We start from the raw sequence: 243,793 nt of genomic DNA, 5'->3' as shown, positions 1-243,793 counted from the left end.
GTATGGCTATATAGCAGCCCAGAAGTTTTCTGGTGATCTTTGTGAGAGAAGAGATTACAGCACTAAAAAATTACCTTAGATTGTGTGGTGGCATGCCTGATAATTTGTCATGGACCCTAAAGCTGGTGTTTCAAGAATCTGAGTTCCCCTGTTGCTTGCCACTAACCTGTCAGGTTTCTACTCAGTTTCATATTGCGTCAAAAGCTCTTCAGCTTAACAGGCTGGCATTTTCTGATTTTTAAGAACGCTTTGTCAGAACATCTCTGAGCAACTCCTCAGCAATATTCATAACAGCAACATGTCAAAGGGCTTGCAGTGAGAGTTAACTAAGGTTTTCAAAGCTGAAAAGACACATAGATAATTAAATGAATCTGCAGTTGTTTTTCATCAAGTATTTATTTCTTCTGTGTATAATCAACTTGTATGCTATGGAGCCTTTAAACAATAACAGCTCTTCCCCTTTGTTCTCTACACTGCATCAGGAAAAGCAGGCTCCATCTGTGGTATGTTGGAGACCTACAATGTAATTATTCTACTGAAGTAGAAAAAAACTTGATACATCTAGAAGCCCACTCTAGAGGGACTGCAATAGACCCTATGGAAATAGCCTTAATTCCTCAGGAAATGGGTTTGTAGCAGCAACTTCATCATCCTAGACGAGCATGCAGTATTGATTTCCTGCAGAGATCCACAACGTAGGTAGTGGTGTTAGTTGCCATAGATCACTTTGCACTGACCTACGATTGTAACTGCTTGCAGTACTATCCTGTGAAGACGTAAAGGAAAAGCGCTTGGAATTCTGCTCCTCTCACATACCTAGGTAAAACTGTCTAATACAGTTCTCAGCAAAGCTGTCTCAGTGACAGTACCTTGAATTCAATAAACCCTGGACCAAGTTCTATTTGTCCAAGTCACTCATTTTTCTAATAACTCTAAAGGAGATCGTTTCCCCTAAAGGCAGAGACAAATGGTGAATAATCTGAGAGGTAGAGGGTAGGGAGGAATGACATTGTTCAAAGAGTTTGTGAAAGAGAGGAATTGTGATGTAAAGATTTTTCACCTTTATAAAGCCAAAGGAAAATAACAAATTCAGTGCCCTTGTCACCTTGTTTGCATAGCTTACAGAAGGGCAATGACTTTTGAATTTTCTGTGCCCAGGAAGGCTTTTTTATTTTGACTGTGTGTCATAGTTTGAGTAACTGGAATATAGGAGACGTATGCAATGGAATTTTTTGGTCACTAGAAAGCCTTGAAAGAGTACTAATATGAGATTCTTCTGATAATGGAGGAAATAGCATTGCTGTTACATTCCTGCAAAATATGTAAGTTAGGATGAAATTTCTGTTAAGAAAAGCATACTCAGAGTGTTGAATCAGAATTGATCTATGTAGATCTGTAGGTAGAAGCATGCAATGCCATCTGCTTTGAAAGGATTTTGAATGTTTAATTTAGATGATAAAAGGGATAAATATCACTGTCTAATTTTGGGGCTGTGCTGCTTAACTATCATTGGGTTTGATCTCTTAGTGGTCCAAAATGGTTAATGGCACCTGTGAGAATAAAAAGCTCAGAAATGTCTGTAATTTCTGCCCACTGCTCCATGGTCACCATCTTTATTTTAAGTGAAAGATGTCCCTCAGATGTGGTTTCATCCTGCTCAAGAGATTTTCCTGGCTTCCTGTGCCTCACTTAAGCTGGATCTGATTGCATTTTTAATTAAATGCTGCTTCAGTTAGAAAATGTTGATTCACAGAAGTCAAAACATTTTGGGGAAATGTGCTGATTTTTAATTTCTTTCATCAGGGTGACTGTCTGGCTTCCAAAAAAGATTCTATTTTGGATCTTGGAAACCAGAAATAAGTTCAGGCAAACGCCAAGTCTACTTCACATGCTTCCTTTTGGTCCTCTTTCCCAAGGGTTATAGAAAGGATTAATTATTTAAGGTTAACATTTAGTCTTTGAAATGTCTTGTTGCTGTCTTTAGGTGTCAGGATCTGTTTTGCTATGGGGTCATGTGTTCTGTCTCAAGTCAACAAAAACTCCAAATTGTGCTTTCCCAGCCCTCTCCCCTCCCCTTCCAGGGCAGATGCTTCATCTCTTCTTCCCTTTAGCAAGTTGCATATCAAGAAAGGTGGGAAAACTGAGTCACGCGTGCAATAATATAAACTCTGCATTTCACCTCTTGCCTGTTAGCACACTCCTCCTGAAAATGTTGGTGTCCCCTCTCCTACACCTTTTTCCTTTTACTTTTTTTTTTTTTTTAGCTAAAAAAGAAAGAGTGAGGCAGGGCTATTTCCCACTTAACAACTTTCTTATATGGAATCTCTCATTGATTTGATTCTGTTTGGTGCCCCCTTAAGGTTCATTTGTCCTTTGACCTGTTCTTGAAAATATGGTCATGTTGCAGTTTCTTCATACCTGGGTAGGTAACAGCAGTTGCATCAAATTTTTATTCTTTATGCCACATGTGGTTTATTCATCCCTCACAACAAATTAAAATGCCACTGATAGTTTGGTCAGGCGGGAAGTCTGAATCTCATTCAGAGTTCAATGTTGGATCTATGCATCATGGATACAATATAAACACCTTCCCCCCCCCCCCCCTCCCCTTCACCCCCTCCTCCTTCCCTAGCCTGTCTTAGTTGTTTGGTGGGTTTTTGCTTCGAAACATTTCCAGAAAATGAGAGTAACTGGCCTTTAATGTATAAACTCAAGGTATACAAGGTTGTTCCCATTTATTTCTCACATTTACCCTGAAACAATGCTAGATACACCACTATCGATACTATGTGTAATCTGAGTATTTATGAAAAAAAATAAATTATTTTTCCTATTGGTATGGCTGGGCAAAAAACTAGTTGGTGTTGCAGGGCTGTTCTACAGACAGGTGATTGTTCTACAGAAAGATGTAATTCTCTGGCCTTTAGTGGTGCCAGGTCCTTTTCCAGGAAATTGAGGACGTTCAGTTTTACAGGTGTTTAACATTGGAAGATGTGAACTGGTACCTTCCATTGCACTGTTGCTTATTATTTTCTGGATGGGATTAGTTTAGCAAGTACTTGGTGTAGATTAGATGATAAAGAAAAACACTTTAATGTTGAAAATACTTCACAAATAATGGAATTCTTAAATATAGGTTGAGCAAATTTGGTATCACAAACGTACAAAAGGCCTGATCTTACAAGCAGTTCTGTCTGTTTCTGACTTCATGAACTAGAGTAGCATCACGAATTGAAGGAACTGTAAAATCAACCAGTCTCTAAACTAAGGACATCTTTGCAGGGCTGCCAGAAAGCAGTATTTCTAGCACTTATGTATGTGGTAGCATTGGTTTGTACGCCCATAGACTGAGTTTTTCCAACCGTAATTTTATCAACTGTCATATATATAATTTTCAGTTGATCTGTTTGCAAACAGTAATTCCAAACAAAAACCAGTCACACTGTATTAAACAATTCTAGTGAGCAGAGTGCAGTTTTTGTTTCTGAAGGGCAGTCTGTGTACAAGATGTTTTTAATTAGTTTTTATCAGTGCTATGGATCCTCTATCTGAGGATTATAAACATGCCAGGAAAATCTGGCATAGCTGAGCTGCAGTGTGCAAGCTCAGTGCTCAAAATGGTGCCAAGGTGCATACAGATACCAAACAATACCATCATAAATTTACTGAGAAATCTTGTGGTGAAAGTAAGGGTTAAACTATAGCTTAGGCTTCATGCTGTATATCTCTCCCTTTCCATCTAGGTATCAGTTACGGAGTTCTTATTCTCCCTATTATGCTAGCATTTATAACTGAGGGTGGTTGATGATGAGCGTACTATAAAATGCTTAAGTGTATTTTGAGAGTTGAAAGGACTAACAAATGCAATATATATGAATGTGATACATTTGTAATGAATTTGACACACGGACACACAAAAAATACATCACAGTAGTGTGGAGAATGTGGTTTGACCATAAGGATGCTAGGGGATCTTAAGTTATTAAGGCTGAAGCTTTGTCCTTAATTCACCCTGTTATTTCTAGGTATTACAGTAAATGGCACCAAATGTAACCCACTGTCTCACATCTAGTGTTTAAAAAAAAAAAAAAGGTATAATGTGAAGTATATTGGGCAAAAGGAATCTGCTGTGAACTAAGCTTCACGCTACAATTTTCACAGTGTATATTTAGGACAGGTTTTTTGCAATTACTTGGTGGTTTTTGTACATGAAGTATTTGTAATACTGAAAAAAAATCATCCTGCCAAATTATTCAGTGTATTTGGAGTACAGAGTATTTAAAATGATACATTAGAAAACAGGTACTTAGGAGAATGTAATGGCTCAAGATAACAGAGAAATCTGTATTTTGCCTCATTTGAGCTGTGTACACGTATTGTATAAATCCGTAGAGGTATATTCAAGGTGATTAGCTAGGATTTAGTTCTGTGTGGGAGCTGGGGGGGGAAAGGTCTAATGGAAATGTTGACAGACCATTAACTAGAGTATCACTAATGGGTGCTATAATAGATAGAGATATTTTTAATTGTAAAGGGGTTAATTGGTATTCCTCATTTGCATTCCTTTCTTCCTGAGTGGTGGCAATTTGAGCTCATCCATTGATAGGAATAGCTATTATACTGAGAGAATATAAAGGATCACAATATTTTCTCCAAGAAAATAAGCAGGAGGGGAAAACCACAAATACGTTAACTGATGTATGATGATTAGCCAGCTGTAGCTGTGGAGAAAACTGATTTTTTTTTTTCTTAGAGTTTATTTTGGGAGTGCCTGCAGGAAGTTATTGTTTCCATAGTAATTAGAAGAATTTGATATATTTTTAATTGCTTTATATCCAAGCATGGGAAAAATAATTTACATTGGTCAAAGTGTTTACCATAACTTATATGTCGTTGCAAACTTCAACCCTTTTCTCTCGGAGATGAGAATTTTCTGACTGTAAGAGAGAAGCTACTGCTCTTTCTTTTTACTCAATCTGAGTGGTAAGGGAAGTGCTTACACAGCCTGTATATAGACACCCAAACACATAAAATGAGGCTTATCTCCCTAAATTGATAAGAACAAAACGGACTTCTGCTCCCTGTTGCCCTTAAAGGAGTTTAGTTGGTCCATGACCAGAGGAACTGGTCATTTGATGCCAACCGAGGTTAGCTATGAGGTCAACTCTCACCTTGTCACTGGCCTGTTCTGTGAATGAGGTCTTCCCCTCGTGCTTTTTAACCTTGGATCACTGTGCAGGATTTAAGTCAAGAGCAGCTAATGAGGGCTGGGGGAGCTTGGCCGCATACTGCCAGGGCAGGCTGCTGGCAGTGACTTCTGGCTGAGTGATGGCCAGTCTCCATCATCTGCCTGCAGTTCTCCATGCTTGGATTGAGCTCCAGGGGCTGATGATCTCCTAATGCTGGCTTCCTACAGACTGGACTGTAAGGAAGCTTAGATCCTACCCAGAATCTTACATAGCTACTGCATCTCTGAGTGTGACTTGCTGATTTGGATGATGTGAACAGCATGAGGTAGCTAGCTTCCCTCTCACTGAAAATCCCCTGTACAAAGCCTTCCTCTTCTACCGAAGCCCACTGTTCCTTCAACTCTAGAGTTAATGAGACAATCTTTGTGTCATCAAGAAAAGCAAAGAAACAAACACTCATCCATGCCCTCAGTTTTTTCTTTCATCCCTGGAGACGCTGAAGGCCAGGCTTGACCAGGCTCTGAGCAACCTGATCTAGTTAAAGATGTCCCTGCTGACTGCAGGGTGGTTAGACTAGATGGTCTTTAAAGGTCCCTTCCAACCCAACACATTCTATGATTATTCTCTGCTGTGGACATCTCTTCTTTGGCTTGAAGTCGCTTTCCCCACATTCTTGTATTTCATTCCTCTTTTTTTTTCTTCCCTGTTGCTCCTCCACTTTTCCCCCTAGCATTCACTGAGCTGTGTGTGCTCTCTCTAGGAATCTAACAGCTTTTTTGTCCAAATTTCACTTTCCTTCCTGGCCCATCCTGAAGTGTGTAGCAACAAACATTTCATGTGGATTTTTATTAAGTACTGAAAACAACACATTTGAAAAATACATTATACAGTGGTGGTATTCATAAAGCTTAAGTATATTTTACTGAATAAATAGCATCTTTTTGTTTCTATATAGAGTTAATGCCTTAGAATTTAGCCAACAGCAACAATTTACTCTTAAATACTATCTTAATGTACATAACACAACTACATTATTTAATAGAGGAATTTATCAATTTGTTAGTCCTAAATTACAAACTGTACTTCTCTGAGTCTTTCCAGTCTGTCAGTATTTACCATACCTTTATTTAGTGGCCTAGATGCTTTTTTGGTGAAAGTGAGCAACTTTGACTTTGCCCTGTCTTTGCCCATTTCCTAACCAGAGGGGACTGACTTACCTGTAGTGCTGGAAAAAAAATTGCAGATTATATTAATGAGTGCAGATAGGAGACTTCAAGTTTCTGGAAAGTTTCTCAACTCCTATTCCCAGACCTCTTGCTCTAGACTTCATCGCGGGTTGCTTTTACAGATCTTGTGGTCTGTGGGCTTCCAGGCACTTTTTTTCTTTCCGGAGTTTGGAAATGATGTGGGGCTCACTGGAGCTCCTTGTTCACAGCTGAGTCTCAGGTCTGAGGAGCTCAGATGAAAGCAAGAAGCTGGCTGCTCCTGAATGAGACCCAACTGGCCTGCCTTCCATCTGCTGGGCCGCGCTGGCGCTCTGCTGCCCGCTGATTGCATAGGCAGGGTGGTCCTCTCACAAGTAATAACATCCATGTGGTGCCAAAATCCCAGGCTAGTTCTCAGCTTGATCAGTTTCCCAATCTGCTTCGCCACACGGCCAAGCGGCATTTGTGCCAGCAGAAGGCCAGAGGAATAGCTGGGGGTGGGAGGAAAGCAGAGCCGCATTCTTGATTCTGTTTTTTTTAGCTGCAGTCCTGGCTTACGCAAATTTGAAATGCCTGGAGATTGTCAAGTGCTCTCCTAAAGCACTTTTGCAACTTACATGCATGGTCACATTTGTATACTGTGTACATACCCTTCTCTGCCTGCCTTAAAGTAGTCGAGTGGTTGCATGTGCTTGTCATTTGTTGTTGTGGAGTTTCTAGGGCAGGAAGGACTGCCTGTCAGCTCCCTGACCGCCTGCAGGATTTTCTTTGCTTCTGTAGGCTTCAGCAGGCCAGGTCTCAGTGCAACAGCTTTGGCATGTGTGCTGCTTGGGCGCTGGCGTCATTTTCAGATAGAAGCTAAGCACACTAGTAGTGTCTGTAGCATAAGGACTTTTCACTTTAAAAGTCACCGGCCACTTTGGCAGGGATACCATTCTCACGCTGTGAAGTGCCCTCTGCATTGTGTATTGCAAGGAAGTGATTTGGTTGAAAAGAACACCCTCCTCTTTGTTTTTCTTTTTGGATTCTCCCTCATTCCCACCCAAAATTATTTCTGTTCTGGATCATTTCCATGACCCAGTTCCCTGCAAGGCCACACATCACGTAATGGGAACGAGCAGCAGTGTGGGGGGTGACAAGCAAGCTTAAACTGCCTTGCCTTTATACTTCATAGGATAAAGATTGCTTCTTTAGGGCTAGAAAATCGAGGCCATTATAGGAGAAATAGAGCATAGTGTGAGTGCAACCATACTGACATACCGGGGTTTATCCTGGAATAATAAACCCACCTACTACCCCAGTATGAGCTAAACACTAAAAGCACAGTTTTGCTGGTACAACTGCATCTATGTTGGAGGATTTTGCCAGCATCCACTGTGGTATAAATACAGATGTCTGTATTTGGGACCTGACCATAGAAACGTATCTTTACCAGCTTTAATTGGTTTTAGCTAGGAGCTAACTGGCTCCAGAAGAACTACTTATAGCTTAACATTTCTGTTGAAAATGTACCATTTAGTAATTAATGGGTTTGGAAAGCAGCCAGAATCTTTCAATCTAATCCAGTTTAGGAAAAAAGAACCAATTGACTCTTTTTTTTGAATGGTAAATATAATGAAATATTTTACAACAAATCATACTTAAAAATAGCCCAGTTGCACCAGCTGTCATGTAGGATAAATCACTTGCATCAGGACATGATCTTTGTGATTTGTGGTTCATGCAAATAAGAGCAGGGTTTTGCTCCACATTTTGTATTCAGGCAAAGTTCCCCGTGGACTTCAATGGGAATTTTGCCTAAGCAATAACAGCAAAATTGGTCCCACGTGAAAAAAATTGATCACTGGGGAAAATTAAGAGATTTTTCTTAAAGGCACAGATGGCAGTTAAGCATTTAACTTTAATTGGCTTTTTACATGAGTGGGGACCCCTCTACTGTTGTACCTTTAGAAGAAACCTCCTTAGTACTCTGAAAAGAAATTTGTGTGACAGTTGTGGATAGTCATTTGCTGGGAGGGATAGAGCCAGTGTGCTCTAGGGAAGTGAAAGGGTGCTACAGAGGGATGTGAAATATCTGAAATAAATGCCAAGGTGGAGATAGAACAGTAAGAGCTTCCTTTACTCTTACTGTGTGAGTAGTTTTACTTGTTGTGACAGCACTGTTATGTGTGAGGAGGGAGAGAGGGGCAAAAGGAGCCACATGTGGCTGGGAGAGGGAGCAACTGGGAGAAGAACTTCCAGGGTTTTAAGAATGCTTGAGGGGCAAAGACATGAACGTTAAAGCTTATCTGGGGCATAGAATGAAACAACTTGGGAAAAGTGGCCTTAAAGGCTCAATTTAGTATTTCAGCATATCATGTTGAAAATTAATTGCAAATAGATCCTGGGGTTTTCATGTTGCTTAGCATGATCACAAGTGGATACTAAGAGCATGAACAAACCAAATCTGAGAAAGTTGCTTAAGATCAAGGTTATGGTGAGCACTGTGCTTGGGTTTGGATATAGTTTGTTTTTCTATTCATTTTCCTTGAATTAACCCACTGCCATTTAAAAGTTTTTATTAACAGGTTGAAATCAGAATAAAAATCTAGGCATCTTTTTTCACACACACACAATTCAGTGCTAAGGGCGTATGACAGTGATTGCTAAAACAAGACTTAGGATGCAGCATAGGTAAGGTTGTCACTGAAAATTTCACTTGCCTCACTCGTGAGAAGATTTTATCATGAAATTAAGATACTTAGCTTGGTCCTAACAGTTACAACTTATTAGAATTAGATACCAGGTGCTGGAGTCAAGAAAAGCCAAATAGAACTGCTGGAAAGGTCAGGGATAGTAGCAAGACCTATCATAAGAGATATGGCCAGGGATCAGGCAAGGAATCAATACTGCAAGGGGCATGAAGTAGCTAGAGCAATTGCAGACTGGCAGCAATAGAAACTAAGAATCAGGACTAAGCACACAAGAGGAAAAAGTATTGAAGCTAAGGAGCTGGGGTAAAGAAGAAATAAGAAAACCAAGTTGAGCTTAGCTTAGCCAAGGGACATGGTAATCACCACACGTCAGTGTCTTAGTGGTCTCATATTTTTAAGTGTGGGTAAACAGCCAACCATTAGCTTCCTCTGTGATGAGTCTGCCAAGCCTTTGGTCTTTGCAAAATCTGCCTGATAGGAACCTTGTCTTATTTGGTTGCTGCATGGACAGGTTTTGTTCAGTAGCCTCTCTCTTCTCATTCACTGGGATGCAGAGTTTGGATATGGGAGTGTAGGTTCATACCACACTCCCCTTGGTTAGGTGTCAGGAATCTCCATGTTTAAATCTTCAATTTCTGGTTTTAATTGTTTTTGTTTGGGTTTTGTTTGGTGTTTTTTTTTTTTTTTTTTTAGTTCTTATGGAGACTCCATTCATGGAACTCTTAATTTGTGGCCTGGAGTTCAGACATAAAAATCTGTCGTGGGACTGCCTTCTGAGGAGAAGCTTCAAATGATCTGGGGTTGTGGTGCATTCAAAGTGAAGAAACCTGTCCTTTTTGACTCTCGTAAATGTAAATAATTACATAACCGTCCCTGCATCAAGTCATGTGTTATCAGGTTTAGACCTGGAAACAATGGGGTTTCCTTTTCTTGAGGAGTATTCCTCCTCTGTTCACCAACCAAGCAAAGACTGAGTCAATAGCACTGAACTCTAATACATTTGTCCTCAAGCTTCCCTTACTTCAGAGACAGGCAGACGGTCTTTCTCAGCCACTAAGTAGCCAGTTAGCATCTTAAATGAATATTCTCTTCTTCTTGAAAGCCCTTTGTCTCTCTGGTGCCTGCAGTCTTCAGGCTTGCAAATCCACTTGTCTCTGAGCCTGAAAGGGCTTGTCATCTCCTTGCAAAGGAGCCTCCTGCAGAGGTCTGCCTTCTCCCTATTTATATAGTGTGTGCTTCCAGCCTTTCAGCATGGTCGGGCAGAGGTTGTGGTAGCCCGCAACTATTGTAAGACTAAGTAGTTGCCAGTGTGCATTTTCACAGCAGATTGTTCATCTTCTCTTTTCCCACTGCAAATGCCAACCACAGGTCAAGTGACATCTCTCCTCATGTTCATGTATATTTATATATTACATATGTGTGTGAGCATGTACATACACATAAATAAACAAATAAAATGGGTTTATCTACATGCTATGTAATGAAGCCTTGCACAAGTTTTTAAGAAATTCAAAGCAAATGCAAATAATCTACATCTGTTAGAATTCTGTGTGGTTGTAACCTCCAAGAAAGATGGGGAGAGGGGATTGGCGGCTACTAAGAGGAATGAATAGTTCTCCACTGCTAGCTGTCTGGAGACCAGGAAGCCTGGTGTAGACCTCTGCATGAGAACACCGGTAGTAATTTGTGGAGGTGCATATATTTGTACTGATTAGGCCTCTTTTATAATGAAGGAGTGAAAGCCAGTCCCACCTTCATTAAGGTTGTCATTAAACATGTTTGAAGATGATTATAGGACTGTTCTGTAAAAAACTTGGGGAGGGAAAAACCGCAAAACATGTTACCTGGGTTTTGATCCAGCTCTTTTGCCATCCACACAGAAAGTGCAATGACTGATCCTGTAGGTGTTTTTTCGTCGGTTGATGCTATCTGGCTGTGGAGGCAGATGAGAGACTTTTCTGTGCTTTAACCAGGAGTGGAACTGCCAGCCTTGCAGAGCTCATGATATTCCCCCAGTGCCCTTTCCACAGTGCTACTGGAAGGAAAAAAAGGACATTTCCTTCCAGAGCCGATGGAGATATGGTCCCCAGGAGCCTTGGTTCAAGAATGATAAGATGTGGAAACTGCCAAAAGGTGCAATAACAAATGTAGTCCGGAAGATAATTGTATTTGAGTGAGTTCAGTTACTGGCATGAACCATGTGGTGAAGACAGCCAAGTGTTTCACACTTGTGGATTAAAATTTGTAGTTCTTCAAATTGCTTATGAACCTGTAATGACTTTACAGTGATATCTTTGTTAAAGTAACATGGATGGAAGTATGACTGGACAAATTCTCTGTTTTGGTGCGTGACTTGGGGCAGACAGAAACAGGGAAGGTCTGAAATTCTGGGAGTATTGGAAATAAAGGGGCTATTATGTGACAGAAATCTCCATTTGATTAAAATAAAATAATTCCCCAATTACTGCACAGCCACACCTCTTCTTAAGATATACTTCAAGGAAGAAAAAATCAGAAGCAGAGCTGTGGGCAAGCCTCTGGGCTAGGGAAAGAACTCTCCTTCCAGGACTGCCTCCAGTTCTTCTACACCATAGTTACTTCCTTTCCAGATCTCTTTCCCTGACAAAAAGAAAAACCCTCCATATCTTCAGACCCCATTCTTCTGTCTTTGTAACCCTTGTCAAACCATCCTTTTGACATGGTCTCTTGGAGATGTTATGTGTAAGCTTCACTGCCCTGTTTCGCAGGTTGCAAGGGGTGTGCTGGGCACACACTGTTACAGTGAGCAGTGAGTGAGTGACTAATGAATATGAGAGGGAGCTTTAGGAGCAGGCTTTTTTCAGGCTACGGTTCCACAGGGCATCACTATGTTTTGCAGTGTGTCTAGGTAGCTATCTTGAGTGGTCTTGAATGTTGGGTAAACTTGATATTGTGAGTAATAAATATGCAGGAAGTTCTCCTGTGCTCTGTGGGTGAGATCTAATTTATGTACTAGCACTGCTTTTCATGTGAACATACGTTTCTTTGAAAGGACTTTATTCCATGGCTATAACTTCTGTTATTAGTTTCAGAAATAAATTCAACTGTTATTGTAACATCAGAATCAAGATTTATGTAAGAGAAAAATGTGCCTGTAACTTAAGAAAAGAGGAAGAATGAAATGGCATTTAACAATGGGGTAACACATTCTGTGCGCATTCAGACATCTCCCTTTTAACAGGCTTTTACGCAGGGAGTGAATGCTTTTGCTTTGTGTCCAGGCTGCAGGTTTGGGGGAGAGAAAGCAAAACTGCACATATTCTGCAAGGAGGAGCTATAACACAGACAGATCCAGTTCAGGAAAAAGGAAGTGATTTCTTCCAAGCCATTACACTCACGAATTCTGGATGAGCATAAAACTGTGTGGTTTCACTCTGAATGCTTCTCAAACAGAATGCTTCTTTCCAGAGTGTGCATCTCGTATCAATACAAGTAAAACAGCGCAAATGTCACATGCATTCTGTCCGAGTAGCATAGTTTTGTTCTCGTGCAATGGGAGCAGGTGGTGGGAGGTTGTTTTGATGAGGTTAAGAAGCTCCTCCCCTCCCTCCCCAAGCAGCAGTCTAATCTGCGTCAGCAGTAATTGTGTGCCTTGCACTGCTTTCAGTGAGGGTGAGTGCAAAAGATACATCAATATGAGGTATCAAACTGAGGCTTAGATGTTCCTTTTAAGTGGCTGCTCATTTCCTTGAGCCATAACATGGGCTAAAGGTTAACTTACACATTCTCCGTGGAAGAACAATTTCTTTTTTTTGGGGAAGGGAGAAGGAGGGGGGAAGGGCGTTGTTTCATATTCTTTCCTACCTATAGACTAAATGTGATGTACAGTGCTGTTCATGCAGATTTTTTTTTTCACTGGATGACTTGCTAATCAGACCTGAGTGCAGTGGAGATAAGAGAGAGCCAGTTGCCTAGCTAAGAGGCTCTGCCGAGCGCCCCAGCCGCCGGAGCCGAGGACAGAAGCAGCCGCCGCGCTCCCGCTCCCGGCGCGTCCCCGCTCCCGCCGCCCGCCCCCGCCAATGGGCCTAGCGCGGGGGAGCTGTCCGAGGTGCTAGGATGCTGGCTGCGCGGGGGGTCAGGGCAGCCGGATTGCAGCAGGAGAGGAGCCCCACAGTCCTGCTGGCACCCGAAGGTAGGCTTGCTCTTTGTTTGAGAATCCCTGATTAATCAACAGCAGCATCAACAGACTAAGGCAGCTGGGAAGAGCAAGCCTGCCTGTAGTCACGGGGGAGAGAGAGACAGACGATGCCACAAGCTAGACTGCCTCAGACCTTCTCTAAGTGGCAATGAGAGAGCGAGCATCTTTCCTGCTGCAAGAAGCCATTTGGATAGGATGTTTTCTATTCCTTATATTCTGTTCTTTTTGTCTCCACGGAACATATTCAAATGAGGCACCTTAGAAATCTCTGTGTTAGTGCATATGATGGTGCTGTAATCTTCTATGTTGTAAAGTGGGTAAAAATCATCCAGTTTCTTCTCTGCTGGACCTCAAAGCAGGGTGTTGTTTATACCCTCCCATTATCTGTACCCTCTCTTCTCTGAATGTGGATTTAAAGAAGCAAGCACCTGTCTTCTCTTGCCACTGCATTTTTTAAAAGCCAAACTTTCCATGCCATTTTAATCGTATGTTAAGAAGATCTGTAACGTAACACACTGACTTATAGTGATGTCGAATTCTACAATCTGGGCAATTTTGCCAACAAGATTTAATGCACTTTAACTGAAGAAAAAACTGAGCCTAACTGCAAATCTGTTTCTTATGGTGCTGAAATATCCCTTCCGACTGCACTGAGATAACCACAGGAAAGGGCTTTTACAGGCAAAAGTCACCTTTGATTATTGCACTTAGCAGTCCCCGTGGACTTAAATTTTGGTACGTACATATTTTAATACATTATATGAGCATGCTAACAAAATATGGTGCTAATTAGAATGAAAAAATAGTATTATCAAATGAAATAATGAGTAGTCAGAATGCGTAATGGTGAAGTTGCATGTATTTTTAGGAGGTATTAATCAAGCCATTGCTAAACTAAAAGCTGAAGTCTATTTGGTTATTTTTTTGTACTTCACATGTTGATTGTGCTTGTAATAGAGACATTTTGTAGCTGGATTTTTTTGTTCATAAAAAGCACTGTTAAATAATTAAAAACATTCTTTGCTATTTTCTGATGAATTAATTGAAATAAGTAACTAATATAGATGTTTGAAATTATCAGACCCACTGCACCATTAATATTTTACAGCATCTTAACATGATGCACATGATGCTGGTGGTAGTGAAATCTCCATTTCATTTTCTTGAGGAGGAAAAAAAATTACATCCATCAGTGAGACGCTGATTCTTTCTTCTGAGTTCAAATACACTCTTGTTTGCATACAGAATGTGTGTGTATATGCCTATGTGCATTGTGTGGTTTTATTTCTTGTTATTCATAAGTCTTCCACATAATATTGGGATGATAAAATATCATAATTGCATTTAACTGCTTGCCATTCTGAATCTAGATTTGTAATTGTCTGACATCGGTGTGGTTAGAAGGAAGCAGGGGATAAAAGTGATCCCCTCAGGGGATAAAAGTGATAAAAGTGTTGCTGTATTGCAAAGTAAACAACAGTTCTTTACGTTCTGGAGTCATAGAGGAGTCATTGTTAGCAAAAATCTTTTTCCTTTTCAGAAGGCACTAGCAAGGGAGCCAAAATTCAAGGCTTAGGGTATTTTTTTTCAGTTCTTAAAATTACAGGGAGCATAACTTTCACCTATGAAGGGTGGGACTTCTATAGAAATGGACTATTTCTTTAAACCCATGCAGTAGCATTCTTATTCTACTGAAGGAGCCACTTTTAACCTCTTTAAGTGAAGGGCTTAGTACTACTTAGCTTCAGTGATTTCACCTAGGTGCTAGAGCTCATGCTGTGCTGTATAATGAGGACAAGGTATATAATCTGTAACCCCAGTCAAAATACAAAGTATTGTTTTGTACTTCCGAATGAGTGCAGTGGTTCTTCTTTAAATATCTGCATAAAGCGTTGTCAAATGTTATATAGTAGGAAACTTGCAACCTGTTTCAGAAGGTCTTTCCTCTTTGACATTAGAATTTAATACATCACTGTGTGAAAACAGCAATGCCAGCTCATTGTTAAGAATGAGCAGGGAATGCAACTCTAAGAATTTCTTAGTAATTTGTCTCATCACATTCGACTGTTTGGGTATTTCGAAGCTCGCTTGGTATAAGGCTCAGTTATGATAAGAGACTGAGTTCTGCAAAGTAGTCTCTAGTATATTTTTCCGTGACTGAATTTTTCTTGGTTGCAGTGAAAGTATTCTTTGTACACCCAATACCATTAGGTCCTTATTAGTGCTGCTGTGGTCAGCAGTTTGTGAAAATCGGATATGGCTGGTCTGTCTACTTTGCTCTTACTGCCTCGCAAGAAACTAGAATGCAACAGCTCAAACTCGAGGGTTGAATGGCTGGTTAGCATCCTTGATTTGTGCAGAATCTTTCTGTTATACCAAATTCAGTGGAGGGAATTGACAAGTAATGTGAAAGCAGATGTGTTATCAAAGAGAGGAGGTAGTATTTGGAAGGGAGACAGGCAGGATGGGAGAGGTGTGTAGACCTTTATAAATTAGGGGTTGGACTCAGGACTTTGGGTAACCCCACTCTCGTATTTACAAGCTCTGTTTTCTTATGTTAAAATTAAAAAAAAAAAAAATCCCTCTGGTTTGCAAGAAGGCAATCAGTGCCTTTGTCATTACTTCAAAAAGCTCCTTCAGTTTAATGTCAGGACTGCCAATTTTCAATGCAGCACAGCTGCAGCTTATGGCTGTCAAGCATGCTGAAAAGCAACTGGTATTTTGGGGATCCTCATGAATAACAGGGAGAACTGCATGTCTGAATACTAACATATAGGGCTGCTTTGATACTGTGATATTGAGTTGATTACTCCTCATATTCTGAATTCAATATTTTTGCACACTGATCATATGAAAAGGAGGTGGGTTTGAGCAAGAATGCTGTACACTGGCAGCAGAGCAAACAGTTAAATTAGAAGTAAGGTATGCAACAGTCTTCTGAAGCACAATGCATTATTCTCACATAGAAATTGTGTCTGAATCAATACAAAGATCTTGAATTTAGTTACGTAAATATTTCTAGGCAAACTAGTAAGGGGACTGCTTGCCCTTGCCAGTAAACCAGATGCACTGGCAGGGAAGGGGAAAAAAAATGAAAAAAACCCAATCCTGCGAGCTGCTCTCTGCTTCTTTGCCAATGTCCCTCTGATGTGGGGATACCTGAAGAGACAGGTGCCAGCAAGCATGATTGCGCGTTCATTTTTTTTCTCAGTAAGGTTTCACACTGTGTTAGTTTGACCTTTAAGAGGCAAAGTGAACATGTTGGAGAACTCCTTCTTTGTGTCCTTGCACACAGGTGAATTTCCAAAACTGCTCATATTCAGTGAACACTACAACAAAGTTCCTCCAATCAGTTTCTGTTGACTTCTCAGTACGTTGACTTCAATAGCTAAAATCCAGGGGTCTTTCTGTTCCTTCACAATGAGGAGGGGAAGAGAAAGGAGTGTCAAAAGAATTTCACAAATGGAGCAACTTCCTGTTACAATTTTCTAGGGCTGCTTGGTTTCAGAAAACAAATGCTTTGAAAACAATTTGACTGCAAATATACAGGTGACCCTGTATGGTCCTTGTTACCAGATAACAAAATCCCTGACCACAGTGTGCATGTTAAGTGTACCAAAATGGTGGTGCCTCACCTACAGCTTATATCACTTATTTAACAACTTGCATTTGCATATTTTTAATCAATTATAAATGTACTCAAACAGAACACTTGCTTGTACTTGTATCTGCTCTGGCAGATGGCTAGGAATTGCTCACTACCTGAGTTTACCAGTCAGCAGAACCTTTGATCAAAAGTTGATTAATGCTGTCCACACATTTTCCAAGGAAGTTGACAAGCAGGCAGTGCATGGGACTTGATGGGCAATTACAAAGCATACTTATTAAGGTAACATGGTATCTCCGAAGTGGCATTAATACCTGTAAATAAAATCGGTCCTAGTGTGCCGTACGAGGAATACTAATACTGTAAAAATGTTTATAGTGATTAGTTAAGCTTTTTGCCCTAGCTGTTTGCATTTTTCTTCCCTGCTTAAGTGTGGCCCGTACAACTGTCCAATATTAGTAAATGCAACGAGTCTGTAAAATACCATGCATGCAGGAGATACGCAGGTTTTGATCCAGAAAATGCTTGCTACTGGTATAGATGCTTTTCAGAGTTAATGCCATAAGAGCTGATTCAAAATTTTGAAATATCTGGGAGTCTTCCAGCTCTACGTCCAGGAGTATCCCAAACTGAATTTGGTGTCGCAAGCATGCAAGCATCAACAGTCACAGGAGGAGGTCAGTAGCTACAGTTGTTCTGTACTGTTGCAGGATTGGACTCCTGTTAGGACAAAGAATATGTCTTCATCAGTTTATTAAATAGTGTGTAAATCTTTGTCATTCTACATGAATTCAATAATAGACAACATCAGTGATAAATCAGTGTATAAAGTATCTGGTCAGTGCGTGCAGCAGAATAAAGGCTTTTTTATTTCAGTCTTTGTCCAATTGGAATGACTTTATCCTCTCGTATGAAAAATAAATTTCATAATAAAAGGAGACTCAGCATATCCTTAAGTATCAGCTCATTTTTGACCTCAAAAAGGAAAGGGAAACAATGAGGAAACAAATGCAGTATTGTTATCATAAAAAAGGGTGTTAAGCAGATCAAGTTCTTTATGTCTCTGTGAAAAATGGATCAGAACCCCATTTATTGAAAGCCTGCTGAAGTTATCTTCAGTATAAAATTCCATTTTATACTTCAGGAGTAAAATCTGATCCCTGGAGAAATCAATGGCAAAACTGCCATTAAGGTCGCTAGGGTGGGGTTTCTCTGTTGTACAGGTTTATCTGAATTTAATTCAATATATGCAGAAACTAGGCTTTACTAGAAGTCCCAACTTGGGGGGGGGCGGGGGGGCGACCAAAAAAAACCCCAAAGAGTGAAATAAAAATCTACTGGGGAAATGGCCCAGATTTGAAGCATCAAAAAGCGGATACCATTTGAGAAATTTAGAGACAGTGGAGTTAGAGCCAACTATGCTGTTTGTTAGCATTGGTTTTAATCAGGTAGTCTTCATGCTGTATACAGAGACCCCCAGGAAGGGGCTATGGTATCTAGATTTACTTTTCTTAATCAGAAAGGTTAGGAATTGGTCTAAAATTACGTCTACTGGAGCATCAGTAGCATTGACAGAATCTGTTTAGCTCTTTGCCAGCTTCCCAATTCACTCCTTTGCAGATACTGTGATGCTTGTGATGACTATATAGGATAGCTCAATGTATATGGCAACCCAGTGGACTTCTAACCACTTCCAGCATGAAAGCTGTGTGAACTTGCATGTTGGGCTACACTAAGACCTCCCTCACTGGTTTTACCCTGCAGGGATTGGTAGGAGATACCTAAACCCATGCCTGAAAATCCTTTAAGATAATTTAGTGACCCTGAGCATCAGCCTTGTGCTTATGTTCAGTCTTAGTTGATAGAAAAAGTTGTCTTGGGAGGCTGAAGAGGTGATAGGAGCAGACCCTTTGCATCTTTTGAATCTTCATGACTTTAACAGTCAGGTTACAATTGTACAGAAATAATTTTGATACAGAGACACAGAACAAAGGGGAAAAAAAAAACCTGGTGTCCTTTTAAAATATTAACTGCCTGAAACCAGCTGCATCTTGCCATTGCCACTTCAAGTGATGAAAAACAGGGAAAAAATTTAAAGAAGGGAAAAAATATTTCTCTTTTCTTTTCATGTCTTGCAGATTGCTTACTCCGTGGATGTAAAAGCATTCTGTTCTCATGTTTAGGGCTGTGCCTGAAGGCCCAGGGTGGATTGATAGATTCAATAAGAGCTTTTAATTGTTGTTATTTTTTTTTTTTTTAGAGCCAGTGTCTACCCTGATCAGAATTTTGCTTGTCCAACAGTGTAATAAAGATTAGAAATATGGCAGTATATTAGGAAATGGAGGAAACACTTTTGTTCCTGGTTTCACAGGACTCTACCCCTAAAATCTGTGTGCAGACAGGATACTCGTTGCCTATTCAATAAGATCACTTCTAGTTGCAGGGCTGGCATCCGTTCTCAGGCTGATTCCGAGAAGTCACACCACCCTTCTTCGGGGAAGGGAGGAATGCTCTAGTAGTGAAGAAGCAAATGTGCCTTAGAGAGCTGAGTTCGTTTGCCAGTGCGTCAGTCACCCTCTGCCTCGTCTGTAAGATGAGGACCCCCCTCACAGGGCTGTGTGAGGATAATGCCACTCAAGATCATAATTCTCAGGACCTTACAGTAATCAGTATTTAAAATAAGAGGATGGCATTATTCTGTCTTATTGAAGTTCTATTTTACTTATTAAACCAGTAGTTAATTTGGTTGTATAGAATTTAGCCAGTGTGTTTCTTGAAATTATACCTTGCCTTTAGTCACCTGTAGTATTTACTGATGTGTCTATACACTAGAGTTCTCGTGACTCTCAGGGTGTCTGCTGCTGAGTGGAAAACATTTAGGGCCTTTCTGAGAGCTTCTGGGGTGTCTACCATGGAGCCAGGAGTGACCTAGGGATTTAAGTGTGTCTGTGCTCCATGCTGCTTAGCTGGAGGTAAATCCAAGTGTCTGCCATACCTGTGGAAGAAATACAGAAGCTTGGAGAATTCAAGGACTTTAGAGTTCTGAAGGTCCCAGCTTCAAGCTAACAAGCTGTTGGGCAACAGATGACCTTATGGGCTCAAATCTATGTTACTAAGAAGTATAGGAAACTATTTCACAATGTTTCTTTCCAGACTTTGAAACTAAAGAAAATTTTTAACGTTTTTGTTCAAGAAAATAGAACAGTATTTTTCACCTGAACTTTGGAATATCCTGCAGAATAGGAGTTTTATCTAATGATGTGCTCTGGTGCAGCTTTATCTAAATTGCAAAAAGAACCTGTTGTCCTGGGATGGAAGCCTTTTCAGTCCAATTCAAACTGCTGTTCAGGGAGGTCAGTGTTGCTGCAACTGAAGGGCATTAGGAGAAGGGAAGGGGTGGGAGAAAATGTTTTTGGGATTTGAACAATGTATAACTGGACGGATCTGCATCACTTGGAAGAGGAGACACCTGGTTTTTATCTCCTCTTGTCTCAAGTAATGCTGTTCTGTGTTCTCAATTGCTTTGTTTATTATCCTTTAGACAGGAGAAAGTCTAAAAAATTGTCTCTTACAGAGATGTTAATTACAATTGACACAATCTTGCTGTCGTAAACCATAAGCTATTTTCCTACTGATTAAGGTATTATGTGTTTTTCAACCTGCAGGAAACGTTGCTTTCCTTTGTTCATTATCTCCTGCAAGATGATGAGTTCTAATCAGGAGGAGGTCACTTTGGGCGCTTTTCTCCAGTATATTGAAGATATGGGGATGAAGGCCTATGATGGCTTGGTTATACAGAATGCATCAGACATTGCTCGAGAGAATGATCGCATGAGGAATGAAACAAACCTGGCTTACTTGAAAGAAAAGAGTGAAAAACGCCGAAAACAAGAAGAAGCAATAAAACGGTAAATATTTTGATAAAAAGATGAGTGGTCTGGCAGAATGAATGAACAGTGAGGGGCTTGTTCTCAGATATGGTAAATATGTGTAGACTGATTGATTTCTAAGTAGTTTGCTGGTAAAAGCAATACAAACCATCGGCCTATGTCAGGCTCCTAACTGCATGTGTTTTACATTGTGTAGGCATGATGCTGAATGGTTCTACCTCCCTCAGTGGAAGAGAGTATTCCCACCCAAACGTATTCAGTTTGAGCACGTGTGGCATCTTCAGCATGTCTGAGTCGCAACAAAAAGTTTAGGTGTTAGGAACAGGAGATGTAGCTCTAATGGTCCTTACCCACTCAGTGCTTTTAGATGCAGTGTGTCCTTTGTGCAAAGATGCATTGGTCTGAGCTCTTGCAAGACAGGGACAGCCTCACAGATCAAAATAGACTGTCCTCGAGTTGATGTTTTAAATCTGGTAAATTTTCAAAGATCTTTAATTGCTTCAGAGGTTTTACAAAAATCATGTCTGTTATTTGTCATTTCCTCACCATTCTCACGCTCTGAAGTCAGTAAAAATATTGCAATCATTTAAAGGAAAATGGATCAAGCCCCTGATGGGTAGAACCCTGTAATGGCTCTTCTTGAACAATTCCAACAATTTTAATTGACAGTTAATGAGAGGAGCACTTGGATGACCTGGCCTCTTGTGCCAATGGATAGCAATGAAATCTCTGCAGCCTCATAGAGAGGAAAAGAAGGTTGAATGGCATAGATATAAATATTTATTATATACGCATTTGCACATTAAAAAAAATTGCATTTTCTTGAGAAGAGGGACAAATTGTGTAATACAGATAAATCATCCAAATGCTAAACTTTCATATGCAAATGGATAGCTTGAGCACAAACTGTTAGGAGGTCCTTTGAATTTTTTCCCCTGGCGTGAATATCCTGTATTTCAGTTTAAGTGATTAAATTTTATGCTACGTCTTGGGTACTGTACATCCAGGTATAACAGACATGCTGTGCTGGGAATGTTCCAGCAACGCCTCGGTAGTCTGGTAATTTTGATGGAACGTTTAAAGCAAAAGAGCAGCACATACGGTTTGACAGAGGAGGAAGACGCAGCAATGTAAAGCAAAATTATGGCTGCTTTTACGTTCCAGGAAGTAAAATTTTTTGGATTGTCACTAATTTTGTTGGGAGGATAAGACTAATGTGAAACTAAGGTGAATAATGACAGCCATCTGATGGCTTCCAAGCAATGTGTGTTTTGGAACCTTCTGGACTATTATCTTGTCAGCTCAGCTTTTGGGTGATGTTTAGGGGGATTCAAACTATTGAGGAGTCAAAGGCATAGGCTGCTTGTAGCAGGAGCTATACTACACACAATTTCATGAGAGAAAATGTTTTTCCTTGCAGCAGATTAATGTAGGAGGGGTTTTTTTTTTGTTTGTTTTGATTTATGCTGGATATGCCTTTTGTTTCATTCTTGCCATCTTTGTTTAGTGTTCATCTCTCTCTTTAGATTACTGAACAGCTACATAAACTGCAAACCATCCAAGAGGAAACAGTAGTGAGACCCACCTCAAAATGTTTCTTAATATGATGGAGAGGGAAGTTAAGTTCTCTTACATGAAGCAGAGGAAGAATTTGAATCTGTCTCATCTGCTAAGTAAGCACATATAAAAGTGCTAGTCAATAAACTGCTGTTTTAAAGTAGTGAGATGAAGAGTACTTTGTCATCTTACATGGCTGGCTCTTCCCCAGTAAGGAAAATAATTAAAAAAACAAAACAAAACACCAAATTTGTAAATATTTTGAATTTATTGAAACTTCACTATTTGATTAATTTAGGATTAGCTGGAAAAATAAATTCCCCAGTCCTTGTTGCAACTTCTTCATTTGGTGATAAGCTATGTTAAACTGTCAACGTATACAGATGTATTCAGAATATAGTCTTCAGAGCTGACAGCTAATTAGGCTGTGCTTTGGCTAACCTGTTTACATGCACTTTAGTATGTGTGACCGTAAAGGTCACTAAGTGCCAGAACAGGTTTTGTTATGAATAAGTTTCTTGGGGCATGAGAGAGTAAGTTGTGGACCTACCTGGTTCTTTATAGTCGTCTAGCCAAGTTTCTCTACTGAATCTGAATGGCGGTAACAGTATTTCCTACCTTGTGGTTGGTTTGTGTGGTTTTATTTATTGATCTTGGCACAGTGATTTGATGAAGAGCTCTGGATAGTGCAGATGATTTAGGGCTTAGCCAAACCACGAAATTCTTGTTCATGCTAAGCTGAAATCACTGAGAACAGTGCTGTGCTCCCCAGATACAGAGTCAGAAGACATAAGGAAGATTACCAGCAATATAATGGGTTTATCAGAGGAATAGCATGTATATGTACACGAATCGGAGGCATCAAGATTTCTGGATATAGCGTTCTTCTGTGGCAGGCCATGCGTGATGGTGGTCCCTTCTAAAAGGTGCTAAAGGTGGTCCCTTCTACCCCCTCCCCACTTGGGTTGTCTCAGTAATATTGAGGGGGTAAACAATATACATCTGAAAAAAGAAAGTAGGAAAAACACCTTACGAAATCTTGGAAAACGCTGTATTCGTGTCTTTTTTTCTTGTGTAAACTTGGAGAGGTAAAATGAGATATTTATGATCAGCCCTCAATTAGGAAAACTAAAAGCAATAGCAGACTAAGGGAGAACATCTGATTTGACTAAAGGAACCATGATGTCTGAAGTCACTTAGGCTGATTGCAATTGAGTCTGCTCCCTGTAGTAACCTCCAGAGATTCATCCAAGACCATTGTTGTCTATTGCAACACAGCGGACAGGGTTATTGATTTCTTCTTTGTTCTGTACTATTTTCCTTATATCTTTACTTTATCTTGGCAGGTATTTATACTATCTGTAATTCCTGATAGCGTGGCCTAGATAGCAAGTGGTGCGCATGTGCACTGATAACAGTGCTACCAGTCTGGAGACTCCCAAGAGCTGAAAACAATCTCCTTAGCAACAAGGGAGTCATCCCCTGTGATTAATCGCAGGTAGATTTTGAGTAGGAGAGGGGGTTCCAGCAAACACTTTTCTTTTGCTTGTAGGAATCAAAGTAAAGCAGCTAAAAGTCTTTGGCACCTACTGAAAATTACCTAATAGTCCAATTATTGAATTTTTGGAGAAGCTATTCGATTTTAGTGTTCAGATGGTCTCTTTTAGAAGAAGGCTGATCGTGTATATTAACAACATAATAATGAGTAATTTATTCTCTAATAAAGTGGTGGTATTCACACACAACACTACTTGGAAGCAGCTGTTATTTACCTAAATCATCTCATAACCATGCTGAATGACTTAAAAGTTTATTGAAATTCATTAGTCTGAGCAGTTTGGAAACAAGATCTGAAAAATGACCTTAAAAAAAAAAAAGGCATTTGATTGTATGTTTTGCCTTCCTAAGGATGCATAATGTTGTGTTTCTTCAGTAGCACTGCTGTACATTCAGTGCGATTGCTATCTCATCGTGTGTCATTCTGATAGGTTAATTGTGGGGAAAAATGTATGGATCTATCACACATTGCAGGGGATAAAACACATCGTGTTGGATTGGGGAAAAAACAGCAACTAGTCTTTGTCTGATCTTGCGGGCTGAGTCAGCTGATCTGATCTGAATTTCTGACCTAATTTTAGTATGGTATTTAGCGATCATGCAGAGAAAATAAGGTTAATGTGCTGATTAGTAGCTGAGAGTAAGCCACAATAAATACGTTAGTATATATATTTTGGGCCTAATTTTTAGACCTTTTTTCTTCCATCTTTTATTTGTCTGGTCTCACTACTTGATCATCGTCTGTTCAGGCGGCTGTGTCCAGACCAAGAGAACATGCTGGCACATTGCCCACAGAGCTTATAAATTGCAAATAAAGTTATGAAGCAGTATCATTTTCACTGGCAATAAAGTTGCAGTACTGTGAGATGTACGTTTGCCGTGATACAATATCTGCCGTAGGCAGCATTTCTGGGAACAGAAGGTAGGTTTGCCTCAGCTGTTATGGGTGCCAGGGAAAAGGTGAGTATTTTGAGTCTACGTAGGGCATCTGTTAGAATGAGCAGTTGCTTTCTGACTCATCCATAATTGAAATACATATATTTAGATACTTTATATCTATTATACGTAGTCCTGCGTGGATACTTCAGCAGCGCTTTTTTTAATTGTATAAATGTTAAATCTTGGTAAGAAAAAAAAAAAAAAAGAACCCTCCCCCTCCTCTGAAGGCCAAGGCATGTTGCATTAATCATAGGGAGTGGCTGGGGTTGTACACTTTCATAGGAGATGTATGCTTTCAAAGTCCTGGCTGCTTGGTTTTCGGTGTCATTCAAACTACTGTTTCTGCTGGGGAAGTTGTCATTTGGATTTGTTACACCGCTCTGGTGTAAAGCTGAGGGTGTTAGTGGGCATGAATTTCTACCTGCCAAATCCTGGACTTAGCCATCAAAATATTAATTTCTACTTCTAGTGGTTTCCCTTACACGTAGCTCGTTCCCAGCACCTAAATGGCTCTGTGGAAAGCCTTGTTTCTGCTTGTTGAGGGAAGTATCCAGACAGATGCTGTCAAGAGGAGGAGCTTTTAGGAGCACTGTTCTCTGCTAAAGCTAGCAGAAATGGGCCAGCCAGCCAGTGGCAGAGTTAAGCTCTTGTAATAAAGAAGGAATTGTAATGACCAGCTGTCATCCTAACCTCTCCTTCCTTTGGCAAATGAAATATTGAAGACTAACCCATCGGCAAAAGTAAGATCATATTTTTCTCTTGCTCTATTTTTATTTTTAAGGTTGTGGAAGGAATTGAATTTGGGTATTATGTGTCTGTAGTTTTCTGTAGTTTCTGTCCTTAGGTTCCTTTGTAAACAGGACATGAGTTATGTGTCCTTCAGCTAAAAGTTAAGTGTTATCAAGCGTGGGCAACAGCAAGCAAATATAAAAATATTTCTATACATGGGATTATGCCAAAAGCTCCGTTCAGCTGAGAAAACGTGTAATCTTAGAGTGTATGGACATGCTGAGGTGTTTCTACCAAAAGATTTCTACCAAACTAAAAAATAACCTAAATAAAATAATTTCATTATGAACATTATTAACATTATAAACATTATAACATTATAAACGTTATGAATATTATTTCATTATAACAATGTCTTGAAATCAGAAAAATACTTTAGGTAAAAAAAAATGCTTGAAGTACTGTTTCTTCTTTTTCTGAACATTTCTCTGTAGTTGAAATTTTCCATAGTGAACTACACATTTCATTATTTGCAGGAATACTTATGCCTACTAGATTACAATATGCTTACAGCCAGAACTCATGAAAAATGTGAAGGAAGTGCAATAAATGTTTCAGATCATGGTGAGGCGCTCACTTGAAATACCTGCAAGCACATTATTGAAATGTTATAAATTACAAATTTGTGAACCTGTTGTTACTGGTTTGGTGTTTCAGTGCTGGGTTTTTTTGTGGTTTTGTGTTGTGCTGTTTTTTGTGGTTTGTTGTTTTTTTTGTTTTTGTTTTTTTTTTAATTCAAATCTGAGTTCTCTCAGTGAATGTGATTTTTTTGGATATGAGGTCAGTCATATATGCCCCTTTAATCAAAGGGTATGTGTTATAAGGAAGCTTAACTGTGGCAGTGGTTGTTTTTATCATCTTCCTCCCAGACATGTTGCATACCCATTTCATCCTAGATTAAATTATTGCTGTGATAAATAACCTTTATGGTGGAAGTGGCTGATGAGGTGTGATAGAGACTAATTTTAGTATGATTTCAAAACCTTTTTCTCATGAAACTATCATAAGATCTCTTTTGAAGTTGGATTGATGTAGAAAGAGTAGCATTGATAGTTGGGTTTTTTTGTTTTCCTCAAGAGTAAGTAAAATGGTTGTGCAGTCAGTGACCTCCAAATGTATTTTTGTTGCATTTATAAGTAAACAGATGTGATGCTCTAGCCAACAAATCCTCCCTTCCAAATGCTCATATCCATATGGCCGCCTGTATTATTGCCACACAAAATAAACAACAGACACAATGCAAACTATATTATAATACTGTTGCTGTTATTCTGAGAAGTTTTATTTTAGGACAGTCATGCCACAAATGTCATTTAAAATTTATTGTAGAGACTGATAGCCTGCTTGGGAATTCCAAGTACCAAGGAAATTAAATCACAAATCATTTTCAGTTTGGTATTTAAATCTTGATGTTATTTTCAATAAATCTTCCATGATTTTAGGGCTCCTGCCTACAACTTTTACTCTTCTTTGGGGAAGTTACATGATCTCTTCCCCTTCCTCATTCCGCAAATTGCTCAGACATATATTGGCCACTATGGAAGTGGATGCATTTTTGCTCAGGATACATTTGCTATATTTAAAAGCGTAATTAGAAGTGTGGGGTCATAGACAGCGCAGAGAACATCTTAATGGGTTACAGATCCCTTTTCTTGTTAAAATCCAGTCTAAGTGGATCCATGTTATTGGTTATTGGAGACAGGAGGCTGTCTCACCACCTGTGTAAATGAGTGAACTGGCCTTGTTCCATTTCCATTTGGGCACGTGTACATACAACCTACGGGCTGGGCCTCCTCGGCAGACTGAGTCATTCTGGAGGAGGTCTGTTGTGCCACTGTGAGACAGTCCTTGACATACCATTGCTGAAAGATGCTGGGGGGCATATGGATCTGAATGTCCAGTTTTTAATTATTCATTCCCGTTCCATTTTTATTTCCATGGGTTTTTTCCTCACTATCTCTTTATTACTCTTTAACTATAGGATGTGGGATTGCAATTTTAACCTGATAGTTAATATTATCCAATACTGTCTCTAACCAAAAAGCCTGCATTAGCAAGACAGAGATGCATGTAGAGCTGTGGGGAAGTGGATATTTTGCACAACACACTAGGGATCTGGTGGTGCTGCTCTTTCTCGTCAAAGATTTCCGTTTGTTTGGAAAATGTCTTCAAGTATATTATGAAATTGATAGAGTAAAGCAGAAATAAATCAAAACTGTTATTGTGAAGACTGGATTAAAAAAAATAAGAATGTTTTGAAGCATGCCCAGATGGAGTCTTTATCAATAATCTAGGATGGACTTCATTAATGGAAAAATACATTGAGTAAAACAGCACAATTAGTATGCCCTGTAACATTAATAAAATCTAGCCTAGGACTACTGGCAAAATTGAAGCATAGATCTGTTCTGGTTCAAGGCTTCCAGTAACCAAAAAGTACTCCATGCTGAAGTTCACTGACACCTGACAAATGTTGTAATTGCCTGTGACATGAATTGAGAACTCATGTTACAACCTGAAGGACAAACGCTAGTACAGAAGACGTGGAGAAAGTAATCTCATGACCCATAAGTAGCAAAATTGCAGCAAGCCACACTCCTACATGTTCATGCAGGTTCAGCCACATGCACTTTGCAAATTCTGCCAAAACTGTCTGTAATACGCACTGGGAACATGCAGCACTGGTCTGAGAACCCCGCGGAACTGAAGGTCTCTGCTAGCATTAGAATAGTATGAGTGACTCTGTGCCTTCAGGAATATCCATTGTTTAACAATACCTGTTCATACAGTCAAAGGAAAACAAACATGTTCTTTGAGTGGAACAGCTCGGTGCATTGCTCTTTCCAGGGCCATAAATCACAGCTGGATTTTGCTGTTGTTAATAATAATAAAGATTACTTCATGCCCCACCCAGCTGGCAGGCGTTTGTTCCCTTTGCATATTCTTCTTCTCAGCACCCTTCTGACAGGTTACACGTGCTTTTTTTATTTATTTATTTCGCTCCACAGCAAAGCACAAACATAGTATGGTGCTTAGAAATTTAATTGGGATGTTTACTTCTCAGCCTGAAGAAGAGAAGTCTGCTCTTGGGTATACCCCTGAAAGCAGAGAATGTCAGCACAGGCCACCTCTGCAACAGAAACGTCTGGTGATGGGCATCTTGTTGCCGAGTTATGCTAGATCAGTGGCTAACACTTGTACGGAAACAGGAATGTGCACACGCCCTGATGAGGTTTTCATGTGATTGGATTAAAATGGGAGTAAGGAGAAATTGGAGAAGAAATGGATTGCAGAGACATTACTAGCTGTAGGTTTTATGATTAATTTGAGACTCTCTATTTTTCCTTCTGGCTTTCCACTCTAGTTTGACTTGTAATCCTAAATCTGCTTCAAAATATTTTTAAAAACCCCAGAAAAACAAAACACTACCACAAAACCAACCAACTGAAAGAAAAAAACCAAACCACCATTTCAAGTGTGTCCTTAGCACAGGGCCTTCCTTCAAGAACGCAGAGCCAGCAGGCATCCCCTGTGCCGAGGGGCAGCGGGGGGGCTGGCAGGGAGTGGGCACCACTCAGCGCTGGCGACAGCCCCGCTCGGCTGGGGGCTGCCTGTGCTGGGTGCTGCTGGTGTAGGACACTGCAGCTCCCCGTGCCAGCTGCCGGCAGCCTGCGAAAGTGAGCTGCTTTAGTCCCGCAGAAGGCAATCATAAGTGGAACTGCTTTTTATTTTATTTTTTTATTGCACAGAACCCGAGGACCCCAAATGGAAAATAGATTCCTCTGAAACACTAACCCGGTGCGCACATGCAGCACAAAGCGGCTCACAGCATGAGCTGAAATTGTACCCAACAGGTGACTAAAGGGACAGCTGAAGAGTTAGGGGACTGCTCATTTCCTTCCCTATATTAGTACAGCAAAGAATAAACTGAAGTGTATCCCCAGTGGTTGTGATGAATTACATCCCACAGTACTCTCTGAAAGCTAGAGAGAAACAAATGCGTCCAACAGACTCTGGCAGATGTTTCTGGAATGTGTCAAGATTGAGAGGGCCACAGCCAGCTAAAATCCACAGAAATATTCCTGTCAACAGGAGTGTTACTGGACAAAACTGTAACATTTTAAAAGATCAAAACTGAGAGTAACTATAGGGTTTACCATAAATTAATGAGGTTTACCTGAGTTTAATCCATTTCTCCTTTGGGTGGATTATATAGGGCGTATCTCACCAGTAGATCCTCTGCTAGCTGAGGGCACTTTAGTTATTAAGTTGAGATCACATGTTAGGAGCCATTAAGTGAATTGCTTTGTAGAGCCTTTCCCTGAATGCTAGGGCAAATGCAGTATTTCATACCCTTAGCTAATTTCATGCTGTAATTTAATTTCTGAAACATACTTTTAATTGAATCTTTAAAGACAAAAGGAAACTGCCGAGTCCTTTAGTATTGCAAAAGCGATTGTTTAAAAATGTAGCCCATCTAGAGAATAATTTCCTATAATTAAACGTAAAGTTTGTTTTGCTTCTCTGCGTGCAGCTATGGAGAAGCAAATTCCTGCTGTCTGCAGAGATCTCAGGCTGAAGTAGAGGTACTGGGGGATGTGAGAAGTTATTTATGTTACGCTCAGCTTTGTAACTCTGACATGAGACAATCCTGCAGCCCGACACAATGTGCAACAAGTAAACAAAGAGAGGCTAATTAAAAAAATAGTTTTCTAACACCAAAATCACATTAGTAGGAGCTCTGACTAGTGATCTCATTTTTCTGATTTTTGGTAATGAGATGAACTTGAGAGAGATGTCAGCAATTTCGTAGTAAACAAACCCAAGTAGCACAACAAAATCAGTTATTTGTATCTTGAAACTGCATCCAATATTTTAGTGGTTAGGTTTTTGTATTTACCTTCAATAAGCAGAGAGACTCAAGGTAGTTTCAGTAAAAATCCCTATAATCTGTTCTGCAATTTTGTTATGGGAGAAACATTTTGATTGGATCAGTAGTGATGCAGGTCTTCAATTTTATGAACATCTGATTAAAAATAATAACAATCAACACTAAATGCAGCCCACTCTAATGGAGAGGAAATCCTGGAGCAATGTTTTGTGTTTTAGTATTCTGATTCCTTTAAATCAGCAAGTGATCTGCAATGGAGATTTTCCCTTTTATTGCTATTGGAGGAAAACCTATGATACACAGTGGAAGAAAGATGTGTATGGGGACCTGGAGAATCTAAGTGGAGTAAGATGCATAAGGTTAAAAAAGAGAAGGATCTGAAATTAACCCATGAAGCCCCAACACGTTATATTCTAGTAAAGGGAAAGAACAAAGCAATGTCTTGTTGGGAGAGCTCTACACTTCCACGTGCCCTGAGTTGGTAATCATTACAGGCATGAATGGTGCCATAGGTTTTGAGACCAGCCCCAGGTAAGTGATGGAAAAGTTTGGAAGCCAGTGTAGGGGCAGCAGGGAATCCATTTGGCTTTAACTCAAACTTAATTTTTATTTTGTTTTCTTGCTGGAAGGAAACACAGAGAGAATCAATTGTCTTTTCAATACGGTTATCTGTTTTCGAGTACTTCAGCACAGAGACAAAGGGCTAACTTTTATTAAAAATTCTAATTGCATTGAGGTCTGCCTGCTTTTACATAATTGCTCAGAGGCTTGGGCGCTCACTCTTTGTAGTTAGGCTCCTTGTAATTTTTTGCTTGAAGGTTGTTGATTCTGTAGTATCAGAAATTATTTCAGCACTTGGATACCTTTTCTTTTGGAGCAGTAGTACATATGAAAATCACCTGAACTTGTATTAAATGCTGAAGGTCAAGATATGCTGAAGGCCCTTGGGCATTTCATGGTAGATCCTGGCACCATAGTGAGGTTCCTAAAAGTGCGGGAACAGCGTGCCTTGTTGCAACCGACCTCAGTCAGGTCAAACAGTCCTATGGCTGCCCCTACAGGAACAGAATCATCTCTATTAACCTGGCTTTGTGTTTGCAAGTAGCTCCAGCCATATCCTGTGTCCTGGTTTGGGGTGGAGCAGAGCCAACTTTCTGTTCAGTGGGAGGCTCTTGCTCACACTCATTGCTGTGTCAGCCAGGGTCAGCTGAGTTGGGTGTTTACCCCATGGAGGGGTAGCACCTGTGGGGAGGAGGGGATAGGACAAGTGACCCAAACTGACCAATCGGTCACATCCATCCCATCTGCTGTGCTCAGTATGCAAACTGAGGGATTGAAGTAGTCTCCAATGGACTCTTCTTCAATGACTCTCTTTCTTTGATGACTGATGCCCAAGGAGGACCCTGTCTGCTTATCTGCCTTTGATCCTGGTTAGTGTGTTCCAGTTCCCATTTGTCACTGAGTCCAGTCTGGAACTTCCCCAGTGCCTGCTGGTGACATCTGCCTGGGAGCTTGGTACGGTTTTGTATATCTTTGTATATATTGTATCTATTTCATTATTTCCTTTTTTATTTTATTATTATTTCATTACATTAGTTTAGGTTTTTCTGAACCCTAAAATCTCTTTATCTCTCTTCTTTCTCTCCTTGGAGCAAGAGGTTGGGGAGAGCATCTGTCATCTTGTCATTGGCCAACCCGGCCCAAACCACGCCATCCTGTCACCGAGCTAGGAACAGCAGCCCACATGATGCAGGTCTTCATCAGCATGTTGCATTAGCAAGCTGCTTAATTTTGGTACCAGATGTTAAAACTCTGATGATATGTTTTCTACCTCAGTGTCAAGAACATCTTTCACAGGAATCTCTTGTGTTGTCAGCCTGTGGATTACCACATAAAAAAAGCAATGACTGAATTTTAGAGCTGGTGTGACATTTTTTTTTATTATTTTGCTGGAAAAATTTTCCCTGTTCCTCTCTCTACCAGTTATATCTGTGTTTTGAGGGCTGAAGCAGAAATAGAATTTTCTGTGTATTTAAATGGAAAAGTATACTGAAATTCATGTACTGCAACATATGCTAAATATATTGCTGCATTCAAAGACTGAACTGATAGTGTTTGCGTTACATGGCTTATTGTTTTGAGATTAAAAGTTCTTAATCAGCATATCGCAAATACCATTTCACAGATAATTTAAATTGTTTCAGCTGTACATACAAACTGTTACGCTGAGCAAAGCGCAGCTTTTTTCCCTAGGAAATCGTATCCCTGCATTGTTAATCTGAATTCTGCTACGTCTGTGATGAAGCAGATCAAGAACTGCATATGTACTTGCCATGGCAACCCCTGTATCACATGACACACGCGCTAGTTCGGCCAAAGAGCTTCATGGCTTATTAAACAGGCACGCACAGACCCAGACACGCACCGTTTTGCCATGTGACTGCTCTAGCCCTGGCAGCTTTTTAAAGGGGAACTGTATTTGAGCATCGTAGTGTTTTCATCAGCATCATCTTGCCTGAGTTCCTTCCTCTCCTCTTCAGTTCTGTGTTGAGTTTTTAAAAAATGGGTGAAGGTTGACAAGACTCTGTTTGTCTTTCATTTGGAAAAAAAAAATCTATGTGCGAAGATAAAATAGTGGTGTGTTTTTAACTTTTTTAAATTAGAAATTAAGAAGCTCTTTGGTGAAGTTGAGTGAACAATATACTGCCTTTTTTTGGTCATGTTTTCTGCTGTCACCTCCTGTGAGCTTTTACTATATTTCAGGAGAGTAAATGACAGAGCAAAAAAAACCTTGTTCCGTTCCAGTATCGACAAAGCATTCCCAAAACATTTGCCTGAAAACACCTTTGCCTCCTTGCTGCTTTAACATACTTCCTCTTACACCTGATGATGATGACAACAATGATCTCTAGCTCCTCACCCAGCAAAATGTAGCCTGATACAAGGTTTTCCGAACTTTGCTTGTTTAAGATAAGTTATGTGTGGTGCTTGATTAGCAAATTTGAGGGGCTGCAATCTGAAGGGAATGAGTGGCGGTGAGCAAAGAGAAGTTAAGAGGTGGGGCTGGTATTGAGCGAGTATTTTTGTCTGCACCTTAATGTTCCCAGTGCAAAGGAGAAAGAAGAGCAGAAATGCAGTCCTGTCCCAATTCCATTGCTAAAGGGCGGGCATGGTGTATGCTGCTGCTGGTGTCATCTCTGCTGCCCGCTGGCACTGTTCTTCAGAAGGAGCATGCCTGCGTACTCAGAGAGGAGCTGCCGGAAAACTGATTCTCTACCAAAACAGCACACAGTGGAAAGGAATCCCTTTCCCATTCTCTTTACCTTTCCTCTGTCGGATGCCTGGCTGAAGTGGCATGGTTTTTCTTTCTCATCTAGTTGGAACCTAGTTTTGTGGCAAGCACTTCATTTGAGCCCAGATACATCGCCAGGTGTATATATATTCTCCACTAAAATGGAGAATAACACTCTGCACAGCAACAAAACATTCTGAAAAGACTGTATTAGTCTTAATTAGTAATTTCCCCCCCCCAAACCCCTGTTATTTAGTCTCCGATGTCTGCTATGCAGGTGCAATTTACCAAGAATTACAGAGAGACCAACTCTCAAGTCCATGTGCTGAAATTAATAATTTCTGTGATTTATGGTGTTGCTTTTGAACTTAAGGAAAATATATTTTCAATGTCCAGTTGCAGTCTGTCAGATTTTCACCTTCATTTCCCAAGTAATCAGTCAAGGTGCAAAGACTTATAATTAATGCTCTTTAGTGAGACTGCTGGTTCCTTGTGTTCTGTTTCAAATGAGTTTATTGTTTGGTTACCATTTTGGAGATGATCCATGATAAGGGAGCAATAACCTGCTTTGGGAATTAATTGAAAGAGGTACTTGTACATAAATTGGCCATTAAATAGAGCAGCAGTATTATGTTCGTTATTAGGGACATAGATAAGAAAGTTACTCTTTTCTGAAGTGTGTATTCGTGCATCTCTGCCAGCAATTGTACAAGGATTCTAATGCAAAATCAGCATTTGTATGAGGAGACATTTTAAGATGGTGTGTAATAAAAAATCTTTCAGCAGGATAAGGTATTTTAGGTTACTGTTTTAACTGTATTTTATGACAGTACTGATTTTTCAGCATCTTTAACTGCTTTGTTATTAATACCTGCTCTGATATTACTAAGAGGGAACGAGAACTTAGAGATCATTCCTTTCCTAGGAAGACACTGAACAAAGGCCCTGTGCACACCACTGAAATGTAGTGAAGATTTTTACAACCGCTCCTAGCAGTCTGCTACTGCTGCGTAATCCCAGGTCTGCAGAAGCGGAGCGGTGGCAGCAATATCTCCCCTTTCATGTGCAGCGAAAAGAACTGCCTTTTCAGAATTCCTCCATGCCTATGAGCAGGATTGCATTTTCAAAAAAGATTACCGAAATCAAATCTTTTCTGACAAACTGACCCAAACCTCTCTTCTATCCCAGAATTTCAATTTTCCTTTCTTCAGTTAAATAATTGGGAGTTTTGCTATCTAAAGGTTTGTATTTAAACCACAGGTTTCTATATTGTATTTGTTTACAGTTAACAGCAGTGGAAAAGGCTGTTTAGGCTCATGACAAAATATTTTGACTAGCCTCTTCCTACTTACTCATTTATTTGTCCTCAGTATATGTTTATGGTAAATTGTTTTCCCAAGAGGTTATAAACAAGATGGTAGCTTTCACTAGCTGATCTTTGCTGCCATTTAATGATGGGCTGATCCAGGAGGTTCTGTACAAAAGGCGTTTGCCAGACTAGGTCTAAAATTTGTAGAAATAATGCCATTATCAGAATACATCAGAAAAAAAAAAGCCCAATAACTTCATTGCTAAACAGTTAAGGTTGCTAAGAGACAGCATGTAATTATCTGCCAATTTGTTTACCATTCCCAAACACTTAGAAGGGCGAGAGCTGTGGGCTGCCTTGAATTCTGAGCTAGGCACAAAATAAGCCGAATACAATTTGTTGTCAAATGCAGCTTTAAGAAGGGCATTTGAAAATGACACAAGAGCTCTGAGTTTGACCTGTGGGTTTTTTTCTAAATGTTTAATATCAGTTATTTTCATTTCCCTCTCACTCCCAAAGTCTCCATACATTGCATGTATTTTAACTGATAATATAGAAAATGTGAAAAAATGAAATATATAGAAACATAGTATTTTTCTAGTAAAAGACTTTCAGCTACACTTTCTTGAAAATTATATGTTCTTACGTTAATAGTAGTAGTGTTCAGTGTTTCTGTATTATGATTCCATTATTGATGTATGCTGATGTTAAGGTTGGCCAGCATGAGTCATTGACTCATTTTATATTTCTTTTCCTAAAATGTTTTGTGTTGTGCTTGCACTTTGAGGTAAGTGCTGCGATTTATTTTGGGTGCTAACTAGGTTTGTGCCACAATGAAGTTTACATTTCTCTGTGTCACTGTGGCTATTATGTAGACAGTATAAGATTTATGCCATCCTAAGCTATTCATTTCTTGGTTTTAAGGGTATGCATCTGGTAAATTAAGCACAGGCAGTAAAAAGAGAGAAGCAGATGTTTCTTCCTCTGTTTTTGGAATGGTAACATCTTCCATTGCTTTCTCTTTAATGGAAATAAAGACTTATTTTTAGCTAATGTGAAACACTAGCTGTAAAATTGAAGAACTCGCCACAATACTGAAGGACTAAGCACTTATGACCAGCCTAATAGTAAGCTCAAATCTGAATTGGTATTCAGTCAGTAGCTCTGGCAATGTAGTGCTAAAGTATGTTCACGCAGGTGCGTTACTGTTTTGTGGGACGTTGCTCCAGGAAGGTTGGGCAGAAGGTTGTCCTGGATTGTGGTCTTTGGCCTCTGCACTTTGTTTCAGCGAGGGCTGTGAAACCTTCTGTTTGTTGAATTTCATCAGGACAGACAAAAGTAGATGTTTTCACCAAGCTTCAGCAGAGCCAAACTGCAGGTCGCTTCGCCAGAAAAATCGTCCCGGAACAAATTTACCTGCCAAGCCCTTTTTTTGTAGATGCAGGTGACCTGTGACCTCCTAGCCACCTTTTCAGGGAAGCACACCAGAGTTTTAGGGAGATGGTATCAGCCCCTTAATGTTACTCTTGCTCATTCTCTGATCCGTGTGGCTGCAAAAGGAGTGTTGGCTAAGGGCTGATGAAACGCATCTTTTGAAGACTGCCTCAGAAACAACAGAGCTGCAGGCACATTGGCCTGCTTCACAATGATCATTCTTCTAACTTCCACTGGTAGCAATCCAACAGTGGAAGCTGGCATTGGGTAGCCAAAGGATTAAGTCCCAGTTGTCCTGCTGACACCTGCTGACTGTTCTGGAAAGCTGTCTCCTAGGCCACAGGAGCTCAGCAAGGGCTCTCTCGTGGTTGCTTCTTTTCTCTTTGGGGTACCAGAGATCCGCTGTTGGCTCCCATGTGTAATATAGACAAAATGGCATGCTGCCTTAAGAAAAGGAGCTGAGTCTCCACAAGTGAAATCTAGGACGGCAAAGCTTTGTTGCTGGGTGATCTGTTTTGACTGCAACGCCACCATCCATGTGCTGTGTCTGGATGCAGAAAGCCCTAAGAGTAAGGATGCCATTCCGTAAAGGGTTTGCTGCAACTTTAGTTTCTTTTCCTTTTCTTTTTTTTTTGGTTGTGTGATGAATTTTTTTCTACTCCACACTAAACATGTAAAGAGGAAAAAATAAGTGTCATTTAAATAATATTCCTTTACACATTTCAATTTCTAGACACACAATTGTGAGGATGAAAAAGAATTGATTCTGAAATTTTTACCCCTCTTTGAACAGCAGTCTGAATCTCCTAAACTTTTTTTCTCTTTTTCATTTTTCAGAGTCACTTTGGGGTGTTCTTTGAGAGCAAATGAAATGCAGTGACAAAAAGCAGAAAGGGAGGTTGGTTGTTTTCCACCTTTTTTGCCCCTTTCATGCAACTAAGAGGGAGGAAAAGGCTTTTTTCAGTCTTTAATGGCAAGGTCATCACAACTGCATATTTATTGTAGACCTCATATTATAAAGTGCTTTGTAAAAGCCTGGTATAAACACCCTGGTGATGTTGTTGACACTCTGAATAAGGTGATGCTATGTGTACCTTGCTGGTTCTTTGGCACGCGGCTTTCCTACACAATTTGCTGTCTGTAATCAGCAACTCTCCACCCTCATGTTTCAATATAGAGATGTAGTGTAAGTAAAAACTGAAAAAGGAACTAAATGTCTTTGATACTGAAATTCTTGGAATGACTAATGTGCGAGGGTCTTTCCCTTGCCTGTTTTCTGTTTTGAGATACTGGTGATAATCCTGCCTTTCATAATTTTATTGTGAGGACCAGCCGTTTCAGTTGATACTTATTTCCAAGAAACCTTAAATTTTTTTGTGGAATGTATGGCTGTTTATATTTTTATTTAACTAAAGAAATGTAAATAATTTTTCCATGCATATTAACAGTTTATGGATATACACATTAACTGCAGTAGTCTAGTTCATGAGATAACGCATAATTTAAGTAGCATTTTCTTCTAGCATGTCCCCTAGTGCTGTACACAGTCATGATAAACCCTCCACTGCAAGGTCAGTTTCATGTTTAAATGGTATATAGTACGTCTTCTGTGTTAGTTAAAATAAACAATATTTTGCCATTACTTTTTTGCATGATGTAAAAAAAAAAAAAAATCTTTTATCCTTTCATATGTTCATTTATACCATGATATTTTTTTCTTGCTTTTGGTGGAAAAAGCTGTCAGTGTACCTGATAGCCTTTAATATGCTGGATGTATTTGTTGTATTTTTTTGGTACTTAATTGTATCTGTTTGGCTTCACAAAGTTGCACTAACTTGTGTTGAGCATTTCTATGGCTTGTGGTCAAATTCCGTGTGATCTGCAGAGGTGCTTTCCTGAGCTCAAGCCTTCATGCTCACTGTACCTGACAGTCCCTATTCTGAGTACGTTAAGTTTTACTGGGCAGAGCAACCACCAGCTGCTCAGTACTTGGATTTACTGCTCATGCAGTAGCCGATTTGTATATAAATAGTGTTGCAGTGGCTCCTGCTCCCTGAGCCAGAAAGGAGGGAGGCCAGGGGACTACAGGAGCCTGGGAGACAGTGCTACGAGGAGGTGACTTGGTTGGCAAGTTCTACAGCTCAGCTCCTCTGTGGCAGCTGCAAGTCCCATCTGAGTATGAACCCAGGGCACAAGATGGAGTTGTTCTTCTCAGTACTATAGCCAACGTTTTACATCTGCGTGCGACTGCGTGTAGCTCCAGAAGGGAGCTGCTGTCACCTGGCATAGGCCTGCAGCCCCCAAGGAAGGGGATTTGTACAATTAAGAACATAACTTCAGGAGCTTTCTTTGGATTCTTATTAACTGTGTTTAGAACAGGAGTTGCAAGTAAGTCCAGGCATCTGTTGGAGGCTACTAGGTTCTACTTTACTTAACTAAGTAAAAATACCTGCTGCACGAGTTGGGGGTTTTGTTGTGCTTGGAACGCAACTCTGACTACTTAATGTTTGTACACAGGTTGTGCACAGTCATCTTTATTTTGTTTAACATGATGGCTCTCAGCGTATTAGCTTTTGAATACGTTGGAGAATTCAGCTACCATGTAAAAGGAAAAGAAACTCAGATCTGCTTGTTGTATAAAGGACCAGTATTCACAGAAGGTTACGGCATGTTCAGATTCTGCTCTTTTATGCTTTGATGCCTGATGGAAAGCTGAAGATGAGAACATTAGGGAATCTAACTGAGGGCAGGTGAATACCTCTTGTGCTCACCTAGTGGAGTAGTAAGTGATAAGCAAAAATGCAAGTGCCACTTTCTTTCTATTTCAGACCCATTTGGTCTTTCTGGCTGGTGTAGATTTAAAAGTAATGGATTAATCACCTTGATTTTTACAGTAACAATAGTATTTCCAAAATGTGATCAGAGATCTTAGGGAAGATAATTGTGTTTTCCAGTATTGTGATACAACAAGGACATGGTATTTTAATTCTTCAAAACAAATACTGCTTGAAACACTTACTATGGTGTCTGAATTAGTCCAGTGACATTACAAGTCATAAGCAGAGCCAAATACTGCAGCAGGAAGTTGCAGGTGAAGGTAATTCCATTTTGAAGCCAACAACTCAAGAAAATATGTGCTGAACAAAGCAGCAGATTCTCAGATTGAGCTCTGCTTGTTTATCATGGCCCCTTCTAAAGGCAAGGACAGGAAGCATTCCTATTAACGTACCCACCCTGCTTCACTCACAGGCCTTAAAGCTTGCCCAAACTCACCAGGAGCATGGCTGCATCATTACAGATGCCTAGACCAGCCCTCTGTCCAAGTTAGGATCTGGAGGCCATTTGTGTTCTTCCTCTTGATAGACGAGGGAAGATCGGGTTAGGGGTAAGTGATGTATGCCTGTGTGTTGCAGTGCAGGCATAAGGCTGTGAAGGCTGGGCTAATTTTTCTCTTCGTCTTTTAGTTTCTTGTTTGTCTGAAAAATTATCTCCACTAGAAGCTTCTGTCAGCCTATCTGCTGCTTGTTTATCAGGCCTGAAAAACGGATCAGGCCCACGCATATTCTTGTCAACTATGGCAGAAATATTCCATCATGTTGCTTTTTCCATTTCTAATCTGAACAGCCCAGCGAGAGGATGCTGATAGGAGTTGTGCGCCTTGAAACCTGCAGGCAGAGATCCCTACAACTTTCTCTTCTTACTGAACAGAGCTCAAGAATGGTGAGAAAAAGGTGGTTTGAAGAAGATGAGATCAAAGCAAGGCAAAGAAACACGTAGGATAAATCGCATAAGAATAAAAATATTTCAAGTGTTTAGAATTCTCCTGGGCTAATATCACCAAATGTAGCAAATAATAATGCAGTGTCTATTGTCTTTCTGCGCTTTCTCACTCTACAGATCACTACTTCATGATTAAGTCTGCAATGAGATTTTTTTTTCTCAACTCCACAGTCATGTTTTCCTCCTACAAAAGAATTGTGATCAACTGAAAAAGAGTTATGTAGACTTTCAAAATTCTGCTCTGTAGGAAATTCTACATCTTCCAATTTTTAATTTCCAACTAAAACAAAACCAGGGTTGTTTGGTTTTGTTTTTTTTCCCTGTGAAATGAATTTAAAAGGCAAGGTCCACATTTTTCTTTTTCTATATGTAATTTTAAAATACTGAAATTAAAGGTCACTTCATGTTGAAACATCTACAAGTTAAACACTTCAAATGTCACCACTGAATACTGATTCAGTGGATATGCTCACTTTTAAGTTGTTGTTTTTCAACATAAAACACTATCAAAACTGGCATAGGCTGCAGAAAGTCTTGCTTGCAGCAAAACCCTTCATAATTTCCTCACATAAAGTATCCTGTCAGAAGATTCCAGATAAGCTCTGGTATAAATGTGATACTTAAGCGATGCAAAAAACAAAACAAAAAAAACAACCAAACAACAACAAAAACACGAAACAAACCAACCAAAAAAACCCTGAAAACATTAATTCTGCTTGATTAAAATGATCACCTGTATGTGTTCTCCCTTCAAGGTGCCACGGCTGCCAGATCCCTTTGCTGCTTGTTCTGTCCGGTGGGTTTGCTGTGGTTCCTACACTGGTGAGAGCAGAAAATGTGACCATGTAGGCATTCAGTGAAGTGCATAAGGGGCAATTGAGCAGTATTTCTTAGATTAATCCAATACAAAAGTCCAGAGACAGTAAAAGGGGGCCTGAATTAATGTACACCTAATAGACTAAGATTGCGTGAAGGCCAACAGCGGTTGATCCATGTTTATTTCAATGTGCTTTATGAACCATTCAAGGTGCCACTTGTTTCATAGTACTTGCTGTCAGCCTTGTGGAAGAAACTCCACCACTAAAGTCAATGAAGCAGAAGTGGGAGAACAAAGAGAGTGAATAGAGGAACTGAAATTGTCAGCTCTTTTCTGCCAAAACAAAAGGAACAGAGTGATCAGATAATATGTGCTGTTGGCGATTTGCTGTCCCACAACCCACTCTTCCCATTTCTTGGTTGGGAACTGGAAGTCCTCTCTCCCATGTCCTCTGTAGTATATGGAAACCTTCTATCAGCTCCACCTGTAAAAATCAAAACATGGCAAATATTCCCTGTTTAGTGTTCCTGTGAACTGATTGTTGTGTTGACAAGTTTCATGTGTGTGTTGAGAGTTGCAGTTCTGGTGAGTGCAAGGTTTTATAGTATACAATAGTCACGTTTTGGTTTGTGAAATCGGGTATCTCTTGTCTCTGCAAACCACAGCTGCATTCATGAGCAGATGGTGCTCAGATTCAGCAGTTTTCAGGTATAATTTTGCACTATATCCCAATGTGTGGGATATAAGCCTCCACCCTTATGACCCGGGTGCTAAAGTTGTAACAGAAGGTGCCTGGATGAGGAGGATTGCCCGAATGTTTGCTGTATGGCTGTAAGTAGCTTAGTGTTAGAATTTGCAAGGGAATGCAAGTCTCTGTATGGTCCACGCTTGCCAGAGCTTTTGGTTTAAAAGGCTGCAGTAGCCTTAGGATAGCTAAGGTGAGTGGAACTTGTTCAGAAGGGTGAGCATGACATGACAGGTTGAGAAAGAAATATACTGCCTGCTATTTTTTTCTCCTTCTCCATGAAGTCAAAACATTAATCTTTTTTTTCTTTGTTTGTTTGAACTAAAACAAATTTCGGGTGGTTAGATCAAAATTGGTTCTTTGCCTCCGCAGTGGTGTCTTCAATTTCCAAGCGTTCTCAGTTTCTTCATTGTGGTTATGAGACCACAGGATATGAACATATCTAATCTTTCTGTTTTACCACTGTGTTTTTTTAAAGCTTGGGATATTTATTAGAACCAGTCAAATACCAGCAGAAGTAATTTGATGAATAATTTGTTTGACAAGCAGTGGCAAAGTTCCTTAGATGATTCATACTCTCCAATTGCCTCACCTAAAGCTTTATAGTTGCTTTGCTTTCACTGCTAGGTCACATTTGTCTCTCTGCAATACTTTCTGCTGAAGTGATGCACTTTTCTTAGTCCTTTTCATATTTCTCTGTGCGTGTGTGCATGGGCAATGGTGAAACATATCCTAATCTGAGCATTCTTGAGCCTGTGGTGGCTAAGGCTTTTACAGCACGCGCTCAGACCCTGCTCTGAGCCCACTCATTTGGACATGGAAGGGCAACATGAGATCCAGTTGTGCATTCTTTTGAACAAATGTCTCTTACAAGCTGATGAAGCTTTCAGGAGCAAATTGAGCTTATTCTTAAAAGTAGTCAGTTTTCTTCTGCTGGAGTTTTAGAACCTCCTTGCATAGATTATTAAGAATTTAGTTTTCACCCTAAAGTAAGTAGGTTTCTGGAGTAGAGTTCTCAGTCTCTGGCATTTCCCTCTTTTTTTTTTTTTTTTTTTTTGTATTTATGAAGTACCTCAAATCAACAGAAGGAGACAGGTCTTCTCAACAAGGCATGATATAGGACCATTTTTCATAAGATGGAGTTTCCACTTCTTGTAACAGCTCTATTGCTATTCATTTAGGCCCTGTATGCCTACTCGTGAAGGAAACGGTTAAGACAGTTTAGTCTTTATCCTCTTCCTTGAGGGCTGATGCTTCTTGTTGCTTTTTAACGTGAATGTGTGATGGGTGTGGGGTCAGATCATACTATACCCACACTGGAAAAATACCTTGATGGTCAAAAACCCTCACAATTTTGTAATTATAATAAAGGCTTGTATGTCTGTTCTCCTAACTGCCTCAAGTGAACCATTTCCTAACCATGCTAATAATATATCCTATTACAAAACCATGTCTCAAACATGTTAGAATACCTGTTGATTTGGGATGGTAATTGTAAACAAAAAGAGAACAAAGCAGCATTATGGAATATGTTGAATTTGCTTCTGCTTTGATTTCATTGTATTTGTCCAGATGAGAAGCCAGAAATTGATTCTAACTGTTTCCAAAAATCTTTAATTAGTACCTTTTCCCACTTCTCCCAAACCCGCAATTTGTCCTGAAGCAGTGAGGGCTAACATCAGAGATATTCCTTTATTTACTGGAGTAACATTTGGGATGAACTTATCCCTGAACTTTATTTACAATAAATCATTGGGGAAATGCTATTTTTTCATCTCTGTATGGTTTATTTGTGAGTAGCCTGTTGCATTTTGCTGCTATTAGAGTAGGAATGCTGATGTAGGGGTCCTGATTCAGCTCCTATTCATTATTCATTTGTACTCCAAATAAATAGTTCAGTACTTGGTGCTTGCTATGAACCATTGTGCTGCTGAAACTGTCAGAGATTGCAGTAAGCAAAACAAAAGGTCACAAGCACACCAGGTCTTTTAGCAATACTGCAGCAATCCTTCCTTACAATTGCATAAGCAAGCAACAAATACAGTACAATCAAGTTGCCTTTCTCATCTCAGCACTGCGTGATCATTAGTGGCTTTCCACCATGTGGAGTTGTTCCACCCCAAGGGAGATGAAATCCCACCTGAGAAGTTGTTCCTCCTTACACTGATGCATACGCCAGCTGTTTCACGTCTCCTTTCTTTGAAGGTGTGACAGGCTGTGAAGGAGCAACCAAAGTGGCTGCTGACATCGCGTGCGATGGCTAGCAGGCTCTCTGCATCCTGGTGTTCACTCAGCAAATCAAGAGCATTAAATTAAGGCAGTAGGCCCTGCATGCCATTTGACAGTAATGGTGTGCTAAACCCGCTGCTGTCTGTACATTAGAGGGATTACTCATAAAATCACAATGCTTTTTGAAAGGATGTTCCCTGATTCACCCTTAGCCGAGTTTTTTCCTAGCTCTGTGGGGAAGCTTGGGAAAAGAGCGCACCAAGAGGAGTCTCATTTTGCCTCGTGACTGCTGTGAAAGGGCCAGAGATAAGCAGTGCCTGAGATCTGGAGGGATGCAGTGATAGCACCTTCCTTGTACCTCCGGCACCAAGGAGGACTTGGGCCAAGAGGAGCAGCTTGCCCTTCTGATGTTTATGAGCATGACGGAGATCTTGCTTCTTACTGCTGTTTTTTTCACAGCTTTCTGTAAACCTTGGGTGCCATCAAAGAGAACAGGCTAGCTAGTCTTTGGGTCTGATCCAGTAGGACAGTTTCTGTGTACCAGTGATACCTACTCTGTGTAAGTCTTTTGTATATACCGATAAATTACTTTCAGATTCCTTGGTTAAACTGGCTATAGAGCAAAATCTTCAAGCAATGAGGCTATGTTATAAACTGTCAAGTTTGAGTTAATTTCCTATGCATTTTAAAATACTTCAGAATTCACTATTTTAAATTTCTGGTCATGTTCATTCACCACCACTGTGTTGTTTTAGTTATTCTTTCTTTCCCAGACACTCACTCAGAAATAATGACTCATTTTAAAGGCACTGTGATTGGCATTACTATTCCTAGTCCGTAAAGTATTTTGTGATAGGTGATCTCCACCCATATTCTCTTTGCAGACTTGGTATTGATAGGATAGGTGCCAAACTGTCACATTATAGCCTTTGGTAATTAAAATATAGGATGGCATTAGTATTGGTTTTGGCTAATTACTTGTTTTTTGAACAAAGCTTTGACAGATATTATGCAAGGTCTTCAGAAATTTTGTTTAAAAAGCTCTTCTCATGCCATGTAAAGCAGAGATTATATTTTGCAGGTAGGGCTATTTGCAAACTAGTTGGTACCATTTAATATAAGAGATGGTTGAGTGATTTGTGGAAAATAAGGTTATCTGACAAATTCATCCCATATTTCAGTTCATAAATCATTCATAAGCTGATCGTGATTTCCACAATGCATTCATTATTCATAAGTGCTCACTGAATAATTTGTGCAAACAAATTTCAGCCTATAGAGTACCCATGAGTTGTTTTTGTGTTTGTTATTGTTCGTATGTGATCATAGTGTTTGGTTTTATTTTCTTATGGTATGCAACTTTTAAGTCAGAGGGTAGTACATAACATTGAATAGTTCCCAAAGCAAATGGAATACCTTTCCTGTATGAGACAAAGAATATTTATGTCATGCTTTGCCACTGCTGCTTTTAACACAAAAGCATTGGTGTGTCTGTAGCTGCTTACATCTTCAATCAGAAGCCTACCAAAGCGTGGTTCAGTTGGGTCTATTCTGCTTGAGAATTGTAAACCCAAACTCCTAGTGTTGTCCAGTTCTGCACAGATTTTCCTCAGGAGATGTTTTTATGCCTAACAGTCCCTCTTTTCTTCCCTTTCTTTCTTTTTTTTTTTTTTCTTGAACAGAATTTTTGCATGTGCTTCTTTGATGCTTTCTTTTTCATGAAGACTGAGATTCCCCTGGTTTCCGGGGGAGTAGGGTATTGAGGAAGGGAGTTGGTAACAGGGAGATAAATAATAATAAAAAATATCTCCTGGAAACTATATATATGTTTCAAAAGTCTATAGTAAGATGGCTTGAGCTTATGTGAGGAAATCCTCAGCTCTTTTTAAGACAGACAAGAGCTTAAAGTGTGGGGAGTATCCTGTTGGCCAGAGGAAGAAGGTTGGAGAGACTCTTGTTTGATCTCCCCTGCCATAAGTAGCACTACCGTGGGCAAAAAGTTACCAAAGTAGGGCTTTGGAGAGAGGGATTTTCTGCTGTTTCCTGACACTGTTATGAAACCCCGCAGGGCAGGGGTGTTGGAACTACATGATCTTTAAGCTTCCTTCCAACCTGAACCATTCTGTGAAATATGACCTTAAGGGAAGTCATTAAACCTGCTTTCCTTTACTTCTCCCCTCTTTGTCTCCTTCCTCTATTCAGACTATGAAATACTTACAGAAGGGACTGTGTCTGATTGTGGTTGTGCTGTACATATGATGGGGCCACGGTGGCATGTGAGGGATGCTGGAGACAACAGCTTTGCAATGCCCTGCCTATCGGTCCTTTCACTCAGCCTGTGTAGCAGCGGTGTGGTATATCCTGTGTAACTCCTGAGTAATGCTCCTTTGATTATTTTTTTTTTTTCTTCGTCATCTTAAGCTGGAAGCTGGTGGCTCAGAGGCCATTTTAGGAGTCTCAAACTGATTTGCATCCTTTATGTCTTGCCATGCTTGTTCTTCATAATGGAAAACCTCTAAGTAAAATGGAGGTACAATTCCTTAAGTGAGGATTCAGAGACAGACAGCCATTCAGTACAGAAGCCATTTAATTCCATTAGCCTGTAAGAAAACAACTGGAAACAAGTTTTCAGTTTTCTCTTCGTTAGAGAGAGTAGATGAGTTATGAAAAGGAGTTGATGAGGTATTCCTTAAGCAGCTCTTGAGATGTAAATTTTGAGGCAATAGTCCTTTTTGTCAGCAGTTAACAAAGTTAACTCTAGTCTGTTTCAAAGTGATACTGAGCTGTTTTATTGTGAGGGGAAGTAGAATATGGTATAAAACTGCTAGTTACATCTGTATGTTTAATGTCCCAGTTTTTTTGTTATTGTGGGCATCAGATGTCTTGTGCACCAGACATCTGGAGTGATAAGCAAACCCCACCTTTTGTGTATAGACACGTAGGTACACATGGTAGAGTCCTGGAGTTACTAATATGCATCTCTTTGATGAGAAAGAGAGTCATACACATCCTAATTGTTCCTGTTTGGAACGCTATAAATATTAAGGTTGTCTGATGTTTGTACAACTGCACCATCCAGAAGCTCTAAGGAAGATTAAAAACAGCCTCACACTTGATGCCGGAACGGCATTTCTAAAGGACTGGGTGTTGAGTAGAGCTCATGAAAAAATCTGAGGCATTGACTATTTGAGATTGTATCTGGATGCTAGAATTAAATCAGAGAGAAAGGATACAGCCCAGAATTCCTGTGACATGTGTGACATTGCTCAAGATTGTTGTGGTTTGGTCTGGGCTGGCCGCTAGACAAACAGCATCCCTCAGCCAGTGTTTCTGTTTCTATGTAGTATTTGTAATGTTGAGAGGAGAGTTTGGATAACTTGTTCAGGAGCTCTGGGTGTCTCGGACCTGCTAGGATGAAAGTCAGAGACTTTCAGCTGCCAAGTAGAAGATGTAATTTTGTGCTGACAATACCTACTTGGTGTCAGACATAACACGGTGACCTTTTATCATCATTGCATCAGACAGCAACTTTTGCAGGTCTGTTGAGAAATGGTTCCCTTATTTACACACACTGGTTCTTCACTGAGGAGAGTAGAAATGAGCATCCCCATTGCCATCATTGGACGTTAGCCCAGTTTCTGAATTAAAAACATAGTCCATATGTGAGTTTAGGCACTGAACCTTGGTGTTTGGCCTTCAGTTGTAATTCCCTGAATCCAGACAGCTCTCACAAATTTGGGAAAATTTAACTGAAGAATCTAATTCTGGATTCAAATTTCACTGCCTATTAGATACTCTCATAAGCCCTGCCAGTCTGAGCCACAGAAAACAAGCTGTGTTTTCCAAATAAGATACAACCAGTTATTCTGCTGGAGTGGGATTGGATACTTATGAGAAATTTTTCCTCATGTCTGTAAGTAAGCCTTCCAATGTAGGAACAGAGCACACTTGGGGCAGTAAGTTTACTAAGAAGAAATTTCTGTTGTGCCTCCAAATAAAAGGGTTGTGTGAAAAAAGAACAGGGCAGGTAGAACTTCGTAAGCCAGTTTTGCTGCCAAAACTTGTGCTTCCTAAAGCTACACCCTCACTGTAAAATGATGAATAATGTACCATCTTTTGTTTGAAACAAAAAAGCAAGCATCTATATTAAAGGGCTCATCTTTTACAAGCCCTCAGTTCACCTTCAATACATTAATATGTACCACTAATAATGCTTAGAGTTGAAGAGACACCATTATGCCATATGCCCTTTCATTGGTCTCTAGAGAGTATTTGCAAGTACACAGAGATAAATGTAAGTTATTGCTATGATAATCAAACCATGTGTGTCATACGGCACATAGAAATGATATACTATTAAATAAAAAAGCTTTATTTCATTAAGCAACATTTCATTTAAAAACATATATAGGCATTTATCTTGTATACAAGATTAAATAGATATACATGTCATGGAAAGCGCCAAAATTCTGTAAGCAGTAGCTGAAGATTACTTGATCAGATCTGGAGACCTCAAGAAAAAGTATCACTTTTTATGTCCTCTCACAGATTGTGCTTAAATGATCTTTCCCTTCTCCCTCTGCTTTACTGGGTACTAATCAGCTGTGTAATTGAATTGGCAACACTTTCATTGCTTAGGTTATCAGTCCATTTTTTTTTTTTTTTTAATAAATTCAGCCAGCCTTACGTCTAAGAAATACATGAGCTTTTGAACAGAGAAATTCACAGCTGGAGATTTTTGATTACTCAGTAAATAACAGAGACAGTGGAATTAATTTCATTTTTTCTTCATGTTCTTGCTCTAGATTTTCCTTTTTTTCTAAAGGTTTGTTTTAAAGTTTATAATTTGCCTATTGAGAATACACATTTCTAAAGCATTTCAGTGGAAGGCAAAAACGTCATCGGTGTTCGCTGCCTTCACTGTTCAAGAAGTTATCCATCTAAAATGTATCCTTTTTGTTTTGCCAGATTTGATCAGTTCAAGACACTTGCGGAATTTTCCTCCTCCCTGACTACTCCTGAATATTTCTATGGCTGAAAAAGATAATCTTTTTGTAGCTAGCAGGAGTTTATACCTACCCCAGGCCAGAATATCCTCCTTAAAACAAGAATTCCCTCGTTAAAGAACTAAGGTCCTAATCCTGGAGAAGGAAGAAGGAATCCCTATATAGCTAAAAATTGGATTCTAACTATGTATAAGCTGAATAAAGCAGGAATTGGTTAATTGACACCGACGCAAAGAATTGCAGAAAACAACCCAGGGCTAGCTCCTGCAGCATCGAGCTCCAAATAACTCTAGCATTTTAGCTGCTGTTTGTTTGGGATTTTGTGATCTTTCTTTCTTTTCTCTACTCCTGACAACCTAGCTGTCAGGAAACTAACCTGCTATTTAATATAATGATGTGTTTACATTTATTAATCAATTTGAATACGTATCTTCCTCAACGTGACATTCTTCCCCCCCCTCCCGCCCCCATCTCCTCCCCCAGATCTAAGCTGGCAGCATTCAAAGTGATGAGTATCTTTCTTCGTTTTTCACTTGAGAAAGTGGCACAGAAGTTAAAGAACTTCAAAGAGATTGTTATCTCTCCATAGCTATTGTATAATTAAACAACAACCTCCCCATACCAATGTACGTTCCCCTTGATCTTTAAGTACGAAAACAAAAAGAAGAGGCAACTCCTATGTTTGTCTCTTCTAACAGATAAGCGTTATCTTTTCACCTTTCTGCTGTAAACTGGCTTGGCTTTGTTGGAAAGAGGCTGAACTAGGGGAAAAAGATTTGCATGCTGCTATAGGAAACTACTAATATAATCTCTCTACCAATTGATTAAATTGTGTGGATGTGTGATTAATGATAGCTTAGTCAAATGTGACCTTTTAAATATAGGACAGGATGCGTGCAGTGACTCGCAAGATTTAATGTGGAGCTTTAAGCTACGGACAAGGGGACACTTCGCTTGTCCCTTTTGCTCAGCATGTCTCAAATAAGTTTTAGCTGTAGCAAATTAGGTAGAGCTAGATGAAATGAGAGCCACCTCCGGCTGAATTTATCCAAGTTAAAACAGCTTTAGCATGCTATTTTTAGATTTAAATATTCCTGCTTCATGGTGGGAGATGCCAAAGTTAATCTGCTTATGAAGATTCAGACTTCTAAAGTTTCCACATGGGGTCTGTTCAAGAAGAAAATAGATTTTGTTTTAGTGTTTTAAACAAATTTAACTTTGGATTTTTAATTTAGCTGGAGGAAGCAAATTGCTATCCAGGACCACATTTTGGAATGGTAAGATAAATCCTTATGGAGCCAAATTTTCAGGCATGCAAACTCGCGCCGTGCCACCGATTTTGATGAAACCACAGGATTTCTGCCATCAGCCAAGGAATTTGCCTCTCTGAAATCAGTCAGTGTGAGTAGTAGGAGAGGGGACAGGATGACACGGCACCAGACACTCCTTATTTTCAGCTGGTTCCACAAAAAAAAGCCTGATCAAAGGTGTTTAAAAATATCTCTCCTATTACTGTAAATGACAGCAGACTGACTGTACAGAACAGTAAAACTCAACTGAAATGAGACAGGTGACAGCATTTTACTTGGTTTCAGGCTCACTGCAGTATGCTTTAATGAAAGCACATTCTAAAAGCTAGTTTATGTTTGAGCTCTAATTCATTGTTATATATAATATAATGATAACTATTAATGTTGCTGATCTACGGTAGAGGGCTGAATGTGCAAATAGCTTTTCCTGTAGTCTGGAACTAAATGTTACTGGCCTGGCTGCAATCCCAGCTGGCTGGTTAAAAAATGTGTCAAGGGATCACAAGAATATAGACATCAGTGGTGCATTTGGAATTAAAGCTTCCTCTGAGCTCTTGATTCCTTTGCTCTCCTTAAAGATTTCCAGCACAGTGCAATGTGGATAACTCTTTTTAGCACAAAGAACCTGTCCAAGCGAGTGTCTGAAGTATGATTTCAGATGAGTTTTCTCCAAGGAAAATATTTTTCTTTAAATCTTTTCAACTCTAATTAGGCCCACGTACCCACATTTCATGTCTGTGAGAGCTGTAATTGCTAACGCTTGCACAGAGGAGCAAATGAGGAGCTGCCACGGCTGCTTTGTGAAATGCAAGTGAGCAGAATCTGGCGGTCAGGCCCAGTCAGTTTTAATGACTGACTGACTGGTTCTTGTGCAAAAGGATGCAGCTCCACTGCGTTTGGATCCTGCTTCAAATAAATATGCCGCATCTTCAGAACTGGGGATTGCAAACTCTTCTTCTTCCCTTGAGGGATTAGACTGCTTTGTGGCAGTGCTGCCAGGGGAAACGGCTGCTGGAGGCCAGAGGCCAGGAGAAGCCTGGGGAAGGGATGTGCGTGGAGGAGGAACTGCAGCCACAGGACAGAGGTGCCTTCGCTTCCCTCCCCGTCCATGATGTAGTTATCAAAAGCACAAGGCTAGGCTGGCAGCTAGGATAACAGCTACAGAAATAAGGAAGGGAGGGAGGAGAAGTAGTCATAGCTGGTTGGGTAGACGAGAGTTGGGTTCATTTCTTGGCTCCGGTCCCACTGTGCCCCTATCCTGCTGGTGCAGCAGGTAGGTGTGGGCGTGATGGAGTTGTCTTATCCCCCCTTTTATTCTTCCCTTGAGGCAGTAGGAGCTGCTTGCTAATATGCCCGTGGCAGAGAGGATGGATCTTAGCTCATTATGCTGTGGATCCAAGCACAAAGAAGAATGCTTCATTACTTCTATTTGTGGGTTTGCTTGTTCTGGATGAATGGACTGAAATTATTCTCTCTGCGGAGAATGGGTATGTGGGAGGTACGCGTATTTCTGTCTCCAGGCAATAGCTACCTTGCTGCTGGAATTGTTCTTTTGGCCTGATTTTTCACCTTGCCTGGCTATCAGTGTGACTCAAGACATAGTTTCAGAGATTGAATTATACTACTGAAATGTTACTGATGTGTTAAACTGGTGTGAAATCAGAGTCTAGCTACTCATGTCAGCTCCCTGGGAATAAGGAAGGAGCTGAATGCTTCCATCCAACAGAAACAGTCACTGCATGCAAATCCAGTACCTTGTCTGGGACTTCAGCAAGGACTTCACTGTCCTCAGGTGAGGTACATGGATCGCTGCTAGTGAACCAAAACCACGTCTATTGCATCAGCTTTTATTTACCAGAGTTAAAATGGAGTTTATTCTCTGGGGTTATTACTGTCACTCATTATTAAAGGTCCAATTAATGCTGTTGATTCTTTATTATTGGTTTAGAATTAATTTCTTATTTCCCACTTCATGAATGTTAGCTTTGTAAAAATAAGGGATTTAATTGACTGAGTTACTTTTCCAATATTCATCAGTCCTCCTCCTTCCCACACATGTATCCAGAAGGGTGGAATAAAAGTGACATATGGTAAAAGGAAGTAGAATGTCTAAGCTCAGGTCATTAAAGTGGTAATAATAAAGGCTTCACCAAATGGAAAATACCACTAGTCTACTCCAAACTGTCTTGATCAACATTCAATTCATTTTTATTGTTTATAGTGTTAATTATTTTTTGAAAAAAAAAAAAACTGTATAAATTTAATTCATAGCATGGCTGTTAAATTGTAAATAACTGAAACTGCTGAAGCTTTTCCTCTAATAAAATTGTAATTGGCCTTTTAAAGTAACTACATTAATAAATCCCCCTTCTCCCTTCTTCTACTTAACAAAGCAGAGATCATTAGTTGCCATAAATAAGCGTCATTCCTTTAGCCCTGTAAAGTTTTGCTAGCCTACACCAGCTGAGAATCTGGCTCAAGGCAGGGTCTGAGATAAAGGAAAGGGAAAGATCACCTACAAGATATTAGTGTATAGGATTGTTACTCTCGCTGAAGTCAATGCCTTGCCAATTACAGAGGAGCAAAATAGGGCATTAAAATTATTTATACTCATTGAGATGTTTTATACACAGTGATAGAAATTTGGAGTAAAAAGTACAGTTCTGTTTTGCAGTTGCTGCTCGTTACACATTAAACTGATTTTATTAACATACTAAACAAATGATAGGTGCAATGTGCCACTTCTCAACATGTCTTAAGTACCTATGTACTTAAGTACCTATGCCTGTTGTTGTTGTAGCACCTCTGCACCTACTGGTCCACAGTGTCCTGATCTCCACAGCGCGGTTGTAAATTGGGGCAAAAACCTAGATCCATTCCATTTTAGTCCCATGGCTTGAATCACCAGAACTGTATGTATGTTTGAACTGCCAGGGCACCTGCTGTGGAAAGACAGGAGCCTCCAAAGGGTGAATACTTTTATGAACGGTGATACGGATGATTGAGCTGGGCTGCTCGGACAGTGTGTGGTGAAGCAGAGAGATGAATGGAGGTTTTCCAAATTCTGAATGGCCTGTGACTTTAGGAATGTCCTCTCCTTCGCAGCAATCTTAGAGAAGCTGTTCTGATGTTTTGTTCTTACTCCCTAAGCCATTTCTGGTAGTAGCCTTGCCTAGAGATCATTTCTTTCTTAAAAGCATCTTGGATAACGTAATTGTTTTGTGCACAAGAGTCACAAGAGCACTTCAGGTTTCTCTGCTTACTACTGTCAATATATTTCTGGTTTTTGGATGTGAAGCCTCTCTCTCGGTGGTTAGCGTATTTCCAGGTCGCTTCATCTACAGATTCTGCATTAAATATTGAGGCTTGTACGTGCAACCTTTACGGTTTTGCATGTGTACAGAAGGTTTTATACATGGCAATACACACTTCCAAGTGCAGTGATCCCATTTTCTTGGGTTTGTACCTGCAGATTCAGGTTTGTACCTTTGCATTCATACAGCAGGTATGTGACATCCTGGCAGTAATTTGCCCTGCACAGGAGTGTGGGAGAAGCCCCAGGGTGGAGTACAGACCTGGAACTTGGCTCTGGTTGCAGGTGCTGGGTTGAGCAAGCACATATCCATGTTCCTCTGCAGGATGCAAGGAAAGGCTCTCCCCCTTACTGCCAGCAGCCCCCCAGCTTCCATAGACCCTTTAAGGTCTTGAGAAAAGACAACACCCAAGATGTCACTTAATGATACTGTTGTAGCCACAGTCTCCCAGTTGTACATGGAGAACCATTGCTTCTGTTACAGACGTGGGAGTGTGTACACGCACCAGAAACTGGCCCTTACATGTCGGATTGCAAGAAACCTGCTCTGGTGACTAATTATCCTGAGTCTGCAGGGTGGCTCACAGATACCCTGTAAATAGCACTTAGTCTAGTCTCAACCTGTTAAAAGTATATGACGATTAACACTTTTTTTCCCAAGTATTTCATTTTGACAGCAGTATAAACAAAAGCACTTCTATGCATCTTTCTTTGCTGAATTATTTATTTGAATGTAGACGTGAATCATTCTTTATTGCGGAATACAGTGCAGTCAGGCTCTAGTACTAAAACATCAGTGCTAATTAGCTGGAAATAAAATTGTCAAAAATACTTGATCCTAATTAGAGTCTTTTTAATGTTTATACACTGTGGACTTGATCTTCCTTCCAATGACTGTGTAAATCTGGAATACTTTCATTGACTCTAGCATGATATTCATGCAAATAAGATGATAACTTTATGGCTTGTTCTTATGGTTATTATATCCTGTTAGCTAAATAAGAAAGCAGTTCAAATTTTAAGTTGTTCGATTAAGTAAAATCAGTCCACGTTTTCTGCTGCATATCTAAAGCAGAGAAATTTTAGCAGCTATGCAATTCAAGAAGTATGGGTCTGACCATACTCTGAAAAATAACTACATACTTTTATCTATTTTGGGTATGAATAGATAATTAACAGACTCCTTTTTATATTAGCAGGAATTGTTCAGTGTGTATTGGTAAAGTGTTAGAGTTGATCTGCATGATGAGCAATACTGAGTCATACATGTTTAAGTTATTCAGGTTATTCCCCACATAGTTCACTTGACCATTCTGTCTCTTTCCCTTTGAAATCAGTTATCTGTCTGTCTTTTTCTTAAGTGAAGCTCAGCTACTTTCTCAATGTAATTCCTCAGCTGTTTTCCCAATCTCCATGTTCATCAAAACACTCAATCCTATAATACTGCTTCAGCTTTGTACTTCTGTCCCAAGAGTTTTCTAGCATACCTTTTGAGGGCTGGGCCCAAAAACTAGGTTTAACCTGATGTGAAATGGGTTTGGATTTAGTCTTTTACTCCATGTCCTCACAATCGAGACAAAGTTTAGATTTGTATCTGAACCTCACTGAACTTTGAAATCAGTCACACTTAATGAACTTGCAGGACCTCATCCTTGATAAGCAGGAATTTTTGCATCCTGAGTTGTCTCTCACTGACTCCTGCTGATCTGCCCAGGACCTCCAGCGGCGCTTCTGCAATTCCTCCAGTCCAGACTTCCTGTGCTGTAGGCTATTCTCTCTAAGGTCCATGCCCTGTACTTTATAAGCATAAAGACAAAAAAAAAGTATATGTTCTTTGCTTTTCTGAAATGAAAGTGAACTTCAAAAATCATAGCTGCTTTTTGTTAGGAGTTAAGCTCAAATGCAGTTATGCCAAAACAAAATGATTGCAAACTGTTTATTTTGCAGCTACATAAGTAGAAGCTAAAATATAAGACCTTTTTTTACATCAAATAATTGACAAGTTATTTTTCTCCTTTATCAATTGCTTAAGGGAGCTTATGATTTTATTCATATATTTATAAATTTGTTATAACTGTTTGAATAATTCTGTAGCTAATTCTTGAGCTGTTAAATAGTTTATGAACAATTTATTTTTAGGATTTTTAATTCAGAATTCAGGGGTTATTAGTTGCTGGTTTCCTGGCTTCGTGCCTAGCTCTTGGTTCTTGCTTTTTCATGGTCTGTAGGATGAGTGTTGGGTCCCTGTGTGGAACCTTTAAGGGCAACTGCAGTAGAAAAGAAATAATAGTGACTTTAACTGGGCTGATTTAGCCGCGCAGCATATTGGGTTTCTGGTATGACCATCCCACTTTGAATCTTGCTGTTTGAGAATATTCTTTAATGTTTAGCCGTAAACTGAGCCAGGTCTGAGCCAATCTTGGATCAGGGTGAACGTACCCTATTACATCAGACATTTACATGGGGCTTTGCTCACCGTGGGACCTCTTAGGTAAGAAAGAATAGAAACTGCTTTGCTGTTTAGCTGAGAATTAGAGAGGTCTTCTGAAGAAATGGATCGTTTATTTTCTATGTAGATCCTGAATGAATACCCAGATGAAACTCTTTCCCTCTGCCAGCCTTCCTTGCTGTCCTGAGTTCTGCTTTGTGGGGAAAGTGAGCCTGGTTTTGTGAGCCTGGTTCTGTCCTGCTGCAGCCCCATTAGCACAATCTGGAGAGTCCATCTAGGCAGTGCGCAGATGTATAGTGACACATACATTCGTGTTTGATGAAATATGATCCAATAAATGGAGAGATTGCATTTATCACCTGTCTGAAGAGGTTGAGTAGGAAACAGGGGAGATGCCCAGGGAAGGACTGTTCAGCGTGCTTTAGGTTGTATCTCATTTCATTCCAGAAACTCCAACTCAGTCAATTCTGCTGCATTTAAGATGACTGTAATGAGGGATGTAATGTCTCTATGAATTACCTGAAAATATTTTAAAAGCTCTGTCACTATTCTTTCCCTAGAGATTAAAGACTAATCTTGGGTATTTGCCAACTAGGAATCTACCTAATTACCTGAGGTCACACGCCGGTCAGTAAGAGATACTTTATGAAGGTCAGGGGAATTGTTCTAGTGTTTGAAAAGTCAGTAATTGGGCACATCGTTCCCCTGGAGATCAGTTTGAGGAGAAAGTCCTGATGTCCTAACAGGCAACCCCTGATTTATGAGATGAGCCACCCCTGGGACTTTCCCACAAAGTTGAGGACTTCAGACTGGGCAGAAGACAAAGCCCAAAGCATGTATTGCAGCATCCAAGGAAGTTGGTGGCTGTTCATAGATCCAAAGGTATTTCCTCTAGTTATAAAGCAAAATTCCCTTTCTAGTCTAGTGCGTAAAAAGTATAAGGATGTTATCAGCCCTTCCCCTCCCAGAGACAGTCTCATGCACTTCTGCAGCGCCTTTTGCTTCATCACTTTCCCTGCCTTTCCCTGGCTGCACTGAACTCTACTCCCTGACCAGCTCCCCACTCCTTCAGAGCATTTTAATTTGCAAAACATAGTTGCTTATATGGAGCAAGTGCTTCTGTCCTTCCTTGGAGACCCATTCTGTCTGTTTGGCTTGTCTTATTGACATTTCTCACTGGCTAGTTCTCTGGGGACTTGTATTGTGCAGACTGGAAGGAAGAGTCTTGTTTGTCCAAAAGCAAGATGAGAGTTGTGGCTTGTGTTTGCAGGCTTGACTGAGTTATTGCTCCCAGCTGTCCTTATTACCTGTTGGAGTTGGCTAAATGAGATGTATCCTCTCCCTTATCACTGCAGTATGCAATCAGACCTCATATTGATATGCTGGGCTTTACAAGACAGGTAGGCTACTACTTGATCTGTCTAGGATCAGACATGAGGAGGATGGTCACTTCATAATGCCAGCTGAATTTAGTTTTCATCCCACTTGCCTTGAGGGAATGGCATGAGGAACAGAGTTCCTGCTAGATGGAGAGTGGTAAGAGCCCAGTCTTGCACTGATTTGGCACTAGTCCTTCAATGGGAAGGCTTCATGATGGTGAATGCCCATCGTGAGAATTGTGAGATCTTTAATAGTTATTAAAGAGGGTTTGTTTCTCTCACTGAGCTGTTTTTAAATTAGTGCTGTGAAGCCTGCTCAGCAATGTAGTATAGAAGCAGAATAAATAGTCTTGTACTTGGATCACACTCTACTAATGTAGACTTCTTCCTGACTAGCTCAGGCCAGGAGTAATATGGATGCTTCAAGCCAGGATCACCCAGCTTCTGCCCATCCCTGGGCCGACAGCTCTTCTGGTTGACCTTGAAACAGAGATAGTTGAAGTGCTCTATGTGCAGTAGCACTAGGAAGTCTTCAAAACCCAGTGGCCTGGATCTGGCTTACAGCTTATTGGTAGCTTCCACTTGCAGGCAGGGCTGATCTGAAGGCACATCCTACCTATATTTGTTTAGCCAATGCTACCCATTTCTTTCCACTGATGAGGAAATATTTCATTGGTAACTCTCTGTCCTAGGCAAGAGCAGCAAGGGAAGCCCACAGTGAAAGCCAAACTTCAGACTTAATTCAGAGAGTAAAATCCTAGTGCTATTGAACTTGGAGGTAGAATATGTCATTGGTGCAAGGTGCTCACACTCATGGTGCTCAGATCCAGAACAAAGCCAGTACAGGCTTCAGAAAGGAAGACAATCTTAATTCCTTCTCACACGATGTAAATTTAAATTGGGTCCTTAGGTAGAGTTCAATAATAAATATGTAATAAACTACTGAACTTTTGAAAGTTTTCCCTGGAAAGTTATAAAATATGCAAAGCGATGCTTGAGAGACTGAAATGGATTCTTCACAGTCATGTTTGCCCAGTAGATCATACATGTGTAGTAAGTATTTTAAATCCTTTATTAGGGTTACCCAAAAGAGTTATTTTGTTCTAGCAGTTAAATCAATATTTAGGCAGGTTTAAGCTAGTTATATTTTTTTCCAAGGCACTGGAATGTCTTATTGTGCTTTAATCTATCCTTCAAGAACACATTTAGAAAGTATTTTTAAGTACTTCAAAGAAATATTATGACAGTTTGTTGACAAGGTAACTTCATCTAGATAGCAACATAAGGAAAAACTGAAAAGACAGGGATTACTTGACTTGGAAAAAAGAGTAAAGAAGATTCTTCTAACATATTTCCATGACTCTTTGAGCTGAAACTGGTGAACAGAAAGTTACAAGAGTTGTGGTGCTTTTTTACACCATATCCTAGGACCATGAATTCTAACAATGCATGATGTTAATATTAAGTATTTCTTTTTATGTGTTGTGCACAAAAGTGCTTTATAAAGTGTTGGGAAAATAGACAGTTGCTTGACAGTTTCTGCTAAGTAGTATTTTATATCATGCTTCTAGAAAGTAATTTTCTCCTTAGAAGTTGCTAAGACAGATCTTATCAATCCTTGGTTTTATTTTTAAGCTATAGAAAACTATGTTTAAAACATAGTTGTTATCAAAAACCCTTCCATCTTGACATGGCAAGTATGTATAGCAAAAATGAATTGATTTTCAGACTGAATTGCCTGAGCCATATTTCACGCATTGTAAGATGCATAAACATACACTAGCGGAAAACACTTGGCCTTGAAAATACTCTGCATATATAGGAATCTCCAGGATGAGGTTCTTAATTTATTGCATCAGATAGCAAACACAGAATTAGAGGGATTTCTTTATAGTAATTAAATAAATTACCTGAGAGAGGATGTACACATTAATTTTAACATGTCATTTAATGCTTCCCTGGGCCTTCTATATTGAAGTAAACTGGAATTGGGATTTTTGTTTGAATCATTGAATCATTGAAGTTTGAAGCAACTCCTTGGTTATTCTCAGTGGTAGTATCACACTCCTATCCCATGTTTTTAGGGTAAAATAGAACATCCAAGTTAATGATCAGACTCTTATGCCTACCACATAAAGTAATGATTTATTTGACTTTGGTCATCTTGTAAACATCCTGGTGCATAGGAATCAAGCAGAGAAATACATAAAACATCTTTATTGATTTATACATACAATGACATTTACAGTGTGTGGTTGCCCAAAGTAGCAACATACAATTTGGTCTGAGCATGGATATAAGTTCTCAGGCTCGGCCTCAAGAATAAACAAAATGGCAAAACTGTAATTCAAGGAAATGATCTTAGACTGACTCTTCTGAGGTAGTTCCAACTCGTTTTACATGTTGCTCAACTTAAATCATCAGATCGTCTTTCTATATCAAAATGGCAATTTTTGTTTTGGAAAGCTGCTTGCTGTAGATGAGAGTTTTGTTAGGGAATGAAGGTCACCACAAAAAAGCTCAGCAACTACATGATATGGTATCTAAAACAGTGGCATTAGTTCCCTACTCCAAATAAAGGGAAATTTTCAAGTATAGCATTGCTGTGCCAGCAATGAGAGCACCATGTCAGTAGACCTAAATCCAAACTTTGGATTTGTTTGTGAATTCAAGACTCTCATCAAGTCATGTGCAAAGGTGTGCCTGTATCAAAACACACAGTAGGTAAGTATATTTGATTCTGGTGTAGATCAGACATGTTGCAATGTTCCTGCACTATCAATAGTCTTTATGAAATACAGTGCAAAGTCTTATATCTGAGTTGGATCTAATCATTATAACATCTACTAAAATAGTGTCATTGAAATGTCATTGTACTCGTGGTCACTTTGGTGATTCTGGAGACACACAGAAGGCAAACATGGTTTTACGCCTTTACTCAGTAGTGGAGTTGAGAGTAGAAGAGTTTGCTCTCTTCAACAGATGGGTTTTATATGCAGTCCAGAGAGAGAACAAATGTCCTCCTATATGGAATATTGCCAGTTTGAATCGTGATGAAAGGCTTAGTGTCTTTGGATCTGGGCCCTGCAAATGGCTAATTTAATACTATGTCTTTTATCATTTATCTTGGCATCTGATGTTTCACCAGGGGCACCATGTGTTTATATTCAGGGTTATCCAACAAGAAGAGTAAATGGGATGAGGGGACGCCCGTGACTTGTGTAGGTCACATTGTTGTAGTAATGTATTTGCAGTGCCAAACTGGACAGCTACTTCCCCTAAAACCTCTGTCTGTCATCAGCTTGTATTTCAATTTCCCTGCAGTGTGTTTGGACTGTGTGTTAGGCCATGTATTTTTAAAGTAGGTATCGGTAATTTCAAAACCTTTTACTATCTCTGCTTCACCAGACTTTGATTCCAAGGCTGGTGTGTTTGAAGAGCTGGAAGCCATATCCAGTAGCACTTCTACGGACAACGTCTTCCACAGGGAGCGTGTTGCTTCGTAAAAGACCACACAGTCAATGTCTTAATATTACTTGTGAAAGAGAGAAGAGAACTGAATTTGACTGTCACATCTTGAGGTCTGACTTTTGACAGCTCTGCTCTTCATTTCCAACAAAGGCATTACTGTTGTTGATTCCTTTCTCAGAGAGATTCAAGTGGACTGAAAACAGGAGGAGGATGGGCACCACAGCGTCTCTCCTTGTATGGCTTCTCTTCACCTGCCTTCATAAGGCTAAAGGTGCTGTTGCTGCCAGCTCATCTCTATGTTTTAAGTCCTCCGTGAATGATATGTTAGACTTCTGGGAAAATATTACAACCAAAGTACAGTCCCAAGAGGTCCCTCTGAGTTTACCCAATAAACTATGCTAAATTTAACTGGCAACCGAAATCATATTCATGGCTTTCACTGTAGCATATTTTCAGTTAAAGGGATCTCATTGCAGGGTATGTGCCATAGCAAAACATAGATTTTGCATTGCTTTATTAGAAAGCATTGAACTGTCCCTATTTAAATGTACTGTACTAGGGCTGTTATTGTTAACTGTGCGTTGACACAGTATATTGTGTGAGTGATCCAAGTTTTAATGGCTTTATACTCTCCGTCAACATGATGTATCATAATTGCTTTTTTGGACCAGTTACAAGCTCAGCGTAAATATTTAGTATTAATGAATTCAGGTTTATTATGTGTAAGTGTATCTGCAGTGCAGCAAATCCATCCGTAGCCTCTTAGCATGCTCAGGGCAGGACTTCCCCCTTTCTCTCTTATTTTTCTCCTCTTCCTGCTTATTTGCCTTCTGAAAGGCACGATAACTTGCCTCTGTCTCCAGTTGTTACTGGTCCTTTCATCCTTGGCACTGTACCACGTTTACTAGACATGCTCTTGAATTTCTGTCTGTCGTGTCTTTTGTTCTGAGCAGATTGCCCAAATAGTCAAATCCGTTCACGGGTCACTGTCTGAGGGCTGTATCATATCGACAACATGAGGTATTTTATATATCTTGGTATATATCTTGTATTTTACATATCATCAGACTTTTGCTTCTCCTGCCAGCGTGCTGGGGAACTCTGGAAAGCGACACGGGACAGAATGAAATGACAGCTGTAGATAAGCCAAAAGCACATTCTGCCCTTGCTTTCCTGGTCTGAGGCCTCACTGCAAACTGCTTCTGTGCTCTCAGGCCAAAGGCTTGGCCTTCTCCTGAGGACTGCCATTGTCAATTGTGTCAAAAGAGAGTGAGTTGGGGGGGTCTTCGTAGTGTCAAAAGCTTCTTCCTGAATTAAAGTGATCCGTGATGGCTTGTGATGCGCCCCTGTCTGAAGGCTCTGGAGCTGTGTTCTGGCATGCTGCACTGCATTCAGACCAGTATTTGTTGTGTATTTCAGAGGTGAAATTGTAACCACGTAGAGAAAAGCAGACGCGTGACAGGGGAAGGGTGGTTCTGGGTTTGAGATTGCAGCCTAGGAATTACGGGATGTGGATTCAGGTTTTTGCTCAGCTGTATGTTCTGCATCGTCTTCCAACCTTTGAAATGGGGCAATAGCAGTTATCCCGCAGAGGTAAATAAATGATTAGGAGATGCTCAGGTACTGTAAGTCTATGAGACTATATAGCTATAAAAGACAGCTGTACAGACTGGACCCCACTTTCTCAGTGGGTCTTCTGAAGTCCTTGCCATCCTCTGGCCGTGCAGCTCCACCTATAGGCCTGGGTTCTCTTTGTCAAAACAAACTCCATCTATCTGTGTGGGTACTCAAGGGTGGTCCCTGCTTTCCCCAGTGCTCCTCATGCTCTCCTTTCCCCTTGGCTCTAGATTAAGATCAACTGTTGTAAAACGTCAGAAGAACAGGCATACAGCTGGCTACAGCTGTGGTGGTGCTGGACATTTGCACAGAAGTTCCCTCAGTGTATAAATGGAGTGCACAGGGCGATTGGTGGCCCTGCAGCATGGGGGGCATACAGAATGGAGAAGAAAGGATTGTGAAAAGATGAGACTAAAATCAAAGCCTGAGAGAAATGAGAAAAAGTGCAGTGGATGTTTCTCTCCAGGAAGTCATTGTGAATATTGAAGTTTCCTGCTGCCTTCTCACATTTTATAAATGGACTGAACAGAGACAGTTTATATTACTAAACCTAACGAGATGCTGCTAGTCTTCTGTGAAATTGGTTGGATACCTAGTGATAAGCTAATTCTTAGTAGCAGTTTTCCCCCTCATGACAGTATAAGTCCTAAATACCCAGTTTTATTTGGTGTCTTTTGTAACAAGGCAGATGTTCTTCTCATTAAGGCATGGCTGGGGTAGAGCCAGGCTCCCTCTGCACAGGCTGGCTGGTCTGGCGAGGTGATTCTGAGCTATCATGGCTCTTGGGGAGACAAGAGCCTCCGGGGGCCAAGGCTGGCTGTGATGGTACTGCCTGCTGGACACACACCCACTGCTCCTGCCTCAGGAGACGGTGCAGATAAAATAAATGCAGGGGAAGGGAAAAGGGGTTGTTGAGGCCACCTTGTTTCCCATAGGGGTAACTGGCCAGTGGCTTAGTCTGCTTCTCTCAATCCTGAGCCTCTGTTGACCTGTGGCTTTAAAGTTTGGTACCCAAAGAGAGCACACAGTTCTACAATAGTCGTGTAATTGCTCTGTGTCTGAGATCACCTGTCCTGTGGTTAATAATGTACACATATCTCACAGAACTGCACAGAAAGCGGTACGCATTTTTGGAGATCAGGATGATTACATCTCTAAGGCAAGCAATAAAATTGCCATTTATATTAAAAGCCCCAGAGTGCTCAAAATTTAGTTGGAAGTTGTAGATGAGACATTGCTTAATTTTCTCCTGCGCTTGCAAAATCACAGTCAATTTTTGCTGCTGTTTTTAATAATAAATTGGGGAAAATGTGCATGCTGTAAACCTTTTAGCTATGGTTATTTAAACTCTGAGGTTTTTTCTTTTTTCTTTTTTTTTATTTTAAATGTTAGTAAATAACTTTTTTTTTTTTTTTTTTAAAGTGGAGCCTTTGTAATAAAGCCTGGTTTGGATAACTTGGAGGCCCAGCTGTTTACTGATGGAAGGCCTTTCTCATGCATTCTCTAGTAATTTAGTTAACATTGCTAATACTTTATAGTCTTAACTGCAGTAGAATAAGAACTCTACAATCATTCTGTAGGGAACTAAGCCCTCAAATTGCATGTAAAAACTGTGTTGCTGGAGCTTCCTGTAGGTTCAACTCACTGAGCTAGTCCGTGGTTTTATCAGCAATATTAATGAAGAGCACGTGTACGCCTGCTATTTGAAATTTTAAAGTTGATTTGGAGAATTCCAAAGTGGGTTTCCATTGTGAAACAGTCATCAGAACAAGCTTGTAGTGCTAGTTGCCTCTCGTATGTCTAACAAAGAAACGCCGTAGGTTGCTTTGTCCATTGACCTGCTAGTCACTTTAAACCCCAGTGGAGGCAAGCTGCTTTGAGGGTCTAGAATTACTTACTTTTTTCTGTTCAGCCTTCCAAGTATAAAGTTAAAACTATATAAATGGATTTCCCTTTGCCTTAATACAAGATTCAGAGTCTATTGAACACATCACTGGGAGCTCACCTTAATAATAATCTGAGTTTATAGACTCGCTCAGCCTGAAAATAAATTGAAAGGTACTAGAATACCGTTTCTTGCAGGGACGTTTTCTGCCATAGTGCTAATGAGCAGGCAACAGACAGACTTGGCAAGGACCAGAATAATAATAAAAACACATTAGGAATGGGAGCTAGCAAAAATAATAGAACACACAGCAAAACAAGAAGGATCAACAATGGTCATTATTCCCAAAGAATACCAATGAAATTATTAAGTTATGTATTGGCTCATTGTCATCAGAAAACGGCACTGAAGCTTTCTGCATAAGCTGTGTAAATGGTATATGTGGGAGGTATACGTGTGTGTATAACTGTCTCTAAAGGAAATTTTGGGGAGCTTGAATTTCAAGAACTTTGTTTTGTGGGTGATTTAGTTCCTATTTCATCTCTCAGTTACCTTGCACTTTGCAGTTAAAAGGCAGGACAGAGCAACAGCCCTGAGGTGACCAAGTGACTTGGGAGACCCATCTGACTCGCACTGCTCCTTGCTGAGCCACAAGGTGCAGCAGGGCACAGAGTGTTCCTTTCCAGGGGCAGCCTTAGTCACCTGTCCAGCCATTCATATGTACTATAGTCCCACTGAGTGACTTGACTTGTAAGAAAATGCTGACATTTGTTTATTTCCATAGAAAACAGAACTGTTTTTTCATACCCAGATCTAACCCTGTAGTCCTGACAACGCATATGAAGTATTAGTGGGAAGGAGTCCAAGCCTGCCTTTGACAAAGGATGTGATGTGACTGTCTCTGATAATGGGACAGAGGGGACTCGGGAATGTAGTCCTGCTAGGGTTTCTCTGTTTGGTAGTGTTTTTTTCAAACTTGAGACGTTCTGTTGAATTTGACCCTCTTGTCTCAAAAGCAAGATGCTACTGATTTGTTCAGCTTACATGCTTGCTTCCTACAAGCCTGCCTCTTGGATAGCTTCATGACTTTGCAATCAGACACTTCCCAGATGAACTAGGTAGTCAGTTCATATTCTGACAACTGATGTAAACTTTTTGTGGAAGTAATATTGATATCTTTTAAACGTGATCTTTAACTGCTCTCGTACGTCAGTATTAATATAGGAATTCAATCTTTCATTTCCTGGCTTTATTCCTGTTTTGTTTAATCATTTGAAAAAAAATAATCCATAGACTGTCTTTTTTCTTTTCAGTTCATCAGCCAAATTTAATGTTTGTCATGAGTGTGAAAAATATAGGAAAATAGTTGATTTTTAGCCATCATTCCTATACTACTTGTGGTGCGTGCAAATGGAAATGTCTAATAACAGACTTAGGGATATGTCTAGCTTTCCTTTTTGTGGTATGCACTGCTTGATTCTGCTGAAAGTGAGGAATAAAATTAGTGCTGTTCATTTTCCTATAATTTGAAGCAACCCATTTTCTCCCAGCCTGAAATTCATGTTATTTCCCAGTCCCATTGTATTAAGAACACGAAGGAAACACTCATCTGTTCACTCCTAAAAAAGAAAATTCAAATGCGGCTTTAACACGTCTCTCTGCTGATGTGGGCTTTCTCTGACGCACATTGATTGCCTGTCATACTCTGTAAATCAAAGTTATATATCTGCATGCCCCATACTACTACTGCTAAAAAGGGATCTAATTGTTTCTCTATTCATCTTGAAGGGCAATAAACATAGATTAATAAGCATATGCATAAATAACTCATATGTATTATGAAAGATTATAATTTGCATTTATTTTTAGCTGCATTTCAAGAATTACAAATGCTAGCATCTACTAGACAACCCAGTTTTGTCACCTTCACAGTAGGGAATCTCTCCCTGGGAGACATTTCCTTTCTTTGACACCATTCTTTCATGAGCCTTCTTGAAGTTGATCTGGGTCTTGAATCAAAGCTATCCTAAAGATTTTCCCGGATACACTTGTGAAGTATGAACTCCCTTTGAATAACTGAGGGTGGATGAAAAACTTCAGCTTGCATCACTCACAAACATCTGCAGAACTCCATAGTTTCAATTTTCCAAGTTTTTTCTCCAGTGTCTCACAATCCTTAGATTGTATTTAGTTTTCCCTTCCAGAATTCAACAACAGGATTACAAAAGAGCCTTGGCACTTTTCTGAAGAGTGTGTTGTTACTCGGGGAGATAAAGCAAAACTTGAAAACATGACCACAGGTAACCATATAACTGAAAACCCCCAATGCGAAATATGCTGGTTTTACCCTTTACCTCCACATGGATTCTAGAAGGCACTCTTTAGAGCTGCAATAATGTAATTGTGCTTCTTCTGTCTTTTCTTACCTCTAATCACCTGCCTTTGTTGTGAAGCAATGCATCCACTGGCTAAATAGCTAGGTGCTGATAGGCTTTATTTAACAATTATCTTTCACTTCTTACAGAGTAAAAAATAAAATACAAAGAGATTCTAGAGACCAGAATAATGATGTGGTCATGACCAGGAACATGAACGTTCTAGGTAGCCTAGAAAGCCATTTCCCAGGCAAATTCACATAAGTGTGTGTGTGAAGTCCAGTGCGGTTCGTGCTTCCTAGAACTCAGTAGCCCTTTTCTGCATTTAGTAAGTGGGTGACAGTGCCTATTAAAAGATATGTTGCCATGAGCTCCTTGGAGGACTTGAAAGCCTGCCTGATCCAGTTCTATACATAACGGCCCAAAACGCTTGAGTCAAGGCTGCTCTGGTTTAAGGTTTTTATCATGAGACCATCTTTAATGAATTTTTTTTTTGGCTCAGCATTGCCAAACTTGAAATCCTGGGGTAGCTGGTGCAGTAAGCACACAGCAGCAGGCTGCTGTGTCCTCTGTGGGCACTGGACAGCAGGGCAGGGAAAGGGGCATTGCATATTCTGAAACAGAGAACAATAGTATTTTCCTGTTTAAAAAAACCAACCAACCAAACAAACAAAAAAGCAAAGTTGAATTGCTCTTACTAGAGACACGGAGATATCCCTTTGTGCTGCCTAGTGTGCAGACTAGCTGATTTGAGCGGCAGTGCTTGGTGTGTACATAGAAGGTGTCTCTGAGCCCCTTGCTGGCTTAAGTTGTTGTGAAGTAGGCAGTTGCCTGCAATGTAGCATTGGAAGATGGAAAAACACAGTCGATATTATGCCTGGGTTATGTTTTCTAGATAAAAGACTTTTTGAAGGGGCTTAAGTGACCTAGAAATGTACATATGCTAAAACTTACTACCAGCAGCATTGCAGATTTTCATAGTGCAAAGAAAAGCAGCAACACGTTATTTTTGATTTGTCATCTTTTTGTAAAATGAGATCCAGACTTTGTGTAACCCTGGTTGCCACAGCTGACCACCTCAGCTCACAGAAAGCACTGTTCCTTGCAAGCTCAGTTACTACGAACATGCCACTCAATGAAGGACAGTTCCAAGGAGTTACCTGAGGAATTTACCATTATACCATTGAATGCAGGTTACAAGGGTATTTGCTCTTTGTTTTAATGTTTTACCTCCCTAAAAAAATCCACACACAGTTTTTCACAGCTTGGAAAACATACTTACTCTTGCATTAGCAAAATTTATTTCACTGCAGCTTCATAGGCTGTACTGATGATCCTTTGGGCAATGTAAATATGTGTCACTAAAGGAGCATTTAGGTACTACCTTCCCTTGGTGTCAGAGCTTGTTGGATGTAGTTTTTGCTCAACTATTTGGTAAAAAGCTACCCCTCAGAAAAAAAAAAAAAAAGCAAACACAGCACAGCAGTGACTTTAAAATAATAAGTAGCTGAACATCCACATCTGCAAAAGTAATTCCGAGAGGGATGAAAATCAGCGTATGTTCATTTTTGGCAGCTTATTGACAGCTTTTATTGTAACCAGTTGTCTCTGGTGTTAAATTCCTGTATATAGAGAGACTTTTTAGTAGGCTGCTAGAGTTACTGGATCTGGCTGGTTAGCTCTGCATGGATACAAAGGAGAAAAGTGTTCCTATACTTTGCATTTAGACAATTCACCTTGATTTCTAAGGGGAATGCATGGTCATGCAATGAGCTTATTGGAAAACTGAGTGTGGAAATGGTTCAGGGGCCTCTGGATACATATGTGCATGGGGCAAGCTATACTTTTGCTAGCTAACATCTTTCAGTGTCCTGACTGACGTCACTAAGTCTTAACCACCTATATGCCCGTTATACTTGTTTTTCACGTGCTCTGACATGCAATATTAAATCAACTGTGTTTCTGAAAATATTATGTCCTTTTTTATTTCTTTCTCTGAACAAATAACCAGCTTGTGACAACCCTTGCTAAGAAACTGGTATCCATCAAGACTGAGAAAGAGCTGCTTTATATTATTATTTCTAAATTTAGGTGTGAAGCACATTACTGTTCTGTTGTGGCAAAAATGGTCACTTTGTTATGGGATAAAAAAGTGACATAAGCAGAGAGATTTTCAAAGTGACTTTGTATCTTGGTGAACAAGGCGCTCCAGGGTTTGCTGTCGATACTGGTGTACAGGATTTCATGTAGTTTCACTTAGCAGATTGAGACTGTCCAGGGAAGGAGGAGAGAGAGAGACCAGAGTATGCATCTGTGTGGAGTGATTCCCTTTCCTGTTTTTTGGGTTTCTCACACTGTAAAAAATGTTTAACTTAGTTTTTTGACTCTTTGTTTCATTTTGCAAGGCACAGACAGATATTCATGATGTCCAGTTAAATCACAGAGCTGTGACTGACAAATGAGTTGAAAACTTCCCTCCAGAAATCAGAAGGAACAGAGAGATGGTTTATATGTATACTGATTAGCGCAAGGGTAGTAATGCTACCTGGAAAGTCAAGGAGGGGACTCTGGCAGGGCTCCTCCAGTGCAAAAAAAATGGTTTTCTGGTGAAGATTCCTATGGACTCCAGCACCTGTGACAGTAAGGTGATGTATTCAGCAGAGCATTTATGTAGTTAGGGTGAGGTAAGCTGCAGTAAGTTAATTTTTTTTTTTTTGTTTCTTGTGCAAAGACCGGTTCAGCACACAGAAACATTGTTAAGCAGGGAAAATACCTAAGTAAGCCTTGTGCTGTTTTGGAGGAACTTGCACTGTGCATTTCCCTTCAACAAAAATTTAAAAATACAATTTGTAGATTAAAATGGATTTAGTCCCATTTAAATTGCTAATGTGCAGATGCTTTTTTAGTAACAACAAACTGACCCTGGATATCTATGAAAGCAGTACCTAAAATTGTTACCTGGAATATTTGGATATATGCCTGTTCAAGAGCATGCAAATCTCTGAGTTTTGCCATGTGCTGCAATGTCTGGAAGCAAAATTGCCCTATATGAATATAACAGATCTGGAGTGGTGAGCTGCCAAAAGTCAAGCATTTGCATAAAACTGGCCCTTCAGTGGATCCCGCGTCCCTGTCGCAACCCTACTGTGACTGTGCTACTGAGACCACCTCCCAGGCTCTGTGTGCCAGGCAGCGCCTCTCCCTGTCTTACCTACTCACATGACATTTAGAAAACAGAGGCACAAAGCCAGCCCAGGGAATGTATTTTGAACTGGGAGTTATGAATGACAATATTATCAGCAGAATTATGTGAATAACTCGAGTTTCATGTCACTAGTTGAACAAAAAAACCCCTGTATGTTTTGCTGTGCATCACGCTGAAGTGAAATTTGTGAGGGGTTTTCCTCCAAAATGTAATGATGTTTTTCCTGTTCACTGGTCAGGACTGAACTCCTTTCTCTTTGAGGCTGGAGGCCATAGGAAGAATTTATTTAAAACCTTAATTTCCTTCTATTTGAGCTTGGATTTTAGAAAGAAAGTAGAGTCATGTTTGCTTGAGGGACTCAGAAGAGCATCGGTATAATCACTGTTTGAAATAAGCCTGAATCTGGAAAGGTTAAACACAGTGTAATATCTTGGCGGGCACAGTGTACTTGGTTTACAAATCGCCGTTGTTAGAGTCGGCACATTTCATTCATTTGTCCAGGTTTAAACTTTTCACGGCATCTGATCCACGAAAAGGCTTTTTTAATTTTACAGATTTCCCTGCTATTACAACTCCTCAACTCAAAACCAAAGAAACGGTTTATTACAAAAATCCACAAAAATGGTTTTATATGTTAATTTATTCCCATAGCTCATTGAAATATTTACTTAGCCACAGTTGCTCAGGCGGAGTGGAGTCTGCGCCATGTGGTTTTCCACTGAATGTGACAAAAACACAGCCTTGTTCTAGCTCCACCCATTTTTGACAGGATTCAAAACCCCACTCCATTAACGTGAACATGCATTTGCACTCAGTTTAAACATTGCATATGGTTGATGTCTAATTCTAGGTGACTCTGAACATATGAGCTTTCATTTACTGGCTTTTAGCTGTGCATCTCCCATGCAAAATTAAAAATATCTGTAGTCATATAAAAGCAGAGCGCTTTTCACTCCTGCTTGTTAAATGTCTTCTGTATTCACAACTTGCAGACCTTTCCATATGCATCAGTTGCTCGTCACTGGTCATATGTGGGACTGGAGCACTGGAGACACTGTGCCCCAGATACAGTAGTACGTGTCGATCCTCTGAGGAAATCAACATCAGGTCCTTGTGGATGTTCAGCCCAACGTACTTGTTGTTAAACCCCATTTTAAAGAGGCAGCCTACTGAAGACAGAAGGAATGCCAGTGGAAATAAGCTGCACTTTTGTTAAAACTCATGAAATATAGTTTTGTTAAGCTCTCTGTGCATCAGAAAGGTCCTTACTCCTGAGATACTCCTTTCCAAGCTGTCTAGCTTATGTTAAATTTCTTGTAAAAATAGGATACATAGGTTTTATTGATCAGTGTTTCTTATAAAGTGTTTTGGGCTTGGTTTGATTGTTTTGATTATTTTTTTGTTCTTTTTTCAAAACCTCGACTAATGTTAGCATTTTCAACCTTTTGCATTATAAAAATAGTTGAATGTGGCTCATAGCAGATCACCATTTGAAATGAGGTTATCTGGCATCTTGTGGAAAACCTGCTGTGGAAAGCCTTGGTTAGTTTGGCTTTTATGATCTGTTGCGCACTGCCTAGGAATTACAGCTACCTTTTGGTTGCTCACCAGAGACTTAGTTACTCTTGTGGTGCAGCCAAAACATGTGATGGTTCAGTTTCATCTGGACAGATTTCTGCATGCAAGATTCAGTCCTGCCAGGGATGGCAGGAGCCAGGCTCACAACAGCAGCACAGAGTGCTGTTAGGGGTATAGGTTGGCTTGAAGAAATGACTTCCTAGAAATAACCCAGTGTCAGACTGCGTGGGCACATCGCTAAGTGGTATTGCTTAGAACCGATTCACCAGCGACAAGCAATTTCTGCAAGGCTTCCTAGTTATTCCAGTGCAATAATGCAGGTACGCAAGGGGGTGTCAGCTCATTGCATGTTTGCAGGATCAAACCCTGGGCCTGTGGGTTTGACAGGTGTGATAAAAGAATAAGTTTTACTTTATAGCACTAATGTATTCTGTGTCCTGAGAGGCCTGACTTCTTAAGCAAGCACCTGATCTCGTACCTCAAAAGCAGAGGCGTATGGCAGAGGTAAGATGTTTGATGTGCATAGACATGTCAGTTGCTCACTTTAGATAGTCCTCCAGGTGCACAAAATTACTCTAAATTTGACCTTTGTCATGATTCATTTACACTTTAGCCTGAATCTAAAAGGATGGTAGTATTATCCTCTGGATCTTGATGTAAGATCATCATGAATCATTTGGAGTCTTTCAGCAAATAATGCAGAAAAAAATCATATATGTATATTACTTGGGAGTAAGGAGGGAGACCTCTGAAGAGTAATTTTTATAAAAAAAAGAAAAGAAATGTGTCTAATTTGTATGTTTAATTTCTATAATAAAAATAGTGAAGCTTTGTGTAAACCCATACTTGCAGTGCAGTTTCCTGAATCCATGATTGCGATTCGGCCCTTCTTTCTTCCGTATCACACTTCATGGTCTGCTGAAATCATGTTTAGGAGGATAAAAATAGTACATCTTCTGTTTTTTGGCATCCAACCTCTAATTTACAAATATAATTTATGCTAATCTTGAAAGTGCTTCTCAGATACAAAGTAAAATGTGTCATCCTTAGTATATGTGTGTATAATTTATTCTGACGGGGAATAGACATTTCAAAGCCATTTCAGCCCTTTATACTCAGAACATTTGATATGAGCAGAGGAGCTGGGTGTTCATTGCTGTAAGAGTAGGGAAGTGGTTAAAAAAGCCTACAATAACAGTAGCTATTCTCTTAACCCAAAAAAACAGTAGATGCACGAAGGAATGAACTGCTGTTTGAGCATCAAGCCAGCTCATATACAATCCCTGAGTTAGGTATTTTTATTCATTTTGTAATTTCGATGATCATTAGTCATTTTTATGATGGACTTATAAAAATCTTCTTACATCATCACAGTTAATTTTTTGTGACTTCTCTTTTCTTCAGTCTGACTCAGATGGCTTCCCTAGTGGATTAGGTGTATGTCGGGGGGGGCAGCACTGCGTGGGCTTGCAGATCCCCCGAGGGAAGAGACCTGGCCATCCATGTGCATTATTTGCCTTGTAATTCATAGTTCTCCCCGCTTCTGCAGAGGAGCCTGCAGAAGACTCCCAGCCCAGTATCTGCCAGCTAACAAACCAATATGTGTGATCGAGCCTTCCTCCTGAAGCACAAGAGAAGTGAGCAGCTGCTATTGAAATGGCTTCTCTTGGTTGTCTGGAATTTCAACACTCTAAGAAGGGTGACCTGCTGTGGTCCCAGACTGGGGTGCATCCCAGCAAAGAAATGGCAAAATACTGTCACAGATGCCACGTCACCAGCAGAGTACATCTCCCCTTCCTCCTGCTTAGAAGGTCAAGTCTCATAATCAGGTGTAGTTCCCCTTCTGAACTTGTGGATAAAAAGGCAGAAAGTCTCATGTAAAGGAGCACAGGAAGAAAAACAGAAACCTCAGAATGATGAGGAAAACTACCAAGTGGTTCTTCGTGCCTGAGGCACGAAACTAATCCATTGTAAGTCTGAACTGATAAGAGAATTTCTGGAAGAATAGCAAGAACAAGGGTAGATACGTGGCTGGGAAGAAAATGTCGCTCTAGGGTATTCTGACTTTATGGGACTTAGATATTCCCAAGAATTCTCCTACTCCTTACAAGTGCACTGGGGGATTTAATATTCCACATTGTTTACAGTTAAAGCAGTAACACCAAGTAAAACAAAAGTTTTCACACAAATATTAATTTGTTTTTCAGGAATTAATTCAGTTTCTGCCTGGATCAAGTAATGAAACTTCACAAAACAAAGTAAAACTGTTATTTGCAATGCTAAGTAGGAACAATGCAAATTAAAAAGACCACACTGATTGAGGCGGTCTCTGGATACTTTTTCTTCATTGTGTATTTTTCAGCAATGTGAGGACAAGTTCTTTTTGTTTTACTTTTCTAACTTAACTTGAAAATATATTCCTAGTCAATAGGAACATTATGACTCATGGCAAAGCAAGGTGGAAATGACCTTGCCTGTGCTCTCTGTCCATTTAGAGTATTTTCTGTCATCATTTTTAATGTTTAGCCTTCCTCTATAACTTGCCCTCTTGTGATGTGTAGTAAAATGAATAATATAAAAGACTTTCCCCTCTGTGGTTCTTCAGACATGTGAACATTTTGGTTATTCTGTGCTGTAGTTTGGTCAATGCTTCAGTCTCTACTTGATAGAATAGAGCAGGCAGAGCACAATAAGCTGAGCTGTAACGTGTCCAGGACTGCCGTGATTACAGCTTATGTGCAGGCAGGCTGATACCGCCGGTGGGAATCGCAAGGTCAGTGTGATTTTTATGCTAGCCCAGTTCTGACCTCAGAAATCTCAGCTGACAGATAAAACCTGTATTGGAGGTATAACGAGGCTCATCAAATCCATCAGCTGGAGCTCTTGTTCATATTTTTGAAATGAAAGCTGAAATCCACTATTACTGATTTAAGGCAGACCCAGCCATTTTGGTATTTGTTGTAATAATTTGATTCCAGTACTGTGTGGGAGAGGGATGGGTAGATCCACTTACCTTCCAGTGCACCCAAGGAGGGAGTGTGTAATCTGGCGGCACTCAGTGGTCCACATCGGACTTGTTCGGTAGCTTTGGAGAAGGCCTGTAACATGTTTTTGAAAGCAGAGCTGCTTCACAACACTCTTCTTACGGGTGTTTGGAGCCAATCTCGCTGCACTGCCCGTTTTTCCACCCACTGCAGCCAATGGGTGGGTCGCTAGACATAGGCAAATGCTGAAGTGCATTTTCAGCACCAAGTCAGCTTTACTGTAAGTGTGTAATGTGAGTGATTGTATGATTAATTTTGTTATTATATAACTCATGTCTCTCTTTGTAGACAACTGTGTTGCATTTTTAACGGTTATTTGAACACTGTACATAATTCTTTGTCAGAGAAGCAGTTGAACCTGGCCAAGTTCAAATTGAACTTCCCAGAGGAATAATCCAAATCTGTATTTCCATATATATTAATAAACTGTGTAATACTTGCAGCAACTCACATAATACAGTTTTGAAATGAGATAGAACTCATTATCAGTACAATGAGGAGCATAGGCTCTTTCCTGTCAGAAATAATGGAGTGAGATCATCTACACAGTTATTTTCCCTCGCTGTCTCTGTAGTCATTTATGCAGCAAGGTGCGTATAAATCTTTCTTGGCCTGTTGTGCTGTAGTGGGACATACAGCAGCCTCAGCCAACTCCTGTGGTTGCAATCAGGAGGAGTATATAAATAAATCCTTCAATTCTGTCAGGTTTCATGATGTAACATCAGCACTGTGCATTGCAAAGCTGCGTTGCACAAGTCCATACTGCTGCCTGAGGGTAGGGGATGCCACACTTGAAATCTGTTGTCCTGCTTTTGTATTTGTGCTCTGGGTATGAGTCTGGAGTGACTCCTTTCTCTTTGCCCCATAATGGATTTCAGTCTGTATTACTGAGATGTACTTGGTACTCCACCCGATGTTACACTTGCGCTTAGTAGTCAAGCTATGCTAGGAAATACCTGCTGCCCAGCACTCGGGGATCGCTACCAGCATAAGTAACAAACCTAAGCCTTTTGTAGTCCTGGCTGATGACCAGGGTCCTGGACCAAGAATTAGAGGCTAGTCATCTTCAGCTTGGGGTTTACAGTGCCTAACCATCAGCTGAAGATTGGCTCCGATGCTCAAAGAGAAATGCACTCTCTTTTAAATGTGTCTGAAAAGAGGGAAATGATGTCCTGCTGTTTTGTCTAGTAGCTGAGCAGAGGATGTAGAAAAGCAAGACCAGATCTACTTCAGCCTTGAAGCAGAACAGCAAGGTCTGTTCCCATCTGTACCTGCCGCCTCTCTCTGACCTGGCTGCAGGCTGTTTATTCTGGAGTAAGCGTAGGAAGTGAGACGGGTTTTCATACACAATGTTGGAAGGAATTCAGTGAAGAATGAAAAAGCTATGGGAAGAGAAGGAAAAAGAAAGGACATGATTTAATTTTTTAATGAAACAGTGCATTTAGACATTGGACTTATATTTTGAAAGTTTTTATTTCTGGAATACAAGATGCAGCAGTGTCATCGTAAAAATATACCATGCTTCGTATAAACGCAGTTCTGTGTATTCTTAGGAAAAGGGTGAAACCTATAAGCTCAGTGGAATTTGTGCAAGTCCATCCACAGCAGAATCTGCCGTATAGTGTGTGCTTTAAACACCTCCACGCAGCAGTAAAGTAAAAGCACTAATTAAATAATGTAACATGATAAGAATTTTAATGTTAGAGACATGGCAAACTGAAATTTTGTTTGCTAAACATGATTTATCCAATGGACTTAAGGAAGGAAGCAGACTCCCCACCTGCGTTCTTCAGCATGTTTGGCTAGTAATCTTCTTTAAATAATGTGACAGGCCCTTTTTGTAGTCCAGCGTCAGAGGATTATATGATTTTTAGAACAATTTATGAAAGATTAGTAGGGGCATAGTTAATCATTTAAATTAGCCACAGGTTTTTTATTAATCTTCAAATTAATGAGTTCTACCTTTTGATCTTTCTGGCTGCAAATCCCTCTCGGATTGATGCCAATTAGGATTCTGTAATATCTTGGTTATGAACATGGACCAGTGTGTGTGGCATGCATGTGTCCACGTGTGTGTGTACGTGTGCGGGTAGATGGCAGTGCCCCTGGCGAGTGGCACATGTTCACTTAGACCTGTTCAGTTGTTATCAATTTGGAAAGTGGACCTCTCCACTAGAGGAAATTAAATGAAAATGCAAGGACAGTAGTAAGTTGTCCTGGTTCCGGTGGGGATAGGGTTAATTTTCCCTGGCATTCCATGCCATGTGAGCCACGCCCACCCTGAGCTGCCGGGGGAGGGGACAGGAAGTTGCTGCTTAAAAGCGGGCTGGGGCGTCCCGGGGCCGGCCGGTCGGGAGCGGCGGGGAGCGGCGGTTCCGTAATCGCGTTTGTATGTTCCCCTACCCGTGTTGTTGTTGTTGTTTGCCTGTTCCCTCTGCTGTTCTGTTAAACTGCCTTTGTCCCAAACCAAGAGTCTTGCCTTTTCTTACGATCCTTCCTCTATTAGGAAGGCACGTGCGAGCGGCACGTGGTTTTTTGTTGCCATCTGAGGCTAAACCACGACAGTCCTTTTTGGCGCCCAACGTGGGGCACAAAGGGTTGAGATAACGACAGAATCCAACTAGAACGTGGAAAAAACGGTTTTGGTTTTTTTTTTCTTCTTGTATGCATTTATTTTATTAGGTAAATAGTCACTGGTCATCATGTTGCTTGGTTTGTTCTCATGGCTGTGTTACATAAATTCCTATATGGCTTATGTACTCCCTGCGATGCTGTTTACCATGTCTGGAAGAGGGATGAGGATTATCATTCTGCTGTCCTGTGCGATATCTGTTTATGATATGATAACATCACTGTTCAGACGGCTGTTTTGGGGTGTTTATGTGGTTTTGTTGTCCTGTCCGTACATTGGACACTGTCTCTCAGAATTTGTTAATAGTTTCCCCAGCCCTTTTGCCTCCCTTTTCTCCTTCGGGTCAGGTATGACAGCTTTTGAGAATCTTGAATATCCTTGGGATACTCAAACCAGCGTGTTCCTAGTGTTATGTCTCCTGAATACGTTCCAGGTCTTGTTTAGGGTTAAGCAACTATTTAAGACTACCACCCGGAGATCTGCTCCGAGGCTGGATAGTCAGGGGTGGCATGGCATGTGGGAGAGCATGGGCAGGTACCTAGAGAACTACTCACCTCCAATGGTCTGGGACTTCACCCCTGAACAATTACAGGACCCTGATAAAGTGGTAGAATATTTGAAGGGAAAATGCTGTGGCTATTCTAGAGAGGCACAACTCACTGCGCTGTGCTGGGCCCTGGCCAGTATCTACCAGGCACTGCTCAGAATTATGCAGCACCCTCAAGGGGAAGAGATGGAAACCAGACTGGCGGCCCCTGCGGCGGCCCCTGCGGCTACTGCAGCCCCTGCGGCGGCCCCTGCGGCTACTGCAGCCCCTGCGGCGGCCCCTGCGGCTACTGCAGCCCCTGCGGCGGCCCCTGCGGCTACTGCAGCCCCTGCGGCGGCCCCTGCGGCTACTGCAGCCCCTGCGGCGGCCCCTGCGGCTACTGCAGCCCCTGCGGCGGCCCCTGCGGCTACTGCAACCCCTGCGGCGGCCCCTGCGGCTACTGCAACCCCTGCGGCGGCCCCTGCGGCTACTGCAACCCCTGCGGCGGCCCCTGCGGCTACTGCAACCCCTGCGGCGGCCCCTGCGGCTACTGCAACCCCTGCGGCAGACACTGCGGCTACTGCAACCCCTGCGGCAGACAATGCGGCTACTGCAACCCCCGTGGTAGCCACTGCCACTGAACCAGGAAACCAACCCGTGCCGGTATCAGTTGCCCCCATACAGAAGAAGAAGTACACAAAGAAATCAGTTCGCTTAGTAAGAGATGATGATGAACCAGGGCCATCACGAGAGCAGGAGGAAGAGGCAGAACCAGAGATAATTACTCGATCCCTATCCTTGAGTGAGCTGCGGGATATGCGAAAAGATTTCAGCCGACTTTCAGGCGAGCACATTGTCACCTGGCTGCTCCGGTGCTGGGATAATGGGGCCAGTAGCCTGGAATTAGAGGGTAGGGAGGCCAGGCAGCTGGGATCCCTGTCTAGGGAAGGCGGCATTGACAAGGCGATTGGGAAAAAGACCCAAGCCCTCAGCCTCTGGAAACGACTCCTGTCAGGCGTGAGGGAGAGGTACCCCTTCAGTGAGGATGTTGTATGTCAGCCAAGCAAGTGGACTACCATGGAAAGAGGTATCCAGTACCTGAGAGAATTAGCCGTGCGGGAGATGATTTATTATGACTTGGACAATGCCGACTTACCCACAGACCCTGATGAGGTGCGATGCACAAGGCCCATGTGGCGGAAGTTTGTACGGAGCGCACCATCGTCATATGCCAACTCCCTGGCAGTAATGGAATGGAAAGGTGAAGAGGGACCAACAGTGGATGAGGTAGCTGGCCGGCTCCGGCGATATGAAGAAAGTCTCTCTTCCCCCCTTGTCTCAGCTGTGGAGAAATTGTCGCGGAAGGTCCAGCAACTTGAAGAGAATATGTTCTATTCCCCACCTGCACGGGCCAGCATCTCAGCTATTAGAAGCAGGCATTTCCCCACTCAAGAGAGAGAGTACAGAGGGTACACACCACGAGGCACCCTGTGGTTCTACCTGCAGGACCACGGAGAGGACATGAGGAAGTGGGATGGACGACCTACTTCGATCCTGCGGACACGGGTACAGGAGTTGCAAGGAAGGACAACCACAAAAGGGGATCCCTCCAGGAAAAGTGCCGCCCCAGTTTCCAGTGGGCCGTTCCCCAGACAAAGCAGAAGGCCTGATCTTGCTTCTGATCCTCTTGAAGGAACTTCCAAGTCATTTCTGCAAGAAGTGAGTAATGGATACTATGACGAGTATTAGGGGGGCCCTGCCTCCGGCCAGGTGGAGGAAAGGGACAACCGGGTTTATTGGACGGTGTGGATTCGATGGCCTGGCACATCAGACCCACAGGAGTATAAGGCTCTAGTGGACACGGGTGCGCAGTGTACTTTAATACCATCAAGCTATAGAGGGGCAGAACCCATTTGTATTTCTGGGGTGACAGGGGGATCCCAAGAGTTGACTGTACTGGAGGCAGAAGTGAGCCTAACTGGGAATGAGTGGCAAAAGCATCCCATTGTGACTGGCCCAGAGGCTCCATGCATCCTTGGTATAGATTACCTCAGGAGAGGGTATTTTAAGGACCCAAAAGGGTACCGCTGGGCCTTTGGCATAGCTGCTTTGGAGACAGAGGAAGTTAAACAGTTGTCTGCCTTGCCTGGTCTCTCGGAGGATTCTTCTGTTGTGGGGTTATTGAGGGTCAAAGAACAACAGGTGCCGATTGCTACCACAACGGTGCATCGGCGACAGTATCGCACTAACCGAGACTCTCTGATTCCCATCCATGAGCTGATTCGTCAACTAGAGGTTCAAGGAGTGATCAGCAAGACTCGCTCACCCTTTAACAGTCCCATATGGCCGGTGCGAAAATCTAATGGAGAGTGGAGGCTAACTGTAGACTATCGTGGTCTGAATGAAGTCACGCCACCGCTGAGTGCTGCCGTGCCGGACATGCTAGAACTGCAGTATGAACTGGAGTCCAAGGCAGCCAAATGGTATGCCACGATTGATATAGCGAATGCATTCTTCTCAATCCCTTTGGCAGCAGAGTGCAGGCCACAGTTTGCTTTCACTTGGAGGGGCGTCCAATACACCTGGAATCGACTGCCCCAGGGGTGGAAACACAGTCCCACCATTTGCCATGGACTGATCCAGACTGCACTGGAACAGGGTGAAGCTCCAGAACATCTGCAGTACATTGATGACATCATTGTATGGGGAAACACAGCAGAAGAAGTTTTTGAGAAAGGGAGTAAAATAGTCCAAATCCTTCTGAACGCTGGTTTTGCTATAAAGCGAAGTAAGGTCAAGGGACCTGCGCAGGAGATCCAGTTTTTAGGAATAAAATGGCAAGATGGACGCCGTCAGATTCCAATGGATGTGATCAACAAAATAGCAGCTATGTCTCCACCAACTAGTAAAAAGGAAACACAGGCTTTCTTAGGTATTGTGGGTTTTTGGAGAATGCATATCCCAGATTACAGTCAAATTGTAAGCCCTCTGTATCAAGTAACCCGGAAGAAGAATGATTTTAAATGGGGTCCTGAGCAACGACAAGCTTTTGAACAAATCAAACAGGAAATAGTCCATGCAGTGGCCCTGGGGCCAGTCCGGGCAGGACAAGATGTTAAAAATGTGCTCTATACCGCAGCCGGGGAGAACGGCCCTACCTGGAGCCTCTGGCAGAAAGCACCAGGGGAGACTCGAGGTCGACCCCTAGGGTTTTGGAGTCGTGGATATAGAGGATCCGAAGCCCGCTACACTCCAACAGAAAAAGAGATATTGGCAGCATATGAAGGGGTTCGAGCTGCTTCGGAAGTAGTTGGTACAGAAGCACAGCTCCTCTTAGCACCTCGACTGCCGGTGCTGGGTTGGATGTTCAAAGAAAGGGTCCCCACCACACATCATGCAACCGATGCTACATGGAGTAAGTGGATTGCACTGATCACGCAGCGAACTCGAATGGGAAACCCCAGTCGCCCAGGAATTCTGGAAGTGATCATGGACTGGCCAGAAGGCAAGGATTTCGGAATGTCACCAGAGGAGGAGGTGACGCGTGCAGAAGAGGCCCCACCATATAATAAACTGCCAGAAAATGAGAAGAAATATGCCCTGTTCACTGATGGGTCCTGCCGTATTGTGGGAAAGCATCGAAAGTGGAAGGCTGCTGTGTGGAGTCCTACACGACGGGTTGCAGAAGCCAGTGAGGGACAGGGTGAATCGAGCCAGTTTGCAGAGGTGAAGGCTATTCAGCTGGCTTTGGACATTGCTGAGCGAGAAAAATGGCCAGTACTTTATCTCTACACTGACTCATGGATGGTGGCAAATGCTCTGTGGGGGTGGTTACAGCAGTGGAAGCAGGGCAATTGGCAGCGCAGAGGCAAACCCATCTGGGCTGCTGACCTATGGCAAGATATTGCTGCCCGGATAGAGAATCTGGTTGTGAAAGTACGCCATGTAGACGCCCACGTACCGAAGAATCGGGCCACGGAGGAACATCAGAACAACCAACAGGTGGATCGGGCCGCCAGGATTGAAGTGGCTCAGGTGGATCTGGACTGGCAACGTAAGGGTGAACTATTCATAGCTCGGTGGGCCCATGACTCCTCAGGCCATCAAGGGAGAGATGCAACATATAGATGGGCTCGTGACCGAGGGGTGGACTTGACCATGGACGCTATTGCACAAGTCATCCATGAATGTGAGACATGCGCTGCGATCAAACAAGCCAAGCGTTTGAAGCCTCTTTGGTATGGAGGGCGATGGCTGAAATACAAATATGGGGAGGCCTGGCAGATTGATTATATCACACTGCCACAAACCCGTCAAGGCAAGCGCTACGTGCTCACAATGGTGGAAGCAACCACTGGATGGCTGGAAACATACCCTGTGCCCCATGCCACTGCCCGGAACACTATCCTGGGCCTTGAAAAGCAAGTCCTGTGGCGACATGGTACCCCAGAGAGAATTGAGTCGGACAACGGGACTCATTTCCGAAACAGCCTCATAGACACCTGGGCCAAAGAGCATGGTATCGAGTGGGTGTATCACATCCCCTATCACGCACCAGCCTCTGGGAAGATAGAACGATACAATGGACTGTTAAAAACTACACTGAGAGCAATGGGTGGTGGGACTTTCAAACACTGGGATACACATTTAGCAAAAGCTACCTGGCTAGTTAACACCAGGGGATCTAACAATCGGGCTGGCCCTGCCCAATCAAAACTTCCACGTACTGTAGAAGGGGATAAAGTCCCCGTAGTGCACATGAAGAATATGCTAGGGAAGACAGTCTGGGTTACTCCTGCCTCAGGCAAAGGCAAACCCATCCGTGGGATTGCTTTTGCCCAAGGACCTGGGTGCACTTGGTGGGTGATGCGGCAGGATGGGGAAGTCCGATGTGTACCTTATGGGGATCTGATTTTGGGCGAGAATAGCCAATGAATCAGATTGTGTGCTGTTAATTGCTAAGTAACACTGTCATTGTATGTCCTCATTGCTATAATTACTATCAGTTGTACTACAAGTAAGGCACAGGGATGATGGGATAAGAACTGATCTCAACAGCTGGCGCCCAGCAGTTTCCTCAAGATCTACATCTTCAGCCCACGGACCGCGTGCATGAGCCACACCAGGTGCATCAGTCACAAGCTCCGAAAAATACAGCATGCAACAGACCAGCACCACCCAGCATCTCACCTGCCCTGAGAGACTGTTCTAACAGATGGAGCCCAAAGCCGTGGATTAAAAGAACTCAACGGACACTTTGGAGGGATGACCCATAAACTAAGGGCATTATATGTGTGTATATATATATATATATATATATAACAGGGGAAAGTGGTGGCAATTCATTGGAACCTGCTGGGCGTGGCATAGATGGTATGGAATAAGGGGTGGATAATGTCCTGGTTCCGGTGGGGATAGGGTTAATTTTCCCTGGCATTCCATGCCATGTGAGCCACGCCCACCCTGAGCTGCCGGGGGAGGGGACAGGAAGTTGCTGCTTAAAAGCGGGCTGGGGCGTCCCGGGGCCGGCCGGTCGGGAGCGGCGGGGAGCGGCGGTTCCGTAATCGCGTTTGTATGTTCCCCTACCCGTGTTGTTGTTGTTGTTTGCCTGTTCCCTCTGCTGTTCTGTTAAACTGCCTTTGTCCCAAACCAAGAGTCTTGCCTTTTCTTACGATCCTTCCTCTATTAGGAAGGCACGTGCGAGCGGCACGTGGTTTTTTGTTGCCATCTGAGGCTAAACCACGACATAAGTGAACGAAGGTTCTGCTTTATCATGCACAAAGTTGTGTGTTGCACCATGCCAATCAGATGCTTTTAGGACAATTAGATACAGCTTGTGTATTACCTACAGTGAAGATGGGGACAGTATCGGAGAATGAAGTGACCTCACTCATTCTTCATATGAACCTTTGAGAAATGTTCTTGGCTTTTAAAGAGGAAAATGTGTTCAGCACCAAATAAGTCGCACCAGCCCAAGGCAACATCGAATAGGAAACTTGCAGAAGAGCAGACTGACCCTGCTTAGAGCTTCAGTCTGTGTGAAGGGGAAACAGGAGGCAATTAGGGCTTTCCAGAACTTCACTGTTCTCATACTGACATTTCTACATGCCCACAGTGGTACCATTTCAAACCTCGTTGCAAACAGGCCCATGTTGACCTGCGTGTGTTGCTGAGTTTCTCTGCATAGTCACTGAATTGCCTTAATTGAAATGTGCTGTAGGTTTTACAGTATAAGCATCGGTAAGAGCTGCTTTTCAGAGCTGCTAAGCATGGATGAGTATAGCAGAAATAATACCAGCTTCTCAGTCCTGCCATCTGCACTACAATGTAGTACTTGATATGACAGCACTTGTTTCAGCTGTGCTTTCCTTCTTCTATACCTGTGTTTCTGAGTGGTTGGAGGTTATTTTCTTCTTGGTGTCCCATAGTCCACTGCCTGTTCATCTCCTGCACTTGTACCTTACTAGTCTGATGCTGCTTGTGTTGCAGCTTCATGTGGATTTAATGAGATGTTAATGTTCAGTTTCCTATATCCAAGTAATTTTTTAGAACATTGCTTTCTCTTACCATTCTTTAGTCTGAAGGGAAATGATTGATTGGAGCCTTGTTTCCCAAGGTACATGAGGATCTGTAGTCAAAGATGAGTGCAGGCGAGTGCAGATCAATACACGATGTTGCATTTCTAAAGCAGTATTCTTTGCCCTACTGGCAGTCTTTTGTCTTCCTGAAAACTCAGTTCTGACTTCCAATGTTTGAAATTTGTTCTATAGACAATTTCTAGCCACAATGCTGTGAAACCTGAACAAAGCTTCTCGATTTCTTCTTGTAAAATTTTGAGTGAGTGCATAGTGGTATATCTACATCGCAGTCGATGGAAACTTACGTTCACTTCTGTTCTAGTAACTGTCTTGTTTTAAGAAAAGAGGATTGCTTGTTTACAAAGCTAAAAGTACAATCTGCTCAACACAGGCAGAACTGAGACCCTGCTTCCAGGTACAGTTCAGGCAAAGGTGGATTGTTTACTTATATGTGTATTTTCTCTTACAGCATAGGTGGAGAAGTAGTGAGAGGAAATGAAGGAAGCTACGTGGGGAAACATTTCCGCATGGGATTTATGACAATGCCTGCTCCTCAGGACAGACTGCCACATCCTTGCTCCAGTGGCTTTACCGTGAGATCCCAGTCTCTTCATTCTGTTGGAGGAACCGATGATGAAAGTAGCAGCTCTCGTAAGCAGCCGCCTCCAAAACCGAAGCGAGACCCCAACACCAAATTGAGCACCTCATCTGAAACAGTCAACACTGGAACAACAAGTAAGAGTGGGAAACTACCGGACAGGACTGAAGGTAAACACTATATTTCTTTGGAAAAAAGGCTTTTGGTGACCCACTGTTAAGGTTGTCTAGTTGGTAATTTTGCATTTAAGAATTACTTGTATGTTTCCCTATCTGTGCCAGCACAGGTGTCCTAGATCAATGTTCTCCAAATTTTGGACCAGTCAGTAATTGTCAACCTTTGATATTTCTCACAGAACCATACCACTTATATGGCCTGCTTATATACTGGGGAAAGTGTCAAATTTATTCAAAATGGGAGGAAAAAGAGATTGCTATCAGATGGCATATAGGACACTGTTATCTGCATGCCAGCCAAGGACCACTCGCCATATCACTAGCACTGTGAAAACCACAGCTTTAGAGAGTGTCCTGCTCAACAAAGAAGTGAAGGACAGAAATTATTAAAAAGAATACTGCCTGGCATTGAAACGCTACAGCAAGGAAATACCATCCAATGGTAAAAATTGTACCCGAGATGGTATAATGTATTGCCCAAAGCTTCTGTTTGCATATGAGTCTACATTTTCTCTTCCCATTCCTCCCAGTTATGTTTCAGCCAATGCAGCATTCAGAAGAAAATAAACAAATGCGTTGAATAAGGATATCACTTCGTTACTTTGAATTACTAAAGATGAGCTAACCCTATAGGGATCTTCTCCTTCCTTTCTTCCATGCTGCAAATGCATTTTGTGCAGCAGTAGGACCAGCTGTACTCCCTGCTAGGAGAGATCAGGATGACTCTGCATCACAGTGTGAACCGTGAGAAGGAACCCTTAGGGACAAATGGGTTTGATCAGTGCTGGTCTTTCCCACTGCTATGTTACATATCAGTTTTGACAGCCCACGCAGTATGTTGTGCTCTTAGTGCGTATCTCTTCTGATTGGTGTTGTGGCCAGAAACACTTGTTAATTGTATTCATGCTACAACCCCTTTTAAGCAAATCTGATTTTAAAAGGTCATCATTGATAAGAAAGGTGCAAAGGAATCTATAATTCAACTGGTGGTACATATGTCTACAGTTGTGAGGTTGGACAGAAACACTGAACAAAAGTAGACTTATTTACGCTGCTGTTGGTAGTTATTTTGCATATGATATTTACCATTACTTCCATAGCTTGTTCTCTACAGTGAACGTTACGTCAACTCCACTAAATAGACTAACATGATAAATCCAAGCATTAAGTACCAGCCCTTAATAAAAGCAGTTTACCACAATTTTACTGGACCAAGCCTACATAGAAACCATTCAGATTTGTGCCACAGACAGATTTAAAATCTTATATCAGAAAGTCTTTCAAGTCTTTCATTTAACTCAAAAAGTGACTGCATGGCACAAACTTCTTGGTTTGATGTGCTCTGAGGTGAAAAGCAGGAGCTCTTAAGTTCCTCAAAATTTCTTTTTAAAAATATTATCTTTTAAAATATTTTTGCAATTCTTTAACATACATTCACACTCTTTCTTCCTGTGTCTGCACAACCAGAATCACCAAGGCTAAAGGAAACTTGTTTTGCAGACAGGGCAGTAGGATAGGTTCTAACATTTTCTAGTTTGTTTAGTGAATGTTCTTGCAAGTGTGCATTGAGTCACACAGTATATTGTGCTCTGTGCACAGTATGTTGGTACAGTTGACCTTGGCATTATCTCTGAAACGGTTAGGAATGAGGTCTGTTTTATACCTGCCCACCGCCCTTTTCCTCATTTACTAAGAAGCAAGAGACTTTGACAGCTTTAAAGTAGCAATAATAGTAAAGATAGTAATCAAGTGTTTTATCAATCTCACAGAAGTTATGGCAGACTCCTTAAGCAGTCTGTGTCCTCATGAATCTAGATCTTCTTCAGCATTATTATTATGGAAGGTCCTGAAAATTTTGTTTCTGTTCCCTCATCATTTCTGCCATCTGATATTTGACACCAAGGATGTAATATGTAGTCATGTCCCTTCTGACAGATTTCAAAGTTTGAAATTGATTGACGTTTCTGTTTCCAAGGCAAAGTACCACTTTGCCTCCTCCCACGCTGTGCAGGTTGAGCTTAATCTATCCCATCACCTGGTGGTTATGAGTGGTACATGTGGTATTGTAGCAGTGTTCACTTTGGACAATCCGTATGACAATGGTACTACTGCACCGTAGCACTAAGTATTGCAGAGTGCCTTGGATTCATTATTGTAATCAAGAGCTGAATATTCATAGCAGGATCTCTGGAAAGAACTGGTGAATGAGTAATACTCCATCACTAGCATAAAAGGTAATACCTAAATGTTACTTTTTAGTGTGACTAAATGCCTTCATGGAATATTGAGAATCTCTATGATACTTAATATATGACCTGTATTATATTAATTCTGCTGCTTTATATGTAGTGCAGCAATGGGCATTTTTAGACTATCGTGAAGAAGTGCGTGGAGAACCCTTTAACCATGCCGTTGTTTTCATGTGTTCAGAATATCTGCCCTGTTTGCATGCGTCTGAGTTTATATGTGCCAGACTTACAGGTGTTTCACCAAAGAGTTTGATACATAGAAAGTAACATCAGATTGTAGGGGTTTTTTTTGAAGTAAGCAGTGAAATTTAAAGTCTGATATATACTCAAGGGTGGTACAATATGGTGTTTGGATGAACCGGCTGGATTTCTAAAATGCTTTGCTGTCACCAGGAGAGGCTTTGTTACCACCTGTGCACTCCAAGGTAACATGTTTGTTTTGATGCAAGAATTTTCACAGTTGTCATTTCTCTAGCCTGGGAATGTTATGTAAAAACTGTGGTCATATGTTGACGCGGACATTTAAAGATGAGCAGAACCAGATGAAAGTCAAAGTTCATTATCTGCAGTATTGATTTAATACAAATCTTAAACCACCTTTGTCCCAGAATATGAAATTATTACTGTTGCTCCACAATTAATTCCCAGCAAACTTAGTATCTTGAATTGTGCTAGCTCAAAGAAACCTGTGAAGCTCTGATTCTGCCAGTCTGTTTTTTATGTGCAAGTGATTAAGTTTCTCCATATCTAAGTAGTTCTCATTCTAGTAGCAGTCTTTGAATTCAAGAAATTGTACAACTCTATCTTTCCAATTTCAGGTGAGATAGCCCACAGGATACAATATTCATGTTCTCCTAGGGAGGTCTTTGGGACCTCAAGTCCAAGAACATGCAGGTTTAACTTTCAGTTGTCCATATTGTACCCAAATATCTGTATATGCGTGTGTCTCACACATTTGTTTGTACTTGTGGTGCTCACAGACTGAATGGCTACAGCTTTTTCCAGGAACTATGAAAAACAAAGATGAAAACCCCTATTGTTTCTCCATCAACTATTGTGGAATCTTTACAAAGAGTTGTCACAAAATTGTTCCCAGATCATTTTTTTTATGGAAATGCAGAATAATTCAGACTATAATGTCTATTGTCTGAGACAGTGGCTACTTTGAGAAGGAATTTGGTACATTTCCTATGCAACCAGGGACAGCCTCACCACTCATTTTTATTAAGTGTGTTTACTTTTTGCTTTTTATTAACAATCCAGTTTATGCAAACAAAAGCAGTTACTGCTGGTAACTTTTATTCTTCTTCTGATCATGGTAAAGTCAAAATATTGAACCCATCCCATCATAACAATTACCAAAGCATTAGATTATGTTTTGAATATGAGTCTGACTTTACTGCAGGAGTAAGTAGCAGGAGAAATTTGGTCGTGAGCTTGAAAGATCTTTTCTTCCTTGAAGCACAAATGGCATCACTGACAGCCATACCGGCTCCGCACACTTTTCCTATAAGTGCTCTTGCTTCTAAATTCGTGTGAGTGTGAGAATCTTCTTTTAAGTTGCGATGACACATATTAACCCTGTCTCATTGTGCAGCAGTGTGATAACACTCCTGTTTGTGTGTTTTATCCCTGTCTGCCTTGGCTCTGCCTGAAAGAGCACTCTCCAGGTTGAAGGCTTCATTCTCCTTAACTTTAATTTTGTTGCTGCGTTTCCACACTTTCGTGTCCCTTCTTACATTTCAGTATTCCTTTTTTACTCTTCCGGCTACCTCTCATATGCACCCACTGAACGCCTTCCACCCGATGCATTTCTCCTCCATGACAGATTTCTAGAAAGTTGTTTTTAGAAACGTGGGCTGTCTTTCTGCAGAGTTTTCAAACTCTGGTAGGCACAGCAAACAAATGTAGCTGTTCCCCATACAACACATATTGGGAGTAAGAAGTGTACTGAAAAGGGTAATTTTAAATAACATTTCAGCATGGAAGGTGTATCTAATCTTGATCCTGAGAGGCTCTTTATTGAGAAAATGCAGGAGTTTAATTAATTGATGTGCCCAATCTTACAGAAAAGGGAATTAATAAAACAGTATAACTGGTGAATGTAACCAGCCTTAAGCAGTGTTTTTTGATGTGGTCACTGCATGTCCTCAAGAAAGGTTTACAGACCTACTGCAGTGCAAATATAAATGAAGAGGTATAAGTGAATTGCATTCTGGAAGTTAACTTTTTGTTAAAATTCTGTTTAGTAAGATGGAGGATGACTATATTATATAAATATATGCACATAATATATATAAAAAATGTAATATGTATAATGAAAATGCAAGTTGTGTGTGCTTGCATGTACACACAAACATAAGCACCCAAATGCAAATGAAAACTCAGAGTAACATTTTCAAACTGCTGTTCATGGTTATAATTCTGCTCCTGCCAGAGTCCACAGGAAATTTAGGTCTGATATGTGAAAATGCTTGCAGGGTTCCCCACCTCCCAAACCCACTCAATTTGTTTACTGTTTTCCCTCTGAGTGTCCTGTGTGGAAGAAAATATCCTTCTTGCTGCTTTCTAAGCCCATGCAAGCCTCTCTCTCTTGCTCAGCAATCTCTAAAGGTGGGCAACTTGTACGGAAAATTTTCCTCTGGAGAAAAGCAATTACAGTAACTGTAACTGGGGTTGCAGTCCAGCTGGTCTCTCTCATAAATCTAGTTTTCTGTCAGCTAGACTGGTGACTCTGCATTGTAAACTTGAACTTTTGCTACTCTCATTAAACAGAACTTGCATTAAAGGGATTTAGTACTTTTGCTGTTTTTGCGTGGTGCTGGTTTCCTTTAATTTCATACCTTAGCTAATTATGGATTTAACCTGAACTTTGAAATAGTGTCCTCTGCAGTAACCATGTCATGTCCTTCCTTATAGCTAGATCTTATTCCTGCATCTTTTCATCTGTGCCTACTAAAGGAAGAAATATCACTAATGAGACCTGTTTGACCTAACGAGTCTAAAGGGACTGACAGATGAGTTCTGGAGGGTATAGCTATGGGCAGTTTAAGATGCTACTGCTTCTGGGCTGTTTGCTTGGCCTCCTGCCAGACGTGACAACTCCGTGCTGATGTAGCAGCATGCAATATTTTAGGGACTCATCTTTGAGACACGGGTGCTGCTACACCACCCTGCTGCTGGGCAGGAGCTGTGGCAGGGGAGTGGGGTGGGCAGGTCTGGGCAGAAGCATCCTGCAGGGAGGTCTGTCAGAGCCCTGCGCAGCGAGCACCGGTCTCGTGCAGATGGCTCTGTCAATGCGCTCCCTCCCAGCAAGGGCCAGGCGTCACTGTGGCCTGCAATGGCGGGCTGTGGGTCTGAGAAAAGGGGATGAGCTGGCTGCGTTGGCTGTGGAGGACAGGTTGTGCTGCCTCCTGAGGTCCGGCCTCTGAGGTGTCCTCCCAGGGCACTGGCTCCTCAGCTGGGTGCTCAGCTGGAGTCCACGTGTGTCATGGTGCCCGAGAGGCCTGAGTGCTTGCGTGTTGTGCACTGTGTGGTTTTTAGCTCATTTTCCTCTTTCCTACAGCCTGCTCTGTATTTTAAGCAGAGCATTTAGACCCATGAAAAGCTAGTGTTCATGTTAGCTATATGGGGATAATGCAAGCTGGTATTCAGCCACGTGTAAAGCAGTGTCTGTTTTCCTCCACATACCTTAATCTGAGTCTTATCTCAGTGCTGCATTACCCGTTATTTTTTGTACACTGTAATGTATCTTTTGCAGACTGCAAAGCTTGAGAGGGCTTAACTTGAAACTGTACACATTGGGAGAAAACAACGATGGAGAGAAAAGTCAAAGCCAGCATCAGAAGATACACGTCCTGTTGTCAGTAGAGTGAGGTGGAGTTGGCTTTTAACTACCATATGTGATTCCAGAGAACTGCCCTGTGTGTCTGCGTGGCACGGGGATGGATGTGGTGACTTCAGCATTGCTATAGCAATGCAGTCTCTACTAGAAACCCAGCACTCCTTTCCCTTTGTTCAGCCCTGCATCTCAGCAGCCTCCTTGCTGCTGAAAGTGGTTGAAAGGCCGGCGGGCAGCGCTGGCCTGACTTTGCGGTGGGACGCTGCCCAGCAGTGCCTCTGCTCTGTGTTTGGTCCCTTCCGTTGCTGAAGCACCTTGCTCCCCACTGACCTGTCCTCTAGCAGGAAGGACACGGCAAATATTTCAGTCTATTCTCTAGCACTTCAGAGCTTAGAGATTTTCAAAGGCTTTGCTTTGGGGGGGTTGGGGGGGTGGTAGTGCTGGTAGTTTTTCAGTGTTTTGGAGTTTGGTTTTCTTTGCTTTTGCTGAGATTTCAGTTTGCCCCTCCCTGCAGCGAGTTGGTTTTCAGATTGCAGCTCCCAGAGCTGGGTTACTTCCCTATGCGTGCCACCTCCTCCAGCCCTTCATCTTTTCAGGTCTGATTTCTGGTCCCTCAGATAAGGGCGGGCAAGGGGGAAGGAAGGAATGAAAGCAGCAGTTCTTATAGCTGTTATAATAGCTTTCTGTGCAGAACAGTGAACACAATGTGATTTTTGGAGGGATTTATAAACAAGTTTTGAAGCCACAGAGGGAGTATGTTCTTACCCTCAAGGCACATATGCATACTCATTAACGTTAATGGAAGTTGCAAACATTGAACAGAAAATAGAGCATGCAGTGGTAAAAGACATGAAGATGTAGTTACCCACTTGGGAATTGCATTGTGCCCAAGACTTGGCAGTTGGTGCTTTAGCTGTGTTGTGCTAGTCTATCCTGTGTACTTAGTGTCTTTTTTTTTTTCCTTTTTAATCTAACAAAGTTGCTTTATATATTCCTCATCTCTCTTTTCACATTAGGATGTTGCTTATTTTCTGAGAGACACTGCACCTATGGAAAAAAAGCACAAAATTAAATGTGCAGCCCCTCTGCAGTACAGATATCTCTCTGTTCTCGAGGGTGATGGAAGCTGTGGTGTTCTTGATAATGGAAAAGCCTTAATAATGCGAGTTCAGGGAGTGTTGTGCTGATTTACCAGATTGACTGCAAATGCAGCCAGTGCAGGAGGAGGCTGTCTGCCCTAAACTGAGGTTAGTAAGCCCTGCAAGAATGCTTGTGATTCCTGCTGAGCATGTGGGCAGTTCTGCACTCTGTACGCCAGTGCTGCAGGGCTCAGGAGAGTTTATAAGCCTGGTTGTGGACCCAGGCCCAAACCACGCTTGTGGATTCACACCATTTTGCCTTGGAATTAGGGGCAAAATGCCCCTGCAAATAGGACCTCAAGGCGGTGTTGGGTATATTGCAGACATGCCCAGTAGGAGACTTTCTCCAGGGTGCTGCCGCCCTGAAGTCTGCTGACTGTATAGGGTCACTGTAGTCCCTGGACATGCCAACAAGGCAAGGAAACATAAGCTACTGATTCATGCAGCCAGCTGGGATCTAAGAGAGAGTATTAGCACAGGTTTCACATCATATGAAAGTCACTAGGCCTTTAGAGCCAATCCAGCCCCGGCAGTGCTTCAGCTGTGCACTTGAGGTGTCTGGACCAATAATGTTTACCAGAAAGACCACAATGAAGAGAGAGTCTGTGCAGAATGCTGTCATGTGGGTGCTCTTGTCCACTGAATGGGTTAATTTGCAACCTCAATAGACAGACCCCCTATGTAAATGGAAGGTTATAGTGTCAATAAATCCATTATCATCAGGTCACTGTATGTCAAGCCTGAAATGCTGCTGGAGAGAAACGTAAGTCATCATATTTGCAACTATATTTCATTTTTTATTTTGTTTATACCTCAGGGAACAATAATACTGGGCCTTCTCAGTATTTCCACCTGTGAGCTGAAATACTATGAAACACTAGATTCTTGCATTATTTTGCATCACTGAATGGCTCTGAAATCAGAGCCAGGAGAGGAGGGGAGGAGAAATCCAGGTAATTCTAGTGCCTTGTTTTGACAACCCTTCAGAATTTGTTAAGTAAAACAAAATGCCCGTGAAACTACAAAAATAACAATTTTGGGAAACTCGTACTACTCTTCTGTTTTCCATACTGTCTTTGGCATTGTCTGTTAGGAACATTGTGGACAAATGACTAAGGGCTTGAATAAAGTCCGTGTTTACTCTTAGAGCTGGTTTGTGATCATAGAGATATCTGGCAAAACTCATTTAGAATTAAAGGAAAAAAACCAAAACAGCTACACTTCTTAGGATTTCCACTTCTTCTTACCTTATTTTCAACTGGTGCCCTAATTCTGTTCTCATTAAACAACCAATTGAGACAAATCCTTATGGAGTGAAGTGTGACTCGAGCTCTCAAAACATTTCTTGCCAAGAGGTTGATACTGGGAACACACGGTGCTTAGCAGAATCACGTCCCACGAGATTTTAGACTGGCTCCAGGTGAGATCCTGTCTTGGCTAGCCTCCCTTTCATGGGTAATGTCTTTCTAATGACTGTTTGAATATAGTGGTCTTGTTTGGTGCACCGGTTTGCTGCTTTTGTCTCTTCCACTTGGCTTAATGCTGGATGACATCAAGCAACATATGCCCGACATACTACAACTGTGTTTGGCACTTCACACTTCTCAATTTGTACATGCGCAAACAATGCTGTGTCGGGATAACGTGCACAGCAGTGACAGCTCAACAGACCACAGCTTCCATTTTGCAATGCCACCAACTTGCCTGGAGGTCACAGTGTACCAGCCTGGGCTTTTCATAGGTGCATGAGGTGAAAAAAACCAAGCGAACACAAATTTTTATGCTAATTTCAGTGGGCATAACTTTGAACTGCTGGCATGTCAAACAAGAAGCACATCCCCCAAAGTCCAGTGTGATTTTCAGCTAGCTGTTGGTTCATGGTGGGGGGAGGCTTAGATGTGGCAAGTAAAATGCTGGAGCATGGTGTACTTGACATCAGCAAGAGGCATATCTTAATATCCATCTCCAGTGCAGTGGTATATTTTCCATGGCTTCCATAATTTCTCTGAGATATTAATGAATAATACTCTGCCTTCGAATTCACAACCAGCTTGCATGTAATGATTGAATAATTCTAGCTCTTCTTATGCTTAGTAGTAAAACAAAACCAGTGTTGCAAGTACAGGACTCTCTAAGCATAAACATGCCTGAAAAAACTCAACTCCCTGTTGGGAGCAGTATAACCTTTGGGTTGTTGGCCCTAACAGTGCTTTGTGGGATGAAGAAGATTCCTGGCATTTTCCATGCACGACTGCAAAGGGACCTGTCTCCCATTTCCTCTTGGTAGAATACCAAAGGATGGCTTGGCTATAAATATTGCCTTAGGATCAATGTGATGATGCCACAAGTCTCAATAAGGAAAGTTTTAATGGGGTTAGGTATTTGCTTATGACAACAGAAGTCCCTTAATACTTGGATTTTGGTGAATAAGATTCTAAGTAACCCTTTGGTTAAAAAGAATGTTTATTTTCTTAAATAAGGGTTTTTACAAACAAACGCATGGAAGCTCAAGGTATTCTATGGTTCTGAATTACTTGTTATTTTCTGTTAGAGATAATTTTTTATAGCTCTTGTGGATAAATATCTGCAATGACTAATTGCCTTAAGATCCCAGTCCTGCAAATATATGCTTGCTTGTGAGTAAGTCTTATGCCAAATGGAGACTTCTGTAAATAATACTAACCATCTCCCAGTGGTTTATGTGGAGGAACAGGGCTCTTCACAGCTCTGCCACTGGCTTGGATCACCAGGAGTATTTCACTTGGCTCTCAGTGTCCCAGATTCCTCTTTTATAAAATAGAGATTGTGGCAAGGGCTTTGTTTTGTGAGGTAGTTTGCCATCAACTTATGACCAGAGTATTTCTGCTCACAGTAAAAATTTGGGCTAATGGGTCACGTGTGAGTGCTTTTGTGAATAGCACTGTAGAAAGAGGCTTTTGAGTGGAGAAGGGAATACATGAAAAAGACTGTCCTCGCTTAATGTGAAATTCCACACATCTGGCAGGGTTTCATTTGTGAACTCAGGGCAGTCACTGAGGAAATGAGGACTTCAAGCAGCTTCTGAGCATAGGAACTGCTCAAGTTCACTTTCACTGATGCTGTGCATGAATAAGGATGGCAAAATCTGGCCTGCGATTATGGTCTAGCTCTGCGGAATGCTGAACTCACAGACAGTCCCAGGAGATGGTAGGTAACAACCCCCCCTCAGAGCTTAGGCTGGTATGGATGAATCCCTGCAAAGAGCTTTGCTCTAAGCAACAGCAAAATGAAGCAGGCTGTAAACACTGGGTTATAGCAAGAGCTTCTGCTTTCCTGTGGTGGTACAACTGCGCAACGCCTGGGTGCATCCCTGTGTTCTAGTGGCAGTGGAAGTAGATGCTAGTTCAGTCTTCATGGGGAACTTCCGCAGCTGCAAGAAAGGATAAAAAAAGAACATTTATTGCAATGAAAAGTTGCTTGGCAAAGGAAAGGATAAGATATGTTATCTGAGGAAGCTTCGTGGTATAACAGTTTCATCAGTCACTGGCTTTTCAGTGGCAAAACCAGCATTGGCTTGTCCCTACACCCATGCCATTGTGTTCAGCACTTAGTTTAATCATTAGGGCTGGCTTAGGGGCTGTGCTGTAAGGTTGGATGAGTCCAAATTATAAGTAAATAGGAAGGAGAAGAGAAAAAATGGAAGGGAAGGAGAAAAAGGAGAAGAGAAGAGGAGGGGAGTGCTGTGTGTGTGCTCTCTGGAAACACAGTGTGGGAGGGACAAAGGGAAATAAAAACACACCTCATTCATGTAAAGAGCTTTTGGGCTCTCTCTCTCCAGTCATACTCTGGCAGCTGATGCCTGCTTCTTCCCTTAGATATTGGCTAGGATCTTTTAGAGTTCTGATACTGCTCATGCTTTAATTGCCTTTCATTTACCTGAGCTTTCCAAGCATTTTTGCTGGAGAGCTCCACTCTTCCTCGTTGTTCCATCTTCCGTTTTTTGCTTCTTGGTCTTTCCCCTCCCCCCCCTTTTTTTTTTTTTGCAGGGTGCTAGTTTTTAATCAAGTCTCTTTCTTGTTCCCACTAGTTCTGCCTGTGAGTTGAACTGAACAGGTTCTGCAGTCGTGGGTGAGGTAGGAACAGCTTCTGGCAGCAATTCCTCTGGTCCTTTTTGCGCTCCATCTTTGTCTCTTCATCCTCCATCTCGTTTCTCAAGTGGCACAATGAGGTTAAGCCTGGCGTTTGAAACAGGAGAGGGCTCTCCCAAAGCTTGTCTAGAACTGCATACAACACTGTCAAAATGGTATTGTTCACTGTAGCCATAGCAGGTGAATTTATGGTGATTAGACCCTTATAGATGAACAGTATTATAGTCTCTACTAGTTTCACTAGACCACTCTGCAAATGAATGCAAGGTGAAATGATAGATGCCAGGCGCGCAGAGAAGTACTGAGTGGGAGGCAGCTGATGACATGTGGCTTGTCTGTAATTTTGTCAGCACTTTATTTAAAAGAGTTGAGGAGGAGAGAGGAGTCACCCCTGTATGGAGGTGGAAGTAAACTGAATAGCTGTGAGGCTATTTTCCTAGAGCTGATTACACTGAGTATTTCAGTAATGCTCAGCCTCTGACCACGGAGGTGTTACATCTCCAGGCACTGCTGCCTGCCTGTGAGCTGCTCTGACAATGCCCTGTCCACTTCAGCTATCATCACATTCACCCAAAAGATGCTCAGTGACAACCTGCAGGAACTGCTTCTGCAGGGTCACCTTCTGTCCTTTCAGTAGAGGCAAGAGTGCCCCTTTAGATGAACTCTTGTTCATTGGGGCTCATTTGCTTTCTTGATGCTCCTGCTGGGGTGACTCATTTGACGCCTGCGATTGACCTTGTGCTTTGTTTTGAAATGTGAGCTCCGTGGTGGAAGGGCCTGATGGATGTGTCACTCAGCAGCAGCCAGAGGCTTTTTATACAACTGCCTCAAAGAAAAGAATTGCTCAAAGCCCGCAACATTTCGGGGGGAGAAGATGTTAGTAAAATCTATTGGGTCCTCGTCGCTGGTGGGAGACGGTGAGGAAGTGTGGCAGCATGTGTGGGGCTGCCGTGCCCATGGAATAGTTGGACAAAATACATTTCATGTTGGAGTCCCCCAGAGGTCAGTGTTATGCACAGTATCACCTCGGTAGGTCTGCCAGCTTAATTTAATGGGCTGCAATTATTTTAGAAGCTTGGCAAACAGATTGCTACTTATGCAAGCAAATAATGGATTTGACCTACTTACTGTATCTGTAAGTAGGAAGATAGGCGTTACTGTGGATCTAAAAAATGAAGTCTCATATCTTTGGACAAATTATTGAAGTCACCGCTAGTGTTCTGGACAGGACGTTTGTGAACCAAAGCGACAATTAAATCAAGTGAGCAAATACAGACTCTTTTTCTAGATAAATGAAGTAGGTGAGCTAAACTTACTGTTTCATTAAGCATTTGCTCTTTCTCTATCTTGATTTCCTTCTTTCCCTATTTCCCTGTAAATCATTTCAGAGTCCGCTATTTGGGTGCAGGTACTGGATTTAGAAATTGCCCAGAGCCAGGAACTCTTGCAGAGATCACTTTCAGTGTCAGAATGGGTCACGTACCACACCTTCTCCAAGAAGTTAATGAAAATCCAGCAAATTATTTCCCACATGATCTCCCTCAGCTATGATAGCTAGTAGTCAATAGCGGTGGTGTTCCTGTGAAGCCAGGAGTTGCATTCAGTCTGTAGCATGCTCGTGTTTACATGAACATTGCCAAATGATACCACAGAGGCCTTCAGTGCTCTTTGGGCAGCAGATGATACATGAATAAGCAGCTCAGCCTTTCAAAGGCTTACTGGTATAATAGTGGTGTCCACTACATACCAAGCTCATGTGATGTAGGTATCTAAGGCACATGTTGGTGGGACTTAGCTCTTTACACGTACCTAGAAGCATACTTCTCTGAGCAAAGAGCGATTGTTTCTTTCTGGAGGTCATCAGAAATGCTGCTGCGCTTGCAGTCATCATGCGGCACAGCCTGTAGAAACCCAGTCAGACAAAATGCAGAGCCTCACCATCTTCTGCGTGACATTCGGGGGATGCGAGATGGGTAGCTACAGAGAGGGAGAGGGGGCAGCTGGCGCAGGATGACAGCCCAGGGAACTGTGCTCGGATACCTGCACCACACAAAGATGCTGGGTGGGAGGCGGCGGGGGCTGATGTCACCCATCGTTCTCAGTGTGAAATGCAGTCAGTTTGTGGGTAGCTGTAAGAATAGAGCCATAACAGTTAATTTACAGTAAAAGAGCAAAAACTGTTCAGGTTTCATCTCCAAGGTGACAGTCAAGATACCATAAATGTCACTTTAAAACTGAAGAGCTTTACTCACCTTGCAGGTCTGTGTCTGTTTTTCTGTACTCTCTTGTGACCATGTTTAACTCTTCAGTGCCTCAACTCTGTGCATGTTCCCACAGCAGAGCAGTAGAGCCACCAACCAACAAGCACACAGGCTTTGTGAATTAATTTTCCTGCAAGCATGGTTCAGTAGTTCTATTTGCATGCTCTTCATGTAGTTCATCTAATGATGCTTGCGATTGATGAATTCCCATGCCAGTTGCCTCTATATCTAGAATTCCTTCAGATTACATACAGTTACAGCATTTTCTAGTGCTATTGTTGCACTGGCTGCGGAATCTGTTTCGCACAGGCAGACTGCAGGCTATGTGGTGCAGGCTGTCTGAAACAGAACAAACCAGCACTTCGGCAGCAATATTGGTTGGATGTGTGGGCAGTGTGAGGATCCTTTACTCAGATTCCCACTTCCCCAGTAATCCTCCCACCTCTCCCTCCTCAGAGCCTGCTTCCACTGGAACTGCTGTTAACTTACACCCATGTAATTCCATAGATCCTGACCCCTTGTGTCTGGGCATGTTAGTTCAAGGATATTTTTCTAAATGGATACTCCGAAATCATTGCAACCTAAAAGAAGCTACTGTGTGATTTTTTTGTTTGCCTCCATTTGCACTCAGTTCATCAGTTTTCCTGTAAAAGGAGGATGATTCAAATTGACTTTTCTTTTCTTACATATCCAAAATCTTTCTTTTTCTGCTTTTCTAGGGCTGTGCCGACTGACAATAACTTTTAGCTTCAGTGAATTGTACAGAAAGGCTTGATTGCAAATAATTTGTAATTATTTCTCAAACACTCTCTTTTCTTTATTTCTTTGCCTATTCAGCGTTACCTGGAAAAATCAGGGACATCAATTACCCATTCTTTAAAAGAACTAGGATGTGAAGTTCGAAATATATGAAAGCACGAGGCTGGGCATTCAGAAGGAGACTTTGTCACTTTGTAATTTTCTGAAAGCTTTTGGAGACCTTTTTATGGTGGGAAAGGGTGAGAAGCAGAGCTCAGTGTGTCAGGCAGATACAAAGGGAAGAGGAGGGCTGTGGAGGAGAAAACCTGGAAGTCAGTCTGCTCTGGAGCATGGCAGTTTGGGGAGGGACTCTCTCCAGCATGCGGATACTCCAAAGTTTTTGAAATGTCCTGGTATCTCTGCCCTCGTCTTGGTAATGTGGCTCTGGCGGCAGGACAGTTAGTGCTGTAGGCTGGCTTTTGTGAATCCCAGGCAGGAATAGCTACCTTGGCACATACAGCATGTAAGGAGCCACAAATTTGGTTTTGTGGCCCAGATACACAGCCCTGAACTGAACCTGGCAGCAGCATGTCTTCAACCATGGTGCCTATCAGTTGCAGAAGTTGTGGTGTTGGATTAATGCAGAACTGAATTTAACTGCGGGGCCCAATTCTGCTCTCTGTTATACTGATGTTTAATTCTGGAATATTGCTACTGAAGCCACTAGGTTTCTACCACTTTGAATTAGAGCAGAAATCAATCATTTTAAAAGCTAAAAGAATTTGTAGCCAAAATAAAGGGATCTGAATACTTTTGAAGAAGTCTCCTTAATCATAGCCTTGAGACATCCGAGTAGCATATCAGTAGTATTTTATGACACTCTCTTTTAGTCCTTTCATTTTCAGTATAGTTTTGTCCTCTTTAAATGCCCAAATAATTTCCAGTAGAGCTAATAGATTCAGGAGGGGGAATAAATATGTACTGCATGAAATCATTGTGCAGAAACCACCTGTGGCTTGCAAAGCTGTTTGAATGAATCAGATGGCTCTTTTATTCCTTCCATGTTCTTTCCCTTTGCTTTTTCCTACTAGCATCTCTTAGAAAAGGAAAAGGTAACCTGCAGGGAAAGGACTTGTGTCCATGAGGACAATGCTATTTTGAAAGCAAGTATTTTTCATGACAGAGGTACGTTCTCTGATGTTCAACCTACTGTTCAACCTCTGATGTTCTCCACTTCAACCTAGTGATGATATTTCTATTGTCATTTACGAAGATGCATCTTTGTGTGTATATTTTATGGCTGTTCACAGTGTAGGAACATTTGCCTTCAAAAATTGCTTGGAGAAGAAAAGATGCATGTTCAACAGTGCATGTCTCCAATTGATATATTTAAATTTGCTTTTGTTTTCTACTGTTGCTTTCCAGTGATGAGAACCGCTGTGCACGGATTAATATAAACAAATATAAACAAATACATTAAAATAAAAACCTTGCCTAATACACCTTAGAGCCTAAACTGGCAAAAGACAGATGGTGAAAAGTGGCAAAAAAAAAGGGGTGAAATGACAGGCAAGGCCCTGTGGCCTGTGACAAAGAAATGAATTAAACTCAGGTCTCATGAGTGCCAATCTTTTGCACAGTTCAGAGGACTGTGCCTTTTTAAATTCAAACTAACTAAGATTATTCAAACTTCATCTACAGAGATAATGAAATCTAACCCAATATAAGCACTGGTGCACAAATGCACTTAAGATCATGTGCAACTTTGAACAAGCAGTTCATTTCCTTAAAGCCGTGGGGTTACTCATAGTTTGAACTTGCACGTATCTATAGGCTCTGTGCTACCCTAGAGCTGGATTTTCTCTGTTGAATTATGTGATGTAAATCAGAATCTGTGTATCTTTGATTCAGTATCCAGTTCAAGTTCAGGGTTTAATTAAAGAAAATCTATTTCCTTTCAGTCCTGGAGGCTCTTTTTGATAGAGGGTACCCCTCAAAATACAGCAAGATTAATTCCTTCTGCATTTAAAGTAACATTTTTAAGAATTTAAAAAATGTTAGGCCCCAAATCATTCCTTCATTTAGAAAGAAATTGAATGCTATAGCCTCTTGGAGAAATTGAAAGGGAGGAATTTTCCTGTTACATGTATTTTTATTCTGTTTGTTGCAGTGAACAGCACAATAAATCGGCTTGGTCTCTGAACTGCAGAAGCTGGTAAACACCCAAAGGACAATAGAAAATTACAAAATTCATTTTAGTTCTTAGACATTTTCACTTACACAGTGAGCGAATAATAAAAAACAATGTGATAACACATTTTCATATTTCAATCTCTCCTTAAAGAGTAAAAAAATACTTCAGAAGGAAAAGATGACAAGAAGCATTCTGTATTTCCAAAATTATCTATGAAAGGCAGATTATCTCGGCATGTCTGAAAGCTATGCGTAACCTTTGTGCTACAAATATCTCATTTCAAAAATGTCATGTTCTGCTTATTCAGTAGGGCTTCCGTAAGGCTATTTTAAGCACTGTGCTTCTTATTTCTAGATGAGAACTGAAGTCATTGCCGCCTGCATGTTTTGTTTCACTTGCAGTCTATTAGACATAGGTAATTGGTTGGTAGTAGGATGCTATTAAACAGGGAGAGTTCCTGCCCAAGCAGTGTAAACTCCGTGAAGTTTGGTTTTGTTTGCAAGGATCATCGTGCCTCCAGTTTATCAGCTGTGGTAGTTTGGGTGGCTCTGATGAACAAAAGGAGCATCTGACATAGTGCCCTGGGCTCCCGCAGCCGGGGCAGCTCCTGTGAGTGAGGGCAGAGGACCACATAGCAGTTGCTGACCTGTCTGATCGCCTCCAGTCTGCTCGAACTCCTCGCAGACCTGGCAGTCTCTTGCATTTGTGTGTCTCTGTAGTAGAAGGACTCACAAGAGCTTTGTGGTGCAGTTTGGCATGGCTGGTTAAGGGAGTGTGCACATGGCAGGGAGAGAAATAGTCCTCACTTTTGTTTCTTCCATCTAGCTTTCGATCAGGCCCCGTGTGCTCTGAAGTACGAGTGGCAGAGTCTCAAGGCAAGTTACTGGCGACAGTTGCACCAAGGATGTAATAATCCATGTTGAAAAGCACTTAATTACTCCATGTTTAGAGCAGACAACACAGCAATATGTGTGTCACCAATATGTCAGCATGGTTTGCTTTTCATAGGAGTTTATGTTCCCAGCAGGCACTGAATGCTTTTTCTGCCTGATAAATGTCAAGTACTTAAAGCAATCTTGCCTGTTCCTCTCCGGAGATTGCCAAATAATCTCCTTTCACTGGCTGTGGGATCTTGCCAGGGCTTCTGCATTCATGCACATTTATCCCTGCCAAATGTTGGTAACACAGGAACTGTACAAATACGCCCTGCTTCTTTCATTGGCTCTGCACAGCTCTGTTCGGTTGCAGGATTCCCAGTTTTTTTCTCTGTTGTTCTGGGCCGGAGCGATAGTTCATGGTCCATATTCTCTTATCAGGTGTGCTGTAGAGTTCAGCCCTTGCTATGGAGCTGTGTTTCAGAGTAGAAACCTTTGTTAAATAAACATGGTAAGTGTCTTGCATCATAGGCTTCTTAAAGCTAATTCAGTTTGCCTCCTGAGTGCCCCACGGCAGCTGAGGGGAGTTCCCAGTGGGTGTTGTGCAGTTCCTCTGTTCCCAGTCATGATAAGAAGATTCCTTTGCTATTTAAGCAGTCCATTTACCTGTGCATTTTCTCTAGGAAGTGTTATAGCACCAAATGTTCCTGCTCTGGGTAGCATATAGGAGGTAACTCTATACCTTTCTAAGGTTTATAAAATATTTTAAGCATTTAGTTTTAAATTTTAGTTTGAAAGTCCAGTTTGTCAAGGAGGGAAAAAGATCTCAGTATCATACCACCTCCTGGAAACAGATGCTTTAATAAAATAAACTGTGGCAGAGGAAAAAATGCTTTTAATAGAAAAAGCAAAGTAATCTTTCACCTTGTCATGTTTTACCCTGTGTATCATATAGCAGAACTGGGTCATTTGACCTTTTTGTTGATAATGTCATCAAGATATTTTAGGCTATTGCTACATATCATGCGATGGCAGATGAGAATGCTGTGTCTGTCACTGCGGTACTTAATTCCAACCCATGCAAAAATATTTTACAAGACTAGATGGCAGAATGTCAGTCGTTTTCCATGACATTTCTCATTTCCTTGTCTGTAATATAATAACTTGTGAATGTTGTATATGCAAACCCTAACACCTAAGGACAGGTCTAGACCGTGTGGCAGAACCTCATCAGTTGGATAAAAACTGTGAAAATGGAAGGAGGGAAGAAGGAAACTATTTCTAGCAATTTGTTTGAAAACAGAGTACTCAACCACTTTTAGCTACTTTTAGGTAAAAGTATCAGTTAAGAGTAGCCTTGAATGACCTTTGGCACAAGAACATATTTTGATTACTTTGTCCATCAGTAACTCTCCCAGTAAAGAGATGGAAGAGCGGGGATATGGCTGTGAGACAGAGCACGTTCTCAGTGTCACACCCATGGCACAGGAGATGTAGAAGACAGCGTAGGGAACAGGGGTCTGAGGAAGGCAGAGGAGCGGGAAACATCTGTATCTCAGGCATGCACTGGGGATGGCAGCACGATGCACAGGGAATGGAAGACTGTGAGAAGCCTCCGTGTACAAAATACACAGTTTTCAAATGCAGCAAAGTCTGTAATCCTTTGGCTGGTCTAAAGTAGAGTTCAGGCCCTGGGCAACGTGTTCAGAAATGATCAGGCAGTTTGTGCCAGTCTCATTGACTGTCTCTTCATTTTAATGACACCAAACTGAAGAAGATTTTGCTTTTGCCAGGGTTGTAAATCAGATTAACAGAGGTGTAGAGAAAGGACTGAGATCAAGTTTATGTCAGTAGATTGTATATGAACATAATAATCCAAATAACAGACTAAACAGAAAGGAAATGGTGATTCAGCTGGAAACATGGCAAGAAAAATCCGTTAGTATTGTCAAATACATCAGGAGTAACATTTTCTGCAAAGCCCAAATGATTCTGGTAGTCTACGTCTCATTCCCAAAAGTCTATCCTAATACATTCAAGAAAATTAATTTGGGTTAATTAAAGAGACAAATTTAAAGTGCATTAGGATATATCCACATAGTGAAAAACTATCAAGCTACCAAATGCTTTTGTCAGTGGCAGCTTTTGCATGTCCCTAGCCTGCTGCAAAGTGGAACACATTAATTGGAACCGTCATGAAAGCATAATATCATTTTTTTAGGTTTTTTGGGTTTGGGGTATTTTTCCTGGCAAGATTTCTTTTTCTTTTTGCTTTGTTGTACCTTAGTTATACATTAAGCTTAAATAGATGCAATGGACGAAGACTGGTCTCTTTAATTCATATATGTGCACATACGTACATTCACAGCTCCTTATTCCTAAACAAAACTGGAATACTGCTTAACATCTGCCTTTATTGCTATGCCTTGTAAGAAGTGAAGAAAGGTTATTTAGCAGATCAAAGCAGAAGTGTGACAAAGTGATAACACTGTGTTTGAATCTTCCTCTGATGGTGACCAAATCACACTAGTTAGATGCTGTAATGCAGGCATCTTCCAGCCTGGAGCCAGCGTCCTTGCAGACTGTCAAAATACTGTCTTTCAGCTGGCAGAGCAATGCCTCGATGCTGGCTTTGTAATATGTTGGGAGGCTGTTTGTAAAAGAGGGCTTTTAAGTCCATGAGCACTGCCTGCTTGGCTTAAGATTAGAAATTTGCTGGCTGTTTTCTGATGGGTCAGCAGAAGGTGTCTGGAAATGTCTCAGAGCGCTGAGTTTGCAGTGGCAGATTTGTGGCAGTGAATTGCAAGGAGCAGCAGGGTTTGGTGAGAGAGGAAAGCTGCCATTCTGAACTGGCCTGTAGGTTAGGAGTTTTTTTAAATTGGGAAACTTAGCAATGAGGTATCAAGGCTTTCAATGCAAGAACCATTTACCCTAGGGGAATGTAAATTACCCTATAGGAATATAAATTTAGTGTATGTGGTAAGTGTATGAATAAGTTTGTTGAGTCAGCTTAGGATAAAACCTGACTTCACCCAAACATCTAATGAGGCGTTTTATTAGCCCCAACATTTAATGAGATGGTTTATTAACTGTTTATGCAAAGTGAACAAAATGCAAATTCCATTACTTTCGTTATTGTTTAACTCATAAAGCATATTTTCTAAGAAACCCTTGACCTCTCATTTAAAACAAATTTCATCACCATGTTTTGATTTATAATTTCAAAGACAAAATGGTCTGTTGTTTCTAGAAGTAACCTGTTCAGGAGGGATCTGAATCTATGAGATGTTTTGTTCCCCCTTGACTTCACTGGAGTGTCATTAATTCGTAGGACAGAGTCCAGAAAAATGACTAGGATTATCCCAACAGCAAATTTTACAGTGCTTGTTTGTGAGTGTTTTCTTTCTCAGTCAGTGCTGCGAGAATTGTTGTGCTTTTCATGCAAGAAGTTACTATAAATAAAAAGGTCTTGATTCATCACTGTGTCACTGCAGAGTTACATCACTGTCATTCCCATATGAATGTCTGGGATCTTAACTGTTCTTTTGCAGCCATAAGGAGGTCATTCGGATACTTAGTTTTATGTCTTTGGAACTCCTTCAGTCTTTAAAATCCCACAGTGATATTTGAAAAGCATAATATTTAAAAATGGAAAGTCCTATGTCCAAAGAGTTTGGGAGAGAACAGATGTCTTGGAGGAAGGGAAGTGCTCACTAGCTACTTAATACTGGCGTGTCACAGCATTCTGGGGGAAGATTAGGAGTGTTTTGAATAGGGTGTTATTTTTATAGCATTCTACTGATGTAATACCAGAGAAACCCAGCAACAGGCTGGTCCCAGGAAATCCATTGAAGAGTTACGACACTGTAACAGAGATCCTGTGGTTGACAAAGTGTGTTACATACTTCTGATGAATTTATGTTTTGTTCTGTTTTCAGTGTCAGCCAAACCAAGACCTCACAGTGATGAATACACAAAGAAGATTCCACCACCTAAGCCGAAACGAAATCCAAACACTCAGCTAAGCACATCTTTTGATGAAACGTATATCAAAAAGCATGGCCCTATGAAGACAACACTCACTAGGGATGCCTCTTTATCGCAGGTCAGCAGTCCTGCTCCAGACACAGAGGAAGAAGAGCCTGTTTATATTGAAATGGTTGGGAATATTCTCAGAGACTTCAAAAAAGACGAGGATGACCAAAGCGAAGCAGTCTATGAGGAGATGAAATACCCTATATTTGATGATGTAGGCCAAGATTCAAAATGTCAATGTGAATATGACCATCACACTTGTTCTTCTCAGTGTGCTACTCCCACAGTGCCTGACCTAGATTTCACCAAGTCTTCAGTGCCATCTACTCCCAAGGGCTTGCTTTGTGATATACCCCCACCATTTCCAAATCTGCTTTCTCACAGACCTCCACTGCTGGTGTTCCCACCAGCACCAGTGCAGTGTTCCCCGAATTCTGACGAGTCTCCTCTAACTCCACTAGAGGTCACAAAGCTTCCTGTTTTAGAAAATGTGTCTTACATCAAACAACAAGCTGGAGCTTCTCCATCTTCACTGCCACCTCATACACCAGGCCATCAAAAACTGGAGAAAGACCAGACACTATCTCATGGAACTAGCACCCCTGGGCACACCTCCTCACCTCCTCATCCTTCTACCTTATACAGAACACAATCTCCACATGGTTACCCTAAAAGTCACTCTGCCTCACCTTCTCCTGTCAGTATGGGTAGGTCTCTTACCCCCTTAAGCCTCAAAAGACCTCCACCTTATGACTCTGTACATTCAGGAAGTCTCTCAAGAAGCTCTCCATCAGTGCCTCATTCTACAGCCAGAAACACACTGCAAGAAGGAGGAAAAATGGTAAATGCCTCGGTCAGCACCTACGGGTCATCATCTCAGAGTGGTTCCCGTTCTCGGACACCCACCAGTCCTCTGGAGGAACTAACTAGCCTCTTTACCTCAGGACGAAGTCTCCTGAGGAAGTCCTCCAGTGGCAGAAGATCTAAGGAACCTGCAGAAAGTAAGTTCTTGATGCAATTTTTCCTTGTTCTTCCTTGTATAATAATATCTTTCACTATATTGCACTAAATCAAACACTTGCAAAAATCGAATACTTGATTCAGAAGTCTGAATTCCTAATATAAATTTCTTGTAACAGGAAGGGAAGTGATTATTGTTAAAATTCCTTTAGTCTTCATATTGGTATATTTTTAAGATTTTTAAGTATGCATACTGCACTACAGAAGTACAATTCATGGGTTGGTCTTGCAAAAGGAGTCATTTTTCATTAACTTCTCCAGTTGTAAGGGGTGCCGTGTGAGGTGGGATCTTCCCACCATGTCACATCCATCTTTTCTTGATGGATGCTAAGACACAGTAATTGTCCAAGCAGTTTGTAGCAAAATAACCAAACAGTAGGTTTTTTGGCAAAGATACATTGATTGCCCTTTACTTGGCCAGTGATCACGGCGTGTATGACAGCAACCAGAGGTACCAGCTTAAACCATTCCTCCTTTCCACTGCCTCCTTCCATCCTGTGCCACAGAGTATCTCTTTCAGCTGTGCTAGTGTGACTGGTTGGGAGGCCACATTGTGAATCGATCTGAAAACCAACATGACCTATAACACATTACCCACACACAGAGAAAAGCAAAGCAGGAAGTTGTGCAGGAAAACCTTAAGCCAATATTGACTTTTCATATGCTGTATCATAAAATCATTGTCCCACATGTATTCAGGTTTACACAATGTAAACCTATTTCTGAGCTAGTGAAATATGGAAACTCCTAATGAAATCAGCAGGAGTCACAGGTGTGAGTGAAACCAGAACCTGGCACAGTATTTTTGTTCCAAAAACACTCCCATTCAGTGGTGCCAAAGACAACGTCTTGCAGTGGAAGGCAGCCACAACACCTTTTGTCAGAGTGCAAAGAGGGCTCGGTACACTTTCTCCTCCAACTTCAGTAAAATCAGTTTATGACTTTGAATTCTTGACACCTGCCTAGCAGAAAAGCTCTCTTTGGAGAACAGCTGATCTTGTGTTTGTGTAAGTGCTATATTATACCTGTTTGGCAGCTGTAATATATTAAATATGATGTGATAAACTATGCTGGTTTATACCTGATACAGGAAAGTGTTCTGGTTTCCAGGCTACCATATCACTACAGAAGTGAAGTGAACTCTGCACTGCCTTTCTGATTGTGTTTGTGTCGCTCTGTTACATTACTTGTCGCAGTGTGCTCATGTCATTTTGGGGTACGCTCAGGGGGCTCATAAGAACACCGCCTCGGGGTTTTCATGGGCAGAGGTTGCCCTGAGCGAGTACATGTAAACGTGTAAGTATGGAGAAGCTTGGTGGCGGTGGTTTGGGTTGCAATACAAAGCATTCCTCCTGATTCATGGACTCCACTGCCCCAACCTCGGCCATTTTATTCTTATTTATCTCTGTGCAAATCAGGAATAATGACTCTGAAATCAGAAGGTGGAGGTGAAAATGTAGTTACCAGGATACTGAGAATACAGCTTGGTGCAGCAGTTTGCTTAATTTGGCTTTAATATTTTTGTGGCCTGCAATCATAAATACTGTTACGTGAAAGTCTTAGCTCCATGATTCAGTAGGGTTTCACTGCATGATTACAGTAATAAAAATACAGTAACACTGGATTTGTGTGCTGGATGGAAACAAGTTTGAACCTAAAAGGCAAGATGATTCTTGTAATTGGGGACAATTATGAGGCATGTGATGTGACATTTATAAATAATTGCAGTGAAGCAGTGGGGAGATTTTGGCAAAGTGTAGACAATATTGAACATTATTAAGCGTGCTTCTTATTCATAATTGAGCAGAAATCCCCTGTAAACCCCATGCTACACCAGACCTATTTGGGGAGCTTCATAAGTTGGATGGTTTTATGCTCACTGAGTAGGCAGAAGTACCAGGTTTGGAATCTACAGGAATTCCTGCTGCAAATGTGGCAAGTGGGAGATTTCAGCAAATCTGTGCTGCTGTCTCATACCTATCTCCAGAAAGATATTCTCTATATTCCACTTGACTGAAATTGAAAGCAGACCTTTCAAAGGACTTTTCACTGACAAATTTAAAATAAATCTTGCCCTGCAGATCTGTGCGGAGCACAGCTTTCTTCTTGGCCTCTCAAGGAGCATTCTGCTTGCTCCTTAGGAAGTAGTGCTCCTTATTGGTCACGAATGGTAAGACAAGTAAGGACAAAACATTCATGTTATAAATAGACATCAGTGGTAAAAAGACTCTGGAGTGCAGCTGTGTTGAGTAAATGAACAGACTGCCCATCTAATCCGATTGTAATTTGTCTGGTATTTACAGTATGACCTAATCCTGTGGGATTACTGCACTGAGCAAGAACCAGGTTTGTGCTCAGATATTACAGAGATAGAAAACACTCTAAGATTTATAGAAAACACATACATGTCTAGCATTTTGTGTCTACGTTAAAATGATCCACCATAAGAAATCTAAATTGTGGGATTTTAATGCAGAATCTGACCAGACTGTCACATTTACATGCTGTGATTATACAGTGATAGATAGCGTAGACTGGACTAATCATGTGATCTGTTAAAGAAATCTTGCTCCTACAAATCACACTGGAAGCCTAAGGCCCTCATACAGTTCTGAATATTTTTTTTTAAGCTATGGGAGAACAAGTGCATAGCATAGGACTAACTGGGACTGCCGTGGTTTTATAGTTGTCGCTTTAGTGTAATTTGCTCTCAGCATACAGAAAGATTTCCAGAATCTAGAGGATAATAAATGCCAAAAAAAAGAAGTTATATGGCTCTTTTGAAATCATGCTAGGACACTAAGACTATTTGCTTCTAAAATATAAAATTATTCTGAGCACATCTCGAGCAACTTTCTCATTGAATCCTCCAAGATGTAGCCCTCTGTGACTTGTCTGAAGCTCTCACTGCCATATGCTAGTCCAAAAAAAAAAAAATAGCACAATACTAAATTTTGTATTCAGCAGAGCGTATTTGGAAAATATTGCAGCAGTTACAGAGAAAATTCTTTATCATCTTTATTGTTATTACTGCAACTGATTTTGTAGAAATTTGGCATCTGAGTCCAAACTCAGAATTTATTTTTGTTTTGATCAGATAGTAATCTGAGGAGGGGGTTATGTATCCTCTGTTCACCTTCTTTTTTCTCCTCAGTCAAAACCATTTGTAGCTTTTCTTTAAAACAACTCAGGACTTTGCTTTGAGGTGCTCCATTTTGATACAGACCTCAGATGGAAGAAAGTTTTTTCTTTGATTATGCAAATGCAATGTCTTTGGCTGAAATGCCAGAAAAAAAAAAAAAAAAAGATATTTTGGGCCCAAAGAAACGAGAACCTTACATTAAGCAAATAATGTATGTCTGATGTAATACTTCATCAGAGACACTTGGGTCCCAAGCAGATGCTAGGGCTTAAGACTTCTAATGGTTGTCCGGTGCCATGGATGTCTTGTTATGCGAAGGCTGGGGAGGAAGTAAAGACAACTGCAGATCACACCTTGGTCAACTGTTTTTATTGCTTCCTTAAGCACAACGCTGTATTTCAGATTAAAAATGCTTCAGAGTAAACTTGTGTTTTATAAAATGTATACAGTTGGACTCAATGATCTTACGGTTGGACTCGGTGATCTCAAAGGTCTTTTCCAACCTAGATGATTCTATGATTCTATAATGTATTTGTTGGCTTTTATTTTGCGGCATTTTTGAGTGGGTTTCTTTTTGAGCAGGGGCACTGCACAAACCGTATTTCCAGTTTAATATACAAGCCGAACTGTCCTTGTAGCCTTTCTGTATTATTTTCTTTACTCTTCTGCCATTTTTCCTCTTTTATCGCTCTCCATTTTATTCCTATAGAGCTCACTGGAATTGCATTAGTGGGATATTGGGATAAATCAGTGACACTAAGGATGGCCGTCACCTCAGGGCCAGGTTTGCTGAGGATATGAGCTTCTGCTGAAACCGCAGGCATGTTGCTGAATGCACTCAGCATCCACTGGCTACAGCTGTGATGTGTGTATCTGGATTTTATAAGCAGCTCACTTATTGTGCTGTGTTCTTCTAAAAATCCTCTTGTGTACTGTTAGCATCTTAAATATGCATTACAGCACAATTACGAAGGTGGGGAGAAAAGAACAAAGAAAAATAAATTGTAAGGCCAAATCAGAAATGAAAAAAAGTTGCTGCAAGATGATCACAAAGAAAGGCAAGAAAGATGAAGAGAACCCCTACGGAAAACTGAAGAAAGATGTAGAGCATGAAAAATGTGAAAGAGTGGAAAAGAGATATTATTAATTGTCATTGACTGTTCTTTAACCCTTCCTGCTTTTGTGTGGGATAACATGGTTGCGTGCCCTATCAGTTGGCAGACCCCTGTGAAATATAAGGTTAATCCTCAGAGGTCAGAGGGAAGCTATTTAAAGGGTACCAATGCTGCCTGGTGTCCTTGGGCTGCTGCAGTTGTGTCCTTTCCTAATGCAGTTGGAGGGTTTTTAAATATGACGGCTCAGTCCAGCTGTGTTGAATGACACAGCTTTTAGCGTATGCACTGTTACCCGTGTCCTTCAGTGAAGAGGGAATTACAGAGGGAGAGAGGGAGGGAATGGTCTTGGGATTTTCTGGAGCTGTATTTGCTGCTTCTGTCTTTTCTGCGCCATAGAAACATGCTGTACTCTGTGAAAATATACAACTGAAGTCATGTGCCTATAGGCATACCCACATCCTAGAAAGCAAAACAGAGAAGCTGCTGGCCTGCATCTGAATTGCGCTCGCTTCAAGGCGGTACATTTTTTTCTGTGTGAAATGGTCCTATAAACTTCTGCCAGGACCAGCCCTTTCTGTTTGTGTGTTGGTTGTTTCCATTTGCTAAGGCTTCAGTTTCCTCGTAATTTCCTGGGAACTTCATGCCTGTTTTGAGCAAGTGTTACAAATATTCATCCTAATGAACTGCACAACATAATATTTGCCTCTGCTGTGTGCCCTTGACTCTGTGCACAAGGTGTGAGATCAGGACACGCGATGCATCGCACTTCCTTGCTCTTTTTCATAGCTGCTCTGCAGGGCTTCGTAGCGGCTTCGGCTTTTGCCTACAGAGAGTTTCACTCTTCAGCTTCTTGTCACGTATGGGGAGGGAATTTCATCACATATGGGGAGGAAATTTGTGAACATGCTACTTTGAAAATTCAGTAAAAGTGTTTGAAAATTGGGATAATTATTAACATTTCCTGTTCCTGGCTGGTACCCACTGCATTAGGAATCTGAAACATTTTATTATAAGCTGTAAAATAGTGTGGAGAGGGGTGCAGAAGTGGCTCAACTTGTTAAAAAGGAACTTGTGCTGATTTCAGGCAGCTGAGACCCTCCCATGAAGAAATTGTGGAGTTAGAGGAGTTAGAGTGGAATGCTTTCCAGGGAGCTAGAAAGCAGCTTTAGGTTCCCCGTTAGATGGAAAAGTATGTTGAAAAAGAGAGTTTGGGAAATGAGTGAAGCGAAGATTCACCCCATGTGGGTCTGTTTGTTTGTTTATACTCCACCTCTGTGCATTAAATGCAGGATGAGGGACGTAGACACCCAAGGCAGGATTTCAGCTTATGTATTTCTAATGGAGTTAGGATGATTGCTGGCCTAAGGATGGTGGACTTGGTGTATGCCATTGAACTGTGCATACTTTCTCATTTGGATACCTGTTCAGCCTCTAGTATTCTGAAGAGGAAGAGCTTGCCTGCAAGACTAGGCTGGCCATAAAAAGTATGATAGCTACTCGACTACATAACATTGCTCAACTACGGCATAGCTGAGTCAATATCAGAGGCTGAAATTCGGAAGCCTATGTCACTCCTAACCCCTGGGTTAATATATTTTCTCTGTTTTTATATAAAGGGATGTCAGCCAAATTCTCCAGCCCTTTTCTGCATTGTAGCAATTCATTGCATGCGTTTTGAATGCTATGTTCAGTTAATGAGATAGCTACAGCTTTACAGAAATAATACTGCATAACTGAACTTACTCCTGAACCTTTGAGCCAGAGGTGTATTAGCGTCTCTGTTACAGGTGAGACAGCTGTTTTACTGGAAGCTACCTTTTCTAGTCTGATGACCCATGATATGTATGAGATTAGACAAGGTGATCACAGCAGTCACGTCTTGTTTGACAGTCCTGAAAGCAGATCTGAAATAAAAGACTTAGAGGAGGGAGCAGGGTGAAGTGCCAGAGGAAAAGGAATACAGGGTAAGAGAACACCGGTTTTGAACAGAATGATACTCGCTCACCTCTGGAAGGGTATTGCCGTACCACAGTTAGTTGCATTTAGTCAAAGCCTGAAGAAGGCTCTGTCCTTGTCCGTCAGTTACTATCCGTTGAGATATAAGCAAGCTAAGGAGTTGCAGCATCAGAAGTACTTTCTTCAAGTGCTCACTTGTGAGTGCATATTCAGAGCAAGAGCTGTGTACCCCTGCACACATAAAGGTCATGAGCTGTCTGGTCTGCTGGTCTCAAACTCTGCCCTTCACTAAGGGATGGGCCTGTTGGGGTGAGTGTGCAATGTTGTGAGACAACTGAAAATGACTGAAGTGGAAACATGGGGACCACCAGCATCCTTTGGGAACCAAGCTTTTGGGAAAAAAAAAGATTCATTTTGTAGCTGAGTGGTCTTGAGCACTGCTTCAGCCATACCCGTTGTTGTCTTTCACCAGTAATCCTTGGATTCCCTAGTGAAAAGAGGTGGGTATACTAGACTAAATATTTTGATTCAGACCAACTAGCCTGGCCAGCTGGAGCCTCTTACATGTTGAAGCTGACATGTGTTGCCCAATTAACAATCACGGGAAATAATTGGAAAGAAAAATCAGAACATGACAGTGAGGTGATTCAGCTACGCACAGAAAAGGCAGGAAAGCAATGTTTCACCTAGGTTTACTCTAAGTGGGAGTGAGCTGAGAAGCAAAGGTACAAAGAAGAAATATGTGAAAGGAAGGACGGCAGCTCAGTGGCAGCTTGCATGTCGCCAGGTGCTAATCCCTTGCCGTAGCTACACCATCGCTGCCCTGTTTTGCATTGCGTGCCAGTAATTCAGTTCTTTCTCAGCACCAAGGGTAATGCCAAGTTTGAGAACTCGTTTTGAATGTATAAATCAGTAGGTACCTGCTTCTTGATTGAAATGCATGCTGTATTGTTTGTTGTCTTGCTTCTTTCACACAAAAGTGAGTATGTCTATTTTAAGGGCATTTAGTCATTCAAGTCACTAATGGGTGGGATGTCCCCTCCATTTTTAAGATGAAGGAATGTCTTTGTTACATACAGTTACTAAAATAGAAAACATGCATTTTGAGATGATATGCAATGGTTTTCCTAATTGGTACCATGACATTGTCTCCTCTTCTAATTCAACAATTTAGGCTCATCAGAAAATCAGGTCCTCCTGGGATTGTGATGGTATACAGAAGCATTGAAGAAGATGTAATTTCATAAATAATTGCTCAGGTTTTTCTGGAAACAGCTGCTGTTTCTGATTGATGTAGATGGATTTATTTATTCCTTCTGTTTATATTACTTGACTGCTTGATAAAATTTCTGGTTAGCAATTTAATCAGCATTTCTAAGCCACTATCCATCATATTTGAGAAGTTGTGGCATGCCGGTGAAGTTCCCACTGACTGGAAAAGGGGAAACATAACCCCCATTTTTAAAAAGGCAAAAAAAAGGAAGACCCAGGGAACTACAGGGCAGTCTCACCTCTGTGCCTGGCAAGATCATAGAGCAGATCCTGGAACCTATGCTAAGGCACATGGAAATAAGGAGGCGATTGGTGACAGCCAACAGCCGTGTTGGTGGATAAGGGAAGAGCAACTGACATAATCTACCTGGAATTGTGCAAAGCATTTGACACTGTCTCACACAACATCCTTGTCTCTAAATTGGAGAGGCGTGGATTTGACAGACAGACCACTCAGTGGATAAGGAACTGGCTGGATGGTTGCACTCAAAAAGTTGCAGTCAATGGTTCGATGTCCAAGTTGCGACTAGTGATGAGTGGCATTCCCGAGGGGTCAGTACTGGGACCGACACTGTTTAACATCTTTGTTGGCAACATGGACAGTGGGATTGAGTGCAACCTCAGCAAGTTTGCTGATGACACCAAGCTGTGCGGTGCAGTTGACAAGCTGAGGGAAGGGATACCATCCAGAGGGACCTGGACGGGCTTGAGAGGTGGGCCTGTGCAAAGCTCATGAAGTTCAACGAGGCCAAGTGCAAGGTCCTGCACATGAGTTGAGGCAATCCCAGGCACAAATACAGACTGGGTGGAGAATGGATTGAGAACAGCCCTGAGGAGAAGGACTTGGGGGTGTTGGTTAGTGAGAAGCTCAACATGAGCCGGCAATGTGCGCTTGTAGCCCAAAAAGCCAACCGTATCCTGGGCTGCATCAAAAAAAAGAGTGGCCAGCAGGTCGAGGGAAGTGATTCTGCCCCTCTACTCTGCTCTGGTGAGACCCCACCTGGAGTTCTGTGTCCAGCTCTGGAGCCTCCAACATAAGAAGGACATGGACCTGTTGGAGCGGGTGCAGAGGAGGGCCATGAAGATGATCAGAGGGCTGGAGCACCTCTCCAGCTGACAGGCTGAGAGAGTTGGGGTGGTTCAGCCTGGAGAAGAGAAGGCTCTGGGGGGACCTTATAGCAGCCTTCCAGTACTTAAAGGGGGCTTGTAAGAAAGGTGGGGAGTGTAATGGTAGGAGAGGTAATGGTTTTAAACTGAAAGAGTGTAGATTTAGATTAGATATTAGGAAGAAATTCTTTACTGTGAGGGCACCTACTTCTCTGTGTCGTGAATAAGCAAAGTAACATGTGCTGCACTTAAGGACATGGATAATGATAACAGGGTTTAAGTGCCATTGATTTTTTTTTCTTTTTTTTTTTTTCCCCTCCCCTGATCAGAACTTTCTAAACCAGAGAAATATCTTGACCTTTAGGCCAAATCCTCAGCACTCATAAATCACTGCTGCTTATTTGAAATCAGGAGAGATACTCCAGTTTACACCATCTGTGTCTCTGGCTTCAAGAAAATAAATGTGTCCTTTGTGACTAGAACAGCTTGTATTCAAAACGATGTAGTCATACAGCAGGATGGTGAATGGAAGAGTTTATTGTCTTTTTATTTCAAATAGGACCACAAAATTTATGAGCATTTTATGGGTGCTCAGCAATAATGGTAAGAAGTGCTTATCTGGTGATGTTTTCTGTGAGCATATATTACCTTCAACTAAACTGCTAAATACAATTTCTTAAAGTTTCTCACTGTGTTTTTTAGGGAAGGTGGTATCAGTGTAGGGTATCAGGGTCCTCCTTTTGTGAAAGAACTAAGGAAAAAAAAAGGGGGGGTATAGGAATTGAACTACTTTAATGGAATTTAATGGAATGGTGCAGTTTTATTTACGTAGCCTCTACTCAGGAAGCTGGCACAGCCACATTGAATGAAGCCAACCAGGCCAGCAGTGACAGAGGTTTGAGAGGACGTGCCCAGAGCTCAGAGGGCGGCAGCTGTGGCACCCAGGGTGGGTGTCTGTCCCAACCCTGCGCTCTTATCGGTGTCCTCCTCCCTGGGCCTTCTGGATTTGGTAGGGAGCCATGCTTTATTTCTGTCTGCTAGGACAGTGAATGGTTGTATTGAACACAGACACGTTTAAACTTTATACCCTACAGAGCTTGTTAGGGGATTGTCTGATTATCTCTAACCTGCTGTCAGTTTGAAATAATTTATTTGAAAATAATATGGAGCCTCTTGCTGGAGGAAATGTCTAGCGTCAGCTTTGGTTTATAGTGCTTTTGTGGAGTGTCTTACTAAAATCCTATCATGTGTTGCGGCAATTGGAGAGTTAGTAGTTTTAAGTAGGAATTACAGTTCAGATGTGAAAAAGATACTTGTGCACGTTTAGCTGTAGGAAAGGGAGAAAGCAAGTCCATGAGAGTGTAGGTCAAACCCATGGCTGGGGACTGTGCTGCATCTTTTTGTGGGTCAGGTTGGCTGGCTGGCTGAAGCGATGACTTTCAGGGTGGGACCAACTGGTGCTCCTGCCTTTGGCTTTGGCAGTACAAGGCTTCTTTTTCAAGGCAGCTGCTGTATCTTTCAGAACTTGTCTTTATAACCAAGCACTGGATGCTGAATTGCATTTTTTCTAAGTTAAGAACCAGATTTTCTCTGCATTAGGATTCAAGGGCATTTTTGTTTGTTAAATCCTAAAAGTAAAAGCAGAGACCGTTAGTAGGAAGGCCTACATTGACTGGGTTTGTTTTTAAGCACTATGGTGTTCATAAAGCACTTTGAACCAGATTGGACATGTTCCACAGGTAGGTATATAAAGATAGCACTTAAGTCTGTTCACTTAAACTAAATCACAGGTAAGGAGATCACAGGTATTTTTAGAAAAAATAACCCAAGTCCCCCAGCCCACACCACCACCACCAAGCCAAGGACTGTAAGCTTTAGGAAGGTGAAATACTGTGCAAATTTCAAAGATAGCAGAATGTAATGGTTTCCCCCAATTTTATTGTGAGTGAAAAAACAGTTTTGCAAACAAAAATCTGCTTTTCTTCCAGAAGCTGGAATATCTACATCATAGCCAGAGGAGCTGCTTGGGATCGTTGTTAAATGAACATGCCAGCTCATGGTCTGAAACCTGATTTCATGATCTCTTGAGCTACTGTCGTTGCATCTTTACAAGAGATGAAGTTTAATTGAATGCCATATCTGTACTTAGAGTGACACACGTAGAAGCTTTGTGACTTTAAGAGAAGATGGTGGGAACTTTGGGAGGAATAAGGGAAAGAACAAGGTTTCCTCCCTTAATTTTGAAGTCTTCCAAAACTTCTGACTGCTATTTCTCCTCTCGATATTTCTTAAAATGCCTTTACCTTACTGATCTGTGACTCACAATTTCTTGAGCTAAGTGGTTTATATATCCATTTTTAAAAAATGTACTTTTTTTGGCAGTCTGATTTGATTCCTGGCAGAGTGAGCGCAATTCTTAAACCCCATCATTAAAGTGCCACTCCAAAGGTCCTTGAAGTATGAGATAAGATGTAGTTCAGGAGATCCCATTGTAAGTTATGGCAAGAGAGGTCCTCTCCTTGTCTTAGGCTGCTGTTCCTTGCAAAACCACCCTGCAAACCAAGGCACTTAGGTATCCAGAATGTACCAGTGAATAATAAAAAGACTAAGAGAAGAATAGTGGATGGCTGCATGATACTCTATGCATTTTTGTCCGTGTATTATCTAACCTATTATAATATTTTGATGAAAAGTTTTAGACTCTTAACTAAGAAAAGATGGATATGCTTCTCCTTAAGTTTTCTCTGGAACTTCCAGGAGTCTACCAGTAACAAGATAAAACAAAGATTTAGAAGCAGCTTTACTGGGTAATATGTGTAACGTTGATTCAAATATTGAACCGTGAAACCATAGAGGTGTACAAACATGATACGTATAGATAAGATGAGAAGTACAGGAACATTGAGGAAATAATTGTCAGGATAATAATGCACATTAAAAAATTAGGTTCATTTACATTCAATTTGATGTGAAGGTTCAGATTACTTTTACTCCTCTCAACAGAATTACCCATCCCTAATAATTATTTTTTTTGTTAAAATAGTAACGTGCAATTAGCACTTTATCTGGTATTGAAGAATGAGTAAGGAGTACTATTGTTCTTGTAACTACTCATCTGAAAAAGTGAAGCTGCATGTTTAATTTTGCTGGAGATGGAAATGACTTTTGTGTGTGTGTGACTTAAATTCATAACTCAAAAAGTACTTTCTTCTAGGAAATCTGTAGCTATTTTACTGCTCAGGTAACGCTTGCGTAATTTATATTTCATTTATATGTGCCGTAACACATACAGAGACACCTGTCCCGGCCACACTAGCTGCTCTGCACACTTGTGAAAGCCTTACGAGCATGGGCATCGGCCGGAGCTGTATAAGGCCATCTGCAATTCTACTTATTTCCTCAGGATCTGAAGTCTGTGCTGCCATGGCTTAACAGTTGCTTAGCTAGCAAGAGCAAAACCTGATCACAAAATGAAACCTCCAATTGGAAATTGGGGAGGGCCTAAAATGATTGACTCTGTTAAAAGGCATGGAGAGACAGAATGACCTATGGGTTTCACTGTCTAATCAGAAGAAACCCTGAGTGTTAACTTGCAGAGCAAATAGTTCCCGGGACCCTGACCCAGCTAGGCTTGGCACACCAGCTGCATAGAAACGCCTGGATGCTTGTGCCTGGCTTTGTAAAACTGAGAGCAAAATTCAGGAAGGGCTAATGTTAAGACAACATCAGAATTTCCTCTTACTGGTAATGTGTTGTGCTAGAAGGAGAGCTGTACAAATGGGACGCTTGTTCTAAGGCAAATTTTCTCATTCATTAATGGAGATAATAAAGAGAAAAGCATTGATAAAAATGTTTTTCATAAAGGTAGTTAAAATACAGATAAAATAGCCAGGAAAGAGTTTATTTTCACTCCAACTTTCTAATTGATTTTTGTAATGTGAAAATATGAGAGTGAGGGTTTCTGTACCCAGTTTTCACAACCAGTGTCCATTACTATCTCTGCATTTTTCTGACTAACAACAGATTCTCATTTACTGCTGAATCTGGATGAAGGCATACATTTTAGAAGAAGTGAAACTAGGTAAAACAACAGAAAAACCCTGCATTCAAACTGCTGATATAGTTCAAGGCTGTTTTTCAGCAGAAAACTTGACCAAAAAAATCTTGACAAGTTTAATATAGTCAGCAGTTCTCTGAAAGATTGATATTTTTGAAGTGAAGCTTTGAAACTCAAGGTCATGAACTTTCTACAAAAACATTTTTCTTAAAGTGTCTGTATGTTTTAGCTTTTTTGGCTCACCCTTCTCTTCTGTTTTCTTGCCATACTGTGCTGGGACATATGTGCAGTGCCCATCAAACCACCATTTCCTCGTCCAGACATGAAGGCTGTATATTTAAGAACCTGAATAACAGAATGAGCGTGCAGTGAAATGAACAGGGTTGGGAAGGAAAGCAATTAAGTAAGAGCAGGAACCATCTTCTCTTTAAATTGAATGCTAGTAACAGCTGGGCAACATTTTACCATCACTGATTTCCACAGTTTAAATGCATGTTTCATTTAACAGTGTTTTCTTTGATCTGTGTTGCGTTTAGGGTGGGCATGGCAGTATATGCTTGTGCTGTATATGCTTGTCACTAAGTAGTCTAAGTCTGGTGTCAGTGATACCAACAGAGGAAAGTGGGGGAGAGAAGAGTTTCACAAGATGGCCGCATTCAGACTTTTCAAACCACTCATCTTACTTCTTCTCCTACTTAAATCCTGTTCGTTATGCAGAGAGACATAGACCATGTACATACCCATCTACAGGTATGAAATTTATGTGCACACATTTACTTGTTTGACCGAAAGGTCAGCCTCGATTATCAGCAGGAGATCCGGGTGCACAAACTATGTGAGTTTGCAGCTCACCAGTATCAACCGTGCTATACATTCATATGAATCAGCATAGCTGACTAGCCCCAAATAATAACTGCCGGAAGGAAAACCCTTGCTCCCTTGAAGTCAATGAAAGAATTCCCTATGACTTGCTGTAGTGAGGTTTTTGCCCAAAAAGGCACTGGGAGACACAGAGGCTTCTGTCGAGGTTCTCCAAACTGCAAGTCACCAGTTCCCGACTTTGCCAGCTCTGAAAGGAAACTAAAAGAAAAATATGCAGTGAATATCAGAGAATAAAGTGTTGTGCTTAATTATGTAATTGTGACTGGTCCAAGGCAAATAGCAAACCTATTAATAGAGTGCCAAAAGAACAACCTTTCCAAGAATGCTCTTGGATTTAATGGTGATTGTCCAAGGACATTGTTTTTTATTTGCTTTGGTAATACTTCTACACAATGTGTCTCTTCCAGGTGTGGCCTTTTCAGTCAAAGGATCAGGCTGAGAGGTGAGCTGCAGCAGAATAGGCACACTTGAAAGATCAAGCGCAGTACTGGAAGAAATCATTAAGAAATAATCGTGGCCCTGTTGGAAACAGGATGTATTATATTGTCATAATTTCTGTAATATATGCCAAAATATAATCATCTTGGATCAAATGGGTCTCCTTATGTAAGACTAAAAACAGGTTTTCCTGTATTTCCATCATCAATATACAAGATTTTCCCCCTTAATCTAGAACATCAATGTTAAATGTATGTCTTACCATGCAGCATTTTTAAAACTTCATCTTTTAAGTGACTGATAATGCCATCTGAAGTGTATTGAAACTTAAAGAATTCTAATCTATTATATTTTTTCCAACCAAATTATAATCCTCATAATTTTCATTTAATATTTTTATTCTAAAGCTTTGGATGATCTTTTGGTATAAATCTATCCCTTCTGTTGTTAGTCTTCAATTAATTGCAGTGTGGGCTTTTTCTTTTCCTGTCTTGTTTCTAGCCAGGATTGCCCATTTAGCAGCTTTGGGATAGCCACAGAAAATCAACGCAAAGGCATTTCTTCAGCCCTCTTTCCCCTCTCTTTGCTGTCTGTAGCGGGCAGAGCTGATCTTTGCAATTCTGTAGCAGGCAGATGTGATCTCCACTGGATTCTACTGTATAAACAAAACAAAACAAAGCCCATACTGCTCACAAAAACATGCGCTCAGCGAACACTGAGAAGCATTTCAGCCATGTCTCCTTAGATGTTAGATGGTTTGTGAGACTTTCAGTCTTTCTATTGATTTTGCATGGAACTAGGTCAGAGCTGCTTTTAATTGAACAAGCTGGCTGCTGCAACTCTCACTTAACTGTAAAAAAGGGGTATTAAAAATTGATATGCAAAGCAAACTTCTGCTTAATGAGCAAGCAGATGAAGTCAGAATAGACAAACCACCATAGTTAATAAAGAGGAGGAAATGGCTTTCACTGACAGTATAATACACTCCTATTTTGGGGGGAAAATGCCTTAAGCCCTGAGCATTAGCTATGTTTCTTGCATGTGGTATTAATAGCCTGTTAGTTTTCTTTGGGAGAGGTTGGGATAAATTTACAGCTGTGCAGATCAGACAAACCACCACACATCAAGAAACCATTAAAAGGCAGCTCTAATTTTTAAATGTGTAATAAATGTAAATAAAAATCTGCTGTGCAGAAAGAAGAAACTGTGGGATTCCCTCAAGGTCTTAGTATTGCTCTGCACCTGATGTCTGTGGCAGCGGTCAGTCCGTAGCGGCTGGGTGCGTGCTGCTGTCATGCGGGCAGTGTTTCATGGGACGCTGGTGGAGCTGTGCCTGGCCTTGCCCCTGGTCAGGACCCCGGGTTAGGCACGTCTTGCTGAGCAGGGCTGCTGCCAGCTCGCCGGCTCTGCCCCAGGTACAGGGGTAGGAGCTGAACCTGGGACATGTCTCTGGCAGTTCTGATCAGCACACACATGTGCTGGCTGCAGTCTCCACCCCTCCTGATGGCCCGGTGTGTCCTTGGGGATGCTCTGTGCTCCTGCTCCCTCGGCCAGGTCCGTGCCCACCTTGCAGCCGTACCAGGTGAGGTCTGACATGCTGGGGCTGGAGGAGATCGGGAGTTCTGGTTCACATCTAAACCCCGTCTTACTCAGCTTTACACCTGTATGCATATACTGAATTTTAGACCCTGGGAGTAGTACCATTTGCTTCCCACAGCATGCAAGTTCTGCCTAGAGTGATGTATTATTTATTTAGGTTTATAACAAATACACAGAAAAAAAGAGTAAATGAATAATGCATGGATGATTAGCTTACACATTTCAGCTCACAGCTGAGAGAGATGGCAGAGAGCAAGCCTCATTTTAAGTTCCTTAAGACAATGGTTTTTCTTTCTTCCCCCTGAAACCCCAAGCTGTAATAACGGTTCTGCTGTTTATCACTTAGCGTTACACTAAGAAGCCACCAGGACCTGAAATTAATTTGTGCTTAAGAGCAGAGTGGCAGACTGGCCGCAGAGTATACATTAATATGAATGATAGCTTTTCAGGTAAAATGTTTTCCATAGCTGTATTTTTCAGTTTGCTTTGCTCCAAGTTCCAGCTGACTCAGTTTGTTTCTCGCTTTCTTTGGCATTTACGAGTTTTCTAGAACGACAACTCCCGTGCCAGCCTTGCCTAGTGTGCAGCTGTTAGGGGACCTTTCATAGAGAAGAAATTGTACAGGTCAATTATTTGTAAAATATGTTCTTTCTAAGATATTTTATCCACCATCTTATTCTTGAGATGGAAAAGCCTGAGATTCAGGTGAAATAAATAAGAAAAATGCATATCTTTGAATATTGAAATACAATGACACCTGGAAGTGCTTGAAACATTTCAACGCCTTTATGGCAGTTCAACCAACTGTATCCATAAATATTTAAAGTAGTGAATTATTTCTTGAAATTTACATTTTTATGTACTATTTTGGCTTACGAATTATTGAACAATAAAAATGCTTTCCATAATAATTTCAGCTTTCAAAATACAGCACTTGACTGTGAAAAGATTTGCCTGTGGCCATCATATGACTGAGTGAGCTCCCAGCATAACGCTGAGCTTCAGTGTCTCCTAACTCCAAATTAAGGTTTCTAACAGCATTAGGTAACTTAGATCCCATCTGTGTTTCTGCACTTCTCAAATAAATAAAAAAATCTGTGTAGCAGCTACTGTTACCTTTCAGCAGAACGTATATATGACTGGTTAGAGTTCATGTTTTCAGTATGGGATCAATGTGGATAAAGTGACCATGTAAATCGTGCTGTAGCTTTTATAAAGGGTTGCCCTGTTTAAAATATACTGGTTTGATTTTCAGTCCATGATAAGGTCACCACCCCATAAGTAACCATGGCTGGCAGCTACACGTGTGTTCTGCTTTCTGCCAGTGCCTCGCGCCTGACTGCAGGGGCGAAAACATGGAGCAACAAACGTGCTTTTATGAGACATAATAATTTGTGCCACTGAGCTTGCTCCGTGGAGCTGCGGTTGCAGCAGGGACTAGTTGACAGTATAAAAACATCCAAGCGACTGGGAGAGTCAACAAAAGGTCCCAGTAATGCGCCATGACCTGGGAGGGGAGCATTCTGCATTTCTGGAGCTGTCACAGGCACAGTAGAACTGAGGTACTCTTTCAGTCAAGCAAAAACTAGCACAGTGATTTTTCTTTATAATTGAATTTGTGCATGATTCCCATTGAGATTTATTAAGGAAGCTGAAATTATTCTAAAACCCTCCCCAAAATATTTGAGCAAAGGCAAGGCATTAATTTTTTTTCCCCATTTTTTATGTATTTGCAAGTGATCAGGAAAGTAATATTACAGAAAACTATATAAAACACTGACATGTTGTTTTTCTGACTGTGTATCAATGCTACTGATAGTGATCACCAAATAATAATGATTCGGGCTCTGTGATGGGTTGCATGACATTATAATCTGACTCAATCTGCTTTTCATTTTTAGGATATATTACTTTTCAGATAAACTGAGAACTGAAAATCACCAAGAAAGGATAGTGGAATGTAAATTTACGAAGTCTAGACAGCCAGCTGAAAACTGATTTTCTACACCTTATAAAGAAGTAGACTATAAGCCAAATCTTTATTTAGTCTGAATTTCCATAGTTTCCAGCTGGTTGCAGAGAACTGCTGTGCTTTGATTCAGCCGATAATAAAACTAATGCACAAAGCATTTTTATCAGGCAACAAGTACAAATGCTTCTCTGAAGTGGATAAATCCTTAGCTCCACACTCAACCAGAGTGTTTCCACTAAGAGCTGACTGCACGAGCTTGTGAAATTTCAAGGGGTGGTGTTCAAGTAGTGTCAATGAGGCACACACAGAGAAGGTTTTCACTAAGGTAATCACAGCATTTCCAGGAGCAGCTGAATGACATAGTAAATTAAATCTATTGAATGATGCATCAAGTTGGCGGGGCGCTTGCAGGGCCAGAATGGGACTCTCTTAAAGCGCATTCTATTCTTCTGGCTTTCTCTTTGTTTTGCTGGAAAGGAAGAACTGCAATCTAGAGAGAATCCTGTATTGGTGGGGAAAAGGAGTGTGTGCATTTCCAAAGAATTTTGAAACTTTGTTTGTATCTTTCCTTTTCCCAGATAAGAAGTATTTTAAAGAAGAGAATGTTATTGGTGTAAAGGAAAAATTCAGATATGATTGTAGGTATCTGTTATGTGAAAAAGTACATAATTTTTTTTGATAGATCAATGCTCAGAAAAAATAAAAGAGTCTATTTGTTGATAACTGAAACGGTTCAAATCTAGTCATAATTTGGGCTCTACATCTCTTTGCACAGCTCTTTGTATTAGCAAGTCTCCCTACGCAGTCACAGGCAGAAGTGTGTTACAGACATTTCGTAGCAAAGGTCCCTGAAAGGCAGGTGTCATGTTCTATTGATACAGACTGCGATTCAACCTTGTACTCTGCTGGGGTTACCAACTAGGAAAAACAAACAGTTTAGATTTTCATTACAGTGTCTTTTTGCAAACACTGAAGTAGGTAAGTGACCTGAAAGTTCAAGGAAGACATTTAATTTTTGAAGGTCTTTGTCACATAAAATGTCACTGACTCCTGTTTACGAGACTTGCCAAACTGGGGCTGTTTTATTATTTTCTCATGGAGTGTTACTACTGTGAGCAGTTTAAAAAAATCTTGAAGTTGTGGTATGATATCCTTAACATTAATTTTTACTATTTACTGATAGTAATTCATGAAATACACTAATGACTACATATTGCACTGCATATGCAGTTAGATACTTTTACATGTGTCCTATATGACATTTCATTGAGAGATCTTCAAGCTGACTGTGTTGTTGCTCATCAAGTTTATCTGCAGACTGGAACGTCAAAGAACTCGAAACAACGCGAGAGTTTGTTACTGTTGTGCATAGGTGGGGTCTCTGCCGTACCATATGGGTATCTACTATTGCCTCTTCATTGTTTGCTGTAGCAAGGGTAAATGGTGGGGGGGGTTTTGAGCCACAGACAAATTAAAGCAGTTTGAATGTGGTTCTTTTTTTGTGACTGTATCATCAGAGTGGCAACTCCTGTTGGATAGTCCCAGTTCCTGGCCATGGGGATAACTGGGAGAAAAAGTGGCTGCTGAGAGAAGTTTTGCTGTTGCATCTCTGGCAGTCCGGCGCAGCCAGGCCACTGCCATCCCACACGGGTCCCCTGGGCAGCTGTTCTCATTTCCTGCCTGCGAAGGGCTCCTGGCGTTTTCCCTTTGTTTGGCTCTCCCAAATCTTGTAATGTCCCTTGTAGCCACAAGGGCTCAAGGGAAGATTGTCCATTGCTATCAAATGTGAATCCCAAGACTGTAGATACATATAGAAATTAAGGTACATCAGGGGTTTGATTTATAAACCTGAATGACTAGAACTGAGAGTGTCACGTAAGGATTTCTTTGCGCTTAAATATGAGGTATAAAATCACAAACTCAAAGGGATGTTTATTTTTTTTTTTTGCTAAAAGGAGGCAAATTGTTCAGCAAGCTTTGAATAACTAACTAGCAGAGTAATTAGCTGTTACAACTAAAAACAATCTAATGTTCCTTCTGTATCTGGTTTTTCATGTGAATTTTTCCCAGCTACAGATGGAAAAGATCAGGAATGAATTGTTTCTCCATTGCATTGCTCAGCCTGCAAGAAAAGAAATGAGGGTCTCAAGAAAAGAACAGAAAATCACCAGCCATGAAGAAAGCAGATATCACTGCTTCACTTGAAAAATCATTCAATTGTTTTTGGAATTTCTCCTCCTTATATTGATTCGTGGTGTTGTAAGCAGAAAGTAATTTTATGACTCCAAGGATTTTCCAACCAAGTGAAATTTTATTCCCTAGGTTATTGTGCTGGGCACACCCAAAATATTAATGCTGGACAGTTTCGTGGATTCTGTGCTTTTATATTAGAACTTTTGAGGAGGACAGATATGTTGCTTGTACAATATTGCCTTAGGAGAGAGCTTCCTTAGAAAGTGCCTGAAGAAGAACTTGTTCCAAATGAAATGACAGCTGAAAAGAGTTCAAGTATTTCCATAAATTGTTAATAAAAGCATAATTTGGTAGAATACCATTTTCAAAAATATTTTCCTGGCATAAAAAAGTTGTAACAGAAGAGTTACATTTTATCCATCTGCTACATTGTGTATGGTTTTAATAATTAAGAAGTGTATTGAAACCTACATAAACTATAGGTTTTAGGCCTAGATAGTAAAATTTTGATATAGATTGCCCTTAAAAGATTTATGATTAGTACATATGGAATATTGAGCAAAAGATTGTTATATGATATGGGTAATTAGCAGATACTCTGTAACTAAATGTGCATTTGTCTATTTTGTAGAACCACTAGATGAGCTGAAGATCAGAAGTCACAGCACTGAACCACTACCAAAGCTGGAAAACAAAGAGAGGGGAGGCCATCATGGGACAGCTTCCTCCAGGGAGCCAGGGAAAGCTCAGGAATGGGATGGAACGCCAGGTCCACCTGTGGTGTCCAGCAGGCTGGGGAGATCCTCTGTCAGTCCAACCATGTTGGCGGGAAGCAACAGCTCAGGTATGTCAAGTAGCAGAGCAGGGAAGATCTTATGAATCTCCTTGTGAGCTGAAGGATCTCTAAAGATATGCAGATATAGGTAACCATCAGGATTCTTCAGACGTCCAAATATCTTCCAGAATCTGCCCTGCTGCACTAATAAGCATTGTGCTGTCTGCCTGTGCTCTGTACTGGAACAGGATTGGCATGGTGACAGGTACTATAAGCAGGTAAACATGCCATTCATCTGTTTTAAAAGAAGTAAGGAATTCCACTTGACATTGAAAAGGGACACTCTGGCAGACACCCCCAGGATGGCACCTCACAGAGAAGTTCATAAATTCAGATACCACACGCAGTAACAAAAACACACTGTGCAGAAACAAGGCTGTCGTATTACTATGCACAGTGAGTGGACACAGGCAGCCTTTGCTTTATGCTTGTACATACATTTCTAGAAAAGTGACTATGGATTTCAGAAGTCTCAAATTCTCTCTATATAAAATAGTGAATTTCCAAAAACCATGAAAAATAATGCAGCTTTGTTTATAAATTGAATAAGACAAACAGAACTGACACATGAATGCATATCTCTAGACAGATAAGTCTAGCTCTGGCATAAGGACTTCCTTGTTACTGTTTGACATTTGACAGTTCACTTAAAAGAGTAACTTCATTGTTTATTGGTTGGATTGTGAAAAATATCCGCTTTAAAAACAGTTGGCATGTATAGTACTGGAGCCTCATGGTCAATGTTCAGTAAGCATAAGACCATGAATGAGCTATTCAAACAAAAAATTATGCCTGCACAAGAGATCTGCTGGGCAGTCAGTGGCAGAGATGAGTCTTTACAGTGCCAAGCTAGCAGAGGTGCCCACCCCTCACCCTACCTGATAACGGGGCTCGTATTTTCCCTGCATTGCTGGAAATGACACCTGAAACTCAGTATATAACTTGAATGGGCTTTGTTGATGTGAGGTATCATTTGCAGCAATTGTGCAGTCCAGCTTTTCTTGCTTCAGACCCCCCAAACAGCCCTTGGGGCAGCAAAAGTGACTTTCCTGCAAATCTCATGACTCTAGCACGGGATATTTGGGTTTTACTGCCTTTTGCTTACTTCTCTGTTCTCACAAAGCATCCTGGTAGGTAAGAATTTTCCAGATTAGCTTGTAGCTTTGTTAAAAATTCTGTTCCCAGTGTATTAGAGCACCATCTGCGCTAATGCAGGTAAAAAGGTGGGTTTAAAGGTAACACATCAAAGCATTGGGACATCTGATAACTAGACCAAAGGTGTGTACCACCCTTTTCAGTTCTGCGAGATGACAGTATGGAGAAGAATGGAAGAGAAATGAAAATTAAAGAGTAAGTTCTTAGCAAAATATAGCTCTTCTGTCCAACCTTCCTGCATCAGATTTATTTTAAAGAGTTGGTTGATCTCCAAAAGCAGACAAAACATTTTGGCCTCAGTCTTCATTCAGCATCAGCAAACTGTAATAGCTGTTGAATCATGCCTTGATTTAGTTAAGTGTGACTTTGTCTTACATAGCTAGGACTGTCAAAGAAAAATTATGGAACTATTTTATTGGCCGAATTTTGACTCCTTTTATGATTAAAATCTGAGAGCTGATTATGATTTTTCTTTCCCTGCAGTTTTTATGACATTTCATTTGATGAATATTGCCTCTCATCTGCCATGAATATTTTTTCCCCTGTGTCTCTAGCTGTTGCCCGAGCAACGTGTCTTACCTTTAATTGGTGGGGTATTGCATTCAAAATGCTGTACACAGTTCTCCTCAATGAACTTGTACATGATCTGTAACAGTTCATTCTTCGCAATTAAATTAGACCTGTAATGGAATGCAAGAAGAGAGATTGGATACATCTTTATGGAAGCAAATGTTTTCTGGAGTCAAGGAAATAAAGTAATTCTGCGGTAGGAATTTAGAACTTAGATTTACCACAGGACCAAATAAAATCAGGACAATCCCCGGTACGTTAGTCATTGCTGTTGCTCTCTTTCCAACATCATCGATAAGGGAAAAAAGGCTACTTTTTTTTTGGGCAGACATGTCCCTGAAATGCCACAGTTTGCTACCTACCTCCTAGTTCACACTGGTACAGCCATTTATTAGGGCAGCGTTGGAATAATTTAAAGAAAATGGGGTTGAATTGCTCTGCTGTAAAACAGAAAGGATGCAGGAGGACCTCTCGTGTGCTCAGCAGGCAGGTCTGCTGAGGCACAGGTTAACTAGGAACTGGAGTGGTCCGAGTGAATACCTGAGTGAAACAACAGATTTTTTGTGGGTTCTCCCCATCTCTGCACCCGCTAGCGAGATCAGAGGGGGAATGAGCCATCTCCAAAACAGAATCTTGAGCTTTCTGGTCATTTTGTTCAAATGAGCCTGGCCTGTCAGGTGCACATGGATATCACTGTCTCTAATACCTGATTGTTCTCTCATCTGTCACATAATTTGTCACGGCCGCTTTCTGTTTCTTGGCATTCTGTCATTTCTTATGGAAAGCAGTGTAAGTGGTTTGGGGGCATGCTGGCATTTAGGAAAGTCAGTGCGATTGTAGTGAACAGCCAAATGAGATCTGTGAAACAGAAGGCTGTGATAACTTCACTCCGGGAGCTATGAAGAGTATTTTCTGGAATGTTGCTGCTTTTTTTCCTAAGTGCAACCATGAAGCATTTTGCATTGCCACCTGCTGCTAGAGACAGGCACTGCGCTGCATTTTAAATCTCAGATACTCTGTTGTGTCCTGGTTTTGAATCACCATCAGCTTGTCACTCAGCCAGCCCATTAGAATTCTAGCTGAAAACACTGTAGATAATCAGGAAGGGAGTAAATGCCCACCCTTCACTGGAATTACTGGCTAGCATTGTGGAACTGCAAAAGTAATGAATAGTTAATTTCAAGCTCTTTGGGAATGGAGCAAGGCCTGCGAAACTCAAGGTGCAAGACACATTCATTGGTACAAGGAGGGAGTAGCAGCAAAATACCAATTCATGCTGGCTAGGGCTGCTTCACTCAAAGAGGACTGAGTACTCCCACCAACCCCTAAATTCTTTCCTCGCAGGCAATAATCAGAGTATCCCTGTGCTACTAAATCCTTAAGGATTCTCTAGGTGAAGGCAGCTTAATGCTGGAGGTATACATTACTGGGCAGCCTGCTCAATGAGGTCCAGCCCCAGATGCGATGCTTCCACACCTTGCCTGCACTGGTCATCCATGTTCTCCGCACACAAGCTCTGCCCTAGCAGTGCCTGTCACCCAACGTGAAAGGAGAGTGGTACTGGGAGCTGTACACTAAGGGCATCAGGCCAGAGCACAATGAGCCAGGGTGTAGGATCACACGGTCACAGAGCCTGACTGTAGAAGCTCACGCTGCTCTCTGCAGCCATGGTGTTACAGCTATGTGGAACAATGCACAATTTTGCTTTTGATCCAGAGCTTCAAGATTGACAGTAGCCCATGCCAGAAACTTCAGAGAAAAATAGCAAGAAATTTTAAGGAAAAAAACACTGCCAGTAGGACATGATTATTCCTTACCTTATTGCCTCAGTCATTGACATAGACCTGAGACATGACAGGTCAGAACAAATCTTAATTTAAAATGTACCCTGTCTAATACAGACATGGTTTTTCTCGTTTTCTGACTTGGTTTTGAGACCTGCTAAGCTTTTGACCTACGGATATGTAGTAACACCGAGTTCCACAGGTTCAGTGCTCCCTTTGTGAGAACAGTTCGGTTTGACAATGCTGCTCTTCTATTTCAGCACTAAATAGCTTCTGCAGGTGAAGTCCTGACTACTTTTTTTTAAGTGCCAGAATACTAGATAGCTTATTCCACCTTAAGGTTTCATAATTTCAAGTTATGTTTCAGCTTACTCATCTCCTTTTAGGAGACCGACATGGCCAGGCCACTATGATGATAATAGGTGTGATTCATTTTTCCAGTGTGCATGTTTTCTTCCTCTTCTTTTTTGCATGTGATTACTCTCAGCCTGTCACATCGCCTTGTTTAACTCACAACGTGCTTCTTGGCAGCTGTAGCAAATAAGCAATATTTCTCTTTTCATGTGCAAAGAAGAGACTGTGACAGGATAAGAAGCTTCTCCAATGTAAGTGACAGCCAGAGTATTTTTTTTGAATTAAGATTAGGATGGGCAGAATGAAGCCTTCCTTGGATGAATAAAAGAACTCTTCCCATTAGGATCCAAAAATAAAAATCATGCAGGCTGTTGTATTTCTGGAGAATATAGAAAACCATAGCACATTGGTATAAAACTGATCTAAAATATTTCCATAAAATTTTATCATGTTTCAGCACTTTGCTTTATTGAGGAAAATCCAGCAACACCCCCTGCCCCAAATGCAACCGCCCAAGCTTCTGCATCTTTGGTTACGATTGTAGCGCTTGCACTTTTGGAAAACAGGTCATTTATGCGAGTGCTTAAATACATAATTAAGTACATAATTTCAAGGCAATCCTATTTGCAATTGGAAAACCTGTATTTCTGTGTTAGATAGTCTCTCCTAAAATTCTCATCCTTAATGCTGTCCTTTGGGGCTGTCCACTTGCTTATGTCCATGTGTAGCCCTACTGGTGTTGTCAGGACGCAGCTTAAACCTGAGAGTCCATCCACTAATGCTGGTCCCATTGCAGCTGACTAAATCTGTGGGTTTACTTCATGCTGAGGTGGCTGTGGTCCCAGCCGCTAGCATTGTTGGGAGTGTTGTGGCTGCTGTGGGTGACGTAACAGGGGACTGAGACGCAGCTGACCCACCATCCCCTACTAGCATTACCCTGCATCTGCACCTGGCTCCTGGGGGTGGTTCAGGCACTTAGTGAGCAGTGAGCTTTTCATAATATGGCACGGTGTGAGGAATGCGTCATTTGAAGCTGTGCAAAATAATACCACCAAAGTTTCATCAGTTAAATACAGCAACTGACTCTTACGAGCATTTTTGTGCAGCTCTCTAGCTACCCTGAATTCAAACAGGCATCTCTAATGGCTACTCAAGTGCACTGCATCCCCTGGCCCCGGTCCAGTAAAGCACTTAGACATATGCCTATGAGTTCCCTAGCTTGGAAGTAGGCTGTTAGCCCTTGTCAGCACCTGAGTGGCATACAGTGGTGTCAAAAGGCCCCTAGGTGTGGATGCAGACAGGGTCCTGTGTTTGGAGTGGAGTCTCTGGAACCCTCTTTCAGGCGGAACCCTCTTTTAGAACCAGAGGATCCACCTGCACCATGAAGTGAAGCACAGTGCAGAGATGTGGTGCTGTGCTAACTGTATCAGTATGGAGCCTTCCCTGTGTGCTTATCAGGCTGGCTGATAAAACTCTGCTCCGCACCATGCGTTACTGTTGCAAAGGGGACTTTTCAAGAAGTCTCAAGACTGCTCATTTCAGATGTTAATACTGAGCTATCTCAATATTGTCCACATGAGATAAACATGAATTAAACACTAGAAACCGTCCCTGAGATTTGCTGGCAGAAGTTGGTCTTCCTTCAAGATTCTCAGCAGTAAATAGGAAAACCCATTTTCATTCCAGAACCGGAATCAGTATCAATATGCAGGCCTTTCAGGCAGGCTGAAATGATCATTTAAAACGTGAAAACCAAGAGGTCAAGGTAATGAAGGTAACTGGACAGTGGACATAATTATGTAAGGAGACCTCTTACTATTTTTAGATAGCCCAAAGCAGAAGTTATTATTTGAAGTGATCATTATTATTTTGAAGTGATGGAAATCCAGTTAGCCTCAGTGCAGAGCATAAGCTGTCCACAGCTGAAAAATAACATGCTGCAGAATTCAGAGCAGGGAGTTGGGCATCACTTAAGCAACAGACCATTTATGGATACTTTTTTCCCCACAGCAGTGTGCAGTGTGAAGATGTTACTCAGAGCACTAATTACAGTAGAATGGAGTATTTATTTCATCTAAAACTATTCCCACTGAGACCAATGGAATGGCAATTAAAAAACAAAACACATTTCCCTTTCACTGCATAACCCAACTTCCTAAATTTATAAGAAAGCTAGTTGGAGCCATCTCTGAAACCTCTTTTGGTGAGGATCATTATGGAAATTGCAATAGTTTCCTTAATTCTGTAACATATATTACAGGGAGATAAAGGAACTAATACTTCATCTGTGTGTGATAGGTTTTTATTTCTTTGATGCCAGATGAAAGGAGTCTCTTTGGCAAGGAAATGGTAATCTCTTGTTGTTGCACATATATCCAAATTGGAAATTATGACACTTCTCTCTGCTTTCCCAAAGAAAAAAACAAAACAAAACCAAAAAAACCCAATTCCGAAGCAATGGCAGACAGCGCCTTGGAGTTTTTTACATGCTGGGTGTCTGATTCTGCTTGTCACAGCAAAAGCAGAATCTCTATTTAGCGGTAGGGAAAAACAACCACAAAACCCCCAATTCTTGTCCTCTCTGAAACCCCAGCAAAATTCCAGGAGGGAAGAGACATGAGATCCATTATCTATATTACTAAAAGAAACAGTCAGAAGTCTGGCACACAGACAGTGTGAAATCAGAACAAGACCAAATCTAATCAAACCTTCAGAATAACTGCCCAAGTCCAAAAAAAGCAAAACAACAGATTATGTACAAAATGCAAGGTTATGGGGGAGATCAGTCTGCTCCTTTCTGCATGCTTATTGCCGAGTTGACTCGTGGTATGTTTACAGACTGACTAGGAATGAGTGAATTGAATAATGCATTTGTTGAACAGCATAAATATTTTTGCTGCTCAGCCAGCTGGATGTTAACCAACCTATTAATATTTAGTTGATGAATATTCAGCCATACAGATGCTTTCATTGGTCTAAGTGCTCCAGCTTAAGTGGATAGCTCTTCTCCATGCCCTATTGAGTTCTGAAACATCCAAGAAAAATAAGCGTTTAAGGTGACAATGAAAAAGCATCAGTGAGATTGGAGGAACACATTTCAGCATGTTGCTGGTAGGTGGTGTAATGTGCCAGCTGTCCTCAAGTTTCCAAGATGTGCCAAGTGACCTTAAGGATAGTGATGGACATCTTATTCGTTTCCAGCAATGGCCCAACCAGTGGCTAGTGATGATACTCGAGATCCATGCAGGAAATAGAGATATTAGTATAAACCAACCACAAACAAAGCATCAGCGTAAATGAGGCATGAGAAAATACATTTCAGAGAGACACGAGCAAAAGGTATGCGATAAAACATGTGCAAAGGCAAACCTGCTACACCAGGATTGCATGACCCATAGGTCCTTCCGCTCTTCTTGAGAACGTGAGATTGAATTGAGGAATTCTTTAAACCCATTGTAAGGAGGCATGGTATTATTATAAATACTTGCTATTCATGGTAAAGTGGTACTATCAGTGCTGAATTTGAGAGTCTGTTATTGTACAAAGTGTGTCTGCTAAGTGCAAATGTCCTTGGTCTCAGTGTTTGCCCACTAAATAGAAAAGACAGGAGCAGGGTTGGGAGGAAGGCTTGTAAAACATGAGGACAATGAACATGTTCATCTGAGCCAAAAATCATGGGCTGAGATGTTTCCTCGGCCATGAGCAGGAAATGAAGGGACAAATATTTGTCTTAGGCAGAAACAGGAAGACCATTTTCTGAGGAAAAGACAGTTTCTTCTAGACCAGATGTGGGATGTTGAACACTGGGGTAGCACACTGCTGTCGGCATGGCTCAGACACAAAAACCTCCATTAAGGACTCCTGAGCTGCACGGTCACCTTCGTGTCAGTATGTTAACAGTAGTAACCTGCACTGGAAATCAAGGGGGAGCCTTCCGAGAAATGCCTCCACGTACAACAGCAGAAGGAAAATGAAATAACTGTGTAATTTCTGTGCAGTTCTTCTCTGGGATAGAGCTTTCTCTCACAGCAACCTCTACTTCTGTAATTGCCTTGTTCTGGGGAACTGACTTCAGAATTTGCCACTGTTGATGTTCTGATTTCTCTCCTTTCTTCCTACTTTCTATCTCTCAATTCCTTGCCATTAACATCAGATTTCCAAGTATTTTTGGTGTCATTGCAAATCCACAAGTGCGACAGTATCCTCACCACTTTTATACGCTACGTCCTTCATTTTCTGGCATTTCATGCTTTCCCTTAGCACAGTCCGTCTTTGGGCTACCACCTCCCTGAGCTCTGGGATGGAGAGATGAAACCAGAAGCTGCTGTAACTCCCTTAATCACTGCCGTATTTTATGAGGAGTAGAAAAAGGCACTAGGGGGGGCAACAAAAAGGTTTCCTTTATATGCTTCCTGTCTGTCTTCTGTTTTATGCTCTATACTTCAGGAGAGGAAAGAGGCCAGGACATGGGATGGGTTCTGTCTTAATCCCCCTTCTTTTGATCTCAACTTCTGTTGATGATTCAACCAAAAGCCCAAGACTTTAACTAGAATCCAAGCCTGGACTCTCTGTTTCAAGGGAATCCTGGGTCCACCACATTTCAGTTGACTGTAGCAGTAACCCACTTCCTGTTCACTGGTGTATTTTCTTCTCTCTTCCTTCACAGAGCCTAAATCAAGTTGCAGATTAGGTCGGTCTGCGTCCACATCAGGTGTGCCTCCTCCATCTGTTACTCCGCTCAGGCAAGCCAGTGATCTTCAGCCGAGCCAGGTACCATCGTTAGCCAATCGTGAATGACTTCATGTGCTACAACATGCCAAATGTTTCTCACCTCTGTGTCTGTCATTTGTAACAGTAAATGATTTTTTTGGTTTTTGTCTTTATTTTCTGTGCGTGTGCGTGCATCTGTGTGTGCGCATCTCTCATTGGCAATGAAATTCCCCTGGCCACAGCCAGTGGAATTTTCTTTGCTCTTAATTCCTTGTATCCTTTTCTGTCTTCATTCTGTAATATAAATGTAGTAAAACTGTACTGTATGAATTGGCTGGGTTTTTTATTTTTTCATGTTTTCTGTACTTTTTTACTGTCTTTAAAATTTATCAAACTTTGATAAATTTAGTCTATGTTTTTATGTAAATTTCTTTTAAATGTCTTGTCTAAAGCACTTGCACCAATGTTTGTCAATGACTTGTACATACCTGACTTCTGCCCAGATGTACTTTAATATTTGTGCCAGTCTCACATTTGTTTTGAGCTTAATGCATGATTGTATTACACTATGATTTATCACTGTCCTGAAAACTGCTCTTACAGCAAGTTATTTTGTTTAGTTAAGGCAGCTAGACTCTCTTCAGCTATAGGCCACGTAATGCTTACAGGACTATTAAATAGTCCACTGTAGTAGTTCTATTTATTGTATATTGTTGGGAATCGAAAACCAAATCAAAGGAGGAACATGTCCTTGTATCTTTAACAGAGATACGTGGGTTTTTTTCTTAATCAAAAACAAAAATGCCACATAGACCCTTGAGAAAGAAATGAAAGTGTTTGGGTTTGGCAAATTTCTGCAATAGCGAGAAAATGGAAAGGAAATAAAGACACGGGAAACCTATACTTACCTTTATTTTATATGCTAATACTGATATTGTATCATTTTGCTGCGCAGACCTGTATTATTAGTTTGACAGAACTAACTGCTGAGAGTAGCAATTGAGAGAAGAGGTTTCACTTAAACACAATGTGAATGCCTTCTGTCAAGCTCAAAGCACTCCAGTATTGTATCGCTTGTGTGTACGTGCCTACGCAACACTGTGTATGTGTGTGGGTATATCTATGCACAAAGAAAGGTAAACATATATGTATATATGTGCACATACATATATGTATGCACACACACACAAACACCCTTACTTTAGATGATGAATTTTCAGTTGGCTTTCAGGGAATTGGTCCCAGTAATCCTATTGAATTTCAATGAGATTTGAGTGGAAAACTCCCTGAGGACTGCTTTGCAATAATCACGTATTTAAGTTGTTTGTAGCTTGGTGAGTTGCTTCTAGAAGGTCTTGACCAAAGTAGAGACAAGAAGAGTATGATTGATTTATTCAACCCAGACAGCTAACTACGTGTTGGGAAGGTTCTATTTGGGTAGCCTAGTCCATATAGGTTAAAATCCTTTAACCTGAAAAACTGATGCTATTCTATTACTTCTGAGCCTGGCTGGACACAATATCTAACAGAACCATGCACATTTCTAAAGCCTGTTTTACATAAGAAAATCAAATTCATAATGGAGATTCAAAATGACAGCCCATTTAAATACCATGTCAAGTGTTCCTTCATCTAAGGAAGAAATTAGGGTAATTTTACTTCCAAAGGTTTTGAATGTCCCAGTGTTCATGTAGTATGTGATTTTTGATTAAATGGGTCTTAGAGCAGACACGATGCTTTGCTGGTTACTCAGTGGCAAAGGCACCTTGGGTGTTTTGAAGGGATTTTAGTTCTCTCAGTTTATATTAAGAACTAAACAATAAGCCTTGAAAGCAGAAGCTGATGTGATAGAAGAGATAATGAGCCTCTTAGAAGCTGCAGCCAGGGTTCACTGAAACTGTGGAGGAAAAATCCACCTCACTTCATACAGAAGAAAGGAACAAGGATGATAAGAGGAATTGTCAAGTGACTGCAGAGAGTGATCTTGTTAATTGAATAATTTATTGGTATGGATGAGGCTTCATGAAAAACAAGAAAAACTACCAAAAGTTTTTTCTCCCAGAAAGTCTTCCCTTCAAGCTGTCAATCTCTTACTGTCCATCTATTAAGTCGTCATTTATTAGGATGGCATCATTTTTTAAAGGTGTGGATTTGACCCTGATTCCAGTGGAATGACGAAAGTCTCATTATCTCCGTGGCAGATACAAACATTACTTTGTGTTCTTTATACACCTATTCTGTCTTAATCTATGACAGGTGGAATGTGTTTGTAAATAGCTGGGTTGTTAGCCCATTCTGAATGGGACAGATCGTGGCATACAGGGTATTTCTCTTCGTGTGCTGTGGCTATTGATTGTATTGATACTGGTTTCCTTAACCACATCCTAATCAGCAGGCAGACTTCCCAAAAGATTAAGAGGACACATCCTGTTATCCATCTCTTTGTGTTGAGGAGATGGGCACAGCTAACATTCATACAGGGATACAAGCTCTGGGAAAGGGCAGATTACTGTTAGTCAGTTTTCTCAAATCTTCATGGACCCCAAACTGATTTTTTTTCAAAATGTTTAACTTGGGGGAAAAAATCAGATTTGCAACTGAGTTCTCAAGAATACAGAATCATTCAAGGAAGTGGTGAGGACGCTTAGTGATCAACAATAGGTCTGAGCTAAGGAAACCTAAATTATAATTCCAAACAAATATCGACTAATTTTGTAACTATTGACATTTAACACCCCTATGCCTTATTTTCTTATTTGTTTATTGGTGTAGGAATTTTGAGGATCAACCAGTTAATATTCACAGAACATATTTATGGTGTACTGATGGTAAGCATTATACTGATCACTTATAAATAAAAAGAAAGAGCTTACAAAGAGATGAATTATGCGGCTGGTCTCTGATGGAGAACACTAAAATTCTGTAGTGTAGCAGCAGCAGCCAGAAGGTACCAACAGGCTGAGCCAGATCGAGAGCATGTTGTTCCATACTTAGTTCTGGTAAAGGGTGAGGGCATTTTGAAAGAGCTGGTTGCAGGAATTAACCATGGATGACCTCGTGAATTGACTCAATTTAAACCGAAAGATAAATGTAAGTTTATCTTGGAATTGAAGTTATTGACAGTGTAAGGACAAAGTTTAAGAAATTAAGGGAGTAGCAGAGGAATTCAAGTGGAGAGCTTGGAGCTGTAGTATGGCAGAAGCATGGAATGTGTTTGAGCTTAGGAAGTGGCATATAGCTATATTTCCTAAATAAGTATCTTAATATAAATATCTTAAAGAGAGGAGTGTAAGTAGCAGAGAAGCATTGTAGATATCACGAAACGTAACGCCTTGTAGATATTCTCTGATGTTAGCAGAGAGCTTACAGGGAATGGAAAAATGTTCTAGAAAGTATGTATAATTTATATCTTAGAGATAAGAAATGTGTGAATAAAATTAGAAGTAGTAAAAGTCTATCTGATTTTGGCCTTTATATGGAAATGAAAACAAGTACCAGTCATTTGTAGCCATCTAAGTGGACAGAGAACAGTAAAAGTTAACCACTTTGTGAAGTTTATAAAGTAGAATAAACATGGTCCAAGGATGCCCCAATGAATAACTCATCACATATGTTTCTGTATCCTCTGTGCTGGTGCCTGAGACTTCTGTTGGTGATGTTTTACCCTGCAGTGGTAAATGCTCAGTCATGGTTTAGAGTGGATATTAGGAAAAATTTCTTCACCAAAAGGGTTATCAAGCACTGGAACAGGCTGCCCAGGGAAGTGGTGGAATTGCCATCTCTGGAGGTATTTAAAAGATGGGTAGAGGTGGTGCTGAGGGACATGGTTTAGTGGTGGTTTTGTCAGTATTAGGCTGATGGTTAGGTTGATGGTCTTAAAGATCCCTTCCAACCTAGATGACTCTATGATTCTATTCTATGTCAGGACACCCCCATAGCAAAAAAAATCGTTCACTTATGTAAAGTAAGCAGGATTTGGAGTCACAGGTATCGCTATGAACAATGATGTTTCCCTGCATCCTCTCATTCTCCACATCTTCATCTCAGGCTAACAAAGGATTACACTCTATGGGTGGACTCAAAAATCCCTGTCGCATGCAGAATAAGTGTGCACTGAGCATGCCTGTCACAAAAGAAGAAAACATTTCAAGCAACCTGCACTGTGGAAGTCCCTCTGCTGGAGAGCAAAGCATCTTACATTCGTATTTTTAATGTACATAAAATCATCTCTACATCACTGCCAGGTTTCTCCCAAACAGCCTTCTGCACACCAAAAACCCCACTGGTTTCCATTCTAAGAAAAAGGAGACAATGTAACTATTGCTAGATTTTTTTGCTGCAAAGGAATTTTGCAAAGTGAAATTCGTTTGCATTAAGATGTAGACAGCTATTGTAAAATCACGTGTATTAAGCTGCATAGCAGCACAACAGTGCATGTTTGTAACGAAGACCCACAATCTGAAGGAAAATACACCCTCTGAAAGCAAAACCCCTGATGGTTACAATATGGTATTTCAGCTTTTCTGCAAAGCAGAGCCTATTTTCAGACAGATTTTCACAGAACTATGTATCTTATCTGTAAACATGCAGCCTCTTTTCATGCTGCCAGTTAGTTACTTGCTTTTCAGCAGGAAGACAGCACTGTCCTTTACTGTTGTCTCCTCGAGGTATGCTACCTTATTTCTGAAGGTTTGCATGCTTCTAAAGGTCTGGTGTCTTCTTGTGGGGAGGACTGGGCAGTGATATCTAGCTGCAATTTAAGCACAGAAAGATTTAAACTTTGTACAGTGATGATCAAAGTAAAATCCAGAAGCCATGCTGAGATTAGAAGGAATAACTCAGAGGAAGGAATGAAGATACATGGACAGCTATGAATTAAGCAGTTTCAACTGGCATTGAAGGAATGAAGGAAAAGCTAGAAAATACGTCAGAATCAACACTGAAATTTTCTGTGGCTTATTTTTTCCAAAAAAAATGCAGCTCAGTTCATTGCTTGCCCGGTAGTTGCCTGAGCCCCCAGCAAGTTGAGACGGCATGTTTCTTCCCCCATAGGACCCCATCACTGAACATGACCCAGAAGGCCCATGTGATGGACAAACTAACCATTACCTTCCAAAACTGAGGAGAGCTTCCACTTATTTTGTGATTTCTCTGAATATAATGTAGCAAAAGGGAAAGGCCTCCCATTCACAGAATGGACTTGACCATGTAATTATTGTTCTGTACCAAATGAATCCATCCGTAGTTTGACTACATATCTTTGACAGGCAAGAATTTTAGATACAAGTTGGCTCCTTAAATTTGTATTTAGGTAGCTAAATAACGAAACAGACTTATATAAAGGACCAAGCGTGCTATTTAGCTGAGATCTACCCTACCTACCTCTGAGATGTCTAAATCAGGAGTATAATATAGGTTCCCCGCATGAAGAGGGACACCTGCAGAAGGGATTCGCCTATCTAAACCTCAGTGCCTCAGTGACCATCTTTGATAACCTGGTAATTTATCCTCCTAATTTAACCACCTCTGTCGGTTGTGGAAAGCTGGCTGGGATCATTCCTGGTCTGTCCATGTTAGAGGTTCCTGGACATTTACCACTGAATAGATAACAATCATTAAAATTTCCAGGTGGGTAATAGACATTTATACCTTTTCCGACTTGATCCATGGGTGCTGAGTGTTAGGGAGAAGCTATACGGGTGGTACGTCTGCGTCCTACCTATGGTTAATCATTGAAATGACGTGCTTTTGGCATCTTCCCTGCTGCTGAACTTGGTAGTCAGCCTGGCTAGCAGTGGCCAGGGGAGAGCATAACCCGTGTTGGGATGGCTGTTGGCTTGCTGTCTGACGCCCACTAAGGACGCTGTTCCAAGGAAATGGAAATCCAAGCTTTGTGGAGTCCTGAAAGCAACAGACCAGGATTTTTCCAGCAGAGTTTTCTAATGTGTTAACGTAGGTAGAGAAGTAGAAAGCAGAATTTCTACTTTAAATATGCAACTGGAAGGGGTTTTGTCGTCGTATTTGTTTACAGTTGGCCTGAGACAGATATAATGCACGCTAGTTTACGTTCAGCAAGACCATAAGAAAATACCCTCTGTATTGTCTGGGTCTGTGCCTGAGCGGTCCCGGGCGAAAATGCACTTTAACAGCTGTTCAGAATGGACGATTTGGAATACTCCGAAAGGACTAGCAAAAGCCGTACCTTTCCCAGGGCCGGGAACGGGACGCCGGATGCCCGCCGGGCGGGACCGGGCTGAGGTGGGGACGCGTGCGGGGGACACCCGCGTCTGTCGCGGCTCGGATCCCCGCGATGCCCCGGGCGGGCGGGTCACAGCCCGCTGCGGGGGGGCGGGACGCGCCCGGCCCCGCCCCGCCCCGCTCGGCGACACCGTGGCGCCGCCTGGCGGCCGCGCGCCGCCCCGCGCCGGGAGGGGTCCGGCCGCGCGGTCCCCGCGGCGGGGGCGGGGGGGGTCTCGGGTCCCCGTTGGCGTCTCGGGTCGCCGGGAGGCGGCGGCGGGGCTGCAGGGGAGCGGCTGCGCTGGGCCGGAGGGAACGGGGGGGTTTCCCCGGCAGCGAGGGCGCTGCCCCGTCTGCCCGGCTGGCGGGGCTCCTGCTCGGCACAAAAAGCCTGACAAAAGGTGACAAAGCCCTGCCCGGCTTAGGGACAGGTAAAGCCTGTTCAGATCCCGTAGGAACCTCACCCGAATTTTCGGGGAGATAAATTATTTTAGGAAGACTGGGCTGATGTGTTGGGGTTTTTTCTGTCCCTGCTGGCTGCACTCATAAATGTTGCGTCAATTAGTTGCAAGAACCTTGTGCGGAGATCGTTGTGAGCCGTGTTCCTTGCTGGTCCTTGCGTGCCCGCAGAGGGGTGGCTGCACTCTCTCCATGGGTGCCACCACCACGCACAGCCTTGCGCCACAGCAGCTGCCATGAGGGAGGGAGGGAGCTTGCAACCAGCCTCACCTGTTAAATCCCAAATTCTTCCACACAACAGCTTAAGTAATGTTTTGCTTAAGACTCAATATTTAGGTACTAACCAAAATGCAATTAAAACACACACGTTTTATTGTGAAACAAATTTTTAGCATTAAAACTGATGCCTTTCCACATGCATTCTTAGAGCAATACCCTGCAGTTCAAGTGCAGTACGAGCTCATTGTAAGACATTTGCGAAACTTAAGAGAGGTAATTTAGAGCTGAATTTTGACAGGTACTGAGTTCTCTGCAGCAAAGCTGCTCGGTATTTGTCTCATGCCTAAGTGCATGAACAACTCTGTACTGGGTCAGCTACATATCACAAGCCCAACTCTTAATGTCTCTAGCTTTAATTGTGTATACAAAGCATATTAGAGTTTTTGTGGGCCTTGTAAGCATTGTGTTCACCCTGTAATTAATAAATGCAAGAAGGGTAAATTGTTATTATTATGGCTATAATTATTTTCGAAGGCACCTAGACAAAATACTTCCCCAATGAATTGACATTATCATGCTTTAGTTGGCAAATGTGCATCTGAAAGCATATGGGCTCTGTGTTACTCTGTGAGCATAAACAAAGCATCTGTGCTCTTCTATTATTCTCAGCCTGAAGTTGCCATTTGCCCCAGCAACAGTGTACAGGGGTTCAAAGCAGTCAGTAAACGCGCTGCAGTTGTTGGGCATCTTAGCAGGGCCGGGTTCCTGGCTGCTGCATTTAATGAATTCTGCTGCTGAAAAATGAGCACCTATGAATCAAGCTCTGCTGCTCCGTGTCTGATCGCAGCAGTCTTTTTTTTAACTCCCATTAGGTGAGAGAAATACAGTCATTGCAGGTGATGGAGAACTCTGTGGACTGAAGTACTCTTTCATCCAGTTTGAATACTAGGGAAATGGTAACAAACCAAAAAAAAAAGCATGCTAATAAGGGAATTTGTGTCTGCTACATAGCATAAACCCGTGTCACCGCTCAGTACTTCAGATATTTGCTAGATGCACTGATTGAAGAGTCACGATCTGAAGCTAGACCAAACTCTAGTGATTCTGCTTTTGTGGTTCTAGTAATGCAGAAGGATTTGCAATGAAAGATCCAGCTTCTGTTGTACTTGCTTTTTGGGCCAAAGGGGAAAAAAGATCCCCCTGGGCTGCTGGGTAAAGATCTCAGGGGACATACAGTCCCAAATTCCTATTCAAAATGAGTATCTAACTACTGTACTAATTGCTACTCTGGTATGGCTTTCTCTGTTTCTCTTTTTTCCTCTAATTTTCAAAAGTTTTGAAAGTCTATTGTGTATTTTGGATGTAGAATAACAAAACATATGAAACAATTCATGGGACGGTGGCAATCGTTTTCTTCTTCTCCCTGTGTGTAAATGCCAACTGTTCCCCTCCAGCCCATACAATGCCTCTGAGATCTCTGTCTCTGTGCTCCTGGAGCCAAGATTAGGGTTGTTCCTTTTGGATACTTGATCTTTTTCTTCATTCAAAATGTATGTCCACAGTGTGGGAACAGTCCTGTGCCTCTCGCTCTGTAATCAGAGTCCCATGGGAGTTTGGTCTGGACTTTCTATATGCTATTTATTGCTTTGGATGGTAGCTTCTATTTTTGCCTGTGAAGCTGTTCCCTTAAAGGGACTAAATTACTCGTTATGTTTAATCATCACCTTTAATAAGGCTTGGGTTAGTCACTGCGTCCAAAACCTGCCTAATGTTGGCCACTAGGATCTACCACAGTAACATTTGTGGTGGTGTCTAAGAGTCATAGGCATAAATAAGGTCCCCGTGTTGGTAGGCAATGTGTGTAGAACAAAGACTGTCCTTACCCCAAGGGTTTGTAAGCTCAGTGTAATAGATGAGAAAGCAAGCAGTTGCAGATGGGAGTAGATGGGTAAGTATGTGACTGTCAGGAATTGCTTAAGCTTTGGTTTATGTAAAACTAGAACGTGCAAAAACTATTTGGAGTGCAATCTGTATTTTCGAAAGTGATTTTAATTAGTTTTATGTGCCACTAATATAATGCAATGCATTTGAGCGTCTAAAATCAGGTAAATTTTACTAGGAACGTTTTACAAAGGATCTCTCTCTCTCAAAGGGCCCTGTCATGGAGAAGTTCTGCTCCTCCAGTGAAGAACGCTTTAGTGTCTGTGTAGGCAAAAACAAAAGAATGTAGACGTAGACTGAATTTTGTGGGTGCTGGTTTTGCATATAGGTGTGAGGAAGAAACTCCTCTGGGTCCTACCTGGGAGGATGGACTGGCATGGAGGAACCCCTGGTGGGGTACAGAGAGAAACCCTGGGCACGAGCACTTCACCGATGGGACATGGGCCAAGTTTTAGCTTGAGGTGATGTCTGGATTTGACAGATTTGCAAGTCTGGATCATCCAGACCCACAGGATTTTGCCTTCTTGTTCAGGCTGAATGTTCGCAAGAGTCAGGGATGAGTCATTACAGACTGTCGCTGCCTAGAAAGAGGTGCCCGGAGCATGAGCTGTATCCTGAAGTGTCACACAGTCTTCTGGGGACTTTGCACTGATAAAAATCTGCGAGTCTGGATGTCTGACTACGCTTTTGTGCCTTTATAAAGTGCAGCAGAGCCCCATGCCCACGAGAGGGAGCAGTTGGATTACTTTACACAGTTGGGTATTGCTTTTTTTTGTCCTGCAAGGACAAGTATCTTGCACACAAGAAAGGCAAAATTCTGCTGTCGTCAGTCCAGCTAAATATGCTGTCAACATTTTGGATGAGAGCAGCAACAAGAATGTTAATGCTTTAGGGAAGGCTCCGCATTGCATTGTGTTGAGTTTCAGCTTGAATCTGGTCTTACGTAATCAGCGCATGGGTCCAGAGCAGTGCAAATTGTTTCTAAATATACAAACTGCAAATAGAGAACGCTTATTAAAAAAAAAGAAAAAGAAAAGAAAATGCAAACCTTGAAGTGGATGGAATTGCCACATCCATCATCCCTCACCTCCAAGGCACGCCTGACTGATTGGCAGGAGAAGCAAATGTGTCAAAGCTGTCTTCTGGTGGCAGCCAGCCCTGCTGTTGCTGTCCCAACATCTTTTCTTCAGCATTCAGCTGGGCTGGCCATGCAGCAGAAGCGGGTCACAGCATTGCTGGGTCCTATTTTGCCAGGATTTAAGAGCATGAGAGAGTGCATACTCGACAGTCCTCACACCACCAAAGTGGCCTCTGATTCATGGCGCGGGGGAAGCCGGGCAGGCAGAGGTGGATCCGAGCACACCCTGTCGTCATGGTAGGTCCCAAGGCCCAAGCATGGCTTCGGTGGCTCTCCTTCTCCATACCACTCAGCAGCATGGGTTTGGGGCACAAAAAAGACGTGTCGGGGGGAAGCAGCGATGGGTGAAAGCAGTTCAGCTCTAGGAGAAGTAATGCCACAGAACGAGGATATCAGAGATGGGAACGGGGCGACAGTCTCTGAGCTCCAGACCCAGAGTCTGTCGTCATACCTGTCTCACCCTCGAGTGCTGGCTTGGTTGCCCCTATTCCAGCTGTGGTGGAAGAGAGTGGGAGGAAGAGTACGCTATTCCCTTACTCTGATCTCTTCTTATTCTTGCATGGGCTTTGTAAGCTTGCCAGCAGAGTACAGAAAGAGTCTTGTTCCCTCACAGAATTTGTTGAAACTTTTCAAATACAACAATATTCTGTCAAAGAATGAAATACAGCATTTATGAGGGTTCTCACTTCCCGCTCAACATTTTTTTACTGTGTTTACCTAGTTGTTTCTCAGACTGGGAGTTACAATTTCTTTAAAAGGCATAGGACAGACACGAGAAGATCTCCTCTGCCTGGTCTGTGGTTTCAGGGAGTTGTTACGTTGTGCCTGTTTTCGCTAGAGTTGGGACCGCGTGTTTCAGTGCTTTGAAAAATAGTCTTAGCTCAACAGGGAAGTGTGTGGGGACAGATGTCGCAGTTGATGGAGGACAATGTCGGTCGTTGTTCCTTGGAAGGTGAGCTACTCTTCAGAGGCCCTGGAAGTTGGTGAGAACTGCCCTGCAAAGAGGGCTCGGACATGGGGGCAAGAGCTAAGCATGCCCTTTGCACCCAGACCTTTCATTTGAGAGTCAGACTTGTACACGGGTATATAGAATTTAATATGACATATATGGAAACTAATAACTAATATTTACAGTAAAAGACTTATGCAGGTTGGTGAGATGGGGCGATACACGCCTTGAAAGTCTTACGGTCTCATTGAACAGATGTTCCGAAGTTACTACCCCTTGCAACTTATAAAACACTGAATCAGTGAGTCCACTCTCCTGTCTGCCTACAACAAGAAACCGTAAATTATTTGTAAGTCCTTCTCATTTTTAGCTGCTCTTACAGTGTTGAACATGGTTCTACTAAAAATAGGTATCAACTTAAAGTAATACTAAACAAATATAATTCCTGTGAAATAATTTCATTCCAAACATCAGTAAGTTGCCTATAAAGGAATTTCTTTTGGTAGCATTCCTTCCTCTTCAGGGAATCTCTCTTTAAGGCATTTCTCATAAATTTACTTATTCTCTTCCAAAACTTGTAAATTCGCTTCTAAAACTTGTTCTGAGACTTTTGTGTGCAAACAATTAGTTTAGTCACATTAAGAAGGACGCAGTACCAGAACAATAGCAATTGCTAAGTTTATTTCAAACAGTCTTGCAACCACTATTGAAGACATTGTGCCTTGGTTAAAAAAATATTTAAAAAAAAAAAAAGCCAGAAGCATGCTATTTCCTTTTTTTTTTTTTCCCTTTTCTGTGTGTATTTATGTTCAACTCAGGGCAAGAATTTTATAATATTCTTAAAGGAAAAAAACAGAAATAAAAATGGCATGAATTCATGAAAGCATGGGTTTATATATAGGCGTTTTCTGTAAATGAACCAAACATTCTGTATTCTAGGTAGAACAACGTTATTTGTCTGCTCATACACATTTCAGTTACCTCCATGCGCTCCCACTTGTCTTCCCTTTTTTGTATATGAACTGAACGTATTGTACCATGTTTCTGTTCAAACTGTGTGTGTCTGATGCATAAAACACGACCTGGAACAGCGAGGTTTTCCCCACCATCTGCATTAAGTCACAACCCATTCGAGCTTTGTTCTCATGGTTGTCACCATTTCACCAGAATCTTTCGGTGTTTGTATAGCCTTATACAGTATATTGCACTTACTGTACCTGTATAGTATCTTGTCTGTATACTGTATGCACATAAATATGTATATTCACTCATGTATGTATGTATAGTATGTTTCTATATCTCTGTATATGTATGTGTGTTTGTTCATAGTCTTTCACTAGAAATGTGTGGCTATTCATATACATTATGTGTATGCCGGTTATAAAAAGGTATGAACGCCAGCACCCACTTTTGATAACCTACTTTTATTCTCATTTTGTCTTGTTAAACAATGAAAATAAAGATGTCATGTATTTTAAATGAGAACTTTAAAAGATTATTATTTTTACTAATTTTCAGGTTTCCAGTTCTTCAGAAATACTATACGAACATATCCAAAATTGCAAAGATATTTGTGTTTCTCCTGACAGTTTTCTGTGGTTGAAAAATGTTTGGTAACAGCCCACACTGTGTAGTTCTGGTTCTCTGTATCTTACGCTGGTCAAGTGCTCCTAGATTTTGAAATGCCCTTAACCAGCTGGGCTCTCCTGCTGCAAATCCCAACTCTATTCACATGAGGGACTTGCCATAAATCTAGGGGGCGACCCACCTCGCACGTATAAATATGGATGTATAAGGGCCTTAGGCTGGAAAGAAAAGTGTCTCTAGTGCAGGCGAGCCTTAGGAAGGGGTGAAATTATCGTACTTTATGTGTCAATTTTATGGGAACATTACAGACGCTGTTTGTCAGACCTCTTACGGTTTGCAGTCCACAGTAATGTATAATTGCCAATTGATTAGGCATTTATTAAAACAGCTAATAATAATTTATTAGCCTTTTGTAAAATTATTCTTAATCACTACATAACCGTACATAGGCTCAATTAACTGGCCTTGAGGCAGCAAAGCACTGGCTTTTCCTACACAGCAAAATATCCCTGAAAATCAAGGGGACAACTGATATGTGTTTTCCAGTTTGAACAGGTCTTTCAAGTTCTTCCCTGAACTGGACCTTCAGTGGTAATTATTTGTGTTTCTTTGAGACTTAGGAGTGATAAATTTGCTTCCTTTGTGGTGAATTTTATCATTGTATTTGCTTGTCCAGCCAGAACAGTCTCGGTGTGTAGTAACGTACTGCAGCAGAGTGGCAGCAGCTACTCAGAAAAATCTCAGAAGACAGATCTTTATGCAGGAAATACTGAGGAACTGACAGGCTGATGGAGCCACTGCTAGGAAGAGCTTTCACCCCAGCTAAAATCGCATAACAGAAAATCCTTTTCATTTTTTAATTTAAAGTTACAGAGTTAAATTCTGACCTCACTCACGTCAACAGCAAATTCCCATTTCACTCATAAGCTATAAGTGGAATATCCAGGGAAAGCTTTTTTCTCCACAAAAAATAGGATGGGGAAAGGACACGTTCCACTAACGGAGCTCGGTGTTTATGGGCCAGCATCCTGATCTTAAGTCTTTTCAACTCAGTGGCAATTAGAGGACTCTTGGGTTGGGTTGGCCCATCTCTTTTTGTACAGTCTGGGAAAGCACGTTAGCTATCTGGGATTGTATAATTCACAATAGAAAAGAATAAAAATGAGAAAAGACAATAGCAATATACATTTTTAAAATTAATATTGGTCAGGTCAAGGCTCTTGCTTGATTTCTGCACCAAACTTCAAAGCACAGACAATAGTCAGAGAAAAGCGACACTTTTTTGCTGGTTGACAATTTGTTTGCTTATGTTACAGGTGATATGTGTGTATAAGTTACTGTGAAGCTGAACGTTTTGTTTGCCATGCGCTGCCATTAGCCATTCCTTTTAAGATGGCTATTTACATTTCCTCCCTGCTCTGGAGATCTGGACTTGGATTCACCCCAGGCTGCTGTTGTAGGCTGAGTCGAGTTTGCCTGGTCACTGCACGTGCGGGAGCCTGCGAGCAAAGCCCTCGTTCAGCAGACTAGAGCTGCTGGTTTAGTGTGTTGCAGTCTTCTCAGTGAGTTAATGCTGAATCATCATCCAGTGCCGTCCCTTTGGAGGTTTCCCTTTAACCAGAAAATCAGAAACAAGGCACAGGGAACCGCTGCACCCAGTGAATCCCATTTTCTAAAGCGTGCGGATGCCAGTCTCAGTTTCCTGCCTGTATCTCAGCTATTCTGCACGTCAGGAGATCACGTCTGTATTGGATTTGGGTACTATATTGGTTACCAATTCCTGATACAAATGAAATTGCATGATGTTGCTGTGAGGGTAGAGCAGATGTGGTATCCCATACTAGGGTGGGCTCTTACATGTTTGGATTCTTTATAAACTCTCAGTACAGTTTATAACTCCAGTAACTGTTCATTAACTACACTTTGAATTGGAGGTAGAAACCAATCATAAATAGATATCTCTGTCCTTTAATCATGTTTTTATACATCTTTCAGAAGGGAGATGTGACCACGTACAAGAATATGATTATCTCTGTATGTTGTGTTGTTTTCAGTCATGCTTTCCTAAACCTTTTTTCCCCTCACATAATCAGTACAATACTTGAGAAATGGCATTAATCTAAGAAAATGGTCAGTGACTCAATTTTACCATCAAAAAAGGAGAAATGTAAGAGCACATTTCAAAATTTCTCATCTGTAAACTTCACAGTCTGTAGCTGAGATATTTGTGTATTTAGATCACCTGATACAACAGAAGAGGAATTGAAGGCACCAGTCCTTTCACAATGCTGAGGCGTTCTCCCGTCATATATTATTTTTTATTTATTTATTTATTTTTTTATTCTAAAATTATTCTTGTGAATAAGCTCTGCTGCCTTCAGCTCCCTCTCACATGAGAGCTTTCGCAGTTCACCAGGGTTGGGTCTGGAGGAGGAAAGGATCTTGCCCACCAGTGGCTCACACTGCTCCATGCCACCTCTTAATGGAAAGAGGGACAGGCTGTTCAACTCAGTGTGAGATTTAGAATCTGGCAGCTTTTCAAAACTGCTGTGATTTAGAGTAAGAAAGACTAATTCCAGGTGTGTTGTGCTGTGGATGTGGTTACTCGGTCATAGGCAGGGACAGCTCTAGTGACCATTGGGGTCACTGCCTCAAACTATCCTGCTGTTTTAAGGATTGTTCATGAACTTTTAAGGCCAACATGCAACGGAGCAGCAACCTCCAGCAAGAGGAAGAGGTGGGGAGGCAGAGTCAGTAATCTCGCAAGGAAATCTAGGACATTGGAGTGTCCTCTCTAATGCAGTTAGCAGGAGATCTCTGTATCGCGGAACTCTAGTGAAGTATTCTGTCCTTTGTCCCTCCTGTGACTGACCTAATACAATATCGAATTTTCCTTTCTATTTTACAGTGAACGGCAGGATGTGTCATGGTGGGTTGCTTGAGTTCTGCATTTATTGCTTAGCAAAGGCGTAGATTAAGCTTTGATTTTTTCATGAGTGATTTCAATAGGAATGCACCTTGTGATGATCCACTGCATAAATGAGGTGCATGAGACAACTTTACACAATATCCCTAATATGAGTTACTTTATAGGCTCTTATTTTAAACACAGTAGTGTTTACAGGATATGTTAACTAACAGTAGATCAAGCAGTACCTTTCAGATAGATAGCTGTTTGGTGTTAAAAAAAGAAAGCGCGGATGAGAAGAATACATGTTTCCAAATAAGATAATAATGCAAGGTCAGGAAGATCTATAGCTAGACTGATTGCCAGTATAAAAATGGAAAGCAGGACAGTGAATTTATCATTTAAAGTTTGCTTTATTGATAGCCTCAGCAATAATCCAAGGGTTACTGGAAAACTCGAGGCGCAGGAGTACGTGCACTGCTGGTTCTGTATAAAGTAGCTGTGACATTTAGTAATTGCAAGCAATGAATCATGAAACTGGAGGTCTGGAATCAGAGGGGCTGAAGGTTTACTATCAATTTGCTAATTTAATTTTAGGATAAGTGTTAATTGTTCATAATCTTGAATTCCTGGAGTTCCAAAGATTCTTGTCAGCTGCTTTTAAGTGGTGGCCATAGGGTGCAAGACAATGTAATAAGTCTTGTAGTGAGTCCCGTATTTGAAAAAAGGTGTCCAGAGTTTTCTTACAATAGTGCCTTATATAATTGCATTAAGTGGTAGAACAGTTTTTACAGGGTTTGGGGTTTTTTTTTATGTAGTAGTATCATTTGTGAGAAAACCTGTTTCCAGAAGTTTAGAAATTTCAAATAATGGAAATAAAAACATTGAACACAGGAATTTCTCTGTTACAGTAGCCCTAAAATGTGATGCATGTGCAGTTTTATAGCTTGAAATAGCAGGTGTCAGTGAATTCTTTTAATGTTAAATATATAGTGTAAAATTACAAAGTGCTCCTTCCCACCCAACTATTTTGTCAAAATTAAGGCCGCGGGAATCCTTTCCCAAGTGCTTACAGGGCAAATAGGTTACTTGTGTCTCTTTAAAAAAGAAGAATTTGTGAAAGGCCGGAAAGGGTAGTTTGTGTAGCACTTAGCACCTTGTGTGTGCTTGTGCTTGTGATGTGAGTATGTGAATGCACAGGGATCATTTTAACGTGGCTGCTGGCATCGTAGGACACCTTCTAGAAAACACCTCAGACACTCCCATCGGAGAATTTGCAGTTACGTTCCCCAGCGTCCCCGGGGAGCGTTACCATGCACTGCGAACTGCATGGAGCGCGTCTGCTGTCACCGCTCACCTTGCACATCCTGCGTGTTCCTGAACATACTGTTACTTTTAATCACCTTTGTATGAATAACCAGTTGTTGTTTTGAATTTAACAGTAACAGGAGAACGGGTTAGCGTACAGAGCTATATGAACAACTAACTGTCCTGGGCCAAATTACACTGTCTTTCGTGTCAATACTATTCCAGAGTACCTCTGTCAGAGCGAACGAAGTGACTGCAGATTTAGCCTGTAGTTTTACCCTCACTTACCAACTTTTGCAGCCATTGGAAGTAACGACATTCAACTGCAGTGCAATGGTTATAGCTAACAGTTAGCAAAAGAAATCTTGTCCAGCGTAGTTTTCCAACTGCTCTTCAGATGGCTTTTTAAATCGTTTGAGGTTTTTTTTACTATTTGTTTGAACAAACTGTAGTCAAATTCTTGGACCCATGAAGTCAGCCGGTACATTCCTGTTGGCTTCAAATGGGTGAGGATCTCGCTGCTCAGATTTTCTGAAACCTGATTCTGGCTGAACTCCTGCCTTGGACAACTCCCCTTTTGCGAGCGCGTGCTGAGGACCTCCACGTATCAGATAACAGATCATGAAGTAACTGTTGCTACATAACATAGCCCTCCGCCACTTGCACCCGTGGCACACGACTGCCTTCTAAGAGTGGGATTTCACACCCTCCCGAGTGGAAATACCTTACTTGGCCAGATGGCTGGGACCCATCTGTACCAGAGAAAGTGCCGTCAAGAGTTTTCAGTGGGAAAGAGAGTTTGGAAACTCCTGTCTGAGAACAGGGAAGAGGGAGGGAGTACCTTTTCCTCCCAGAGGATGGTAAGTGGCTTTCAGAAGGCCTTTCTTCTTCACTTACACTTACCGTAGCCTGCCAAAACAAAGCAGCATGTTTGGCTCTGCTGAATGGTGTGTAGCACTGCTCACAGATTGCAGTGGCGGAGATCACTTTGTTTACAGATCCAGGAGACATTTCTAATAATCTCCTCCAAATGTTGCTGTTATTTTTTATTTCATTGTATTTTGCGTTGGTTTAAGGTCACTTTGTTGTAGCCTCATGTCCGCTGTTGGGCTTTCATTTTATCTGTGATATGCAGTTGTCACAAAGAAAAGGGTATTTGTACATGACATCCATGACCACATACGTGTGATGTCGTTTTCCCCATCCTTCCTGTTAATGAGTACTCAACCCCTCTGCCCTTCCAGCAGGAGAGGGAGACACTCACAAGGGCCAGAAGAGAACAGCCTCTTCCTCAGCCCCGTAGCCTCTGCCATTTCGGCACAGTAAGTGGGAACCTAGGAAAAAATTACTGAAGCGCTGTTGAGTCATGGGGCTCTCTAATTGCCCAGAGCTTCTGATTTCACTTCAAACAAGCCAGCAGCATTAAAAACAGGCAAACCAAGCACTTACCAGCCAAGATGTCATGAGGAGAAGCAGCTGAATGGGATATGGTGTTGTCTAAAGCCCTCGTGTAAACTATAGTGGAAAATATTTTTTTAGGTCATTAGAAGTTCATACAACACCAAAAAAAGCCTCACTCCTAGAAGTGTCCAGAGCATGAAATATCAGGTGGTCAATTAAAACGTTAGGAAAGCTTCCTCAAAAAATGAATGAAAACTGGCAGCATTTTCTAACTCTGTCACTCATAATAGAGCTGCCTACGATATTTCAAGTATTTTTCTCCCCCATGGCATTTTTAGCAGCACATACTCTCACAGGCACTTGTATGAAAAATTATAGTGCACCTTTCAATGATAAGTTTCCTGAAGCACCTCTCAGCACCAGGAATCAGCGTGACTTTAACCTCCCTGCACTTCACCCCTGTGGCCTGACTTGGGCGGCAGGAGCGCAGGGTGCCTGCCTGCCCCGTGCGCGGGGCTCACGTTTACTGTTACATGGGGCTCAGTTCAAGACAAGAGGATATGAGTTGCCATATTTTTTTCAGTAGCATACATGTGTGCAGTAGCTTACACAGACCTGCTTGTGCACTATACTGTACTGATGTACTTCACCTGGTGCTCCTTGTGGTCAAAGTCCAGTTCCTGAAGGGCCAGAAGGTCATGTCTCATATTTTGAATAGTCACCAACAAAAAGATAAAAGATGTTTGCTCTACCTAGTGACCACAGCTAGCAAGTGTGAAAAGTTGTATCCACCAATAGCTGCTTAAGTGTATTATTGGAGAATATTTTCTCTATCTTTTTTCCGTCTGTAACTATTATTCTCTTTGCAAAACCAAACGATCCTCCTTAGTCAAGAACAAGGGAAGAACTATGTTCATTTACATTTCTTTTTCTTGCTTAAACATCCATATTTTGAGCACTTTTGTGAATCTGCCGGTGCAGGCTGCCACAGCGTGGGCCGGAGCCGTGCTGGCATTGTTCTGCAGGCAGCGGTGGGGGTGCCCGGGGCTGGGGCAGAGCCCGTGCCAGGGCAATAGAAAACAGAAATGATCTGCTGTGACACCAGGGAGTTCCTGGCAGCATGAGTCATTGTCTCTTCCCCAAAGCCTGTTTTGAGTTTTCTCTGGGATTATGAGCTTTTCTCCGTAAATTCTGATGTGGCAGAGAGCTATAGAGTGCACCGACCTCTGGCTCCAGGTCCTGGCCTCTAAGAGAGCTTGCACTGTAGATGTTCGCCTGTCAAACCTTTGCTCCAAGACACTCTGTGATCTAGCTCAGGGCAATCTAATTTAAGCAATACATACATTTGTAAACCATTGGGACTGCTACTTATCTTTCTGGGATAATTCAACATTTCAGTCCCATGAAGAAATGAAGACCGGCGCACTGCTAATGGAGGCACCAGCACAAAAAAATATACCAGTTGCACTTTGCAGAGAAGGGAACTAGTGTGTCTAGTTTGTCTCTCATGTCTTCATAAAGCATTAAAACACTCACCAGAAGTGATCTTCTTTTAGTTAGAATGGTTTTCTTAGACAAAACATTTTGCATTTTTTTGAGGAGGTGTAAAGTTGTCGTTTTTTCTTAGTTAAAAGATGGTTTTATAATATTACTTCTTGTTCTCTGTCACCGCCAACTTAGAATCTGACAGTATGTAACAGATCTTAGTAAAATGCACTTCCAACCTTTTGGGAAGGGCAGATAGTAAAAGTAAGATGATGTTGCAGTTTAGCCCCAGTCCGCAGCTGGTCCACACAGTCCCTCGCTCACTCCCCCGAGTTGTGATGGGGGAGAGAATCGGAAGAGTAAAAGTGAGAAAACTCGTGGGTTGAGATAAAGACAATTTTATAGGTAGAGCAAAAGCCGTGCACACAAGCAAAGCAAAACAAGGAATTCGTTCACCGTTTCCCATCAGCAGGCAGGTGCTCAGCCATCTCCAAAACAGCAGGGCTCCATCACACGTAATGGTGACTTGGGAAGACAAAATGCCGTAACTCCGAACGCCCCTCCTTCCGTCTTCTTCCCACAGCTTTATATGCTGACCGTGACATTGTATGGTATGGAATATCTCTTTGGTCAGTTGGGGTCAGCTGTTCAGCTGTGTCTTCTCCCAACTTCTTTTGCACCCCCAGCCTACTCACTGGAGGGGAGGTGTGAGGCGGAAAAGGCCTTGAATGCTTAGCAACAATCAAAAACATCAGTGTTTTAACAACACTATTCTCATCCCAAATCATTCTGCTAATAAGAAAGTCAACTCTCCCAGCTGAAACCATGAAAGATGGCAACATAGACTCATTTCTCCTAAGGCCTTCCAGAAAGTTGGTGATTAAGAAGTATAGAAGGATTAAGTTTTGCATAGTGGAAGAAATTTCTTTCGTTTTGTTTATGATGTTCAAGTTTAGAGCAAGCATTTGCTTTGAAGAAGATTTTTGAGGAAAACTAGAAAATAATGAATAATTGAAGGGTTAGTGTGTTTACCAGGAACTCAAGAGACATCCTTGTTTACACTTGCGCTTACGTGAGAGAACTTATCCAGCCACTCTAGGCTCCTGTACTGTTCCTACAGCTTTTACTGCCTGCATAGGAGCTAGGATTTGAGCCTACCTCCATCTCCTCCTAGGTCAATGTTCAATCTTCTAGGCCTTTGGCTGGTGTTTTCCTTCATTCTCTTGCTCTGCTTGATTTTGAACAAAAATTGTATCTTAGACCCTGGATAATTTAATGAGTGAAAATTACAGCACAACAAAAATTGATGTACAATCAGCATATTTCATCATTCAAAAGAGATTACATGACACAGTACATGATACATAGCCTGGAGTCTCCAGGAGATGCCTCCTTAAAATCCTAACATTAGCTGATGGCTCTTTCTTCCCTTTTCAGTAAGAACAGGCTTTGGGCTGAGACTCTTTGGTCAAAACCAACATTGCTTCTACTGTGCTGTGTCTTGTTGGCCATTACCTCCAGCGCTGACGGGTTTTGTGCCGGTCTGCCTACATCCACATCTGCAGCCAAGCTCTGACATGCTGCAGTATGTGTACCATTCCTCACGTGCTATGGGATCTTTCAGAAGCAGGAAAGCCGTATAGCTGTATAATATTATGAATGCTCTACTTCTTTCCATACATTAAATTGTAATATCATTAATTTTTGTCCCTCTCACACTGAACAAATCCTTTGTTTTGATCTATCAGGGATATTAACAGCCTGGTGCGTGACCAGAGGAGCAGGCTGAAGCCAGAAGGGAGGGAGGATATGAAAAAAATTAGTACTGGAACTAAGTGTGAGCTCCATCAGTTCCATCACAGGAAGGATTAGGCCTAAGTCTGCAGAGTTAAACACCTCAGTAGCCCTGCTGAAGTCATCAAGGGTTACTGCTGTGATTAAACAGCTGGGTTGAGTGCTGTCTTGTGAGATTTAGCGCCTGTAATTTGTCTAGGACACACTGAAAATTTAGTTAACACTCTTTGGGATCTTGTATTAGCAACATGGTTATTGTCATATCAGTAGTTCATTGATCTACAAACAAGTGATTTCCTCTTAGGTCTGTCTTACAGCTTCAAGAGGCATGCACCCTTGTTCAGTACATTTTTATTTTGTTGCACGTTAGCACTAGAACTGGGCAAAAATATCAAATAAAACCCTTTAACATTTGTTCTCACTCCTAAGTTTTTTTTCCCAAGTCTTTCAACATCATATGTGTTCACTTAGTCTATTTTAGCAAATGACTTTGCACATACCAGTTCTGCACATTCATGCTGCACATACCATTATCTGAATGCAGTTACAGGAGAGGAATGTACCATGTGGACGGTACATCTAAGAGGATGGTGGTGTGAAGGACTTAGCCATCAAAAAAAAAAAAAAAATCACAAGTAGTCTTGAAAATCTGTGTCTGGGAAAGTGGAAAAATTTGAATTCTTCATAATAAATGATTCACTAACTGCACCACAACATGGTGGCCAGTATAAACCAGGATTTTGGAGCTGCCTACACTCGAGTTTATTTTAGGTGCTGTTTTGCAGGGGGTGGCAGAGTGTCTGTGTAACTGATACTTTCTGCAACACCATTTCTATCTTTGGGAAGTCGCAACTGGTATTTTAGATCTTAGCATGTCAAAATCCTGCTTGGGTCCCCTTGAATCCCGTGAAGGAGATTAGCTACCAGAAGACACTGTGTTGGCAACGGCCCTGCGTATAGTACAGTGGTGAGTGGGGGGGTGACGTGGATGTAACACCCTCCCGGTGACTCGTACGTGCTGTGGATGGTGCTTGTGATGCGTGGTGACTGGAGCACACAGCATACCGTAAGGATTTGGTATTGGCACGTGCTCTGTTTACTTACACGATGGGTTATAAAAGACAAGGTATTTCCCAATGCCTTGAAGAGGAAACCTGCACTCAAGCACCATTGTTGTCAAATCCAGCCCCAAAGCTGGTGTGCAGCTGTGTGTTGTGAATATTTTGTTTAATGAATTGTGTGCAGACTGTGTGCCTGTCCCGCCCCACGTAGGAGGACCCAGCCAAAACGAAGACACTGCTGCGTAAGTACTGACCCGTCACCGACGAGTAAAGTGGCAGGAAACCTGCCTCAGGTAGAACCTCAACCAAAGACCTGTGAAGTCGAGCCAGGGGGCGGGGAGGAGTGTCTCCGGTTCAGTCGGTGAGTTTTGGACCAGGCCCGGACACCCAAAGAGGGAAAGTCTCACAGCCCTGGAGGATGACGTGCCTCGTACCTGCCTGCACCATAGTAAATGAAAAATAAGTATTTGGTTAGGAAGAGCAGGCCCAGTAGGCTTCCAGAAGACTTTAAGCTCAGCCATTCAGGAGGACACACTGCAGATACATTACCTGTGTAATTCTAAATTCATAAGAATATTCAAGAACAAAATTCATATTGTGGTTTAAACTTGTTCTACTCAAAGTACTATCTCATGTATAAGGTAAGCGTGGTTTTGTTTCAGTGTAAAGAAAGGTAATTCAATCTGAAATTCTTTTATCCTGTGTCACCCCTTTTTTATGCAGATATTTGAAAAAATACAAATATTTCTGTATTCTGTTTATTTTTCTGTTTGAGTACATAGTTTATTATTATTATTTCTGTTAGGCTTGCCCATGTTTATTTCTTTTTCTTTGTTTCCTGCTATTAATCTGAACATTTTCTCTATCTGTTTTTCAATAAATGCTAACTGCACTTCAAGCTGACCACAAAAACTACCGAGATCAATGGAAGTTTCTATACCAGCGTCTAAGACAAGTACCTAGTTCTAGGAACCTGGTATATGCCCATGCTTGGCCTTCTAAGATTTATGAATGAAAGGCACATGCATTATTAAATGTACTCAAGTACGCTTAATAATAAACATACATTTCCTTCACGAATCATAAAATTCTGCCAAAGTATTACCTCACACGTGCATTTTCATAACAAGACCAGAGATGTACTTGGACAGCCACTGTGAACGTATGGCCTGTGTTTACTTACACACAAATCCTTAATTTATGAATAATGTGGAAAATAAATGTTGGGACACTCAAGACATCACTTCAAATTTGCAAACGAAGTGTTGAGAGGAAGGTTCCGATTTGCAGGTATACAGCGTGTCATCCAAATACAGTGAGCCCTTTCAGGATAGTTTAGTATTAGCGATTTCGGTTCCAATCTAAAGCCTTTGAAGACACACACTTTTTCAATCAAGTGAGCACCCCACTGAACTCAAATAAAGCCACATTCTCAGGCTTCAGAGGGGCTGTGACGTGTACTTACAGCTAAACATATGCTAACCTCCTTTTTTGGATTAGGAGCATGTTTTCAAATATACTACATGCATGAAAACGTGGAGTTCCTAAACCCTTGGTGCCTTCCAGTTAATGAAATATCATCACAGAATAGGATAGGTTAATCCATCTAATTTGCATGGAGTTCATTAAATCATTTTTAAAAAATTAAACACAGGGTTATATTTAGCTTGATACTCAGAAGTGTTAACACCATGCTTTTAATGTGACAGATTGGAATTGGAAAGCAATATAAAATATGAATTTCAGGGTATAGAATTTTTTATTTCCACAACTTAAAGACGTTGTTAAGATCCATGTGACTTTTTAAGATCTATTCCATCATTTAAAATCCAACCAGTGCTAGTTTGCCGAAAACATTGATCTTTATTAGCTTTCAGTGCTCTGAAGAAGTTAAAAAGGGGACCTTTTATTACCCTTTTTTTTCTTAAAGTAGTAGTTAGAAGTAAAGGCTTTGTTTCTGTTATTGGCGTAGAGATTTTTTGTTCATCAAACAAATTAGAGTGTTTCAAATAAGAGTAATGTTAACCTTGCAAAGAAACAACATATTCAAACTATGACCAAATAGTTATTTGTATGCTTTTTTTCTTCTTTTCTTTTTCCTTCTTTTCTTTCTCCCCCACCCCCGCAATAGGTGACGTGTATGCAGTGGTTGCAAGGGGACCATACAATGCTGGATATGATTGAGAAAAAACGCTGCCTCTGCAAAGAAATAAAAGCTCGACAGAAATCAGAAAAAGGACTCTGCAAACAGGACAGCATGCCTATTTTGCCAAGTTGGAAAAAGAATACCGGAACCAAGAAATACAGCCCTCCTCCTTATTCCAAACAACAAACTGTTTTCTGGGACACTGCAATTTGACAGGCGTGTGGAGGATGCCCTCTCCACTCTGTTGCACCGCGCACAGGTAGCCTGCTTTCTTAATAAGGCAAAGGCTCTAACCTAAGACTTACCTGCAGGTGGTGAACTTCCTAGGAAAAAACCACACGGATACAGTGCTCACCTGTCAATCAAGAGAGAGAGATTTAAGTTTCCGACTGGATTAAGGCATACATATTTATCCAGGATTTTTTTGGATCCAGAAGATATCAAAATGTAAATATTTCACCACTATATTGAAAACACCCAAGCTAATACACTGTTTAAATATATATATATAAAAATTCAAAAATTTATGAAGAATTTTACTATATAATGTTACTGTTATACTGTTTTATTACCTATTTTCTATGTGGTATTCTAATGTTTCCTCCCACCCCCCCGTCGCCACCATTTTATTTCTCTTACCTGCCTAGATTTGGCCTCTGTAGAAAAGCATGTGGTTGTACGTTTTGTTGAACGGGACAATGTACAAAACGACGCGGTGCTGGGGCTGTAGAAGTTACCTAGAGTCGTACTCATTAGATGTCCTTAGCTTTGGGGGGAGGGCTGGACAAAGGAGAGAGTTTTGGTGGGAAACAGCAAAACTGCAAGCAATGCAAATAAAAGTGCTTAATGTGGATGCCCAAGTTGCATTTAAAATATGAATTGTTCTGCACCAGTTTTCCCATAAAGTCAAGCAGATAAATTGCCCCTGGTTGTATATGAATCAGTTACTAAAACTATTTGGCCAAGCAACTAGATTTTCTGCAGAAAAGCCTGCAACGGAAACTCTTCCTTCATTATATTCAGCTGACTAGCAGAGACCATGGTTCACTGTGACTAAGCATCGTACAGCCCGTGGCGGAGAGACCCAGGCGCTCAGCAGGTTGAGGCAGTGGCGATGCAGCCACGGCTCCTGTCACCATTTGTCTTTGGTCCAGAAAATAAAGGCGACAAAATCTGTTTACATGTTTATTATTTTTAAATTCAGCAACACATCCTTACTTTATGCCGTGTCAGATTTCCTTGTGTTATTTATAAAGGCTGGAATTCAGGCCCCTTGAAAGCCAGTCGGGAAATCCCTCTTGATTTCATGGGGTTTTGAAGCAGAGGCCAACGTAATACGTTCTCCCGGGTACACCGTTTCTTCTTCCTGGCTGCTTCTGTAATTGGCTTGCAATCCTGTATTATATTACACCCATTTTAACAGAATATTATGTCATGACCAAAGAATTATGACCTCCTGGTTTTAACGGGAGAAAGAGATGGCTTATGCTGATTATGAGGGTGAAATCCGTGCGGTGAAATATCTTCCAAAAGGGTCTGTTGAGAACGAGGGAAACTTGTACTGCTGTGAGGTAGGGGAGAAAAGATCTATGGCATATATTTTGTATATTTAAATTTCTATCTATGCGTCTGAAATTTGCTAGCACAAAAGTCCCTCTTTAAAACAATCATTTTAATGTTATATTCGCCAAGAAGAAAAGGTGTGTTGTTTGAAACTTCTTGTTATATTGGCTTTTCTTTGAAATTATATTGACAGCATTGCCACAGCTGTAATTGCTGATAAAAAAAAAAACCAAAAATAACAAATTTTAGAAGGTTTTTGTAATCTATATTGCTAAAGTTTGAGTTTGAGTAATGCTTTATCAGTAGTAGTTTCTTTTCAGCCTCTGAAATAAAGTTTTTAAATATTTTATAACTGACTAACTAATGTATATTTTGATGTCCAAACTGAGATTTCTGTAAAAGATAAAGTGTGTGTTTATATGTGTGTATGTATATTAGCATTATTGTATATGTATATATGCATATGTGTACACACATATATATGTATATATGCATGTATCTCTCTCTATATACTCATAGATGTGTGCATACGTATATACCCACATACATTAAATATTGGTGTGTGCTATTGAATATACAGTGGCTGGAATGGGTACGCAATTGAAATGCAGATTTAAAGAGCCCCTCACAGCCGAAATGACAGAAGACATGAAAAAACCCAGAGGCTGTGAAGGAGTCTTTGAAAACTTGTTACATCCAAAAGACACCAACTGTATATTCTGCTTATTCTCTTTTTTTTAAAGAAAGAAAATGGCAGCAGAAAAACTCCAGAGATCTCGCAAAGTTCCAGAATCTGCTGGAAAGAAGGCGACTTGTTGGTCGTGAGAAATCTGTTGAGATAACAGGTTCATTATTCAGAAAGTGTTTATGCTTTGTCTTCCTTGTTATGTGGCAAGAGAAGAATTTTTCATAACCATGTGTGAAATACTTAGCTCAACCCTTTCCCCCAACTGCACTAAGTCTCTGGTGACAAAACGAAAGCCGGCGTTCAGTCAGTCTCGATACTCTTCCTCTGCACTGGTCTCTTCCTGGAGCAATTCCTTTAAAAACCCCACTAGCGAAGCCTCGCTTTTGCAGTCCAGCCCCGGGGGCGGGCACGGGCGCTGCAGTGCCAGGCTCTCTGGGGGGAGGCAAACGTTAATGTAAACAGTTACGTGTTTAATAGTGCTTGTTCATATTGTGTCCTTTTCATATCGGTGCGTAATAGGAATAATGATCAGGGAACTGAAGCATTCTTGTCCTAAGCAGACTTGCTTGTATGCGTAGCCCACCATAAAACCACTCCTTGTTTCGCTTTTATTGCTCAACACTGTTTATGTTGTCCTTCCTAAATAACTGCCCATGTGCTTCCAGACCTCCATTGTATCCCATGGAGACAATGGCTTTTTGTTTTGAAGTGCGACAGTACATGAAAAAGTAAAATATAACTTAGCACTTACCTTCAAAGCACTTTAGAAATGTGAACTGAACCTCACGCTTGCGAGAATCGTTTTACAGAGGGGGGAAGTGAGGCTCAGGTGGAGTAGTTTCCAAAGGTCAGGACATACGCCACCGTGCTGTCCGGTGTCTGCTGGCCCACCCCATCGCTGGAGTAAAAGGTGCATCGTCCTGCCTGCCGAGAGTGCGCCATCGGAACGCTGTTAAACATTTTCTACATCACCTATTGTCTCAGCAGTTTCTGTGTCACAGGGTGAATGACAGTGCTTAGTTACACACGGTCATTAAAGCTGTAGTCTGTATAAATATGCAATCTGTATATACATACAGATCACATATATACACACACTTGTGAAGACTGTATATATGAAATCGTTCGGTATGCACTTATTTTGCTTTAAACTCCTGAAGTTAAACATTATAGTGTAGCAATTTGTGTAAAGTGCACTGTGATTTCAAGAAAGCACAGTAAAGTCACAGGTCTTGTTATTCTTGCACTAAAAATGTGTTTACGTATATTAGCCAATGTATGTCTACTTTATTGCTCCTTTTGACAAATTAAAGCAAATGGTATAAAATGGTATGGGGTTTTTTTTTGGTTTGGGTTGTTTATTTTTAAGTGGACAATGGCACTATGTTTTTAAATGACAGGGTTTTTAAATAAAATGAAATCATTCTGTGTTCATTCCAATGTAATACATTTACCAATATCTTGAAATTGAATGTCATGTTGCTTTTTTCATATTTCATTAGAAATTGTCAGGTATGTGCCTGAGATTGTGTAGGAGTAAGGAGTAGCTAGAGGCTAACTGTAATCATATATTATTAGCCGTTTCTATATACACAGTATAAATACATATTAATTTTCTTTTCATTTTTGTACTTGATTTTTTTAGGTAAGATGTAATTAAATGTACTTTGATACTTCTGAAGTAATAAGATGTTGTTTGAAGATCAATTCTGCTTTCTTTAGTGCATTGACAATATTTTACAATAATTTAGTGCTTATTTATTTGTGCTCCGGTGTAATTATAATAAAAAGCAATAGTTTAAAATATTTGGCTGTTCATTTTCATTTGATGGTTTCATCTTAGAGCCGGGTTATTCACTAGGGATTAGCCAGAGATTCCTGAGAAGAAAAGTCAAGTCATAGATGTATATTTATAACATTCCCTAGGCACATTTTTAATCGCATCATTTGTTGGAGGAAATGAATTAATTGCTTTAATAGGTTAATATTTGCAAGTCATGCGTGGTTGCATCTAATGCCATGAGTGCCATCCTCAACTAAATACTTAGGATAAGATTTCTCAGAAGAGCAGACAGAAATTTTTCTCTAGGTACCTTTCACAGTTTGGGATGGAAGATGCTCACTCACTTCAAAGATCTCCATTTGCAGAATATCCACAAATGGGAGAGGGACCCATCATGCTCTCCGTAAAGCTCTAAAAATGCCGTGTTTCCAGACAGAAGCTTTACTCCCATCAGGATGTAAAACCCTGTCGTTACAGAGGAATTCCACAGTGGGAGGCGGGGACAAGAGAGGGCTTGTGGGGGAAGAAAAGGACCTGTACAACCTTGCGAAAGACACTGATCATCCAGTGCTCAATTTTTCAATACTTCGTAGGTTTTGTTGAAGTTTTGTAGCCTGGATTCTGTGACTGAGAGAACCTCCCCCCTAATTTTTTTAAGACGACAGATTGTAATTTAAAAAGGTTTCCAAGAGCAAGTAAGCAAGTAGTTAATAAAGAACCCATAAGAAACAGTAATGTTCTTGCTATAACACTGAGACCAAATTTCTCTCCCTTCATGGAAAAAGCTGCCTTTAATATGCAAAAAAGGTACTATCCATGTTTGTACAGATCTGTATGCAGAAGTGAACCAGTGGGAATCTTTTGGTCCTCTGCTGTAGGAGCTGGTTCCAAGTCAGATTGCAGATGATCCAAAAAGTGGTTTCCAAATGCTTCCCTGCCCCAGGAGCCATGTGCTTTCCCCGAGCACGGCCTCTCTCTCCTCAGCAGCAACCCCATTGCCAGGGCCCATGTAATGGCTGAAGAGCTTCACTACCTCTTTATGCTCCTCTTCCTCTCCCCAGCCCCTGGCGTGGATGTTCAGACTGACTCATCCTCCAAAGCAAACTCCAGCCTTTTTTACCATGTTTCATTGGGAAATCCTATAGGGATGACTAGAAATGAACGGAATAAGGTTTTACAGGGATTTCTCCAGCCCTAAAAGGGGAAAAGAGATTCTCTCAGTTTTAGAGTCAGGTTGTTGTCTGTACTCTTCAGTGGGACAGTTCATGAAGTCCTGTGTCCCAGCTCATTTCCAAAGACTTTCCAGGATGACTTCCAACATCCACCTCACTCCCTATGCTGTGCCTGACCGCTGCTGGACACAGCAGCACCTGAGCCAGAGAAGGAACAAAAGGGGAGCATTGCCAAATGCAGCAGGGAGCATAAATTTGGGGTAAATTCAGATTTTTCCCTATTTGAAATGCGTGTGTTCACTTTCTTTGCCACTGCAGAAACACTTTCTATGAGCCATTGTTTCTTAAACAGAAGAGGTTTAAATTAAAAGGATACAAGACCATAAAAAGCAATGGTTGAGTTTTACACTTGTATTTGCTCTTAAGTTTATTTAAAAGCGGAAAGGTGCCTGCAGTGCTTGGGTCTCTGCTCCTTTTGCATTTTAAAAACCCTCACAATAGCACTGGCTGGAGTTACTGCTGTTCCTCCACCGCCATCACTCAGAGTGACCTTAGCTGGTGCCAGAGTGGCTGAGGAGCAATTAAAGCACACAGGGACCTGTCTTGCTTGGGAACAAGCAACCTGCCCTGAGCAAAGCAGAGAAATCGAGCAGCCGTCAGAGGAGAGATGGGCCAACATCTCTCAGATCTACGGCCAGCGCTGACAGAGCTGGCAAGGGAACCGCAGGAAACTAAATAAAACTTACAAAAACAAAAGACAACTGAAAAGAAACACTGCTCAAAGGCAAGACTGAACACATTTGGTATTTGTTTTCTAAACCTGCCAACATCTCTTTTATGGTGCGGTTTTGCCTTTAAAACAAAATTACACACCTGTCACCTTTTAATTGAGATTTTTGGCACTGGGGTGGGTGGTGGTTTTGGTGTTCTCCCCACCTGTGGCATATTTTCATCTTCCTTCTCCTTCTCTCTTTCTGTCTCAATCCTTTCTTTCATTATGTGGGAAATATATTTGTAGATACAATGAGAGTTCCTCTGTTGTCTTTTGTTCCTCTTAATGTTGTGCTCTGCCTCCCCTGTTCTCAGCTGGCTCTATGCTCTCTAACCCTCACAAAAACATACAAAGAGCATGAGCAGGAACCACCATCGATTTTGTTTTAGAGGATAGCATTTATCAGTGCTGTTCTCGGTGCATACACAGCAAGTTTCATGGAGGGATTCAGGGGCTAAAAAGAGCTGATAAAATGCAGAGGTACTGAGAAGCTGCAGACTGGACCAGGGCTGCAGTTGGTGGGCAGCAAAGCCAGGGCTGATGCCCACATTTCTGCTCGCCCCCAAAATCAAATTTGGGTGGAGGAACAGAAAGAGGGGTGTGGGGGTAAAGGTTCTCTGACTGCAGCTGGCAGGACATCAGCATGGGCCAGGAGGAAATTAAATGTATTAAAATTATGGACAAATTTTCCCATAAACCTTTTCCCTCAGCTTTCACCTCTGCCTTGTGTATCTCCCGCACCATGAGCAGCCCACAGCAACGGCTCAGGAGGACCTCTGCCTACCTCTGCAACCCCCAAGAAAGCCAATGGAGGAGACCAGGAGCTTCACCCTACTCCAGCAGGGTATCGATGTGGACCTGCCCCCTTCCTGCAACCTGCCTTGGGCTGGGGACAGTGAAACAGGGAATAGGGCTGGCAAAACCGACAGGAGCTAAGAGCAGCCACCAAGGAGCTGGGACAGGCGGGAGCTGGGGCTCCGGGAGGAGCGTGTGGAGAGCAAATCATCTGGAAAAATGTCTGACTGTGCCACTGAGGGAGAAAGCAGCTTGTGAGATGGGAATGGGCTGATGTGAGGAGCAGAAAACTCCTGTCACAGCCAAGGGCCAAGCCAGCCCTCCTGAGCAGGTGTGGAAAAGCGGGTGATGTCCCTGTGCCAGGGGGGAGCAGGACAGGGAAGGAGGGACTCCAGGGACAGGCTGAAACCGCAGTATGGTCGGTCAAGTTCTGGGGAGAGGACAGGCTCCTGGGTCTGAGGCTAAGGGAGCTGGATTGCTTTCCATCTCTGCAGGCCTGCAGTGCTGCCTCTGCTTGTGGCATGACCAGGCCTCTAATTCAGCAGCCTCACTTTATCGAAATCCAGCAATAATACCTGACTAGATTTTTATACCAGGAGATATAATATGATTTTAAAAGAGAAAAGGAAAAAAAAAAAGATAAAACCTTGGTCTCCAACAGCCTCCTGGTAGCTGCAGCTGAACCCAGAGGGCTTCAAGCCTGCAAAGCCCTGATGTGAGGGCAGATGCTCACCTCCATGCCTGCTCCAAGGGGCCAGGCAGGCGGCGGGAGGCAGCGGCAGCTTGAATGCCACCTCCCTGCCTGTCCCCACACAGCCATGGGGAATCTTGTTTGGAGGAGAACAGGGGGAGCAGCTCGTGGTCCCTGTGCTGAGAGCCCTCCCAGGAGGGCCAGGTCCCCGTGCCATCTTGCACACCTCAGGATTGAGCGGGAATGGCAGTTGGGCCAGGGAAAAAGAAATGACTGGGAATTTGGTAGTAAATGCTAAACTTTAGTTTCCGGTATGAGGAAGCCCCTGAGGCAGCAAGGCCAGGCCACAGTGCCCCTGCAGTGAGCTGGCTTGTTTGGGTTTTCCAGGTGGGGTCCATTTCCCAAATGAGGCACAGCCCCTGCTTGGTTCTGGGCTTTCCCTCCATTTTCCCAGCCAACACCCTGTGCCCCTCAGTAGCCGTCTCTCCCCTGAGGGAGCTGTGTCCGGCATGGCTGCCCTGCCCAGCTGCCACGGGGCAGGCTCCCTCAGGGTTTGGCACCCGAGAGGCTGCCCCATTCTTTTGGAGAGCACCCTGGCATGGCATGGCGGGCAGAAACTGCCAAATCTTGCTGAGGTGAGGAAGCAGCCAGGTTCCACAGCGTTGCCAGTCCAGCGCTTGGCACAGGCTGTGCTCCTTGGGCTGCTCCAGTGCCACTGTTTGCTCAGCTATGCCTGGTGGGATTTGGGCCGACAGGCTTCATGTTGGGTCAGTCGTGCCTGCCATAACCTCCCTCCTCCTCTCCTTTCAGAGGAGCACAGCAGCATGGCCGTGCCCCGTGGGGATGGAGCCCACGGCTGGATGGGGCCGCAGCAAGCAGAGCTCTGCGGGGTCGTCTAGGAGGTGCTGCTTGGGACAAGGGGAGATTATGGAGATGTAGCTCTCCACCACACATGGCACCCATCAAAAGGTAATCTCTGAACAGTTTTTTTTTTGGTAACCACCGCAGTGTGCCCCCACATAAAGGCTCCTGTTTGGGGAAGCAGTGGGAAGCACCCGGCTGTCAGTGCCCTGGAGGAGAGGAGCCTGCACTTCCTCAGCAATCGCTCTTAATTGAATGTCTCTGGGCTTGCTCTCTATGACCTTATACTTTGTTTAGACATTAACACCTCTGCAAAGTGGGTGTTAAATGGTGCTGTTAGTGTCTGTAACGTTTTTACATCCACTTGAGGAGTGTAAATGATTCTACAAGGTGCAGGGCAGTGGAAAATCAGCCTTTCCCCTGCTCCAGCTGGCTGGGGAAATTCAAAATAACTCCTGTGGAATCCGGCTCCCACCAAAGAACTCTTTTCTTTCACAAGTTCTTCAGGGTTTTTTTACTGTTCTTGTAAACACAACAACTGAATCTCTAGTGTGTTTATTTTTCCAGTTTAAAGAGGCTGAGATGTCCTTGGCCAAGCAGGCAGAGGTATTCGCTTTCTCTCTGGCATATAGGTCCATCAGCGTTTGAGAATTTTGTCACAATTTCTGCTGAAGTATGTGGCCCATCCAAGAAGTCTGAAACCAGCACTTTCTTTTCCTGGCTCTCACCCTGTATGTGAGCTGTGGTGACACAAGTCATGTATAGAATAAGCTGACAGGATGAGTTATTCCCTGTGGTACATGTTTGACTGCCCGGGCACTGCCTGGCTTGTTGATTAGTGTGGCAGGGAGCTCCAGGAGGGATGGTGGCGCCCCAGTGTCCACAGCAGGTGGCTGTGGCAATCTGGAGTGTGCTGGTACACACTGTGTCGTTGGGAACAATGGGATTGGGGAGCGGAGCCATGATCACCTCTCCATGCAAAATTTTGTTGCAAATTAATTCATGGCAGGTTGCAAGGTTGTGTCTGACCAGGTCTGTGCCATCACCCCCTGGATGCTGGTTTCTAGGGTAGGGAGGAGCAGATGCTGTCCTAGACTGAGATGAAGGCCAAGAGGTTTCAGAACAGTACAGGCATGAGTCCTCTCTTTTGTGTTTTCCAAGCAATTTAAGCAAGTCAATCAGGGATAAAAACTATAGACTGAGTCAGAAGAATGGGTGCACCACAGGAAAACGTTTGGTCCTCCCAGCATACATTGTTGATATACTGTTATGACCACAAAAAAATGTGGGATTGTTGCTTCGTCCTCTGAACTGTTTCAGTTACAATTTTCACATTCACCATCAGTAAGGCTTACCTGCTGTGCTTTGGCCATCTTTCTCCCTGACCATAGTGACAGAACATCTGGCTTAACTTCCTAACAGGTATCTAATTTGGTGGTACCACAGAATAAGAGAGGAAATTTCCAAACTAACTGAGATCCAACCTGTTCAGGGTACTCAACGTTGCAAACAATGCCATCAGCCTCAACAAAGACTCGACTTCTACTCCTTGGGCAGCGGCAGTCAGCATGGGAAAACCTGCAGTACTGTACACAGGGTCAAAGGACCGAAAATCAACACCCGGAAGGGTAATTTAAGCTTACCGAAGCCCCTGAATACCCCCTGTACAGCATCTTGCAGCACTCAGTTGGGTTTGCAGCATTACTGTGGGGAGCGGAAAGGTGATGTCTTTTGAGGGAAAGCCCAGCCAGGCATCTTAGCCAAACACCAGGTCAGGGGCTGCCCTGCCACTGTACACAGCCCTGTGAGCATGTGTGCGTCTTCATGTGTGACCAGAATATCACTATAAGCCCTTCAGAAACAGGTACTGCACCTAGTAACCACAGTCAATGCTGGAATGATCTTGCTGACAGTGGTGCCACGGATTTAGTGCTATGGACTGACAGGGACTGTGAATGTGACAGTTATCATGTGTTTTTCCTTGTGCTTTTGCTGGCATTTCATTTGTCCTAGGAAGCTCCCCTCTGTTTCACCACTTAACGTCTATTTTTGTAGACATAGAGAGAAGTACAAATCTCCAGTACACTGTCTGAATTAATACTCTGAATGTATGCCTGAGAAATGCTGAAAACCATTCATAATAACATTTTTTTAAATGAACTAAGTAACACTTCAGAATTATTTTTTTTCCAAAAGTTTCCGATTCCCTTACTTTCCATCTGTTTCATGAATTCAAACACACGTGATATTTTGAGACTTGCTACCAAAAAGAAATTTCAAATTTTGACAAGTTTTAACCCAAGTGAGCATAATCTAAGCATAATGTCCCCTTCAGGAACATAGAAAAGCAAGTTTGAGCTCAGGCTTTGTGCACTTCGGTAAGAAAGCTTTCTTACTGCCTATTTCATTTCCACAGAGATACTATTGCTTATGTTAACAGACTTCTACCACATATAAATCACTGTTCTCTCCTTCTCTCTCTGAGAAAGAATGAGTATGTAGTGCTTTTTGCTCAGGTTTTTCTTTCTCTGTATGTCCACAAGATAAATGAATGCTCTGTCAAGTGAGGTTAGTGGGTTTAGGGGGGGAAGGACTGTTTACTGTCTTGGTATAGTGAAATATAGCACTTAATGTACATATTCTGCTAGTGTCTTAGGAAAGTTTTATACCGTTTCCGTGACAAACTAATAGGAAATCAGACAAAATGCTGACTTGGGATTTTTGCTTGTGACAAAGTGTCCTCTGTCCTTCAAACTGTGTCTCCACTGAAGAGCGCTAGATAATAGAACTGAGAATAATAATTAATGGTACATTTACTGCTGTGCTAGCATAGAGAAATATGCTTTTAGATTTACCCTGGACTGAGAATATTTTATATATCTTTGATTTATCTTTGTGTAGACTGTTATTGGCTGTCTGATACCATCAAAGGTAAATCAAAGCCTTAATGAGGGCCCAGTGTCAACCTGTCCCGCTGTATTTCAGAGAACTTTTTAAAACTTTGGACATCGTAGCCTTGAGCACTCCCTTACCTCTCCTCCGCCTTTTTAAATCTAGTCCCGTTTTCTACAATGTGAACCTTATAGACGCTTTCTAAATTCCTGCTATTAGCTCGTTTGCTCTGTTTTCTTTGGTTTGGGTTTTGTGGGTTTAAGTCCTGTGATATGTTTCTATTCTCCTGACACTCTCCCATAAACCTTTTAAATTAGGAATAAATTAGTTTGCCGTGACAAGGAATGGACATATCACATATATATTCATTTATGTATATGTATCTTAAAAACAAAATGGATACCCTATTCCAAGTGTTTCTGAACAAGAACAAGAAAATGGGGTCATTTGCCTTTTGGGCATTCAGGTCTTTCACATTAAGAAGGTCTCATTCTATGTTATGACAGCTCCGGCTTGGAATTCTAATTTGAAGATGTCGTTTACTTTGCCACAGATTTAGGCACTTATTTACTTAGGCATGTGAGTAACTTTCCTCTGGAGAGTACAACATTACCTTCAGAAGGGGAAAGAAATGTCATTACATGCTCTTGAAGAATCCAGCCAGCAGAATGTACTTTAATAAATTATAATTGTTTTTTAAAAAAATAGTTTTCAGTGTCACATTTGTCATGTGCTATTTGATTGATGTAATTCTGCAATGGAATGTGAAGCTTTAAGATAGAGTCTTCTTTTAAAAACTCTTCTGAGGGGCATTAAGCTCTAGTGTATCTAATTAGTGCTTTAAATATTCTTTCCTATCAGTTTAATCTTTATCTATCTCTGTAGTGCCTTGTTACCTAACATTAACTGCTCATTGAAATTGATTGTTTCTGGTCTTTTCAACCGTTGATTGTTCTTTCATGGCTGAACATTTTAAAATAACACTATTGATTTTTCTTACATTATAGCTCTCCTCATAACTCCTAACTAGAGTGAGTCATTGTGGCCTAAGAACATGTGGGGACACTTACTAGTGCTGAATTTACAATGAAAAATGTACGTTTAGTGCAATATTCATCCAAGCATCAGGATCTCAAACCAGTCAATTCTATGATTCTGTCTTAAAACAGTGTTTTGGTTTATTTTCTTTAGAAAATGGTGAAAATGTGTACTCACAAATAGGAAATAGTGTGACACAGATCCTAGAATGTGCTAACTGGAATATCTTGGGTTTCCACAAGAGACTGAGTTTCCACAGTTTCATGGAATCAGAGTAGGACTAGAGAATAATTTCTGCTCTCCCTTCTGCAAAAAAGCCCTCACACTCACAGGTCTTATCTCTGTTGGGACCATGTGCTTCCTTCATGCTCTTCATCTCTTCTGGCTTTTCCATGGTCAGCTATGTCTTAAACAAGAGGCCTCACAATTGCTACAGCCTGCTATTATAAAAAAATGCCTTGTGACCATCAAAAATGGTGATATCTCTATCATTTCATCACTTTGTAAAAAGCAAAGTATTCCATGCCTTCCTAACCTTGTAGTTCACATAGTGAAAAGCAGATAGGGAACACCTGCATAGCTAATTAATGTCAGATGATTATTCCTGCCGTACTTACTGAAGCAAATGATCTTTTGAAAATACTGTCAGTTTACAAGCAGAGAGATGCCTGCAACAGTTTTGAAGAAACAGAGAGCTAAGAGTGTACAGTGGATAGGGAATCAATACCATGTCTTGCACCTCTGATGACCCAGAGCACGCGCCATGTGCTTGGAGGTGACAGTCAGGCTGTTAGAGAGGCTGTGTAAGGAAATGAGGTTCACATCTGCTCCAGGCTGGTGGGAATAGCAGTAGAATGACAAATTCTCAGGCTCATCGCTTATGCCTTTTGTGGTCTGATATTACTGTATCACTCAGCCCTGGCTTTAAGGAAAAATAGTCATTAGATTGCTTTCCATTTTCACTGGGGGAAAAGAGACAATTTTAACTACAGAACGAAATACCATGTGGCCAAGGGAAACTTCTTTGCATGTTATAAATATTAGGACGTACCAGGAAGATAAATGCAAAGAATAGGAAGAACAGTTGATCACAAAATTCTTGCCAGAAATCTTTTCCCGAGATACCTTTTTTTTTGTTGATATCAAAACATGATAAAATTCTGGTTTTGTTTAAAAACATGAAGCAATTCTTGAATGCTGGTGTGTCCTATGGTTTATTTTACAATTAGAATGTTTTTTCCATTTTGAAACGCATTTTTAACATTAAGTAGATTTTGTATATTAATAAAAAAATTAAGTAAAAATCAACATTTTGGTGCTGTTCCTGAAGTATAGGACTTGGCAGCAGGAAAGACTAGAAAACTCGTTCCTTTTGGAAACAAGTTTCAAAATGATTGTATGTTCTGCAAAGCAAAAAAATCTGATGAGAATTCAGAGCGGCAGAGTATGACATACTGACACATAAACACTAGGTCAGTGGCCACAGTGTGGTCTTTCAGAAGAGCTGGCTGTGGGCACAGTGTCAAGGGACAACATGAATATTAAGAAAACCCTAAAACAAGCCCTCAGAATCATGAAAAGTGCTTGTCTCCGCAAGCACTCCAAATGATGTGACTCTAAAAACCAACACAGAAACAAATACTGTGTGTCATGACCTGTTCTGTAAGATAGAAAGGCTTTTTACACAAGAGAGAGGAAGGCTCTTTGTCAGAGAGCTGATTTTATTTAGCTCTTTTCACTGTATTATTTCCACCTTTCGACTCAGGATGCGTTTCTGACTCTGATCTAATGGTCTTTCAAAGGCAGGTGATTAATAAAGATACATGACTAATCCAGAGATCATGCTGTGATGTTTATGAGAAGAGTTTGATTAAAGTCTTTTCCCCTTATAGTAACTGAGATCTCTGCAGATTAGATAGGGCACCCAAAAGAAATAAGGAAGGCAAGAGACCAGCATGTCTGTGTTGAGACCTGCTGGTCAAACTAAAGGGCAAGAAGGAAATGCACAGGCATTGGAAGCAGGGACAGGTGTCCTGGGAAGAGTACAGGGACACTGCCCGGTTGTGCAGGGACAGGGTCACGAAGGCCAAGGCACAGCTGGAGCTGAACGTGCAAAGGATGCAAAGAATTATAAGAAGGGCATCTACAGGTATGTCAGCCAGAAAGAGAAGGTAAAAGAAAGCGTACCCCCCCTGATAAGCAAGACTGGCAAACTGGTAACAACAGATGAGGAAAAGGCTGAGGTACTCAACAACTTTTGCGCCTCAGTCTTCACTGGTCCTGATCAGCCTCACCTGGAGCCTCCAGGCACCCCTCTCCACACGTGTCCATGGGCCATGAGCCCCATTTAAGCTCAGCCCAGGGACATTGATCCCTTCCTGAACAATATGGTAGCAATGGTCTTCAGCTCTGCTGTCTTTGCAGTCCTGTCCTGCTGATCTGGACCCCAGCCCTGAGGCTTACGTCCTGCCTGGCCTGGGACCTGCCTTGTACCTGCCTTGCTGCTATGGACCTGCCTGGTGATCTGAGTTGTTGGCTGCACCTCAGCCTGCTCTGCTTTCACTCCTCTCATCACTGGGGACTTAACTATTTCAAAGGATGAACAGGAATATATAGAAAAAGACAAAATCAGGTAGAAGAAAAGTTAATGCAGCAATTTGAACAACCATCGAAGAGAGATGATAAGGCACTGAAAAATTTGTATCCTGACCCAAAAAAAGTGAAATATTGAAGAACAGACTGAATGTGTTTTAATGGAGAAAGTATAACTAAAAGGGAGAAAAGAAACATTTACCAGTGTCATAATTAATGCAGTTAAATAACACCAGGAAAACAGCCAAAGATACTGCTATGATTTAAGGCTGACACAAAGAAACTTGGCATAATTAGTAAAAAAGCAAACCCTGCAGGCTTTAACTGAGTAAATAGGGAAGGATTTTCAGGTGTTTTGAGCACCTGCATCACCTATATTGATGCCTGGCCCTTGTGAAACCGCTCTCAAGATTATGATATCCTGAACTCCTCAAGGTATGTTGTGGATACAAATATTTTTACTCTGAAAACAATATACAGTTTGGCGATATTTTTTTAAGGTTTATGAAAACTTGGTCTATTATTGCTGATGTTTGGTTTGGTGCAGGAGATGATTGCACAGGGGCGATGCTGTTAACACCCATCATGAGGCATGATCCCTTCATTTTGGGTCCCAGCTATGGATCCTTTGCCCTTAAGATGTTCTTCACCGGCCTCAGAAAGTTGGAAATAGTCATGGGAGTTCTCAGTTTTTGTATCAGCTATTTAAAGCAAAATGTTGTTGTAAGGTTGTCTGTCCTGTGATAAGTGAGCTACTCTGGTTTATCGGTTGCTTGCACTGTCAGACACTTCCCTCGTATGCATGCATCAGAGAGAAACTGCATTAGAAGTAGTGGTCATCGCATCATGGCAAAGGTCACTGAGAAAATATTGTCATGAAGTCTTATCTCTGTGAAAGAGTTTCTTTGTATTTCAGTGAAGACTGCTTGGCATCATCTGAACAAGACTTTAAACCTTTTTCCATACAGCTGTTGCCCAAACTAACAAAGTACCAAGAAGGAAGTATCAGGAAGAAAATGTCAATTACATGAAAAGCCTCCTGGGCTTGGCCTGTATTATCTCTTTGTATTTTCCTGCTGCCTGTGTGAACCTCTGGACCTTCTTCGTAAAGGGGTGAACTTTTAATTTTTTTATTTCAACAGCATGTAGTGCAGCAGGACCTTCGGTCATGAGCAGGACTCCTGGTCAGGTCCACTTTGGGCAGGTTACTGAAGCAGGCCTGGAAACAACTATTGTCCTGGGCTGTTAACATCAACTCAAATTCCCTGCATACTTGTGACAGAGATAGCAGGAGATAAGTCTCACTCCACACGAAGCTGCAGGCAGGGGGTCTGCTGCAGGCATCGAGCCAGAGGACCTATGTGTACCGTGAGGCTAGATCAGGGTGGCAACGCAACTGTGAGGTGTTTTGCTGGTGGTGGGTGGATGCTCATGAAGCCTTCCATAGTAATCTTTGAAATACCCTGGATTTAATTTTGGTGTCAGGCTGCTTGTTTCTGCTGAGAACAGTTTACGGCAGAGTTGTATGTTTACAGAGAACTGTTAGGCTGCCCTTTAAAGTGTTTAAATAATATTGTATCAACATGGTGCCGACTGATATGTATCTTAGCAACTGTGTCAAGTTCATGATGGGCTAAAAATCCAAATGGGAATCAAACAATCTGGAGCCTTACGGTTTAGAAAGCTGAGAATAAGGAGAAAATTACAAGGTTATTCTGGGCCCAACCGATGCTCTCCTTCAGCTTCACACTATGCTAATTGTAGGTTAACAAGTACCTTGAAACAGTAATTAAAATGAAAGATACACACAGTACCTACAAAAATTAATACTATAAAAAATGGTGTTTCAAAGCAAGAAAAAAAATTGAAATAGCAGAAGTGCAATTGAAGTCTGAAAGGTGGTAATGTTTATAATGAAGCAAAACACACTTGCCTAGTTTTATTTACACTTTACTCATGAGTTGGTTCTTAACTCTGGAAAACTCTGTATTTGAATACAAGGTTGAATGCTGTGTGTTTACCCCAAGTGCTATGTGAGCAAGAATAGAAGTGAAGCGCTCCCTCTGCAAGCAGAAGCAAATGCATATCATCTACTGGGCTATTACAAGACCTGCAGCTCTGAGCTGTGCAGAAACCAGCACCATCGAGAGTTTGCAGGCTTCTTGTTCTCAGATAGGTTAGGTGGGCCATAAATTGTCCCAGAGATAGCAAGAGTCACTTGGCATCACGTTTCAATGATCTATATTCATGGTCACCCTGCTTATTGTGTGACTATTCCAGATCATTTTGGAACATACTGTGTGCGCAATTCTTTTTTTCTTCAAGAGGCTGAATTGGTACCGTCTGCAGTGCCTGATATGGGTCTGCAACATCTCTTACATTAGGGAATGAAGTTTCCTTCATAAAGCACACTTCAGCTTTCAAAAAGCGTTATGCAAGAGTTGTTCAAATTTCCCAGGTTCTCATTTATACAAAGATCTATGATTCAGCTAATGGTTTGTATGAAGCTGATATTTAAAGGCATTATTAGTTAAGCCTAAGTATCCTGAGGATGATTATAGGTCTGAGAGTTTCTAGCTGTCAGTAATTATTGGGACTTTAACTCATCAGATGTCTTTGCAAGAATTCTTACAAGGCAGGATTGTGCTTTCTTTGTTCATCCTTTTCCTTTCCAAGAACAGAATTCAGTGGTTTTCATTGATTCCTACAGCAATGGCAAAAATTTTCTACAAGGAATACAGTGTATGATGCTCTCAAAAGATCACAGATCTGTAAGTGTCTCATTAACCAGGTGATACTGCGTCTTAGCTTCAGACTAATTCATAAGTTCACCTACGCTTTTGAAAATCTTCCTAGTTTAGGGTAATCTTTCCAGAGGTGTTTAGGAGACAAGATAAGCACAGTTTCCAAGCAAAGCACATAGCAAACTGGGTGCAGGGTGGACTCTTTATGGGGTTTGATCTATTTTGGCTTTTTTCATTATTTTACCCAATTAAAATTCCCATAGAATTGCTGGTAATTATTCTGTTTTGACTACTTGCTAAAGCCAGGACAGGTGAGTTTTCAAATGCTGCAGTGGACAAAGGGCTGTCTGTTACATAGTACTTATACTGTCCAGAGAAGTGAAGCTGATTTTCTTGTATGTCATGGATTTTACAGAACATTTTCAACTGTTCTTAAAAATATATATTGAAATAAAAGACAGATCTAAGAGAGAATGAAGGAATAATAATGGCCCAAACTGATACAAAGTTTGGTTTAGGTGTTAATGGTTATGACCTTATAGTTCTTGACTCTGCTGGGCAAATCACCGCAGTAAGTACCAGGGAATCTCAGCAAAGAGTATGGGCCCCTGAGGCTCCAGCCAGACTTCGGGAAGAGATGCGCTGTGTGAGAATAAAGTGTTCAGTTTGGCACATGGAGATTAAAGGATCAATTTGGTAAGATGGAGCAAGAATATAGAATTATTAAAGTTAAAAGGATCTTGAACTTGATTCACCACATGATGTGGAGGGGGCACAAGGGGGTTATGTGGTTAATGCTGTTTGTTGTATCGTGTGAACCTCTGAAGTGTGGAGGTCCCATCTAATCTTTATTTACTTTGTCCTTCACAGTTCTTGTCATGAATGAAATGTGAGATTTTACTGACTCTCTATGCTTAGTAGCTGAATCTCACAGATGATGACTTGAACCTTTTCCAGGAAATGCAACAAACAGTCTAAGCATCTGTTTTTTAAGACACAAAGAGCATTTCACTATATGAATTTGAGGACTTCTCGAAGATCCCAATGGCTCCAGATGAGCAACTGGAATACTGGAGTATTGGAAAGAGCAGCAGAAATGGAAAAGTGCAGTAACTCCAGCAGTCTGAAAGGAAGCTTATTTTTAAGAGTTACTGGTTTGTAAGTGGTTTGTTTTTATTAAAAATGTAAAGTATGAAGATCTAAATAGAAAGGCAGTGGAGTGATTTCTCAAGAGCTAATAATCTGCTCCTAACAAATATTTTTAAAAATTTACTGCGAAATCAGTCTTATCGGATGATAAAATCATATGAGTCTCTTCCATCATGCAAATTCTCTGAAATGAAATGCCTTTTTTGGTGAAATAACTTCCCCCCCCCCTCCCCCCCCCCCGGGAAAATGATGATTTTACAGGAAATAAAATATTTTCCCTTCAGGAAAATATTGTCTAAGGAGAGAAAATGAAACTGGGAAGCCTTTTTCCTCTGAATATTTTACTGGGAGATGAAGATGCTAAGTACCCTGCAGCTTCGCTGCCCTTTCAGCAGCCAGCCAGGGGAGACAATATATACCTGGGAGGCTGGCTTCTCTCGTCAGCCTGGGCTGTTCGTGTCAATTTTAGTCTTGTGAAATTACCAAGATCCTTTCCAGCAGGCAGCAGGAAGAGAAAATTCATTATGGTTCTTCCAAACCAGTTCTTTTTTCCTAGCATTCCCTTTCCATACAGCAAAAAACCCCCATGTTTCTAATTTTTTGCCCCTTCCTAGAAGGGAAGAAAGTTTTCAAAACTCTATCAGCTTTTGAAGGAGTGGATGTGACTTTCCCAACTATTCTACTTGAGACATTCAATGGATGTTTGTCCAACATGAGTAACACATGGGGCGCACTATGTGGTGAGAAGGACCGTTGTGCCTAGTGCAGGTGACACACTGACATTTCAGTGGCCCTTGCCACAGGATCAAAGATGTGTCAGGATGAAGGAGGCTGCCTATGAGGGCTGTAATTTCTGGTGGAGCTTGACAAACAGTATTGTGTTAAATTTTGAGAGCTGTCTCGTGAAATTTCTTTTATTAGTCAACCCCTGTTTTTTTTCCATTTGTCTCCCCTGCTTATCTTTTCCTCTGGTTTATCTTCCCTTTCTTTCTTTCTTTCAGCTTTCTCATTATTCATCCCCTAATTTTCTTTGCAAAGAAATTTCCTTCTTGAGGGTGGGGGACAAGGAATTTGTTGTAGTCAATCCCGTTTCCTCCTCACATAACAGTATTTTTAACCTTCATGATATCTAAAGATACTTTCAAGATACGACAGAAGAAAAGAACTAGACAGTGGGACCAGTATTTCTTCTGGCACACTCAAAAAATAAAATTAAATTGCACAGCCTGAATGTTTATGCCAAGGATAGTTATAACAACAGCATGCACTGCCTTAATAATAATATTCTCCTCTCCCTGGATGGCAAGGCAGCAATATGAATACAATTCTATGAAATGTGTATTTGTTCTTTATTTAAAATATTGCAGTTTAAAGGCTTTGGTGCTTTTTGCTCTTGTTGACTTATTCCCTATTCTGGAATTAATGGTGTTGATTCCTTTGAATTTATATTTACCCAATACTTTCCAAATTACTAACAAATTGTTGCGCCTCAAGTGGGAGTAGATCAGACTTTGCGATCAGAATTTGCGAAAGACTTTGAGAAATTCAGAAATAGTTATGGCATGTATACATTTGTCTAAGCCTGCCTACACTCATGCTCAGCAGGTACATATTTGCTTTAAGTCTGCCTGCAATTTTAAATGAAAATTTTTGGTGACTGCTTGTAAAATAATGATTTCCTGAGCAGTATTTCTGTTTCAGCAGAATTTCTCAGTATTTTGTAATAGTAACTTTTCCATCAGAAAGAAATATTAATTCTCACTTCAACACTTGTGTTTGAGTGTAGATCACAGTTCTGAAAGAGCTTTTTTTTATCTTGCCCCTCTATTTGACACTTCAGGTACTGCACAGAACTCAGTTATTCTATTACAGAGGAATGTGTTTGTTTCTTTTGTCTAACTAGTCTCCTTAAGCAAAATTGCTTTTTGTGTCATGTTTTTTTTTGGTTTTTTTTTTTGAATAATGACACTTTATATGACTGTTCTTCTCCCAGATGTTGTTTAACATTCAGCTTTCATTTTTTGGTTTGAATCGTGTTGCAATGTTCTCATTTGTTTTGAGATTGGCTATGGTTACAATATTTGGCTTCAGCTTTTTGATCACTTTTGACTTAAATAGTATTTAAATCCAAGATTAATCATGTTGAGTTTTGCCATTAGAGAAAGAGTTCCATCTGCTAAATTTAAAATTACTTTGGGTTGAGTAATTTCAAATATTAACAGCAAGGCATTTAAACTTGGGCTTGCTTCAATTTTCCCTATTGTTTGAAATCAATACTCTTCTAGTTCCTTTATACTTGCTGTCAAATCACAATACAACATTTTGAAGAATGTTTTGTCCAATTCCATCAGTCACAAAGATATAAGAAGATGATGCTTTACTTTTTCATTCAGCACCTGGAAAACTTTCATTTAAACCTGCCAAAATATATAATTTGCCATTCTTTCTGAAATGTTTCACATGCAGACAAACATGCAACAACAACGCAATTCTGCTACCCTGTTAGTTACCACTTTGTCCATGTCTGGTTACTGGACAGTAATGAGTAATGGGACGCGTGTGCTGATAAAACACTTCTGAACCTCTCTCACCAGCAACACTTGGACTGATGATTCAAAACAGGAATTGCAATAGGAACACAGGCCTCCCTGATTTAATGGAGGGTAAGGCATGACTAGATACTGTTCTCATCTCTGTCTCTTATCTCTAGATTGTGGACAAAACCACCGAGCCCTTCACCCTAGGGAACACTGCAAGCACATAAGAAGCCATGCTGAAGCTGGCGAGCCTCTTTGTAGAAAGGATTAGCTGTCATGATTAATGATCTCAAAAGCTAGCTCTTATTTATTTACTTTATAGGGGCTTATGAGAAAATAACCCTCTTAGTTTTGTTTTGATTTTTTTGGTTGAGTGGAAGTTGGATTGGGGGTTCCTGCCAAGCAGTTATTTTACAGTGCATTTTTAATCGGTTTTCTCTAAAAACAGTAAATCTTCCTGAAGCAAATTTCTATAAATCATGGTTAGGTATTTATTGGGAAAGATTTCCAAGTGTTCTTGTAGAAACTGGAAAACTTCACCTTGAATTAAGTCTATGACCAATCAATGTCTTCTCTGAAAATATTTGTTGAAGGCAGTATTTCAGGAAGGAGAAAATATGTGGTACAGTACCACTACCTTTTGCTCCTTAGTGTTACCCTTCATGTTCTTCTCTCATTCAGTTAGGGGGTTTTAAGTCCCTGCATTGAGAAATATCCATGACTAGAAGTGTTCCCCCTCTTTTTTTTTTTTTTTTTATGCTTCCCTCAACATATGGGAGGATTTTTTTCCTTTTTATCCTGATTTCAGACTTGTTATTTCACCTCCCCTCTCTCTTTCCTGCATACTAAGAGATTAAAAAAGGAGGGGTAGTAGCTGAATTCCTGAGAGCAGAGATTTCAAGAGTGTATTTGGTTCCTATAATGTGGAGTACTTTCATCTCCAATTAAAAGGAATAATGAATGAATCTGTTTTAAATACAAGTTCAGTCACCAAATGATTAAATTTTACCTATGCTACCATGGTTTAAAATTTTCATACAGCCCTGGATCTAATGGAAATTCTCCTCTGAATGACTAGGAACTGAGTCTTAAGATGCTAAATTTTAAAATAATAAAAAATATAATTAAAAAAATTGATTGCAAACTAAGGCATGGCTCATGTAAAATTTTCTGCTTCTTCTTAAAAGTTATGTAGGGAAAAGGTGAGGAAATTTCATTCACTATTGCACAACAGCTCTTTCTGTATCTTATAATGGATTTTTAGCATCTAATATAGAAACAGGCAATAAAGTATTACATTACTCTGACCAAGTTCGAGAACTGGTAAGAATGAAAGTGTTATCTTTGTGGATTTTAAGCAACACAAATATATATCTTCTTTTTTTCTATGCAACAGAGTAAATGCCAGGACATGTGTGGACGTAAAATAAGGCAAGCTGGATGAACTATGTGTATCCTGAGAAAACAGTTTAACAGCTTAATTAAAAAAAAAAAGGCAAAAATTAATCTACTAATCCCTTTTCTTAAGATCATTGAGTTTTACAGAAACCACATAAGGCTGCTGTTACAACAATGTTTTTATACCAAATGTGTTATATAGCAGCACTAAAAAAATTTAAGGTTACAAGATACACAGTATTACTCAATGAAGAAGCATTTTAAGAAAAATGCACAGCCACATAATGATTTTAAAACTAGTAATCATTTTTTTCTGCCTTCTCAAAGTGGATAGGTAGCCTTTGAGGTTCATTATTTGTTTGTTAAAGAGGAACATAGTGCATAAAAAAGAGAAAAATTATATACAGTGAAATTTACTGTGAGTGTGGGTGTCATAAAACTTCTTTCAGAGGAAAGCAGAGCAAGCATGAATCTCAGCTGTCCCTGCAGTGTGACTTGTTGCACCTACTGGTAGTGGTTGAGCAATATCAACTTAAAAAAAATAAAAAGGGAAAAAAAAAAAAAAGGGATGCAATGCATTTTAATACCTTTTTCACTACTACCATGGCCAGTAAATCAAGTCAGCATGTTGAGGTCCAGATCAGAGAGGCACATGGCCAGGCACAGATGCAAAGCAGCTCAGGCAGGGATGAAGCAGAGGGCTTGAGATTAAAAGCAGCTGCTTGAGCACAGGGGGAAAGGCCACCAATGAGGCATCTTTGCTCTGTCTCACGCAGATCTTTTCCCACCTGCCTGAGAATGGGTTACAGCTACCCTGTATCAGAGCTGACCTTAAAAACAGGCAGCAAAACACCTTAGAGGGCACAGGATACCTTGACAATTAGCAAGAAATAATATCAGATTGTGACAATATCAGAAGACAGCCTAGATCACCTTTGTTTCCAAAAACCAAGTTCTTGCTTGTGCATGCAGTCCCATCAAGGCCACACCACCTCTGCAGCTCCTAATCTATGACTGAAAAAGTGTTATTGCACCTTTCTTTTTTCGCCACCCTTAATGGGGAAAATACATATCAGCTCACTAAAGCATGCTCTTTGCTTGTCTTTGTGGTTCTGTCATTCCAGACTGACACAGATTTCATGGGTGAAAGCTGTTGATGTGTAAATAAGCATGGATTACAAAAAGTCTTGGTGGATTTGCTGTCTTTTGTGCACATACCTTGTTTTGGTGATTGCTGTTGTATTTTGTTTTTCTTTTTTAATGAGGAAGTAGAAAGTACGCTGGCTGTGTGCATACCTGCTACGTGCCACTGGCATGTGTGGGACCAGCTAACATGTGGAAATGTCTTCCTGCCTTTGAGAGTGAGAAGCAGAATTTCCAGTCTTAGGCTGACTATTGAAAAACCTGAGGTAGGTCTGACTAAGGAGCCTCTCATGTCAGGGAGCAGAAGCTCAAAGAAGGGAATGGCCAGAGGGAATAAGCCTCACACCAAAGATTTAATCATCTTGTTTCAGGAGATCTTGCTTGTCAGAGGCAAACATGGGCATTTGGGTGATTTAGAGTAAAGGAGCTATTATTAGCAATTGATTGTATTTCTTGTTTTCTGTCCAATTGCTACTTATTCCAGTCTTCTGTAGTTATTGAACTTATAATCAACTAGTCACTTTTGGAGTATATTTACTTCTTGCTTAAAAAAAAAAAAGGTGACAAAATAATGATTTTGAGAAAAATGTTTTTTCTAAAACTCAAATGGGAGTTAAGTGCCTATTGAAAAGTTCTGGATCTGGGCCTAAGTGAAAAAGGCTTAGCTTAATTTGCCTTAGAGCTCTGCTTTTCTCTATGCCATACCAATAATAAGATTATATTTTTAGTGTTCATACGTATAAATTTGGCACCATGCCATTGTTTACTATTGAAGTTTAGTACTGACCAGTGAAGGGAAATGCAAGTCACATTGCCATTGGAACTACGTTTATAGAGTGTAAAACAAAATTTCAAATTCTGTTTTAGTGTTTTTCAGGCCTGATCACGCAAGGTGCTTGATGGGTCATAGGAGAATTTGATTCCTCAAAGTCTTCCAGACCACTGTAAGTCTAACGCCTATTAAAATGGGATATAACCAAGAATATCAAAAAAAAACAAATAGAAGTGATGAAAGTGAGAGAGATGTCAAGTTAATTTACTTTTGATAACTATATTAATGAAATTTTGTTTTAGTTAACAAAAACTAGGGAACACTTTCTTATTTTAATTTTACAGTCTTTAGCAATAGGTAGCCTGATCAGAATTTGACTTAGTTGGTGAAACAGAACCAGTGCCTTGACCCCAGCAATCCAAGAATGACTGAAAACCTGCCTTAGGGGTGGGCAGGGAAACATTCCCTGACCTGGAAGCCTTTCCATGCAGGCTAAAACAAGTGTGGTCACTTCCACACTACAGTTTGCATTGCTATTCATAGATGGCTAGGATACAACTATTGCCACCACCAGCAAAATTGCCTTCTTCAGAGACTGATTGCAGACTCAGATGTAAAGTTGTACATATCTACATATATGTGATTGTGATAGGTATGTGTTTGTGTAAAGATTGTGAAGAACTGCCTTTGTTTACCCTTCCTCTTAGCAGTTTTGCTAAACATGGTTTACAGAAGTGGAACTACAAAAGCCAGTATCTCAATTTCTGGGAACCAGTGGCATTGTACCTGTTTGCTTCAGCTTTTGGATTAACTCATTTCACATAGATTTAATATTAGGGTAGATTTGATCTCACAGTCAAATTTTCATAGAAGCTGGGTAAAGACAACAGATACACTACTGAAATATAGTCAACGCAAACTCTATAGCAGCTGAGGTCTGCCTAGATGCTTTCCACAGTTTGCTTTTCATTGTATTAGAACTGATTGATCCCAGAGTACAGATGGATTCCTGAGCTTTAGAGGTTAGTTGCATACCAATAATACCCTGGCATCTTATCAGGAAAATAATCAACACTTTAGTTCTTTATATTTTTTCTTAGTCTTTTTCCTGTGTTTGAGATAATCCATCTGCCATAGCCTTAATTTCTATTGTTTTTTGGTTTATCTGAAAAACCTGATTTTTGCATCTTTATGTACCACCTGGCTCACAGGAATGAAACTCAATATGAACCACAACAAAGAAAATATAGTTGTGTTTTTCTCTGACAAATCTTTATTATAGATAAAGCTATTCAGTTCTTCAGGGACTAAGTGAATGTTTCTTCTTCTGCTATACTTATCTTTTATAAAGCTTGGTTTTTTTCTATTATAAACTACAATATATAAACTTGTATGTTCTGTAATAAATTGTTTTGAGGGGTACTGAAGGGAAGAGGAAAAGGTGGGGACCTGGTATTTTTTTTTCCTTACATATGCCTAAATATTCCTAAATTTATAGAATCTGGAAATTTTAGGTTATGAATGATTTTTACATTCACAGAATACCCAGGATTAAAAAGAAACTAACTAAAAATGCTGCATTAAGAGAACTTCACTGCATTGTTAAGCACTCAAAAATCAGGAAATAATAGCATTAAGATTTTGTGTCTAACTTTAAATATACTGCCTTTGTATTGTCATGACAATACAATCTTCAGATTGCAAAACAGCCTGCATTTAGTAGTGCTATTCTATCTTATGGTCTTATATCTGACAGCATAAAACACACATCTAAATTAGAAAACAAAACTTCTACTTGGGATTTTGTTATTTTGGTTTTTTCTTTTTTTAAATAATCTGGCATTTTCATTTTTCATCTTGAATAGTCTGAGAATTTTCAAAATCCTGGGGAAAAATCTAAGCATGATAGAGGAGCCTTTCCCTGGCAAGGTTGGTTCTCTGGCAGTGAGGGCATCCCCTGGTGCCTTACCTCTTAGCTGTTGATAATGAACACTTAGAATCATAGAATTTCCCTTCAGATCATCTAGTCCAACCATCAACCTAACTGTGACAAAAACACTTACATCATGGAGCTAAAAAACCCAGACAAAGCATTGTTGTGATCACCAATGCACTTCAGGATTAAAAATGGTGCTGTTAGAAAAATATTCAGGAATGATCTTTCAGAATTGTCAGTGTCGTATATAGTACCTGCTGTTATTATTACTGCAGCATTTGCCAAGGTTAGCCACAAAATGTCCAACATAACCATGGCTTCTGCCTGCACTTGGAAATGAAGATACTTGTGATAAATGGTTGGTAACAGTTTACATATGATAAATTTTACTACATCTTCTGTTTCTTATGCTATCAAAGGGATCCATAGAGTTATGTTGTGATAAAGCTTGGGCTTTGCGTGTTCAGACATGACAGATGTTTAAAGCATTATGGTAGTCTGGTCCAGATCTCTGTGGTTATATTTTTCTGTCTCTTGTATAGTTCAAGGGGTGGTCATGGAGTGAAAAATTTCTTTAAGTCACTTCTGCACTGTTTTGGTCCAGGGAAAGATACTGTGTTTAAATTGCATTTAAACCTTGGCCATTAATGCTGCTACATTGCTGTTCCGGCACAGGGTCATGGCCTTCTTTCCTTTCCTGTGGCTACAGGCACCTTAGCTGCCGGGAGTCCCTTGGAAAGCACCTACATCCACCTGCTTAAAGCAGCTTTTCTTAACCACAAAAAGTCTACCCATATTGACTGTAAGATCTCACTATGCAGTGAGAATAAGATACTAAATAAATAAGCCTGGCTTGTTCTTTAACACAGGCTGTATCTAGCTCCCTCTTTTACTGAGCACAGATCAGACGGAAGTCACTTAAAACCAATGAAAACAAGACACCCAAGTGAAATGAAATAGGCTTGGGATAGGTCTTGCGCAGTACAAAATACACCTTTTTACTATGCACCCTTGGGGACTGCAGTAAATATGTTAAATTTAATGTGGTGTTTTTATGAGCTGAGAGCACAGTCTGCTGGATTTTTCGTCTCTGATCATTTAAGACTATATCATATCTGAACTTCCACTTTCAACAAGATCTGCTATTATTACTTCAGGGATGTGAGAGCCAAAGAACAGCTTTTATTGTAGGGTTCTTTGAAATAAATATTTGTTTTGATGTGGCTGTTTTCTTTTGCCTGACTAATCTCATCAACTGTTTAGCATCTTCTTCTGTGATAAATCAATTGGTGCCAAATAGTAAATGAGGGGGATGCTGAGTTTTGGGACAGAACACATTCAGTGACTGCTACAGATTTTATTGCTGGGGAGGGAGAAATTGCTATTCATGAGAGAAAATCAGAAAATCACGGGTAGCACATGCAATGAAAACCTGGCAAGTCTACAGGGGCATACTTGCCACTGTCCTGATGTTCAGAGCTGGCATATTTACAGCATGTGATGACAGAAGCAGGGGGAGTAATAGGGTTTACTGGATTTGCAAGCCAGCATTGGGATGTCCATGCAGTATTGGTGAGCAGAAGTGGAAGACAATGAAAAGTGAAGTTGTTATAGCGAGTTTATTTGGCAGACTTTCTCCCTCTTCACATTTCTCCAACCCGTTTCACAAACTCCCTTGACCTTGTCTTAATCTCTCATTTCTCCCAGTCTTGGGTCTCTTGCATCCATTCTTTCTTCCTGTATGAATAATCAGTCAGTCAAATGGATAATCTACTGTAGATGGATCATAATCTCTCAAGGAAAGTCTAGCAGTGAGAAGCCGAGATGTGTAGGAAGCAACCTATTGTACAGAATAGACTCTGGTCAAGATGTAAAAGAGGCTAACAACTGCTGAAATACTTAGCTGCATTAGCTGTTACCGTGTTTAGACACTCCTCCTTCTTGCATGCATTTTCTTGGCTAGTCCCTAGCATCCAAAGAACTTCCTGTATGGTTTCAAGCTGTGGGGATATACATGGTCTCCTTCCATGGGATGGCTCTGCAGAAGCCAAAGCATGTCCAATCAGTCTCTAAACAGTGTGGTGGGAGCAGGCTTTCTGAAGGATAAGTCAACTGTGGCAAAGTAGAATGACTCAGCCATAGTTTTAACCACTAAGGATCGTGTAGCAACATTTTTTCAGACAAGAAAAACGTTAGAAAGTAAATCAGATGAGTTTCTAAACCACAAAGCAGAATGAAAGTGGTGGTTACGATACAAGCTGTTTTATCGCCCTAGCAATTTTCCAGTGGTCTCAACTGTAATTTTAGTAAATCCAGATGTGGTGTTTAGTTAAAAAAGAGGTTTGGGGTTGGCTTGAGGTTTTTGGTTTGGCTTTTTTAGTTTTTGTTTTCTTTAATTTGACTGAGTTTTCACATACTGTAAAAGGTCAGGGATGAATGGGAAAGTTTGATTCATTTCTCTCAGAGATCTACCTGCCTCTTTAAAAGCTATATTTTGCTGCTACTTTGGCCTGAAGTTGGCAATTTATCTGTAACAATCTGTATCTTGTGGTCTAAATCAGCCTTATTCCAACATACAGAGGCAGGACTGGCATCTTTGAACTAGAGACATAAAAAGTAGCAAGGTTGTTCTTTTATAATCCCAGAGCATACTTTTTACAAGTCTTCCCTCTAATTGTGGTGAACATGATGGCCACCCTCCCTTCAAAGTACTATTACAGGGAGCACATTTTTTTATTTCTGGCTGGGAAATGAGAGGGATGGCCTGGCAGGAAGCAGCATTGCTGGAACTCACCCGTCCCTGCTAGCGGTGGCTCCCAGATGTTTGTAAGATCATCTCTGAAGCCTTGATAGTCTAAGAGCATAAGGGAGGCAAGATCTGCGGGAAGAGTTAATAGTTTTTATTAGACTGATATTCTTGGAAAAAGACAAGCTTTCAGGCACTCAGCCTGCCTTCATGTCTGAAATTATGCTCTGCACAGCCTGCCATGGGCTGATGGGCTGAGTGCCTGCAAGCTACTATGCTTTTTTCCCAGCTTTTTTTCTGTTCTTCTAATCAAGGCTATTACCTCTTCCTACAAATGCTGACTCAACTATCAGATAATGTTGAGCCTTCAGCAGGTGGCAGGAGCTAAACTAGTCTGGATTACTTCATCACAAACCTCAGGTGGAACAAGTCAGAAGTGGTCCACACTGCTTAAGTCCAGGATTTATTTCTCACTGTGCACTCTGCTTATGACAGTGTCCCTGCAGGGTGACAGAAATTGAAATTCAAAGCATGAGGTCATTAGGCAACATGAACCTAGAGAGGTTTGCTGACACAATCCTTAGCTGCCTGCATACTTTTTACAATTCCCCCCACGACACACTTTGCTTGACACTTGACGTGGTTTTACAGCAGATCCCTTAGTCAATTCCTTGCCCAATCATACTTTAGCTACACAATAATGAAGAGTGTTACAGGAGTAATGGCTTGAGCATCCTTTTCTTTTAGCTCCTAACAGTTTAATCAACACCTACCAGAAACAACAATATGGATATTGCCATGACTTCTTGACTTCTGCATATGAATAAATGAATATCAAAACCAAAGTACACTTGACAAGTGCAGATGGTATAATTTTTATTGCTTGTTCTTACTCTACATTTTTTCCCATCTGTTTTTTTTTTCCCTGAACAACAAAATATAATTAAATTAACTTGTATTGCTAATGTCTCTAATTTGACTCTTCATCAACCTTGTAGTGGCAGTTGCCAGGTGTTTCTGCTCATGGTCAGCCACTCCTCACTCTGGTATATAACCCTTAGAGGGTGAGAAGGAAGTTTCCTGGAAGGTATTAGTTTCCTGGGTTCTTGTTTGTGCCTGTTAAAAGGCCTCTCACTAATTATCAAATGAGTCATGCAATCCTGTTGAATTACAGTATATGCACCTGTAAAATGTTCTGCCAGATAAAACAGATTCTCTCAAGTATAACTGAATGTATCAATGTCAAAGTCAGCTTTGTCTGTGATGGGATGAAAAGCTTTACATCATGTGCAAAATTTATTTAAGTGCATCTACAGCTTGTCACTAAATTAACCACACCCAGGTATGACAGAAGTGCCAATCTTAGCACCTGGGTCTCCCTTGGAAACTTGGAGCTAGTCTTGTTAAGGGCAATGAGGCTCAGCTGTTCTGGGGGTTGCTCAGCTGTTCTGGGGGTTGCTCAGCTGTTCTGGGGGTTGCTCAGCTGTTCTGTGAGTGTTGCCTTTGCCCAGTCATGTGCACAGAAGAAGCTGTGAGGGTGTGGGAGGCTGCTTTTGGCTTGGTGTGAGTGTGCAGCCAACATGGATGCCTTGGAGGTGAGGAGGTCTGTGAAAGGAGCCTGGGAAAGGGTTGCAGTATAACTTAGAAGAGTGATATTACAAGGTGGTTCTCTCTAATGCAGTAAGTTTAAAATCTCCTGCTGCATTGTTAAGACAGTCTTCCTTCCCCTCTTAGGGAGGACAGCAGATGTGGACTGAGCACCAAGTCATTTTTGCCGGGGAGGGAGACTTGCCGTAGAATGCCCGTGAAACTGAGAGTGAAGGTAAGTCAGAGATTGCTTAGAGTGTCTCATTACAAGCGCTCAAGATTCCTAGAAAGTAACTATTATGTATAAATGTACTTTGGATTTAGTGTTCGTTGGGGGCCATATGTGATCATCCTCCTGATTTCTCTTTCTCAGAATATCGGTGATATATGAAGTCTTCTAGGGAAACAGTTTTTATCACTATTGCCTGCACTTCTCAGAAGGACCCAGCCTATTTTTATTCTTCTTGCACCTTTCTGGTTGATTCTGGTTTGTTTTGTTTTAGGCCCTTCCATACGCAGTTCAGAATGCAAAGGACTCTGAAGCCATGTGGTTTTAGTTAAGGTGTATCCATTTAGCAATATATATCACAATTTTAACAAAATTCAGGAAATTCCTGTGCTTGAAAGAAGTGTGTGTGGGGAAGTAGCGGTAAAATCTAAGCTTATTCTATGGAACATTCTGGTAGTCCTTTAAAAACAAGAGTATCTCTGAAACCTTAAGCTTATGTGTTAACAGAAATAAGCTCTAAAAAGCAAAGTCTCTAGTTGAACCTTCGTTATCTAACCATGTGAGTATAACGTGGTAATTCAGAAAACTGGTGTTCTTATTAATTTGATGCAGTCGAAGTGAATTATTAATGTTACAGCTGTTTATACCATCAGTGATCTCTCAACTGTGTGGCTCCTTTCATCAAGACTTAATCTGTGATTTATAACTCATAGTAATGAGTCAGACTTCTGGTGGTTTCCACATTGCATCTGGAGGAAGTGTTACTTTGTGAGCTAAAACCTTAGTTATTTCCAGGATTAGTAAATCCTAAAAGTGACTTAATATTTATCCAGTTTAGCATAGGACCGGGTCTATCTAGTTGCTTCCATGTAACTTTTCACAGTACATGTTAATAAGAGGCAAATTCTCTTGTTAAAATGAAATTTCACAGAAATTTGAAAAGACTTTTTTTGTCATATCAAGCTTTACATTACCTTTTTAATTGGTTCTAGCTTTATAGGAGGACTTAATCTTTTGTAAGCTTCTATAGATTCTTACAATTTCTCTAAAAAAAGTAGATGCTATGAAATGTAAGTATTTTCAACATCACCACTTGGTGTAATTTTTATGGGTCTTCTATTTAAGCTTTGGGTTAAAGTAATAAACTTTACAAAAGTCCTCATTGCAAAAGCAGAGCATCTAGCAGTTGTCATGCTATAAGTATCAGTGCAACTTGCACTGAAAGATCCCTACATAAAGACATAATTTGACCTGTTTGCTTATGTTCCTGGGCTGCATATTAGTCTAACAGGCAGGAAAAATTAACCCACCTCCTGTCTCCATCGGTGACTCACTCTGGTCCTCAATTTCCCATGTGTAATAAAACTGTAAGAATGATGCTTTGCCCTGCTTTGTTAAATATCGTTGGATATCTGACTGCAAGTCTTCTACAAGAGCTGAAATTACTTTCTAATCCTTCATATGTACATGCATAAGAACAAGCCACTAGTAGTAAAAATAGCTGAATTCTGTAGGATGTAACACATGACAAGAGTCATACTCATGTTTTGCTGTCACCTGGTAAAACTTACACACAAGTGTGAAGAAGTGATAACTGAATTATCTTCTATTCCAAAATTCCTCGGTAATTCTGGAAAAGACACAAGTTCATTGAGATCCACCAGTAAAAGAAAGAAGCCTGGGATGGCAGAAGTGACAAACATCTAGGTCTTTATGAGCACAAAATAACTGACGTGAAAGAGATTAATAGAACAAATAGGTAGGATTGAGAACTCAATATTAGATCATTCTGAAGGAAGCACTCAAACAAAAAATTTGCTTTTGCTAAGGAGTGCAGGCCACTTCCAGTCACAAGAACAAGATTGTAGTGATGTGTTTGGCCCTTTTATTTTAAAACGTGTATGGAGGTTGACAAATGCTGGGCTTGACATGGTGACTTTTTGTTTTGTTTTGTTTGGTGCATGAATGAATAAGCACATAGGAAATGTGAGTGTTCAGCTAAGTTCAAAACTACATCAGAGAAAATAATCATATGGCAGAAAGATAAAACAAATAAGATCTCTAACTAAATCATTGGCTAGTAAACACAGTTCCTAGTGCTAGGCTGACCTCCACAGTAACTATATGCTTATGTTTCTTTACCTGGAGCAGAGAGGGCCAGAACAGAGGAGGAAGACTTGGTCTCTTCTGCACTTATCCCTTACAGTTTCACCTAGATGTCTCATGGGCTCTCAGTAGCACTGCTGGAACTGTACTTCGGAAAGGCAGAACCACCTGCTAGAGCAACTCTTTGTCCTGTATATTTCCCAGTCCCCTGTACACAGGGATGCTCGTCATCAGAAAGCCAAAATCTATAATAGTTGTGCAATGCATTAAATATGAAGAAATGCCTTGCCAACTCTGGTGCCGGAGGCACAGGTTTCATTAAACGTATCGTCTTTACAGTGTGCCTCTATTTGTTAATGCTAGTAATTAAGTCACACAGATTTTTAATGAGAGCCATGAACATAGTTGCCCTGGATCTTGATCTGGTATTTTTTCAGTCTTAGATCAGAAATCCCATAACCCCATTTGCCCTAGTATTTGCCTTATCAACAAAAGAAACAACCATCTTGGGTGGCCATGAATCTTGAATGTGATACAATGTTAAAGCTGTAAAGTAGGCAATACCACAATTGAGGCAATGCCTCAATGCGTATTAGGAGTTTGGATAGTTAAAGGATGCAGAAAAAGTATGTCATATCTCTGTCAAATAACTTTGGTTTGTCCTCAGTGATTCTCTAGTGCTGTCTTTTGGTTTGTTTTTTCTCTTTTTTTTCCCAAATCCTTTTCCAGATCCTGAAGTCTAAGTTACAAAATGTAAAGAAGAGCTCAGTATCGAACAGTAGTCATTAATCAGACAGCATGAATGTTTTATAAACTTTGAGTTGCATTTTTCTCTCTGCTTGTATGAGACTAATGCCTCCTGTGTCCATGAGGTACACATATGACTGATTTTTCGGAGGTAGTTGCTCAGCCTCGCACGCTGTAGCTGGGTACAGTAATTGGCTTGGCCTAGGCACTGAACTGGCGCACAGGCCAAGGGAAGGCTTTCTGCATATTCAATCCTCCTCATTTAAAAAGAAAAAAAAAGGGAATAAAAGCCAATTTGGCTGGAATATACACACTCACGTATGTGTGTACATAAATAAATGCATGTATATGCACACAAAATGCGTAATCAGTTCGAGAGAAATCAGTGAGCCCCCAGTAGAACAAGGGAGAAGAAAAAGTGGAAAGCAGGGTATACAAACCTGTGGAGAGTTATGAAGTGACTGCTTTTTTCAGTTTCCTGGGAGATATTTTGACATAGAAACAGAAGAGATCCTGGCTCAAGCTAAGGAATGGGTTAGTGGGTGCTGTTTGGAGTGCTTGTTCCCACGCATAAACTTTCAGAAGTTTTGGGGCTTATTTAACTGCCTGCCACTTCTAAACAGCATCAAGTAGAACTAATTACTTGTTTATACTTATTTATTTTCCAACAATACAGACCTCACTGGCAAACAACTTCTTTCCTCTGAAAACTGACTTTGTAAGTGTGGGTAAAAAATGTCAAAAGTTTGTGGTTTTGTTCTTAGGGTTTTTTTTTTTTTAGGGTTCTGGGAACTGAAATGCAGCCTAAAGCTAAAAATGACACGCCTAAATATGAAGTTTAGATAAAATTGTACATTCTAAAAATAATTCAAGTTGGTCTTGCTTCTGTTAAGTAAAGGGTAGTTACAAGAAATTCTTGTTTGATAATGAACTGAATCCTGACTTCAGCTGTGTCCAGTATTAAACTTGGGGGGGCAATATCACTTAATCCTAAAAAAGTAAAAATACAACAAACTTCTCTGTACTGAGATGTGACAGGAACAAAGAAAATTATATTGATACTGAAAAAAATCCGGCTTCACCATAGAAGAAGGCAGTAGGCTAAGCAGTAACAATTGATGAATGCTTTTAAATCCAGGATCAGGTATTTTTCATCCTGTGAGTGGGAATTACATACCAAGATATTTATACACATCTTTAATTGCTTATATGTTTTTAATTACTCTAATGTTATACAGTTATTCTATTTAAGTAATTTGTCCCCATTTCATGAGGACACAGGGCTGTGAGGATTTGTTCACTAAGCATGAGTGTCCATGTAGTAAGTAAGAAACAGTCATCATAGAGGTGTAGAACTGGTGTGGCAGTATGGTATGAAGTATCAGGAAGGATGTGTTAAAAATAAGAACAAGTGCAGAGAACTACAGAATTAATTACAAGTACAAGGACACTCTGTATGTTTAAAGATGTCTACTTGGTTTATTAACTTCTACAAGTGAAGGTTAAGATGTGACTTGCAGTAGTCAAGTGTCTTTGTAGGGAAAAATAATAGATAGTTCTTACATTCAGCTGGAAAAGGCGTGGAGAAATCCAATGGCAAAAAGTGAAGCTATGTAAATTCAGACTAGAGATAAGGCAGTCTGTTATCTTTAAGGGTTATTCATCACTGTAACAACTTACCTAGACATGTAATGGTTTCGCCTCCGCTTAGGGTATTTAAGGTATGACTGAAGACCTTTCTAAAAGAGATGCTGTAACTCAAACACAAATTATGATCTTGAAGCATAAATTATTGGGTGAGGTTCATTGGCCTGTGTTATGCAGGAGGTCAGACTATACTATCATAACAGCCCCTTTTGGTCTTACTCTCTGTGACTAAGTAGCTGCCAGCAGGGTTATGTGGAGGTATAAATCTGTCTTAGATGAATATCCCTACTGAGCTTGATGAATTTTGTATGTATGCTTTATGGATTAGGCAAATAAAATAAAGCCCATTTCACCAGCACTGCATGTAGGAAAAATTTAGTCTTGTGGATTTTCTAAACCCCTCCTGCAGTCAATCCCAATTCCTTAGAATAGTGTAATGGTAGGAAAATATCTCCATTATTATCGGCCTTGTTTGTTTAATTCCACTGAACTACCTAGTGAAATCCTAGTGAGGCTGCTGGCATATTTACAGCTATCTGCTAAACTATTGCAGGATGATGGAATCTGAAGGACAGTTTACGATATCAGTAAAAAGAACAGATGTTACATGCAAGCAAAAGTAATGAATTAACTGATATCAGTTAAAATTGATAGTGCAATAGCCCCTATTTGCAGATACTTTAATAACGGCTAATGCATAAATATCCTTACTGAAATCAATCGGGCTATTTGCATTGTCTAGTAGCTCCCAGGAGCCTTGGTTCTTATCCTATCTAAATAACTAAAAGATCAGACCTTATATGAACTTGTACAGATCTGCATCCCCTTACCGTATGTTTAACAGCCTATCCCATCTGAATCCCAACACTGGTACAAAAAATTCCAGTATTAGTGATGATGCTTTTGAGATTAGAGCTCAATTGTATCTGCATTCTGTTATAAACAAGGAATACTGACTCTTACTACTGCATTAATAGAGCAACAGATTTCATCAGCTAAAGATACAGAGGTTTCTTTAGTGAAAGAACTGTTGGCCTTGAGTGTGACTTTTTTTTTTTTTAAAAAAAAAGGATCTCAAAGGACATCATGTTCTCTTCAAGGTCAAACTGACATAAGCAAAAAAAGTTCAGATGAGTTACAGGAAAAAAATATTGTGCTCTCTATACAGAATCCTTAAAGGAGCATGCCAGGTTTGACATCATGGAATTCAAAACAAAATCTGACTCTTATTAACTGTAATTAAAATATGGGGGTTTTTGTCTTCAGCTAAGTACATAATGCCCTTAAGATCATTATCTTGGGATCTGTCAAGGTTGAACTGTCTCTATAGAAAAATCTGAGAGCATATTTCAAAACTTATTAAATCCCACTGAAAACCTGTTAAATCCTAGTAATCCAACACATCCTGATTGTCATATTTCATTTAAAATAGGTATGTATTTCTCTAAAATTATTATTTTATAAAAAATTATAGTCTATCCAGCAGGAGTAGTATGCTTTGGTTTAATTTGTGACTAAGTTAACTCTGTCTTTGATAGCTACATGTAGGATGGTCATACAGGCTACAGAAGAGTCTTAGTTTAGTATGTTCCTCTAAATGCAGATTTAAACAAACTTCCCAAGAAAGATGGTGTGGCCCAAGTTGTCCCCACTCAGCACAGTGATGTTAGTGAGTGCTGTGGAACCTGGCAGGTTTTGTTCCCTTTTCTCTGTGATGCCTGCAAGATGGAACCCAGTGTTGAGCAGTGGAGGTGGCAGGAATGGGATTACCATGCTCACCTGAGAAAGCAGAGACGGCAGCAGTTGCCATTCACAAGGGCATGCTGTGACCCTTTTGCTGCATCATGCATGTAGCAGGAACAGTCCTTGGTACCTCAGGTCATGGCTGGGGACAAACAAAGTTCAGAGGTGGGCAGAGCTTGCTCTGTGGCCTGAGGACTGCCTTGGCTGATGGACATCTGCACAGCCTGGATGAGTCCCTGCCACTGCTTGCATTGTGCTCCAATAGCATTTCTTGACTGGGGAGAGAAACCTGAATGGGCAGCACCAGTAACAGCAGTGATGGGATGAGGTATGGCAGCACCTGACCATTGCATCATGCCTGTGGGTGCTCAAGGGTGTGTTTGAGCTGTTCTTGTCTCGACTGTTGCAGGTGTGAGTAGTCTCTAACATGGTTCCCGTTGTTATCTGACTCAGTTCTATAAACAAGGGTAAAATTACTTAGTCCTAAATAAATCCTGATTCTTCAGGCTGATCCGTAATCTGGAGCTCACCTCAATCAAAGCTGAGACCAATTTATAGCTATTTAAGGACAATTCTGAGTCCGTTCCTAGCACACTTTTTTCCCCACTTCCTTCAAGAACTGTTGTGAAATTTTCTGTAACTAATTTAAAAGCAATAACTGCATTGCTAGATGGTATTCAAATGTTCTTGAAAAGCTTAGGAACAGAGACCAGTTCCTGCAGCAATGTTAGAACATTAGCCAGGTTTTTTTATTGAAAGTTGGACTGGACCGTGGCATGCTCATTTATTTCATGATGGAACATGCCATTTGAGAATGGAGACCAGTGCTGAAAAAGACAGGTTTCCTAATTAACTCTTGTCTCTAAACTCTACAGGAGGATCCTAGTCATGGCTTGTGGCAGCACTCTAATGTGTAGTGTTGGTACGCAAAAGTTGTCTATGGGAACAGTCAGAAAAATAGTTTGACTGCGGATAAGCCCTTTTTGCTGTAGGAAGGAAATGATCAGTAAGTCTCAAGTCAGTGAGAAGAATGTACAGGTGGCTGTGCGTTCTTAAAGTACTCTCATGGCACTCTCAAAGTTTTCAATGAAAACTTTTTTAATAATGCACAGTCTCTTTCCTATTTTCTTCTAAAATCCTAGTTAAGCATTGCAAGAATTGTAACAACTTAAGGGATTAAAATTGTATTTGAAAAGCTGGGTAATGTGGGTTTGATATCTTTTCATGTAACTAAAATAGTTACCTGCCGATAGTGACAAGTGTTCAGAAATGCAAACCAGAGTGAGGCAAACAAAGCATCATTGTGGAATTTGAGGTAAATAGAATGACATTTGGCATAAATGAGCTATTTCTAGAAAAAGCAATTATTCAGCCTCTCTTTTTCTATTAACTTTTCATTAAACTCATTCTTATAGATGGAAAAAATCTTTGCATAGTATATAATCATTCTCAGAAAAGATTATATCGCAAGTGTATTTAATAATGCTTATTGTTGCATTATGCACTTGGAGGACAAATGGTCCTTTGTAATGAGTTTCCACAACATCTAGTGCAGCAAGACAGGGCAGGTTTGCAATGTTAAAGTGAATGAAGGTGAAAGACATTATTGAAGTAAAAATTACTTGATCGGTGGGTATATGATCCTTAGTCCCACACTTAATTGTGTTCATGATCACTTCCTTACCTGTTTTATGGAGAGGTGTAGGGGAGGAATGGTTACATTTTCTCTTCCAAAATGCTCATCGAGCAGGTAATCATATTACCTCTCGTCACTGTCAAACATCATCTGTAGTGGGGCTCTGTGCCCACTTTAAAGAAACAAACCAAATGCATGGGTTGGTTTAGCATCTTGGAAGATAAAGTCCTGGACAAATCAAGGACTGAAATGATAGTAATTCAGTCTAGTTGAAGAGACAATCTGTAGAAACATGGACTTAGAGCCACTGACGCCAAGGGCTGCGTATTGGTTTTATCTCTGCAGAAGGAAGATCAGGCAGCTAGTCTTCTGCAGAAGGTTAATTTTGCATTACTGTGGTTATGTAGAAATTTGGTGAAAAGAAGATAAAGGCTTGAGCTGCCAATTTAAACAGAGAAAATATCCAGAAGATGTCATTGTTACTTTAAGTTATTTACTACTTTTTTAAAAATAGTTCAACACTGTTTTTCTTGATGACTGAGAAGGAATGTTCCCACTTAGCATCCATACCCATGTGTACAATTTATGTCTAGATTAATGTTTGGAGGAATAAATCTTCTTAGTTGAAAACATCAGTGTAAATTAAGCCAAAAGCCATGATTTTTTAAAAAAGTTTCCTATTTAGCAAATATTTTGACCTTGAGTCACAGTGTTGCATGACTGGGCAGTAGGAAGAAAAAAAAGTATTACCCACACCTACTTTTATTTCACCTCAAAATTTTTCCATCAAGAGTGAAACTCGGGGCATTCCTATACAGCCTTGAGTAACTGGGCTGCATTTTGCACTCAGAAACAGTGTATGGCTGTGACTGGGGCAGAAGGTAATTGCTTATACAGTTTTTGGAGAGGTGGTAAGGACAAAGAAAGTCTGTCTTTAAAGGACTTCACCAGACTGCAGGTTAGCACTTTTTTTTTCTTTAAAAATAAATATAAATGATAAATACACACTTAAAGAAATACACAAGTGAGAATTTTGTTTCTTTTTTAAACTCAATTAGCTATGTAATCTGATTAGACGCTTTCAAAAGCTGTTCCGTCTAGCCATGTGCATCTTTACACTTCAAAATACTAAAGTCTTCATCGGATGATTTGGGTTCCTGTTTTTTGTCTCCTAAAGACTAAAGTCCTGTTTGAAAATAGGATAAAGATATGATGTAGGAGTTATCTGCAAATTTTACTTGTGATGCTTAAAAGACAATGTGTTTTTCATTGTTCTTTGTATGATCATTGTTTGTAAAACTAAGTTTTGTGATGGCTGGGGAGTGTTGGTTGCATTCCTTGTCCAGACAGGACATTGTGTGTGCATATGTGTGTTTTATGTCCCATAAATCACGCTTTCCAGCTCTGATATTATTAGTTGGTAATTTTTGTGTAAAGGTAATTTCTACCAGAACATCTCCTGGCAGTATCTTAATAGTCTCCTAATAATAGTCTCCTAATTAATCTTTGGATGAATTTGAGGGTTGCATGAATACACATTATGAATATGAAAACAATTGCCATGGAAAATTGTGAGGAAAAGAGGTGAAGGGCATAATGGAGGTAATTTCCAAGGAAAACTTCCGACTATTTGGGGTGGGGTGTAAACATTTCCTGAAAACTGGCTATTGATCATCTGAGAGGTGTCATATGAGTTTCTCAAGTTCCCATTTCTGGGCTTACCATGATGTGGGATGCAACTTCCCTGCAAAATGGAGTCAAGTGGCATCCATCCCATAAACCAGATGACACTGCAGCCATTTTAAAATAATTTTAAAATCTTTGGACAAAATCTGGATACTGTCAGTGTATGCAAAAAAAGTGGTGGAGTGCAGGGCAGGTTTGTTTCACGAGGAAAAAAAAAGGCAATCAAAGCCAGTTTTCCATGAAAAATATTTTTTAAAAATTTTGCTGAACACAAGCAAATTATAGCACATTACGTTATAGTATGCATAATAATAGTATGCATTTTATCAGGTATAAATAACACCATTTATCTTCCATTGCATGCTTATCTATTGAAGATTAATTTCACAGCTTTTTGTCTAATTCATTGGAATGGTCTAATATGGTAATATTTACTATGAAATTACCTGTTCTGGTAGAACCATTAAAACAATGCATGCCAGAGTTTTCCAGTACTTTATAACCACTTCCCTGGTCTGAAGGGCAGAGCTTTTCCTTCTGAAATAGCTCACAAGGCAACAGCCACAATGTTTTTTTTATAACTAGACCAAAGAGGAGAAAACATGGGGAGGAAGGAATCTCTCTCCTGGCTTGTCACTGTTTGCAATCCTGCAGATCAATACCTTGAGCCAAACATGTTGTTGTTTTCAGGACAGTAATGAGCAATTGCACAGTGTATTCTGTAAGGTGAAGCAGAAAACATAAGAAATTGGGGTTCAAGCATTAGAGGAATGAAAGTTTTCAAAAGAGTTGAGAGGAAATATTAATAAATATCTGCCCAAGGTCTAATTTTCAGAACAGCAGCAGAACCCCAAGAGGGATAGTATTAAAAACTCACCTTCTCTATAGGACGTGTGTTTACTGATCTGTAAGATCCACTCTCCTTTCCCAAGGTGGGATCAGCTGTGCCTCCACTGTTTGTGCCTGTGTTTCTTTGCTGTAAAACTTTGCAGTGAAGGCCCCTGCAGGCCCCTGCCCCTGCCCTGCTGGCTGCCCACTCCTGCACTTCCGAACTGTGCCTTTGGACAGCTTTTTCTCATGTTCTTTGGTGTTGTTTCCATCAACTGAAACCTTTTAGCCCCTAGACCTACGTAGTATGCAAATGCTAAAATTTCCTTTCTTGCTACAGTTCATCATGTCTGTCCTTCAGCATTTTTTTTTTTTAAGACTAAACAATTCCAGTTCACTCATTCTTTCCTCATATGCTGTATTTTGTAGGCCTTGGTTATTTCTCATTACCTTCCCCTGTTCTTTCTAATTGGCATAGATAATTCTTACAGTCTAGTGGACACAGTGGAGCTACTTCTTTCCCTGTGGTACCTGCGTGATCAATAGAGCAAAGGAACTATTTTATGTAATTCATGCTTGCTATCTGCTATAACTCCCTGGTTCTTTTCTATAGATCAGCTACTTGTACAGTTATATATTGTAAATTCTTATTTGCTTAAGAAGAATACTCAGTCTGTTCCCCTACTGACTTGTATCTGTGGCTTTACTTTTTCGGTTTTTTTTTATTTAGAGTTCAAATTAAATCTGACCATCCAACTTCCAATGCAGTGAGTAGTACCAAAGCCAGTGTGGACTCTTGTGGAACTCTGCTTGAATATACCCTTCTTTCCTGACAGTGAGCCACTGACAGCTGTTCTCTGGACATGATTTTCCAACCACCTTCAAAATCCTTACTAAATTCGGGGTATGACACCTACTACTCTCCTCTGTCCATAGCACCTATTATCTGAGACAAATCACGTCAAATCAATCCAGTTCCCTTCCATTACAGGGTAATGTCCAATGGGGATGTGTCAATTGCCATGTTACCCTATAAGTATTTCTAAAAGGTATTTTGCTGGATATTGAAGTTAAGCAAGCTGGTATAGGTTCTTTCAGCATCCTGTCTCTGTTAAAACGCCTGTTGATATAATTGAATGCAGTTGCAATTGCATTCATTTTAGAAAGTATCTAGAAGTTTTACAGCTAATGATATGAACATTAGACACAGCAATGGATATTTTTGACAGCAGCATTAACTTACTGTGACGGACTTACAGTAAGTCCTTATTGTAAGGACAAAGCAGTCCTTACAGCCACTTCCTACGTATAACTTTATGCAAGAGCCTCAACTTACTGGCACAAAGAAGAGAGTTCAATGTTCCTCTGAAGCAGCAGGTGGTAGCTACAACTAGGAGGTGTGAAGAAAAGCCTAAGCAATAGTTTAATGTGAGTCAGTAAAAGCCATTTACAGCATGGTAGGTTTTGCTAATGCCTACTGCAAATTTTTAATCGTGCAAATAGCCATTAGGGCTGTCTTCTTCCCTAACTCGTAGTTTAGTAAAAATAGTCCGGTTTGTTAATACACAAATTAAAAGGCTATCCATTTTTTGGATGAGTTACTGTCAGTTTCTAAAAATAAAGGGTAGAATAATGGCAAGAACTGAAGGCAGAGCATAAATGTTGTCTCATGTTAAAGTAAAAATACTTTATTAGATTCAAAATATTGAATTCCACAAACTAACGGCTGCAGCTTATGTTATATACAGGCAGGTTGGCTGTGTATGCTTCTCTAAAAGATTTCCATGTGTTTATATAGAGTGAGGTGATAGAAGTGCCTGGAAACATATAACAGAGCTATAAGAGGGGAATCTAATAACGCTACCTAAATGCTCCTACGCTTGGCAAATAGGTTTTGTATTATAGATTAAATTTGCTAGAAAGCTTTATATAACTCATGTAATTTGGCTTCCTAATTGAAGTGATTCTAAAAATTTCACTGACGTGTGAGAGCTGGATTCTGTTTGGCTATCAAGAATATTGTGTCAAATAACCTGTTTCACACTAAGTTTAAAAACATGAAATCTGAATAATGTTAAATTCAGTAAAGGTGCTGCTAGTTATATACAGGTGTCTGTTAAAAACTGCCTCAGTAAAACATCATTTAAGAAAAATGAAACGGATGGAGTCCAAAAAAACCCAAAAATATGACAGGCTGTGGGTGAATATCTAGAGCCAATTCCAGTTCTTGAACATGTTTGTGACTTCCAGTCATGCATATTAGAGAGCAGAATTTGGGCCAAATAGTATTTAACCAGAAAATTGGATATAGAGAGGTATGAAAATAATAAAAGAACAGCTGGCAAACACATTCTGTAAAACAAATTGAGAATGAAGTTGAAGATAATGCACTTGAACATAATACCTGAATTCTTGCATTCATTTCTTTTGTCTGTTTTTTTTTTAAAGCAAATTTGAGCACAGGGGAAAAATAATATACCCTTAAACACTTTCAGGAAGAGGGTGATGTGATTCATGAGGCTGATGATTATTGTGATTCAGCTATGTCAGTATTGCTGACTCAAATATTAAGTTTCCAGGATGTAAAGGGCACTGTGACAATAGACCTACAGGAGAGGAAGAAGTCAAGAAGGAATTAGAAATGCAAAACAAAAGTCTGATATGTAAATGGACAGACTTGGACAGACTGCTTATTATAATAGCAGGCATTCATTGCTTAACAGCAAGAAAATACAGTAGTATTGTTACAAATTGCTATAGATCTTGAGGGTAGAATGAAAAGGAAGACTAGTCAGATGACAGTGGTATATAAAATGGTTTGAACAATGATTGTAGAAGAGGTCAATTATCCTGACAATATTAAAAAGGGAAGAAGAGCCCAGGAGTGAAAAGGATTAGTGCAAAGAGGTCTTATTTTTGTCAACAAATGAGGCTACATAAATCATTTATTTTTGGTCACTTTCATAGAGAATTTAGCAGTCAGTGCTTTAGGACAAAGTGGAAGACTGTTACTCTTGATTAAGACTCCTTGTGTTCAAAAACCTTCTGAATAAACAAAGTAGATCTATGTTTTGATTGTTCTTTCTGTGCTTTTAACCAAGAAGGAAAAATAGCCCCAAGGAAATATGAAGAGATTGACTATCATTGATTCAGTACAAAGCAAGGTTTGTGCAGAGCAGTAGTGTGTCTTTTATTAGACCAATTTATTCAGTATACAGGGATGTCCTATTTTAAGCAATTTGCGAAGTGAAGTTATTCTGTTGGTCTACTGCACTTGCATCCAGTGGACTTGGACATATCACAACGAATTTGTCCTAAAGCCTAGCAACATCCTTGTAAAGGAAAGGAAATTCCACTTGGTACATTTTCCTGCTTTATTTTCCTGCTTTGGAACACTGAGTGCTAGAGAGAGATCCTCAGAGATAACTTGTGCTGGTGTCCACGTGGCTTACTCAAGGATTGAAGAATGTCCCAAGAAAGTCTAGACAACATCTGATCATGTATTAGACTCCTCTGCCTTCTGCTGACAGTCATTGACTACTCAGGAATAAAACATGCTATTGTATTTGTGTATAGAACAGGTCCTGCATTTGTAACTTGTCTGCTAGGAGACTAGTGCCTAATAGCTGTTAAAGCCACTCCCCGTCGTAGCAGCATTTATCCTTTCAGTATCTTCAAAGTCAATTCCCTGAGAAAATGGAGCACTAGTATTTCTTTCTGTGGCATTCTGCTACTTTGCTGATCAACCAGGAGATGGGTTTATGCTTCATGAAGGACACATGTGGCATTTATTTAACTCCTTGCTGTTGGTAAGTGAAAGGGACAGATGTTGCATGTATCCTCTGGTTGTTCTAGGGGAAAAAGAACATGCTCGTGCTTAGGAACACTTCAAGTTGAAAGCCTGAATTTGGATTCCTCTTGCCACATGCAGGCACATAACAGAACTTCTGAGCTTTTGGTGCTTCCCCCCAGGAACCTGGTTTCCTCAGCCTCTTGGGAGGAACTCGATAATATTCATAAAGCCTCTCTTTTGCAAACTGTTTTCTTATAATCTTCTTAAAGCTATTAAGTTATGTATTTTCTAAAATTATTATTTGAAGCTGAGATGGTGCTAGTTTTTCTTTTTAATATGCAACAGTTTAGTTGGACAATTTCATGGAGGAAAGGTGCATAACCATTAAAATGACTGGATCAAAGAGAAAGGGAGAAATTAATATGCAGTAGAGATGCATTTGTGATGTTGTTTTGGTTTTTTAAAAATACTGTATGATAATCTTTTCATTATGGGACACAGACTCTTGAAACTTTTTCTATAATGTGAAGGTGTAATTGAAGTGGTTAAGGGATTTGCCTGAATGAGAAGGAAATTCAAATTACTAAAAGCTAAAAACAAGATAAATATTCCATGAATCTGCTTTACTGCCATTTGAATACTTTTAAACAAAACGTGGATATTCAAAACTTACAGCACCTACTTCATATGTCCTTTTGACCTGGCTGAATCCAGAACAGCCATACTGGATTAGGTTAATGGTCCCTCTGAACTAATATCTTTCCTTTGCCAGCAGCCAGCCAGCAGCACATGCTGAGGCAAGGAATGTAAAGAATAGGTCGAACATATAATGATCCTTAGTGTAGACTACTAGTTTTTGGCAACCTGTAGTCTAAATACATTCTAATGTATGTAGGGTTATTTTCCTTGCATGTACAATTTTACTCTGAATTTCACTTGTGACTTTATTGCTTGTTTGATATCATGAAATCCTTCTGCAATTTTTCAGTTATTTTGATACTGGATCAGTTATTTTATACAGTAACTCTTCTCACTCTTGAACAATTTTTTTTCCTGAGAGGATTTTGCATAGGTCCTCTGGTAGTTCAGTTTCCTTTAGAGCCCTTAATGCTTCTCGAGTTTCAAGAGTACTGTGAGATGATGCCTTGATATGTCACTTGCTCAATACCACCTTCAAGTAACTCTTCGATTTGGGCAGTATGATATTCCCTTTGTAAAAAGCTTTCTCAGCTCTGGCCCATTACAGTAGTGTGTTATCTAATTTTCTTCTTTATTATTGTTTCAACCACTTGACAAAGATTAGATCTCCTGTTCTGGATACTTCTGGGTCCTGTCTGGAGCCTTCCTGAAAACTGGTGTCTCACTACGGTTTCTGGTTGTGGTGTGGATTTAGGTGACAGGTGAGGAACAACAGGGTGTTGATGCTGTACCATTGACATGAGTTAAGCATTAAATCTTGCCTCAGTATTTCAGCATAAAGGAATCAGCACTTAAGCTTCTTTTGCAAGATAGAATGCGATGGGGGAAAACTAAGACTGTCTAGGATTTCCAGCCTTCTTACCTTACGTCTGTTGCCCCTCTCCATTTGCTGGTGGGCTTTGCTATAGTTTTTGCATACTGGTATTTGTTTAAGTTGAAATGCAGCACTTTAAAGAACCCACCACCCCCGCCAAGGCCACACAGGAGGACATTGGCTGTCTGAGAACCAGTAGACTGTGCAGACAACAGAGGCAAGCAGTGCATCAGCAGGCCTTGATGTTCAGAGTAGGAACAAACTGGAAGGATGGAGACATGGAGTCTAGTGATGACTTTATTTGTATGGTATTGGCTATTTCTATAAGTCATCTGAATATGAATTTTCATGCTTTCAGAAAGCACATGTATTTTATAGTTTCTTGCTTACAGAACTTAAAGCATAGGTCACGTGCATTTTTTTTGTATACCTCAGGAACATGATTTATCTTGTCCTTGGATCTTCTTTTTAGCATTTTCACATCCAAAGTTTCTCATGCTCACCCTTTAAGTAACCCTTCCTCTGGTTCGCTAAGAAATATTTCTGCTTTATTTCTTTCTTCGCACAAGTTTTCAAATGTTGAAGTCTTACAGACAAACTCAGATGTCACTTCAAAGCACTGTAAAAAGGATCACCGAAAAGATCACTGCGTTTCACCACTCTTAAATGTCCAGTAGCGGAATACTACTTCCCCTGTGAGCACCTGGAATTTAAGTTGTTGCTCTTAGAGAGTAAGGAAATTTTCAGCAGATAGAGCTGCATTTATATTTGTTACCTCCATAAAAACTGAAATTAGAAAGGTGATAACTTCTTTAATTTGTCTGGTTAATACAATGCAGGTATTTGTTGACAATGTCAACTCTCCATGGTTTCTACAAACAACTTAGCCAGTTAAACTAATTGGCAAGTAATAAAAGTCTTACCTGTGTTAGTGTTTTCTTGTAATTATCTTATCTCATTTGGTAGTGAGGTGAAAAAAAACAACAAACACCAAAAGAGTTAATGGCTACTTATCTTAATACGACTTGTGAAGGTGGAAACTTAGCAGCATCTGGTTTTAATCCTAGATTTTGTAGTGGGAAAAATGTGCTTCGAGCTATGGCTTTTGGCAGTGGAGGATGCCTCCCTGATACAGATGTAACTCAATCTAATTAAATTCATGAGGAAAATAGTTGCATTTGCAAATTCAGATTAGGTGGTGGCTCTTTACTGTCAGGCTGGCATGGGAGTGCATGCAGACATGGGGAAAAGGCAGCAACTCCTGACATGCATGGTCAGCTTAGTTACCTGTGAAGTCTGTTTTGCTGCAACATCTGTGGATGTTCATGGTATCGCACCAGGTACTTCAGCAAGATACCTAACTTAGTAACCATAACTAGATTTACTATTTTATCTGTACAGCTATGCAAATACTAGAAAAACAGTGTTTGCAGCAGCTCTCATTGACTGGTACTGGTAATGCTGCTCACTTCAGAAGTTTTGAGTAATCCAAAGCAGGAGCAGAGACATTGTCATGATTTGTATACAGCACACTTAGCCAAATAAACACAGGTATAGCTAACAGATGGGTTTTGTTTACAAACTAGTGGAGGAGCTGCAAATATGAAGCATACAAACAATGAGCCTCTCTGTCTAGAAGCGACTTAAATAATGGAAGAATTCATTGAAAGACAACATGATCAGCTTTGATAGTTAATAATAAAAGGTAGTATGATGGCTACAATATATAAGGTGACAGCTGACCCCTGCCTTGTAAGGTCAATATGTTGGTATTTGGGAACTAAACTATTTTCAATTAAAAAAAGTTTGAGCCAGCTTTATCTCAGTCGAGATCTACAGTTGAGCATTCAACTGGAGAGAAAGTACACAGAGCCCTTCTCTTCCCCTTCCATCCTCAAACTCTAAAGGATTAAAGTAATTGCTCCTATGGTAGTGAGTATAGTGAGTAGTGAGTATGCTCCTATGGTAGTGAGTAACATGTAGCCATCGGCATTTTCCTTACTCCCCCTTCTTGAGGTCCCAGCGCTCTTTACAGAAATAAGAAACTTCAGTTCTGGTAGTTCCCCTCCTGCCTCTCTCCTGAACACGTAAGCTCCTCTGAGCCATACTTAGTCCCATAACGAATCCAAAGGTAAAATGAAAGCTTATCAGGCATAATGTTTCCTTTAATGTACTTGGAAACACCTACCTTCAAGTAGTGTATCCAACATCCCTATCTACTCTTGCTTTATACTTCTGCAACTGAGAGTATTGAGCATTTTACATTTTTTTTTAACTTGTTTTACATAAGCTGTAAAAGTTCAAGTAGATGTTAAGTGAGAATTCCTGCCTGGGATGCTGAAAAACTAAAGTACTCTTTCATATGCAGATTGTTAAATAACCACATTAAAAATAAAATAAAAGAAAAACAGTTACTTTGTTTATAATCAGGCATGTTTTAGAAATTTACTGTTGAGAACAGTGTTTCAGGAAAAAGAACCATAGTTAATCAGCAGCAATATTTTCAGTTGCATAGTCCATTTTGGTTTTGGCCATATTACTGCCATTTGGCCATCAAACAATCTAAGTTTAAAAATTTGTTCCAGTTCAATCTATGTTTACATATGTACTCTCAGTCAGCAGTTGCTTGTAACTTATGCAAATTCAAAGTGAGTTTAGATGCTAAGAGGAAAATACAGCCTCTAAACAGAAGAATTAATGTCTGTCACCTAGGTCATTACTTTATAAATCTGTTCTATTTTGAAAAAAAGAAATATTTGGAGCATTGTCTTTTCAGCCTTATAAATCAGTGCCTACTTGCACTGCTTAATATATACTTTATGTAATAATTATTTGGGTTAAATACTGTTAGTCTTATCGGTCTCAACATAGGATGCTGCTTAGACCACCTAGAATCTATAAACATCTCTCTCTTTAATTAGTTGGGTGCAACTGAAGGTACAACTTGATCCAGTGGGATTTTTGCTGAGCTCCAATTATTTTAACTTGCAACTTGTGAACTAAATCATTGGGACATGCATGAACTATCTACAATATAGATTTTTAAAGATCCATTTTATTTTGTTTCTTAAGCTAAAGCTCTAATGTCTAATATTTAATACAATCAATGAATTAGGAAATATACTGAGACATAAATGGCCATGCTGAAAGATGTCCAATGTCATTCAAATGGAAGTTTCTTACGTACGCACAGATGGAAGATTACTTGCATACTGTTCATAGACATACATAACATTATCCCCCTGCTCTTCTGAATGAAGTCCCCAGCTCTTTGTAGACATCAGCTACAAGTTCAAAGCAGCAGCTATTGCTTTGAAAGCAGCACTTGGCATGTGCAAACTGTATGCTAAGTCTGCTCTTAAACGTTACAAGCTCTCAGGGCAGCACCCACAGGAACTAGTATGAGGCTAGGAGAGTGGACAAACTTCCATGGAATATCTGGGCAGAAACTATACTGTGGTGAAATACTAACCTTCTTTATGGTGGCTGTATTTAGCATTGTTTAGTTTTCTCCCCTTCTGATGACGAGTGAAAGATTTGACTTTAGCCTGAATCATACTCCTATGTACAATATCCTGTGCTACCTGGATGGTACTTAGGTCTTTTTCACTTACAAATAGTTGCATGATTGAAGGCTAATTTTATACTAAAAAATCCCAACTTTTCTGGGAGCCCCCCCCCCCAACACTATGGCTGGAAGGATCATTTCATAAGTAAATTAACTGATACTCTATCTAGAATTCAGATTCGTTTTACCTATAGAATGGCATGCCAAGAAAACTTTGAATTAAACAAAAAAGTCTGGAGTGATGTAAAAGGGCTTGCCTTGCTTGCACAAGTCAATCAGCCAGCTCCTGGTTAAACACTGTTTTAGCTGTGCAAGTACAAGTCTTGCGTTTCAACAGGAAAAACAGAGCTTGGTTTTGTAAAAATAGAGAGTCCAGACCTACTGTGAATGAAGCCCAAAGCAAGAGGTTGTTTTTTTAATTGGAGTAATGCAAATTCAAAGCCCCAGAAATATTGCCATGTGTTTCTATGTAAAATGCTTTCACCATGCAATAATGGCAAATGTCTTCAAGCTAATAAAAAAAATGATTTAAGAGAATAAAGTAAAAAAGGCATCTCACAACCATGACTTGAATGTTGCCAAATTGTCCCTGGGTACCTGATGTGAAAATTATATGTGAATCTGCTGAGGGGGAGCTTAGAGACTTCTGTGTTCATACATAGTTAACTATATGCAGTGCAGTTCCGTGGCAAACTTTACCTTTTAATTTTTAATATATTAGCATTCATCATAGCATTTATATGTGTGAAACAATAGATCCCGATCCTATCAATGGTAGAGAGCTCCATTTGTAATAAGTAAGGAACTGTGTTTACAATAGACAAAATCTATGGCTAAGGCAAGAAGCAGGGCAGAGCTGAAGACCCATTAGATACCTGGCATCTGAGGGTGGGAAGTGGGAAGGCAGCTGGAGCAGTTTCAGAAATCATATAACTATAGAATTGCCTAAGTTGGAAGGGACCTTTCAGATCATCTAGTCCAACCATCAACCTAACTCTGACAAAAACCATCACTAAACCATATCTCAAAGCACTATGTCTACCTGTCTTTTAAATACCTACAGGGATGGTGATTCCACTGCTTCCCCGGGCAGCTTGTTCCAAAACTTAATAACCCTTTCAGTGTAAAGATTTTTCTTAATATCCAGTCTAAACCTCCCCTGGTGCAACTTGAGGCCGTTTCCTTTTGTCCTATTGCCTGTTACTTGGGAGAAGAGACCAACCTGCACCTCTCTACACCCTCCTTTCAGGTAGCTGTAGAGAGCGATAAGGTCTCCCCTCAGCCTCCTTTTCTCCAGGCTGAACAATCCCAGCTCCCTCAGCTGCTCCTCATGAGATTTGTTCTCCAGACCCCTCTCCAGCTTCACTGCCCTTCTCTGGATCCGCTCCAGCACCTCAATATCTTTTTTGTGGTGAGGGGGCCAAAACTGTACACAGTACTCGAGGTGGGGCCTTGCCAGTGTCGAGTACAAGGGGACGATCACTGCCCTAGTCCTGCTGACCACACTGTTCCTGATACAGGCCAGGATCCTGTTGGCGTTCTTGGCCACCTGGGCAGACTGCTGGCTCATATTCAGCCGGCTGCCAACAAACACCCCCAGGTCCTTTTCTGCCAGGCATCTCTCCAGCCACTCCTCCACAAGCCTGTTGCATGGGGTTGTTGTGACCCAAGTGCAGGTTGCCTTCTTCCTGCAAGATATCCTGCTTTTTGGTTGGCTGATAAAGGGCTGGAAAAAATTATTGTTGGCCAATGAACGTAAAGAGTTAAAAGCTCATCTTGAGTCAATTTCTATTCTATGTCTCTCTTTCCTACACAAGCATCTCCAACATCACAGCTCCATGGAGCTAGCCCAGGGCTGTGCCACCACAGAGGCCCTTTGCCTTGAGTGAGGGAGGAGAATCCAGCTCCCTTTTGTACCACAGCTCCTGTCAGCTTGTCACACTCCCCTGGGCCTGTGGTGAGATCAAATCAGGCAAAAGAATTATAAAAAAAAAAAAAAAAAAAAAAGAAAAAAAAAATCAGAGGGGAGCTATCAATAGGACAGACCCTATTCCTAATCTGCAGCCCTGGGATGCCCTACTATCCCCTTGTGCAAAGAGTTTAATAATACTTGGATGCTTTTTATAATTGGCTCAGTGAGTTCTTCAAGTGACATGCCTGATTGCTAGCTGTCATATACTTTTGAAGTAAAGCAAACAACCACAATTACTAAGCACTTCAGCCAACAAAAATCTGATTTTAAAATAATAATGCAGAAAAGCTGAATTTGGCAGAGCATTTAGGTATGTGTATAAATACGAAAGATTTGATTTCACAAAGGTTTTTTTTATTCAAATGATAATAACTTTTGGCATGTGAAGTTTGATTGTTTCATAAGGCCACAAGGGTCCATTCTGACTGTCTAGGCCAGCCTCTTACATACAGTGCCACACAACCTCACAGAAATCGCTGCAAATCCTCTTGACTGTGCTTGAGACTGCATATTTATTTTAAAGTAATAGCCAGCGTGGAACCCTGACCCTGCTGAAGTCCTTAGAAATAACATTACAGCCTCAGTCTTCATAAAGGCAGAGCTTTTTCAGAGAGGCTTAGGGAACTCAATAGAAGTCAGATGTTGAAGGCTCCTGGCTCTTTCAAATTTTAATCTTCCAGTCTCACATGTGGGATATACATGATTACATCATTTATGTAATGATTCCTATAATATTCTATCTGTAGGAAAAATTACGTTATTTTCCACAGAAAATTTCTATAGAAAAAAAAATCAAACTGCATTTTGTATTTTTATAAGTTAATGTTGGAGCCCTCAACTGCCAAATGCTTTCACTGAGTATAAGGGCTTGGAAGCACTGACCAAGCAGCCTTCCTACACTTGGGACATCCTCTGAGAAATCATGGTGCCGATGTATTATGCAGGATAGCTGCAACTTTTCTCATGCTTTCCTAAGAAAATCTCTCTGTCATTTCTGTTCTGTACAATATAAAACCCTAGATACAGCCCAAACTAATCAAATGCTAAATCTGCAGTAGTAATTGCATAGTTAATAAAACAAGTGGGAATGAAGAACCATCAGGTATAGGCAAAAAAGAAGTGATGCAAGAAACTTGGTTGTCTCTAATAATTTAATGTTTTGGAATTCACTTAAACTAAAGTAAACTGGCTATAACCTACTCATAGGTCCATGTTTTACGACAGACATAAGGACCTTGAATATCCTCTCTCTGTACCCATGAGTACTGTCTCCTTGATCAACTATTGTAGCTCCATTAAAATATTTTAACTTGACTGTTGGGGAATCTTGATCACATTGTGTCTTGCTACAGCTGTCAAATCACCCAGATGTTTTATGTTTCAAGGTTATAGTTCCTTACAGTGAGCATGGAAGGTGTTCAAGTATTGGTAGTTGCAACTAGTATAAATTGTCTCTGGAAGACTGAGAAACAGTGATGCTCTGTTGGTAAAATTATGACCTGCTATACAGAATTTTTCCTAATGAGCCTGGTTGATTTTGTCATGGTATCAGCAACATCTCACTGGAAGGCAGGCAATAACGCTATACAGTAACTGCAAACCATGTTATTTTAATAAGTGCTATAATCACCATTTTTCCTCCCAGAATAAGATAAACTCTAATTTTAAACCTTATGGTAAACTGTTTACAAATAAATATATATATATATATTTTAATACTTTTTCTCTTGCTTTTCCTGGTCTCTGTCAGGAAATAGCTGTTACATCTATAAGGCAATATTACTTCAAAGTGCCAGATTACCATACATAATCCACTAAGAAAACCAGTTGTTTCACAATAATAGCTAGCCTTTTATAATATAGGGAAGATACCTTTACAGTTATTAAGGATATAACTCTTGTTGAGACTGGCGACTGCTTTATGTTTGTCAGAAGCAAAGTGTTGCATCTTAGAAGAAATAAATATGGAGAAAATGACATCTTGGTGCAACTGGAGATAATGCAAAAATGTCCACAGACTGCAATGCAGTAGACTTCAAGGTTGAGTGTGTGCACATGCAAACATGCATGTGCATAAATGTTAATTTATGCTTGAATTAATCTAAAGTCAGTGGAAGTTTTCAACACTAGGTAGTGTCCTCAAGGTACTGTATATCACAGTAAATACAAAAAAAATCTGCAAAATTGTTTAGTATTACTAAAGATTTTCATTCTTTAATTGTCACTGAGCTATCTCACATTTGGGAATATTTTTCATATTTCTGGATTGTGCGCAGTAAGAAAGGATGATTCTGAGAATACAGGTGTTGTAAAACTATAGTATATTCTAAAAAAATAGCCAACAATTTTGACACACAAAGAAATTACTGTGAAAGCACTACTATCAGGTACAACTCAGAATACATTATTCATTTGTCTGTAGAATATCATCTGCTTTATTCAGAAAAATGTGCACAGTGCAATTTTCCAGTGCAAAATAGGCTTTTTAGTGACCTGTTAGTATCCATGAATTTTAAACGGACACTTTAATAATTGTGTTTTTCTAATAAAATTATAAGTATAGCCCAAAAGAGGCCATTTGCCTGAACACAGGTTATTGGCTTTTCAAGTGTGAGGGATGCACAGCAGAAAATAAAAAGGACAGACTTTTCTGCTGTAGGCTAGTCTTAATTCATGTGGGTCTTATACGGTTCTAACCTATCTAAAAACTAATAGGCTGAAATTTTCCTGGGCACTGAATTCATAAATTACAAGTGATTTCTAGCCACTGTGAGTTTGACGCAAGGAGACCAAGACAAGCTCCATACTTATCTCACTTTTAGCCATGATGGTACATTTTCTGTAGCTTTTGTATTGGGCCATAAATTGCAAATTTTCCCCTAGGAATACATCTTTCTATATTACTGGATCACAGCTAAAACTGGCTACTATGGTTGTGTAAAAAAAAAAAAAAAAATCCAAAAAATAATATTTAGGAGATAAATTCTTCTCGATTTACCAGGGAAAGTCATGGAGATGTGAATGTGAGAATAATTTAATATAGCGCATCAGTGACTACCCAAGAATCAGAGATGAGAAAAAGGGAGGATCGTTCAGCTTTTGCAATACCTTACTAGTCAAGATATTCTTTCAAATCACTTTCCGGTTATTTCTACAGGTACAAGATTTGAGACCATGATAGGGTCACAGGAGGACTGGTGTTTGACCACTGCTTGCATTTGTTGAGGCAACTCCTCTGCTCACTTGTGTAGCCATTGGCATGCTCTGTCCTCTATTTAAAAAAACCCAAACAACCAACTAAATAAGCAAAAAAAGAAAAAAACCAAAACCAAACCCAAAACTGCAAAACATACACCCCACCCCACCCCAAACACTGAATGATTTTAATCTTGTATCTTAAGTGTAGAATGGTAAAAATGAACAAAACCTAGCTGCTTCATGGGTTGCAGGACTAAAGAAATCTAGTGTCCTACATCTGTCTCCCTCGTGGATTATCTGAGAGAGCTCAGTTTGCCACATAGCCTTCTCTGGGCACTGATAGGGTTTCCCTCTGCCACCCATCTCCTTATTTTTACTGAATTCGTAGAAACTCACTGTCTTTGGGCTCTCTTTTGAAATTTTCCAGTGGGTACAAAGTTACTGGGGTAGACTGAGATGCTTATACACACAGCACGATTGCATAAATCCCATTCCCCTAGGAAACCAAACTAAAAAACTGCATTCCTAACAATCTGTATAGAGCAAGCCCCAGGCCCACTGAAGTCTGGTGGGAGTCTTACCATTTGCTTCCAGCAGGATCCAGATTTGGATGCAGAACTTTACGCTTAATTGGAGTGATTTTGTGCTTTGGTATGGATAGATGTGCAAGACATTTAATACAGTGACACTAAGTAGCTCAAAGCTTAATTAATTTCTTATGTGAAATCAGTGCTTGGCCTTTTCTTAGGTCCACAAAGACAATATTAGAGATGGGCAGTCAGACCCTGAATTGTTCACTGCTGCCTCGCAACACAGGCCACAATGTATAGAAGAAGAGGGAGCCTCTAGGAGTAAGAGGGACCTGTGTTTAGATGTACTTGGTGGCTCTGTTCAGGACGAGTTTTTCAATGGTGCAATGCTAAATATGAAACTGTTCCTGCATACTGACATACATTGTGGCTTAGAAATTAAAAATAGTGGAAGCAGCAGCAGGATTGATTTAGGTACCTTGAACAAAGAAAAACCCAGTGCAGTTTGAGACATTTGGGTGTCAAGAATGGGGGTCAGAGAGGGGATCCAAAGGAGGACCTCAGGCAGACCTGCAGCTTTCTGGAACAGCAGTGTGGAGGCCAGGCAGGCTACTCTGGGTACCTAGCTAGCATGAGATCCTTGTTGTCAGGCAAATAAACCAGTAACCACTAATGATTCATACTTTTGCATACAGAGGTCTGAAGACTGTATTTGCAGCTCTCTTCATTCCCTTTGCTCACAGCCAATTCAAGAGTAAGGGAAAGAACTTGCAGCATAAAAGAGACATACAGAGGCAACATTGTGATACATTATTTTCATTTGTCCAGGACTTATAGCCCTCCTTTATTCATCCAAAAGGTTGGAACAAATAAAATTTACTATCTTTTGTTGTATTTGGAAAGGAAAAGAGTCTTCTCTCTCGAAATAGAATTGGAGTGAGACTCAAGAGCTCTCTATCTGAAATTTGAATGTCGAGGCAGTCTGAATTTAAGAGTTTTAATCAAGGTCTATTGATAGCTCACCCAGCTTTCCAGGCCATTTCCCTACCTGAAACTCTAACTTCAATCTGTTTCTCTGCCATAGAAATATAAACGGGGGGTCATGGTTCTGCATTCACTGAAGTAAAAGCACCTTCCTCAAAGACTTCACTGTGGCAACCTTGCAGGGTCACTGCATGGCAGTGATGAACACCCCTCACGCTCACTGGGCTTACACAGGGGCTTGCAGAATAAGTCCTATAGTTGATTTTAATGAAAGTAGAACCAGTACCTCCTGGATGTAGCTGTTGACTGTCAGCAGACTTAACATCAGTAGAAACTTTGGCGTTGCTTTACTCCAGTTATGAGTGCAAAACCTCCCTTGTTATGCTTGGCCTGTTCGTCCCGAATGGAGAGTGAGAGAATGAATGACACATAGCTGAAGCATTAAATCACATTGAACGTGTACTGTAGCAAAGAGGAAGCAAGCTCTCGGAGCCTGAAAAATTCTTCTAGTTCTGAAGAGCTGTAGGGTAGCGAGGACAGCATCTCTTGGGGACTGTGTTCCTCATCTGGTGGCCAGAGGCCACAGTGAGGTGGTTGGGCTTGGGACGGGATTTGGTGCGCTACGTGTCCCCTCACTCTGCTGCATGGAGAAGGGCAGGGAGGATTCTGGCTTTGTTCTCCTTTCTTCCCTAAAAAGACTATACAAGTGTCTGTGAGTGGGCTTAAAAGGCAGGTGGAAGGGGGCTCCCTCCTGCAATGTAGCTTGTAACAAAAAAATCCCAACCCTTTGAAAGTGCCTTTAGGCACTTGTGTAACAATATACCACATCATACTTGTTGGCAAGTCCCAGCAATGGTTTTTTACCTGTCTGCTGAGTTCGTGTTCAGTGTGACTGTCCTGGGGTTCTGTGTGTCTCCACCACATCTGCTGAGTCTCAGCTACCCTGTTATTCTTCTCCAAATCAGACCTCATGTATGCATGGGGTGCTGGGTGTTCTCAGTGGTTTCCCAGAGCCTGCCAGTTCCGTTGTGGATATTTATCACAGTACTGCTGCAGACAATATGCACCAAGTTGGTTTTGGCTTCATCTGTCAGCCAAATTAAGATTGGCTGACAAATATACAGTCGTCATCTCATGTCTAGGAGCTTTGCTTGTGTTTCCATCATGGCCTTTTGTATCATGGCACTTTTGCCAGAGTCCTTCACTTTGACTCAGCCTTGAGTCAAGCTTTGGTCAGCCTTTTGCCTTTCTGCTCTAGCAATTCCCTGAAAGCATCCACATTGTGGGATATCTTATTGTGGTGAGGCTGAGTAAGTGTCTTTGGCAAGAGCAGTCAGGTCTAAGAACTATGTGCGGATCCATGAAGGAACCTAGAGATACACATGTGTCCTAGAGTAGATATATAAACTTGATCTGTTGACATCTGTGGGGCTACTGGTAATTAAAGAGAAAGTGCATCTGGCCAAGGCAACCTGAACACATTGGAGACATAGAAATATCAAGGCAGTTTAGTACAGAGTGAGTTACCAAGTAAAGGGCTTGTGGCAGCAGAGCAGCTAGGGCCACGTGAACTCCACAGGAAAGAGGTCCCCTGCAAAATGGATTAATGTCTGCTCTAATGAGGGATGTTTAGTGTAGCCTGAGGTACTAAATCACTTTGAAAACCAGTCTGATGTACGCACCAGCTACTTTAATGCAAGGTAACCACAGTTAAAGTGGTTCAACAACCCAATGTAGACGTGGCCTAAAGCAGTGCAATAAAATTCCCTTCTTTTCCAGGCCATTTGTGGTTGTGTTGGCAGGTAATATAATCCTGGAGGTGGAAAAATTACTGTGTTACTAACAGAAATTGGGAGGGGAAGTTAGTTAACAATATTGCTAGCATTTTTATTGCAGAATCAGCAATTAAAATTCAATTCTCTGGTTATGGAAAAATATGGACACATGGCCTTAATTCCAGGAACATGCCATCCCTGAGAGCAAAGAACTTCTTACTATTAGCATGTGAGACATTTTTGCATAATCCATATTGCAACGGGTTATTCAGACTTACAGAGTGAAGCCTGTGTCCCTTGTTTCTCACTATATACCTTATTTTTCAACATATTTCAGCACTAGCTACCTATATTTGGGAGAAATAACTTCATATATTTCAGCACTATATGTTTATAGGTTCGTAAGACTTCTATGTGGAACTTTAATAACTTATTTAATATTATCTTATCAGTTTCATGATGCCTTCTGCAGGATTGTATTTTTAATTGCTTGTGCAGGTCCCTGACGGGCTCAGTGTCAGGGTTGCTTGTCATTACAATAAATTAAGTAAATGATTGCTATTAATGATTATATAATGCAAGGGAAAAAGGCATTTCTTAGCCTGGGGCACAGAGGACTAGGAATGCAGATGGTTCTGGTGCAGTAGCTGAAGACTCCCTGTTTTGCCAAGATGGAACCAACATATTCTCTGCTTCATCTTTGAACAGTAAGGAGGATCATCAGGTTTTGGTAACCTTACCGGGTATACAGGACACTTGCTCTCCTCACCAAGAACCCCCAGCTACTTGTGAATATCATAAAAAAAATAATGAATTTCACCTAGGAAAAATTATACATGTCCTATAAACTTGTGATTTATCATTGTGAGGCAAACACTCCGTTCATTTTGCCTCTTTTTTTCACACTTTAAAGTTAAAATAAGTATACCACAGTTTATACCTTCAGGTCTGTGTAATCTTCCTGCCTGTATTATCTTCTGCGTTATCAGCTAACTGTATTTCTTGCAGACTCCAACATTTATTTATAATTTTTCATTTCACCTAGTTCAGTTATCTTTAAAAGCCTACACCTCAGCAAGTCAAGCAGAGTACTTGCGCTGAAACGGTCCCTGAAGCACTGATCTAGCTCAGTGCACTGAGCTATCCATGCCAAAAAGGCTTGACGTCTAATGCATCCTTTGTGGAAATGGAGCCAGAGAACAATCTCCCATAGTTATAGATATGCAAAATCTTGGCATTGGACTTGTAACATCTAAATCCCACTAATTTTCATTAGAGACTTGAAAGCCTAGTCCAGCAGAATGGTTCACTGACCTTTCAACAAAGTAAAGGCAATTTGGCTAATACCCCTGGTCATTTAAACTAAATTTAACTTTGTTTTCTTAAAAGTGAGATTTGAAGTGGACCAATGAAAAGGAGGGAGAGAGCAGAAAAAAACCACAGTCACCTAAACTTTGTAGTGTGTATGAACTGCCTATCATTCTGACAAAGTTAAAGTGTACGCTGGAGTGAGAAATGAGGGCGCATTTTGTTTCAGATGTGTAGTGGGAAATTATGAGCCTTTCTGTATTTGTGACCAAGACCAACTGTTGCTTCAGTCAGAAAATACTGCACTGAGTAAACCTAAGGAAAGCATACCCCAGCTTTTCCATTTAATTTTCTACGAAAATTAAATTTAAAACTTTGCCAGGTTCTGCAAGAAATAGCTCTAAAATAAAATATATAAAAAAAAAAGCTGACGGCTGCCTGCCAGTTACACCAATTCTATTGATCCATCACTAGGAGACCATCTGTGATCACACAAGCTCATCTGCTATTAACATTTCTAATCTGAGGTGTTTCATATTAAGTGGTTTCCAGAATAACAAAACAGTCACTGAAGTGATTTCTTAAGAGTCTGGGGAAAAAAAACACTGATAATTACAGTATTTGAGGTTAATTACTTGGGGCTTGCTTCCTTTCAAATGCTATACATTTTGTACTCTCTAAGTCTGTGCATAAATGGTGCAGCTTCTGAACTTAACAAAGTGGAACTCCTTCCTTCTGATTTATATTTTCAATTCACTCTCTGACTCGTATAAAAAACACCTAAACCTCTGCTAGGTTAGAAGAGAGCCAGAAGAGAATGACTGAAACAAATCAACAAGCAACCAAAAGCAAGAGAACAAAAATCCTGCCAGGTTCATGGGGCTGACGGAGAGAACGGATGAGCTTTAATGCCTTTTATGTTGTCCTTTAGACTCTGCACTGAGCCTGATGTTGTAATGCATCCTGATGTACTAAACACAGCAGGATCTATAACATAGGAAAAGTCTTCTGCCATTGGTCTGTATTACTTAAAGGGAGAGGCTGGTTCAAGCTGCCTTATGATCTTTCCATTGGCTCTTCGGGACAATAGTGTACTACTTTGATTTTGGATGTTATTTCAAATAAGGGGACCTCCCAGTATGAATCCTGAGATAGGAGGAGTCCGTTAGAAGTTGGAGGCAGAGAATGAAGCTTGTGCTTCAGTGTAACATTTATTACAGGTGTGGGAGAAATAAGGTTGAATGCAAAATATAAGCCAAGTCATGAATATGTTTTATTTTATATCCTGTAAGTTGCAGCAGCTTGTATTACAGCATTAAGTGGGTGTGCGCAGGTTTACTCATGACTGTGGCCTTATCTCTGTTCTAAAGATTAGCTGTGGTACGCTTTTCTTGTATGTTTACCTGTATGTTACAACAAATTGGATGAGCAAACTCATCCGGCCGTATTAATAGATTCTTCTGGAGACCATCATCAGCATGGTATTGAGTCTGACCCCTCAGGGCTCTCTTGCCTGTTTTTAAATTCCCTTCTGTATTTTCACATTCAGACCATCTAGTCTAAGTGATTCACTGGCTTAGTAATTCTGCAGATTGGTTTTGAATTGTGTTTGTAAGGAATAAGACTATCCAGCAAGAAGAAGCATATAGGAAAACTGCAGTCAGAGGCAGCTTCCCACATGAGACAGTCAATCTGCAGATGAGCTGCACTACCCTGGAAGACTGCAGCTTTCTGTTCACGTTAGATGTTCTCTGTGATAAAGGACACTGTCTGCAGGAGAGAGACATCCCTAGCTTTTTAACAAGTCAGAGTAACTTAAGTACCCTTGCATCTGAAATGCCAGAGCCACAGGTGCCAGCCAGCTATGCTGAAAGAGAAAGCAGCACACTTCTGTGGTGCGGGTCCCCACCCTGGCCCCCAGGGTAAAGTTGAACTGGCTGGGCTGCAAAATGCTGGACCTGCCATGCTTATTAAAAAGCGTCACCCCAGGGGACTGCCTGTTGTTCCTAGCTAGGTGATATATGAATAACATCAGGATTTTACTGCCTGCTGTATTCACAAGACCTTAAGGTAGTGCACGGTTTTAAAGAAAGGTTATGACTTGCAGCCAATGAAATTATGTGATCCTATTCTTACTTTTATGTAGGTGATCAAATTTAAAAATAGGGTACATTCAGGCAATTGACTACAGCAACTAATGCTTTCTTGCTTGACAAATGTGTGTGGCTTTGAAATGAGAACTCTGAATTTCAGTGACAAAGTGTACTTGCTGTTTGGTTTTAATTGTTGCTTCTGACCAGCCAACTAATGGGAGAACTAAGCCTTTTTCCAGTCATCTAAGGATGTTCTTGTTGAAGTTCAGGTGAAGACTTGTTCTCCTTAATTTACTGGGAACTGTACATGAACAGTTAGTCTTGCATGTCCCATTTGCTGATGAAGAGAATAAGCAATTTTCAGAGTTGTTGAGTTGAAACATGAAGCAGACAAGATGGGAGCTTGTTTCGCTGCAGACTGAGCATTTGCATATGGAAGTGAAACGGACCAGAAGCATTGAAACCATGTTATCAGAATTTGACTCTGTTTCATAGCTGCAGGGCTGGACATAGCTGTGGGTGATCTGACTCTAGCTACATTTACATAGGCATGCGTTCACGGTTCATCCACTGAAATCAATAGACTTTAATATAATTTAAATTCAAATCACTGCCAAATAGATCAGACTCAGGCCCCATGGTTTCTACATACCTCTAGAGAGTCTGGCTGAGCCCATTTTTGCGTGGACTTTCACCTCATATAACCCCATTACCTTCACTAGGACCACACAAATGTAATTCAGTGAAAAGCTGGCACCATGTTTCCTGAAACTCAGTCTGTGAACTCAAGTTTCTGGGTGGATAGGCACATATTCTAATTCCTTTTCTAAAAATTGCATGTAATTCATCATGAAAACAGAAGACCTCTTTTTTTTCCCCCCACTGGTATTTATGATCCCCTGACCCTTTTACACAGGAATATGAGTTTGCTTTTGTGTCGCTACTTAAAAATAGCTAGATGTATTAGCCCATCTGAAGAAGCTATTCTTTTTAATTTTTATTTTTTTAACAAGAATTACTAATTTTGTTGATTCTTCAGAGTGTTTGGTACTCAATTAGGAGATGAAAAACTAGATCATCTCTGTTCTAATGATGATCAAATACATTTGCCCTTCCATGGCCCTACAGCTAACAAAACTGTTTAGTTAAATATTTATTTCTCGGGCTTTTGTCATTAGAGTAACACATTTACAGTGATTCTAATCCACAAAAAGGTGTTACTTCATAAGGCAGAAATACTGTTCCATAGCTCTGCACAACAAAAGAAATACATTTATTTCAACAAGCACAACGTATATTTGGAAGCAATTGCTACAATGTCACAAACAAACACCACTTAGCAGTTGATTACTTGCATGTTACTCTTTCCATGGATTAAATGAGGGTACACCCAGCGTAATCTATTTTATTTTCACTAATATTCCTAGCTGAATGCAAGGTCGTAACAGAAAGTACTTCAGACTTTTGCACTGCAGGAAGACAAATAATTTTACCTTTGTCTAGCTACATAGATTTTTTGCAACTGCTCTGCCTTTGTTGTTGTTGCAGGTGCAAAGTTGCACCTGCCTATTTCCTTGCCAAAGAGGTTGTTTTGGATTTTATTTTTTTTTTTTCCCCCTCTAACTCACCGGTGTGACAGCAGAACCTTCTGCACTAGCTCTTCTTGGTGGGCACAGGAAGGGGGTGCCCAGTGAAGGATCTCCCTCTGCCCCTGGGGAAGGCAGGTGGTGCTGCTGTCTCCCCAGGCTGGCAGTCAGCACACAGACCCAGGAACTACCCAAATGTGGTAGGGTGCCCAGGCTGCTCTGGGTGGCAAAAAGAAGCAGCCCACAAGAAAATCAGCCATCAGCAAATGTAGTTAATCCAATGGAGATACAAACACGTAAAAAGGGGTTATGTCCCACAAAAACAGACTGAAGTTTGCTGAAAGCGTGGATAGTCACATCCACTGACAAGAAGTATATGAGTGAAAAGAACAGACAAGCAAATATGGCAGCCTACATCATGGACAAAATAAAGCAGAACAGGGCTTCAAAGGATGTGATCACATTTTCCTGCAGCACGTGGGTGCAGACAGTTTTACTAAAGAAAAACTCAGTTCACCTTGCATCAACAAGGTGGTACCATCTGCTGGGACCTTCCAGCTTCTTAATGACAGAGAGCCCTTGCATAGCTTGAAGGGACCAGAATTTTCACCAGTCCCTTGTACAGGCCTGACTCAGCTTATACATTAAGACTATTTCCCAAAGGTGGCTAGATTTCACATTTGAGAAACACAACCACACCATTTTTGGTGACTGCTCTCTGCGGCTTTCCAGGGGGTTGGATGCTGGCAGAAATCCAAGCACAGGCAAGGTTGCTCTGAGTGGTTCATCACTCTGAGAAGTGATGTATCACAGGACCCTTGGGATCACGTGTTTTGGCTACATAAGAATAGGTGTGTATTTTCTGGTTGCGTATTTATTTCATTCTTGAAACATTTCTATCATATTTGTAGCCACACAAAATCAAAAGTTGGGAGACAGAAAGAAATGCTGCAGCTCTGTTTCGACTCTTTAAGCTGCACGTGGTCTGTTTCTGTGGTCCTGGTTCAGTTACCTAGGAAACAGCTGTAGGATGGAATTTATTTATTCTGTCTGAATAAGTGTCTGTGATATATACACGAGGCTTATCCTGCTTGTGCCTGTGGAAAATCAGTGAATAGCTGGCTGATACCAGCTATCTCCAACTACATGAGGGCAATTATTGGCACTATTTAAATTGTTAACAAAAATCCTCTGTAATTCCCAAAAGAGAAGGGTGGAAGAAGAACTGTTCAAATATATTATCAAGCACTTATGATGTTGGGTCAGAGAGGGAAGCCACAGGGGACCACAACTGTCCGAAGCAAATGGGGACCAGAGTCCAACTGGCCCCTTCCACAGAAGATAGTGGTGCACATCTGGGGCATGCTGCGAGCCAGGTGGAGGGCTGCCCACGGCTCACCAAAGCTGGAGGTACAGAGAGGAACAGACATGGGGTCAGATCTGCTCATCTGAATCATACCCTAGTAGACAAGATAGTGAATTTGTGAACTCAGTCAGTCCTGTCCCTAGAAGCCCCGGTAAAACTCCAGCTCTTACAGAAGAGGATCGGGCAGAAGCCCATGTGCTCTTGTATCCTGACTTTGTTAGCTGTTACTGTACAGCACAGGGTGGTGACTCACTCATGGGCTGATGTACAGGCAGCTCCCCATCTTTCACCTTTGTCCGTGCATCCTCACCACCCCTTCCATGCACAGCATCGTGCCACGTGAAAAGCCTGTTTCCAGGCTAGAAGACACTTTCTGATTCATTCCAGCTCCCAGTGGGAACCATCGCTCTGTTGGCTCCTCGCCCTCATCTATTCATCTATTTCTTTTTGTTTGTTTGTTTTTGACAAGAACACAATGTTCTCCCAGGGTGCCTATCCCAACATGCCCTGTGAACTTGAAGAAGGGAGAGAAGAGCACCAGCCTGTTCCCTATCCCCATCCTTCCTTGCTTTCCTGAAGCTCCCACTCACAATGAGCTCCATGTGGACAACGTCCACCCTTGCTGGACCAGCATCACACACCAGTACTCACATGCACTGTGTGTCCAGCCTGACACATGCTGGTGTAGGTTTCATGTTTTATACTACAGGGAAAACTTAAATGGCAGACAAATTACAGCCCAGGCTTTATAGAGGTTTTTTTTAAATGGGCATTCAGGCCTTGTTGGTAGTCCAGGAAGGGCTCTTCCAGCTCCCAGGGGTGACTGTGTGTTTAGCAGAGATGCCCACATGTGGGCTTGGAACCATGCAGCTAAGAGAGGTTTTTCACTTCTGTTTCCCATTGCAATTGCTGTAATTGATACGATGGCAGAGCATTTGTGTCTACTTTTAGTAGCTGGTGTAGCTGTGGCTGCGCTGGACACCAGCAATTTCTAAATCAGGGTAGTCTCAGCTGGATTTGGGACTCTGAGTCCCTGGGGCTGAAGCTACACCTCCCACTTCGCAGCCCAGGCAGCCTTGCCGACATCGCACCATGCGTTCAGCTGCAAGCGCTGGGCCTGCAGTAGAGGCCAGGCTTTTGGCTGCGTTACTTTAGCCAGCACGTTGAGAAGAAAACCTTGTACTTCAGTAGGGCTCAGTTAGATGTCACAGGGAAATTTTCTGTGAATAGAAATGTTTTCAAAGGAATTTAGCAATTTTAATAGTAAACAGGCCTTTGATGACTACCCATTCTAAACTCTCCCACAGGATGTACCAGGTTCACCCCTATTCTAAGATCACCCCAGCTGTGTTTTAGATTGGTGACTTTTACCCTCCTTTCATAAGCTGTGTTGTGATGCTGCTACTGCTAACTGCAAAGAAGGCTTCTTGCTCTGCTCTGATTTGTGCACCATGCAGTTCTGATTTTAACAGGATTAAGCAAAAGGGAAGTAAAGGCAAAATGTGGCCATTTGTTGTATTTACTGTGTGTGTATCTTTATTGTAGCATTTTGGTACTTCATCCAAAGATCACAAAGTGCTTTACAAAGACAGTAAAATTATGAGCTGTACTTTATGGGTGGTAAAACTGAATCCAGTTAAGAGAATTTCCCAGTGTCACACAGAGAGTCAAGAGTGGGAAGAGATTCCAAGTTTTTTTAACTCTACATTTCCTCCTTTAATTGGTATATTATTTATTATAATTAATATAGGCTTTTCTTGATACTACATTAGCATAAAGCAATCCAAACCAGTCTCAGAAATCATTTTTAAAAGCAGAGGAAACTGTTAAACTCATAGTGTGAGCATACAGGAAATTAAAGCATTTAAGAGGTTTATGAATTTAACAGATGGCAATCTCAGCTCTTGGTACATATGATGCTACGAGTTTTTTAGGATATTTATTTGAGAGGAATTCATTACACTACTATCGTGGAGTATTCTTAAGAAAATCTTGCTTTTGCCTCTAGATGGCTCACCTGGAACTTCCATTGCAAAAATGTTATCCAAAAAGGAATTCCTGCAGTATATTCTCATGTTATAATGGCTTGCTTTTCCAGCAGCAATGGAGAGTCAATCATGTAAATGTATTATATCTGTGTAAAAACATTCTGCCAAATTGTTTTGCCTTTTGTAAGAACAAGAATAACAGATGGATTAGGGACAGAGCAGATTTATGAGTAAAGTAACTTTCTATTAGTCATTATCATGAGTCACATCCTAAAACATCTTAGGGAGGACTGTCTTTCTGGCTATAATAAACACGTTCCAGGTGCAATCCTTGCTGTGGGGTAGGTGATATGTCAGGCAGTGATTACATTGTTGTCTGTCTATTGTATTTCTGCCTTGTAAATAAGAAATGGCATTTTTCTTGGGGGAGTAGGATGCAGACTACTGTATGTAGTCCGAAGACTTCAAATTATATAAAAAATAATTATGAATAATCTGTGTTTAACCTAGTAGCAATTAAAAAATACAAAAGCACTTGGGGAAAGAACTAACAAGTTTTACTTCTTTTACTGAGCGATATGGTTCATACAGATTTTTAAAAGTCCAGGTAAAAGTATGTATTATTATGTCCATAATAATTCACAAAAAAATGAAAAAGCACAGCTGATGGCTGAGAACACAGTAAAACCCACCCAGCTTCCATGAGCAGAATTCAGAAAGGGCTGTCTGCGCACTGAAGCTCACAGGTTTTTTGTTGTGAGAACTGCAGTGTTTACAGGAGTCCCATCACAGCCTGCAAATACTGTGAATTCGATTTAGAGTGCTCAGGGGACACAAAACTATACAAACAACACAGAAATGGGTGTACTGTCCCCAGGGCTCCTGTGTACTTCACTGGAGTGTGAAATGACTTCCCCAATATTTTTATTTTACATGCTGTATGTTTGGGGTTTTTTTCAATGGTTTCTTTAGGATGAGATAAAAATCAATAGGAAAACTGCTTATGTCACAGCATTTTTAGGTCTGCAATGGGGACTGTATTTATCCTTCGTCTGCCGAACTGGAGCAGCCCCCTTTTTTTCGGTGGCGCCCCGCACTGTTCCTGCTTGCGCATTCCACCTTTGTTCTGCAGGAGGAACTCCCCTTGACGTCGATATGTATTCCACACACCAGGCGAGTGCAGAGCTGGCGATCGACAGCCTCTGCGCTGCAGCCTGGGGAGAATATTTCTCCAGATCGTTCCTTGCATTTTAATAGTCAAGAGAAAGTAGAGATCTCCATTTTCTGAAATGGAGAAAGTAAATAAAGGAATAAAAGAAGGGCCAGGTAATGCAGTAAGGATTAAATTGATTTTTTTTTTTGGTAATTCTACTATTTAGTCACACCAGCATCTCAGTGATACATTAAATGTTATGAATGCAGCCTCAGATTGCATAGATGACACAGAAAGATTCAGTAGACTCTTTAAGTAAAGAACTGGGACACACAAAGATCATGACGCATGCCCAGACTTATAGCAAACTGGGAACAGGCCTGAAATGTCTTGCAAAGTCTCTCCTCCCTCTCTGGTACATGATTTTTGGGGAGAATTTTTTTCATACGTAGTCAAAACCGGAGCAGGGGGAGAAAAATCAGAACAATATTCCTCACTGAAACCTGGCCCTATCTCAGCCAAATTGTTTATTTGTTTTAAGTTAGTAATAAAATGATCATCTCCAAAATTAAGTCTTAAAAAGACGTTGAAAAGGTGTTGTGCCTTAAAAGCTTATTACGAACTTTGATAAATGTGTGTCCTTAGAAACGACATGAATTTCTCAGGCTGGTCCCATGATATATATCTGTGTTGCCCATATTGTACCTCCTGGTCATAAGTCTTTTTCTGCATATGCAGAAATCTCACCTTCTTTCCTCAGATTCTGGACTGCCAAGCTCCTCTACCCATTGACATTCACCTCAAAAAACAGTCACCTTTACCTCAACAAAGGGACATACCGCACATTTCCCCCCCCTCCCCTCCATTTCAATCCATAGTCCACAATATGAAAGATGCTAGATTTTTGTGCCTCCCAAATGAGATGCTAAGAAATGCCACCCAGAAGTGGCTCTGATGTTTGGTTTTTTTTCTGGTGGGAACTCTACTTGAGATGTCAACTGCAGAGCCCACTTAATCTTTGTGGTCTTTTCTACTTGCTCAGGTCTGTAAATTACAGTAAGACTGAGGTAGGCTCCAAATGGAAGAGCAACATGTTTAGGAGAGGCCATTTATTAGAAGAAATTCTACCTCTTCCCCCAGCACACATCAAACCTGAAATCAATCCAACCCTACTGGTCCTTGAAGAATTCGTCACAGTTCAGCACGACTACCAAACCCAGCTCAAGAAAAGCCCAGAGCTACATTAACACAGAAACCAAATATGCACTGTCGGGTTGCTGTGTGGAAGGGAGGGTCTCTTTAGGTCAAGGGCAAGGGCAACAGCTGAGCAGGGATATGGCTGCCTGCACTGTCGCTACTGTGCCTTTTGTATGTACATAAAACTCTGGTTTCCAGGGGTTTGCAGGCACAAAGATCCCCCTGACACCCAAACAAATAATCAGAAACAAATAACTCATGAAGCTGTTGATGATAAAGCCAGAGAATGGCCATTCATAGAAATATGCACTACATCACTCCTCCTGACTGCATGGTGATTCATCACCATTTCCCTTCTCTTGCCTTTTATTCTTTCGATTATCTTTGCTCAGGGATCCCTTAAACACTTTCCACCTAATTTTAGATACGTTTTTGTTTGAAATGCTAGATCTTGGAAAAAGCCCTTTTCAATAGTATTTCCTATAAGTAGGTCACTGCAGTAAAGGGGTTAGACGTGCAGCCTTTGCTGACAAGATACTTTGCTTTTTAAAGCACTTAATGCTGCTTTACAAAAAAAGAAAGGAAGAAAAAAAAAAGAAAATATACCCATTTGTTGACCTTTGTTTGGTGCTGGGTGAAGTGTCTTTCTGACCAGCTCAAGAGAGAGACATTAAACCAGTGATGTATAGAACTATATTTATACTCCGAATAAATAGACTAAAAATAACCCTTCAAACAGGGTAAGCTATAATTTTAAATTGTAGCACTTCTAAAGAGCTTTCACTGATATCAGACACTCCCTGGCTCCAAGCAGCAGGGCACTGCATTTTAATCAAATAACTGTGAAACCATTGCCACAAAATTGCAACCAAAATGTTTGTGTAATGTTATGTAGCTACGGAAACAAACTTGGGCTTCTAGAATTACCTTATTAACTGGTTCATAGCCATGGGTTCATCACAGAGTTTTGGCAGAGTTGCACATTAGGCTGTGCAATTTCTTCCCTCGCCCCAAATACGACCAAACTCCATGTAGATTCAAGAATGGGCAGGCATGAAGTGACATCAGGGTCTTCCTAATTTTAGATTCATTAAGGACACAGCAAATTCCTACTTTCCCATTAACAACTAAGACCGGCAAATCAAAGGTTCTTGAATGCATACAAATGCCAAACGGTGCTTATAAGAGTATTTCTTGATTATTTTATCACGTAATCCTTCCTTTCGGACCCACTTTATTTCAGTTATAGCTACTTAGGGCGCAAGTAAAGATACAATTTTTTGGCTACTATGTATTATGTACGTCAGAAAGCACGACACTGAAGTTACTAGAATTTTTAAAAAATATGAATGACATTTAAAATAATCTATTTACAGAGGTTTACTTGTGTTCTTCCCTACCAAGCTCCTTTTAGACCTTGTCAAAAACTACTGATATATAGGAGTGCTTGGGGATCAGGAGATCTTTCCACTTTTTTCCTTCTTCCCCACCCCCTCATTTTTTTTTGTGACAAAACACCAAAAATATTTGTGTAGACTGTACTCTCTTGCCTTACAGTCTCTCTAAACCAGGACAGGTTAGCGCAGATTATTCATTTGCTCTCTGAAAAAAAGCAAATATTAAATGAGAGATTCATTTCCTGCAGGGGATAATGCAGGGTTATATTTTAAGTGAAAGACACTCTACATACCAATAAGCAGTTACCAAAATATTCTATAATTTAGTCATGCTGGAGATGAGTTTTGTATCATTCTGTCACTTTTTTCTCTTTTTTTAATCTGACATAAAACGTCATCAGTATCTATTGAAATCTTTCTGTAGAGAGGTGAAGGGCAGAAAAAAATTGCACACTGGTGAGAGGGTAATTTTGCAGGATGTTTATTTAATGAATCTGTATTTGGGATGAAGAACATCCAGGCTTTAGAGAGGTGGCCATGGTGGTGCTCCCATGGGCACGCGAGGAGGGCAGCAAGGTTCCAGCTCTGCCTGGCCAGCTGCTGGGGCGCTTGTCTTGGCTCAGAACTGGAGGGGGCCAGCAACTTTCAATGAAGTTACTAAGCTTCCAAGAGAAGCACCAAGCATGGGTAACTCCGGTCACAGAGCAAGCTATGAAACACAAAGTAACCCTCAGGCTTATTTTCAGCCCTCTGTTTTCATCGTCCTTCAGAGGCTGTCTTTCTGTTGCTTGCAAAGGGCATGGACGTAGCTGGTTGAACTCTCTTTACGACCAACTCACCTTGTAATACAACCCTGCTAAGTCATCTGCTTTCAGCAGACAGAGGTAGTAACATGCAGATTCTTTACCAGAGACAATTCTTCAGGTAAATGAGGTACCTGAGGGTCACTAGGCTCCACTCCTGTCCTCAGAGGATTGTGTTCATGTCATCCCTTCTGCTGCATCCTTAAGCAAATGTCAGAGAAAAAACACTTGGTTATACTTATTTGCTACATCAAGAGAGTAGGGAGTAGTATAAAACTTTTTGTCTCCTGGAAATATGAATATGAAACATCATAGAAGGCCTCTGGAAAGCAGGGCATACCTAGGAGCTCCACAGAAAGCAGCCCTCTGCAGATGGGGACACAGGAGAAACCCTTTGCACAGCACCACAAAGGAATCCAACAAACTATCTACAGCCCTAATGATTGCACTCTGAACTCATGTTGTGGGTATCTGACAAACACTGTAGTACTTGTTGTCTCTACACCTGCCAATCCTGACAAGGCAGGCAGATTTAGGAAGGACTACATGTGCCTCCAACTCAGGGGATCAGGCAAGCCTGGTCTGGGACAGGGGCTTGTGACATGTATTCAATGTCCAGCTCTGCCTGCCCTCCTGGACAGGCCAGAGACCCGTCAGGAAGGTGGGTACACTTGCGAGGACATTGCTATTTGTCCACAGGCAGCTAAGAAGGGAGCCATGTCGTGAGAGCTGAAAGCCAAAGTCAGGGCAGCTGCAATAAGACCTGAAATAGCCATTGCCAAGCAAGGTTTAAATCTCTATATTGTCCTTTCTAAATCTGTTTTTCTCATTTCTGCCAGCAGCAAGAATCAACCACAGTTTATGTTTAAATCTGGAAGAAACTAAACATTTGCTCTTGGGTGGGAGACAGAGAAGCTGAAGATGCACGTTGCTCTGAAATCAATGTAAGAACTCTCAGCACAGTGCTGATACCAAAGTCCAGCAGTGCTGATAAAGGCCCATCAACTTCAGCATGCTTTGAATATGAATGTGCTCTAAATATAAATATTGGCGTCCTTCACTTAAGATGTGGAAATCCAACAAGTGGATCATGATCCACAAACAGTGTGAGAAAAAGGAATCATTTATGATAGTTAGAAAGGACTTATGTTTATGGTCTTCACAAATTTGTATTGACCAGTCATAAAACTATAGCCCCTAAAAATGTGTAAGCCTGCCAATTTCATATGGAAAATATGAAGACTTAAACATTAACATGAAGACTGTTTTGCAAAGCTGAAGTTAAGCATTAATGTTAAATCAAAACATTCAAATTCTGTGAGTCAGGTTCCCAAAAAATAAGAGATTGTCTTACAGTCTTTTTTCTTTTTTTCTTTTTTCTTTTTTTCTTTTTTCTTTTTTTCTTTTTTCTTTTCTTTTTTTTTTTTTTTTACCCTAAAGATTGTAGAGATTGTTGTCTTCCGATTACGGAGTCTAAAATTCAGATTTTGAAGTTTTCTCTGCAGCCATGAGAATGAGATGTTTACCTTTTCAAACGTGTAATGTGAGATTCTCATTAGAAATCCAGGATTTTAGACCTTAAAGAAAACATGAAATATTGTCAGGTTTATGATAAAATCACAAGAGCTGGCAGTGCTGCTTAAGCCTGCATTTTCTCAGCTTTCCTATGAACACAAATTACAGGATGTTCCTAAGGTTTTCCTGGAAAGGAGAACTGTGCCAGGAGAATGCTGTGCCATTTACAATGGTAATATTCAGAGTGGTTGTTAATTTCAAAATTGGTTGTTAGTCTCAGTAAATAAAATACTTAAATCCTGATTTTTTGGAACTTTTCAACAGACACAATTGCCATTGACTTCAGACAGGGTTTTGATTGTTGGTGCCTCTAAAAATCACACTCCGATCAACTTGTTTTTGGAATAAGAACATCAGAATAACTGTACTGAACCAAACCAAAAGTTTCTCTAGTCCATTTCCTATTTCTCACAGTGGTCAATAAGCTCACAAAGTAAAGAGCAGAGCAGGTACACTTCAGTGATGCCCTCTTCCAACCTCTATGAATGAGCAAATTGAGACCTTTGAGCCACAAGCATCACCAAGGCATTTTATATTCCCTGATGGCTTGTTCTTATACCAGAATCCTTGTAAACTTTAAGTATCTTGTATTACACATTGTGTGAAGAACCTGCTTTGGTGTTTTGAGTAGGCAAAAAGATGACCTGTCTCTATCACAGAAGGCATGTCAAGATTCACAGGTTCCTCTGCTAACTCTCCTGGAGCTATGTGGTGAACATCAGTTAAGTAGATACTAATTTTTCACACATGGGTTGGATTCCCTTTGGACCAGCAGATGATTAGAATTGTGAAATCTTCCACATGGTTTTTAAAATCACATCTGTATCTTCAGCAGCCACGCTCATCTTCCTTCCCACATGTCTGCTCTCCATTATATTGGCATCTAGAAATGCTTACCAGATGCAAGCACAGTATGTACCAAGAAAGAAAATAATTACCTAGCAAATTCTGAAAGAGAGAACCAAATGCAATTCTTCCTGGGACTTATCCAGCCCAGAAATTCTGGAGACAGATGCCTTAAAGTAAAACTAGGGCACTTCTTACGAAGAGAGTAAGTTGTTGGTGCTGGCATCTGTTTCACAAATTAGAAAGACTCAAAGAAATTGGAGATAAGCAGCAGCTACCTCTCTCTAGAGATGTTTGAATAGTATTTGCCAGCCTTACAGCCTCTGATGAGTCTCTTTGATGGGATTCCTTGTGAATATCCACCATAAACCCAGCCTTTTGGCCATATTCACCCAACTCTACCAAGACATAAAAATACATAAAAGACAGATGATTAAAAAATTAAATGCCAGGACACATTTTATTCTTAAGAACTCCCATTTCTGAGCAGCTTTAGTCTCTAAGGGAGGCATCCTCAAATGACATTCTCCTCTATGCCTGGCCTAGGAGCAAATCTTGCCTGGAGCACACAAAGGTCTTGGGCAGGAGGAGCTTCCTGTGCTCCTGCAGAAGAGCTGCCCTTCTTCCGATTCCCTCAGGGACCAGTGACCGCAAGCTGTCATGGTTCACAGCATGGAAAAAGCACTCTGAAATGGGCTAGGATGGCTGTACTGGGGCAGGCATACTGTGCAGAGTGATCACATCTCTCTGAAAATTAGTGGATCTCAAAAAAACTACTGAATGTGCCTTGGTAAAAGTTAAGTAGTGTTGCTCCCAGGTGATGGAGGGATGGCATCTTCCAGTCCCTTGCCATTCAGCTGTCTTCTGCTTTAGGCCTTCTTTTTTTGACGGATTTCCCTCCAGTCAAAGCCAAGCTGGAAATACCCAGCATGACTAGAGTGGGTAGATTTGTGACACCTCACATTGAAGCACTGATCATTCTTAGAGGCCCTCTATGCACCCAGCAGAGAAAAGGAGACTCCTCCAAGGGAGGCCACAGAGCAGCAGCCTAAGGTCAGGGATGGTGGTTGGACTAGATGATCTGAAAGATCCCTTCCAATCTAGGCAATTCTATGATTTTATACTATCCCCAATAGCCATGGCTTCTCAGTGTCAGAAGCCCACATTTGACTTACTCTTGGCAGGAGAAAAGCACAGCTAATCTTATTAACAGTAAGAAGCCATCTTATAGTGGAAACATCATTAACAGGCTGTGAGCATGGTGCTGCTGTAACCTACTACAACCCCACCCTTGCGCAAGTTACAGCCAGTTCAGGAGAATTTGCTTTAAAAACAAGTGCAGTCTGTAGGGTATAGGCTGAGGAGCCAGGGCCATGTCATTCCCAGATGGAAATACAGCAATTGCTGTAAGCTTTCAAAATTCTTTTGCAAGGACTCAAGAGGCTGATTTCCGTGAGTAGCTTGACTTCCAGTTTTCATCAGTGCCTGTGAACATAAGGGGCCTGAGTATTTAACAGATCCTCATAGCATTTTATTTGTGACAGAAAGTAAGGGTTTGTAATGTAGACAGACTATACCTTCTAACTCTGGGATATTTGATTGTGTTATTCTTAGTGTTCCTTTATGATTTTGTTGTAGAGATTGGACTTACTTTATGTGGAGGTGAGAGAAATGTTTGCAATGAAACTTGATTGCTTAGGACTAGAACCCAGGAAGGTCATGGATTAGCATGATAAAAATGCAAATTTGCAACTTCTCTTGGCATTTACAATAGCATTGTTGCTTGTTTTCCTAGGGTTGTTGGAACTACAAAGTTACCTAAGTTATTATCCTCCCTTTACACCTGCCACGCTGTGATTATCTCTTTTGAAAGATTTAAATGAAGAAAATCCTCCAAGTAACATTAAATGCTTTTTGCTCTGGGCTTTAGAAAACATCCTGCAGCTCCTCTCTGAGACCGATATATTTTAGTATCACATGCTGTTTTCGGCAGCCACCACCACCACACGGTGCACCTGGCAAAATGTAATTACCCAGTCTGTGAATCCTACGTAGGATAGGAGTCAGATGCTGTGAAGACACTGGCATTTCTTGTACTGCACAGTATATGAATTTTAAGTACGAACAGAAAATGCCACCAGAGAAGCTGTGTGTCTAGTGGCTCATCTGTCTACATGAGGTTGCATGAGATAATTTTGGATTCTTTCTTGAATTTATGTACCCATGCTACCTCCTTTGGAGTGAAGTGTTAATATTAGTTATGATTCTTAGCCTCAAATTATAGAGCTTATGTTCTTAAAATCTGGAAAACACATTGAATGTATGGTCATAGGCAAGCTAGTGGTTGTTGATTCCATGCTAAACCTACAGCAGATAGCACCCCTGTGGGTCAGTATCAATGATTCATACCCACAAGCCCTGGATTGCGCCGCTGGACAGCTGTAAGTCGAAAGTTGTTTACTTAAACGGTTCCTCTCTCATCTGCGGTAAAATGTTCAGGCCCAGAGACGTGGAATGGGGAAACCTTCTTATTCTCTTGTGGATGAGCTACAACACTATGTAGTATTGTACATCGGCTGTGAGGACCTGTAGGGATCCTGGAGTTTATGGTTTATTAAAGATTGCCAAAGAAAATGCCTGAAGTGCTGTTTATCTGCCATAAATTATTTCAAGCACTTTTCCTAGTGCTGCAGTATTAATGTTCTATGCAATATTTTTATATAAATATTATATTTATTGCTAGTACCTTGAATAGAAGCAATGCATTCAAAAATTCTGGAACTCTTACAAAGGTAGCTTTTATTTCAGGAATTGATTAAAGGGTTTGCTATAGGTATATTTAAGTACGACTTAGATGTCTGTAAATGGATAACAAGGAGGCAAAGTCTGCTACTGAAATTAAAATTTTAAATGCAGTGGCCAGTAACAATTTTTTTTACAGCATTTATTCCTCCTCATCAGGCCTCTGTGGAAAAGGACACACAAATTCATGGGGGGAAATTCCCAGTTCTAGTGATTTCACAGAAAAAGTATAAAACATCCGAAGAGCAATGAATTATTTATTTTTAAAAAATTTGAATTTCCCCTTCCTGTAATTTCCAGCAAAAATAAGATAGAAAATTGTATCATTCTTAAAAAAAAGCTGCTGTGTATTAACCAGCTTTTTTCTTTCAATATTGACTCCTGCCTTAGGCACGGATCCTCTAAACACTTACTGTGATTTTAACTTCAAGCATAAAACCAGTCACAAAAAATCTCCCTAATAAAATTATTCACATGCCTACAGTTAGGAACACAAATATGTTTTCAGGCCCATGCATCTTCTGAAAAAGAGAATTCCAGGCTTTAAAAATCAAGACTATGTTTCCTCTTGTATGGCTGATTAGTGCTAGATTGCTGATCTGGGGAAACCATCTACATAGTTATTTCCGACATCATTCAAATTGTAGCTCTTATTTTGCCATTCTGTGGTCCTTCACAATTATTACCGTATGAGAAGAGTGTTGCACATGACCATCAGTAAGAAAATGGCATTGCCATAAAAATTAGTTTTGCCTGTCTGCAGCTCTATGCTGCACAAAAAGTACATCCATCTCATTTGCACATAAGAAATCGGTAACTTAGACATTGTCCAAAGACAACTCCAAGTACTATTTTTCATTTTGTGGCAATCAGTGGTTAATAGTGTGAGACCTGTAAATCAGTACAAAATGTTATTTCCAGTGAGAAATGCTTAGAAAGTCCCTTGGATATGACTGCTTTGAGACTACTCACTAGTGAGTGCAAACACTGGCAAGTTAAAAAGAGGCTGAGTTGAAAAGGGGAGGCTTTACTTTCTCACGTGAGAGCCAGCACCCACTTTGGGAGTTGCTCTATACTGGGGTTCCAATCAAGAGACCCCAAAGCTTAAGGTTAAGACCCACATGGTGCCATCATGTATGATGAAGTTCTTAGCAGAACATTTCCACAGTTCCCGCATTTCTACACACTGCATAGTGTTTTCCAGCACAATTTCTGCTTTTGAAGGGCAAAAAATAAAGACACATAGAAATTAACGTTGTCAAGTAAAAGCCAGTCATAATCTTCCCTCATGTATGAGAGCAACAGATAGTATCATCTGTTGGCTTACGCTGTATACTAAGTCTCAAAAGTTGGAAAGGTACAGGGTGATGGTGATACTAGAAGAGGACACCAATGGGATCTAAGGAATATTTTTATTTGTCAGTCACTGCTTGCTTCGAGAAATCACCCAGAAGGGAAAGCCGAAATTGCCACTGCTTTTTACTGGAGAGCACTGGCCTGAAAACTTGTACATGAGAGGCTGTAACATAAGACTTTTCCCCAGGCTTTTTGTCTATGTTCCTTCCTTCTGGTTGTGCAATCTGCCTGGCATCCTGCATCCCGTTGGAGATGCCTTCGCTCCTATGCTGCCTGCGGGGGAGCCCAGCAGTCAGGCGTGGGGTCTGGTCCCTGTGGGGAGAAGGGAACCTGAAGAGCTCTTTGGTGATGGTGTCCACATGTTTTGCTGAAACTCCTTAGATATTTTTTTCATTACCTTTTTCTTACATGACTGCCCTAAGCACATTAGAAAATTTGATTCCTGGGAAAAATTTCTACAGGATTGAAAGAGTTTTCTTTATATTGGAGCTGGAGTAGAAGATATTTCTTAACTCTTGCCCATGTAAAGTATTCAAAGGTCTCTCTGAATATTTTACTTTCAGTCATAGCAATACAAATGATGGGTCCTATTTCTCAGTTCATTGATTAAATATATAAGCGTAATAGTTTCATTGGATCACTTTTTGCCATTTATCACATGACATTTGATTATTAATCACTTAGAACTTACTTTCTTTGAAAAGAAATAAATTGAATTAATATTTGTTAGTAACTACAACTGGGACGAAAACATTATTTTAGAATTTAGGTAAGTGTTGCATATCTTATACGTACTCCCTGGGACTTGACACAGTGCACATAGAGCAATATTTCATATTCTATGATGGGACAGGTCAGTTTGTTTAAGAAAGGACAGAGAACAACAGAGTGGGTTTTTCCCTACCCTCTCCATGAATGTTTCTATTTCAGCACTAAATTTCTTTCTTTTTGTATTTCTTCTAAATGATTCTCTGAGTCAAAAGTTTCATTACTCTGATAAATGTGTTTTTCCACCTGAGGAAGGTTTTTCCTCTTCCAGTCTACGTTTTATGTGGTTGTTTGTTACTGAGACCTATACAATGACTAAATCAATACAAAGTACCCTCTAGGCAATGAGAGACCACAAGAAAGTGCAGCATCATTAAACTGAATTACAGACAAACACTTAAGGAGACAAATAAGGATTTTGTTACTATAAAGCTTCACTTTTTTATAGCTATGATGATTGAAAATGTTTACAAAGCATGCATGGTACAGTGGTGGCAGAGGCAGAAGGCTGAGGAAAGTGCTCTGGTTGAATGGCAGCAAACTGCTGCTGCATATTGAAAAATGGGGTGGGAGCTGAAAACCAGAGCTCTCCTCCTGGTGTGTCTGGAGAACCACAGAGACACAGCTCACACAGCTCTCCTGACAAGCAGCCCCAGCTTGAGGCTGAAGAGGAAGCAGACGCTCAAACACTAAGCAAGAAATGCAGTTCCCCTCTGGTCTGAAAATGTTAGGGTAAACTCTCTGATGAGAAATTGAATGTCGGTCACCAATGAGAAGTACACAGGTCCCTAGGGACACCTTACAGACAGATAAGTAATCTCTACTTTAAATACACAATTGCCTCCTTCTGTTTTCTCTATTTCTAAAGAGCTCTTACTTACCTATTGAATATTAATAGCCGTGATGATTTCCATTGAAGTAATTTGAAAGAGTCATCAAGCCTTCTGTAAAAAGTTGCTTGTCTGATTTCCAACATCCTCCTAATCAAGTTTTTCTTTCCTGTTACTTAAAAAAAATTAGATATATCATGCAATTCACCCAAAATTCCCATGACAGAGCATGTATGTATCATTTTCATCATCTGTCTTTCTGGAGGATTGTATGTGAACACCTTCCTCACAAAACTGAGGAGCAATACTGAAATCCCTGCTTCAGTTGATGTAGTCTTTGGCTCATCTCCCTTTGTGGGAGATTAGCCTTCTGCTTAGCCTAGGATCATATATTTAATCTTTATGGTTTGCAGCTGGCATAATTATTTAGAGCAGCAAAAGACTAAGTAACTTTCAAGATGATCTTAAACAAAGCACAAAGCTTTTCTGTGAACTAGAGCCCTCTCTCGTCTTTAAGGTTGCACACCTGAACAAGAAACATGTCTTCATAAACAAGAAAAGTCACCTAACAACAAAAAATGTTTTATTCTAGCCCTCTTCCCCTCTGCAAAAACATGTGGGCAATGGCTTACATACGTGCTGAGCACACACTTGAGTTCCTCATGCAAAGAAATCAAATGTCTATTTGTAAGAGGAGCAGGGATATGTCCATTTTGCTAATTACGTGTAAACCACTCTGTCCTGTTTGTGCGGAGACAGCAATTGCATGTTGGAACTGTGTATCTGCATTGATTGAGAATTCATACAGGCAGATCCTTAATGGGAACTGAATGGCTGGATAAGATTTTTGGGTGAGTTTTTCAAAACTGTTTAGCATTGGCTTAACTTTGCTTCAGTTGACAGAAATCCAAGAATTCATTACTGACTTGCAGGAGACAAAATTGGGCTTGTGATGAATGCTTTGGAACACACTTTTTTTCTTGGTCATCACACACATTCAAGTTGTGATCCAAAACCAACTAGTAGCCTAAAGTGTGTTGAAAGATGTGTCTATGCACATGGGTCTGGACCCTCCACTTCTGACAACTAAACTGCATTATGATTAGCTACAAAATTCTTCTTCTCATCAGTTAACGACCCTACACCACACTCCCAGTTCCTTTCAAGCTCCCTTCCCGGTGAAGGAGCAATCACTGGCATGAAGTCTGGGCAAACCTACAAAAGCATGGATTCATTAGGGGAGGAGTGGGGATAAATGGGTTTTATCCCTTCATTAGCACTGGTGTAATACCGACTCCTGGGAAAACCCCTCTACACATTTATTTACTCCCAGCCTAGAACTGGAGCTAGTCAGGGAGTGTGCAGGAGATTTCCCAGTTGCAGGAATCTTACACACAGTTTGTAAAGAGCTGCAGAAAGCAATCCTTCTGCTGCCTGCATAGCTGTCTGTGCCCTGGATCTTGCAGACCCCAGTCTAAATGTTTACAAAGCTCTGGCCATAATTGAACACTTGTACACACAGAGCCATTTACTTAGAAGCCATACACCTAAATACTTTTTTGATTATAAGGAACTTGATATAAACAACTGTAGTTGCTGTGCTACTGGTAGTTAACCAACAAGGAGAAGTGATCTGTGTTTCTCTCCCATGACAAGAGGTGGCCCATAAAACAAACTGTTAAGACACAGTTCTTGCTGTGAAAATGTTTGGGTGCTCTCCGACTACAGAATGCAGCACAAGACGGAATGAAATGCATTTTGTGTTTAAATGCAAGCACAATTGTCGCTACCTATCAGCCTCACAAGTTATGGCATCTGTCTTTTTTCAGCCTAATTTGTAAAAGTGAGTTGGCTTAACAATATGATCTGAAGGATCTCCAATGTATTAGAGCTGTCAACGTTGCTAAATATCAGAATTAGAATGAAATAACTTAGTTTCCTTAAATTATGAAAGCAGGGAGGCCCCAAGAGGGTTTTGTTATTAAAAAAATCCTCCTTTTCATCTGAACTTTGGTTTTCTATTCTGTTTCTGCCACTTTGAAATGGGTGAGGCATGGTGAGAAAGAGGACAGGACAGGTCCCATTCAAGTAGGCGCTCTGCCGGTCAATGCAAACTGGAATTTGTGTCAAGGTCATGGGAAAGGTCAATGACCTAATTTGTTTTCCTGCTCTCAGCAGAGCACTTCATGTGCTCCAGAAAGAGGGGAGAAAAAGGCGCAGCTCTTATCAGCAATGTCCTAGCATTATGAATAAAGTGCTCAGTGTCATCCAGCAAGCCATTGTGCCGACAGTCTCTCCTTTTCTATAGCTACGAATATGACAGGCCCTCAAATCTGACTGCAGCCATTACCATTAATCCCTCACAAGCAATATGATACGTAGAAAGACTATGGTTCCATAAGAAAGCTTGGAATAA

At 40.8% G+C, this 243,793-nt stretch overlaps 1 protein-coding gene across 2 annotated transcripts; it reads left to right on the top strand.

The window, feature by feature from the left end:
- Window positions 1-12,711: 12,711 nt before the first annotated feature.
- On the top strand, window positions 12,712-165,529 carry NYAP2 (neuronal tyrosine-phosphorylated phosphoinositide-3-kinase adaptor 2). 2 transcript variants are annotated; one of them, XM_063338539.1, is made up of 7 exons: window positions 12,712-13,258; window positions 20,537-20,779; window positions 84,938-85,236; window positions 106,605-107,702; window positions 128,086-128,298; window positions 136,819-136,922; window positions 161,481-165,529. In XM_063338539.1, the coding sequence occupies exons 2-7, from the start codon at window positions 20,574-20,576 to the stop codon at window positions 161,706-161,708; spliced, it is 2,148 nt and encodes a 715-aa protein (XP_063194609.1). In that variant the 5' UTR covers window positions 12,712-13,258; window positions 20,537-20,573; the 3' UTR covers window positions 161,709-165,529. The 2 variants fall into 2 exon arrangements, with proteins under 2 accessions (XP_063194609.1, XP_063194608.1); XM_063338538.1 differs by having other exon boundaries at window positions 12,712-13,999.
- The last annotated feature ends 78,264 nt before the right edge of the window (window positions 165,530-243,793 follow it).

Source organism: Chroicocephalus ridibundus, chromosome 6 (genome assembly GCF_963924245.1).
Source record: "Chroicocephalus ridibundus chromosome 6, bChrRid1.1, whole genome shotgun sequence".
Classification (NCBI taxonomy): domain Eukaryota; kingdom Metazoa; phylum Chordata; class Aves; order Charadriiformes; family Laridae; genus Chroicocephalus; species Chroicocephalus ridibundus.
Note: the sequence above shows the minus strand (reverse complement) of the source record. Positions and strands in the feature narration are given on the sequence as shown.

What these genes read in the sequence shown, in the direction of transcription:
- NYAP2 (XM_063338539.1), top strand. Translation starts at nt 20,574, where the DNA reads ATGATGAGTTCTAATCAGGAGGAGGTCACTTTGGGCGCTTTTCTCCAG. An exon ending in ACTACCGGACAGGACTGAAG is followed by an intron (nt 85,237 to 106,604) that starts GTAAACACTATA and finishes TTCTGTTTTCAG; the next exon opens with TGTCAGCCAAACCAAGACCT. An exon ending in ATCTAAGGAACCTGCAGAAA is followed by an intron (nt 107,703 to 128,085) that starts GTAAGTTCTTGA and finishes TCTATTTTGTAG; the next exon opens with AACCACTAGATGAGCTGAAG.